Below are 276,435 nucleotides of genomic sequence, written 5' to 3'. Positions count from 1 at the left end.
AATTTCTCCCAAAGCCTCTTCTTCAAGGACCACCCTACTGTAAGGGACAGGAATAAGGGAGGGAAGAATGGCACTCAGGGATTAAATGTCATAGTGGAGTCCAACCTCTTGCAGGATGACAGAAAAGGAGATGCTGGAGTCCCCTAAGCCCTCCTTCCCAGCAGAGACTCGGAAAAGTGGGGTGAGTCTGGGCCTCTGACCACCATGTGTGGGGAGCTGGGAAGCCATTGTGGCCCTTGAAGAAAAGTGCTTGAATTGATCTCATTTGTGTCTCCTTTATTGTTAGAATGCCTGCCAGGATCCGCAGCTCCCAATACCTGCTAATCCTGGGGTGTGCCCCTTGCCCCAGGCTAGGAAAATGTCTAATTAGCTTCAGCTTTACCTACTCTAGGGAGCATGACATTTCTTTTAACTTTGGGTTTCCTTCATTCCCTCCCTCCCTCCCCATTCAGCTACAGCGGCTGAAGCAGTTATTCAGGAAGGAATCTACTGGGACAAAGCAGATGGAGCTTCCCCCAGAGCCCCAGGCCAATGGGGAGGCAGTGGGAGCTGGGGGTGGGCCCATCTACTACATCTATGAGGAAGAGGAAGAAGAGGAGGAAGAGGATGAGCCACCCCCAGAACCTCCTAAGCTTGTCAATGATAAACCCCACAAATTCAAAGATCATTTCTTCAAGAAACCCAAGTTCTGTGATGTCTGTGCCCGGATGATTGTGCGTGAGTCATGAAGGGAAGTAGAGAGCATGTGATGAAGGCAGGGGACTGGGAAAGGGTTTAGGAGAGGAGTATTTGTATAGCAGACAGGGGTGGCAAGATTTGGTTTAAAGAAATCGTGTTAGAGACTGAGAGTGTTGGGTCCCAGACAGGAAAAGGACCTACGAGCTAGAGTAGCAGCAGCAGTACAAAGGGAAAGGGAAACAGAACCCTCACTCAAATGTTCTCTCCCTCTCCCAAGTCAACAACAAATTTGGGCTTCGCTGTAAGAACTGCAAAACTAACATCCATGAACACTGTCAGTCGTACGTGGAGATGCAGAGATGCTTCGGCAAGATTGTGAGTAGCTCTGGGGAACAACCAAGTAGAAGAAAGGTGACATGTTGCCAGCCACCTCCTTGCCAGTCCCTCCTTATGTCATTCCCTACACTTCCCTCCTTTTTCTTTCTCAGCCCATCTCTTATTTCAAGAAGGGGTGAGCACTCATGGGAGAGATGGGGTTCTGGGCCCTACCTTGCTCTCTCTAATGCTTTTTCCCATCCCATCCTACCCTACAGCCCCCTGGTTTCCATCGGGCCTATAGCTCCCCACTCTACAGCAACCAGCAGTACGCTTGTGTCAAAGATCTCTGTAAGTGACCCATATGGAACCTGAGGGAATGGGCAAGCTTAAAGGTGGTTTCAGCACCACCTCCAGATTTAGAAACCAGCTTCTGAAACAGGAAGATTCTATATCATGGTTCTCTCTCAGGCTAAGAGTTTAGGTATTTTGGATGCAGAGTCAATATTTCCCTATCCGATAGCTAAAGAGAGAAAATTTAGCTAGGTCTCCACACAGCTAGCAAGAGACAGAGCCAAGGCTGAACCCTTCATCTGCCTAACTTCAAAATCTGCTCTTCATATGCAAAACCATTTCTAAGTGAACAAGGATTCTAGACTGTCCTCATCCCAGAATGCCAGGCTCGAGGCCAGACCAGGAGCTATGGACAACCTGGGCAGATTCATAATTTGGTGGCCCTTAAAATGTATTCTTTGACCATTTACCCATTTATTTTGAGGAGAGGCTGGATTCTGTGAGGAGCAGGGGTGTAGAAAGAAGTGCCCCGGCTTGCTCATGCCACTGAGAACAAAAAAGCCAGCAGTTAAAGGACCGCTCTCCTTAGAAGAATAGTGATCTGAGCACTCCCCAACTCCCAAGCAACTTAGCGAAGTTGTCTTTCCAATGTTATATAATGCTCTGCCTGGAAGGGGTGCTGGTAAATATTTTTCTCCATCACATTATATTTCTAATTATATTTTTAGAGCTCTTAATAGACTGATGACCTTGGTATGCCCAGCTGACAACTCCTCTAATCTTAGACACACATACACTTGCACGTACATGTACACATACACATACCCACACACCTACTTAATCCCACCTCTCCCTTACTTAGGAGGTCTCTCTTTCCTCCAAGCCATTCCCTGCCTCCCCAGTAATGTCTTCTTTCTTCTCCCATTCCCACTAGCTGCTGCAAATCGTAATGACCCCGTGTTTGAAACCCTGCGCACTGGGGTGATCATGGCAAACAAGGAACGGAAGAAAGGACAGGCAGATAAAAAAAATGTGAGCACCATACCTCCATGGGGTCTTCTTTCCAGAGACCCCATGGAGCAGATCCTGTCTCCTCTCTAGAAAGCTGAAAGAAGCTAGGGATCCTTTTCCCCTAAAATTGCATATAACCCAATAAATTGTTGCATGCAATTTTAGAAAGCCTCAGGTTAAGAACTCCTGAGTTTTCTCTGGGAACTCCCTTCTGAAATTGTCAGACTAACCACCTTTAAAACCAACTGAAGGCTAGGCCCCAAGCCCCTGGCATTGCTGGACAAGAGAGGCAAGAGCAATGCTTTTGGATTTGAGGAACAGAACTTGCCAAGTAATTCCAGAGTCATGCAAGAGTCTATGAAGATCATCTGGCCTGATCCATTTGTCATATAGATGAGGTAACTGAGACTCAAAGCTAGTGGCCAAAAGCAGCTTCACTTCCTTTTGTAATAGGGTTACTAGATTTATAATGCTATAGACTTGCATTCAGTTCAGCAAGGAATTTGTAAGCATACACTTATGTCTTTCTGGACAACCAGGATGGACTGATGTAGATAATTGTTACAGCTGGATTCCTAAAATTGCTTGAATGACAGTATTGAAGAGATCCTGGTCTGACTTTAGGGATTGTCCAGCTAGAAGGGGATTTCTGCCGCCTTGTAAGATCATTTGGTCCTTGGTCCTCACCTATGAACATTTTTCTCACTGATGCAGATGAAGATATCAAACACATCGAGTTTGTGTGAATCTTAGAAGGGAAAATTTATACACCGAATAATGTATTCAAAAATCTTATAAACTAGGAGAATGGCCCAGAACTAATAATTCAAAATTTTGTACGGAAAAATGTATATGTCTGTTCTTGGATTAAAACCAAAACCAAAATCAACTACACAAAAACAGAACTAGAGATCTTGTTTCAAAGTAGTTGATATGAAGGTCAGGTGCAAATTCAGGATTTCTGTGGAGTGAGCTATGACCGTAGGGTACTAACAATGTGATTTGGCTGCTTCCAGAAAGGCTGGCACATTCGGGTTCTATTTTCTTAACAGAATTATAAAACCTGTGCTACCCATTTTCCTCTTACACACTGAAGTGTTCTTTAGTGCAGGCATAGTAAAGGACATAGAATTGTGATGTTGGAGAATGATTAGAGAAGAAAAGACCGGAAGGACATGTCAGCTGTCCTCCCATCTTTAAAGGGACTATATTTATTCTATATTCCTCCAGAAGGCAAATCAGAACCAACAAGTAAAAGTTACAGGGAGACTGACATAGGCTTAAAACTGTATAGGGAATTGTCCTATAAAAAATAACATGGCTTATTTTGTAAGGTAGTGTGCTTCCTGTCATTAGCTACATTCAAGCACAATGTGGGTGGTCCATCTGCCAGAATGTTTTAGAGAAACTCTCTGCATTAAGCAGGTGGTTGAATAGGTATTTTCTCCAAGGCTTCTTCCAACCCTGAGATCCTGTTATTCTGTAGTTCTCTGGCCTGACTGGAGAACCAGGGCAAGCATGGGTTCCCAAGGCAGCATCTTCCTAACTCTGGTGCCCCCTCCAGCCTCTAGCAGCCATGATGGAAGAGGAGCCAGAGTCCGCCAGGCCAGAGGAAGGCAAAACCCAGGATGGTGAGTGACACCTATCTCCATCCATAGAGATGGAGGAGGGTCAGGGGCTCCACTGTGGTGCAAGGCAAGGATGGTAAAAGGGCACACCAGGTTTGGAGATTAAGGAGGCCATGCGACAGAAGGGAAAGAGAATGAGGGCAACCCTCCAGGAGCCAGAGACAATTTGTTGGTGTTTTCCACCTCAGGAAACCGTGAAGGGGATAAGAAGGCTGAAAAGAAGACAGCTGATGACAAAGTGAGACTCCTTTCTCCCTGCAGGGACCCCCAACCCTCTCCCCAGCCCAGCTCTTGATACTACTCAGGGCCTCAGCAAAAAGCTCATACTTATGCCATGGGTTCCCATTACCTTTCAACTGCCTTCTCCACTACTTTACACACACACAACCAATACGGTCCTCTTAGTCCAGGGACCCAGGAGAGAGCTGTAATGTAGTGTGTCTGGAGACTGCTCCTGCCTTGGACTCCTGCCCCTCAATGTGGGACAGAGGAGCCCAGAGACTCATCATCCCCTTTCGCCCTCAGCACAAGCAGCCTGGCTTTCAGCAATCTCATTACTTTGTGGCTCTCTATCGGTTCAAAGCCCTGGAGAAGGACGACCTGGATTTCCCGTGAGAGGCCTTAAGATTGGGGTGGGGGTGTACTGGGTGTGGAGAGGAGAGAGCCCAGCTCCCTGTGAGAAAGGAAAAGGGGGAATGGAGTCTGTTGGGGCTGGACCTGGGTACAGCCAAGGGACTCAGTATGGAAGGCCCCTAAATCTCAGAGGCCCCTCCCTTCCTCTGCCAGGCCTGGAGAGAAAATCACAGTCATTGATGACTCCAATGAGGAGTGGTGGCGGGTAAGAGAAATGACAGAGGCTAGGGAGGGACATGGGTTGAGTTTAGAACCTAAGTTGAAACACTGATTCCCTACCCTCTCCTCTAGGGAAAAATAGGGGACAAGGTCGGATTTTTCCCTCCAAATTTCATCATTCGGGTCCGGGCTGGAGAACGTGTTCACCGGGTAACAAGATCCTTTGTGGGGAATCGCGAGATAGGACAGATCACTCTCAAGAAGGACCAGGTTAATTTTTTTTTTTTTTTTTAAGAAAAAAAAAGACCAGGTAGCTCTGGTGCCCCAACCCAACCCCAGGCCGGAAGGCTCCTCTGCAAACCACACACCCTGCAGATCTTAACCCATTAATGGCACTAGGATGGGCCTCCATAACTCGGGGCTCTCCTGCTCTCCCATGATTTCCCTCCTCCCTAATCCTTTAATCCTTTAGATCGTGGTTCAGAAAGGAGATGAAGTTGGCGGCTACGTCAAGGTCTACACCGGCCGCAAGGTGGGGCTGTTCCCCACCGACTTTCTGGAGGAGATTTAGGCGTGCAAGTGCCTGCTGGCGGGAGATACCCATGACCCGTTCTGGGCAGGCCCAGTAGAGGCTGAAGAGGGAAGGGGCGAAAGCAACTCTTCTTTTGGGTAAGGGAGGAGTGGGAAGGCCCGCCAGAGCATGACGGGGCTCCTGGGAAGGAACTGGTTCCTGCCCTCCTCCCCCAGCCTGTGGCGTCGGATACCGGTGCCTAGAAGCAGCCTTTCCCGCAACTCCTCAGGTCCAGCCTTTGAAAGCTGGAGAAAGAAGAATGCGTCTCCACTAGGAGGCGCCCTGGGGTGCGGGGGTGGGTGGGAAGCGAACTGTTGAATGTCGAGAATTTATTAAAGTTTTGACAAAAGTAAAAAGTTTGTTCTTTAACTGGGGGCCAAGGAGACAGGGAGAAGAGGGCCTACGAAGTGGTGGAAAAGCTTCCCCAGCTGTCACATTTTACTACCATCGGGTATCCCGAAACCCACCTGGGTTGAGGCTGGTGGGAGGCGGGGAGACAGGTGCGCCCGCCAGGAGATGCCTCTGTAGTCAACAGAGAAAAGGGAGCGGAGCTGGGGTCACCACCCCCGCGCCGCTGCGGCAAGGAACAGGCTCCCCTAGCTCTTGGCGATTTAGCCACCGACGGCCCCTTATATATCGGAACCTGGCTCAGTGCCGAGCTGGGCCGCCAGGGGGCGATGCAAGATCTCGGTTAGAGAGCAAGGGACCAGGCGTGGGTGGGGGGAGAGAAGAGAACCGGAGACAAGGAGCCCGAGACCCTGGGCCTGGGAGGGGGTGGGGTGCGTGCCGTCTCCATGGCAACACTTCCTCAAGTCCTCCGGGAACTAAGCAAGCAAGGCCCGGGGGCTTAACCCCTCCCACGCGGCCCCCGCCCCAGCCCTGACAGGTACCAAGTGAGAGGAGGCTGGGCAGACAGCTAACCGGCTCACGCGGAGAGCCCCCTGCGGCGCCCCGTATGCAAATGTTTTTATTTGCATATATAGACATGCAAATATACCGGCCCCGGTCAGGGAAGCAGGTGGCAGGGAGTGGGAAGGTGTAGGGAAGAGAGCTGAAGGAGATGAGGAGTTTGGGGACCTGGGAGCGGACCAGTGAGAGGCTGGGGTGGTCGCTGGAGTGGAGTAGGCAGAGGGTCTTGAGCTTGATGGCGGCTGGGGGAGGGTCAGCCTGGCCAGCCAGGAGAATCTCTTCTCTCCTGCTCGTTGTCTGCCAGGCCTGAGGTTGGCACTGCCTAGCAAGGTTGGCATAGGGAGCCCAGGCACCATCTGCTGCTGGCGAGGGAGGGGGGATAGGACAGAGGCTCAGCTGGGCTGGGGAAGAGGAGGGCCCCAGGACGGGCGCACCCCCCTTCCTTCCAGAAGGCTGAGGTGTGGTGGGGGTAGGGAAGCACACAAGAGGACTCGCTGCAGTACCGGGTTCTGTTTCCTGTTCCCTTTGCTCTTGACTGTCCTGGACTCCTGGGGGGACGGCGGGGTCATAAAGGAAGGTTCAGACAGCACTCTTTTAATCATGCTTGGGCTGAAATAGGAGCAGACCACAGCCCCACATACACACACCCTCGACCACCAACCACAAATCAAGCCTTTTGCCCCATCCTCAGGATCTGCCTTCCACAAATGAAGGGGGTGGGGGTCAGCTAGGGCTTGGGTTGCATCTCTTCGTCAAGCGGCCTGAGAGACTCAAAACTAGAACCCCCGAGATCCTCGAGGAGGCCCCACAATGCTGAAGCAAAACCAATTTACTGGCTCATTGGGCGGCGACGCTGGTGTGGGGGTACCGAGAAGCAGAGAGAGCGGCTGTTCTACCCCCCATACACTCGGGGGGCACCCCCCTTCCCCGCCTCGCAGAGCCGGCAGCTGTCCCTAATTAGAACGGCGGTTTAATTGGATTTATCAGCAGTTAATAGGAAATTAAGCAAAGGGCCCGAGAGAGGGAGGGCAGGAGGAGCGGGAAGGCTGACTGTGCTGAGCTCGAAGGATGGGTGCTAGGATGCCAGGGGTGGAGATACAAGACCCAGTATCGCGATTGAGCCCCATGGTCACGCCCTCCCTCCACCCTCAGTACTTGCCCGCTGGTTGAGCCCTGGCCCGCTGGCGAAGAGCTGATCTCAGGAGAGGGAGTTGGGAAGACAGCGACCCTGTGTGAGCCCTCAACACCCCTACTCCACCTGGGTGATGGATGATGCTGCCTCATGCTGCAAAGGTCGTAAGTCTGGGCCAAGGAGCGGACTGAATCGAAAACAGGAGGAGGGGCCGGGTTCTAGGGCCCAAGGCACGATCCGCACCCTACGACTTCCCAGTACCCACTGAACTCTTGGTGAAGAAAATACCCCTTTATGATAGATGACTGGGGAGCACAGATGGTAAGGGGGATAAAGAGTGACCCTCTCGTCCACCCCCTGCCTCCTGGCCGTGTTGGGGAATCTGGGGAGTCTCCCTATACAGCTGCCACTGTCCCTCTATGGCTCCCGCTCTTCTCCCCAGCTGCTGGGGACGGGGTTGGCTGGACTGGATGAGGCCAGAGTGGCCCAACGTCTGCACCATCCGCCCTGGGGGCCAAAAAAGGAAGCTTGCAGGCATTCAAACAGGGTGCAGGGTCAACAGCCCCAGGCGCCTCCTGTCATCAGGGCCTCATTATATGGCTAGGCTAACAAGGTATGCTAGGGGAGACCCCAGCGACTTCTCTGCCACACTCCCACCGCAGGGCACAGGCAGCAGCTCCTGCATATGTGTGGGTGCCAACCTCTGAATGTGGCAGGGGTGCGTGGGTCTCTCTGTGCTCCTGGCAATTATGGGTAGTGTGTGTGTGTGCGCCCCAAGTGTGTGAGGTGTGTATATATTGTTGTGTATGCCCATGTTGTGTATTTGTATCCTATGTATCTGTAGGTCTTGTCACCACTCTGGCCCCCATCCCAACCTCTATAATTTTTGTCTGTCTAAGCCCCTGGGTGTCTAAGTGTGCATGTGTGCTTTGGCATGTCTGTGCATTCTTCACACCGAGGTATGCCTCGCGTGTAGACATTTCCGTGGGTCTCTGCGTGCAGGACTGTGTATGCGTGAGAATCAGGAAGAGCCTCTGGTGAATGTGTGTTGCTCTGGCATCTCCACCTGCAGGTGTGTGTATTTCTGTGACAGTGCGTGGGCGTGTGCCTGGGTGTGAACCGCACAGCGGCGTGTATTCGAATGACAGTGTGACGCACGCGCGCCAGTGTGTGTATGTGTGCGTGCGCGCGCGCCTGGCTGCGTCTCCCGCCCCCGCCACTTCCTCTCCCTATTTCTATTCTGCTCTCCTCTCCGGGCGGGCTTGGCTCCGCCGTCCGCATCATCTCCATCCATTATTGAAGAAACAGCCGCGTCCGCTCCAATCACATCAACACCCCCCCCCGCCCCCCTCCATTCCGCTTGCCCCTCAGCCCCTCTGGGTGCTGAGATGGGGTAAGCCGCGGTGCGGAGGGGGCACTGGGAAGGAGCGGGCTCATGACCCTGTGCCCTGAACCGGGCCAGGCATCGGGACGCCAGGGTTCCCGGTGGAGAGGGCTTTGCATAAACAGATGGCGCGGGCGTCTTTGTCCCGCTGGGTCGTGCGCTCTCCGCGTGGCTGCCGGCTCCTCGGCTGTTTGGCTGATGCAATCACGATCATCTCAGAGCCTTGGGACCTGGCGCCCTTAATAACGACAGAGAGGGTCAGGGGCCCCAGGGCTTCTGAGCAGATAGATGCTGGGCACTGTATCTTCTTCCCTCCTGGGCGCCTCCGCCCCACAGCTGCAGAGGAAAGATGGAGACCGTACGGAGGTGACAGGCATGTGGAGGTGACTGGAGGGGGACCCAGGCCAGTGCCCCGAGGTGTCCCCAGGCTGTCCCGTTGGACTGCTACAGCCCCCCAGGAGCAGCAAGCCAGAGAATAGGGCTAGAACTGGTGGATGGAAGGAGGAAGAGAGAAATAAAGGCAGTGACAGAGGTAGAGTGGAGAGTCAGCATAGACAGAGAAACAGATGCAGAAGGACAAAGCCAGGTAGAAAGCTGCAGAGGGAGAGACAGACACAGTCAGAATGATAAGGAACAGAGACACCGACATACACAGAGACACCGAGATAGACAGAGACACAGAGATAGACAGAGGCAGACAAATAGGGCCTGAAGAAGAAAAAGATAGCCAGAGACTTGGACAGGCAGGGGCAGACGGCAGTCCCTGGGCGAAGATGGAGCCCTGGGCATCTAGAGCCTCCCAGCCTCACGAGAGGGCTCAGTCTGAACCTGGAGTACCGGAGGCTGGCGAGGCGGGAGCTTCCGCGTCTTCTCTCCGGCCCACTGCGGGACCCAATGCCTTGGCCGCGGAAGTGGCAGGAACGGCGATCGGGGCCTGGACCCACACTCTAGTCCTTGACTTAACCTGCCGAAAAGTCGTCGGACTCAGAGCCGACGCGACCCGACAGGGGGCGACCAAGGCATCCTCCCCTGAGAGCTTAGGAGCAGCTCGGCCTCCAGGGGGCGTCCGCGCCCACGACCCCTGCAGTCAGCTCGCAGCGCCGAATCCAGTTTCCTTCGACGTGCAGCACCGCCTGCACGCGAAATAGTGTCCTGCGCTATGCTGCGCTGGGAGTCCGGTCCCCGTGGGACCCACGCCCAACCCACAGTTAATGACCTCTGCGGTCCCTCGTCGGCTGGGTCGGGCTGGCCTGCGTCCTTCTGGTGGGAAAGTGGGGGAGAGATGGGATCCGGAATCCAAGAAGTTGTGAAGTTGTGTCCCAGCTCGGCACTAGTGACCATGATCCAGAGATGGGAGAAGGCTTAGAAATAGGGTCTCAAAGAAGGGGCCAGAGACTGGCACCAGTAGCAGGTGAAAGGTCAAAGTGCCCGGGGGAGGCCAGAAGTAATAATGTGATAAGGAGCTCGGAGACTGGAGGCAGGTTAAAGACTGGAGGATCCGAGGCGGCGGCTCTAGGAAAGGAGTGCGCCGGAGGGTCGGGGGACGTGCTAGGCCAGAACTCACAAGAAAGGACGCAGGAAGGCTGGAGAGGGCCAGCGAAGCAAAGGGGCGCAGCACAGGGGCCAGGCGCCCCTGTCGGGGTCCTGGTGCACCAGTTGTGCCATTTAGAGCCACCTGTGCAGCCCAACTCTGTGGCCCTCGAGCTCGAATTCCAGGATTGATTTTTACTCCCAGAGACAGGAGCGCTGGGATGTAAAGGTAACAGGACACCCCACTCCACAGTCCGGTGTAGTGCGGGTGCTCAGGCGGGCCCGGCTCTGCGCTGCTCTGGGCTCTGACATCCCTTCAGTCCTCCTCCCCCGCGCCACACACGCCTTGTAGCAAGTCTCTGTCTCTTTGTTTTCGCCGTGTCTCTGACACTTTATCTCATTATCCGCCGGAGAGAGGCGGAGAACCTGGGACCCCGCAGTCTAATTACAGCCGCGATTGTCAGCGCCCGGGACGGGGCACGTATCAGCGCCAGGGAAAGGAATGAAACCCTCAGGTAGGGCCCCCTCCCTCCCTGTCCCCGAGGGTCCCCGGGGTGGGTGCACAGTTTGCCCTTGCCCAAGCCCCCACAGGGCCCTGAAGGGGAAAAGTGGAGAGCTCAGTAGGATCCAGCTGCCCAGGGGGCAGCAAGGAGAGAGAGTGGGGAGGTTAGCGTGGGAGAGGGAGAGGTGGTTAGGGTGGGCTTCTGAGTCCCTGGAAACCACGTTCCCCAAAGCGTGTCAGTGAGCCATCTCACCCTGACAGCATTGCATACACCTGATTTAGCTTCGGAAAGGGTGGCAATCAATCGTTTGCTCTGCACCTCTGTTTCTGCGTGTCTTGTTCTTTTTCTTCCTTCAACATCTTGTCTATCTTTCCTTAACTGTTTTCCTCGCTCCATTTCTCCTCCTCTCCGTCACAGCCAGGGGCATAATGGCCTTCTTGAGTGGCTCCACCTGCATCCTTACTCAAGGTAAGCAGGGCAAACAAGTTTCTCAAGCCCCCAAACTTAGACAACTGTCTTACTCTGTTTAAGAAACCCCTGGCTCCCTTGGCCTTCAAACACTATTTCAGGCCAAACACAACACAACCTGGAGAAACCACCCAGGACTAGAAGGGCAGGGGCATCTTTAGTTCTGTTGCACTGCCTGTCCCCCTCCTCCTTCCACTACACTGTGGTGGGGGCAGAACCAGAGCCTACAGAACCAGCTAGCTCCTGGATGCTCTAGAGCAGCTATTATTAACCTTTACATCTCATGGCACACATAACTAATTGCTAAAATTCTGCGGCTCACCAAAAAAATTTTTTTGCTGATCTGACAAAAAGTAGGTATAATTTTAATTCATCCACACCAGATGGCTATTGTTGTGTTAGTTGTTGTCATTTTATTAATTTGACAATCTAAGGGAAAAGACGTCAGTGCCCCTGACCAGTCAGGTAGTGCATGTTTTAAAAGTTCTTGCAGCAGAAATAGAAAAAGAAAAAGAAAAAAAATCAAAAGAAATTTAAAAAAAAGAAAAAATTCTTGCAGCACAACAATGTGCCACAACACACCGTTTGAAAATCGCTGCTCTAGGGATGTCAGGGAAGCACTGCAGATGCCCTTGCTCTTCCCTGGCCCTTCCTGGTGCCACCTCTGACCGTGCACATCTGCACTTTTCTGGAGGTCTGTCTGCCAGCCTGTCTCATGGCGAGTCCCTCCCCCCACTTCTGGATCCCCTGCCAATCAATCTGGGTCAAAGCCTGTGAGGCCTCTCCCGCAGACCAGCGCAAAGCCCCAGTTATGCTGGTGTCCCGTGGGGCACGATTCGGGCATCCGAAGGAAAGAGCGGAGGAGCAGAAATTCCTCAGGTCCCCAACAATACTTCCCGCCCCGAGCCTGGAACTGAGGGAGGAAGAGAAATGGGTGGGGGTGGGCGTGAGTCAGGCGCCTCGGGCTGGGCTGGGCTGGGCTGGGCTGGGCTGACCCCTCCCCAACCGGGGGCGGGACCCCAGGAGGAGCAAGGGAGCCAGTTGCTGGAGAGGACCAGACAGCCGAGGCGATATGGCAGGAACCAGTCTCGCGACCCGCTTCTACCGACAGATCAAGAGACATCCTGCTGTGAGTTTGGTCCCGAGCCACCTATTCTAACTCTTAACTTTTTTGCAGCCCTCAAATCTCTTAGTCCCCTCTTCTTGCCTAGTTTCCCCAGTGCTGCTAACCTTTTCCAGGGTGCCCTCAACTATCCCTGCAATATGCACCCATGTCCCTTGAATCCCCCCTCAGACAGACTCGTTGTGGGGTGAGGGAGACTGAGGCAGGAGCTGTGGTGCATGAGGTTCCAGGTCCCCTCTCCCAGAAGGGAGGGAGTGCCAGTCCCCAGGCGGGAGTGAGGGCGGCTGGGCAGTAAAGCTTGTAAAGGGCAACTAGGAACTATGGGGAGGGGGCTGATTCTGAAGTGTCCTCGGTCTTCCCCGCAGCTCATCCCGATGATTGGCTTCATTGGTCTGGGCATGGGCAGCGCTGCTCTCTACTTGCTGCGGCTCGCCCTGCGGAGCCCGGACGTCTGGTAAAGGCCGGGCTTGGGACGCTGGCATGGGCCTGGATGGGGCAAGAAGGGGCAGGAACGAGTGGGCGTCTCAGGACCGGTGGGAATGGGTGCTTCTAGTGGGGATTCCCCTGCAGCGCACCTGCCCCTGACTCGCACCGCCTCACCTGGCTGGAACACCCTCCTAACCTGCGGGAGCCCATCTCCCCCTCAGCCCACCCGACCTCACTCTTTTCTGTAGCTGCAGACTAGGCTCACTTCGGGCTGCCGACCAAGCCCAGCTCCCCTGCCCGGTTGCCAAGGCGACGCCACTCTGCCGTCGGCCTGTGGCCTTTTGGGTACCTCAATATCTACACTGGGGTGCTGGGGGTGTCAAGAGCTGAGCGCCTGGGGGCACCTTTGGGGCCAGGGTGACAATGAGACTCTACCGCCAAGCCAGAGGCAACAGTGTACGTGGGTGGAGGGGGGTCCTCCAGTCAGGAACATGCCCCTCGCTGTCAAAATTCGAGGCACATCACAGAAACCCCAGCCTTTCCGGATCTTTGCCTGATTCCCGCTGCTCTGCTCTGCCCGGCTGATCTAAGGTGCAAGCGGGAGTCACTGGGCCAGCTTCTCAGTCCCTCGTCTGTCCTCACTCTGAAAATGGTGGCAGCCTTGTTTTGCCAGCAACTGCTAATATGCACCCTTCCTGTCAGTCTCCAGGAAATGAGCCCCCCAGGGTAGGATGGGGCGGGGGTTGGGGTAGAGGCAGAGATCCTGGGTGTTACCTTAGGCTCTAGAATCCTATAGCTCCTGGAGAGGAAAACCGAACCCTTCCCCTCCCTCCTCACAGCTGGGACAGAAAGAACAACCCAGAGCCCTGGAACCGCCTCAGCCCCAATGACCAATACAAGGTAACTCTGACCAATACAAGGTACCTGTTGGTGGTGGCTCTAGGGTTGCACCTCCATCCTCTCAACTCTTGGTCCCCGGGATGACCCCTCAGCATCCAAAGAGAGGCCTGGGGCACTCAGTGCAACCCCCCCTCCCCCATAGTTCCTTGCAGTTTCCACCGACTATAAGAAGCTGAAGAAGGACCGGCCAGACTTCTGAGCCTGGTTGGGGCACATCGATGTATATTCGGCAACTTCAGCCAGCCTCCTCCTTTCTTCCACCCTCTGCCCCCAGCCCCCAGGGCGCCACTCTCGCCACCCTGTCCAGCTCCTGAGTACAAAGGCCTGGTTCCCACGCGGAGGGGAGGCAGCTCCACCCCCACCCTTTTCCCTTGCTCCCTGCAGCGGAAGTGCCTCTGACCCTCAGCTTGAGTCCCACGAAGGGGGAGGAGAAATTAAGAGGTGGGGCAGTAGCCGGGTAGATCCAAAAGGCTCAAGCTGGCCCCTCTGCTGCGCTACGGAGGCCTTGCAGGGTGTGGCACAGGCTACGTGCCGAGCGTGGCACTGGTGAGCCAAGAGCAAGCAGGGGCCTCAGAGTGCCAAGCTACGTGGCTGGCCCCACGTTAGTCCAGATTCTGGGCGCCTTCCCAGGGAGGCGCTGCTCTAGCTCGACTGGGCTGATTGCCTGATGCCTAGCCTGCTGTGGATGAGGCACCTCTATGCCCGGGGAGGGGCAGTGCGCTCCTCCCCCGTGCCTCCGGAACCAACCAGCACCCCCTCCAGCCTCACACCTGGGCCTCCCCCTGCCATCCCACCCCTCCTTGCTCCCCTCTGTCCCCTGAGATCAAACAGAAGCAGCCGTGGGCAAAATACAATTTCATTTAACAAATTGAATTTGCTGCGCCTGCTAATCACGTCTGGTGTCGGCTCTGATCAGAGACAGAGGAGGCTGCAGCCTCCGGGGTCCTTGTGGTGGTGGTGGGAGGGAAGGGAGGAACACATGGAGGGAGACAAATCACCACCTGGCCCAGGGGACCCCCTCCCACAGTAACAGAAGCTTGGGTCAGGTTAGCATTTTATTAGATTAAAAACAGAAACGAGGGTGCCTACCCAACCCTTCCTCTGGCTCGCAAGGGTAACTCCCTTGTTCCCAAGAAAGAGCAGCAAGTCTATAACACTGAGATAATGGGAAATGTTAGGGCAGAAAGCCCCCAGCTCCTTCTTCTAAGTCTTCTTACAAAAAGACATCACAGCTACAAATTCTCGGAAGGAAGTTATACCTGGCTCTTCCCCCAAGTGAGAGGCCTTCGCGCCTCCTACAGAAAGTTGGAAGATAGGTGACCCTCCATCAGTCCAGGTAGAGGGAAGGAGAATAACTTCGGTCTATGAGCTTAATTTCCTTGGTGCCTTCAGTGTTCATCAAAACCAGGCATGGGGAAGGCCCTGGCAAACTGTTCCACTCGTTGCCTGAGGTCAGCCAGCTGATGTCTTGTTTCTCGGTCATTGAGCAGGAAGGATTTGAAATCCTGCAGTTTGGCTAGAGAGGGGTGAGGAAAAATGGTCAGAGCTCAAGAGAAAGCAGTAACATCACTGGGGGAAGGGCAGATAGTGAATGCAATTGGCTGGCCCAGGGGGCATCTGGCCTACTCACTGGTCTTGCTCTTCACCTCCAAACCAATGCTGACCCCTTCGTCTATAAAGTCCACAACTCTTCGGAAGTCATCCTCACGAAACTGTCGTGAGGTCAAGGCTGGGGCTCCTGAGAGAGAACCAGAAGATGATTATCATGGCCCAAGTCCACCTGGCAACCACACTTCCCTCCTGGAACCTAAGGTCTCACCAAGCCGTAGACCCCCTGGTGTGATGGCACTTCGATCTCCAGGACAGGTGTTCTTGTTGGTCGTGATGGACACAAGCTCCAGCACCCGCTCAGCACGAGCTCCATCCAGGCCCTTGGGCCGTAGATCCACCAGCACTAGGTGGTTGTCAGTGCCACCTAAGGGGTGGGGGGTGGGGGCAGAAAGCAGGTGGTGAGTCCTGGGCCTCTGCCTGAGGCTACAGAGATTCTCACCCAACCCTTTCGCTCACCAGACACCAGTGAGTAGCCTCGATCTAGCAGGGCATCAGCCATGGCCCGAGCATTCTTCAGAACCTGCAGGGAGTACTCTCGGAACATGGGGGTGCTGGCCTGGAGATGAGATACCAGCGCCTAGTACCCAAGCCCTGCCCTTTCTACTCTTCCACCTCCAGCACAGTTTTGTCCCCAGCTTCGACCTCCCTCCTGATCCTTCCCTTTCAACAGTTCCAACCTCCGTTGGCAAGATACAGGATCTGAGCAACCAAATTTCCTCTCCCCAGTAGTAGGCTCCCCAACCTGCTTTAGGGCCACAGCCACTGCAGCAATGGCATGGTTGTGGGGGCCCCCCTGCAGGGACGGGAACACAGCAAAGTTGATTCGGTCCTCAAACATATAAGGGATCTCTCGTCCAGTCTTGGGGTCCACAGACCGCACCCCCTTCCGGTAGAAGATGAGTCCTGACCTGTATGAAGAGAAAGGGCAAGGATGGGAAGAACAGAGGAAGCTGGCTGGTCTGGGCCCCTGAGGGCTCTCAAGAGTCCACCTCAGTTTTGCTGGGTGTGCTTCATTTCAGTGGTCTAGGGGAGCAGACCCTCCCTCCCACTCCCAAGCACCCTGGTGGGAAATTGCCACCGTAAGTCAGAGAAGGAGAATACTCAGACCGGGCAGAACTCTTTAGGTAGAATGAGTTCCTCTCAGATCCAGCCCAACAGTGCCCTGGAAATAAGGCATGAAGTCAGGGAAAGGCAAGGCCTGATCTCAGGGGAGCCTGACCTGGCCCCTCGAAGGGTCTTGTGAGTGGTAGTGGTGACAACATCTGCATGCTTGAAAGGTGAGGGGATCACCTTGCCAGCCACCAGGCCACTGATGTGGGCCATGTCTGCCAGCAGGTATGCCTTGACCTCATCACACACCTGGGCAGGTACAGAAACAGGCCTTAGTCTGCGTAGGGCCCAGACAGGCCTGCCCAAGGCTGCCCCTCCTCCAAAATCTCTCCACCACCCCTTGGGGAGCAGCAGGCACTCCAGCCCTCCACTAACCTCCCTCATGCGGGCATAGTCAATGAGGCGAGCGTAGGCGCTGGTGCCAGCTATGATGAGCCTTGGTCGGAAAAGTCGAGCAGTGATGGCCAGCTGGTCATAGTCAATAAGGCCAGTTTTGGGCTGGACAGAGACACAAAACACTAAAGCCCTTAGGAAGCAGGGCAACTCTCCTCGACCCTGAGGGCTTCCCAGGGCGCCACCCCTCACTTTTCCCAGGAGAGGGTTCCCAGGCCCTGAGCAGCTCCCTCTCCACTCACCAGAGCACCCACTTACATTCAATTTATAGGGCATAGACTCAAAGAAGATGGATGAGGCTGAGATCCGCTTGACATCAGACATATAGCCATGGGTAAGACTGGGAGGGGAGGAGAGGAAGTAAGAAGGCAAGTGGAGTAACACCCAGAATTAACCACTCCTTTCCTGACCCGCTTCAAAGGCCTCTCTCTCTGGAAAACTGCTCCTAGCATGCACCACCCTCATTGCTTCTGTCCACTCTGTGCTAAGCACTGGTTACTGGGGTCTTATCTTCTTCCTGCACTGTAACTTGAAGGAGAGGGAGAGGCCTATTCCATTTACATTGCACATATTAGGTGTTCAATAAATAACTCCTGTCTCATATCCATACTGGCCACTGAGCCCGTCAGCCACCCCATCCATACTCACTGGCCCCCGTCGGGCAGGTCCAGCCCCATGATTCGATCATGAGGCTGCAGAAGGGCTGTGTAGGCAGCCAGATTAGCCGGAGACCCCGAATAAGGCTGGACATTGACTCCCCACTGCGCAGGATCCAGGTCAAAGGCCTCCAAGGCCCGGCGCTGACACAGGAGCTCGATTTCATCTACTACCTCTGCTCCCCCATAATATCTGCACAGGAGGGGGGGGCATATCAGGGCATAGAGAAAGGCTTCCACATGCCCCTTGACAAACAGCAAAGGACTGGGAAGGCTACTTCTCTAAACACACCAGAGTACAGGCAGGTGTCCCCCACTGGGAGCACGACCTCTGAGGCTGCCCTCCAGCCCTTTGGTGCTTAGCCCTCACCTCTTGCCAGGATAACCCTCCGAGTACTTGTTGTTCAGACAGGACCCCAGGGCCTCCAGCGCAGCTCGGCTGCAGAAGTTCTGGGGTGAAGGGTGGGGGCAATGTCAGAAGGTACTGAGCCCCTTTTCCTGGATGCCCACAGCCCACCATGCCACAGTCCTGGGCTGCAAGGAGCTGGGCTCTACAGAAAGCTCTGTGCATTCAGGGTTCCTTGCTAGGCTTGGGGCATGGTCAGAGGCAGCATCCTCAGAAACTCAGCTGCCATGACAGGTGTCCCAGCAAGGCCACCGGTTCACTCATACCTGTGCTTCCAGATCCCTCTTTTCTCTTGGGTGTAGGGGCCCTGGAAGGCTCTGGAAGCTCTCTAATACCCCCATCCCACAACCCAGACTGATTGCCTTTGCTTCAGAAGACAGTAAGAAGAGAGGGAGGTAAGGCCCAGCAAGAAGGCCCTGAGTCTGATAGGGAGATCTGTGGAAACAGTAACAAGATAACCTGTTTCTTCCTGTACCCATGGTGGCCCAAACCTCAGCCCCTCTCCCCATGCCCCACCTCTGAGGCAATGAGTTCCAAGCCACGACACTGCCTGTCCTTCTCCCTTTGGAGCAGCTCCCACATTTCAGGGTCACTGTTTGACAGACTCTCCTGGCCTGTCCAGCCGCTGGTTGCTTCTCCATTCTGGGCCTGGGCTGCCTCACTGTGCTGGCACCGTATGGCCATTCTGACCAGCTGACCACATCTCTGCAGAGGCTAGGGGAGGAAAAGCCAGGGTCAAATATAAGCGTCCAGACAGTCTCCCAACAACCATCAGCCATGTTTAGTGGGCCCTCTGGCTCCAAAGCCAGCAGCCAGTTGTCCAGCCTGCCTGTTCCGGTTTTCACACCCCCACCTCCAAAAGCCAGTTCTAGAGCCAAGGCTGAGATCAATGTCCAGGGGGTGGTTCTAATTTGGTCCGTTCACCTCACCTCAGAATCCTCCTCCACCTTGACCCATGAACCACTCTGCAGAGCTACAGGGCAAAGTTTAAAGTTTGTCTTCTAGAAATCAGAGGTTCCAGAACCTCCCCACCTCCAGGAACGAAAGGGTCTTCCCTATGTAAGGCCTCCATAAACACATCCCAGTGCGGAGCCAGTTGCAAGGGATTAATACAATAGACTTAGAGGGGGCTTTCAGAACAACGGAGGCAGCAGGGTAGATTTTTAGCAGTCCCAGGGGAAGAGGGGTGGGAGGGTCTGATGGAAGGGAAGCCAAAAACTACATCCAGTCCTCTGCCCTGCTCCCTTTACACCTCCTTCCAGCCCAGAGAGCCAGGGGACCCCTGATGCAAGCAGCGGGGCTTGGTTGCATCATCTGCAGGGCTCATAATTTGGAAGAAAGACTAAGCTTGCCTGTCCAGGCTGGGAACCCTGCTGTTCGCTAGTACAGGATTCACGGGGGGCATCCGTTACAATTCTCTCCTCCAGTGCCATGTGGAATGAACAGTCACAAGGCCCTGAGGCTTCTAATTACCGGAATGGAGAGTGGCCCCCCCAGTTATACCGGGCACACCCAGGGGTCTCGGGGATTCCCCTAGCTGGAGAGTCGGCTCTGGGAAGACCCAGACTACGTGCGTGGAAAAGCCAGGAGAACCCCATAGTTTGTAAATAAATACTACGGTAGGACGGCAGCTTTCTTTCTACTGGTCCCCCAGGCTCCGGAGCCCCATTCTTACCCGAGTTGCCCAGAGCAAAGAGAAGGGCAGCATCTCAAACCAAAGTCGCAGGAGGTGAAGCCACTAACTCTGGCTTGAGGAACCAAGGGGTCGGAAAGACTGATCGGAGAGCGCATGCGCTAGAAGAGGGAGCCGTAGAAACCACGGGATTAAGAGTAGAAATCTACGCATGCGTGAGGTGACCCCTCTATGGTCTTCTGGTAATTGTAGTTTTTTTCTACCTTTCTTCCGCTTCATTTCCAGTCTGTAGCTCGAGGGTCAGAGGCTCTTGCCTGAAAGGAAAGAGATTTACTACGGCCCCATCTTCTCACTGTACTGGAGATCCTCAGGGTGGTGTTGTTTTTTTTCCTCTGCCTTCCAGACAACAACCATTTATGGACTACTGAATACCTAGCATTATTAGGCTCCCTGGCATGCCATAAGTATAGGAATAGATTACTGACTGCTGGGACATCAAGAAATGAACAGGTAACAAATGCAACAGGTGCAATTACAGGCAGGAGCACCTCACTCTACTCCCACAGGAGGAGGAGGAAAGAATCGTCTTGGAGGAGGCAGCTTTGTGAATCAGGGGAAGAGGGGAGGACAATCCATCACAAAGCAAGTTCACATGCAAAATCTCATTTAATCTCACACTATTTTATTATTGCTTTACAAGTGAGGAAACTAAGGCCCAGATGGGTTAACTAGCTAATTCCAACCATTCCCACTTGACTCTCATACCAGGCCTCAGGAGTTTCCCATGAGCTCTAACCTCCTTCCCTCCCACTCTTCCCTCCAGTGTTCTCAGGCCTTTCCAGCAATAAGCCTGGTGTTAGGAGTCCACTGGGTTCTTCTCCTTCCTCCAATTTCTTACCCAGAACCACTTCCCACTTCTCTCCTTTCAGTGGATCCTGTTACTCATCCACCCATCCATCAGATATTTATTTTCCCCTTACCGACTTTTCATTCCCAGGCATGTCTGAGTCACACACACCTTTGACTTAGTTTCCCGCTGAAGCCAATGGGAGATCCCCTGAAGAACACTGCTCTCTCTTGACCCAGGACTAAAGACGAAGGAAGATTGGAGACAAGGCGTCGTTCCTTATGGCAGCTTGTGTGTACCTCCCTCCCTAGACCCGGTCGGGGGGGGGGGGCGGCAGAGCCTGAGAACCGCTAATGAAGCCGCAGCCAATTAACGCCCCGGCCAGGGTTGGGGGCGGATAAAATTAGCAGCCACGGTTGCAGGAGTGAGCTGGAGGAGCAGGTGGGGAGGGTGGGCAGCTGGCTGAAGGGGGCCTTGTTTTCAGGAGGCTTGCAGCGGCGACGAAGCCCCGCTTTCCAAACTCTCTCTTGTCCCTTCCCCCATCCCCTCGTCTCTGGCCTCACTCCCTCTCTCCCTCATCCCTCTGCAAACTCAGCGCCCACGAAATTAGGAAGAAAAAGGAAGATCGATGACTCCAGATGCCGCAAACACCGTTCCCCCTCCCCCACCCGCCGCCAGCCCCGCGGAGCTTAGCAGGTTGTCAGCGCTCTGCTTGTGATGTCCCTGCATCTCCTTGAATGGGAACTCGAGGCCTTTATACCTCCTCCCCCAAATCGTCCCAAATAGCCGGCTGATTGTCCCCTCTCAAATTTAATTTAATCCCCATCCTATCTACTGCAGTTTCACTCTGCCCACCTTTGGGAGGAAAATCCACACCTCTGGAAGGACTCCTGTCCCAAGGGTCGTCCTCATCTCTATCTGATCTGGTCTTGGAGGACCTCCAATGTGCTAGCTCCATCAATATTTGCCTCTGTTTCCCCACGAGCCACCGGATGAGGAGGACCTAGCCAGGTCTCTGCCAGACATAAAAATCCACCTATCCTCCCCCTTTCCTTACAAAGGTCTCACACAGGATTGTATTGGATTTCATTTTATTTTTTTGTTCCCTTTCCCGTCTGTTTTGGAGTAGAAAAAAAATACCACTGAGAGGAAGCAGCCAGAAAGGGGCAGGTGGAGCAGGACTGCAAGGACTGGAGGAAGGCAGGCAGAGGGCAGGGGCCAGAGTCATAGCCTACGCCCTGGAGACTACTTCCACTACCCTAAATGGGGGTTTCGGGAAAGAGGGACAGGCGTGTGGCAGGCAGTAGGAAATGGGGATAGGCCACAGCGTACACATCTTTACAGTCTTTACATGGGGACAGGGTGGAGCAGGAGAACAAGAGCCTGGGATTAAGAAAGTCAGGGCAGGATGAGGGTGTCAGGCCAGGCGTTATTAAAGCTGCGGGCAAAGGGAGTGTCCAGTCCAACGCCAGGGGCATAAAGGGGACCCAGTGTGGACGTAAGGGACGCTGGACCTCCTATTCTGGGGCTGCGCTCTTGTTCCTCCACTTTGGAGTGTGCCTGAGGGGGCCTCAGAGGCACTCCCCATAAGGAAAAGGGGACCCATGCCAGGTGATAGTCCCCGGAGGGCTGTTCCTCTCCACCCCCAGAATTGAAGGGTGCCACAGGACTTTCGGGGCACAGGGAGGAGAGTCTCATTTAGGGAGGCCGGGATTTGGCGGGAAGCTCAGGGCTGGGGCGAGTGCGCAGTGCACTATCCAAAGTAGGGGTGCTCACTCTGGAAGTTATAGTCTGGGCACACCTTCTGAACCAGTTTGTAGTCAAAACTGAGGAAGGAGACGAAGATGCAGATGACTTTGAAGGGCTTGGCACAGAGCCAGGCGGCCTGACTCTGCGTGTGCTCGGTGAAGCACACCTGCGACGGGTCGTACAGGCACGGGCGGTGCTTGCGTGCGCGGTTTGTCTTCTCATACTCCACGTGACAATTGAAAGCGCGTGACTCTTTGGCCCCTGGCACTCCCAGCGCGCCTCCAAGTGGGCCCGCCAGAGCGCCCCCAAGGGTGCCTCCTAACCCTGGCCCTGCAGCCGCTAGCCCCAGCGGGGGCCCCAGCCCAGGGAGGACCCCTTCCAAGGCCAGCGTAGACTGCAGAGGGTGGGGGGCGTGGCTCGGCAGCCATAGGCCCCCGAACTCGACACGTTTTGAGGGCGGCACGATACTAACACTGAGGTTTCCCAAGCTGGACGAATTGTGGCGGAAGTACACGCTGAAAGTCCCATTCACGTGATCCACGATCTTGCCGGTCACCAGCAGTGAGAACTTGAGGGTATGCACCCGGAAGTAGAAGTCCCCCCAGCCGAAGATCTTTTTGGCACGGGCCGCTTTAATAGACGGCTTTCTCTTCGTGCGCTGCACAGGTAGCGCCCCCGCGGCCCCCACCCGGGACAGTGCCCCGGTGTGGTTAGCCGGCCAGGCCCAGCTCCAGGCGCGCGCTGTGCCCAGGCCGTCGGAAGACTTCGTTGCCTGGAGCCGTTGGCCAGGGGCGCCCCCTTCGGCCGCAGCGGGGGACAGCTCCAAGTACTGTTGCCTTCCGGACTCCGGTATCTGGGCACTGACGGCCTGTGGGAGAAGAAAGAGGAAGAAAAACGGACCCTAGGGTTGTCCCTGGGCACCACACCAGGGCTTTACCCAAGCCAGTCCCTTTGCACAGCCACTAGGAGACCCAATGGAATCGGTCAGTCCTCAGCGAATGGTTCCGGGGGTGTGCATCAGAGTAGACCTGCAGCCCTTTCAAGCCAAGTCACTTCACCTATCTAGGCCTCACATTTTTTTACATTTTACAGATGCGCTGTAAAATGACACTGAGAATCCTTATGTTCTTCCAGATCTCCAATGCAGCTGAGAAAGCCCGTGCCAATGTGGGTTTGCACAGGGGGACTGGCACTCGGTCTCCTCCAGCCTGGAGCCTGGCTGGTTCAGAGAAGCAATTTTTCAATCTTTTTCACATCATGGCACTCATAAACTAATTACTAAAATTCTGTGGCACACCGAAAAAATACTTCTGTTCTTTTGCCAATCCGATTCAAAAAAAAATTGATATAGTTTTGATTCATTCACACCTGACGGCTATTGTGTTGGCTGCTGTCATTTCTTTATTTGACAACCTATGGGAAAAGAGCTCAATGCCCTTGACTAAATAGTAAGGTAGCGCATGTTGTAAAAATTCTTGGACACACCAGTGTGCTTCGGCCCATGGGTTGAAAATCACTGGTTCAGAGTAATGGGCCAAGGAGGAGTTTGACTCAGGCAAGTGAGGCCATGACCCCTGTCAACATCCAGCATCAAGAAAGAGGTGAAGACCTCCAGATGGCCCTGCGGAGACTACAGCCCCCACCAAGGCCTCATCCTCTACTCCCTTGTGGGGAAGAGTGTGGGAAATCGGTAGAGCTGAGGAGAGCAGTGGAGAGTCTGGGAGCTGTGGGTTAAGGCTTGGGGGACACAGGGTACTCCTCCTCGCCTCCAGTGGTCCTGCTTTGTGGAGGAGGCCGCCTGGTGGTTCTTCCCTGGGCTCAGAGGCGAGGCAGCAGGAGGAGCCGCCCTAGTTCCCCCCACCCGTCTCCTTGCGTCTCAGGTGGCTGCAATCTGGAAGACAGAGCGGGCGCGGGCGCGAGTACAAGATAGATAGAGAGGCGGGAGCAGCGGGGCCAGGCCCAGGCCATCAATTATCTGGGGGTGGGGGTGTAGGGGTGGCCGGGAGTGAGACAGTCGGTCAGAGCTAGAGGAAGAAATATGGAGATGCCGCTCCAGCAAGGGAACTGGGAGGGAGGGAAGCTGTGCTTGTCAGAGTGTGTCAGTCAGGCTGTGCTAGCTGTGGCAGTTAGGGTGGCCCTTACCGCCTGCGGGTTCATACTGGGGGGAGGGAGTACTGAATGTGTCAGTTTGGGGTGGTTGTGATTCTGTTAGCCCAGGATGGTTATATTGTGTGTGTCTGTCTACCTGGAGAGACTGTGTGTGTAGCTATGGTGATGGGTATATGTCTGCCTGGGGTGGCTGTGCATGGTGGTTATGTGTGTGGCCCTGGTGACTGCATGTACATGTGTGTCTGTATGCCCATGTCTATCAGTCTGTGGAGGATGTGTGTATATGTGTGTCTGCGTGCTTGTGGTGGCTCAATGTCTGTTGTGTCAGTCTGTGATAGCCATGTGTGTGTGCCTGGATTGTGTGTGTACCTGGATTGGCTGTGTGTGTTAATCTGAGTGAGGCTGTGTATCAGCTTGTGGTAGTTGCATCTGTGTGACTGGTATTAGTTGTATGCCAGGCTGGCTGTGTGTGATTCTCTGGGTGTGTCACTTTTCCTGTGTGAGTTTCTATCATGCTATGTCCATGTGTCAAGCTCCTTCTAAAGGGTATGTGTCAGTATACCCACAAGGATAGAACAAATGCTCTCTCAGTGTGTTTCCCCTAGCAGGGTGGTGCATGTGTGTGAGCTGTATATGAATGGTCCCTGGTGTTTGAGCTCGGGGTAGGTAAAGAGGCCTGACAGCACGGGTGTCCCCCTCCACATTGTACATACCCATGTGTATACACCATGTGTCCACGGGGACAGGAATGGCAGAATCAAGCTGCTGGGCTAGAATCTCCACCGCCTGGTCCCCATCCCTGCAGCGCTGCGATCCTGGGTTATTAATGCAGCCGCCACCGGATCGTCATACATATTTATCGCCCCCCTCATTCCTCCTCCCGTCCATACCTTCTCCCAGCTCAGGTGAGGGGTGTGGGGGCTGCAAGAGTGATTGACTCAGACAGACATGCTTGAGTCGGCAGCTAACACCCTGAGGGCAGGCCTGAGAGGGAGTGTGTGAAGCTACAAGGAAAAGTGGAGGGGTGGGGCTTGGGGGGCACTTGAACTCTGACACCTAACCTCCTCACCCTTTTGGGCCCAACCACTGCATTTTCCAGGGATTTCCATCAGTCCTTGAAGCATGCTGCTACAAACCCCGAATGCCTCTGAGCCAACCCCACCCCCAGCACTCCCCAGCAGCTCCCAAAATCTCGCACCCTGCCTAGGAACTGTGGAGGGCTGGTTCCATCTAGTAACTCCTCCCATGCAGGCGCTGGGACAGGGCAGCAGGTTTGACTGGGCAGTGGGGGTGCCAGGAGCCAGGGGGGTTCTGTCTGTGCTTCTCTGGTCCTGACAAATCTCTGGACTTTGGGCACCTGCACCCCCACCAGCCCATCAGAGACAGCTAAGATAAAAGGAAAGAGTTGGGGGGCAGCCAAAGCAACCTTGCAGCGGGGTGGGAGCTCGGACAGAGAGGGGCAAGAGTCTGCGAGGAAACGAGCCGAGAAATGGGAACATGGAATAAAATAAAATAAAATCCTCCCTCTGGCTTCCTTGCTCGCCCGCTCCCTCTCCCTCTCTTGCTCTCCCTCTTTCACTGTTTTTCCAACATCTCTCCCTGACTCTCCTCTCAGTCTCATTTTCTGTCTCTCAGTCTCTTCCTCACTCTGTCTCTAATTTTCCTTTTATGATTCTATTTTTCTCCCTGTTTCTGTCTCTAACTGTGGTTCTTTTCCTCTATGCTTTGGATTGTCTGTCTCTCTGTAGCTGTGGATGGGGGTGGAAGTAAGGGGAAAACAGGGTGACAAGGGAGCCCCTCTTTGCCCAGAATACGTGGTACTGTTCCCCACCCCCCACCTTCTAGGGCTAACATGCGAGCAGGGTGTTGTCCGAGGAGGGGTCCTTCTTGATCCAGAGCTGGTTTAATTAAGCTAATTGAGTGCGGTGACATTTGCAGAGGGGAGAGGCTAGCCAGGCTGTTGGCTGCGGGGGTGGGGGTGTTGGAGGTGCTCAGTGGCAGACAGGGATGAGGGGTGGGTGGGGGGTGTGCTTCACCAGGCGCCTCCAGGCCCATGCAGGGTGGGAGCAGAACCAGGAGTGCTTTACCCCCAGGGCAGTGAGCCCACGCACTGGAGGGGAGTTGAGGCTGCCTCTTGCTGCTGAACAAACTCTGCTGGGGGTGTGTGTGTGCTGTTTTGAGATGGGACCGCTGGGAATGGGTGGAGGATCAGACTTTCAGCCCCCCAGCCGCATTGCAGGGTGCACCTCCCCAGGGCCTCCAGACTGGTTGGTAGCTTCTCTCCTGCTGTGTGGGTCAGGCAGGGTTATTTAAGATTCCTACAGGGGAGGGGACAGCACCCTGTGGTCAGGGAAGGAACAGCGCTCTGGCCTGGGTTAGGGACAAGGAGGGAAGAGTGTCCTGAGCCCTTGCACCTAGAAATAGGTGGGGGCACTGCAGTCAGGGGAGGGTGGAGTAGCTGGGGTCTGGCTGGGAATGAGGGATGGAGATAGGAGTGAAGACAGAAGTGGGGTGGACGGGACAGGCTGGGGTAAGGAGTGGCACAGAACTGGAGGGGGATTGGGAGTGTTGACCTGGAAGCACAGGTATTGGGTACAGAGATGAGGATGGAACAAGGGTAGGGACAGGGATGAAGAAGAGATCAGAAATGGTGGACAGGCAATGGGCAGAGACAGGGATGCTGATGGGGTAAGGACCAGGGGAAGGAAGAGAGGGGACAGAGTGGGATGAGAACCACAATGAGGGTGGGGGGGGGGGGACAGGGTTGGTGGATGAGGGATTGGCATTGGGGACAGGCAGGAATGAGAAAGGGATAGAGGCTGGGTGATGGGGATGGGATGCCGGGTGGGAACAGAAATGGGAGGTTGGGAATGGTTATTGAGCAGCAACAGGGATATTGAGGGATACAGAAACCCAGGGGATGGGGATGAGGAAGGGGAATGTGAATGGGGACTGGAATGAGAAAACCAGGGTAAGTAAGGGAGTGGACAAAAGGGACCGACGACAGGAGCCGAGGACAGGTGTGGGAGACAAGTCAGAGGAAAAGGCAGAAGGGAACGATTAGGCTGAGGGGGACAGGCAGGTGGAGGTGCAGATACCTCCCTCCAGACTCTATTATAGTGTGAGGGGGGCAGGGACCACTGGTGGGGCCGACTCTGCCCTTGGGCCGGGTACCAACTCCCCTTCAGCCCCGTCTGCCAGCCTGCTCTCGGCCTGCAGCGCAAGGCTCACCTTTATCTGAATTTTGATTTTATTTTATTTTATTTTATTTCCCTGCTTCCTAGAGCCGGCGCGGTCCCTCCGGGAACAGCGCCCCCCGCCCCCGCCCTGCGCCTCACTTTATTATTGCAATAAATGTGCCTATAAAGGCGCGGGCTCCAGGGCGCGGTGGGGTGGGGGTGGGTGGGAGCCGCGGAGCGGGGATGTAATTTCCCGAAGCCGGAGCTGGAGGGGGAGTGGGCGGGGTGGAGATGGAGGAGGGGTGGGAGAGGGAGAGGGGGGGAGACTCGCCAATTTCCAGCGCTCAAGGCAGCGCTCCCTGCTCTCCACCCCCGCCCCGCAGCTCACTTCCATCCAACGACCCGAAACTCCCCGCTGCGCCCCGAATCGCTTGAGTTCTGGGACCCTCACCCCACTCACCCTGACCTTTCTTTGTTATCTGCCCCCCTCCTGGACCCCACCCATGTGAAGTTGCGGGGCTCTGTCCAAAGTTCCCCAGTCTCCTTGCCAATGACTTCTCTCTGACCCCTGCGATGCCCTCTTCACTTACCTGGTCTCTTTAAATGTTATCTCGCTCCTTCCCAATGATCCCGTAGCTCTCTCTGATTCTAGCGATCCTTTCTCCTTGCTTCTGTCCCTCAATTACCTCACATCTTCTCCAGTCACCCAGTCCTGGATCTCCAGCTTCTCCCTGGCTCCCACCCGCGGACACTCTAGATTTTCTCCAGTGGGTACCTCTCCATACTCACAGGCTTTGGCCCAAGGGACCTGGCACAGTGACTCCCTCTCCTGTGCCCCTAACCCATCTGCGGCCCTGATTACCCCCAAATCCCTACCAACATCTCTGGGCCCTAGCCCAGGCTGCACGTGCCTAAGTGGCCCAGCCAGAGATTAGCTGGGGGGCTAGAGAGGGCTGCAGAGGCAAGAGAAATAAGCTAGACGTGTGGCTGGGTCCAGCTGGCCCTGAGACTCGCTTGTGCCTAATCCTTCCCCAGGCAGGATAGAGCTGGGAGGTCCCACAGGGCCCCACCTCTGCCCTCCCCCACCTAATTAGTAATTAGTGATTAGTGATTAGTAACTATTGATTGCCTGCTGCTTCTCCCAGTAGGCAGATGCTTTGGCAAGGAGTCGGGAAGACAGAGAGGGAGAGAAAGAGTCAGACCCCAGACTGTATTAGAAAGATCCTGAAGAAGACCTGGCCAAGAGGGCAGAGCCCCAGGGTCAATGGAAGCCAGGAGTCCCAGGTCTTGAGAGGAGACAAGGATTCTGCAGCCTGGAGAGAGAAAGAGCTCCTGGCAGAGGGCCAATGAACAGGGTGAGAGAAAGCAGGGCTGTTCTCGTTGACAGTTAGGGTTACCTAAAGAGCTGCCCTGTAAACTGCTCCCCACCAGCCTCTTACCCAGTATCAACCCACTGCCAACACTGGCACTGAGACAGCCCTGACCCCCCACACACACACCACTCATACATGAACACATCCTGAGACTTACAGCCCAATATCCACACTCAAATGCACTAAAAACCACAAACACTCAGATACACAATCACAAACCTTGGAGACTCATACAGACAACACATGGGCCGCAGCACACAAGTACATCTTGGGGTTCACACATGTGCACAAGTCATACTTACGGGTACACACAAGCACACACAGATAGGTACTTGGACACACAAACACTGTTCTACACACACTCCCCATGCACAGTTTATAAATAGCCTCACACCCACAGTCTGTACACACAGGCAAACCCCTTCTCACACACACATAAGCTGGACTACATGGCAGATACACACTCCCCCACTGGGAGACCCACAGTTGCAGCTCTCACACACACTCAGCTAGATCCCCATTGCTCACATCCTCATGCTTACGCTCCCTCAAGTCTACCAGATGTTTCATTCCCCTTCAGGGGGCAAAGGAAATTAAACCAGATCTGTCCACAGGGGAGTTTATGTGATGGGGAGAGTGGAGAGGACAGTGGAAGGAAATAGAAAGGAGGGGGCAGGGAGGACCATTCCTCCTCCCTCTCCCCCAAGCCTTCACGAACAGTGCAAGTGGGCTCTGGGGCATTGCACTCCTCTAAGGGCAAAGCTGGGCAGCAAGTATAAAAGAAGTTCCAGCTGATGAAATCAGTTTTTGTAGAGGGGGCTCCTCAGCCCACCTTCCAGCCCCTCAAGGTCATGGGGCTGGTTTGGGAGAATCAGGGAGTTCAATCACCAGCTTCACTGGGCACTCCCTGTGCTGCTGGAGCAGCTAAGTGTGATTTGGCTGAGCAGGTGTGGGGGGGGTCCAAGTGTTGGGGGCAGAGATACACCCCTTCCAGCCTCTTCAGGGGCTGGGGGTTGGGTGCAGGAAGCAGAGGTTTAGGAAGCCACCTGCCTGCCCCCTGACTAGGTAGGTTACAGGCAGCGTGCAGGGGAGCTGGTTGAACAAGACAGAAGGCCAGGGCCTAGGTCCCCACTGTGGGACACACAGCAGGGCACAGATGGCTTCCCTGTGAAAAAGGCACTTGCACTCAGCCCTTCAAAGCCAGCACCACACACCATACTGGCGTGCACACGCACCCTGGTCCCCAGCACTAGAAACCCAAACCTGGCTGCCCCTGGACACATACGTGTACACAGGTGCACACGCTGCCCCACACACTCTACACCAGCACAAATGAGCATACTGTGTACTCGACTTGAAGTCTCCAAGTCAGGAGGGAGGCAGATCAAGCCTGGGCCCCCTTAGCCTCGGGGTCCTCGTCCAGGATCCTCAGGGAAAGAGTCAGCCTAAGGAGGTGGGGGCATGGAGGGGACGGGAAGAGAGACTCCCCTTCCAGACAGCCCCTACCCCCCCATCAGCCGGCGCCAGAGAGGGGTGTGTCAGTGAGGTTGTGCAGGGGAGACGGTGTCTCCGCGGTAAATGTGATGGGAGACTGTAGCTTAGTTCGGCCGCATCTGTGTGCGTCCGTGTGTGCACACGTGTGTTCGGGCGGTGTATGTTCGGAACACAGTGCCCACCTGGCATGGTAACAAGTACAGAGAAGAGACATGCGAAGGCGCGAGAGGAGCGGTGGAAGGACAGACAGCGAGGGTGTCAAGCGAGGTTGGCGCGGCAAGGCAGCAAGGCTGACACCCCGCTGGCTTGTCTGTCTGTCTCGCACTCCCGCACCGTCTGGCGCACTCGCAGGTCTTGTTTCGTCCCCTCCCCCGCCGCGCCCGGAGCCAGATCCGAGTCGGGCCTCCACCCCTGCCCCTGCCCCTTAGTCAACTTGCGCTGGGAGAGCGCCTGTCCTGGATCGGGGAGTCTGTTGTCTGCGTCCCCCACGCCGCACAAAGTTGGGATGCTTAGGGCTGGGGGCGGGGACGGCTCACGGAGCCCCTTGCACTCTGGAACCTTTGCGTCCCGGACCCCTGTGCTTGCGTTGCAGCCCTGCTGCCCTTACCTTCTTCAGGAGCCACGGGCCAAAGAGCAAGAGAAGCCATTCCGGGAGCAACCGCATCTTCCCAGGCGGCGAGCGGGGCGGGTAGAGTTGGTCCCGGGGACGGCCGTTGCCTGGCGGAGGGAAAGAGGCTCCCGGCCGGCGCGCCCGAGGCGGCTGCGGGAGCGGCGGAGTGGCGGCGAGGCCAGAGGACCGAGCGCTAAGAGCGAGCGCGGCGCTGGGGGCGGGGCGCGGGCGGGGGAGAAAGTTGGGTCGGACTCAGGCGGCGGGCGGGGGCGGGGCTCCGCGGTGCTCCAATCCCGGCCGCGCCCTGCGCGCCCCCTCCCGCCCGGCTTGGGGGGCACCGAAGGTGACTTTCACCCCGACACGCCCCGGACACGCCCCCGGCCCAGGTGCGACTCGGAGAGGGCCGCAGCGCCAGGGACGGAGAACCCGAGAGGCTGGGTCTGTGCACCGACGAGGAGGACAGGGCAGGGCGTGGGGTTCGAGCTTCGGGACTGTGTCCCCAAACGGCCCAGCACGACCAGGGTCCCTCGATGCTGCGGGCCAAAGTGGGTCCCGAGACAAGTGCAGGGTCGAGGCCGAGGTGAAGGCGGGCGGGGCCTCGGGCGGCTGCCGCCGTGCACCGCTGACGGGGATGGATGGGCGCCCCGCGGCTCATTCGGCCGGGAGATGAGAATCATTGATCACGGACGGAAACCCCATCACGTCTGTCAATAGGGCTGACAAACGGCGCCCGGAGCCCGTCCACCCGCCCCCAGGATACCTCCACAGTCTCAGGACGACTCTGCTAGACCGGCCGTTCACCTTTGCCCCTAGACCCCCACCGCTGATCCCCACCGCGCGTGTCCCAGAATGTCCCTGCGTGGGGGTTGGGCAGAAAGTCCCCCTCAGCGCCGCCTTGCCTGGACTATTGGTGCAATATCTATCCCTTGCTTCTCACTGTCCCATCTTTCACCATGAGCTCCTCTCCATCCCTGTCCCCTTCCTCCTCTGTCTCTGTCCTTGTCTCTGTCCCCAGCTCCGTCTCTGTCCCTATCCTCTTGGCTGCTTCTTCGCAGGCTCTCTCCTCCCCCTAGTCTCTCTCTCTCTCTCTCTCTCTCTCTCTCTCTCTCTCTCTCTCTGCCTGTCTCTCCCCCTCTCTCTCCCCCTGCCCAGGGAGTCTTCAGCTGTCAGCTGTTGCTATGCACTGAGGCTGTGGCTGAGGTTGTGGTATGACCGACACCTAGACAGGTAGAGATAGGGACAAGCAGAGATAGGAGCAAGCAGAGACGTAGAGACAAGCACAGAGCTAGAGAGACAGGTGCATACCCTGAGCCGCCAGTACACACACACCCAGGTGTGCACGCAGATGCATTCACAGAGGTGGACCACACCACAGAGGTGAGCACGAAGGCAGAGTGAAACACATTCCTGGAGGGACCAGCACACACTAGAGGCACTGACACACAGATGGACACACTTGGTTTACACACACACACAGGAATGTGCATAGAGGCTGAGAAATGCACAGCTGCACCAAGAGACAAGTATACCCAACCAGATACTCAGAGCCCACCCTGCTTCCTCGCCTTGGCAGAGAGGCAAACACCCAGACAGAGATGGACACACACACACAGGTGTATGCTGGCATTGGCAGTCCGAAAGGCAAACCCAGGCACGTACAGATAGAGGGGTGTGACAGACACACACACAAAGGATCAGGGATGCTGAGAAGATGAGGCAAAGACAGGCAGACAGTAGCCAAGAGGCAGGAACCTGGGTGCAAGGTGGGCGGAGAGGAGAAAGGCAGGAAGGGGCAGGAGTGGCCAGGTCCTAGGCTTCAAGACTCCACCCAGAATCCTGAGCCCGGGTCCCAAGCACATGGGCTGCTGCAGCAGTGGGCACACCCAGGCCTCAGGTGCCCAGGACAGATGCTCATCACTAGGGTCTTGATCTTCTGGAGTCCTGGCCCACACCATCTCTCCTCCTTTTGCTACAATCTCAGGTCACCCCCTTCTCTCTCCAGCTACACACACACACACACACACCACTCCCCCTCCTCCCCTCTGTGTCTTGCCTCTGTCCCTGTATCTCCATCTCTGTATCTCTTGTTTCTGTTTATATCGCCTCTGCCCCGGTTCTGCCCATCTCTTCTCCATCTGTTTTAGGCCCCCCTATCATTCTTGTCAAACAGGGAGTTTTCTAGGACTTCCTCTTGGTAGACCCTCTCCTGGCTGTTCCCGGAGGGCAGAGAGAGGATGCTGACTGAAGGGGTGTGCATTCCAAGCCGCAGCTGGGGGCCCCGGTTGCTTTGCCCAGGATCTTGAGGCGACAGGCAGAGAATCAGTGGCTCCCCGGGGGCGCCAGATGCACGGCTGGCAGAGGGAGAGAGTGAGGGGGTGGGGCTGGTGGTAGTATGGTGGGGGAGCAGACAGGCGCTGGGGGAGGGGGAGGAGCTGGCGGAGGGTGGAGGGGGTGTGGCGGAATAGCCCGAGGGAAGAAAGTGAGAGGCTGGGCTGGGGTCGGTTCGCAGGTGCATAATTAGTGCGTGTTGGGAAGCGGGTTGTGCTGGGCTTCCGGATGAAGAGCGCTGCAGGAGAGCGTGCGCCACCTGGTGGACAGATGGGCGCAGAAGCCTCCCTCTCAACAATTAACAAGGACGCCCCCTTTTATCAGCAGGGTCTCTCAGTCCCGGGGCCTTTGGGGAGAACCGAGGCAGTGGAGGATCTCAAAGCTGGCTTGGAGATGGGATCTCAGGAGTAAGAGGGAAGGGGAGGGCTCTTGTTTCTAGAGGTTCCTGAACTAGGGAGGGAGGGAGAATGTAAGGCAGTGTTCCCCCTTTGGGAACTGGGTAAGGGTTTTTTGCAGCTGCCCTCTCTAAGCTTGTATTTTCTTTTGAGGGGAGAGTGGGGCTGAAACTCTGTCAGTGTAAAGCTGCGTGACCTTCTTCAAGAAGTTCCCCTCTCTCTGGACAGGGGCTGAAGTATACCTGGGGTCCCTAAATTATAGCTGCCCTCTTCTTTCCACCCCTGGGATGTCGAAAATGATTGGTGAACTGGGTCTGTTGGTAGCCATAGAGCCTGGCAGACTGGTTTTCCCTGCTCTCCTTCACTCCAGGGCCCTCCCTTCTCCTGAATCCAGGGTTCTACTCTTGGCATCTGATTAATTAGTCTCCATGAAATGTGAGATGTTAGTGCTTTAAGAACAACATCAGACAGAGATAGCTGTATGGGACTACCCTGAAGGATTAGAAATCCCTTCACAAACCCAGTGTGTTCATTTCTCATGGTTGGATTCCTCACTGTGGGGGATGATTTGGGTAGGGGTGGTGGTGGTGCCCCACAAAAGCGACAACGCAGATTAACAGGTCTTGGGGAGCCAGAGGGAAACAAGATCCAGAGAGGTAAAGTCACCTGCTCAAGGTCACACACCCAGGAGAAGCAGGTCGTTCTTGTCAAGTCCAGTGCTACCCGCTTCTCCTGCCACCTCGAGACCGAGAGGGAGAGAGCTTGGGGGAGAAGGACACTCTAGATCAGACTCTCAAGCCTTCCCCCAGCACGGAGTAAGGCTTCCTCTGGTGGCCGAAGCAGGCAAGCACAGCCCAGCTCCCAGAGTCTCCCACTCAAAGGTAGACACAAGTGGCTATTTTCTTTTTCTTTCTTTCTTTTTTTTTTTTTTTACAATTTTATTTATAACAATATCTGTGTTATTTATTTGTAAAGGAATTCAGCAAAAATTATTAAAACGTTCGTGTCCCCAAAACGGGGCTGCCCGTTTGCCCTTCCTTGGGGTGCCCCATGTCCTCCCCAGGGCAGGGGAGGCTGGGGGACTGTTTACCAAAGAAAAGTCTCCAGCCCTGGAGCCATGTTGGGGGCACTGGAGAGGGGGTGCCTGTCTGGGAGGGGTACTGAGTGTGGCCATCTCAAATATGCCCCTAGAATGGGGGCTGGGGCATGGGATGGACGCCCCAAGAACTAAAAAACTCCATCCTTTCCTTCCTACCTCAGCCAGAGCCAAATCTTCCAGACAGGGGCCGCAAAGGACTCTCCTCCCTCCCCAGAATTAGCCCTCAGGGAGCTGGGAGGGGGGAAGGGGGAGCTACAGGGGAGAGCCCTGACAAAGTGTCTTGTACAGGGAAGGGGAGGCAGCACAACCAGCTCTCCCAGTGGGGTGCATTTTGGTGGGAAGGTGGGAGGCAGGGGGCCCCTCATACCTGTAAGCCAAAGGAGCCCCCAGAAGCTTCCATGTCCCCCCTCCCTGAAGGCAGCATGGGGGGCGCCGAGGAGCGGGCAGGAAGGAGAACGGAAAGAGATAATACTGTGCTCGCTTGCTCGCTTGCTCACTCACATATAAAAAGTAATTCCTTCATTTTTACATTTATACATCCCGGCAGCGCCGGGGAGGGCTGGTTGGGAAGGAGAGGGGCTCATTGAAGGACTTCTCTGGCAGGGGGCAGGAGGCTCTCTGGGGGAAGTCCAATGGGGCAGGGGCCTATGCCAAAGGGTCCCCTATCTCGTCCTCAGGGCCCCGGCCCAGGAGTTCTCGCTTCTCATCCGTGCTGGCCAGGGAGTGGCGGCTGCCGTGACCACCCATGTAGAGTGTGGCGTATACGGGGTTGGTGAAGTTGGTGGGCTGCAAGGTGATAGAGGGTGCAGGTGGGATCAGAGGCTGGGCTCTATGGCCCTGGTACCCTACCCCCACCTCTGTTCCCTCATCCAACTCAACACCCTTAGACACCCCATCCAGAGCCTCTTGTCCCTGCCCTGGAAGCCACCACCTCTGTCTTCCCAGCCCACCTTGTCAGGGTCCAGGGCAAAGTCAGCATCCAGTAGGCCCCCTACATCATCAGGCTCCCCGCCTTCATACATCTTATAGGTGGGATTCCCAATCTCCACGTTCATGGCTCCATTCGTCATCCGTTGGTGCTGGAAGCCCTTAGCCCTGGGGTGAGGCAGGGGTACAGGGGTCAAGGAGTCTGAAGGGGCAAGGCTAGGGTGGTAATGACTAGAATTTTCCAGACTCCCTCTCACTCACCCCCGGACTCGCCACTTGTACCAGAATACCACTCCGGCTACCAGAAGCAGCAGCAGCAGCAACAGCAGAGGGATTAGGATGGAGGCCATATCTAAGAGGGGAGGAGGTAGGAAACAGTCTGAAAGGCACAGGAGGCACAGACCACCCCCCCCATTTCCAGGCCCCACAACCCTTCCTCCCCACCCCCTGCCACCTACGTCCAGGCTGCTGTTGGCTGACCACCTGTTCTTCACACCGGGGTCCTGCCATGTGGGGTGGGCACCTGCAGACAGGAGGGCAGAGCTGAGCAGGCATGACTGCCAAAGCCATGGCTACCAGGGAAATAGAGAGGGGCCATAGGACTCTGATGGTCTCTGAGATGTGGGGAAGGAGGGTGGTTCAGGCCTTGGCAAGGCTCAGGCCCAACTCACTGGCACTCAGGCATCATTTTGCTGTTCATGGTGCAGGAACCGCCATTGCTGCAGTGGCCAATGCAGGTCAGACAGCTGGGGGCCACTCGGCCATCAGAGCAGCTGCAGGAAGAAGTAAGGTGTTGGGTGCTGGGGCAGGGCTGGCAGAGGGGTGCCTGAGGTGCTGAGGAAGGGGCAAGGCAGGGCGGGGAGGAGCAGATGGGGGGCATGAAGCTGGAACAAGGCAGGATCCAGCAAGGCACAGCTGTGGGGGCAGGGCCTCACTCACTTGCAGGTAACATCTCCACTCTGCTTGTTGACCATGCAGGCTCCATCCAGACAGCGGCTGCACTTATTCACATGGCACCTGGGCCCCTCGAAGTAGGGGGTACAGCGGCACTGCCGGGAGCCGTCGGCAGCCATTTGGCATGTGCCAAAATTCTCACAGTAGTCAGAGCACTGCCCTGTGGTTTAGGGGGGTGGAGAGGTGTATGAGGGTCCTCCACAGGTGGTGTGGTGGGGAGTTGGACACCTGAGGGGAGCCCTAGGTCTTTTAGGTAGCCCCCACCTCCTCCTGAGCCCCCAGCTGCCCCACCTCACAGGCTCCAGGGTACAAGGACATCCTCGAGCATCCTGACAGGGCACTGCTTTTACTTGAATAGTCCTGATGCCAGAGGGCTCACTTCCTCAGGGGAAGCGCCAACACTTCCACCAGGGACCACCAGCACGCTGGGCCTGGTTGAGCTATGAATGACCTCCCTCCCTAGAGCTCACCCTTGTGGCTACCACCCTAGGCTCTCAGATGCCCTAGCTCCCCTGACCCTTCTCTGGGGGCCCAGAGATGGCTGACTCACGGTACTGGCAGCGGTCGCCCAGGAAGCCAGGTAAGCATCGGCACTGGGGCTGGTTGCCCTGGTTGACAGTGCAGGTGCTGTTGTTGGCACAGTAGCCTGCACACACCTGCTGGGTGCATTTGGGGCCCGTGAAGCCCGTGGGGCAGCGGCAGGTGGGCATGCCTGGTGGGAGATAGGATGTGTGAGCAGGACTGTGGCCCACTGAACCACCCAGCCTTACTGCAGAGAGACAGGGCTTTGAGGTCCCAGGTGGGAGGGAGATAGAAGAGGAATGGGACACTGGGCTATGGACAGGAGGTGCGAGGGGAGGCAGAGGTGAAGCCAGGTAGGGCAGGGGCTGGGGTATGCCTGAGGCGGGGCCCGTGGGTCGGGGGCTGGGGCCCGTGGGTCGGGGTCTGGGGCCCAGGTGCCGGGAGTAGTCCTGTTGAGAGAACTGAAGGGCATACCAGACGGGGAGGCAGCGCAGGTGCCCCCGTTTTGACAGTGCTCCCAGCACTGGTCCAGCTCACACTTGTCACCTGTGTAGCGGGGCTGGCAGCGGCACTTGGGCTGCCGCCGTGCATTGAGGAAGCAGCTGCCGCCATTGAAGCACTGCAAGTTACAGGTTCCTGGCCGGGGAGCTGGAGGAGGGAAGGGCGGTGGTGGTCACAACAGGGAGAGGGGACTTCAGGGGCTGCGGGTGGAGGGCCCTGGGGCGTGGGGTGGGGGGCAGGCGAGGGGTGTGAACATACCATCCGGTGGGGGCGTTGGTGAGGGCACAGCCACACAGGTGCCATTGTCCAGGCGCTTCCCGTTGGGACAGGTGCAGACGGGCCCACTGGGGCTCAGCAGACAGAGCCACTCACACTTCTTTCGGTCACAAGGGTTGGTCACTGCAGGTGTGGGCCAGGGCAGGAGAAGGCTGAGCCCCGTGGACCCAGAACCCTTCCCTGCCCGCCTGGAACCCAGGCCACAGCCTGGAGACCCAATGCCCCCAAGCCCCCCTGCTCCAGTTGGGGCTCTCCCTCCCTGCCCACCTTCAGGCTGCTTGTGCTGGTGGTACAGGACCACGTCAGAAGCATGGTTCAGGCCCCCTGTCAGGTTAATTAAGGGGCTGTGTCCAAACTTATGGATCTTGAAGACACGGTTATTGATGTAGGTGACACCATAGATGTAATCCTCAAAGACATCAATGCTGAAGGGGTGGCTGAGGCCTGGGGAGGACATGGAGGGACTCAGGCCCTGGTTGCACTCTCCAGGATACTGGCCTCCGCGGCTCCCAGGCACCTCAAACCCAACATGTCCGAAACCAAACTCCCCCCAGGCTTTCCCTCCTGTGGCTACTACTGGCACAAGGTCTCACCACACCCTCTATTTCTGGGGTCAGGGTTGACTTCTGCTGCCTCTCCCCTCATTTGCTAAGTTCCTGTTGCTACCTCTGTTGCCTCCATGCAGCTAAAAATTCATGGATATAATGAATACATGGACACGTGGGCCAGAGGGTTTGAGCAGGCCTCAGGCCTGCAGGGCTGCGGCAGCGGGAGTCAAGCTGGGAGAGGGCTGGAAGGCACCGCAGGACGGCTGGGGGCCAGGTGGGGGAGGCTGGCCAGCACTGGGGAGGTATGGGTTCAGGGCGGGCCGAGGCTACTGCCAGACACTGACCTCGTTTGCTGTCAGCAGCCACAATGGGGTCAGTGCCGTTGAGCCGGATGCTGCCGATGACTGAGAGCTTGGCATCTGCCCAGTAGAGCCGTTCATTGTGATAATCCACGGCCAGGCCTGGGGGAGGCAGAGAGCGTGGTGAGGCCTGGCCTCTCTCACCTCACGCTGAGGGAGAAGGCAGAACTGTCTCCATGTTGGGGCAGCTCCACCCTGTTCCCATCTCTACGGCCAGTCACCTCTTTTGGAAAAGCTTCCACACCTCATCTGCCTCTTCCCAGTCAAGCTCTACCTCCTTCCTAGCTTTTGTGTGACTTCAGCAAACCCGTCCCTTCCACAGCCTCTGTCCCCTGCCACCACGGACCTGTGGGCCACTGGATGTTGTCTTGTACCAGTGTCTCCCGCAGGGTCCCATCCATTGCTGCCGTTTCAATCTTGGGGTGGTTCCCCCAATCTGACCAGTACATGGTGCTGGGGATGGAGAAGAGGTGAGTCTGGTTAGGACCTGAGGCCTCCAGAGGAGGCCAACCAAGGCAGCCACCAGGTTCCTGGTCTGGGCTCAGGGACTTCTGGGTCTTAGGACGAGGGCAATCTATCAGCCTTCTCCAGAGAAAATCAGGGGGAGCCAGCTTCCTGACCAAGTTAAGAATATTTTACCCTAAAACCACAATGTGCCAATCCAGAATCAGCTGTGTGGACAGTCTACCCCCTGGGGCGGAGGAGCAGCCAAGACCTTAGCTGCCCAGGAGAGCCAGCCAAGGAGAAGTCAGGCCCCTGTCTGAGCAGGAGCTGGGAGTCCTGGGCCAAGGCAGACTGCGGGGGTAGGGTGGGGGGACGGTTCCTGAGGCTGAGGAAGACTTAGCCTCCGGCTGGTCTGTGAGGGAAAGAGCACACTGAGGGTGCTAGGCCCCACCCCCGTCCCAGCCCAGGTGCCTCCCCCAGAGCCCTGCCCACCCCCTCAGCGGGTCCACCACGATGGCGTGGGGCTCATCAATCATGCCAGAGATGAGTGTCTTGCGGTTCTCGCCCTTCATTTGCGCCACCTCGATCACATCCCGGCCTGAGTCAGTCCAGTACACGTTCCCAGCCACCCAATCAATGGCGATGCCCCTTGGCATCTTGAGCCCTGAAATCTGAATGGGGGGGTCACACTGTCAGGAGCTGCCGCCTTTTGTCTTCCTGCCCGTTATCTACCCCCCAAATCTGCCAGCCTGTCTCTTCTAAAAACTCACTCCAGACTGAGAACTAATCCCCTGGCTTTGAAGAGATTCAACGGGCACTTATCTTTGGGGACACCCTTAAAGCTTTCACCTATTTTGCTGGATTAGATATTATTACCCTGCTTTATTGAGGAACAAAGTGAGACCCAAAGACGTCAAACAGGTTGGCCAAGATTGACAGTGAGCGGCAGCAACAATCAGGAACTGGCCGTGGCCCTGATGCGGGAGGCCTGTCCGCCCACGGTGCCTTGTGCTTGGGCTGCAGTGTGGCAGAGTCAATGACAGATTCCCACCGCTCTGCCCGCCTGTGGCCTGTGCCTCCACCGTAATCCTGACCGCCCGTGCCCTCCAGTCTCACCCTCTGCCCCTCCACTGTCTTTTTTAAACTCTGCTCAGAACCAGCTGCTCTCTGGGGTCCCTCCACACAGTCCATGCAGACCCCACCCCAGGCTGGATACTCACATTAAGGTGGGTGACACCCCGGTCGATCTCTCGCCGATGGCGATTGGAAGTGGTGGGAGGCGCAGCGGGGGGCAGGCTTCGGTAGGAGATGGTGCCCGTGTGCCAGTTGGTCCAATAGACGCGGCCAGCCTTGACATGGACATCCATGGCGTCGATGCGGACACTCTCATCACCCTGGAAAGCCTGCTCGTAAGCTGAGTGAGGGTGACTGGGGAACAGGCTTCGGATCTCATTGTCATCAGCAATGTACAGGACCTGATACTCAGAGCCTGGAGGGGCAAGAGGCCAGACATAAGGTGTAGGGGGAAAGGCAAGGGCAGTAGGCCAGGGCTGGGGGCTGTCAGGCCCGATGCCAGGAGGACTGCCTGGGATGCGCTCCCCCCACGGCCCAGCCCCTTCCATACTAACAATGCCTTCTCTCCTAATCAAACTGCCTGTCCTGTCAGAAGCCTCTGCTCCTCCCACCATCCCAGGCAGTCTCAGCCCTGGAAATGTCCTCTTCCTCTCCTCCCCTGAGCTGCTCTAGTGGGACCTGCTATTCCAGAAAGCTGTCTCTGCTCCTCCAGCCCAGAGACTGCTGCCTCCTCACGGCTTCTGGGTGGCATCACCAGGTTCTCTGCTGCACACTGCCTGGTGTGTGCTTGCGGGCACACATGCGAGTTTTTGTGCACAGACACAGAGGGGTGTAGGCATGCATGTGCACGAGAATGCACTTGGGTGTATGGGGTGGGGTCATGCGTGCCCTTGAGTGTGCACAGGGGTGTATGTACATGGTGTGTGGGTGTGTTTCTGCACAGGCACGAGGGAGCTGCAGGTGTGTGTCTAAGCATATGGGCAAGAACTTACATGTTCAAAAACAAAAACATACGCTACGTGAGGTGACGAATGCATTAATTAATTCAATGAGGGGAATCCTTTCAAAAGTTGTGTGTCTACCAAATCATCACCCTGTACCACATTAAATATCTGACAATTTTGTCAATTCTATCTCAATAAAGCTGAAAAAAGAAAAGCATAAAAGGAATATGCAGGCGGGGTACACATGACTGTAATTGTGGTGATGCATGGCTGTGTGTGTTCCTCTTGGGAGGGGTGGGTGACGAGGCGTGTGTGGGAGGCATGTGTGTGCTGCCCCCACCCCAGACTTCCTCTGATGAGCCTGCCCAGAACCTGTGCCCTCTGCACACAGGAAGCTGCACCTGTGGGTCTGGGATTCCACACTAGGGCAAGGGTATAAGGAGAAAAACATCCCATTTTATACCCTGGTATGGCCCAGCCCTGCCTGCTCTTCTCATCCTCTCCCTGACCAGGCTCCGGTACCTTCGGCCTTGCAGGTGTTGTGTGTCTTCATGAAGTTTCGAGCACAGCTGCAGAGGTGGCTGCCCTTGGTGTTGTTACAGAGTTGCGAGCAGGTACCGAAGCGCAGGCACTCGTTGATGTCTGGTGGTTATGTGGAAGGGTCATGGAGACACCCGTGTGGCTGGGGTTTCTGTTTGCTCCGCACCCCCAACCCTGTCCCTGCGTCTTACCCTGGCACCCAGGCTGTCCTGGCACTGTGTGGAAGCCAGGGCGGCAGGCACAGTAGGCGGCCTTCTCGGTGTGCACACAGCGTGCCTCATCCCCACAGAGGCTGGCGTTGGTGGCACAGCTCGTCAACTTGGGGTCTGTGGGGGACAGAGAGTGGATCCTCTTCCCTGAGCTGCCCTAGGCTGGGACTTTGGACCTCTGGCCCCCAGTGGCCGCACACGCCCCTCCTACCGATGCTGCAGTCCTCCTCATCAGAGCCGTCCCCGCAGTCATCGAACATATTGCAGCGCAGCGAGGACGAGAGGCAGCGCTGGTTCCGGCACAGGAACTCCTTCTTGTCTTTGCAGTGGGGGGTCTGAGCTGTGGGGGGCTCTGGGGAGGGTGGAGGCTTCAGGTCCTGGGTATTCACCACCGCGCCCCCTCCTCCCAGAGAGGGCCCCAGTCAGTTGTGGGTAAAGGAGGGACCCAAGCCTGGTCAGATGTCTGTCAAGCTTGCAGGGGAAGCTGGTTAGACATTCAGTCTCTACCTCAAGAGCTAGGGCATCAGGAAGGGCCCCTAGGCTCTCAGCCCTGGGACCTCCCCTTTCCGAATAAGTCCATTTCCCAGACACAGCACCCACTTGGCCCACCCTGACCTCCTGCACACACCTCAGCAGAGGCCTCCCCAGCTCCTTCCCACCAGCCAGTGCTCACCGCAGTCCTCCTCATCAGTCCCGTCTCCGCAATTGTCAGTGCCGTCGCACTGGCGCCCGATCCACAAGCAGACACGGTCATTCTTGCAGCGGAAGGGCCGGTTCGGAGGGCACACAAACCGGGCTGCAGGGGACCGAGCCAGCATCAGCCCTGCAGGCTAACTGCGCCCCCCCACCCCGCCACCAGGAGCCTGAGAGCCCCACCCTCTCGCCTGCAGAGCCTCACCACACTCCTCTGGGTTCTCGTCGGAGTTGTCCCCGCAGTCGTCCTCGCCATCGCACTTCCAGGCCAGGGGCTTGCACAGGGTGTTATTACATTGGAACTCGTCTAGGGGGCACGTCCGTACTAAAGTCAAGGGCAGCAAAGAGCGAACAGTGAGTGCTGAGTGCCAGGCTGCACGGGCAGGGCCTCGGCCAGACCCCTCCTCCGCAGGAGGAGGCCCAGAGGGGTCACCAGGCAAGCAGCGGTACCCAGGCTGCACCCAGGTGCGCTTTTCTACCAGCCGGACAGCTGGAGCAGATCTGCCTCCTCTGGTGTTTAGAGAGAAGAGGTCTTTTGGGGAAGAGTGTCCAGCAGAGTCTAGAGAACGCTCTTTCTCTGGTGGTTGTGGCAGGACACCGGGGCCTGCCATAGAGCTCAATGGCAGATACAGAGGAGGAGCACTGGGCCGGGACGAGGGAGACCTAGGTTTCAGTCCCTATTCTCAGCATCCCCAGGGCAGACCCAGGATGCCTGCCCTCACTGCTGGGGTCTCTGCTCCAAGCCCCACCCAACCTACCTTCAGCCGGGCTTCACACTGCCCACTCTGAGCCCAGGCCGGTGAGCCAGGGGCAGGTGTGGCCTCACTGCCCCGGGAAAGGAGAGTGAGTGGGGACCGTTTCTCAGGGCAACCAACTGCCTTCTAGGGACTTATGGGGTGAGGCCTAGTGGACAGAGCCCGCCGGTCTCTGCTGGCTCTGGGACTAACTGCTGCTGTGGGGCAGGGGACGGCAGGGGGGGCCTCACCGCCAGTGCCACAGGCTTCCTCATCGCTGCCATCCATGCAGTCAGCATCTGCATCACAGCGCCAGCGCAGGGGGATGCAGTGGCCACTCTTGCATTGGAACTGGTCCATGTCACAGCGGGGTGTGCAGTCTTTCTGTGGGCCAGGGAGCAGGCGTGCTGGTCAGACCTGGGTGCCCCTCGTCCCGGCTCTGCCTCCCCCTCCTCTGGTTTCCCTGCCCACCTCATCCGAGCCATCTGCACAGTCATGGTCCCCATCACATTTCCAGCGCCCAGCAATGCAGCGGCCGTTGGCACAGGAAAACTCACTCTCTGAGCAGGGCCGAGGGGCTGGGGAAGGAGGGTGGGCATAGGCACTCAGCCCTCGAGGGCAGCTCCAGCCCTGGGCAGAGTATTATCCGCCGCTGCTGTGCTTCTAAAGGCTACAGTTGACTCTGTGTAATGACCAAAATGCTCAACCAATCCTGCATGGCCACTGGTTGCCCTTGTGGGACCAGCCGGGCACAGAGGGCCCTCACTTACCCCTCGGGCAGACATGTAAGAGAGGGTACTGTGTGCAGGGAAGGGAGGGGAGGGGCAAGACCACTAAGACAAGCACCGGGGTTTAGGAAGCGGCCAGTAACGGGTGATGGGCTGAGGCACAGCACGGGGACGGGTGGGCTCCGGGCAGAGGCAGGGGTGTGGTGGGAACATATGGCACATCAGAGACACCTACCTCTGCAACCCCGAGAGGACAGTGTGAAAATGGAGAGAAACATGAGATGAGGTGAAATGGTACAAACTCAAATACACAACATGGAGTGGGGTGGGGTGAGGAGGGAGGGGCTCCTGACCCCCAGCCCTGGGAGGCGGCCACCTGCCCTCTGCAGCGGGGTGTTGGTGGAGGCAGGGGTGCTTAGAAGGGAGGTACCCAAGATCTCCGGGGGAAGGGCACCTGCTGGGTGGGGTGGGGTGGGGTGGGGTGGGGCACATACTGCAGCTCTCCTCGTCGGAGTTGTCCCCGCAGTCATTGTCATAGTCACACTGCCATCGGCCTGGCACACAGCGGTTGTTCTTGCAGCGGAACTGGTAGGGCTCACAGGTGCGCTCATCTAGGGGGCAAGGTTGGGGGGCAGTCAGGGACAGAGTCAGGGCAGATGTGAGGGTCTCACACAGGCATGGTCAGGGTGTCCTGGACGGGGAGAGTGGGCGTTCCAGCCCGACAATGGGGTGGCAGTGTTCCCAGATGCAGTGTCTATGAGGAGGTTATGGGGTGGGAGGGATGGCAGTAGGGGGAGCTGCCGTGGGAGGGGATTAACAGATCTCAGAGAACCCACCTAGGTAAGTGCTGATGAGGTACTGGTGAGCTTGGGGACAGGGCAATTAGACAGAAGGAGGCGGGTACAGGAAGCATGGTGAGCAAGCAGCGTGGCTCTGCCCCTGCAGTGGACGCTGCCTCACCCCTTGGAGTCAGGGCTTGGGGAGCTCACCACACTCTTCCTTGGGCTCGTCAGAACCGTCCCCACAGTCGTCCTCCCCATCACACTTCCATCGTGCTGGGATACAGCGGCCTGAGTCCTTGCAGCGAAACTCATCTACCCCGCAGGTCATCTGGGCTGCAGGAGGGTGGGACCAGTGGTGAACGGGAGGCGACTTTCAGGAGTGGCCACCAAGGGGGTCGCACGTGGGGCTGGTAGGAGCAGCAGACACCATGGAGCTCCAGGGGTTTGGGGGGGCAGCTCTTTGTAGGAGGTGGGCTCCGGGTTCCAGGGGCGCCAGGCAACTCACTGCAATTGGCAGGTTCATCGCTGCCATCCACACAGTCGTTGTCCCGGTCACAGACCCAGACGCGGGGGATGCAGCGCTTGGTGATGGAGCACTGGAACTGGTTGGGGGCACAGGTCACCTCGGCTGTAGGGTGGGGGACAGAATGAGGACCTGCCCTTTCTGCCTCCCCCCACAGTTCAAGATCACCATCTTCTTCCTCTTCCAGGCCCTGCCCCTCTCTACTTCCTGCCAGTGATTTCCTGGGAGGAAGGAACAGTTTATCTCCAATTTTGGTGCTTTTTGTTTGCTCGTGCCCCAAGCATAACTGTATGAGCAAACCAAGTAACACCCAATATAATGCATGTTCCCCTCTATTAACATTAGTTATGAGCAGCGGTGGGTAGATTTCAGCATGCACTGTGTTTTCCCACCACCCCGCGCCCGCCCAGAGCCTGGGCACTCACGGCAGTCCCTCTCGTCCTCCCCGTCTCCGCAGTTGTCCTGCCCGTTGCAGCGGAAGATGCCGGGGATACAGCGGTTGGTGTTGGTGCACTTGAACTGACTGGGCAAGCAGACGTGGATGTCTGCAGGGGGTGGAGAGCAGGGTAACTACTGGTGGGTGGGGGACGAAGGGGCAGGGAGCGGACACCCCCACCCCCTTCGTGGGAAGGTGCAGGCTCAGGGTCTAGAGAGGAGGTTGCCATTGGCTTAGCATCCTTGCCCCTGAAGCGCGGCACGAGACCCCCAAACCCAAGGACGGACACAGGAGGGAAGGCGAGCAGCCAGGGGCTGGGCAGCCCGTTACCGCAGTTGGCCTCATCGCTGTTGTCCTGGCAGTCGTTGTCCCCGTCACAGATGAAGGCAGGGTTCGTGCAGATGCCTGTCGAGCATTGGAACTGTCCAGGGCGGCACTTGAACTCATCTGCCAGGAGAGGAGCTCAGCGTCAGAGGGGCCGTGGGTGGGCGTGGCCAGGCAGGGCTTTGGAGTTGGGCTGCTCCTGCGTGGGGCCCTCGCCACCCACCCCCGGGAACTTACGACAGTCCGGGGGCTCGTCCGAATGGTCCCCACAATCGTCCTCCGTGTCACACTTCCACCAGAAGGGGATGCACTTGTCGTTCTTGCACACAAACTGGAGGGCAGGTGGGGGCAAGAGGAGTTGATGGGGGTATGGGGAACTCAGGGAGTTTTCGTTTGCGGGGCTGGGACATGTCAAAGGAGAAGCAGGGCCAGGGTATTCTGGGCGGAGGCTGCACCGGGTGCAAGGCTGGGAGGTGACGTGTGCAGGAGGGCCAGGAGAGGGGCTATCGATGTGCAGGTCAGGGTTGGGGGTATTGGTGAGGGAGGCTCAGGGTTAGGGTGTGGGGGTGTTTGTGAGAGGTGGTGAGTGTAAAAGTATTGCTGTGGGGAGACAAGAGGTAGGCAAGAAATGTGGGGGCGTTAGCGTGGGAAAACCAGATGCATGAGGACATTAGAGAGGGTGTTGGGGTCCAAGGAGGAGTGGGGGTACTGGTGTGAGAGGCCAGGGGAATGGGGCATTGGTGAATGGGGGTCCAGGGGAAGAGCCTCACCTGGCTTGCTGTGCAGTTGGACACACAGGTGCGCCCATCGCCGCCCAGGTAGAAGTTGGTGGGACAAGCACATTTGTGGCCACCTCCAGGGGACAGTAGGCACAGGTTGCTGCAACCGCCATTGTTGGCTTTGCAGGGGTGATTGGGCACTGCCAGAGAAAAAGTGGTTCAAGGTGGCTGGCTGGGCCATAAACAACCCTGAGTCCCTGGCCTCTGGCAGGGTGAGCGCAGCGCCCGTTGCTAACGCATTTTCTGCTCCTTCAGAGGCTGCCTAGCCTTCTCTATGCCAGGCAGAGGTGACACGGATTCAAATCCCGCTCTTTCAGGAGGGAGCTGAAGCCAGAGACAGAAGAGAACCCTCTCAAGGTCCCAGGATCAGGCCAGGCCCAGAGCCCACACTGCCTCAGCTGTGCCCTCCCTCAGCCATGGCCTGCCTGCCTTTCGTGGTCCCTGCTGCCAGACCCACCCTGCGTGACTGGCCTCAAGGCCTTGCTGCTACGAGACTCCAGGGCTGGTCCCAGGCTGGCTGAGCTCCCGAGAGCCAGACTAGAGCCTGTCTATAGCCTCGTGATTCCCCCAGTGTCTGGAAGGCACTGCTTGGTAGTGCTGGAGAAGGGGTGGGCAGGAGCCCCTGGGGAGACAGTGAGGGTCCCAACCCTGCTGGGGCCCCATTCCATCCCGCGGGCCCCTAATGCCAGCTCACCCTTCATCTGCTCCCACCCCTCAGTGAGTTACCATCTGGCTGGCGCAGGGCATGGAAGACATGCAGGTCCATGGGCCGGTGCAGTGTGCTGATGAGGAGTGTCTTATTGGCGCCCGTGGTCTTATGGGCTCGGTTGATGGACTTGGTCTCCCAGTCGGTCCAGTAGACGTAGTCCTCAAACAAGGTCAGTGCAAAGATGTGTGGGATGTCCTGGTTCAGCACTGCAGACAGGGGAGGGGACAGGTCAGCACTGAGAATATATGGGCGCCTTTCCCTGCTGGGCCTCCTTAATCCCACAACAGCCTCATGAGAAAAGGTACTAGCTCAGTCCTCTGTGATTAAGGGGCATCCCAAAGCCACACAGCTAATAAGTGGCAGAGTTGGAACTCAAATCCAGGCCTGTCTGACAGCAGGCTCCTGCACCGTAAGATTGCATGGCTTCCTGTCAGGAAGTGGGGAGTGCTGAAGTACGCCCACCCCAGGCCTCCCCCTCCCATCTGCCTCGGGGCCCTGTCATCTGGAACTGTGCATGGGAAGGGTCCTCACACCGAGGTCCACCCCAGGGGTGTACCCTGCAGTGCTCTGACCCCACACAGCCCTGGACCATGCCCTCCGGCTTTTATGCCCACTCTTACGCCAAAGGCCTGATCCCTTATAGCTCTAAGCCCATCCCCATTAGGTCTATGTGCGGAGGCAGCCTCCCTGGCATACTGACCAACGTGGCGATTGGAGCCGTCTAAGCTGGCAAACTCAATGTAGTCCTCCCGGGCATCAGCCCAGTAGATGCGCTCGGTGACATAGTCCAGGGTCAGACCATTGGGCCATGTGATCTTGGTGTCCACGATGACACTGCGGCCAGACCCATCCATGCCAATCCGGCCAATGAGTGAGTGGTCACCCCAGTCTGTCCAGTACAGATACCTGGTGGGAGTGTGGGCAGTGAGCCACAAGAAATGCAGGGACTGGTCCCTCCAGCCCTTAGCTGTGTGCGGGAGGCTGGGCCTGGGGGCCTGAGAGTGCCACCTGCTTCCACAGGTTCCCCCGCCCTCCTTGCTCGCTTACCCATTCTGCACGTCCACCACCAGAGCCCTAGGCTCACGGAGGCCCGAGCTGACCAGCACCGTCCGATAGGCCCCATTGAGCTTGGACACTTCGATGGTGTCCCGGCCTTTGTCACACCAGTACAGGTTGCCGCCCACCCAGTCCACGGCCAGCCCATCGGGGTTGCTGAGGCCGGTCCGGTGCAGCACCTTCAGACAGGGGAAGAGGAGGCTCAGCTTCCCCACATGTAAAGTAGGGAGCTCGCCTGTGAGGACAATGGAAAAGGCCCAGCCTCGGGTCCGGTGTCAGCTGAGGCTCTAGGAAAAGGATCTCTAGATGAGAGACCTCTCACCCAACTCCACAGTGCCTGGGAAGGTCAGGGGTAAAGAGGAACTTACTGATAATTAGGGAAAGAGCAAGAGGCATCTGCTAGACCTTTCTTTGGGCTTAGAGGAGAGGGAGGGGTGTAGTGACTCAGCAAGGAACAGGGAGAAGGAAATAACTGGCAGGGGAGTGGGGAGAAGGGGAGTTTGCCTTGACAAAGAGCGTCCTTGGGGAGGGATGCTGAGGGGCTGGATCTCTGCACCCCCATATTTATTGGCAGGGAAGTGGGCTTCCCCAGCCCCACCTGCACATTGCTCCCGTTAAGGTGCATCCTTCGGATCATGCTGCCCTGAGTTGTCACATCTGTCCAGTAAATCATCTGCTCTCGGTAGTCAAAGTCCAAGGCGACAGCGTTGTTCAGGCCCTGGATTGGGGGGTGGGGACAGGTGTGACTGTAAAGTCCAGAGAGGGGTGGCTGGAGAAGTCAGTACAGTGTGAAGACATGGGTCCAGGGGGAGGATGTGGGGCTGTCCTGGGTGAGGACAGGAGCTCTGGGCCTGGGGGGCAGGTGCGGGAAGGAGGCTGGGCCTGCTACCTGCTTGAGCAGTGTGTAGTTGGAACCGTCCAGATTGAGCTTGCGCAGGTAGTACCGGTTGGCAAAGATCAGAAATGGCTCCTCGTCTAAAGGCAAAGGATCCTGCCTCAGCCACTAGCTGGGGGCACATTCTAGCACCCCAGGTCCTCAGCCTGTGTGACCTCTGCTGTCTCAGCCCTCCCTCCACAGCTCCCAGCTGCCCAGACCATCATGAGATGCCCTCCATGCCCATCTCACCAGTCACAGCCTTGCAGCTGTGGGGGTCGCCGCTGCGGGGGGCGTAGCCCTCCACACACAGACACTTGTAGCTGCCATGGGTGTTGATGCAGAGCTGGCTGCAGGGGAAGGTGGTGCTGCACTCGTCCACGTCAGCACACGTGCGGCCATCATCCTTCAGCCGGAAGCCGGGGCGGCAGCGGCACTGTGGGCACAGGGGGCCTTGGCTGGGGGTCGGACAGGGGTCTGGGCCTCCCCAGGATCTGATGGCCATCCACCCCAGAGGCCTGGGGTCAGAAGCCCTCATGGGACTCTGGCTCCCTCCACCAGGAAAGCCCAGACTTGCCAGGGGAGGCAGGCAGCACACAGGTACTGTGTCGATGGTGCCAGCCATCTGGCCGTCAGCCCACCAAAACCACTGGAGTGAGTCCCCAGCAACCGCCATGTTTCCACCTCCACAGGGCAGTGCTCAGGCCTCATCTTATGTGACAAGTGGGCATCATTTGATGGAGCTGATTGTGCTCCTTCCTCTCCAGTGCTTTCTTCACTTGCTGTTCTTCAGCCCCAGGTGCCTCAGCCGGTTCCCATCACCTCCCACCCTTGGGGTGGCCGAGCACAGGCTTTAGGCCTTGGACTTCCCCTCCTTTCCAACTACATTCACTTCCTTGGGGATCTGATCCAAACTCATGGGCTTAAATGTCATCTCTATAGTGATAACTCCCAGATTTTGTTCTCCTGTCTGGCTTCTCCCTTGAATTGCAGACCCGCACATCGCCTGCTTGACACCTGCACGCCCTCTGTCCTCTCACAGCTGTCCCCTCATGCACCAGCAAAGCCTGCTGGCTCTGCCTTCCCAGTAGACACAGATCCCAACCAAGGGGAGTTGTGTTTTGTTCACTGCTGCATCCCCACTGCCTAGAATGCTGCCTGGTAGAGTAGGTGCTGCATAAGCCCTTGTTGAGTAAATGAATGAATGAATGCGGCGTGGAGAAAGGAGTCCACCATCAGACTGGGGGCGTGGAGGCACCCACCCCGGGGTGGGGCACACCTTGAAGCCAATCTTGAGGTCCTCGCACTCCTGGCTGCAGCTGCTGAGCTTGGGGCTGAGACACTCGTTGATGTGGCAGCCACGCTCGTCGGAGTTGTCGCCACAGTCGTCCTGGCCATTGCACAGCAGCGTCTCGGCCACACAGCGCCCGTTGTTGCACAGGAACTGCAAGGGGGCGTAGCACTTGTGCTCTGGGGGTGGGGGGCAGAGGCGGCAGGTCAGTGGGGTCCTGGGAACAGGTGTGGGGCGGGGCACGGTGCGAGGGGGAGCCGGGCGTCGGGCCTACCTGGGCTGGTGCAGTGCGGGTTCAAGGGCGCCTCGTCGCTCAGGTCATGGCAGTCGTTTTCACCATCACACTCCCACTGGCGGGAGCTCAGGCAGCGCCCGTTGGCACAGCGGAACTCATTGGGGCCACAGGTCGGGTACTCTGGGGGAGGAGGGGGTGGGTGAGGCTGGTGACCTGGGTGCAGCCCATCATGGCAAAGGACAGGGCCTGTGTCCCACCACAGTCCCGGGCTCACCACACTCAGGGGACTCGTCAGAGCCATCAGCACAGTCACGGTCATGGTCGCACATGAAATGCTTGGGGATGCACTGGCGGTTCTGGCACATGAACTCGCGGTCATCGCAGGTGCTGTTATACACTGTGGACAGAGGTGGACGTGGCCCCTCAGTGCCCCCCAGCCAGCTGCTGACTGTCCCCGCTAGACCTCCCTGTGGTCCAAGCGGTAGAACGGGCAGAGCGCTGGGGAGGGGCCAACACCGGAGCTGTAGACAAGGCTCTGCCGCTAACCACCTGAGTGACCCTTGCTGAAGCACTTCTTCTGGGCCTCAGTTTCCCCTTTTGTGCAAAGTCAGACTGTGGCTACTTGTTGTCCACCCCACACTCCTCACTCACAGCAGCCGGCCGCGACGCTCTCGTCGGCGCCGTCAGCACAGTCCTTGTCACCATCACAGAGCCAGCGCTCAGGGACGCACACGTGGGTGCCCGGGCAGGAGAAGGAGTTAGGGCCACACGTCTTGCCTTCTGTGGAGGGAACAGGGAGCTGCTGAGGGACTCGGGAGCAGGCAGAGCAGGGCCAGGCAGCTGGGCGACGCCCCATTGCTCTGCTGTTCCTCCTGCAAGAGACTGTGTGTGTGTGTGCAGGGATCCGTCCCTCCCAGGGCACCTCCCCATCCTGATCCCTGCCACCTCTCACCACAGTGAGCCGCCTCATCGGAGCCGTCCCCGCAGTCATCACTGCCGTCACACAGCCACTGCTTAGAGATGCAGCGATGGTTCTGGCACTCAAACTGGGCCTCTGAGCAGAACTTGTCTGGGGCAGTCAAAAGCCACAGTGAGACAGGGGAGGGGATGGTCGATCACTCAACTGGGCAGGCAGGTACCACAGGGTGCATAGGAGAGAGATCTCCAGTACCTCTCTACGGGGGCTCAACAGGAGCGAGAGAGATGACCCCTCACTTTTGAGGGTCTGGGTGGGGGCCTGGGGTGAAGGCCCTGGGTGCCCTCTTCCTAGGAGGGCGTTTTCTGGTGGAAACTGAGAGATAGGCCTGGATAGGGTCTTAGTGGCCGTGGTGAAGCCCTGGCCCCCTAGGTCCCTGGGTACCCAGCTCAGGGGTGGGGATGCTGTGGTCACTCACTGCAGTGGGTCTCATCCTCTCCATGTTCACAGTCATCCTCCTTGTCACACGTCCAGCTCATGGGGATGCAGCGCCCACTGGGGCAGGCAAAGTAATTCAGGGGGCATCTGGGGCGCTTCACACCTGGGGGTGGGAGAGGCATGAGGGCACCGTTGCCTTCACGCCTGCTGCCCACCGCACACCTGAGCCCTGTCCGGACCTGGACAGTCTCGCTCGTCACTGTAGTCCCCGCAGTCGTTAGCACCGTCGCACACCCAGCTGGGCGCGTAGCACAGGGAGGTCCGCTCACAGGGCTGGAAGCGCACGCCCTTCACCCCCAGGCGGAAGTAGCTGCTGCAGTCGGTGGCACCTGGGGAGGGCAGGGATGAGGGGTGACACCAGTTCCCTCCAAACACCATCCCAGGCGGCTGCTGGCCCCAGGGGACCTTTATGTGTTTGGAAAGTTGGACAGTGTCCTTCAGGTGGGGTGTTGTCCATACCTCCCACTCACGGCCCCTCCCTGAATCCCGGGGAGAGCTCAGGCCTAGAGGCAGGAAACAGGAGTGGGAACAGGCAGGCTGTGAGGGGACGGAGGCCGCTGCTCTGGGCCAGAAGGAAGGCAGAGAGGGTCCCAGGCAGGACGGGGATGGGGGAGCAGCATGGCAGGAGTAGGGAGGCCCGGGGCGGGGACGCCACTCACTGCAGTTCATCTCGTCCGAGGCGTCATCACAGTCCACGAACTGGTTGCAGCGGCTGGAGTTCCCAATGCACGTGCCGTCCCGGCAGCGGAACTCGCCCACACTACAGGCCGTCTCTAGAACAGTGCCCACCAGGTACCATCACACTGGGTCTTCCCTGGAGCGGGGGAGGGCAGGACGGCCCAGCCAGAGCGCCTGGCCCAAAGCCCGTCACAGAGTGCCCCGAACCAGACCCCTTGGGGCCTGGGGCCCAGAGCTCGGCCAGGTGGGGGTGGGGCAGAGGTTGAGGGTCCGAGGCCTGGGCACAGTGTCCCACTTACTGTTGCAGGGAATCTCATCAGAGCCGTCCCCGCAGTCATCTAGCCCATTGCACCACAGCACGTTGGACACACAGCGCCCGTTGTTGCACTGGCGAAAAGTCTTCTTGCAGCGGCGTGCATCTGTGGGTTGGGAGCAGGCCACGAGTCAGTGGCAGCTACCGTGGAGGGGCTGCGTCTGCGTCTAATGAGACGCCATGAATTCGTTCCCTCCACAAGCCGTGCAGCCCCCGCCATGGGCCTGGCACAGGGGTCACGGTGGTTCTGCCCTCCACGTGCTCCCAAAACTCTTTCTAGGCCATGAAGCTGGGTCATAAGGCTTTTGCTCCTCTCACTCCCACGCCCTGCCGGGGGTTGAGGCTGGTAGCTGGAGGCCGGGGGTCGGGCCGAGGTGGATCCTTACTGCAGTAGGACGGCTTCTCATCAGACTTGTCCTTGCAGTGGGAGACGCCATCACACGTCAGGCTGAAGTTGATGCACTCCCCATTGGCGCACTCAAATTCATCTTGTGCTCGGCAAGAGGAATTCACCGCTAGGGAGGGAGATGGAGGAGCTTCGTGAGCCAGGGCCCTGGGGCCCGAGCACTCCTGTCCCTCTCTCCCCGCTGGAACTGAGGTCATCCTCAGTTTCTCCTCCATGAAAGGTTCAGGGCACTGGGTTGCTGGAGAGTAGGGGAGGAGCTGGTCTGCTGTGTGTGCCCAGGGTCTCCCGCCAGCACCCTCCTCCCTCACTCCCTGTCTCACCCCGACAGGTAAAGTCCTCCTGGAGGATGCGGCCCCCCCGGCAGGAGCAGTTGACATGGCCTTGGTGGGTGAGCAGACACAGGTCCTGGCAGCCCTCACTGTTGATGCGGCAAGGGGACAGTTCACCTGGGCAGGGAGGGTGGACGGGGTTGAGAGTGCTGCCTGCTTTGCACAGAATGCCACCCCCACCCCCGCCGCTTCACTGAGCTTCCAGGCACTGGCCATGCATGACAGGCCCGTGGTGCAGAGCCAGGCGTGGAGTGTTTGGGGAGCCTGAAGTGGTGTGACATGGAGTTACAGGTGGGGCGAGTCAAGTCTATGGAGTCTTCAGATCAGGTGTGTGGTGGTGGGGGGGCCCAGGGCCTGTGTGAGAGGCTGGGGGAAGCTGCAGGTCTGTGTGGGGGAAGTCAGTCAGCCAGGCCCCGTGTGTGGGGGTGTCTGTGCATGTGATGCAGCGGGCGGTGCAGGCAAAGCCTGGTTGGGGTGTGTGATCAGGTTCCAGGGGGATATGTGGTTCTGGGGAGGAGTGACGAAGTATGTGCTGGGATGTTCACGGATTCAGATGAGACTGGAGGAGGGTGGTATGAGCACATGCGGGCGTGCACATGTGTGCGTGGGTGCACGCTGGTAGGATGGGCAGGACGGCGAGGCTGGAGGCAGTGGCCCCACTCACAGCTGTTGGTGTCATTGGCCACGGCGATGATGCCCATGGGCTGTTGGGGGATGTCCACGCGCAGCAGTTTCATGTCGCTGCCGACGTACTTGTTGGCCCTCTGCACAGCCCGTCGCACCCAGTCGGTCCAGAAGATGTGCTCCCCGTACACGGCCAGCCCGAAGGGGTGGACTGGCTCCGACTTCAGGATCACCTGTGGGAACGGTGCCATCACCACCAGCGTCACTGGGCCTCTCGCCCTGACTCTGCCCCCTTGCAGCTGGCTCCCTGGCCTAGCCCCCTAGACAGTCACAGAATGGGAAGGACCAGCAGAGGCATCTTGCCACGTCCCTCACTTAACTGATGAGGAAGCCAAGACTGGAAGGGGAGGACTGCACAGGACCACACAGCTAAGCAGCAACATCAGGGCCTGGACGGGACTGCTCCGGTCTTTCTGGTTCTTCTTACCACATGGCCTCCCTTTCAGTTACTCTGCCTACAGTCGGTCTCCTCCTTGGCTGGCTGACCACCCCAGACCCCGCCCCCGGTGCCACCATCGGGCCTGCCCTGGGGACTCACATAGCGGTGGGAGCCGTCGTACTCGCACCGCTCGATCTTGTCCAGGGTGGCATCGGAGAAGTAGAGCTTCTCAGCACGGTGGTCGATGGCCAGGCCATTGGGCGTGCGAATGTCCTTCTCGATGAGAGTCAGGGCGTTGGCTCCTGACAGGGCCGCTCGCATGATGCTAGGGTGCTGCTCATTCCAGTTGGTCCAGAACATCAGACTGGGGGAGGAAAGAGGCCCAGAGGACAGGAGTCAAAGCCACGGGGTCCCCGTGGAGGGGCCAGGCCAGGGCATGCAGATGACCAGCCCAGGGGTCGGCCAGGGTGTGAACCAGACCCCAGCTCCAAAGGCAAGCTTCGCGCTGCTGAGGCCCACACAGCCCCAGTGCCTAGGAAGGGCCCAGCTGCTACAGTGTGTGCTCACACGTGTTCCTCAGTGGCTGCGAGATGACCGTCTGCATTTACTGACAGTGTAGCCAAGGAGCCAAGTAAGTGAGGCTTTGGGGTTCCTGTCCTGGCTCCACCACTTACCACCTAGGGGTCTTAACAAGTTACTTAACCTCTCCGTGCCTCAGTTTCCTCCTCTATGATATGGGGATACTACTGCTTATTCCATAGGGTGGTTTGAAGATTGAGGATTGAATAAGTTAGTATTCATTTTAATGATAGCCGGTTAATGCTCTGTGAGTATTTTCTATTATTTTATTACTGCTTTCTGTTCCTTGCACCCAGGAGACCGGTGCTGAGTGTCTGTTCTGTCCTAGGTCCTAGGGTTGCATGGATCCTGCCCTCAAGAAGCTCTTAAGAATCACCTTTTCCATCATTTAGGGCCTTTGCATGTTTGGGGTCTGAGCCCAACTCTGCCCTTGAACAAGCCTCTTGGCCTGCTCTCAGTAAAGGAGGTGGGGGGGCCAACCAGCCATGCCGTGTTCCTCTCCAGGGAGGTAAGGCTCCAGAGATGGGTGTGGAAGACCTCGGGACTGGTAAAGTACTACAGAGGGTGTGACAGTGTGGTCCTCACACCAACTGCAGTGGATCGTGATTCCAGGTCCTCGGTCCCAGAGATTCCCTTGATCAGGCCTGGGGGTGGAGCCGGGGACCAGCGGTCCCTAGGCCATCCTCACCCTCACGTATCCTGCAGTTGGAGAACCACTGAGCTGCACAGAAGCCAGTTCCATTCTCCAGTTCTCGAGGATCTGCCATCCTCCTCCCCCAGTACCTCTATGCCCCTCCTACCTCCGCCCCTCTGACCTTCTGGCCACAGAGCGGTCCTCCGGCCAGTGGACTTGTATGGCTTGGGTTCTGGACTCCTTTGCAACCTCAGCCCAGCCTCCTAGGCGTTCCTCAGGCCTGCACCGCCCCCTACCCCCCAATGGGAACGTTTTCTTTCTAAGATTTTATTTATTCATTTTTAGAAAGAGGGGAAGGGAGGGAGAAAATCATCAATGTGAGAAACATTGACTGGTTGCCTTACATATGTGCCCCAACTAGGGACTGAATCCACAGCCCAGGCATGTGCCCTGACTGGGAATCAAACCAGCGACCTTTCGCTTTGAGGCACGAAGCCCAACCAGCCAAGCGACGTGGGTCAGGCTTCCATGGGAAGTTTCTGATCAGGTGTGGGAGTTCCCCTGCAGTCTCTCCCTGCCTGGAGCTCTCTCTCCTCTCACTCTTTCTCAAAGCACTCCCCTATCTCTTCTGCCTTCCCTGGCCTTTCCACATCCAGGCCCTGTGCCAGCCGCCGCCTCCATGATGCCTCTCAGCCATCACGACAGCCCTGAGTTGCTCATCAGTGCTCCCCACCAATACAAGTTCTCTCCCCAGTTAGGTGGCTTGAATAGGCCCCACTCAAGGTGTCCATACAACAGGTAGACAATCTTTGCCTAAAGCTTGGAGTCTGAGAAATACAGAGGACCTACTATGTGCCTTGAACAATGGCTCTGACGAATGAATCAAATAATCAGTAAGTTAGAAGATCCTCTGTAGCCCCTTTTCTGTTCCTCCCCTAGGTTCAGTGAAATATTATTATCTTCATATTAGAGAGGAAGAAACCAAATCTCAGAGAGGTCATATAGCTGGTCCAAGCTTACACAGCAAGGAAGTAGCTGAGCTCAGGTTAGAGCCAGCCTCTTCTGCATCTCCTGCCCAGGTGTGCTTAGGGCAGTTTCTGTCCATCTGTGGCCCACCCCTCCTCATGCCCTGGCAACTCACTTCTGGCACTCATCCAGCACAAAGGCCCTTGGGTGGTCATCTCCAGACATGGTGATGACGGTCTCACGCTCGAAGGCCCCTGTGCGGGTCTGGTCCACTGTGTGGCGGGTGATGGTGGATGTTGTGTAGCTTGTCCAGTAGAGAGTATCCCAGCCACGGTGATAGGCTAGGCCTTCCACGGAGCCCACATCTAGGGGGAAAAAGGAAGACCCATGAGCTGGGATAGGGCCCAAAAGCAGAGCTAAGGGGGACAGCCTGGGCACCCACTTCCCTGGCATATGTTGAAAGAGATGTGTGGGACCTGAGGAGCTGGTGGGGGCATAGCCCCCCATGCCCCCAAACCCTGTGGTATCACTCTACTTGTTTCCTGCCCAGATGATGCATGGTCCATCTGCCTGACCCTTCTTCCTGCATTGCCCACTGCTGGGTAGATGCGACTTTATGTTGTAGTCCTATTTCCCTGGAGCTAGAGTCCTGCCATGTTGGGTACAAACTGGATTTTAGTAAATCAAATCCTACCTGGATTGTAGTGAGGAGCTTTCTACTTAAAAAAGACCCTGAACTAGATTGTTTCGTACCCATCTTAAATTCAGGTTAAAGAATCTTTTTTAATTTTTTAAAAAATATTTTATTTATTTATTTTCAGAGAGAAGAGAAGGGAGGGAGAAAGAGAAGGAGAGAAACATTGATGTGCGTTTGGTTGTCTCTCACATGCACCCACCTGGGGACCTGGCCTGCAACCCAGCATGTGCCCTGACTGTGAATCAAACCAGTGCTCAGTCTGCTGAACTACACCAACCAGGGCCCAGGCTAAAGAACTAAGTGCACAATGAGAGAGACACAGAGCACTAGTCTTTAAGAGAAAAAGACTCAGGGGTTTTAGTGGCTTCAAGCTGTATGACCCTGTTGTTGCCAAAAGGCTGCCTTAATGAAAGCATTGTAGCCTGAACAACGGCCCGGAGGGAGGGGACTTTCTGCCAGTCTCTCCGGATCAAGCCCAGATTGCAGAGTATCGAGTTCAGTTTTGGACACTATGTTTTTAGACAGACATGTACACCGGACTATGTGAAGCAGGAAATTTCCAGAGGAGGCTGAAAGGACAGGTCTGTTCTTATCACCACTGTATACCCAATACCTACTTTACTGTCTGGCAGGTCTTTATGGATGGGATGAATGAATAAATGAGCGAATGGATAAATGAACAAATGAATGAGTCAAAGGATGGGGTGGGGGAGGGCATGCCACCTTGGAGAAGAGAAGACTGTAGCGGAACAAAATACAGTTTTCAAACAGCTGAAAGGCTGTCCTAGGACAACAGCTGTAGCACCCACTACCCTTCACAGAACAGGCACAACACGTCCTGTGCTGAGCTAAGCTTTTGAACCTGCTACCTCAGGTGTTCCTGTCTCTATACAGACAAGAAATCTGAGGCCTGGGGAGTGTAGGAAACTTGCCCAAGTGACTGAAATCCTGTGCCTGGGCTTGAACCTGGCCCAACTTTGCAGCCCGTGCTGTGAGCACTGGACCCACAGAGGAGAGCTGAGCTATTTCTGTGCAGCCTGGGGGTGAACCAGGACCAGAGGGGGAGTGGAAGGGGGCCAAGTCTGTGTCCAAAGGAGAAGAAACGCTTCAGTAACTACAATGGGCACAGTGTGATCCGCTGGCAGCCTGTCAGGAACACCAAGGCAGGTGCAATTCAGATGGGGCAGGGGTGGGTTGGCTGAGGTCTGCCAGCTCTTCTACCCTGCATCTGTGTTGCTGCTCCCCACACCCCACACCCCTTCCTAGGAAGATTCAGTATCTGGGCTTACTCTCCACAATGGTGGTCCTTCCTGAGCCATCGTCATTGATCTGCTGGATGTTCCCAAAGTGGATATCACTAAAGAAGATGCGGTTGGGGGTGCCCGGGGAGGTGCCTGCTCTGTAGTCGAAGGCCAGAGCAATGACGTTCTTCATGTGCTCGGGGTCCTCGAAGGGCTGCACAGGCGCGTTGAGGTTGCGTTCATCTGACAGGTGGATGCTCTTGAGGATGGTGCGCTCCGAGTAGAGCAGGTAGCCAGCATACTCACGGCACGATGCCCCATCTTCAGCCAGCATCCCGTGGGCACAGGCGCAGGCCCGCTGCCCGTTGCCCCGGTACAGGCACAGCTGCTGGCACCCACCGTTGGCCACTGCACACACATTGGTGCCTGGGGGCCGGGCACAGGGGAAGGAGGAGGTTATGGAGGGCAGGGCCTGCCTTGGGGGAACTTACCGGTGCCTCTGTCATCTCAGCTGGTTGGCACCCTGCTCTGCCTCAGTATCCCCAGTTTAGACAGCCCTCCAGGTCCTCACAGCAAGCACCAGATCAGTCCTAGAGCTCCTCAGCTCCTGCTCACCACCCTTGGGTCTCTGGGGTCACTGGAAAGTGTCCCTTTGGGTCTTACTTCTCTCCCAGCCCCCCTCACACTGGGTTCTCTGGGGAGCACACTCACAGGCCACGGCCCCTCTGGCCTCTCCCGCCAAGTCCAGAGCCTTGCCTCACCTTTCTGCCGGTCTCGGTTGAAGACCTTAATGTCTTTGAGCTGGACACCGATGCCCGTCCTCAGGGGCACAGAGTCAGTGGCATTGTCTTTGCTCCCACGCTTGATGGAGCCATTGGCGTGAGTCCTGGGGGAAGGGAAGGGCCATGAGAAAGACATCAGTTGGGGCCAGGAGGGAGGGAGCAGAGAGCAGAGGAGAAGACCAGGATAGAAGCCCTCACCTGTCACTCCAGTAGATAAAATCCTCAAACACAGACACGGAGAACATGTCCATGTTGTTGCTGGACAGAACCACCTCGCGGTTCTCACCTGTCTCCAGGTCAATCCGTTCGATCTTGTCTGTCCGGGCGTCGCACCAGTACAGTTTCCCATCCTACAGGCCGGAGGCACCCACCTCACTTCCAGGTCTCCACGGCCCCACTCACTCTTTCTCTTCCTTCCTCCATCCCCTTCTGATCCCTGACCTGCTGATCTCCAGGGCTCCCTCCAGTCCCCACTTCTGAGTGACCCTCCTCCACCATCTCCAGGGTGGTAGGAGTCCTACTCTGGATGGGGGCAGGGCCAGAGGGCCCCATGACTCCCTGTGTCCACATCTTCCTACCAAATGGGGAGCCATTGCAGGGACACTCACAGTCGGGCAGGGCGTGGGATAGGGGGAGCTTTCCCCCAGAGAACAAGGTCTGCCCCTAGGCTGCAGGGCCAAGTCTGCGTCCAAACCTGATAGTCCACTGAGATGCCGTTGGGCCAGCTGATGCTGACGTTAACCAGCACCACTCGCTCAGTGCCATCCAGCCGAGACCGTTCAATACGCGGATACTGGCCCCACTCAGTCCAGAATAAGTACCTGTGGGATGGAGAGGGACACGGAGCTCAGTCCCAGAACACGAAGAAGAAAGACCCTTGTCATTGTGGGCTGTGGCCAGAGTGACTGGGCTAGACTGGAGCCAGGAATGGGGCCTGGCGAGCATGTTCCCCTCCTCACCCCTTCTCCGGGTGAACAGTGATGGCCCGGGGCTTGTCCAGGCCCTGGGAGATGACCACGTAGCGGAAAGAGCCATTGAGCCGGGCGACCTCGATGACGTCAAAGCCCTGGTCCGTCCAATAGATGTTACCTGGGGAAGGAGTAGGTGGTTGCTCAGGGTTGGGGTGGGAACATGCATACCTGGTCCCCTCCCAGCCCCCAGATGCCCCTGCTGCTCCCTGATCTGTTCCTGCCCGCCCCTTCTCCTCAGATCCCTCCTTCTGACACCCACTTGCCTCCCCCCGCCCGCCTCACCTGGAGCCCCGCACTCTGTCATGGCTCACCTGCAATCCAGTCCACTGCAATGCCCTCCACGCGTCCAATGCCATTGGTCACCACATCCTCACGCCACGTCTGATCTCGTTTAGCCCGGCTGATGGTGCTTAGGCCCATGTCCACCCAGTAAATGGTGTCATTTTCTGGAGGTGGGAGAAGCAAACATGGGATGCCGAACAAGGCAGTGCCAAGGTGAGAGGTCAAGATAATATGGGGTCAGGATAGAGGTGAGTGAGTGCCGGGGGTGGGGATGCGGCTTGGAAGAGCAGATAGAGAGGGGTGAGGACAGCTGTGTGTAGTGCCTCCCCCTCCAGGTGAGGTCAGGCAGCCTGACACTGGACCCCCAAGAGCACACCACCCCCAAAGGTCACCCCACTACCTCTTGCCATCAAATGGCTCACCAGCATGGAAGTCGATGCCGACAGCCAGAGAAGTCCCCGACACCGGGACCAAGGCATCTGACTTGTCATTGGGATCCAGGGGGATTCCTCGGATTCCCTCATGCACAGAGTACAGGAGAAAAGAACCCACACCTGAAACAAGAATACTTCAGGCATGGGCCTCAGGGACACCTCTTTAAGCTTGGATTCTGTCACTCTCAAACCTGTTCTTCTCTGCATCCCTTTTGCTCTCTTTCCCCCAGCTATCGTTCCTCCCCCCTCAACACACATACACACACACCCTAGCCTCCTGGGCAGGGAGCCCAGCTCGCTGGGAGTCAGGAAAGGAACATACTCTGAGGAACTACTTGTAAGACCTCTAGCCTCCCACCAGAGGGCAGCAGAGGCCTGGATTCCTCTCCCTGTGCTCTGCCCTCCAGTCCTGATTCCCTCAGTCCAACCCTGCACCCACAAAAGCTGTTCCAGAGAATCTGGAAGGTTCAGACAAGATAATTGCACTGCATGACCCCAAATTTAGATTTCCGCCTGAGTTTCCGCTTTGTCCTCTCCTATCTCTATCACCTGAACCTCAACAGTCCCATCTTGCTCCTGAGCAGTCTCATTCTGGTTTCCCATTTCTCATGAGGTGTCCTATGCACGCATCCCAGAATCCTCTCTTGCCTTTATCACTTGATACAGTGTGCCCCCAAATGAATCCCCAAATAGGCCCTGGTTACTCAGGTTCCATGAAAAAAAAAGGTTCATGGTTGAGTGGGTTGGTGGAAACTCTTAACACTAGTCTTGAAAATTTTTCAGTGCAGATGAGCATAGTCAAGGCTCTCAGACATTCTGCAGCAAAAAGAAAACACTTACATTTTGTTCAACCCAGTGTTCATTTCTGTAACGTCTACCCCCATCAAAGAGAGAGAGGCCCAGGAGCACACTTTGGGAAATGCTGTCCGGGGGCAGGCTCATGAATCAGTCAGCAAGTTCTTCTGAAACGTCTCTCAGTTTCATCCCTTCTCTTCAGCCCCGGCCTAGGTCCCATCTTCTAGCACTGGGGTTACTCTAACAGCCTCCTAACTGGAAACTGCCTCAGTTTCTCCCTCCCCCAGTCAGCTGGCTCTATGCCGCCAAGTTAATCTGCCCCAAACACCCTTTTCCAGCCACTCCTGTCTGAGAACCCATGGCCCTGCCCTACCTCATAGCTACCACAGGACTCCACCACACCCGGCCCACCGCCCGGGCCTGGCACATCAGGGCCCAGGCACACACCCTCTGGTTGCTCTGGACCCCTTGCCTTATATATCGTCCCTTCTCCTTTGAGCCACACATACACATCCTACCTGCCTATAAAACCTAGCCCACAGCACACTCATTCCACGGAGCTGGCCCTGGCACTGCCTTCTTACGTCTGTTTCTCCAAAATCCTACTGAAGTCAGAGCCACTTCATGATGCAGTTTCACCTACATTTAGCCCCACTTCTAGTTAAGGCTGCAGAGCACAGTGACAGGGAACTTCTGTCCTCTGGCTTCCCCCTCAGCACCCAGCACAGAGGGGCTGACTAAGCATCCAACACAGAAGGCCCTTGATAATACATGATGAAAGCAGTCCTGTTGCCAAGGGGAGGAGAGGAAGGTGGGGCTATAGGACAGGGCCAATCGATGTTGGGGACTTGGGTCAACGTGGGGAGGAGAGGCAGGGGCACTGACCCTCACAGGCCTGCTGGCCACTCCGGAGGCTGTAGCCAGCTGTGCACATGCAGGAGCGGGTTGACTCTGACGTGGGCAGGCAGAGCTGGGAGCAGTCCCCGTTGTTGACACTGCAGGGGTTGGTGCTCTCGTGCCCTGGGGGAGGAGGTGGGAGGCAGAGAAAAAGGGTGAGTAGCCCTCCTTGGGACTTCAGTGTCAGGCTGATGCTATGCAGGAACAAGATAAGTCACTGTCTTCGCCCTGGACCTTGTGGGAGTCACCACCCAACTCAGCTGTCCTCCTGGCCCCTGGCCCAGTGACCAGGGTGGCTGTGAGAATTAGAAGGGGGAGCCCCTTTGGGTGGTGGGAGGAACTCATCCCATTTTCATTCCCACACACCAGCTTGCTCAGGGGTTCCTGCAGCCCTCCTGGCTACAGCCCTGACCGCTCTGGCTCCCACCCCACACCCCCTGCCCCTGGACCCGTCTCACCTAGCTGGATGCTCTCATCATAGACCTTCATGTGCATCACTAGGGTGGTGCTGTTCCGCAGAACCACGGACTCCAAGCCATCAGCCTTGTTGCACGTGCCCATCTTCTCTGACACCTGATCTGCCCACCACAGCTTGTCTCCTGGAGCAGCAGGAGGGGATGAGACCCTTGGGAAGGCCCTCCCCCTACCCTGCCCAGTTCTCCTGAAGGGCCTGGCAGGGCAAGCAGGCTGCCCCCAGGCCAGTTCCCCTCTTCTCAGCCAATCTAGCCTGCCCTGGTCTGCTCTCATCCCAGCGCCCAACCAGCGGCCCTCACCCATGATGGCCAGGGCAGTGGCCTTGCCCAGCTGGTTCCGCATGGCGTCGATGATCTCGAGCTCACTCCCATCCAGATTGCAGCGGTTGATGGTGTGGTTCCCGGAGCTGATCCAGTAGAGTTTGCTTTCAGGGAAGTCAATAGCCAGGCCTGGAAGAGGGTGGGTGGAGAGCATGACACCTGCCCCAGCCGGGCAGCTCACCTCTAGAAATGTATGAGGCATATGTGGTTTGGGGGGAAGAGGGTGAGAGTAAACACTAAGCTGGGAGTTTGGGGAGACAGAGGGGCAACTGGGGAACCCTGGGAGCGTGTCCTGGCCGAGGAATTAGGGAAGGCTGTGGGGCAGGCAGGGCAAGCTCATACCCACAGGGCCCTTCTGGCCACTGAAGAGCAGGGTGCGGTTGCTGCCATCCATATTGGCCATGCTGATGTTGTCACCGTCGGTCCAGTAGAGCTTCCTGGGGGAGCAAGGGGTGTAGGGAGGGGATGCTCAGAGTCTTCTTTCCCCACCTGCACCTCACACTCCCTAACCCTAGGCCCCGAACTGACCCACGAAGGGGGTGGACAACCAGACCGTGGGGCTGCTCCAGGCCCTGCACCACTGCATTCTTGAAGGAGCCATCCAGCCGGGCCACGTTAATCTGCTTCTTGTTGGTGTCATAGCTTGTCCAGAACAGGTTCCGGGACACCCAGTCCACAGCCAGCCCATGGGCATTCGGCAAGTCTGGGGGCACAGTGGGGAGGTAGTGGTTGGGGGTTTGTAGAGCAGAGGTTGGGAGGTGGGGGGGCAGCCTGATTTCTTTGGGAACAGGGACCAGAAAACCAGGCTGCAGTACTTTCAAGGGACTGAGGTGGACAGGAAGTGGGCACTAGGGCCAGGGTAGGGAGTGAGGGCTGGGTCAGGAGTGCCTGTGCCCACAGGGTTCGGCAGGGTCTAGACAGAACCTGCAGAGACAACTGTCTCCACGCCTGTGCCGTTGATGAAGGCCCTCTTGATGGCCTGCGTCCGCACGTCGGACCAGTAAACACGCTGCTCGCGGGCGTCATAGTCCAGCACCGTGACATTGTCGATGTCGGGCACCGTGAAGGAGATGATGTAGTTGTAATAGGGTGCATCCAGGTCCACTCCCCGGATCTCCATCTGACGTGCGTACAGCAGGAACTTCTTAAACTCTGTGGGTCACAGGGTAGGTTACTGAGGGCAGCCCCCTGCCTCCGTGCTTCCTACCACCCACCCACCCAATTAGGGTCCCTCCTTCTTCGTGTTCCTTCCATTTGCTGCTGACCTTTAGCCATCAAGAAGTGCCTCTACTGGGTATAACTTCCCTGCCAGAGCCCCAGCCTCATCTTACAGGGGTGGTCCCTGGCTCCTCCCCCACCAGTTTCTTCACACTGGACTGTCTACCTTTAGTTACAATGGGAAGCCTAGCTGCTGACACCTTCCTCTGCAGCCTTGGCTTACCCCCACTCTGGAGGGAGGGGCCTCCTACCATAGCAGGTGGTGTTGTCCTTGTGGAGCTTCATGAGGTGGGGACAGGCGCAGGAGACTGTCCGGTTGTAGTTGATAAGACACAGGTGAGAGCAGGGGCCACGGCCCCCATTGGCCTCACAGGGGTTGGGAGCTGGATGCGGGGAGCGAGGAGAAGCAAGAACATCCTGTGACTTGCTGGCCCCTCCCTGGCCTTTCTCACCTGAACAACCCCTCTTCGCCCCTTCTCATCATCCTTGTTTCAGCAGCACCTGCTGCCAGCCCTTCTCTGTCAGCAGGCTCCCATCTCCTCCCCTATTCCAGCACAGACACCCCCCCCACCTGTTCCCACTGCCCCCTCCTCTCTTAAGGGCCTCTAACAAGACTACTGGCTCCTTCTGGCCCTTACCCATGGGCTGCCGGGAGGGGTGGTACACCTGCAGATCAAAGGGCTGGGTATTGGTTCTCTGTACCACGGTGACATTGTGGCCGGTCCACTTGTTGGCTTTGGCCAGCGTGTTTGTTCGCCAGTCTGTCCAGTACACCTCCCCTCCATACAGTGTCACTGCAAACGGGTGCGACAGGAACTCGTGTCCCCGAAGCACCTCCATGTGGCCGGAGCCGTCATAACGTGCTGAGTAGATGGCATCAGACCTGAGAGCATGGTTGGGGCAAAGTGAGGGTGCCAGCTGGGCTGCAGCCCCCAGGCCCTGGCCCACAGCCCCCACCTCAGCACACTGGAGCGGCCCTCCTCACAACCCTCATGGCCAGAGAAGGCAAACAGAATGACCAAGCAGTGGGACCATGTGGTGCCAGCCCCCAGTCCTCAGCTCCCGTACTCCTGTCACTTCTTCCCAGGGTGGCCATTAGCACACAGGGCTTTGCTAAAGGTTCAAAAAAGGCACCCCCTCTACGGAGACCAATTAGCAAAAGATCCCCCTTACCCTGGGCAGACAGAGCCCCCCAGTAGAGTGCACAGATCGTGAGGACAGGAGGTTGTATTTCAGCCCTCGGCCAGGTATTCAGAGCAGAGTGACAGTTGGCCTCCACCTTATTCTATCCTCATCTGTCTCTTAGCCCAGCCTCTCTCTTCACTGTGGTCCTGTGGCTGGGCCCAGCCCTTGGCTATGCTGGTTCTGGATCTAACTTCTCCAGTCCTCCTTATCACCCTCCTCACTGCCAGGTCCTGCCTGGGGCCCTGGCCCACCTTGGCCCTGGAAGGGTGGGGAGATGGAGGCCTCCCTGGGGGCTGGGGTTGAGGGCACTGACCTGGCATCAATCCAGAGGATGCGCTTCTCCAGGTAGTCCACAGTGAGCCCGTTGGGCCAGCCGCCTGAGCCTGTCTCCCGGTGGATGGTGCGGCGTCCAGCCCCACTCATGGAGGCTGCTTCAATTCGGGGCAGGCTGGCATCCCAGTCTGTCCAAAACAGGATCCTGGGGAGCAGAGGGGGGGTCAGTAGGACCAAGGCCAGGGGCCTGGGGAAAGGGATGTGGTAGGATCCTAGGTAAAGGGCCAAAGGGGTTGAGTAGCATTAAGGAGATGGGTATCTCTGGCCAGGTCAAACGAGGCTTTGGGGGGCCAGAACAGGGCTAGGCAGGGTCCTCACCCATCCCGGGGATCCAGTGCGATCGCCCTTGGGTGCTCAATGTCACCAGCCAGCAGGGTGGTCCGAAGGGTACCATCCAGCTTGGCCACCTCAATCTGGTCCAGGTTACTTTCGACCCAGTAAATGTTGCCTGCGATCCAGTCTACAGCCAGGCCCTCGGGTGTGGCCAGGCCATACTGAATCACCACCTCGAAACTGGTCAGGGCTGGAGAAGAGAGGGTTGTGGGAGGTTAGAGTCCCATGAGGTAAGCTGGACTGAAGCCGAGACATCCTAGGAACCCTCCATGACCCACTCTCAACTCTCACACCTCTGTCAATACCTCTGATGAGCCCTAGATTCAACTGGGGTTCCCAGACACCCCACTCTCCTCAACCAGGTCCCCCAACCCACCAGGAGGTCAAATAGGAGAGAAGCCTGACTTCCAGGACCCTGAAGGAGGGGTCCTGGGTGCTTGCAGATCTCTGGAAGGCTAACACATGGGAGGAAGTCAGAGCAGAGGGTGGAGGCTTTGGGACAGACCTCGACCCAATATGAGGAGGACAGAACTTTCTAGAAGTCACTCCACAAACTATCTTGGAGGTTTTCTTATCAAAAAATGTATATATATATGGACCTCATTATTTTAGAAACTGTTGCATAGTGTGAACATGATCCTAGTCTACTGAGCCATCCCCTTGTTGGATATTTGACATTTGAGGTGGTTCCAGGTTTTCTCTACTACAAATGATACAAACTCCTATAGTAAGATGTGCTTTTTTCAAGTCTTTGCTCAGATGTCACCTTTGCAGGGGGTCTTCTTGGACCATCCAGTTTAAAATGTCAACCCCCATTCTCCCTACCCCTCCTTGCCCCCTTTCTTTTGATCCATGGCAATATCCTCTTCTGTCCCATCCCACAGTGTACTTCTCGGTTTTGTCTACAGCTGTTGTTCCCACTGGCATGTAAGCTCCATGAGGACACTGTGGTCCGTTTTGATCACTGCTGCCTCCCAGGGCCCAGTGTGCAGGGCCAAGTGCTCAAAATGAGTGTTGATTAAATGGAAGAAGTCTGTGATGGGTCAGGCCGCCATGGGACAGAGGCAGAGTTCAGGTACCCCCACCCATAAATGACTTTTTTACTTTCAAGCCTGTAATTCTAGGATTTGGGGAGCCGAGCTCCAGGCCTTTTCAAAGAAAGGCTAATCATTTTGTTAATTATCAGGCTGGCAGCTTTGCTGACGATAATTACGGGGCGTCAGGCACTGAGACCACAGCAAAATCTAACCTAATTAACGAGAGGGGGTGGGGGAGTGAAGGGCTTCTGCTTTGGGCTGAGCACCCAAGTGGCCCTCCCGGGAGCACTTCACCCCGCACTCGGCCCCAGGCCGTCACCTCCATTGTCCAGCAGCTTCCCGCGGTAGATCTTGTCCTCCACCACGTCAGTCCAGTAGAGGGCGCTCTGGCTGAGGTGGAAGTCCAGGGCGATGGTGTTGCGCAGGCCAGGCACCAGGACGCTGTAGTCCCCTTTGTGAAGGTCAATGCGCCGGATTTCATGGCGGTTGGAGAAGATGATGAAGGGCTTGAAGGGGTCTGGGGAGGGTTGAGATAGGAGTCAGCATGGGGCTTGCTGCCTCTGCGCCACCCGGTCCAGGGTGTGGACAAAAAAGGAGATCTATATGCTAAACCCGACCAGCGCCAGGGAGTCCAGCCTGGTGGGCCCCACGCACTTACAGACTGAAAGTAACCACACCGAATGGTCTGAACAAAAAATTTCCTGACTAAAAGCGAGTCATAGCAGGTAGTCACTCTTAGCCCTGTCGCTTCCCTACAAAGGTCAATCTTTACCTCGAGTGAGCCTGTGCCTTTCCTTTTTGCATCTAAGGTAAACACACCTCAGAAATGTCAGAGTAATCTCAGGGCTCACCTCGCACCAGAGCGGAGACCACAGAGCCCCTCATTGTCATATTGTTCCAAGAATGCCACCTCTATGTGCTATAAATTTTAGTTAACTATCCTGTACTCACCAATATAAAGACGTATGTGCTTCTCCACTTTACTTTTTATCCAATCCCAGAGATTTCCCTGCTTTGTTTTCTCCCGCCTCCTTCATCGACCACCAGTGGATTTCACGTAACTCTCCTTACGGCTATTCCTTTGATTCTAATGCATAAAATAAGCTGCAAAACTGCTATTCTCCAGAGCATTTTTTTCAGTCCGTTGAGATTTTACTTCCTGGCAATTGCTGTCAGTTTGACTCAAGTAAACTCCAAAAAATTCTCTACAGGTTTGGATGTTTTTATGATTATAAGAGGCAGGCAAGGTCTCTCTGCTCTGGGGCTGGACCTGGGTGGAAACCTTAGCCTTTGGCATTCAGCTGCCCAAGCCCAGCCAGCCAGCACTCAGGAGCCTGCCTCGGCCTGCCCAGTTGCCTGACCAGCCCACCACCCGGCCATCCTCCCCTGAGTTTTACCCAGGCTGCGGCAGCTCTCGCCATCTGGCTCCAGCACCCATCCCTCGTAGCAGGAGCACTTCACGCTGAACTTGTTCTGGTCGCACTTCTGGCTGCACTTGAGGTGCTTGGCACAGTAGCTCTGGATCTGACAGGTGTGGTTGTCAGGCCCCAGCTCCATGCCCAGAGGGCACGAACACACGATGCCTTCGCCAGGTGCCACCGAGCAGTTGTGGCTGCAGCCTCCGTTATTCAGGGAGCACTGGTCTGGGGGATGGATGGGGGGCAGAATTGGGGTCAGGATCACAGAGGAGGCAGGACCATGGCCCTGCTGGGCCCCAAGTCCTGGGCAGCCCAAAAAGAACCCTGGTACCCTGCCTGTGGCATCTTTATTTTCCATCCCTGGCCAGCCCTCTTCCTCCCTGCTTCCCAGACTTTCTCAGCACCGGGGTTGCAACCCCAGCACCCACCAGTGGGGCCACCCCTCCCATTCCTCTTCCCACATCATGCTGTATCTCTCTGGTCTCTACTTCCTTGCTGCTTCTTGAGCCCAAGGTGGGGGCCCCAGCTTTTTGCCTCTTTCTGGGAGGGTTGAAATTCCATTCCCTTTTCCTCAATCTCTCCTGATTTGGGGAGAGGTGCAGTATAGAATGTCCCTCCCTGGGTCTTGACACACCCTGGGATCTGCCAGCATTGACGATGACCCATCAGCAGTTCCCAAGGCCTGTCCCAACCCGCCTTATCTCTCACTCCTCTCCTTTCAGGAACCCGATGCTCTGTCTGCCTGGCTCACAGGAGATAAGGCTGCTCTGCTCTGCTCCTCATCCCCAAGTCACACCATGTGGCCCTTGTTGACCCCCATTTCTTTTGATCTTGAAAGCACACCCTCCTCCCCCAACATTCTCACTCACTCTGAAAGATCTGCCCATCTTTAGGAACCCAGTAAAATCCCCACCTCCTCTGGGAAGCCTGCCTTGACCACATCAACACTCAACCTGGTGCCTTTCTCTCGAAAGCCAGCTCTGGACTGCTCTCCACTGCTCTGCGGCATGCGTGTGGGTGAGGGGTCTGTGCCTGCAGCAAGGGGCTGCACTGCACTGTCTCCACAGTACTTTAGGAACTGGGTGCCCCTGGATCGGTTATTAACTTCTTTGGACTTCAGTTTTCTCATCTGTAAAATGGAGATGATAATAGTATCCACCTCACAGGGCTGGCTGCTCTACAGATTAAATGCTGTAACTGTGTGATGCGCTTAGCCCAGCCTCTCACTAAGAGGAATTGTAAATCAACATGGGCTGTTGGTAAGTGCTCTGGGTACTACTTGCCCAGCAGCCAGAGCTGCCCTTTCCTAGTCTCAGACCTCTCTGCCCATAGAGCCTGCCCTGTCCCACTTGCCCTGGCCTTGGCCCAGACTCCTTACCCAGCCACCCTCCCCCCTCCTCTCCCAGGGCCTCACCACAGAGGTCTCCCTCATCGGAGCCATCTCCACAGTCGTCATTGCCATCACACAGCTTGTCGGGGGGCAGGCAGACTGAGGTGTTATTGGCACAGGGGTGCGAGGGTGGCCTGCAGACGAGGGACTCACAGTTCTCCTCATCCGAGTTGTCTTCACAGTCACTGTCACCATCACATACCCAGGCTTTGCTGATGCACCGAGCTGAGGGATGGGTACAGTGTGAGGGGCCAGGCCTGGGTAGCAGGGCTCCCTGTGTCCTTTCCAGATTCAACAGAGTTCTCTAATAGGGTCATGACTGCAATGCCTTGGGATCCGCTAGGCACCCTGAGGCTTTTTCTGTGAAATTCACACACATAATAAAGAAGGCAAGAACCTACAGGAGGTACTGAAACTCCACTCTGATTAGGGTTTTGGTTCCCAGGGCCCTTAGGGCAGGCCCTGGCTCCTTCATATCTTCCCCATGAATCACACAAAGCTTTTTCTGTGCAGGCTTTTGCCCCAATGTCTGCACCTCCACCCCTCACGGTACAGTGCTATCGCCCTGGCCACTGCTCTGTTCTCAATGTGGTTCCCTCCTGTTCATATTGCCCCATTCCAAGCTCTGTGCAATACTTGGTTTTTACCAGAGTCCTTGCAGCCAAACTTGACGTTCGGGTCACAGACATGAGTCACTCCCTCACAACTCTTCTCGTCACTGGAGTCCATACAGTCAGTGTCCCCATCACAACGCCACCGCAGGGGGATGCACAGACCATCCAGCCGGCACTGGAATTCATCACTGTGGCAGCCACCAGGAGGTCTTGTGGCTGCAGGAGGACAGGTGGACAGCATCGGGTGGGGGTAGGAGCTCCAGTCAGCTCTTCCCATCTCTGCCCTCCCAAACCCCCTCCTACTATGCCCAGCCCGACACTATGAACAGAGACAGGGATGAAGAGCTCTCTCAGCACTGCTGACACTCCTGGAAAGCACTAACTGAGAGTTAGGGATGTTCCACCTTCCAGGACCCCAAAGATCTTCTCATCTAACTTCCCTATTTTACACACAAGAGCTTGACTGGATAAGCAGTGTGCTAGGCCAGAGCTCAAATGCTCCCCACCTTAACCTAGCCTGTTTCACTCGTTCACTCCACAGGTACTTATTGGTCGCCTACTTGTGCCAGGCACTGTTTCAGGTGCCAGCATGAGCAAGACGAAGTCCTTATCCTCATGGAGCTGAAATTCTATTGGTGAAGATAGATGATGAAAATGTGACAGAAACCCAGAATGAAATTGCTGGTAGTCGATCAAAGCTATGGACAGAAAGCCAGGTCAAGACTAGAGGGGGATGAGGCTGCTACTCTACATGGGATGATCAGGGAAGGCCTCTGAGCAGGGGATGTTTGAGCAGAGGCCTGAATGGCATGAATACCTGGAGGTGTATTCCAGGCAGAGGGAACAGCTTGTGCAAAGTCGGAGATAGGACTATGCAGGGCATATTGGAATAATGCCCAGGGCACATGTGAGGCTGCACAGCCAGAGCAGAGTGAAGGGGATGAATGACAGGAACGTAGGTCAGAGAGGTGAGGGGAGCCTTGCAGGCCATGGAGTGACATTGGGTATTGATTCTGAATATGCGGGGAGCCAGCGTAGGATTGAGGGCAGGGCTGGGGAGTAATCTGACTTAGGTTCTGTAGGATCATTCTGGCTGCTTGCTTGGGAAGTCGGGGAAGGAACAGGAACAGCACCTGGGAAGCACAGGTGACCCCACCAGCCTGACCTAACATTCACACTGCTGCTGCAGGCCCTCCTTTTCCCACCTGTCCTGCCACAAACATGGCCAATGCTCTCATCCTTTTTTTTTTTTTTTTTTAAATATATTTTATTTACTTAAGTGTTTTAGAGAGAGGAGAAGGGAGAGAGAAAGAGAGGGAGAGAAACATCAATGTGTGGTTGCCTCTCATATGCCCCCAACTGGGGACCTGGCCCGCAACCTAGGCATGTGCCCTGACTGGAAATCGAACCAGCAACCCTTCGGTTCACAGGCCGGTGCTCAATCCACTGAGCCACACCAGCCAGGGCAATGCTCTCATCTTGTATCTGGACTTTAGCAGCAGCTTCCAAGCTGAGTTTCCTTCCTCAGGGCCTCTGAACCAATTTCTAAACTAATCTTCTTCCAGGATTATCTTCCAAAAGACCTCCTATATCATATCACCTTGCAGCTTCGAAATCCTTTGAACATCCCAGTGCCTGACTTTCACCTGCTGTGATCCACGCCCTTTGACACAGCCTCATTCTTCGCTGTCCTCTTTGGTCTGAGGGGCCCCACCTGGCTCCACTAGCCCCTGAGAGAGTGCTCAGTTTCACCCTCTAAGTCTTACTGTTGGGTTCTCGAGGCCATCCCCCCCGACCCCCCCCCTGCAGACCCTCCTGCTTATCCATTTACACAGACTCGAATCAGGGCCCAGTTCAAATCCCAGCTCCTCCTGAACGGTCCCAGACCATTTCAGCTCACAACCATAGCTAACTATCACTACCAATCAGGACATCCCTGTGCCCATGTGCCAGGCCCCACATGATCTATTCTCAATTCCTAGAGGAGGAAGCTGAGGCTTAGAGGAAGCAACCTGCCCAAGTTCACCCAGCTCGTAAGTGAGGGACTGGAAGCTCTTTCCACCAGGCCACGTACCGGCCTCCACGGTCCCCTTCTCAGAATCCCAAGGCACTACTACCTGTTCTCCTCACCTAGCCTATGTCAGTGGTGGCCCTGGAGACTCAGTGACGGTGAGTCTCCCCATCCTCCCTCTCGGGGCGGGGCCCACAGGGATTGCTCTGTGCTCAGCACTATTCCACTATGGGCACCTTAACTCAACAGGGCAGAGGTTGTAAGCTGGTGGCCCAGGGGCCAGATGAGGTTTGTGGACAGATTTTGGCCTGTGGTGTTTTTAAAACTTTTAAAACTCATTGCCAGTTGTTATGGTTTGATTTGTGTTCCCTGAAAAAGATGGTAAAGTCCTAACTCACAGTACCTGTGAATGTGACCTTATTTGGAAATAGGTCTTTACAGGTGATCAATTTAAAATGAAGTCATTAGGGTGGGCCCTAATCCAATATGACTGTGTCCTTACATAAAGAGGCAATATGGACACAGACAGACGCACGCTCAGGGAGAACGCCACGTGAAGATGAAGGCAGATATCAGGGTGCAGCGTGTACAAGCTGAGGAATGCCAGAGATTGCCAGCAAACTCCAGAAGCTAGGAGACAGGCTGGAATAAATTCTCCCTCACAGCGCTCCCAAGGCACAAACACTGCTGACATTTAGGTCTTGAACTTCTAGCCTCCAAAACTCTGAGAACTTTTGTGACAGCTTTAGGACACTAATATAGGTATCTAAAAATGGGTAGATTTCACCAAAAAAAATCCGCATTTCTGATTTTTCTTGAGCCAGGGCAATGCTGGGTCTGCATTCTTCCATCGTAACAATTGGCCAGAGCTGAGAAACCAGTATCCCCTGAGAGTATCTGCCTTCGCCTGAACTCAGTTCCACTGCCCTCTAGCTGCGTCCTGGAGGCCTGGGCACTAGGGACCCTCACAGAGCCAACCCCTCTCTCCTTTGGTTCCCACTGTACTCATTCATCCCTACACCTCTGAGCATCCCCTTTCCAAGCTACTGGGTCCCAAACACAGCCACATGCCTGAGTGCTTTTTTTTGTGGATGATTTCACCGAAATCCCCCATGTCGATGCCGTGATGTTGGTGCTATTATTATCCCCGTTTGGCAGATGAAATGCACAGAGGCCATTGAGATTAGGTAACTTGCTCAAGGCCACCCGGAGAGTAAGTAGCAGAGCTGGAGCTCAAACCCAAGGCCACCCAGCTGCAGCGCCTGTGATCTTAACAGTGTGTGACAATGAGGTGTCTGCAATCTCCCTCTCCCACAGGACTGGAAACTCCTGCAGGATAAGAGCCGTGTCTGGGTTATCTCTGGCTCCCAGGTGGCAGTGACATGCAGTGGGGAGGATAGACAGATGGATGGATGGCTGAGTAACTGTCATGTGGATAATCGTGCCCCACCCCGCTGGCCCCAGGTGCCTACCCTGATTGGTGCAGTTGGCGTGCGTCTCATCACTATAGTCCCCACAGTCATTGTCCCCATCGCAGGTCCAGTGCTCTGGGATGCAGCGCCCGCTGTTGCACTTGAACTGGGTGCTAGAGCAAGAGTGGCTGCAGCCGGCTTCATCGCTATTGTCCCCACAGTCATTGTCTGGCAGGTGGGGGGAGGCAAGAAGGGGAGAAGCAAGGAGCAGGTCAGCAAGCAGCCTCCTCTGTGACCCCAGCTTGGGGCCCCCACTCCCACCTCCTCCTCATTTCAAACCCCTGCCCACCCCAACACCCCCATTGAGAAAAAAACAAACAGAAAAGACACAGAAACTGCATAGACTGCAGCATGCACCATGGCCCACGTGGTGGAGAGTAGGGGTGGTGGGGGTGGGCAGGGGCTCCAAGAGGGCTCTTCCCTGAGTCCCAGGAGGCTGGCTGGGAGGGACGCAGGACATGTTCCTTTAGTTTGGGTGTGGGAACAGGGGTCTGTTTGCTTTAGGGGAAAGGTAGGGATTTCTCTGGTTTTGAAGGGGAGAGATGGGTAGAGTGTAGGAGAGGCCTCTCTGCTGGGAAGGGAAGGGCTTAATCAGGACCTGCCCTGAACTTGGGTGTTGCTGAGCTTCATGTGCTGAGCACCCAGCTCACTAGGGACACTGCCTACAGCTGGGAAGGGTCGGGACCACCAGAAGGCATCTGGGGGAGACCAAATGATGTCCTACGATCCAGGTCTTGAGGGTCAGGGGTTGTGGACTTCCCTCCACACTTACTGGCCAATCGGGAAGCCCGGGGTTTGGCTCCTTCCCTTGGGTAATGTTCCTGCCTCTTTTCCACCTGGATTTGCTTCTCTGACTCTCCTTCCCCTCTGTCTTGGTCTCCTTGTCCCCTTCTCTCTCATTTCCTCTCCTCTGAGAGGTTCCCTCTGCCCACTCTGCTTCTTTCCTTTCCACTCTGCTTTCTCCTTCTGTTGCCTCCTCTCTCTTGCTCCTCTCCTGAGCTTTTCCTTCACACCCTAGGAGCTCTGGGTGGGGAGCTGCCTGGGAGTCCTGAGCGGCGGCCAGAGGCCAGCTGGGCTCTGGGGATGATGGTGCATGTGCTTCTATGCACTGACCGGCAGGCTCAGGACAGGTCTTTTCGTCAGAGCCGTCCCCACAATCCTTCTCTGAAACACAGAAACCGCCAAGGCAACCATTGGCACACGAGACATGGCAAAGATGAGGGGCAACATGGCGCTGACCCAGTCCATCCTCTCACATGTCAGCCAGGGCTGGAGCCGCTGGTACAACACATCACAACACACAGACACAACCAGAGCCCTGAGACAGCACACACAAGATGATCCACTGGCTCCTGGGGCTCAGGGCTGACATCACCTGGTCCGTGGCTGACCGCCAGGCGGGCTCCTGAGCCTGGAGAGTGCACCAAGGACTTCAGGGGTGGGGTTTGCAGGGGGAAGGGAGTTGGGCACTGAGATCTTGTTGCTCTGCACCCACCCTGGCCCCTTCCCCCTAGCCCTCCTTGCTTATCTCTCCCCAGCCTTGAACCTCTGCCAGAGCATAGACAGCTCAGGCCTCAGCATCAGGAACAGTGCAGATAGGCGAAGGGCAGGGTCCCCCTCAGTCCATCCTGGTTTCCCCACACATTTCTGGCTCATCCTCCTTTCTCCCAGCCAACCCAGTGGGGCTTCAGTGAAGCAGAGGGAGGCCCTGGCTTGATTCTAAAACCCCTTGGGCCTTACACCCCCAGGGCCTGGCTGCAGCTTCTAGCTTTCCTGGGAAATCAGGGCGAGGGGGGGGGGGCATGCTCTTACCATTGTCACAGCGCCAGTTGATGTTGATGCACCTGCCATTGTTGCAGGTAAACTGAGTCAGGGGGAAGCAGGTTGGATAGGCTGTCAGGAAGAAAGTGGAACTGAGTAGGGCCCTCAAATTACACAGCATCAGAGTACCAAGCAGGTAGGTGCAGGGGGCCTCTTGTAACCAGCAGCCCTTAGCGCAGCCAGACAAGGGAGAGGAGGCTAAGCAGCAAAGCCTCCGCCTGGAACTCTGCCCTTCTCTCCCTACCTCCTTGAGCGCTCTCTTTTTATGTATTTACTTTTATTTTGAGAATATGTTTATTAAAGGGTTTAGGATAGAAGAAGCAACAGGAGAGAGCCTAGGTGGGGCTACTTTGGCTCCCTGGAAACGTTATGAGAGAGAAAGGAGCCCAGGAGGGGCTGCTGTCAGCTCACTGGAGAGTCAGAGAGAAAGGGGGTTTGGAGAGAGGCTCAGGGGGTGAGCCTGAAACAAGCTGCTTGCCGCTGCTCATGGTCCCCTGGTTGCAAGTCTTGTGGTGACCCTTAAGAGTTTAGGAGATGCTCACGCCTGAGGGTGATGGGGGGGAGGGGAAAGGTGTGGGTGTGGTCCTGGGAGGGAGCGCTTGCTGAGCATCCTCTTTTAAAGCTAGCAGTTGCCAAGGGGGCCCTGTGCTGAGTGTTTTTCGTGCCTGAATGAACCGCCCCCCCATCAACGCTGTGATATAGGTGCTATTATTATCCCCACTTTGCAGATGAAAATGCACAGTGGCCACTGAGATTAAGTAACTTGCTCAAGACCACATAGTACTAACTTGCAGGGTCTTTCTAAACCTCCTGCCCCCCGGGGATGTTCACACGGGTCATCTCCTTTGTGCCAGCCTGGCCTTCCTGTTGTCCCTCTTACCACATGAGGCTGACTCATCAGAGCGGTCCCCGCAGTCATCATCCAGGTCACATGTCCAGGAGATGGGGATGCAGCGGCCACTGGCGCAGGAGAACTGGTTGGGTGGGCAGGTTCGAGCTGGGGACAGGAACGGGTGAGAGTGCTCAGCGTGCTGTCCGCCTTTCTTAGTTTTCCTTTCCTTTTCTACTATTCTCTGTGTAACAGGAAGTCTTCCCGCGGGTTTCATGGCCATTTCTCTCAGAGAACTTTAAAACCACCATATGGTCCCACAGTGGCAGTATCACCTCATCTCTAGGGGGGCCTGTGGTATCCTTCAAGGAGACAATCCACCCTGCCTTGCTCTTAGCTCCCATCCAGAGCCACGTTCTGTTCCCTGCAGGCTCAGTCCTCCAGCCAACCTTGTCCTTCAGCAGAAGGGGACAGCACCCCACTCCTCCTACCTGGGGCTCCACCCTCTCTGCTCCAATGCCCCGCACTCTTTTCTTTCCCTTCAGGCCCTGCTGCCTTCCCAAGCCTGGCTCCCGCTACACTGCCTCCCTGACTGAGGGATGCCCAGTGTGCTCCATCCTGTTCCACACCTGAACAGGTAGCATTGGACTCATCTTCACTATTCCCACAGTCGTTGTCCCCGTCACAGAGCCAGCGGTTGGGGATGCACCGGTTGTTCTCGCACTTGAAGCGGTCTGAGGGACAGGTGTGCTGATCTGGGGAGGGAACAGATCAGAGGTCATCGAGAGGGCAGGCCCTGCTCTCCCAACAGGCTGCCCTGTGGGCCCATCGCCCAACAGGGGGAACAGGTGACTCACGGCAGAGGGCTGGGGCCTCGTCACTGTTGTCCAGGCAGTCGTTGTCTCCGTCACACTTCCAGCGCTCCTGGATGCAGCGGCTGTTGGCGCAGGCAAACTCGCCAGGCTGGCACTGGGGTGGGGGCACGTAGGATGGGTTCGCTGTGGGCACCACAGGGGTGTGAGGGGGAAAGTCAGACCCAGATCGTGGGTCAGGTGCTAAGGCCCCTGTACTTTGCTTGCTTTGTTATTTAAAAATAATACACATGGTAAATTTTCCTAGTATGTAATTCTTCAGGAACAAATTATCTGGAAGGAAACCGCAAATCTCTCGAGCCACAGGCTGATGTTTGCTCTAACATGTCCTGTCCCTCAGATTGGCCTCAGAATATGCAGAGCCCCCCATACTCCGGTGCCCGCTGAGCAGAGCACTCCTCACGCCACCCTGCCATTTCCACAAACTGTTCCGTGGAAGGTGTCTCTGGGATCTTCAGGGCCCTGCCCTGGTCCCTGGACTTCTTTCTTCACAGATGCACCAACAGGAGTGAAAACAGGCCCCAGAACTCTGCAGGCTCCGGGCTTCTGTTACCTGGCACTCACATCTCACAACCCCATCTGCCTTAGGCTATTAGAAGTCAACTCTCCATCCTTTGTGTTTGTACCAGTAATCTCATGAAGCCCAGGACTCCCACGCCAGGCCCTGTCCCTGGACCTTAGAGCTCTGTGCAACCCCTTTCTGACCCATCTCTCGTCCCTACTTGACTCCTTGAACCTTCCCATGGGCCCCGGGTATGGCTATTTTCTCTCTCACGGCCCTTGGACCTGAGGTGTCCACCTTGCTGCTCGCTACTGCTCCCCTACGCTTCTCCCTCCCTCTGAAACATCCATGTTGACTGTCATTCTACCAGATCATCCCAACCCCTGTGTCTTTAGGACCCCAGCCACTCCCTATCATCCTTAAGGGTTTTAGATCCTGGCTCAGTGTCACTTTCGCCAAAATCACTCCTGCTTTAATTCTTGGTGATTTCAAAGCCCATGTAGAGAATCTTTCCATTACCCTTGCCACTCAATTTCTCTCTCCACCACTGCTCTTGCCTCCACCTTGCCTCAGACACTCACTCTTAGCTGTGCACTAAGGCCTCACTGACCCATGTGCACTTCCGGGATTCGACTGTAAGGAACCCACCCAGAATATGGGAAGGCATGAAGGCATGAGAAATAGCAGAGAGGGTGATTGAGAAATGGGATCTAGTCCTGACTGGCATGGCTCAGTTGGCTGAGTGTTGTCCTGCAAAGCAAAAGGTCGCCGTTTCAATTCCTGGTCAGAGCACATGCTTGGGTTGCAGGTTTGGTCCCTGGTAGGGGCGCATATGAGACCAATCAATGTTTCTCTCACACATCGATGTTTCTCTCCTTCTCTTTCTTCCTCCCTTCCCCTCTCTCTAAAAATAAATAAATAACATCTTAAGGAAAGAGAGAGAGAAATGGGATCTGGGTTCATATCCCTCCTCTAACTTTGGGCCTCAATTTCTTCACCTGTAAATTGGGAATAATAAAAATATCCTTCCTACAGGAATATTTTAAGGAATAAATAAGTTACTGTATGGGAATTGCTTATAACCATGCCTAGTACATGGTCTGCACAATATATCTTGGCTGTGATTACAACAAAAAACTGGAAACAACTAACCATTCAACAGTAGAGAAGTGGTTAAGTAAATTATGGAACTTTTATTAAATGAAATCTATTTCAGCCATTAAAAATTCTGCTTACAGCCCTGACTGTGTGGCTTAGTAGTTTGGGTGTTGTCCTGCAAACCAAAAGGTCTTGGTTTGATTCCCAGTCAGGGCACATGTCTGGGCTGTGGGCCAGGTCCCCAGTTGGGGGCGTGTGAGAGGCAACTGATTGATGCTTCTCTCCACATTGATGTTTCTCTCCCTCTCTTTCTCCCTCCCTTCCCCTCCCTCTAAAAAGAAATAAATAAAATATTTTTTAAAATTCTGCTTATGTATTCATGACATCCTGTCATGTGACAAAAGCAGGAAACAGAACAGTATGTGCAGCATCATTCTGTTTAAGAAAGGTAAATGAGTAGAGAAATGTTTGGGAAGATGGTCTCCAAATGGTAACAATGGTATCAATTGGTGGTGGTATCTGGGTGACTTGTACTTTCTCCTTCTATTTTCTGTAATGTTTATTTATTTCCTTTTGTAATGAGCGTGACCTACTTTTATTTTAAAAATGAGGCTATTTAAAATAATGCAAGAATAACACAGGAAATACTTATAACACATGAACTCATAAGGGCAGAAGATATTTTATATACAGTATGATTACAGCTTCGTAAAAACCAACCATATAACCCACCCAACAAAAAAAGGATGCTGTTCAATTTATCACAATGCTAACAATACAGTGGGGTTTGTGGGTCAGATTTGGGCTTTTTTCTTCTCTTCTTTAATTTCTAATACTTAGAACTATTGCTATATTACTTTAATAATGGAGAAATAAACGTAAAAGACTATTTTCTTCTTTCCATAGCTGTCCTGCTCATCAGTATCCCCTAATCTTCGAGCCCTCTCACATCCCTCTCATCCCTCCTTCCTGGTCCCCAGAGCCTTCTCTTGCCCCACCCCCCACATCCTATTGCCCCAACAGGGCCCTCTTTGCCTCCTTCACCTCTAAGTGGACCCATGGCCTCCTCCTGTTGGGATCGGCTTTCCTGACCTCCACCCCAGCTGGGCCCCTCATACCCAAGCAAGTGACACCATCTGCGTCCAACACTTGGTCCTCGGCACAGGCACACTGGCGACTCCCAGGGGTGGCCAGACATAGGCTGCTGCAGCCACCATTGTTCACCCGGCATTTGTTGGTACCCACTGTGAAGGAGGGCCACAGGGAGGGGTCAGGAGAGGAGGGGGAGGACAGGGGATGGAGGAAAATTGAGAAGAGAAGGGAGCAGATGCATTAAAGTGAGGAGACAGCCCTGGCTGGCATGGCTCAGTGGATTGAGCACCAGCCTGCAAACTGAAGCATTGCCGGTTCAATTCCGGGTCAGGGCATATGCCTGGGTTGCGGGCCAGGTCCCCAGTTGGGGGCGTGTGACAGGCAGCCATGTATATCTCTCACACATTGATGTTTCTCTCCCTCTCTTTCTCCCTCCCTCCCCCCTCTCTAAAAAAGTAAATAAATAAAATCTTGAAAAAATAAAGTGAGGAGACAGGAAGGGAAAAAACACTGAGAGGCCCATAGCATGTTGAAGAAAAGCAGATGTAGGTATGGGGCAGGGAGGGAGATAAGGAAGGAAGGTGCAGATGAGGTCAAACAAGCTGCTGGCAGACCCTCTAGGACACCAAGCCTTCTCACTCTAAGGGCAAGAGTTGGGGGTCTCTCTTTTGGGGAGCCTCAAAAGTCAGAGCCTAGCATCCCAGGGAGAGTGTCTTCATCCTCCTGGGAGCCTCACCCCCCATCTAGGTCCCACCCTGTCACCCATCCCAGCCCCAGGGGGTACCTTGCTGCTGCTGGGCATCATACATGCGGATCTCAAAGATGGGGGGCCGCTCACTACGCAGAAGGGTCACGGTGGGGGGTGCACCTCCTGCGCCCCTTTCCAAGCGGTAGACACTGCCACTCCGGTACTCAGTCCAGAAGAGGTAGTTGCCGTGGTGACACAGGCCAAAGGCGTGATTCAGCTCAGGACCCTCATACACGATCTAGCAATGGAGGGGAGGTTACTAAGGAGCTAGAGACAAACAGGGGGACTCAGGAAGATCCAGAGAGATCACTGCTTTATACCTTCTTTATCTATATCCTGGGTGTGGGTCTTGTTTCCTCCATTAGCCTGGGAGCCTCTAAGGCTGATAGCTTTGCATAGAATGAGGTGCCAGACCCTGAACCCAGCAGGAGGCTAATGGCGAGCTTGTCCACACAGTCTTCTCTTGGGCCCATTCATTTCCTTCACATCCCTCCAACACACACATATCACACACATACAAAGTACTGAGCAGACAGCCAGAACTCATCTATTCATTTCTTCATCCAACAGGCATTTGCCAGGATTTATTAAAGGCCAACCTGTGGTAGGCACTAAGGAATTAGGAAGACATGGTAATCTAGGGTAGAAGTGGGGACTGAAGACATCCTAGAGGAGGTGGTCCCTGCGCAGTGTGCCAGGTGAGGAGGAGCTGGGGTGGAGGCAGAAAGCACTGTTTAAGAGGCCACAGAGGGCAGCACCTTCCGACATGTGCCGGGGATTCCAAACCATGGTCAGCTCGCAGATAACATGCAGTCACGGATACACTCTAACAACACAACACATAGACACACAAGTGCACAGATGTACACATCCATGGGACAGAGGTACACACACAGAAAGCCCACAGGCTTAACCACACACAGATGCCCACACAGTCACACACACAGAACCTCATCCACACACAAAAGTGATTTATGATGCACTTACGAACACCCACACACAGGTGCAAACCTACCCACCTTCCGATCGGTGCCATTGAGCAGGATGGTCTCAATGCGGTCATAGAAGGCATCTACCCAGTAGAGGCGCCCGGCTGGAATATCCAGGCTCAGTCCATTGGGCCACAGCACTGTCTTGGAGGTGACAAAGATGTCTCGGTGTGAGCCGTCCATCCAGGCCCTCTCCAGCCGCCCTCGCCGACTGTCCTTAGGGTCCTCCTCCCAGTCTGTCCAGTACATCCACCTGTGGGCAGCAACTGGTCAGCACCATGTGAGCTGCTATCAAGAGCCTCCCTGTGATCCCACATGTGTTGTCCCAGAGCCCATCACAGGGCCCTCCTTGCCCTGCTCAACCCTGTCCCACACATTTCATTCATTCATTCTTCCAATTCAACAAGAATTTGATGAGTGCCTACTGCAAGCTGGGCACAATCTGGCACTTGGGAACCAGAAAAGATCAAGGCAGCCAAGGCTCCTGCTCTCCTGAGGCTCATGCCCTACCCAAGTCAACCAAGGGTCTCACACATTGGAGAATGATAAAAGCCAGGAAGAACCAGGAAGAACAGAAGCAGGTGATAGCATGGAGAATGACCAGACAGCAGGTGAGGAAGGCCTGAGGAGGTGGCGTTTGAGCTGAGATGTGAATGCTGAGAAGGAGCTAGATCTGCAAGTGAGCAGGAAATCCAGGCAGAGGAACTACAAGGGCAGAAGCTCTGAGGCAGAAAACTCCACAGTGTCTGTTTGAGGCACAGACAGGGGCAGTGAAAACAGAACTTCCAAGGTCAGGGAGTAAGGTGCAGATGAGGTCAAAATTGCTGCAGGCAGACCCTGTAGGACTCTAGGCCTGATAAGGAATGTGGATCTCACTCTAAGGGCAAGAAAGCCAGGGAAGGGCTCTGAGCTGGGAGTGACAGGATCAGATTTCTATGTATGTGTTTAAGGCATCATTCCCATTGTCCTGGAGACAGGGCCACATCCTCTTTCAGCTTCCCATTCTTGCCTCAGCATCCCACCTAGGCGGCCCTCCCGTTTACTCTCCATCTCTTCCGCCACTTCTGAGACCACAGGGCACCTGGCCCACCTAACCCAAGGCCCCGGGAGGACTCACCCATTGAGTGGATCCACCACAATGGCCCTGGGGTGTGTCATTTTGCCCTCAATTAAGGTCTTGCGTGTCTGAGCAGCTTTCTCCAGCCTGGCCACGCTGATGGTCTTTTTGGGCCCGTCATCCGTCCAGTACAAATTGTCCCCCATCCAGTCCACGGCCACACCCTCCACATTGTGGATGCCTGCAGGGAGAGAAGAGTGCAACGATGGAGAGACACAGAGGAAGCTCAAAACTGCCTGCCCCTGCCCCTTATGAGGCATGCACCTTTGAGCAGCTTGGCTAGTAGGGAGGGCAGGGAGCCTTTCTGTGCCCAAGACAGTGGGTAGGACAGGTGTGGGAGGCTGGAGGAAGAAGCTGGAAGATCATTGGTGTTGCCAATCTGTGCTGAGGCACGAAGCCTCTCAAAACTGCCCATGGGCAGCCAGCACACCTATGCGGCAGATGTGGGCTCTCGTGTGAGGGCATGTCTGGGCCTGAGCGAGGGTGGAGTGCTGAAGCAATGTGCTCTGGGCACAAGTGTGACGCCACTTTCCAAAGCTGAAAAGTCCTGAGCTAACAAAATGAATAAATTAGGAAGTGATTTTTTACTTAGCTAAAGGCTTCATCTCTAGTGTCCTTTAAATAGCAGTTCCCCTGATACAGGGAACCCTAATCTTTTCCTGATGAGGAGTTACTTTTGATTTCTCCAGTCTTATGATTGCTGACTGCTGAGATTCTCTGACTGTGGTGAGGGGTGGGGAGCAGGGCAAAGGGTGGTAACTGGTGTCATTGATGTTAATCAGGTAGGGACTCCTACCCTGGGGGCCTGAGTGTCAGTGTGGGAATTCCTGACACTGGCGGAGAAGGGGCAGAGCTCAGCTCAGAGCCTCCATGCAGATGGACATTCCAAAGACAACACAGATCCCTGGCTGGTGTGGCTCAGTGGATTGAATGCCAACTTGCGATCCAAAAGGTTGCTGGTTCAATTCCCGGTCAGGGCACATGCCTGGGTTGCAGGCCAGGTCCCCAACTGGGGGTGTGTGAGAGGCAACCGATCCATGTTTCTCTTGCACATCATTGATGTTTCTCTCCCTCTCTTTCTCACTCCCTTCCCCTCTCTCTAAAAATAAATCAATTCTCTTAAAAAATCACAATTTTCTCAGAATGTGTAAGAACGCAGCTTTCGGTAGCACAGACGCTGCGTGTGTACATGGGTGTCGCTGTGCCTGCTCTGATTCGAGGCCTCAGGCCTCTCCCAGGTTATGTGCTACACACGGCTCCAGGGCGCAGAGCCAACGGCTAAGAGACCCTGAGTTTTCCCAAGGGCTGGCAAGGACGGCCCACGCTGTCTAATCCATCCATCTTCCTGCCTCTTGTTGGCTCAGCCAAGAAGGGGTCACACAGGGGTCAATCTGTTATCCCCTCATCTCCATGCCAACCAGCGCAGCCAGCCTGTCAGCAGGACTCTTCATGCTGAGAGGGCACCAGGAAAGAAAGGCCTAGGCCCCAAATCACTTCCCATCCTAGGTGGGTGACGTCCCTTGGGAGTCCTATCCGCGACCTCCCACTTCTGGGGCCCTTACCATCCTTCAAGATGGTCTCCCGCTCAGTGCCATCAATCTTCTGGCGGCCAATGAGGTAGCTGGTGGTGTCGGCAAAGTAGATGAAGCCAGTCTCAGCGTGGAAGTCCAGGGCCCGGGGGTTCATGAGGTTCTCGATGGGGATCATGTGCTCATCTGGAACCTTGGCTCCCATATCCATTCCCCGGATGATGCCTGGCCGGCCCTTGCCGTACACAAGGAACAGCTCGTGTTCTGGCTCTAGGGCAGGCACAGACAGAGGCACAAAGTCAGACACATGCATGCAGGACCACACACGACCACCACCCCGCCTCAGGGGCAGTGGCCCGAGGGGCTGCAATGCCCAGCTACACTGGGTCAGGGGCTGTGGGGCAGCAGAGGCTCTGGGTGACATGGACAGACACACAAACACATAAGGCTTAGGGGACAACGTCCGGGGGTGGGGGGTTTTACCTGTCCTCTAGGGGTGGGAAATGGGGCAAGTGTAGCAAGTAGCATGTTTTCAGTTAAGTGCACTGCTCAGTAGTGAACTTAGTGGCCCAAAAGGAGCATCTTCAAAATATGTTGGAATCTGGTCACTTTTGACCACTTCCTCTGCTACCATCCTAATCTGAGTCATATTACTTATTGTCGACACCACAGAAATAGCCTCTTGCCACATCCCTGCTGCCCACCCTCCACCTAGTAGCCAGCGTAATGCTTTTACAAACGTGAATCAAATAATGTCACTTCTCTGCTCAAAAGCTGCCAAGCTCACACTGGCCTCAGAGCCTTGGCACTGTTGACCCCTTTTGCCAGAAATGCTCTTCCTTCAGGTATCTCCTCCTCCTCACTTCACAGATCGCTAGGCTCAAATTCCACCTCTGCAGAGATCTTCCCCACCTGCACTCTCTCAGCTGGAGCCCTCATGTCATCACTAACTCTATTCTCCATTTACTTTCTTCCTAACACCTACCACCACCTGAAGTTTTATATTTACTTGTTTGTCTGTCTCCTTGTCAGACTATATGCCCCTGGAGGACAGAGACGACAGCTACCTGTTCACTGCTGAATTCTTATTTTAGGACAGTGCCAGACACATAGTACATGCTCACTGCTTACTTGTGGAAGGAAGGAAGGAAAGAAGGAAAAGAGGGAGGGAGAAGGGGGTCAGTTTACAGTTTTTGATGGAGCTGGAGTAGGATAGTGGGAAAAAACCTTGTTTTCAGATGTGGGTTCAAGTTCTGTCACGGCCCTGCATTAGTGGAGAAACTTTGGGGAAGTTCCTTAACTTCTCTGCATCTCAAACAGAAGTAGTAGGGCTATGGGGAGGCAGATAAGGACACCCTCTCACCCCATCCCAGCAGGCACGTGCACCCTGCCCCGTCACTCACTCTTGCATGACTTCCCATCACTGCCCAGGCTGAAGCCAGAGCGGCAGCGGCAGGTCCGTGCCTTGTGGCTGTTGGCCAGCAAGCAGATGTCAGAGCAGCCACCTGGCTTCCCATACTGGTCGTTCTCACAGGCGTGGCTCCTCACTGGGGGCAGAGTGGAGAGTTGGTCAGGACCCCTCAGAGACCCTGTGCCTCAGCCTTGAGAAGGCTTCGGGAAGTCTGCCCACTTTCCCTCCTGCTGAGGTCTCTGTGCCCAGTGTCCCACTGGAGGGTTTAGAAGCCACGGGACTGGAACTCCTCTGCCGCACCACAACCTAGCCACTCAGGTGGGGGCTGCTGTGGCCAGGGAGAGTCACACGGTCGCCCTTGGCCAGGTGTTTCTCCGTTAGACCAGCCAGGGATTGGGAGGGGCACTCTGTGTCCTTAGTAGAAGGGGGAAAGGGCTCCCTGGGGGCTGAGGGCAGGAAGGGGCTGGCCGAGAAGCTGAGGGGCTGGGGGACACATAGTCTGGAGTGGATGGTTAGGAGAAGCACTCATAATATGAGAGAATCAGAGGTTCCCACCAGAGGGTCCCTGGAAGGGCTGTGGAGCCCCACTCACCTTGCGGCTGACGTCGCTGGTGGTAGATGTGGAGGGCGCCACCCTTGTCCACACGGGTGACGACCTGGTAGTCAGTGCTATTGAAGCGGTTCACGCGGATCACACTTGTCTTCTGCTGGGCGTTGGCATTGTCCGAGTTGGTGGCATAGAGATAATTCTCAAATACGGTCAAGCCATACAGATGTTCAATCTGAGATGGGCAGGAGGAATGGTCAGCACAAGAGAGAGAAATCCTGCCTGAGCCTCTGCAGAGCCCCTCAGCTTCCCATCCAAACTCCATGACTTGCACCCCCACATTCATTCCATAGCTGTCTTAACTCCATGCTTCACTTCTCCTCTGGCTGGACTATCCTGTTTTTGTGATCTTTGCTTGTTGTTATCCCTTTCATCCTCCACAGAGCATCTCTTTGAAGAGCTTCTGGAATCTTCTAACCAGAGATGGTCTCTCCTTCCACACTCCATCTCTCTGGCTGTTGTGCACTGACTGATGATTTGTGGACTTACTCCACCTACTCTGCTCAAATCCCTTGAGGGCAGGGACCACATCCCCCACAGAATCAGACACACAGCAGATGATGGCAGGATTCGGGACTAAACTGGAACGGGGGACTAAACACTGTCCACAGAGAACATACTTGGCCCAACTCCAGCCCCCAGCATTGGGAGGGTTGAGAGGACAGACTGGCCCTAAGCAAGCCCTGTAACAGCCCCCGCTGCACATATAACTGATCTACGGTACCCAACGTTCCACTTCGTCCAAGGCTAATGGGCTTGCTGGTTCGTGGGTCCTTCTGGGCTAACACCAGCACAGTCCCGGATAAATCGAAATGACTGGTCACCCTAACTATCCCAGAATGGAGGGCCACCTTTGAGCTGATGGGGCTTCTAGACTAGGTTCCAGGGCTTTTTCCCAGCTCTGTCACCTCAGGCAGGCCACTAAACCTCCTGAACCCTGCTACTTCATCTGTCTAAAGGGGACTGAGTCATCTATGTACTTTACTCATCTCCAAGGGGCTGGTGTAAGGAGCAAATGAGAAGAAAGTAAAGGCTGTCTCTAAAATGGCTGTTCCCGTGAGAGTGGAAGCCATATCCTGTCCTTTCCCCTAAGTGCTCATGACCACCCTTCCCCGGACCTCCAGAGGGCTCGGGGCTACCGAGCTACCATATTGCCCTCCCCCAATGCCACCTGTGAAGGAGTCCCCCTCACCAGGATGCCCTGGATGATGGTCTGCCGGCCCTTGCCCTCATAGTCCACCACCTCAATGTAGTCCAGGTAGGCGTCAGCCCAGTAGACGAGGCGGCTGACCAGGTCCAGTGTGATGCCATGAGGAAACACAATCTTGCTATCGACCAGCTTGGTGCGGTTCTGCCCATCCATGTCACAGCGCTCCACCTTTGGGATCTGCCCATAGTCAGTGAAAAACACTTTCCTATGGGCAGACGGCACATTAAAAGGGTTCTGGATATTGGACACCCACCCTTTCACTGTAGTCTCTGCCTTCCCCCTTCCAGGACAGAGCTCCTGTCTGCCCCTCTTACCCCATGGCAGGGTCCAGTGCAATGCCCTTGGGGTTGTAGAGCTCCAGGTCTAGCAAAGTGACACATGTGTCTCCGTTTCGGTTGCAGACGAAGATCCTATCATCGATGTCATCCACAAAGTAGAAGTTGCCCGTTAGCCAGTCAATGGCCATCTGCTCTACATCTGGAGAGTGTGAATAAAAAGAACTATGGGGGGAGGTCCTCCCACAGACATGCCCATCCTCTTCTAGTGCACGACCCGTTACTGGAAGCCTACTTGCTCTGGGGTGCCCTCCTTCACCACCCAGGCTTCAGCTGTCTCTCTTCCGTGAGCTCTTATGGGAGTTACAGCAGTGGCTCATTTTGCCTTGTGATCTTTGCCATCTTTCCACCTATCTGGTCTCTCCAAGAAGAAGTCTCTGAGTCTCTTCCCACACAGCCCTGCTCCCCATGCTGAGTCAGGGTAGGCACACAGCAGGCCCTGGGTAAGTGTTGGCTGGTTGGTTGACTGACAAGGTTCCCTAACTCCAGCTCCTCCTTGAAGCCCATCTTCTTGGAGTCCCCAAAAACAGTGAGGACAGATTCCCTAACTCATTTCAGTTGTTTTTCAAAAAACTGCTTTTACTTGAGATATGAGCACTCAGGCTAATTAAAACATCACACACATTTTTATTTTTGGCTGGACTTTCATATATGGTAAGTTGAATTATCGCATGCTAGCCAGAGCACTGGCTGGAAGCTGTTACATGTTGCATGACTTTTAAAAATGGAAAAGCAAGGCAATTATCAATAAACCCAAGCTGAGAAAAAAGAATGCCAAAATATGGGGTCCATATGGATGGAAAAGGGAAGGTCTATGGTGGCCAAAGGTTGGGACCAGTGACAGGGGCCAACTTCCTCTATTCATCCCCATTCCCATTTCTTCAATGTCCCTATTGCTCAATTTCCTCATGTAAGGGAGGGCTGGAGGAGAGGGGGCACACGAGAGGGGGCCATCAAAGGACTTGGAAGGCAAATGGAGGCATGGCTGAACGAGAAGGGGAGTTTCAGAAGGGTGCCTGTGTGGGAGGAGGATGGAGGTCAGTGCCACACTCAGTCCACACCACGGGTCTGGAGAAGACGCAAGAGGCCAAAAAGGGTGAAAGAGAGTAGGGGTAGGATGAGGGTAGTTGGAAGTCTAGAAGGCAGGGAGTCTTTGGACAGTGACCCCTGCTGACCTCCAGGCCTCTGCTCTCCAGAACCCTCTGGCTCTGGTCCACCACTGCCTCCTCCAACTACCACCCTCAGCAGCAGTGCCTCTTGCAAACAGAAATTTCCAGAACAGTGACTCCCTGGGATCCCCGCCCTGCATTCCACCTCTACCAATTCCCCCCAAAAGAAATCTCTGGATGGCCTGCCCTTGGTTGAAACTCACCCCCACTACTCACGCTCTTCACAGTGGGGATTATTCTGCCCCCACGGAGCTGAAGATGTGACAGCTGGACACGCAGCTCAAGTCCTCCCTAAACCTTCCCCTCCCCACAGGGACTCAGGGTCTGTTTCCTAACAGTGGGTGGGGTGGGGGGCAAAGGGAACAGGAACATGGCTCCCAAGGAACTTGGCTGGGCTTTGACACTGACTCACGGTCACAGGACTTAGGCTGGGCGCGGGGAGTGGGGGAGGTTCAGGGAAGAGCCAATTTAAGGCTCTCATCAAACTAGTTTCCTCTTCAGGTCCTCCCTGTTGAACCTCACTCCAAGGTGACTAGAGAAGGTCACAGGTACGAGTTACCTCTGTAAGTGCTGATGCACCGAACCCAGCCACTCTCTCCTCTGGGCCCGGAGCTGACATGGGTGGACAGAGGGGTAGAACAGCCCAGGCAAAGCGGGAAGAGGGCCCAGTGCAGGGGTAAGGTGATCAAAATGCCCCCCACACTGTCACCACAGAGAAAACAGATTAACATGAACGCTGCTGGGCCACCTCCAGAGGAAACCAGAGTTCCAAAGGGGAGGGACCTGCTCTCAGCCCCAGGCAGCTAGCAGGGTAGCTGAAAGGCAAACAGGACTCTGTGCCCTTTACTTGGTGGGCATGGTGGTGGTCTGGGGGCTGCTGGCACATAGACAAACTTCATCATTTGAAGCTGTTTTCCCTGTACCAGCTGGTGCAGCTGTGTCCTCCTCTCCAGCTCCCTGAGGCTTGCCTGAGTCACTACCCAGCTCCAGGGCTGGCAACACCCTGCCCTGCTCCCCACCCGCCCTTCCCTCAGCCTCGAGGGGAGGAGGAAGAAACTTGAAGAGATCTAATGCCCCCCCACACCCTCACCCCACATCCAGGTGCAAGTCCACAATCATCCACCCCCACCCCCCCACCCCACCCCCCACCCCGCCTCAGGAGGTGGCTGACCTCCGGGCCTCCCTCCTGGCCTGCCTTCCCTCCCAGTTCCAAGAAGAAAGGCAAAGGGACCATCCTGCTCTCAGATATTTATCCTTGGCTGATCTCTCCTTCCACCTCCCGAAGGCCAGGCAGGGCCCCACTCAGCAGGCCGGTAAGGAGTTGGCAAGAACTAGAGTCCCCAGCCCGGTCTGGCCTCCACTTTGGTATTTTTGCAGCTGGAGACTATTAGTTGCAAGCAAAAATCCTTTGTTATCCAACCCCCCTCCACCACATTATTTTCCTCTCCCCTCAAGTCCAGATTCCTCTGCCCGCCCCACCACACATACGCACACATTCGCATGCACACACATGTGTTCGGCCACTCACACCATTCCAAGGGCAGCATAGAGATGGGCTCAGATTGGGAGAGGGTGCCTTCTCTCCCGGCCCCCCCCAGGCAGTGATGGGCAACTTCCCTCTGTTGGTGGCACAGGGGTGGGGATGGGGGGGCAAGCAAAGTCCTGGAGTTGAGCCCAGAGGACCTGAGCATTCTGGCCCCACAAACCCAGAGGGTAGCTGCCCCTTCATGGTCCAGCCTTCTTCGGGCTGACTCACCCCAGCACACCCTCCAGAAGGGCTCTGGCCAAAGGCCCCGAGTCCTGAGGACAGGAGAGTCTCAGGGAAACCTGGGTGGAGAGAGGCTGTGTTGTGGGAGGAATTTGGGGGTGGTCTGGAGTCCTAGGAGTTAGGGATTCCAGTATAGAGAAGGCAACTCCTATAGGAAGCCGGGAGGGAGATGAGACATCAGAGGATAGACTGCAGACTGCCTGCAATGTCGCAAAGAACTTTCAGTTCCAGGCCCCAAAATAGACCTGGGGTGTGTAAGTGCTGAGCCCTCCTTACACCCCAACCCCAATGCTCTGCACTCTGCACTCCCCACAACTTCAGTTTTTCACAACTTCTCAATCATTCTCAATGTTCAAGAGGCATTTTCCTAAACAGTGACTGCCTTTCCCAAAACAACAGGCCCTACCCCATTCCCAAGAAGACCCTAGCTTCAGCCACAGGATTCCAGTCACTCTCCCTAAAATATATCTGGGGAAGGAAGGGAGTCTGTGCCCTGAGGACATATCCCCAACACATCCACACACCCAAAGATTATAGGATAGGGTGCAAGGGCCCTGGGTGAGGAAGAGGAATCCCACTAACCATAACCATAACCTCAGGGAACACACTGCATCTGGCTCTTATTTCAGGAACCTCCCCACGTCCTTCATCACTCTGCTCTGCCCTGGGCCCAGCCTGGGTTTGAATCATCATTGCATCACCTTCTGCGGGACTATGCGCAAGTTACTGAATATCTCCGAGTCTCAGTTTAGTCATCTGTAAAATGGGATGATGCATTAACAGCACATAGCACAGGGCCTGGCAGACAATAAACATGCCTTAAGTGGGAGCTGTGGTTTGTACCATGGTCCTCCTTTACCTCCACCCTACCTGTCCCTATGTTGTCCACCAAGTTACCGTCTGTGCCTCCAGCCACAGCCCTGTAGCCTCTTGATTGAAGGTGGACCCTCCAGGTGGGCAGTTCACAGGCTCCCATAGCCCCAGTTGTTCCTTTTATCACAGCCTGTTTACCGGACTACAAGTATCAAGAGGCCAAGGCACTGTCTTTCATCTTTGTCCCCAGCTCCTGACACACATGTACTGATTCATTCAACAAATATTTGTTGAGTACTGAGTCCTCACTCAGTTGTCTCAGAGTCGGGGCATCACTTTTTCCCTTCCCTTTTACTGCCAGAATCCTCCTTCTCTGGCCTCTGGATGCCCAAGATGGTGGGAGAAGACATCTGTCTGGTAATCCCCCTGCTTGGGAGGGTTGGGAAAGGGCTGGGGAGATGATCAAGAGTCTGGGGCCTGGCACAAACATTGCTAACTGGCATGGCCTCGCGCTCCTGTTTCTTGCCAGGTCCTGACTTCAACACTTCTTGTTCTACCAACAAGTTTGGGGCTCAGCCGCATAGTGTCACCTCTGTCCCCTGGGCCCCCCTTCCTGCTTGTAATTCCACCTGGGGGGGTGTGCCCTGCTTCCTTCCCTTGCCTGGCCCAGGTCCACAAAGTATGCAGTCCTGATCCGAGGGATGAGATGCCTGGATTCTGCAGCTCTAACTCAGCGTCTTTCCTGCTGTGGAGAAATCCTTGCTGGGCTCTAAAACACATTTCTGTTGCATAAGTTACTTCGTTTGGCTTGAAAACAGTAGGGAGGGGGGTGTTGCGAGCAGACTGGGTGGAGAGGCAACTTCAAGGAGACAGCAAGGGAGAAGAGGGCAGGGCTGGAGCTGTGCCAGAGACACAGTGCTGTCCCTGGCCTGGGAGAGGAAAGGAGGACTGTTAAAGGATTAGAAAATTCAGAATGAGAATGGGAAGCCGAAGAACCAAGATGCAGAGGGCCCAAGGCCAAAGAGAGTGGTGGCAAGAGCCCCTCAATATTCTGACACCCTGTGGGTAAGAAAGACCAAGGAAGGGTGTGGCTGGCTCTCATACATCAAGTCTGTAAGTGCTCCATGGGCATGGGGCGGGGGGCTGAGAGGGCTTGGGGTACAGTAGAAAGCCAGCTCCCCTTCCAGCTGCAGCAGCCAGTCTATCACAGATTCAGAGGAGGTGCCCTTTGCTCCCTCTCTGCCTTCTCTGTAGACAAATCACTACCCCATTTCCTGTTGTGATTTTAAATGTGAGCATACGCACGCACACACACACACACACACACACACACACACACACACACACACACACACACACACGAGGGAGGGAAAGGAAAAGCGAAGTTGGCCAGCTGGAATTGGGGACCCATTTCGCAACCCTGCTGCCTGCAGCCTAGGGGGCCTTGTCGGCGCCTCCCTGCCTACCTTTCCTCCCCATGCAGCAGAGTTCAGGGTAGGAAACCCTGGGAATGCAGAGCGCCCCCTCCAGAGCATCCCCTCATACACAGTCAGAAACTAAGTTACCTCAGCAAACCTTATTTCCTTCAAGGCCTCTATTTGCAAACTTCGAACCTCCCCTCACCACCCCCACCCCCAACCCCCACCACACCTTCTCAGGACCTCATTCCTGCAGTCTGGCCTCATTCTTTCTACAGTGGAAATATCCTCAAAACTGAAGGGAGGACAGGTCAGAGGAGCTCAGCTTAGGCAATGCAGGGCTGGGGTTAGAATGAGAGACTTGACCTCCAGCCCAGCCCAGTGGCATCCCTGCAGGGGACTAGGCAGGGCCTAAGGTTCCGCAGGAGGGTGGTCAGAGGTAGGTGGTAGGGTATGTATGCTAGGCCTGGCTGTGGTACTTCCAGGCCTGTTGACCCCAGGTTCTAGAACTTCACTCTTTTGTGTATAATTTTCAAAATGCTCACCATGGTTATATACAGTTGTATTATTATTTACCTACTATTTTTCTTTAAATCGACTCACTTATTTTGCTGCATCCTAAACAATCTAAAAAATCATAGATTTGAGCTCTGACTGGTGTGGCTCAGTTGGTTGGGCGTCATCCCAGAAACCAGAAGGTCGCCGGTTCAATTCCCAGTTAGGGCACATGCCTAGGTTGTGGGTTCAGTCCCTAGTTGGGGCACATGTGAGAGGAAACTGATCGATGTCTCTCTTCCTCCCTTTCTCCTTTCCTTTCTCTCTCTCTAAAGATAAATAAATAAAACCTTTTAAAATAATCACAGATTTGATATACTAGTTACAGGAGTTTCCTAATGAGTATTAAATAAAAACATAACTACAATAATTAAAAAATGCTCATCTATGTGCAACCTGAAACCAAGGCATTTTTGCTTTGGGAAAGGCAATATTAAAAACCGAGGAGCAGGCCTTGGTCCTCTCTAAGGGTCTTCTCAGGCACTCATCCTCATGAAACCAGATTCCTCGGGGACCTCCCATCCTGCAGGGACAGTAGCAGAGGGGAGGAGGGGCCTGGGGAAAACATCCCATGAGGGTGGGGGAGGGATCCCCCCAATCCAGGGCAGTGAAGGCACTGGGGCTGGGGGAGGAGGTCAGCAGCCCAGGCTCGGGTAAGGGAAAAAAGTGTACAGACACACCTTTCAGAATGCTGGGGGTATCGGTCAGTGGATGTCCCCCACTCTTGAGTACAGGCAAAGGGAAGGAGCTGGGGATCAGGACAGGAAGAAGCAGGAGCTTCAGTCCTGAGTCTACTCCACAAGCCTCTCCTAGAAGCTGCACTGACCACCAGCCACCCCAGAGCCTTGGATGGGGCCCTCTAGGACTCTCAGAACTCAGAGCAGGTCTGGCCCCAGGACCCATGTGAAACAGGCTCACTTCCTGGCCTCCTTCCTTCTTTCTATTCTATTTCTGTATCCAAAGTTTTCTTTGGGGCAGGCTCCCCCTTCTTCCCACACCAGCAGATGCGCTTCTCTTGATCTTTTGACTTCTGGGCTCCCAGTACCTCTTCATTGTCAGACTCCTCCCTCCTGCACGGGGCTTAGCCCAGGGGTCTGATGGAGGTCACAGTCACAGCCAAGAAAGGGATGATTGCAGGGATGGCTCCCCCAGAGGGCAGAGAGAAAGCAGGAGAAAGCAGCAACCTTTCTTCTTCATCCCTGTTGGGAAGCTAATTACAGGCCAGCAGCCCACTGCACAGGTGAATGCCTGGGACCAGCCACCCTGCACACCAGGGCAGGCCATTCAGCCTCTCACGCCTGGGAAGGTGGGATAAACTGGGGATGAGGGGAGGGCACTAGGGGAGAGACACTTCCTACATCCTCAGCTCAGGGCCCATAATTAGTTTGTGGGATAAGAGCAAAACAACCATCCTCAGGGTGACAGCCAGACATTCAGGCGGCATGGGGTGTGGGGTGGGGGCAGGGCAGGGAGGAAGGGACAGAGACTGGAGCAAGAGGAACCCACTTCTTCACCCCACTAGCATTTCTCCCCAGAACTTTGCTCTCTTCTGGCATCTTGGACTCTGCCCCAGACGGGCCCAATGGATGTAGCAGACTGGGAGGCAAGGCTATGTTTGCCAAGGGAGGGATACCCGCCTGAGGTTATTTCCTGCTTCTCCTGGGGAGGAAGGCAGGAAGGGGGCCCAGGCCAGAGCAAAAGCTGAGAAGGTTCCCATCGGGGCACCATGGTCTGGTCTCAAGGCCAGGGAGGGAACTGTCGGGGCTATTTGCCCAGACAGGCATGTTGGGTGGGGCCATTGATAAGGAGCAGGGAGAGGGAAGATGGCTCATGGGATCTTGCCCCAATCCTACCCTGCCTGCCATGGGGTTCCCTGAAGATGCCCAGCCCCAAGAGCGCAGCCAATCATGTGGGGCAGCCCCCAGCCAGGCACTTCAAGGAGGACATATGTCTGGTCACAGGGGGCCCTTGGTCACCAACAGCCCAAGGACACCATGGGGATGCTCTGCAGAAGCTGGAGCTGAGGTGTGGGCCGTATGATGAGGCCATAGAGGCTAAGAGCTCTCAGAAGAACCCCTGCTCCCCCCCCCAGAATGAAGCCCTGTGTCCTCCTGTGGTCTCTGCCTTCTGTGGGGATCATCACACTGGGACCCATGAAGGAACTTCAGGATCTAGACAGGCCCAAGGTTCATGATCCTAAACCTTTTGCATGCCGTCCTCCGGTTACCTCTGCTTTCACTTCGAGTTATCTGATCTGATGAGACAACCTCAAACCCATTTTGCAGATTAGAAACCAAAGCAGAGACAGGCAACTCTGGTTTACTGAGGGTCACAGATCAAGTTACCCTCCCCGGGGGTCAGATCAACCACGGGCCCCATCTGTCCCTCAGCCCTGTGGTGCATTTCCGGGGAATGTGATGATGCCAGATGTTTTATTTGTTTATAAAACAGCATCTGAGCTGGGCGGGACTGCTCCAAGCAGTGTATCTATGCCCTGGCTCCATCCCCAGCGACATCCCTCCCTTCTCTACTCTTAAGATAGCAAAGTACAGCCTAGGGAGGGAGCCCAAATGGGAACATCTGGGGTATCCTAAAACACTCAGGTGTCCCCAGCACTCACCGCTCCTCCTTCAGCCTCATCCATTGCTGCAAAGTCCCCCAGAAACTGCCCCAGGATCCCCACCCATGCTGCAGCAGAAGGTCTATTCTGGCGACATCCCGAAGGGAAAGGATGGGACATGAAGACAGACCCAGCCAGGCCCTGGCTGCTTTGCCCTCAGCCACAACCTAGCAAGGCTCCTCAGGCCTTAGGCCCCTCTTTCCCTTGCCCTGGCTCCCACCTCAGGAATGCCTCTTGTTGGTCTAATCAACACTTCTCTCTCTGAGAAGGGACAGTCCCTGGTCTCTAGAGACTGATCAGTCATTTCTTCTTTGAAAGCTTCCTCAAATCTGAGCCAGAAAAGTACAGCCTGACTCTGTCCCTGCCCCAAACAGGCCTCAGCACATGCAGCCCCCGCCCTGGCCTCCGTCAGGGGCTTCTTGTTTAGGCTCGTGCTCCAGACAGGGGTCATCCCGTCTAACTAACTGTCTCTGTCCTAACCAGACTCCACCTCCCCTGCCCATCCTCGCTCTGCGCCCTTCAAGCTGGGAGCAGGAAACTCACGGTGCAAGCTGAGGGAGATGTTGATGGTATGCTCATCCACGAAGCCCTTCAGGCCAGGCATGCGGGCACACTTAAGCTGTGTCTGGGCAGCGCTGTCCCCAACGTGTACCCAGCACACTGTCTCATTGGCGTAGCTGAAGTCCATCGCTGTGGTCTGCCGTGTGCTGGTGGGCGTGATGGTAGACACCTGGGCCCCATTCAGGTACGTGGCCAGGATGTTTTGTGAGTTGGCAATCAGCAGCACAGGGGGCCGGTCTACCGGCTCTGTAGATGGAGAAGAGGAGGGTCAATGCAGCAAGGGATCCTAGGACCCCACAAGCCATTCTCCATCATAGCAGCACTGAGGGCACCTAGCACTCTGGCCACACGTGACCCCACCCACCATTCTTGGCCTTGCAGGAGCGGTTGTCTGGCTGTAGCAGGTAACCTTCCACACAGCCGCAAGTGAAGGAGCCATCTGTGTTGGTGCAGAGCTGGCTGCAGGTGCCATACACCGAGCATTCATCAAAGTCTGTGGGGAAAAGGGCAAGGATATGGTCATTTCCAGGGAAGAGTGTGCCCTCAGACACTACTACTGGATGTGTCCATCCCTATAGCTACTTTGAAGGACAACGTGACAGAATCTTTTAACAAGAAATGTGCAGACTCACACAGCAAGTCTGGACTTGGAACCTGCCCTGGAGAAATATGCACATATGTGCACATCATTCATTCATTCAGAAAATATTTATTTCGTACCTACTAGGTGTCAGTAATGTCCTAGACACTGGGGAAACATCAGTGAATAAAATAAATTCAAACTGTTGTCCTCATAAAGCTTAAAATTCTGATAATAAATGAAATACTGCTTATTACAATAATAAATAGAACAAAAAGATAAATTCTATTTTTTGAGGTGCTAGTGCACTAGAAAGTGACTGGTACTATGGAAAACTATTAGGCAGAGAGAGGGGAAAGAGAACACAGGCAGTGGTGGTATGATTTTGAAGTGGCCAGGGAGGGCTCCCTCTAAGAAGGTGGCGTTTGTACAAAGATTTGAGAGAGGCAAATTTAAAGCAAAAAAGTTTGCATTGTTTGTAGCAGAGAAATTGGGAACATCTTACTCATCAATAGGGTGATGGCCAAGTAAACTCTGGTAATAGTCATACATCACAGTGGTTTTTAAAAGAACGAGGTAGATCTATCTCTACATATTAACATGGAAAAATCTCTAGAATGTACTAAGTGAAAAAATTGAAAACAGATATGTACAGGATAATTTTATGTAAAAAGAGAGCACACACACATAGACAGTGCACTCACTGCAATTTTCCATGAATACATGTATATGGATGTACAGAAAAGCCCTGGAAAGAGACAGCAAACTGATAACAGAGTTGACCTCCATAGAGATGAGAAAGGGACCAGAAATGAAGAGGATTTGTCAAAGTAGACTTCTGTTTTATCTGTTGTGTCTTAATTTTTTTAATTAGAAAACTCACATATGACCTACATAATTTTAAGATGAATTTTTAAACGTCTGGTGTAAGCAAATGGGCTCACAGTCATGCCTGGAAGCTATACAGGGCATGTAGCCATGCCTCTTCTCTGGGACCTTCTGCCTAATTTTCTCCTACCCCAGCCAGGCCCGCTGACCCCGCCTCCCTCTTCCCCCAACAGCATACAAGCGCTTCTCTCACTTACCTTTGCAGGTTTTGCCGTCTGCCTGCAGCTGGAAGCTGCTGTTGCAGTAGCAGGTGGGCCCATTGAGTGTGGGGACACAGTGGTGCTGGCATTCCAGCCGAGAACAGTTGCTTAGGAGCTCTGTGAAAGGGCAGGAGACATGCACTGAGGCCCTCAGACCTTTCAGCCACCCCCATTCCCATCAGCTCTTCAGAAACCACATTCAAGGACTGCAGTATTGGAGATGAAAGGGACTTACGAAGCATCTACTATATTTTGATATTTTGCAAGTGGGGGAACTGAGACCCAGAGAGGGTCTAAGACAGGCCCAAGGCCCCATAACCGATTGTGGCTTAGAACCATCTCCCTGCTCGGGCTTCTCTAGCCTCCCTCTGTCCCCATGGAGAGAGGTGTGGTAGTTTGTTGGGCTCAAAGGGAGTGTGGACAGTGAGTTGTATCCCCTTCATATGCCTCTTGTTTGCACTGCCCAGGGACTACGATGTCAGCTCCAGGGCTGAGGGCAAAGAGTGGACATGGAATTGAGTTTCCCCACAGGATCCCAGCTCTGGCTTGGAAGCACCCCTCAAACCTGTGAGAGAAGCCTAAATACAGCCCAGGTGGAGGACAGCAGGAGGAGCAGAACTGGTTCCCTCAGGATCTTTCTCTAATCTTTCTCCTGCCACTGACCCACTTCCACAGGAGAGACAGAAGGGAATGAGAAAGGAGGGGGGAGAGGTGGGAGCAGCTGCCCCCCCCCAAACCAGCGACCCAATTAATGGCCTTGCGTGGGGCCAGGAGGCCTGCCACAAAGACCCCTTTGTCCAGCTGCTTCACACCCCCACCTAGGAGCTGCCCCAGATGCTAAGACGTTCAAAAGCTCTGAGCCTGCCAGGCCAGAGCTGGGATGGGGGGTCAGACCCCAGTTATTCTGTTTCCACTCCACCTCTACCCGAGAGCCCAAATGTGCTGCCTGTCCAGCCTTCCACCACAAAGGGAGCTAGTATCATTTGTTCTAGAAAATCTAGAAAAGAGTTCCTCTTCTGGATATGGGGGCAGGGCGTATGAAGAGAATCAACTTCTATATTATCAGAGAAGGAAGTTCAATCCTTAGGTTTCTGAGGTTCTTTGTTGTTTTGGAAGCTGAAAGGGTATCCAGGGTATTCAAAAGGAAGTAAACTTGAACATGCACCACCCAATGAGATGGCGTGTGCATGGTAACTGAAGTCAACCCCTGGGTCCACACTCTGCACCCCACCCCAGGAGCTTCGTACAAACACATGCAAAATCAACCAAAGGAGAGGATAAAAGTCTTCCACAAATTCCCTTGCTCCACACTCATGCCCTGAGGCAACAGCGTGCAGATCTGTCTTCTCCCACAGGCCTGGGAAGCAGGTGAGCATGACTGCATACCCCAGCCCCAGCTTTCATCAGAGCATCTGCTCTTCTCTGTTCATATTCATGTTTCAGGTAAGAAACCATTTATTTACCAAAAAAAGTATGAAAACCTGATCTACTGTAAAGCTTTCATTTATAGGTGGGAACCTGGGATCAAGCACACAGAGAGAAGTGCCCAGGCCAGGGCCCCTGGACTTGGGCCACTCTCTGGTGGCAATTCTATGTAAGGGTGCAGGACAAGGCCTCATCTCCACCAGAGGTACAAGGACAGTCCTTGGACAGTGGGGCTCCAGAACCGTCAGGTGCCCTGCTGAGAATACACTGCATCTACCTGGGATAGGAGAGATAGAAGAGCCCTTACCTCGGCAGTGGGGCCCCTCGTCTGAACCGTCCATGCAGTCCTGGACCCCATTGCAGAGGCGGGACATGGGAACACACAGCTCAGTGCCCAGGCAGTTGTGTTCGTTCGGCTGACATCGCTGGGCCTTACTCTGTGGGCCTGGGGCAGATGGAAAGGTTAGCGTGACCAAGCTGGTTACAGTGGCTGTCTCACCTGCTGCTCACAGGGAGGGGAGGTGGGGAACCGAGACGTGTATTTCAGACATCTGCATTTTTTAGATCTCAGGTGGCCTCAGGGGTGGTCAGACTCTTCCACCTGGAGCTCTTCTACACCATTCCCAACAGTAGTCACACACCTGGGAGCAGCCAGGTGGAGGGGAGAACTAGGCTTTCAGCCAAGAGTCCACTCTCCGAATGCCCCATGACTACTATGGGACCACAACACCTCCACAGTCTATACTCAGGAGACAGACCGAGGTTAGAAGTGAAAGGTGTGGATGAGCTAAGGAAAACAGAGTCCAGGGTAGAGAAGCTCAAATGATAATAAAGAACATCTCCTTCCCATAGCTTTGGGTCACAGAGAATGGGCTGAGAGTAGGACCAGGCCTTCTAGAGCTGCGCTGTCTATTATGTAGCATCAGCCATAGGTAGCTAGCTACTGACTAGTTCAAGCTGTAAGTAATAAATACACACTCGCTTTTGAAGACTTACTACCCCCCACACACAAAAGAATGTGAAAGATTTCATTAATATTTCATATGAATACTATACTGAACTGATAAAAATTTGGATACATTGAGTAAAATAAAATTAAAGTTAATTTCACCTTGTCATTTTTTCCTTTTTATTTTTTTTTAGAGAGCTTATTTTTTTTGTTTGTTTGTTTGTTTTTTGTTTTAATCCTCACCCAAGGACATGTTCACTGATTTTTGAGAGGGGGAGGGAGGGAGAGAGAGAGGGAGAGAAACTTTGACATGTGAGAGAAACATCGATTGGTTGCCTCTTGCAACTGCCCTGACTGTGACCAAACCTGCAACCTAGGCATATGCCCTGACTGGAAATCAAACCTGTGACCTTTCGGTTTTATGGGACGACGCTCCCAGCAACTGAGCCACACAAGCCAGCTCTATTTTTTCCTTTTTAAATGTGGCTACTAGGAAATTTTGAATTACCTACATGGCTTGCATTATATTTCTATTGGATAGCACTATTCTAGACCCCCAAACCCAAAGCAGACTGCCTGATAGAAGGGTTTGGGAAGGGTCAAAAGTGATGGCCCCCTGGTGATGTCTCTGGTACCTCCTTTGTTGCCCAAGAAGATGGGGTTAGGATGGGGGGAGAGCGCCTCACGGAATCCTCAGGAGACCACGTAGGCTAGGATGCTGGCTGAGCCCATGAGCTGAAAGACAGACTACTGCCTACTGGCTCACAAACCTGGACAGGGCGCTTGAGTGAGAGACTGTCCATGTGAGTGACTTATCTCATGTGCCTGGGTAGACGTCTGCATGTGCAGCCGAGGGTAGTGTGTGGTGTGGAGTGAGGGTATTTCTGCGTGTGTCTCTATGTGCTGGTGCTTCTGGCCTCACATGTGCATTTCCACATTCTTTAGGAGTGAATATGGGTTTGTGTGAGTGTCTGTGGACTTTGGTCTGAGTACAAGTTGTGCTTCTGCATCCTCCACTTGAGCGTTGAATCTGTGTTGCTGTAAGAACATGTCTGTGCCAGCGTCTGCTTTTGTATATGTCGGGATAGGGGGTAGGTGGGCAAGTCGGTGTCCAGGAGGGGCTGTGCATGTGATGGGTCTGGGAGTGTGTAAGAGTGGGGATATGTATAATGTGGGGTTTGCATCAAAGGAAGAATGGATAAAAAGAGCCAGATCCAGCCCCTCTGCAAGGCTTTCTTAACCCTTAACACCAAGCATTAGGTCAGAAACGTGGGGCATAAAGGTGGCATCAGACATGAAGACGCTGCAGGCTGAACCACCCCACCATAGAAATGCTTGCAGAATATCCCTGGCCCCCACTCCTCCAGGGCAGGGTATAGGGGTGAGACTGAGAGAACTGGTGGCTCCCTTTCCGGCCCTAAAATTACCCTTGATAATTATGGGTGAGAGTGTGGGGAAAGCACAGGGGGTGCATCTGGAACAGGATAAACGCAGGAGATAAATCAGAGACAGACTCAAGAACACACGGGCACCTAGACCCTAGCCCAGATTAACTAAGCAGGGGAGAGGCTGAAGGTGGAGACCCCAGCACTCTGCCAGCTGCCCAGGACTCTGGGGTCCAGCCAGCAAATCCTCTACCCCCCCCCCCCCAACACACACACACTGTCAGAGTAAAGGCTGGGCAGGGACCTTTCTCCCAGTTTAAACAGCTGCCTCTGATTACACCACTTACTGGGGGCAGGGGAAGGCGGGGGTGGTGGGAAATGCACAGGGGTGGGACTTTTGGTACAGTGACTGAGCAAGAGTTGGTGGCCTTTGGCCTGGGAGTCTGAGGACAGAAAGGGGACCCGACCAGACCTGAGGGCACTCAGCAAGGGTCAGGAGGCTCTGAGGAGGGAAGTAGAGGGATGAGCAAAAGAAAAGGGAGGTTGGGCTTCTCCTCCCAGAAAAGACGTCTCTGACAGGCTTGGGGTGCAACAGCTGGGGGAGCAATCCAATGCACCATTTCTGAGCACACCAGGCACCATGCCTGGCACACTGAAGGGGGGAGAGGACAATTTTAGCTGTATCATGAACAAACAATCACAGAGCAAGGTCTACACCAGGCTAGAGATCAGCTGTCCTCATCCCAAACTGCCTGGGCCGAAAGGAAGAAAGATAAGCCAGAGGCTTGAGGGGAGGGACCCAGAAAAGTACTTACAGATCTCAGGGGCCTCATCAGATCCATCCGGGCAGTCCCTCTCACCATCACACCTCCAGCCTTTCGAGATACAGGTGATCTGGTCTCTGCAGGCAAACTGCTTGGGACTGCAAGTCTTGGGGACTAGGGGCGAGAAAACAAAACGGGGTATAAATGAAGGCTGGACGCCAACTCTATGGTCCTAACGCCCCCCATATGGCTCTGCCTCCTCCCTTAGCATCAGTCTCCATTTGGCTCAGACTCTCTGAGCCACAATCCATGTGCTAAGGGTTTGAGGGGAGGATGACGGGGGTGGGGTGGCGCAGGTGGCTGTGTGTCACTCCTGGAACACTGTGTACCTGTTGTGGGGGGACGGGAAGGGTACAGGAAGCGTATTTTACTGCTCCCCACCCACCCACCCCTAGGCTGCCTGTCCAGTGTGCCCCTCCTCCAGCTCTCAGGGTCAAAGCCTTTGCTGTCTCAGTTATTCTGGCCTCACACCAACACCTCCAGCTTTGCTGGCTGAGAGTGAAGGATGGGGCATTTAGGCAGCATTGACATGTTTTCTCTTTATCTTCTTCTCCCTCCCACTGGAAGCCCAGAGCTGGCCTTTTCTAACCTCTCTGCTCCTCCGCCCTCTGGGACACTACTGGCCCTTGGAACCCATCACCCCTCCCATTTCCAATTCCTAATTAATCACCAGGCCCAGAGATGGGAAGTGTGTGTGTGTGGGGGGGTGCCCTTGGTACAGTGGTAGCCTGGAGATGGTATCAGCAGAGGTGCTGGAGGGCAAGATTGTGCACGGGGCAGGGCAGAAAGCCGGCCTCCATCTCCATCCTCTAAAGACTTAGCCTCCCTTGAGGTTAGACCTCAGGGAGGGCTTTCAGCAGATGTTCTCCGAAGTAAGAGACCCCTAAAGATTGCTCAGGATGATGGAATCGGAAAGCTCAAGAGGATGGCTGGGTGACCGTGGGCGCTGATTTCAGCCCAGCCAACCAGTGGAGTTACTATATTCAGGATCTCTTTGCCCTGTCCCTTAACCTCCCCGCCCCCCAGCCTCCCTCTGCTCCATGCCATTCTCTTACCTCATGCTCTAAGGAGGAATTAAGAATGGTAACACTAACTATTATTGTGGGCTCAATATGTGCCGGGAACTGTGGTAAACCAGTTCTTTCCATATATTATCTTATTTAATCCTCTCCACAATATGACAAAGAAGGTACTACTAATACCACCACTTTATAGATGAGGAAACTAAGCCTCAGAGAGGGTGGGGTCACATAGTAGGCAAATGACAAAACCAGGGCTCAGTCTTTTTTTTAAAGACTACTTATTTATTTTTAGAGACGGGGGAAGGGAGGGAGAAAGAGAGGGAGAGAAACATCCATGTGTGGCTCCCTCTCCTGCGCCCTCAACTGGAGACCTGGCCCACATCCCAGGCATGTGCCCTGACTGGGAATCAAACCGGCGATCCTTTGGTTTGCAGGCCAGTGCTCAATCCACTGAACCACACTAGCCAGGGCCAGTACTCAGTCCTGAGCTGCCTTTAAGTTTTTAACCAGTGCAGTCTATGCTGGTCTCCTCATTTTCACTGAGAGCTCAGGAGCTCTTCCTCCCAACCCCATCACCACGCCCTCCATGGGAAGAAAAGTACCCCTCTCTCCATCACTCCCCACCCCACCCACCTCTGCCCAGGGCTGGGTTCTCAGTCTCCCAGCTCTTTATCGCCTTTTCCTCAGCTTATATCGATTCCATTTCTATTCACCTGGCATGCACTGGAGACCAGCTCTGTGCCAGGAACTGCACTGGGCACTGGGGTGCCAAGGAGGAGCAAGATGCCCCCTCAGGAGCCTCAATCTCCTGGGAAGATAGCTGCACACCACTACCTCGAATGCAGGGCAGAGTGAGCTCAGGGCTGGGATGGAGTCTAAGTAAAGTATGTCAGGGCTCTGAGCAGGGGGGGACAGAGTCTGAGGAGGGCCACATGGAGAAGATGTCCTCCCTCCCTAATCTCCATCTCTGGCAGAGAGGACTACACTCAGGCCCCTGGCCAGGATGAGAGTCGAGTTCAGGAAACACATCAAGGATGGCCAGGCCAGCCCCCGCCCCCAGTCCCCCTTCTTTACCCCCCACCCAGAGCAGGGAATAAAGGCCCCTTGAGGAGGTGGATAATGCTGAGTTCATTGCCCCACTGGGCCAGCTGTGAGGTCTTCCCGGAGAAACAGCCCGCCAGCCTAGTTAGCATGCCGGAGAATGGTCCTCTTCCCCTGGCCAGCCCAGACTGTCTGGGCGGGGGTGGGGGGGTGGGGGGGGTGGCATAGGGGGCTGGAACAGGACTCAGGGGCAGATGGGCTGTTTGGAGCCCAGAAATGGCCCCTGTGACATCCCCATGCCCCCCTACCTGGACTTAGTACACACCCCCATGCTTCCTGGGCCAGAACTCACAGCCCCTGCCTGAGGTCACTGGTTGGTCACTCCAACCTCCCCTCCATTCTGTGTCCCAGCCACAACCCCCCCTCCATTGGCCCTTACTTTGTCCCCCTTGCTGTCCCCCACCCCCATTTTTGGCCTGAACTCGACAGAGGAAACAGCAGCTGGCAAACTCGAAAGCTGGAATGAGAGAGATTCACAAACCAGATGTGCTCTTGCCGAGGGGGGAGTGGGGGATGGGAAAGTGAAAGAAGAGGAGCCTTCAGGGCCGCTATTCCTTAGCAGTATCTCTTCAGGCCCAGGAACTGGGAGACGTGGGGATGCACATCTCCCAAGAGCCAGGACAGCCCAAGGATCGTGGAGAGATAAGTGAAAGAACTTCCTGTCAGGGATGATGGAGAAAGCCCCAGAATCTGGAGTTTGAAGGCTGAGGCCTGTCTTTGATTTCCTTCATGGGGAGAGGGGAGGAGAGAAACAAATAACCTACTTTGGGGCAGTCTACACAGCCAAGGGAAGCCCCGCTCTGAGGTGGGGGGGGGGGGGCTGCAGTGGGGGTGGGGTAGGAAACCCATAATCTGCTTAGAGTCTCCAGCCAATCCCACTCCCCTCTGCTGAGCCTTCTGCATCTGATACCAGCACCCAGAAACGCACTTTTGTGGCCTGCGACTTAGAGGAGGGAACAATACTGCCCTAAATTCAGTCCTCAGTGTGGGGTTAACTACCGGCCTCCCTTGCCTCCTGCCCCTCAGGAGAACTGGGGCTTCTTAAAGATAAGAGCTCACACTCCACAGCAGAGTCACTATGAGTCAGCCACTGATGTACAACACTCATAACCCTGTGAGGTGGGTACTGTTGCAATCCCCATCATACAGATGAAGAAACTGAGGCACAGAGTGATTAAGCACTGAACAGATGGTTTCTTCATCGGCCATGATGATGGAGCCAGATGGAGAGAAGGACAAAGAAGCGAAACAGCAGAGGGAATATTTTGGTCCTCTGAGACTGGGAGTGAGGAGCGGGATCATAGGGGGTCGGCAGTGGCCTTCAAGGTTCATCGAAGTGGAGGGGATGGACAAGAACAGAACAGAAGAGGGAAGAGAGAGGAGGGAGATGAAGGAGGAGAGCACTAAAAAAGGAGGTGAGCGAGTGAGGTTGCAGAGAGAACACCAGGACACAGGGGCTGTCTGTTCTCAGCTTTGCCTGGAGATGAATGTGACCGCCATGCTAACTCTGGCCAACACCCCTGCCTCCCCTCAAATCCAGGCACCCGGCCCAGCCATGGCCCCCAGGGCCACCACGCTGGAGCCAGGACAGGAGGTGTTGGGTTGGCTGTGTGTCTGGACACAAGACGGACCACACTGCCCTGCTTGAGCCTTGGCTGTGGTCCTCTCTTCCATTCTGGGTCCTTGGGGGGGGGGGGGGGGACGGGGATAAAAGTGTCTGGCCAGAGAAGAGAGGGTGAGGAAAGTACAGACACTGACAGAGTCTTCTCTAGAGGAGGGGACCCATTCGTTGATCCCCTTGGGAGCAGGGAGGGAGAGGAAGAAGAGGTGAGACCTCAGATGGTGCTTCCTAAAGAACCAGGAGACCTGAAGCAGAAAACCCATGAAAGAGACCCTTGGGACCCTTTTCAAGAGCAGACACAGCAGAGAGAGATATATAGGCTGTTCGTGGAGGGATGTTTTCTAAAGGGAACTACATGATATATCTAAGGGAACAGAGGAGCCAGGGATTGGCCAAGGAGTTGGGGGCAGAGCCTGCAGGAATCTAAACTTTCAAACATATGGGGGTGGGGCAGCAAGGGCCTCCCAAACCCAAACCGAGGGCTTTTCACTGAATTTTATGTATTTTGGGTGTTACCCGGTGGCTCTTTCCCGCAGCTCAGTGAGGCTCAGATACATTTTTGTCATTCCTGAGTGTGGGCCTCTGCTTTGCGGCCTGGACAGACGGACAGACAGGATGGCCTGGACTGCTAGGGGAGGGGAAGGGTCTCCCCCTCCATCTTGAGTCAATATTGACTCAGCAGCACATTAGCCTGACAAGTGACCTCCCCACCATCTTTTTCTTTCCTCAGAAGTAAAATTCAGACCCTTCAAATGTCTCTGGAGGCTATCATATCTCTCATCAGGCCTTTATAAGCCCTACTCACCTATCCCCCCAACACACACACGGCTTATCCTCAACAGAAGTAAGAGCTGTAAGCTCCTGACCCATTCCTAGACCTTTCTCTAGTTCTCAGGTCATGAGGAAGTTCTGCCAGAAGTCTAACCTCCTCCTTCCTTCTGAAATATCTCCTTTCTCCCTCTTACTCAGACCACAAAAGGTATCAAGTTCCCTTTTTGCAGAAACATTCTCTCCAAAATCCATTTCCAAAATTAGTGGAGGAAAGGAACTTGAAGGAAAGTGGAGAAGAACTTTCACTGCAGAACTGGATATTCCTAGTCTGGTCTGGGAGAGGAAGAATAACTACAACATGTTGAGGTGGGAGCTAGGGAGCATGTTAGAAAGCCCAGGAGAGATGCCTGCTCCAGGGTAGCTTTTGGGATACCAAGAGGCCTGGACAGAGGCGGATGGAGACAGGCAGAGACAAAGCAAGCAACAAAGACAGAGACAGGACAGAGAATGCCACAAAGAGTGGGCAATACGAGAGGTGAATCAAGAGGATAAGAGACAGTTTCTGTAAGGCCAAGAGGGCACACACCAATGACAAATAGACAGAGGCACAAAAAAAAGAGAGGACCAGGTCCCAGTCCAGAGGTTGCCAAAACAATGACACAGTTATCTTGGGATGAACACAGAAAATAAATGCCCCCTGAGATTCAGGTTAGGGTTGGGGGCAGCATATATACTGATTTAGGGAGACAGAGTCCCTGTCCTAGCAATGTCTGACCCAAGAGAGACCCAGAATAAGGACTACTGCCTCCCATAGAATTGGCAGAGTGGGAGGAAGGAAAACAAGGTTCTTCGGCTGACCAGGGAAGCCAAGGCCTGGGGAGACTCATCTCCCCAGGGGGAGCAAGAGGGCCAAATGCCACTCCCCCCACCGCCCCTCACCTCTCTCGCAGGGAAGTCTTACATTGGTGCCTGGGCAACCGTACAGGAAGCACTCCAGAGCCAACTGCTTCCTTCTCCAAACAATGCAGTATCCTGCTAACTGGGCTGAAACCTGGGACTGAACACAGTGGGGTGGGACGAGGTTCTTCATATGCTCACAGCCCACAGTTTGCTCCACCAGGTCAGGGACCCTCTTGTGGTCCCATTCAACTGGCAATGAGCGCCCCTACCCAGAGCTGGAGGACTTGACAGCTGGCAAGTTCACAAACTGGTGGGGGGGGGGGGGCTAAAAAGAGACTACTGAGGGGGAATAAACTGGGTTTGGGGTTCTGATGTGCAAGGCTGAGACTGTGGCAGGAGGAAAGAAAGTTAGACTTAGGTAAAGAAGGAAGAAGTTTTGAAGAGTCGGAGCGTGTGAACAAGATCTGGCTCTGGCCAGGGCCCCGACTGACATCCTTACGAGGCCCAGTGATGGGGAAACTGTTGGGGACAAAAAAAAACTATGGAGAAAATGGAAGAAGGGGGAACAAGATCGGAAGAAAAGGAAGTCCTCTGAAGCAGCCTCAAACATCAAAATATCCCCCTCTATCCCAAAATCAGTGTCCTGCATGTCCCTGCTTTGTCCTATGTATCCCTGCTTTGAAAGGCGAGGTAAGGGAAGGTGTTGAAGGATCTGGGTCAGACCACGGGAAAAGGAGTTTGGGACCTTGTCTCAAAGAGCCAAGAGGAAACACCTCAGCTTCATAACTCACTTCAACCATCCAGCTTGTCTGATAACTCAAGGGGGTGTGTGGAGAGGGGCAGGAGAGAGGGAGGCAGCCAGCCTTCTTCCCTGAGCCGGATCTGCCTGGGGCTGCCCTCCCCATTACTTAATGTTCTTAATCTTAGCAAGATCCTCAATAACCGTTCTTCCCATTCCTCACCCCGTCTGTTTCCCCATCCTCCCCGTAGCAAGTACACTCAATTCTGTCTCCTAGCAGGGAGAGACACTGCTCCCCAAAGAGAAGGAGATCCGTGGTGGGTTCAGGCATAGCAGAGAAGGCAGCAGAGGTGGCAAAGACCCCAGGGCTGCTCCGCTGGAGGAGGAGCAGCAAGGCTGTGAGAGTAGCAAGAAGGAAGGTTAGACACTAAGTCAGGTAGGCTGGGACCAGGAGGTTTCCTTAACTGGGAAGGAGGAAGGTCTGTGTCTGTGGGCTTGAGAAATGAGGGCAAGAGTTAGGATAAGGGAATCCCTCAGGCTGCCTGGATAGTGCTATCCCTATAGGCCTGTGCAAATTCCCCGGTCTGACCCAGAGCAGGTGGGACCCATGAATCATAATCCCATTCCCAAGGTAAGAACAGTAGTGTGTGTTTGGCAAGGGAGGGTCGGGGCTTTCCCTGGGCCTTTGGATACAGTTCTGTTTGAGCTGGGGTTACAGCTGAGGACTGAGTGAAAATTTTAAGAAAGGGTAGGGAGACAGTTAAGGAGAACATGTCCAGTCTCTCTCTTCCACTCACCACTAACCAACTAGGCGTGGCAAATAGAACTGCTTTAGAACCCTGAGGATAACGCTACCTGGGCCATTCCTAACTGGGCTGGGGAACTTTTCTGCTCTTCTCAGGGACCCAACCTTACTTCTAACTTTGTCTACCCTCCAGCATGGGGCTCCTGATGGTCTCTCACTCTCTTAAATTTCTTTTTCTATGCCACCCAGAAGCTGCTACACACGAACTTCTCTGTCTTGGTTTCCCCTCCCACTTTGCAAAGCTGGGAACAGGAGGAAAGATGTGTAAGAGTGAAAGTCATGGGCTAGGTTTGGCTGTGAGGACTGGGCCGAAGGATATTCAGGGCAGATCCTCTTTACTCCTCTTGGGCAGATAATTGAGGTAGTTGTGGGGAGCGAGGGCAGAGGAGCAGACAGAGGGCCCCCGGGATGGCATAACTGAGGACTGTTTTTCTGGGCACACTACTCCCTAACCTCCCTCTCCCAACTGAAGCAATTTGGGGGTAGGGGAGGAGAGGGAGAGATAATCTGGTTTCGGAGAAAAACTTTCCCAATCCCAATCTGGCAGATATAGAAGACGGAGGAGGGGTGCATAATGGTGTTGGGCCCAGTTCTTTTCCAGATGACAGGACCAAAATGACGGGAAGCGGTGAGATCCCACCCCTTCTCAAATCAGGGGCTCAGCCCAGCCCAACCCATGACCCCAGCTGAAAACTTGGGTAAGATTTGATCCAGTGACTCACAAGTAAGAGAAAAACAAAAGAAAAGCTAACATAAAAAGGGAAAGGGGCACCGCATTCCCCCCAAAGGAGGTAGTTCTAGCCTAACCCTAACTGCAGTATACAAAGTGTCTGTCTATGGGGGAGGAGACGAAACGGTGGAGAGAAATAAACACATTTACCAAAGAAGCAGGTAATTGGGGAGTAGGGACATAGGCATAACCCCCATCCAACCTCCAACTCTCCTTCTGATCCAAACTGTGATCAGGCCAGAAGTCAGAGAGAAAACAGCCTGCTTCCACCCTCCTACCTCAGCATTCCAGGCCACTCTCCAGTCCCCTTCCCCAACCATGACATCTGACGTTTTTCATTTCAAAGCTCCCAGGAATTAAGAAGGAAAATTCAAAGTCACATAGCATCGCCTGCTTCTCCTCCACCCCCCCAATACAGCCCTATCCAGGCTACTGACAGAGGCCCTGAGAGGGGGAAGTGCTCACTTCGGAACCCAGGCTGGCAGCTGGCTGGATCCTGGACCCAGGCCTCCAAGCCTGGTCTCCCAGGCCCAGATTCCACACCCAAACAGGGGGGCCTTTTGGTGGCCCTCCCTCTCCACCCACAGCCATCTCGGGCCTGCCTGCCCTCTGCCCAGCGGGGCACTCCAGACCCAGCTCTGCCTTCTAGATTCAGAGGCCACTGCAAAAGCAACGCCGCCCCCCACCCTCCCCTTGCAGCCCTATATTGCAAATCCGGATTCCTTCACAATTCAGATGAAGGTTGAGGGGTGGAGGATGTAGGGGAGGTAGAGGCCCTCCCCAACCAGAGATAGGAAGAGAAGGCCTCTGGATCCTGAGATCAAAAAAAGGGGGAGCCCTCGTCTCCCTTCCCAGGCCTCTCGTCTTTGTTTGGGCTGGGGGCCCCCCTCCGGAAGCATCATTTGCCCAGGGCCACATCCTCCAAATTGGACCCCCATCCCCACCCCGAGTCGGGCCGCTGCTGTGTCAGCTGGACTGGGATAACAAAAGGCACCCCCTCCTGCATCTCCCTTCCCCATCCGAACGCAGAAGTGGGGGCTGGGGAGTGAGTGTCCCCAGGGATCCAAGGGGGCCGCGGAATCTCGCTTACCGTCGATAGCGGCGGCGACCAGAGCTGAGAGCAGGGGCAGCAACAGCAGCCGCGGCGGGGTCAGCATGGTGTGGGCTGATGCAAGCAGCAGCCCCCTACTCTCTGGTCCTGCTACTTCTCGCCGTCGCCCCCCCCAATTGGGGGGTCCCCCTTTTTCCTCCTTTCCTCCTCTATTCTTATCCTATCCTTCGTCAACGCACACCAGGGGCGTGGGTGAAGAGGCAGAGTTCGCAGCCCCTTGTAGAGGGTCTGCTGACGAGGGTACGCCCCCTGCACCCAAATCCAAACCCTTCACCCCTTGCTTTTCTCTTTGCTCCTCTTTTCCCCTCCCTAGCTCACAGCCCCATCTCCGAGCCGCCTCCGGCTGCAAAAATGCACAATTGGGAGGAGGCGGGGTGGGGAGTGGGGGCGTGGACCGGGTCGGGGAGCCCTTGGAAGGGGCCTGATGGAGCTCTGTGGGCTCCCCTCGTTTCAGCCTCCTTAGTGCACGGGCCTGGCGCTCGCACCACTGTTCCCCGGACTGAGGTGCCCGCGGGGCGGGCTGTGGGGGAGAGAGGGAGGGGAAGGGTGGAGGAGGGAGGGAGAGAAGGGGCGGGGAAAAGGGGAAAAAAGGTGGGGGGAATGAGCTACGCGGCAGGCCTGAGACTGCGCATGCGCCGATTTGGCGCGCTGCCCTGGGGTGGGGGGAATCAGGGCAGCTCGGAGCCTTGGAACTCGGGCCAGCGGTTCGAGAGCGGGGGTCCTGAGGCGTCGCTGGCTGGTTTGGGGCTGGGAGCGTCCTGTCCCCTGACTAGGCCTTTCTCCCCCTAGCTGCAAATTGCTGAGGAGACGAGGGTGATTGGGCGGGCGGTGGGTGAGGAGAGCGCAGCGGCTTTTCTCTGAAACTGGGTGTCAGTGCCCTAGGATTTCAGGACGGGTCTGGGATTTCGAGACCCGGAGGTCGGGGCAGAAGCCTGATTTCCTCGAGGTACCCTGACTGTGCCTCGCCTGTCTCGGGTGGGGGCAGGGCCAGTCCTCTGGGAAGATACGGGGACAGGCTGAGCCTGGATTCGGCAACTGTGTAAGACTGGGACCAGGACTGGGGCCTGTGGAGGTGGGGGGCGGAGTGGGGGAGGGACCGCGAGGGCCCGCCCCCACCTCGCTCCAGGGCTTGGAGTAAACAGGGACGCCCGCGGGGACACGCCGGTGCTTGTCCGCCGGCCTAGGGCTTGGGGATGGAGCCCACCTTAGTACCCGCCCCACCCTGCTCGCCTGGCACCGGGCGCGGGAGGGGCAGGCCCTGCTTTGGAGGGAGGTGAGTCACCAGCGGGTGGGGCTACCCCCTTCGCCCCAAGAGTTCGGGGCTCATTTATATTTTTGTTTGGTGGTTTTTTTTTTATACCTTCTGACTGGGCTTCCCACCAAGTCGGGGTTTCGGACTTAGAATAAGATGAGGGACCCTGGACTCGAATTTTAAGGAGGTATGTGCTGAGTGCCGGACCTTTGTCCCGGCCCTGAGCCGGTACGGGAATGCTGCTTTGAGTCCAGAAGGCGCCGAGCGGTTTCCAGAGCCCCGTGAATGTGCTTCTGGCCACTGCCCCCTTCTGGGCGGTGTTTTAAGGCTGTGCCCTGGGTGTCTGATTTTCTGCTGTCTGGAAGTCAGAGTTCAGGGAGACAGCGGGCGACTTTGACTGCCAGAAATTGACGTTAGAGATGAGAGAGGGTTGTACCACGCCTCTCCCTTTTAAAATTCTGGTCAAGGAAGAGTCCGAAGTCCTCCAGTCTGTTCCTGGCAGAAAGCAGAACAGCATGGAGGACTTGTCCGTTGCTGGCAGTGAGAGCAAAGAGGAATCCAGAGGGAACTTAGACCTTTCCCCCAAACCAGAGCTCCTTCTGGGCTCGGTTTGCTCCAGTCCAAGGCCACCTATCTTCAGTCTCCCAGGCTAGAAATCTCAGACTCTTCGGCCAGTTATGTCTAATCTTGCAAGTCTGTGCTCAAGTCCTGTCTTTTTTTTTTTTTTTTTTTCCTTTGGAAATAAAGCTCAGATTTCCTCCATTTCCAACTGTCAGTTTCTTCACGCTGAGGTGGAATCTTATTCATCGTTTTATGCAACCCTCATGGGTTAACAGAGTGACAGGCAAACGGCAGGGACTCACTAAATGTTTTTAATGACTGCCTTCTAGATTCCTTCCTGTGTCAGGATCCTCTCCCAATATTGTGGTCCAAGTGAAATCAGATTGAAACAGATTTCAGACATCTTTGGAAGGAAAAAGCTAGATGGAGTGACCATATGTAGCTTGGGAGGGGCAGTCTCATTCCTCTCCCTGCTAGCTACCTTATTACACAAGTGAATCTTTTAAATCTTCATTCCCTGTTTAGTCTCTTCCTGGCTGGAAAACCTCTTACTGGATGTCTATAGCCAACTAAATCCAATATGAACTCTTCTCCCAGTCATGGGCTTCCAAAATCTGACCTCAAGACAGCATGCCAGCACTTTTTATTTCCTGCCTCCCAACACCTATTAGCTCCTGAATGTGAATGTCTATTTACTTGTAACTTTATATTATAAAAATGGTAATAATTAGTAGTTTAAAAATCTCAGAGTATAGGGAGGTACAAGGTGAAAAGTTAAGCTTGGGGCTCTCCACACTCCCATTCTTCAGTCCCACCCTCAGAGTAACCACTACTGAGAGTTCTGTGGGTCTCCTTCCAACAGGTGTTTTTTTTTTTTTCAAAGATAAAAATATATACATAAACATCTTTTAAAACCACAAATGAACTCATATAATATATACTGTTCTATAACTTGCTTTTTTTCAATGAACTTATCTTGATCCCTTTCCATATTGTACACACATCTAGCCCTCTTTTTATATTGGCTATTTGGAATCTCCTTGCTTGGATTCTCCACAATCTGTTGGGGTTGTTGGATACTCGGGTTATTTCCAATATGTGAACTGCTGAGGGTGTCTCTATGAGATGAGAGAATGCATATTTCTATCTGAGCCTTTAATTATCTGTTCTCCCAGCTCCTCCCTACCCTCCTCAGAAAAGCTCTCCTGTTATTCTCTCTCTGCCCATCTCTCCTGTTCCAACCTTGCACTCAAGATAGCCTCAGTACCTAGATATTGACACTTCATTTTGTGGGTTCTATGTCTACCACCAGACCATAAACTCCTTAAGATCAAGGATGTGTTTTATTTCTTTGTATCCACCCACTGTTAGGAACTTCTGATTGATTGATGTGCTGATGGAGGGGACAATCATAATTAATTCCTTTCCAACGGGGTGTGACTGTAAGCATCCTCCCTGTATTTCTCCTATAGCACTCATTATGCAATCCTCTGCCTCAGCTTTTTCTCTTCACCCCACTTCTATTTTTAAGAAGTGTTTTCCATTTTCAAATCCTTGCGTTGAAATTATAACCAAAACAATGGGAAATCAAAGAGGGATTCTCTGCGATCCAAAATCAGGATACCTAGAACGGTGATAGTAGGCAAAGGAGTTAGTGTGGGAGAGGATCTCTCAGCAAATCATTGGTCATCTTTTCCTGTTTTAATGTAACAGGCACTGGGATTGGGGCATTAAGGGAGCTTCCAGAGACTAACACCACCTAGTGGTCAGCTAAAGAAGTGAAGATAGGAAGGGTGTTTCTGAAGGGTTTGGTAGACGTGGAAAAGAACCAAAATTTATTGAGCTACTGCTTACCATGTACCAAGTCATACAATGGATTTTACATGGATTAGCTCACTTGAGTCGCATAACCACCTTGTGACATAGGTCTTATTTCCAGTTTGTAGATAATAGAAATAGGCTCAAAGAGATTAAGGAAATTTGCCCCAAATCACAATACAGATTGGAGCCCAGTTTTCATACATTTAACAAACATGTACTAGGTATTTCATATGTGCTGAGCATGTTGGTAAGCACTAGGAACAAAAGATGGAAACACATAGTCTCAGTCTTCAGGAGCGTACAGATTAGTGGGTTTGTGCAACAAGATGATTGATAGTTGTAACACAGTACCTTAATGTCTATGATAAGGGAAAGCACAGAGGGTCATGGGAACCAGGGCAGGATATTTATTCCATATAAGGGGTCAAAGCACATAAGTTTAGATGATGCCAGGATAAATGCTGAAAGAGAAGAAGAAAATGACAGGCAATGGCAGGAGGAAAGTTTGTTTTAGGCTGGGGGGCAGGCAAAGACATGGAGGTGTGAGGAAATTTAAAACAATTGAGGAAGACTTCTGAGCTTCCATCTTTGGTGGACCTGCTGCCAAAATGCAGATTTTCATGAAAACCCTATGAGGAAGACCATCATTCTCAAGGTTGAATCCTTGGGTACAACAGAAAACGTAAAGGTCAAAATCCAGGATAAGGAAGGAATTCCTCCTGACTGGCAAAGACTGATCTTTTTGCTGGCAAGCAACTGGAAGATGGATGTGCTTGGTCTGACTACAACATTGGAAAGGAGTTCACTCTTTATCTTGTGTTGAGACTCATGGTGGTGCTAAGAAAAGGAAGAAGTCTTATATCTCTCCCAAGAAGAATAAGCATAAGAGAAAGAAGCTTAAGCTGGCTGTACTGAAATAGTATACAGGGAATGAGAAAGGTAAAATCAGTTGCCTTCATCAGGAGGCCCTTCAGGTGACTGTGGTGCTGGGAGGTTTTATGGCCAACCACTATGATAGGCATTGTTGTGGCAAATGTCTGACCTATTGCTTCAACAAACCAGAAGACAATTAATTGCATGTGAGTTAATAAAATATATTAACTAACAGTAAAAGAAAATATTGAGGAATGACTAATGTGATATGGCTGAAGCTCAAGGTACTTATTGGGGAGGGTTATGAATGCGGTATTAGGGAGCCTAATCACAAAGGATGATTTTAGCCACACTAAGGACTTAGACTTTTTTTTTCTAGAAGTATTGGGAATCCAGGTGAAAAGTTGATGAAGTCCTTAATGCATCAGCCATAAATTGAAAAGGAAGAGGATTCCAGACTAAAGAGTTAGGATCAAGTTCAATAGAGGATAGGAACAGAGAAAGCTGGGTCTGGAAACTTTGGTTCACATTAGAATATTCTCAAAGTTCTCAGATTTGGGCAGCACACTAGGATCATCTGGGGGAGCTTTTAAAATCCCAATGCTAAGAAAAACTGGAAGACTTATACTACTTAACTTTAAGACTTAAAGGCTACAGTAATCAAGATAATATGGTATTAGCATAAGGATCAACAAAGACATCCATAGAACAGAACAGAGGATCAGAAATAGATGAAAGTCACTTGATTTTTGGCAAAGGTGTCAAAGTAATACACTGGGACAAGGTATGTCTTTTAAACAAATGGTGCTGGAACAATTGAATATCCATATGAGAGAAATAAGTGAACCTTACCCCCTACCTCACACCATATACAAAAATTAACTCAAAATGAACCATAGCTCTAAGCTATAAAAGCTAAAATCATAAAGCTTTTAGGTGAAAACACAGAATATTTTTATGACTTGGAGGTAGGCAAAAATTTCTTAAGGCCTAGAGAACAATAATCACAAGAGAAAAAAATTGGTAAAATAAAAGAAACATTAAAACTTTTGCTCATTAAAAGACACCATTAAGAAAAGGACTGGTATCCAGATTATATATATATGTGTGTGTGTGTATATATATATATATACACACACACACATACATATACATATATATCCTATAACAATAATAAAAAGACAATCCAATTTTTAAAAACAAATGGGCAAGATATCTTAGCATATACTTCACAAAAGAACATACAAGAATGGCCAATAAACCTATAAAAAGTATTCAATATTTTTAGTCATCAAAAAATGCAAATTAAGCCCTGGCATACATAGCTGAGTTAGTTGGGCGTCATCCTGAAAAGCAAAAGGTCGCTGGGTTCAATTCCAGATTGGGACCCATGCCTGGGGAAGGGGTTCAGTCCCCATTGGGGTGCGTGTGAGAGGCAGCCAATTGATGTTTCTCTCTCACATCGATGTTACCCTCCCTTCTTTTCTACCTCCATTCCCCTCTATCTAAAAACATAAATAAATATTTAAAGAAAATGCAAGTTCAGACCACAATGAGATAGTTCTCCACACTTACTAGAATGGTTAAACTTTAACTCACAATTCCAAATGTTAGTAAAAATGTAGGACAACTGGAACTCTCATACAGTGTTGGGAATGTAAAATGTACTATCTATTTGGAAAAATATGTAGAAGTTCTTTATAAAGCTGAGCATATACCTACCCTATGACCCAGCGATTATACTCCTAGTTTTTCAAGAGAAATGAAAACATATTCACACAAAGATTAAAAGAAGAATGTTTATAGCAGTTTTCTTCATAATAGCCCCAAAGTGACTACAGCCTAGGTGTCTATCATTCAGAGAAAAAAAGGATAAACAAATTGTGATATATCTCTACAATGGAATACTACTTAGTAATAAAAATGGACAAACTATGGACACATACAACGTGGATAAATCTCAAAAAGAGGTGAGTAAAAGAGGCCAGACATAAAAGCACATCCTGTTTTATTCCATTTATATGAATTCTTAGACAAAACTAATTTATGGTGATTAAAAATCAGGACAGTGGCTCTCTTGGGTGGGGGTTGCTGGCAAAGATAATGATTTTCATCTTGATAGGGGTTTGGATGTCATACAGCAACCAAGTGGTAGGGCAGGGATTTGAACCTGGTGGCCTGACCTCAGAGGCCATGGTTTTTTTTTTTTTTTTTTTTGAAGAACGCTGGCTGATACCTTTATTGCGTTGGGGGGAGGGGGTGCTCAGGAGCTCTTGGTGGGACGGGCCCGCTTCCTCTTCACCATCACGGGCTTCTGGCTGCGCAGGATGGCGCTGGCCCTGCGGATGGCGGCCATGCGCAGATCTGGGCGGTACTTGTTCTTGCGGATCATGTGCCGGATGCTGCTCAGGGTGGCCCGGGCGTTCTTGTTGATGGTGGTCCGCACGTAGGAGGTGGCTGGCTTTCGCTGGCCGGATCTCCGCTTCATGACGACCACCACGCCTTTGCCATCGGCCGCGGGCTCCACGCCCACCGTCTTGCGGTGAATCAGCCCGTTGTAGCGAAAGGAGTTGCGGGCCTTCAGGTTATTGGGTTCGGTGCTGTACGTCTGCTTGTTCCTCTTGATCAGGAAGCTGGAGCAGTTCCGGATGACCATCCATTGCAGGTGGGCAGACATGGCGGCGGCTCCTCTCGCTGCGGCAGCCGGAGACGGAAAGAGGCCGAGGCCATGGTTTTAACCACCGTACTACATTGCTTTGCCTCTGGGATGCTGCAGCCTTAGGTCTAGATGAGATTACACAGGAAGAGTCATCTGTGAAGACAGGAGACTGAGAAGGAGCAGCACCCAGAGAGGCAGGAGGAAGGCCAGGAAAAAGGGATCATGAAAACCAACGAGGGTAGAGCTTACTTAAGAGAGGCTAACAGTGTAGAATTCTGCTGAGAGTCCAGTGAGAAAAGGGCAGGGGCAGGCCATTGTTCTTGACCCTAAAAGGGCATGTGTGACATAGACCAGAACAGTTTCATTGGACTGGTAGAGACAATGGCCAGCTGGCAATGTACTGAGGAGGTGAGGGAGGGAAGACAGTGTGAATAACTTTTCCAAAAAGCTTGGCTGTACAGGAGAAGAGAAGGTGGGGCAGGGGGAGAGAAAACAGTAATTACAGTGCCAGTTAGAGGGCAGAATTTCCTTGCAGAGGCTCAATCCTGACCACAGCTAGCTCCATCCAGAGATGTTTGACTTTGCCCATCCACCAGGGCTGCTACTTGTCCTTCTGTGAGGTGAAGGTCTGTTGGCCAAAGTAAGCCTCTGACCACCCCAGGGCTTCATTTGGAACCTTGGGATCAGCTGACAGTGCTATTGCTCATATTGCTCACATCCTGTCATCCTTGGCAGGCCTCAGAGGGCGTCTACCCTTCTCCACTCAGCCTAGGGCTTCCTCTTCCTGACCACCCTTGTATTGCTCCCTAGCCCTATCCTTACATAAAGCCCTGGGCCTTGGCTCAGATTGTCCTTACTCTTCTTTGCTTGTCTGAGGACGCTCTTCCTTTAAAGAAATATCACTTACTCTTCCAAGTGCACAGAACAAGTGGTGGTGGGAGCATGAGCAGTCAGCCCACTCTGAGCTCCCCATATCCTATAGTTAGTATGGTTCCACCAAGAGCTCAGTTAGGGATCCATCTAGCACCAAGAAACAGAAGACCTGATTAAAGCGGATTGAACAATGAGGAGGTCTAGAGCAGGTTGAGGGCTGGTTGATTCATGGAGAGTTCTGTTTGTTCGTTTGTTTGTTTGTTTGTTTTCTTACCTCTTTGCACTGGTACTCTATCCTCAATATTAATAGTATCTCTCTTCACAGTTGCAACATGGTTGCAGCTGTTCCAGTTTCACATGTGGACTTGGTATTAAAGAAGAACAAAATATTTCCCAGGAGCCCCTAATGGTCCTGTTGACCAGGGGAATGGAAATACTGTGATTGGTTAGACCAATGAGATTCACCCCTGAATGCATGGGAGGGGAACACCTGTACAAAATCCAGACTTTGCCTGCAAGGGAGAAAGGCTTGCTGCTGAGTAGGCACCATCAGTGTTTGCCCTGACAGTCATAGACATTCCTCTTCCTTTATAAGGGCCAACTATTTCACCTTCCACTGAGAAGATGTGTAGATGAAGCTTAAGGGCAACAGTGATTATACCAGGCTAACTGGATTCAAATCCCAGTTTACTTGCCAGCTCTTTGGCATTTGCGTGGGTTACTTAACCTTTCCATATTGCAGTCTACTCATGTGTAAAACGAGGGCTATCAGCACTATCCAATAGAACTTTCTGTGATGATGGAAATATCCTATATCTGTGCTAATATAGTAGCCATTAGCCATATGTGACTATTGATCATTTGAAATGTGGCTAGTGCATCTGAGAAATTGAATTTTTAAATTAAGATTAAATAGCCGTATATGGTTAGTGGCTACTGTGTCGGCACATAGTTCTATCTCATAGTATTGTAGGATGAAATGTACAGAGCTTAGCTGGTTTTTTGCAGTAGGAATTGAAGTAATACATAGAGCCTCACTAAATCTTCCTTATTATTTTTGCTGTCATCCAATGATGTCCTGGTCACTTCCCCACACCTGTTTAGGACTTTGGCATTGGACTCACTGTTTTCCTGTCTATCTTCAGATAGCTTCAATGTTTATGCAGGTAGTCCAGCAGCACCCTGGCCTCTTGGTTTCTGGCCTCCCTCAACTCTAATGACTCACCTCTATGTTGCCATAGCCACTCACTCCAACTGCCACAACCTGCACCACACCCTCCCAGGAGAGCTGGACTGAAATCTCAGCCCCTTGTCTCTGACCACAACATTCCAGCCCTCCAGCTCTTTCTATCTCTTGGTCCTAGGCAGGCTGGTCTTTAGGTCTATTGAGACTTCCAGTCCCTTGACTATTATTTCCTTACCCACTGTCCCCTCATGTCTTTACTTCTCTTCATAAATCAGCCTCAGTTCCACACTGCTTCACCTCTACTCCTCCACTAAATGATCTCCTTCTCCATCTGAACTGTCCTCCTGGCTTCAGACTTACACCTCAAATCCCTCCTCTACACTACAGCTAGGGTAGTCTCTCTACTAAATCTCATGATATTACTCATCTTTCCTAAATCTTCTAATTCCCCTACTGCCAACTACTACACATTTCCAGAAGGTATCATAATCCCCTAGTAGCCATACCTTTGCATATGCTATATCCTCTTCCTAGTTTAGCTCTCTTGTTCTTTGCTAAATAATTCCTCTTTTTCCTTCAAGATTTAGCTTCCTCCTCCAGGTATACCTCCCTGGTCTCCCCTATCTTCTATCTAGTCTACATGCCTCTCCTACGTACTCCCATGACACCCAGTACTTTCCTGGAGTCATAGCCCCGATTATCCTGTAGTATTGTTTGTTAACTAATTGGACTCCCCCTCTCAGCTGTGAGAACCTGAAAACAGACACCCAACAATTTTTTGTGGAATTAACTGGACATAGATTCTGGGCAGATTGGTTTTGTTTGTTTGCTATTAGTCTGACTTCACTTTTTTAAAGGTGGGAGAAATGTGAACATGTTTAAATGCTGAGGTTTAAGAGCTGCAATAATTAGAAATGAGAGGTTGCAGATTTGGAGGATCAAGGGCATAATAAGTGGAACAGTGCCTGGGGAAGCAGAAGGGAGGGGCCCTGAGCACAGGTGGAAGAACATACCTTGGGTAGGGGCAGAGACACAGACATGCTCTCCTCTAAGCCTGAGGGAGGGCACAGGTGCTGATGAATATGTCTGGTGGTAGGGAGCAGGAAACTGGGGGAGTTTCCAACGGAGGGCCTCTGTTTCCTCTAATGTAGGTGGTGGGCGGGTTGGTATAAAGGTGGATGGAAATTTTGGGACAATGGCAACCTGCTGCCTAATGCTCCTGAGCGTGATACCCATTCATCTTGTCTGTGAAATGTACTGAGCTGCTGCCATCCAACTATCTCTAAGTTTAGTGTATGTAAAACATTTAGCCCAGCCCAGCCTGGTGTGGCTCAGTGGACTGAGCGCTAGCCTGTGAACCCGAAAGTTGTCCATTTGATTCCCCATCAGGGCATGTGATTGGATTGCAGGCCAGGTCCCCGGTTACCCAGTTGGGGGCATGTGAGAGGCAATCAATGGATGTTTCTCTCACAAATTGATGTTTCTCGCCCTCTCTTTCTCCCTCCTTTCCCTTCTCTCTAAAAATCAATAAATAAAATATTTTTTAAAAACACATTTAGCCCACCATCAGATACATAGTAAATACTCAGTAAATGGTAGTCCTTGTATTTACCAGCAAGAAAAAAATGTTGTCTTCTAGCTACACAGCAGTATTTACAGGATGATATGATTCCCTGTCCTCCAGGAGCTTATATTCTTGTCAGAAAAGAAGGATGCACCCATAAAACAATTCTAAAGAAATGCAAAGTGATTTCTGATGTTAACCAACATCCAAATGATGCTTTAAAAAAATCACAACCTGCACTAAAATGTCTCTTACATCAAGACCTAGGACGCAGACACTACTTATCCTTACTTCTTTGTGTGATGCCTTCTGGTATTTTCTATTCTATTCTATTCTATTCTATTCTACTTTGTTTTTAAAAGTGATGATTGCCCTGGCCAGTGTGGCTCAGTTGATTGGAGCGTAGTCCTGTACACCAAGAAGTTGGGGGTTTGATTCCCGGTCAGGGCACATACCTAAATTGTGGGTTCAATCCCCAGTCAGGACATGTATGAGAGGCAACCAATCGATGATTCTCTCTCACATCAATGTTCCTCTCTCTCAAATCAATATATAAAAAAATAAAAAAGTGATGATCAATGTTTGCTGTTATGGATTGAACTCTGTCTCTTGAACATTCCTATATTAACATGTTGAATTCTTACGTCCCTCAAAAATTCATATTCATATGAGGTACCCCCGGTACATCAGAATATGACCTTATTTAAAGATAGGGTCTTTACAGAGGTAATCAAGTTAAAATGAGGTCATTAGGTTGGGCCCTAATTCAATCTGACTGGTGTCCTAGGAAAAAAAGGGGAACTTTGGAGATAGACTCACATATAGGGAGAGCACCATGTGAACATAAAGATAGCCATCTACAAGCCAAGGAGAGAGGCCTGGAATAGATTCTCTCTCACAGCACTCTGCAGAGACCAGCCCCTCCAACATCTTGATCTTGGACTTCTAGCATATAGTACTGTGAGACAATACTTTGTTTAAGCCACCCAGCTTATAGTGCTCCATTATGGCAGCTCCAGCAAACTAATACACTCACCAAACTGATTTGTGACTCAGTTGAGTTACAACCTGCAGTGTGGTTCCCTTCTCCTATGCTTTCTTTTGTGCAATCTTAACAGTCACTTGCTGGGATGGTAGGACCTGAAGGAGGGTGAGGCAATTATGGCACTAACGTAAGGGTCATGCAAGTGGGGTGCCATTACTCAAAGTCTAACCAACCCTACAATTTCACAACCTGCAGATGAGTACCATCTTAAGTTTTACACCCTAAACACATCCCTAGCCTAGGCCGTGTAAAGTATATGTAACTATTGTCTCCATTTAAAGGGATGGACACAAAGTAGAATCAGATCCAAGCCAGATTTGCCTGTAAATTCTGGGTTCCTTCCATGACATCATAACATCCCCATTGGTGCAGTCACTCGGAGAGGATGACAATAAATACTGTTTTCCTATCAGTATTTGTTCCTTATCTACCTACCCTGCGAAAGGAGGCAAAATTAGAGACTACATTCACTTGTCCCCTTCTCTTACAAAAGTTTGGGGGAACTTGAGCCTTCTGAGACCCTTAGACGATGAAGCCTGAATTCAGCCACTATTTGTGAATGTCTGCAGGCAGAGTGGGCACCTGGGAGCACATACAAACTATACACCACAACCTTAGGACCGATTCCCTGGGGCCATCTCCACCCCTGCTGCCCATCCTCTTCTATTCACTGCCTTCCAAACATAGTAAAGGCATAAACACACATACCTCCAATAGGTTTTGTCTTAGTGGAGCTAATACTACTCCCCAAACCAGGGACCCCTATGTAGAATGGATGCCTTTCTGCCTTCCTTATGTCTGATTTATTCTGGGCCATAAATATAGTGCCTACTGTTTACTATGTGACAGGCATTGTTCTAAGCCTTCATATGTATTTTAACTCTCATAACCTTATCAGTTAAGACTATTATTTGTTCAATTTTACAGATGTCAGAACTGAAATACAGAGTAAATTGCCCAGAGTTGTGCAGTTAGCAGTGTTGGCAGGATTTGAACCCAAGCAGCCTGTCTCCAGAGTCCCAGTTCTTCACTACTACCCTTTCTGTTGCCTGGCTGGGCCCACACACCCGTGCATTCTTGCACACACATGTCCATCCACGTGGATTGGAAAGGGGAGGAGCTGGGTTCTGAGAATCAGTTCAGGCACCAGGGGGCAGCACACGCCTAGCTTTGGCACCTTAGCCCTGCCCTGTTTGGGAACAGAGAAGGGGAGTAGAAACCTCCTCCCACCTACCTCCCTGTTTCCCCAGGAACCACCCTTTCCACACACCATGTCTCTCAGGTTTGTGGGTGTGAAGACCTCTCTGGGTCTCCTGACCTCCTCCAGAAAGAGCTGCAAAAACTATCCATTATTTACGATGATGACTCACAAGCCAAGCAAGCCTTATGTATGTATGTGTCTCCTTGTGGCTGCATGTGGCTCTGAGTGCTGACATGTCTGTGAGCCTGCCTGCACATGTGTGTGTGTGTGTGTGTGTGTGTGTGTGTGTGTGGTCTTGTGGCCGGGGGAAGTTGTGCATGTGTGTTTGTTTCTGGGTGTGTCTCAGTGTTTACCCCAGAAACAGGAACTTCACCAAGGTCGCATAGCAGATTCGTATTCCAACTTGTCCCTTGGGAATCTGCAGGCAGAAATATTAGCTAGTGTCCTACTCCCACCAGCTTCTGACTAGTAGCACCCTGTGAGGAGTGGGCAGTCCGAAGGACTCCTGCAGTCTTCCAGAATCCTGAGCTTGAGGTTCCCCTCCTTCTGACTCCCTCCCATCAGTGGTCAGGGTCACGGGACCTCTAAGGCGTTCCCTACCAAGAAGGGAGGGGGACCTAGGCATTCCAGACTGCATGCACCAAGCTCCCCAGCTGCTTTTCAGGGTCTTCCACTGGAGGGAGTGCAGAGCCCCAAGGAATTTGTTTTTCCAGAAGCACCAGGGAGCCCAGTCCCTCATAAGCCCAAACGCCAGGACCTCAGTGAAAGTTTGAGTATGGGAGAGGCAGTTTGGGGAAGCATGTCTCTGCTTGATATTAGGTAACTGTGGAGAAAAGTTTCTCACTCTGGGGAGAAAAGAGTAAGCGGGGATCAATCTCCCCTCCAGCTAGGCCCCTGGGCCCTGAGCCCCAGTCTTGTCTCCCCACCACTTGGCACAGGAGACACACACGCTCACCCCTTTCTTCCTCTTCCTCCTCCAGCCTGCTTTCTCTTCTCTGTGTCGTCAGAGCTCCAGGGAGGGACCTGGGTAGACAGAGAAGCCGGAAACAGCGGGCTGGGGCAGCCACTGCTTACACTGAGGAGGAAGGACAGGGAGAGTGGAGTGTGTGTGTGTGTGTGTGTGTGTGTGTGTGTGTGTGTGTGTTTTCTTTTTGGTGGTGTTGGTGTTGGAGGGCGGGTGCTGGCAAGGCCAGTCCTGAACTCGCTGGACAGAGCTACAAACCCATGGCCTTGCAGTGCCTGCTGAAAGAGGGAGAAGACAGCAGAGGGGTTGCCAAGGTGAGGGGATGCCTCCGAGCATGGGAGGGTGGGGGCCCTCTGACTATCAGTGTGTGTGTGTCACGGGTGGGGGAGGATTAACCCGGGGCCTCTCAGGATCCTCCCCGTGGCGGGGTAGACGGCCCCCAAGGAACTGCTTCAGCTGGTATTGATAGCTGGTCATACCGGGTTTTGGCAGTTTCGAAGCTCAGAGGAATCCGGGATGGGTACAGGCCCAGCACTAACCACCTCCCCTCCTTGGGTTACTTTTTCCACACCCCAGTGCCCTCCAGGGACTGTAAAGACTGGAGAAGGACGGCTAGGTGGTGTCCTTCTGCCCGCTGGCTGATGTGTCCGGCGAAGCGGCTGCCCCTCCCTAGAAGGTTGATGCCAGAGGGCAGTGGGCCGACAACCCCTATCCTTTTCTCCCATGAAGGTTCCTGGTGAGGAACTGAGGGATGAGCGAGCCCCAGATGTAGACCTCATGGTGCCCCAGGAGAGGGGGAATTTCCCCCTCAAAGCTGCTCCACGCTCAGCGGCTGTAGACGCCGAGATTTCCCGGCGGCCCGGGGTTAACCCGCCGCGCGCCGAGCTGGCTCCGCCTCCCCGCACCCCACCCCGCCACCGCCGCCACATACACACATTGGGCAACTCCCAGAAGCTCTTTTGACTTTTGATCCTGTGGTCCCGCGGTCAGAGGACTCGGGAATGTGGGGGCTGTGGAGATCAGGTTTAGGCCACGAAGCAGGTGATGGGCGTCGGGTTTTTCTTCCCGAGTGGGACGGAAATACGGGCCCCACCCCCTGACGCCGTGGCTCCTGCGAACATGCCAGTCTTCAGAGTGCTTTCAGCGGATAGTGCTCCTGTACTGACAAGCCGATCGACCGAGAGCTTGTCATTGGGTGGGGGTGCGGGAAAGTGTGGCCTCCTGATGTCTGGGGACTGAGTAGGGGAGGAGGTTCGAAACCAGGGCCAGGCCAGGAGGCTGGGCACTCACCGCGGGGATATAGACGAAGGGGGACTGCCTATGACTTAGGGACAGCCTCACTTCTCAGTAGGATAGGGGTAGTGGGCCAAAGTTCTTAGCTTCCTGACAAACCTGAGAGGATGAGAGAAGGAATAGAGTCCTCCCTTGAATTTAAAAAAACAGACCCAAATGTGCCCCATCCCAAAGCAGGGTTAGAAAAAGGCCTATTGGAGGACCCTGAGCAGGAGTGGGGAGGATTCTGCTTTGGGGAGAAAAGATCTGAGGGGTAGGGTGGGGTTAGGGACAAGAGGGCAAGAGGTTTCTATTGGGGGAGGGACATAAGGGGGGGGGAGGACTGGAACTGGGGGGAAGGTCTTGAAGCAGAGGTTTCCAGAGAAAGAGCTTCTCTGTTCTTCATCCTTTTGGGATTCCTGGGAGAAAGGAGAGGCTAAAAGCCCAACAGGAGGATTTGGGGTCACCGAGTTGGGGGAGACCCAGGGAGTTTCCATCCCTTCCTCTCCCTCACCTCTGGGAGAAGTACATTACCAGAAACATGAACTGAGAGACCCCTGGGAAGCCACAGGTTAACTTACCTCACCCTGAAGCCCACTCAGATATGGGGTCATAACCCTCTCCCCCTTTCCTGTCTCCTATTTTCTTCTGTGTCCATGGTCTCCTAGCCAAGCCTCTATCTTTCTCTCCTCCTCTTCCAGGCTCTTTACCCCAGGCTTACTAACCCCACATTCTTCTCCATTCTCTCACCTTCTTCCTGGTGTGGTGGTTAATCCCCACTTGGATTCAAATCCTGGTTTCTGAAGTTGCTTGCTGAATGTCCTTGGCAAGTTAGAGAACCCCCTTGAGACTCGGTTTCTTCATCTATGGAAGGAGATAACTATATATTTAAAAATTGTTGTGAAGTTCTAATGAGATAATGTGCTTAGTATAACACCTCAAACATAGTAAGTGCTCAATAAATGGTAGCTATTATCGTTCTACCAGCCTCTTCATCATCTGGCTGGTTAGTTTTCAAATTATCTCATGGAACCCTGGAATTCTGAGAGGTTTCTCAGGGACACCTGTGGGGTCAGGAGGTGGGGAGAGGCAAGTAGAAACAGTAGAGTTCCAGGCCTATCACACCTGCTTTCATTTGGAGAAACTCCAATTTTAGACCTGTTATATAATTGGGATTCTACAGATTAAAACTGTTGCTTTAAAAAGTTTGGACAGTTGCCCTGACTGGTGTGACTCAGTTGGTTCAGTGTCGTTCGGCAAAATGAAAGGTCACCGGTTCAATTCCCAGACAGGGTACATGCCTGGGTTGCAGGTTCGGTCTCTGGTCAGGGTACGTACAAGAGGCAACCTATCAATGTTTCTCTCACACTGATGTTTCTCTCCTTCTCTTTCTCCCTCCCTCCTCCTCTCTTTAAATATAAGTAAATAAACTTTTTAAAATAAAAGTTTGGAAAGTTATGCCCCTATCCAAGCATCATATTTGATAGATGAGAAGATTAAGGCCCACAGAGGGAAGGTTCCTTGCCCACAGAACCAGAGCCAGGTCTAGAGCTGCAACCCAAGTTCTCTGCCTTTTTTCAGAGAGCTTTCCCTAGTGCCAATCTCCCCTGGCTCCCTACTCCTCTGGCTGCAGCTCAGCTCTTCCCACTCCATCAGCCCCGTGTCTACCACTGAATGGTCCACTTTGTCTCAGACACTGACCCAAAATGTCCCTGGTTTGAGATGGTCTGGCTGGGAGTTGTGGTGGGGATGGTCTTTGGGAGAACTGTCGACAGGAAGTCCCTGGCTGCCCTCCTTTCTTGAGCACCTCTCAGAATAGCCTGTTCCTTTCCTCCAGATGCCCTCCAAACCCCAGATCATGTCTCTGTGGGGGCTGGTCTCCCAGGTGCCCCCAGAAAAACTGCAGCGGCTCTATGTTGACTTTCCCCATCACCTGCGGCATCTCCTGGGTGATTGGCTGGAGAACCAGCCCTGGTGAGTTCCCGCTGCCCCGTGCTAATCCCACAGGTCCTTCTCTACCCACTTTCCCTTTAATTAGATTTTCTCTGCACCATTGCAGGACTTGGGACCCATTATTTGACACATGGTAGCCTAGATTTAGCAGAGAGTCTGTGCCACATTAACCAGATGATGCATGTTGATACATGGAATCCCCTACCCTCTTAGAAGGCTGAACCAAAGAGGAGGGAGGTCAGGGCTGGGGCAAGGGCACAGCTGAAAGATTGGTGAACAAGGGGCAAGATGAGAGCTGCAGAGGGCCTGGATGGGGAGCAGTAGAGGAAGGAAACACTGAGCTGTGGGTTGGAAGGTTAGTAGAGCTGATGAAGCCCCAACCCAAAGCTGCCTCATCCTGATTTTCCCACAGGGAGTTCCTGGTTGGCTCAGATGCCTTCTGCTGCAACATGGCCAGCACCCTACTTTCTGCCACTGTCCAGCACCTTCAGGCCTCAGCCAGGAAGCCAGGAGAGGGGAGCGCCATCTTGCAGCATATCAACACCCTGGAGGTGGGGGCAGCAGGGGAGGGGACAAGGCTGGAATGGGGCTAGAGTGGAGCTGGGGTGAGCACTAGATGCTGTAAGAAAATTGATTGGACATTGGAAACAAATTGGTGTTTCTGTGGTTAACTGTTAGCTAGAATGCAAATTAGATTTTTAAAGTGTGCAAATGCATGAAAACTTCTGGAGTCTACAGTTGTGTTGCTTCTCAGTGTGTGTGTGTGTGTGTGTGAATTGAGGCGGGGGGCGGGAGGGGGCGGGGGTTTGGAGTTGGAGACTGATGTGCGTAAGAGCCAGGCTAACTGTCTATCGCTCTTCATTTCTATAGAGCATATATCAGAGGGACCCCCTGAAGCTGGTAGCCACTTTCAGACAAATACTTCAAGGGGAGAAAAAAGCTGTTATGGAGCAGGTATTGTGATACCCCCCCCTCCCCCAACTCAATTCTCTGGAACTTTAGCCTGAGCCATGAGAAACTAGAAGGAATGTGAACTTCAGGCAAGGCCCAGGATGACTGAAGGAGTTCCTATAGTCAGAGTGAACCTCAAGACAAGCTCAGGGAAACTTCAAATGAAGGAATGGGGGTAGTGAGGCCTGGGGAGGAGAGCAAGGAGTAAGGAGCTGATTCTGCTTATCTTCGGGAGATTCCGAAAGGTCAGGAAGAACTGTCAAAGGGGATACAGGGGAAGTGGTCTGTCTCCTTTTCAGCAGAGCATGGCAGCAGGCTCCTTTTAGGGAGTGGAGGCCGAGTAGAGAGGAATGGGCAGTGTTCCATTTCTTGATGTCTGTCTGTCCTGTGCAGTTCCGCCACCTGCCAATGTCCTTCCACTGGAAGCAGGAAGAACTCAAGTTTAACACAGCCCTACAGAGGCTGCGACACCGAGTGGGGGAAACCCGCCTTCTCCGAGAAGCCTTGCAGCAGAAGGCTGAGGCTGGCCAAGGTGGGAGCCTGGGCCTGGAGCCCTAAGAGGTTTCTGGGTAGTGTGTGGGAGTGATTCTCTCTTGGTTCTCAACCTTGACTGAACCTCAAATCCTTCTTCACCCCTGATTTCTGCTCCAACCCTCAGTGTCTCTGCACAGCTTGATAGAAACTCCTGCCAATGGGACTGGGCCAAGTGAAGTGAGTAATGGACTGAGAGGTGGAGGTTGAGCTGAAAGTGCAATCTTTGAGGGGTCTCAAATCTATGAAGTGATGGAGATTAGACCTCAGAGAGGCAGACTGAGGTGGGGTAAGGGAATGCCAGAGAGGTGAGAGACAGCCCTGTCCCCAGGAGCTGGGTGAGGAGGCAGTATATGGCCCTGGCTCAGGCTTTCCCTGCCCGCAGGCTCTGGCCACATTGCTGCAGGAGACTGTTGGAGACCTGGAGGCTGCCCAGGCCCTGGTGTTGAAGAGGATCCAGATTTGGAAACGGCAGCAGCAGCTGGCAGGGAATGGCGCACCGTTTGATGAGAACCTGACCCAGCTACAGGAGAGGTTGGGGCAGGGCTGACAGGGAAGGGAATGGGCTGGGGGTCAGCACCCACTGTTTCTGCTGATGGACCCACAGGTGTGAGAGAGAGAAAAGGCCAGGCGAGAGGGCCTTGGAATGGGCCAAGATTCAGAAGCCAGTCCCAGAAGAGCTATACATACTTTTATTCAGGTCTCATCCTGTACAAGTATGCCTGGCCAAGGGGGCATAAGTGGGAGTTCATCCAATCCATGCTTCTCTCTTCAAGCCCCATGCCCAGAGGAATGGCAGTTTTTTTTCTCTATTTGGTCTGTTGGGCAGAGCACCATTTAATTTGTGCAAAAGCACTATGCATGCTGGCAGCTGACTTGCGTATCAGAGCTCTGGGCAAGAGGCAGCTAGGTTTCCATAGGAACTCCAGGCACTGAGAAGGAACCTCCCTTCCAGAGCCAAGGCAATCCCAGACCCCTTTTAGTCCAGGTGCCTTGCAGCCACACCTGCTGCCCATCCCACACTTCCACACACACTATCCTGCTTTCTTTCTGGGTTTAGGGGCAGGGCATCAGGGCTAGAGCAGGTAGCCTGAATCCTATGCCCCCTGACCACTATCCTGCCCCCAGGTGTGAAAGCCTGGTGGACATTTATTTCCAGCTGCAGCAGGAGGTGGGGGCAGCTGGTGGGGAGCTTGAGCCCAAGACCCGGGCAGCACTGATTAGCCGGCTGGATGAAGTCCTGCAAACCCTTGTTACCAGGTATGCCCTGTGAGCCCGCAGCCTGAGGGTTAGAGTTGTGTGAAGGGTACCAGGAGGGACCCAACCGCTAAGTCCTCTGTGTTTTCCTCACTCCCAGCTCTTTCCTGGTGGAGAAGCAGCCCCCCCAGGTTCTGAAAACTCAGACCAAGTTTCAGGCTGGAGTTCGATTCCTTCTGGGCCCACGGTTCCTGGGGGCCCCAGCCAAGTTTCCGCTGGTCAGGGCTGATATGGTGACTGAGAAGCAGGCGAGGGAGCTGAGCAACGCCCAGGGGCCCGGGGCTGGAGTGTAAGCTGGGGTTGGAGAAGGCCTCTTGGAGAGGTGGAAGCCAGAGAAGCCTGGGTGATTGACACTTTCAGGAGGGAGGAAGGGCCATGGGATGAATGATCGAGGCAGAGGAAGGGGAAGGTCCCATCAGTGCTGGGATGGGCAGGGCATCATGATTTGGCCAAGATGGGATGCCTCTCTTAGGAACCCAGGAAGGAAAATGGAGATGGAAATGTGGAGCCAGAAGTCCACGCCATTGACCCGTGGACTCAAGCTCCTCTCCATACCTGGTCCAGTGCACTCATGTTTGACCTCCCCTGGCAGAGAAAGCACTGGGGAAATCACCAACAACACTGTGCCCTTTGAAAACATTGGTTCTGGGAACTGCTGCTCCGCCCTGTTCAAGAACCTGGTGAGGTCTTCAGGGAGCACTGGGGGAGGGAGGGGTCCTTAAACTATGGGACTCTCCTTGGAGAAGGTGTTGGGAGCACAGGGCTTCCTGTACTCACTCCCGCTCTCCCTCACCCCACCCTGCAGCTTCTGAAGAAAATCAAGCGGTGTGAGCGGAAGGGCACCGAATCGGTCACTGAGGAGAAGTGTGCTGTGCTCTTCTCTACCACCTTCATGCTCGGCCCCAACAAACTTCCCATCCAGCTCCAGGTGAACCAAGGCCCCAGCTCTGCCCAGTCTGGGACCCTAGGGCCTCTCCATGCCACAGACTGGGGCCCTGGATCCTCACTCCTTCTTCATGATAACCCCATACCCTTGGTGTCTGGCACTCATGCCAGTATGAGCAGGGAAGAGCAAGAACACAGAGTGTACAAGGCAGGGAATAACAGTGTAGTAGCAACTAGCACCTTTTTATAGACCAAGGCAGTTTTATTTATTTCTTTTAATTTTTTATTTATTTATATTAGAGAGAAAGAGAGAGAATCATCAATTTGTTGTTCCAGTTATTTGTACATTCCTCAGTTGAGTCTTACATGTACCCTGATCAGGGATCGATCCCACAACCTTGGCTTATTGGAACATTGCTCTAACCAACTGAGATACCTGGCTAGGGCCAGGGCACTGTTTTAAGTGACACACGTACACATGCGCACACACACAGTTTTCACAATAACATATGAGGAGGGTATTACTAGCTTCATTTTACAGATGAGGATATTGAGTAATTTTCCCAGGTCGCACAGCTACTAAGTGATGGAGCTGGCATTTGAAATCTGGAGGTCTGCTCCGTAGCACTGACTCATAAACACTTTTCTATCGTAAGGCCTCAGTAGAGCTTTAGAAAGCATTTAATAACATACCATGAGCTTTTAACTCTGTTGTGTGAGTCCAATAGTTTCTTCCTCAGAGCCAGCGCCCTAAGAAAACCCTTTGCCCCAGTAAGAAGAACCGTGGCTCCTCACCCCATTTAGGCTCTATCTCTGCCCCTCGTGGTCATTGTCCATGGCAACCAAGACAACAATGCCAAAGCCACCATCTTGTGGGACAATGCCTTCTCTGAGATGGTGAGAAAAGACTTGGAATGTGTGGGGGGGTGCGGGGGGGCTCTAACATGGTGGGTGGGGTACAGGCTCATGGGTTGACAGGCATGTTCAAATGGGAGTATCCTTACCTTCTTCTCATGGACCTGCTTTCGTACTTATGACATTTTTTCATACCAGTCTTAACTATCATGTTGTAGCACCCTAAACTATTGGAAAAGCACCATCTTTGTGAGTGAGCTCAGTGGGACCATGTCTGGGAGGGGCAGCCTCTTGGAGAGGTGGAATGAATAAAGGCCTCTCTGAGGAAGAATGGGGGTGATAGCCTGAGGCACCTTCTCCTTTCCCCTCCACACCAGGACCGTGTGCCTTTTGTGGTGGCTGAGCGGGTGCCTTGGGAGAAGATGTGTGAAACACTGAACCTCAAGTTCATGGCTGAGGTGGGCACCAACCAGGGGCTACTCCCAGAGCACTTCCTCTTCCTGGCCCAGAAGATCTTCAACGACAACAGCCTCAGCATGGAGGCCTTCCAGCACCGTTCTGTGTCCTGGTCACAGTTCAATAAGGTCATTCCCCTGTCCTTCGGGCTTCCCACCCCTCAGCTCTTCATCCCTGGGACATTCAGGGCCTTCTCAACCTTTGCTCAGGGTCTGACTGTTGGCATCTTCACCGTGTCCCAGCATGTCTATCTGGAAGGCCTTGTCATAGCCCAGGCAGGAAAACCTCTCAGCTCAGGAGTCAGCCCAGGGGATGTGTTCTCTGGCATCTCTCAGGTTTTGGTTTGGGAGCCCTCTGTCTTCCCTCTTTACCAGTGACTGGCATGACTCACCCAGATTATATGTAAACACAGCTCAGAATAATTTTGACCCCTTGGAAAATAGTTCCTATTGCAAAAACTAGGATGAGTCCTGGCCAGTGTGGCTCAGTTGTTTGGAGTGTCATCCCATAGATCAAAAGGTCACGGGTTCGATTCCCAGTCAGGGCACTGCCTAGGCTGCAGTTTTGGCCCTTGGTTTGGGTGATGTTTCTCTCCCTCTCTCTTTCCCTCCCTTCTCCTCTCTAAAGTCATGTGCATGTCCTCAGGTGAGCAGAAAAAATAAAAACAGGGATGAAATCCCACAAGGATATGCAATAATATCAGCAACCACATATTGACAGCTTATATGTCCTCGCTGTGCTTAGCACTTTACATATTTATCTCATTTAATCCTCCCAATGTCCCTTTGAGGTACGCATTAGTATGATCCTAATTTTATAGACCAGGAACCTGATGCTCAGAGGGGTTAAGTAGTTTGTCTATGACCTCCCAGCAAGTGAGTGTCATGGCTGGGATGGAACCCCATATTTCTGACTCTTGCTCTTAGCTACCGTTTTTTACTCCCTCCGAAATAAGATGGCTCAGAACTGAGTCTGTTACAAGAACAGGGGAAAAAGATATGGGTGTTGACCACCAGCTGGGTAAATGCAGTCATGCACTGTTCGCTTAGGAAAAAAAGGAAGAAAGAAAAGCCCACATGACCAGAGGAGGTGTTAGCAACGGGAGCAGGACACTCACACCTGCAGCCGCCCTCTCCACCTCCGCCTCATTAGGGACACACAGAGCATAGTGGTTATGAGGAGCTCCGGCCCAGACTTCCTGAGCTAAATCCCAGCTTTGCCTCTCACCAGCTGTGTGGATCTGGGCAACTTATTTCACCTTTTTGGGCTTCCATTCTTTATCTGTGAGTTGGGATAGTTTTAAGACTTATCGCTGTAGCCTTGTAAAGATCAGATAATTTAATTTATGGAAAAGGCTTGGAATAATGCCTGGCACATGGTAAACATGAGTGTTGTTGGCCATTGTTATTAATGGGATCTTAGGTCCAGTTTGGTCTCTCTGCCCTGTGACTCTGTCCTGTGGGTACTCACAGCCCAATGCTTGCCCTAAGCAAGCTCCAGATCTGGCCCTTTCATGCTCACACCAGCCCCTTCTCCCCCACAGGAGATCCTGCTGGGTCGTGGCTTCACCTTTTGGCAGTGGTTCGATGGTGTCCTGGACCTCACCAAACGCTGTCTCAAGAGCTACTGGTCAGATCGGTGAGTCTCTGCCCCAGGTGGCCTGAGCAGCTGTACCTCCAGCTCCCTCTTCACGTCTGATGCCTCCACCCCCATCCTCTTTTTCATCCTGGCCAGGCTGATCATTGGCTTCATCAGCAAACAGTACGTCACCAACCTGCTTCTCAATGAGCCTGATGGAACGTTCCTTCTTCGCTTCAGTGACTCAGAGATTGGAGGCATCACCATTGCCCATGTCATCCGGGGCCAGGATGGTGAGGTCACCCCAGTCAGTCCTCTGTTCCTGTGCCTGTGCCCTTTGGGGTTTCTTCTGGCAAGGAAATACTTTGGCTTCCTTGATGCCAACTCTGATCTTCAGAAAGTTCTTTCTTAGGTCCAAGTTCTCCCTTCTGTGGTCTAAACTTCCACTTTCTCACTGTGAGCTCTGTGGGAATGGAGACTATGGGTCCCCCTCCCCAGAACCCTCACCTGAGGTCCTCTCCTCCTTGCCTTGATAGATTAAGAATGAGTTCTGTGTCAGGGTTGGGGAAGGGGGAGAAAATCTAGAGAGGAGGCTCAGGGTCTCATTTCTATCGTAGGCACGCCACAGATAGAGAACATCCAGCCATTCTCTGCCAAAGACCTGTCCATTCGCTCTCTGGGGGACCGAATCCGGGACCTCGCTCAGCTCAAAAACCTCTATCCCAAGAAACCCAAGGATGAGGCTTTCCGGAGCCACTACAAGCGTGAGCTGGAGCTGGCAATTTTCACTCATTGCTGTTGCCCACCTCCTCCCTGGTCCCAGTTGCTCCCTCCATGCCCACTGTGTGCCATCCCTGTCTTCTCTCCCCATTTTTGTAGCCCCCCTTCTCCTACTTGCCGTGCTCCCTCTTCCCACCTCCCCTCCTCCCTCACCCTGGAGCACTCCAGAGCTCTCCTTTTTTCCCTACAACAGATGAACAGATAGGTAAGGATGGCAGGGGTTATGTCCCAGCTACCATCAAGATGACTGTGGAAAGGTGAGTGGTGGCGAGGAGGATGGGTGAGGCCCGGTACTTACTTGCAGGAAGGGGTGGTGGCATCAATGATCAGTCAGTCACACATACTTCCTTCCCTCCTCCAGGGACCAGCCGCTTTCCACCCCAGAGCCCCAAATGCCTACCATGGTGCCCTCTTATGATCCTAGAATGGCCCCTGACTCCATGAACATGCAGCTCAGCCCAGATATGGTGTAAGGAGCATGAGAGAAGGGAATAGGAGTGGTCTGTGCAGGCAGGCTTTCAGCATGGGTAACTGGGAGAGCTGGCGCTGGGGCCTGGAAGAGGGAATTTTCCTTTCCACAAAAGGGATTCCTCATTCTGAGGCAGGGGTTGGGGGTGTCCAGGAGAAGGGCTGGCGTCAGAGGGTTCTGCTTTCTTTCCCCAGGCCCCAGGTGTACCCACCACATTCTCACTCCATCCCCTCGTATCAAGCTCACCCCCGAGAAGAATCAGTCAATGTGTTGCCAGCCTTCCAGGAGTAAGTGAAGAATCTCTTGGGTATGGGATGGGGATACCCACCTGCAAGGGCGATGGGCATTCAGGTTTGTTAGGGAAGCCTCTGCTGTGAGAAATGGGCAGCAAAAAGCTCTCTTTGTCTCTTCTGTTCACTTCATTGAGGCTCAGTGGTTAAGGGATAGACTTCCCTGGATTCGGATTCCAGCTCTGCTACTTAACTTTGTTTGGGCAGGTTTCTTAACTCTGGTGCCTCACCTGTAAGATGGAGAATAATAATAATACCTTCCTCATAGAATTATTGTGAAGGCTAAATTAGTTAATAATATGTGTAAAGCTGAGCAAAGTACCTGACTTAAAGCAAGGGCTATGTATGTAAGGGTTAGTATTCTCTCTTCTGCCCCTGGAATCCACTGTCACTTATCTGCTCTCTTGATTTTCATTTATTCATCTGTTTCCGCCTTGAAGTGATCTAGATAATTTTGTTCCCCAGGTAACACTCAGGCACTTACTCTTAGTCTGGGAGTGACATCTCTCTCCCAGGCGTTGAGGTGGGGGACTTAGAATCACCAAAGTTCAGAGTCCAAATAAACATCAGAAATTAGCTAATCCATTCCCATACCTTCCCAGTCCCCAACACACACTTTATGGATGGAAGACTCAGCTCACATCATAGAGATAGCTTGCCCTAGGCTATGCAGTCAAGATAAGGAGCTGAAAATTTTGTTTCCTTATTTAGTGCTCTTGATTTTGCAACACTTAGCCCCTGCCCAGACTTCCTTTCTCTGATTGCCTTCCTTCCTGCTTCCAGACCTCACCTGCCAATGTCCCCCAGCCTGAACCAGATGAGCCTGCCCTTTGACCAACCTCACCCCCAGTGAGTGACATTCCCCATCTTGATCCCCTGGGCCCCTTTCACTCCCAGCTTTACCCCCACCCACCAACACCTTATTTACTTTCCTGGTCCCAGCAGGGGCCTGCTGCTGTGCCAGCCTCAGAAGCATGCCATATCCAGCCCTGAGCCCCTGATTTGCCCTGATGTGACCATGGAAGAGAGCTGCTTGAGCCAGCAAGTGGGAGGGTTCCCTCAAGGCACCTGGTGAGTGGCGGCCTGGGGGTGGTGGCTGAGTGTGGGCTAGAGGAGTGGGTGCCATGCCTATCCTACTGCTTCTCTCCTTCCTCCTGGCAGGATTGGTGAAGACATGTTTCCGCCTTTGCTGCCTCCCACTGAACAGGACCTCACTAAACTTCTCCTGGAGGGGCAAGGGGAATCAGGGGGAGGGTCCTTGGGAGCCCAGCCCCTCCTGCAGCACTCCCCCTATGGGCAGTCTGCAATCTCAATGTCCCATCTGGACCTAAGGCCCAACCCCAGTTGGTAATCCCAGCTGGAGGGGGAGCTCAGCAGAGACAGCTTTTCTACCCCAATGGACCTGCTCTGGACACCTGCCCATGCTGCTGCCAAGCAACAGATGCAGAGGGTGTCCTCCTATCCCCACCTACTCCCTGGTGAAGAGGAAGACTTTGCCAGGAGAAGGCACAGTGCGGGGAGCCTATCCACTTCTTTCCTCCTGCCACACACCCCTGCCCTCTCCCTTCCAATACTGGGAGAGAAATTCGGGTTCCAAAGTGAGACATGCCCCAGCATGCCTGAACACACAGAACACACAGAACACACACAGAGCTCTCCCTGAGAGATGGGCTGAGCAGAAAGGGGGCTGGGCAAGAGCACAGGTTAGGGCATGGAGGGCCTCTCCTCCCACTCCCAGCCAGGAACCAGGATGCCCATGTAGAAAAATGCAGTCATGTGCACACACTTGCCCTGGAGGCTGGGGATGAGGGAGGGGATGGGCTGGGTCCAGCCCTGGGGGAATGAGGAAGCAGCAGTTCAGGAGACCCTGGATGGGAGGAGGAGAGGGGCCGGTACATTTGGTTACTGATGTGGGTTTTGTCCATATTAAAAAACAAATCCCAAACAGCTCCAGATTCCTGACAGTCAGATGGAGGCTTTCAATTGTATATGATGTTGCAGAAGAACATGGGCTGAGTATATTGGTGTATAGCTGTTAAAAGTGTATCTGAAATACGTTAACATAGATGTCACGTTAGTCATATAGCCACATTATCTGATTTTGCCTATGACATCACAAGTTTTGAAGAGATGCTACACAAGACACTGGCGAGTGTGCTGGCCTCTGACATATGCTAACCCAGATGTACTCAGCTTTGAGTATGACTGTGCTCAGGTGGGTCTATGTGGCTGTGACATCTGAAAATGGCTTAGCTTCCATGACTCAACACTACCAACCCTGCTTGAGGCAGGGGTGAGAGTCTGGAGCCAGGCCCAGGTGTGTGGTCTTCTCCACATATTAGGGACCCTCCCCGCTGCTTCTTTTCTATGTCCCCAGCCACCAACAGTTTCCCTCCAACCCCACACCCTCCTTTCTCCCTCTCGGGGGGGTCATAGATCATAAGCCATAAAATAAATTTTATTCCAAAATAACAAAATAAATAATCTACTGTACACGATCTGAAAAGAAAAACGCTCTAACTGCTCAGACAGGTGCTGTGGTCCAGCCCCCCAGCTTAAGGAGACACTGAGTCCAACCCAGGCCTCCCACGAGGGCTGATGAAGGGGACTCCACATCCACCACCACCCCTGCCAGAGAGGGCAGGGGAGGAGGAAAGGAATTGCTGAGGACTTTGGGGCAAGATGGGGGTGAGTGGGTACACTGCAGCACTTGTTAAATTAAACAAACTAGAAGCACAAAAAATGGGGGAGCGGAGGGGTGGAGGAGCAGGTCCAGTGATCCCAGGCCCCCATTTCTGGGCCCAATGTTTCCATTTTAGTTGCTGGACCTTCCCAGGGAAGTCCCCTCTTCCCCCATGTCCAAACTGAATCCAACTGCTCACACCACTGGTTCAAACTAGAGAATGGGAGTGTGTTGTGTAAGGGAGGGGAGAATCCCAGATGCCCTGGAAGCAGAGTCCTGGCCCCCCGTGCTGTGGGCAGGGGGAGGGGCAGCACGCGCGCCCTCCTTGCGTCCTCTCTCGCCAGGCCCTTCCTCATTATTGCTTTAAGCCCCATAGTTCTATGCCCATGGAGCAGATGGGGAGGCAGGAGAAGGGCAGCGGAAGGATCCAGGGTGGTGACCAGATGCCAGGGATGGCGAGTGTAGGGATGTGTGGAAGCCAGAAGTCCAGGGGCCTGGGTGTGAGGATACCAGTCCATCCCTCACTGCCGGCTGGCCTCAGCCTCCACTTTCACACTGCTCCTTCGACCTTCCACCAGAGCCGGATGGGACCCTGGGGCAGGGCATCGGTCCAGCAGCCCTTCCTCGAACTCTGTAGGAAGAAGGGCCAGGTTAGAAGGCTGTGGGGTGGATGCTGCAAAGAGAAGTAGTTGAGAATGGAGGGAGGGCTAGAGAAAACTGCAAAGATGAACTTGATTTACGTATTGAGTCACTGCCTCCTGCCCATATCCAAGTGTGTGCACCCCCTCCCCTTTCCGGCTGTGTGTAGCTCCCTGTCTCTATATGTGTGTCTCTCTTTCTCTGTCTCTCCCGCCTCTGCTCTGCTGGAATTTCTGGTTCTGTCAGGAGCTGTGGGGGTGGTTTGGCTCTGACCTCTCCCCTTCCCCCCTTCCCAGACTCTGCCGCCCCTACTCACCTCTGGCCCTCTCCCAGGCTCCACCCACCCAACCATGCCCCCCAAGTTTCTTAGAAGTCAAGTCAGCGGGAAGACAGGAAGCCAGCCTCCCAGCTCCTTCCCCAAGAAGAGCCCCACTTCCAGTCCCTTCCCCCACTTCCCACCCACACACAGTTTAAAAATACCAAGCTAGGGTTGGCGGCTTTGTCTGCTGCGTCACTCTCAGCCCAGCCGCTGCCCAGCCCTTTGCTGGCCTAATCCCCCTTCCCCCATCCACACACAAAGCATCTCCCTTTGGGTTCTTCCACTTCTGGCTGGGCAGCTCCGTCCCAAACGCTAGCCTGCTCCACCCTTCTGCATCGGTGTTAAGTTCTCTACAAGCTTCCCTTCCTGGTGACCCTCCTGCTTCCCTTCTTCCCTGGTTCTCTGTCTCCCTGCTCACCCCAGCTCCCCCTTCACAGCTCTCCATTAGGGTCAGATTCTTCCCAGTGGGAAAATCCTGCAGGGTCCTCCTCTTCTCAACCCAAGGCCTGGTTGGCTGGAGCCCCCACCATCCTACTTACTGCCCTCTCTGGCGACTACATCCCTCTTCCTCCCACCTGGCCCCAGGACACCAGGATTGCTTACATGGGGCCTGGGTGGTGGGGTGCTTGGGGACAGCACTGCTGGCTGCCTCACCTGAGAGAGGCGGCTTTGCAGGCACACAGGGGCTGAGGCGGCCCACACGGTCGTGGGAGACGAGGCGGGCTAGCCGCAGCCCCTCATCCATCAGTGTCTGCTGCAGGATGTGGCGGCTCCACAGCCCATGGGCTGGCAATGCCAGAGGCAGGTCAGCAGGGGGCGGCGTCAGCCTTGGGCATGACCCCACAGCTGTGGGCATGGGCGCTGGTCAGGTAAGAGACTATAGTCAACAGAACCCCCACCCTCAACCACAAAACAAGACCCATACGGTCTTCTGTCCCCCGTCCAGCCAGGCCTCCTGGCTCCCTTCTCCCACACCTTCCACCCCCCCAAGAGGAGAGACGTGTTCGGAGGCACACTCACCCTGCAAGTGCCCATCGAGACTCTCCCCGGACAGGCTGGCACTGTCTTCCTCCAGGCTGGGCCGGTATGCAGGTACATAGGACTCAGGACCTGAGGCAGGCTGCTGGATTTCAGAGTGACTTTGCTCTCCAACCTACGGATGCCCCAAATGGGGAAATAAGAACCTGGCAAGGGAGGGTGTTGGGGAAGGCTGCCCTAAACCCCTATAGGCACCCTGGAAAATCTACCTCCTGTTTCAGCTTCTTCAGTGGGGGGCCTCCCAGATCTTCAGGGTGGAGCCTGCAAAGATGGAGAGGAATAAGGAAGTGAGGCTGGGAAGGGACACATGATGGGCAGGACACAGAATCTGGTGAGGGGCATGTGTCAGGTCAAGATTCTTGAGAGGAGCTGGCTGAGCAGGAATCCCCAGCTGACACATTACCCTTGTTGGGGGTTAGAGGGAACCTGAGACAGATGGAGAGGGACCAGACCTCAGACAAGTGGACTTTGTCAAAGGCAGGGCATGCAGGTTGTGGCCAGCAAGCCTGGAGGCACCTCAAGTGGAAGTCAGGACGTGACCCAGCTCTTTGGCAGGATTCTAATCTAGGAAGGACCTGGAGACGGAATCTCACCTGGAGCCTTTCAAGGAGGACAGGTAGGTGCTCTCTCGGGCCACTTGCCGTGATAAGGAGAAGAGTTCTACCCTCCGTAGTAGGAGCGTGTTGTCCCTCATGCAGAACTGGGCAGCAGCCTCATTGATGGTCAGCTGTGGAGACAACAGCAAGAACAGTCAGAATCCTAACTCCCCACTGCATTGCCCAGACCTCTTCACAAGCCTTCACCATCAAACAAACGAGGCCCACCCATCAGATGCTTGCATGGGTTATGACACTACCCAGGAGTTTTCTGAGGGAAGACATAGGTCAGCACCCATAGCGTCCTAGGAATGCCCCGGGCCTCCTCCATTCCTGTGAGGTCTTGAGCAGAATGAAGCTGGACAGCTGGGCTCTCACCTGTGTCTCTACTTCCCCCTCAGCTGAGGAGGGAAACACTGCAGCAGCTGGAATTGGGGTGGGGGAGAGGGAATCAGGGCCTGGAGTCCTGGTTAAGGGGCAATCAAACAGACTTGAGGAGTATGAGGGTTCTCAGAGCTGAGTAGGTTGTGGCCTGGGAGCCAAGCGCAATCTTGGGAGATTGGGGTCCTCACCTCATGCAGGCTAAGCTGCTTGCCCTCCCGCCGCTTAGAGTCAAAGCGGCCGTAGATGATGCTGTATTTGCGGATCTCCTCCTCCTTCTGGCTGTCATTGTCATCCATCTCAAAGATGTGCCCCACACTCCGTGCCAGCTTCTTGTTCAGCTTCAGCAGGGAAGTCACCTCCCCAGCATCCCCCCTTGGGAAGCTTCGGAAGATCCTCTCCACACTCTCTACCACCATGCGCACCATCTCTGGCTCCAGTCTATCAGGAGCACCCCCAGCCCCGGCTGCTGTCAAACCTCCAGCCCCAGTTCCCTCAGGGACTCCTCCCCCCGCAGGTGGGGAAAAGGGGGGTGAACCAGCCTCCTCTTCTCCTCCCGCCCCAACATCAGACTCTGGAGTGCTCCGGCCTGGCCAAATTCGGGCGTCCCCTGCCCCAGGTCCCCCAGGCACTGGTGACAGCTTCTCTCCAAGTTCAAGAGGGCTCTTAGGGCTAAAACTTCGAGCACTGCCAGCCTTTTCCCCTGGACTGCCATGACCGTTGCTCATGCTCCCTTTCCGGGTGCCCGCAGTCTCAGAGATCTTGAAAAGTGGAATGCTGGATACAGGCACAGCAGGCACTGGCTGGCTGAAGAGCCCTGGATTGGTGGCCCACTCTCTCAGTGCCTTCTGTAGGCGTCGGACATGGAGGGGCTTGGTGGCCATGCCCACAAGTGCCATGATCTCCAGGAACTCCTCCTCACCCGCCTCGCACAGTTGCTGCACGTCGTCCCCTCCCTGCTGGATGAAGGTCTCATAGTAGGAAAGGAGATTGGCGCGCTGCAGGACCCGGTACAGCTGCAGCTCCCCCAGTGTCCGAGGCAGTGCCATGACCCGGGCACTAGGCCTGAGAAGGCACACACGAGAAAGAGGGGAGCCGTCAGTGCAAGTCCCCCCCACTGGGTACTAACCCACACTCACAACTGTCCTCTCTTTCCTGCCTGCTTCTCTTCTCCTCTCCTGAATGCTCTCACTGCCCAGTACGCAGGCCTGGGCACACACCATGGGTACTGCTCAGAGTCATGGATACGCCAGGGCCATCCCAGACCAGCTGGAAGTACCAAAAGCCAGCCCAGTCGCTGCAGAAGTCTAACGTTCTTAGCTCCCATCCTCAACTTTTACCTTTCTGGTCTGGAACATGGGGACCTTGAGTGCTGAGGCTACCCAGCAACCCCTGGGATGACTAGATGTCCCTTTCCTCCAGAACATGGTCTTCACCCTCCACCCTAAGCACTAGCAGTCTCACCATTACTCAAGGTGACATCCCACACTGAGGTGAATCTAGGATCCCCTGCCCTCCCAATAGTAAATACCTGGGACCACTGCTGGTGGTATCCTGCCCTCACAGCTGAGACTGAGGTATGGCCCCTTCCACACCCTTTTCCCACTCTGTGAGCCAGGTGGACCCCTGCTCTATTACCCAAAGCTTTCCCCAACAGATTAAGCATTTTTAGCATACTCTTGCTGTCTTCCCCCCAGGCCCACCCCTCCCTCCAGACAGTCCAGTATGCTCAGTTGACCCTTCTCCCAGCAGTGACCTTCGACACTTGCTTGGTAAGTAGGCCTGACCCTTCAACTCAGGCACAGCAAAGCAAAGGAGCGCCTCAGTTGTTTTGCTCTGGGTCTGTTCTGCCCACACACACTCCCACAGTGGTAGCGTCTGTGGGCGAAAACCGCCTAGAGGCTCCCGCCTACCCTCTCATTTTCCACCCACATCTCAAGTGGAGTGGGGGAGCGACTCAAGACCTCTTGAGGGAGGGGCTGCACTCCGAAACTCCTCTCCTCTATGCTGTAAATAAAGCTACAGGAATGGGAAGGGACCCCTAATGCATCCCCTGCTTCGCAGCGCCTCTGATTCTCTCTTGGCTCAAAGGCGCCGGCTTCTACCGGACCTAGGACTGCCTGACCCGTGCCAACGACAGACTGAGCCAGCTGAGCGCCCCGCGCCACCTCCACCGCGCACTGTTGCCAGCTAGAGCTCCAGGGCTTCCCCAGGAGCTTGGGGGCCCCCACATGCTTTGCAGGGGGCTCACATGCCAGGTCATGCCCACAAAGTAAATGAGTGATGGAGAATTGGGTACTATTCTTTCATATTTAGATTCATCCGATCCTCCGACTGATTCCAGGCCCCCAATTTTATCAGTCTCCACCCCCAACCCCGTTCCTCTTCCCCTGCACTTCTCAGCGACCTTCGCCCTCCGGACCCCCTTCCAGCTCCACCCATCCCCACTCCCCGCCAATTTCCTTTTCCCACTAACTTGAGTCTGGGCTGCGGGGTCCGGCGGGCGCTGTCCCCTCCGCCCGGCGGCTGCTCGGTAGTGGGGGAGGGCGCTCTGTGCATGGACGGCCGGAGACCACCCGGGGCAGCCCCTCTTGATGCCGGCGCTCGGCGCCTAGTGCGCGGTGCGCTCTTCCCAGCGCGCGAGGCCGTGTCCGCTGCTGTCCGGGCTTCGTCCCTCCCTCTACGTCTCCTCTCCTCTCCGAGCCTCCGCGACTCTGTCTGTGCCTCTGCCCCCCACCACCCTCCCCGGCTGCGCTTGCCGCCTCTCCGCGCCTCCGCCCCCGCAGGACGCACCGGAGCGAGGTCCCGCGAAGCGCTGGCTGCCGGGCGGGCGGAGGGCGTGGGCAGGACCGGGGGCGGAGGCCGGGGGCGGGGGGCGGGCGCCCGGGCCTCTCGGCCCGCGGTGGAGACGCCCCAGCGGAGAGACTAAGAGAGGCGGAGACTGAGATACTGGGAGCCAGGTTGCCGAAGTTGGGGTTGGGGGGCGACTAGAGTGACCCAGGCCAGGCTGGGGAAGGCGGGCTTCGGGACCCAGCGGGCGGGGCGAGGTCGCTCCGTGCCGCCCACGCCGGATGCACAGCCAGCCTTCTCCGCGCCCACGTACCCACGTGAGCGCCCAGACGGCAACATTCCTTCCCCCCATCTCTACCCCTCCCGTGTGGAGAGCGGAGTTTCACAACCACGCACAGGTACACAAAGCCGCTGGGAAGCGCACAGACATACATGCACGAGCGCCTAAGCAACTACGTGGACGCCCATTGCCCACACTCAGGCTTCCCGGTGGTGGACTGTGAATGTTAGGAGTGAGCCGAGAAAAGTTGGCGGCTTCTCGGCTCCTCTGTGTGTGCATTTATGGCAGGTTTGTGAGCGTGGGTCTCTGCAGGAATCCCAGCGCTCTCCTTCCAACCCCAAAAGGAGTAATTTGAAAAAACCATTGGGAAGCTCAGGCCTCCTCCATCCCTACCGGCAGTGCATGCTGAAGTTTGGGAAACAGGGATGGGCGGGTTAGGGTAGAAGCTACCACTTAGACGCGTTTATTAGACGAGTTGGGTTTTGTTAGTGCAGAGGTCAGACAGGAATGGGAGAGGTACCCCGCCTTCCTCCACTCGTAACATCCGATTTGTTGAGGATGGAGACCTGTTCCTGGGGAAATCTCTGTGACAAAGCTGGAATATGGAGGAAATCCCTCTGGAGACGTATATTTAGGGGGTCTTCGTCGAGAGACTAGTGAAAGAGGGGCTGGGAGGATAACAACACGGATCTCTACGGAGGAGTTGGAGGAAGGAGCTCCTTCAATGAGCCTAACCCCCTTCCACATCCCACCACCTCTCCCCGACTTTATTTCTTAGCCCCATCTGGTCCCCATTACACTCCCGCCTACGGCTGGGAGGGCTTGTTGCGGGGCGGGTGGACAAGGGGGGGCTCTGAGCTCCTGGCCCTGCGGCTACGGGCCCCGAGAAAATGAAGGCGGGGGCGGGGGATGAGGCGCAAAACGAATGGACTGGCCCGAGGCAAAGTTCCCCCTAGTCCGAAACCTCAGCCCCGCCCAGCCAATTTGACGCTTTTGAGTGGCCCGGCCGAGCGTGGGTGGCGTGGGCGGGGGCTGATTCTACATTCGGGCAGGGCCAGGGAACCTTTCTGTCTCCGCTGGGGGCGGGAGAGGACGGGGTGCCTCGTTGGGGGAAGGGGCATTTCAGTAGCTGAGATTCTTCTCCCCGTCCCCGATCCCATAACTGGAGGGCGCGGCTAGAGGGCTCCCCGGGAGGGTACTAGCCGAGCCCCTCTCCCCGGCGCCCCTCTAGTTATTTTGGAGCCTGGGCTGCTAGCCACTGGCCGCGGGTTTCCACGTGCCTCCTCCCTCCCTCTGCCCACGCTCCCCGTGACGCACATCCTCCGCCCACGCAGCCTCTGCTGGCGGCGCCCTCCTCCCCCCACAGCATCCTTGGGGCGGTGCTGAGCCCCCGGATCCGGAGGGAGACACTGGACCCGGGAAGAGGGCGGAGTAGGGCGTTGAAGCAAAGGGGCAGTTACCAACTGGGCGCTGGACGCCTGAGTTCCCGCCCAGGAAAGAGGACGAGGGAGGAGCCGATCTCACTCCTTGGTCCTGAGGTGGATAAGCTCGGCCACAGAGTTGGTGGTGGTGGGGAATCACATAGACCAGGACTGCCCAGTCCCCTAAGGGAACTCTTTAAGGGGTCTGTCTGGGTGTGAACCTGTGTGTGTGTGAGTGAAACTCCCGAGTGTTTGTATCTTTTTTTTTTTTTTCTTTCAGGGCTGTGGTAAGGTTTTAATGAGAGGACGTATATACAAATTCTTTGTAAATGGTAAAATGCTCAGCAAATTTAAGGTGCTATTGCCAGTTTGTGCCCCGGTATCCCGAGATTGTGTATTTATGTGTTTCTTTACATCTGCTTGTGTATATGTCTCTGCCTCGGTGCAAGGATTTAAAAATATGTACATTAAGAAAAAAAAAACATTGTCTTGTCAACCCTGGCAGAGGCCAAGAGAGTCCCGGCAGCCAGGCAGCCAGAGCTGCTGAGATGTCTGTTCTTTGCTTTCCTCCCACTCCTACCACCCGCAGATCCCCTCCTACTCCCTTCCGTTGAGAACAAGGAATTTCCAGTCTTTAGCAAAAGGAAAGACAAAGAGACAGGCTAAGACTATGAGAAACTGCAGAAAAACAAAGATAAGGGCCAGGGGGCGGGGGAGATGACAGAAGGTGTGGGGCAAATACAAACATCTCCATTTCTTCTCTGTTTCTCCTTGGGCCCCATTTTCCCCAAGGTGGCTCAAGACCTGATGCCCCTGCTCCCTCACCCCACCTCAGAGTTCTCAAGAGGCACAAAGATCAGAACTACGGATCAATTTAATTAATTCATTTGTCTATAAATTATTAATAAATAATTGGCTAGTTAGTTATTAATCATTCCTAGGCACAGGTAGATTTTCATCTAGCAGATTGCACTGCTCACTCCCTCCCCCCAATTTTTCACTGGGCCAAATCATGCTCACTCAGCACGGTCTGGCTCAAATGTCACCTTCCTGGACCCTCTCCTTGCACCCACTCTAGGCAGAATTAATTCCTCCCATCCCACAGTGGCCTCATGGCTCTCTATACACATTTCAATTATAGTTCCTTGTTTCATCCTCAGCCTAGGATGTCCCGTGGGTAGGCCTGGTATCTGGTAGACCCTCTGAAATGAATGAGTTGGTGATGCTATTTCCAGGTCTGAGGAACTCTGAAAAAGGCAATTGACACAGAATTTTACCACAAAAGGAGCTGAACCTGGGCAAAACTGTTTAAGGGAGATATTTATTTTCTATGTCTCCTTCCTTCTTTAAATTCCCAGTGAGTCTCACAAGTCTGGCTCCTTGGTTTTCTAAAATGTTCACTATTCTGGTGAATTAATTCATGCCCAGGTGCTAAAGGCTGGAGATTGGAATCCTTGCTGGTAATAGAAAAATATAAAATAATGATGCTCCTTTTTTCCTCTTTCAGTAACATGTTAGAATTAGAGTCTAAGGAATGTTGTCCTTCAACTTAGTTATCTTACAAGAGATGCTTCATCCCTCAAAGAGACAGAGGAACTACCTTTAAGGAGTTCATAGACTACAAGGGGAGATACACATAAAGAAATAATTACAATGTAGTGCTATAATAGAGGTACAAACAAGGACAGAAGGATAGGGTGCAAGTGATCTATTCTGCCTGGGGTTGTGAGGCACAAGTTTAGTCAGGCATCCAAAGGAGGTGATGATGATGCAGCCTAGGATTTTGAATTCTGAATAGGAAGTTTCCAGGAGGAAGAGATGGTCAAGTCAGAGAGAGCAGAATGTAAACTTATGTGGAAGTATGAAACAGAATGATATATTTGAGAAACTAGAAATTGTTCACTATTTCTGGATGGCAGGTGGTGGTGGTAAACAAGGAGGCCAGGGAGGCATACAAGCTCATTTCATTAAGATTATAGACTAGGGCTTCCCTAACTATAGTAAAGGACCAATTTTTTAAAATTCCAATCTATTCGCTAATTCTATAAAATAAACAAGAAGTGAGTTATTAGAAAAATGAAATCTCCATTTTATTAGATTCAATAAATTCACAATTTATGAACAATTGCTATAAAAGTTTCTAAATGCTTACATTTAATTTTTGAAGTTGTTTCATTATAGATTGGTAACAAACTGAATAGAACTGCTATAGTTGTATCTTTACATCTACCTTTTGGATCATACTAAAGACCCTGGATTTCATCACAGAAGATACTGTGGAACCATAAAGACTTTGTAATGTGGGAATTACAAGTTCAGATCTGCATTTAGGAATAGTGTGGAGGAAGGGTTTTATTGCTGAAAAAACAGCAGGAAGGCCAGCTTGTAAGAAACTAAAGCGGCGTAAGTGAGAGATCACAAGGTGCTGGACTTAAATCACTGTCATGAGAGAGAGGAAAGGACAGAGTTGAAAAGATTCAAATCAATAACACCCAGTAATTGAGTGGCTAAGGAGTTGGAGAAAGAGAAAAAGGGTTAGAGTGACTCTTGGGCTTTTGGGTTGGATGATGGAGTAAATAAAATGGAATGCTCCTTCTCAAAACGTTGGGAATTGTTTTCATCAAATATTATTTGCAATCCTTTTCCTAACTTAAAAAAAACTATGAAAACCAAGTTTTTCATAACTCATTTGATGGCAAAACCTAACCTGACCTGAACTTATTTTGTGGCAGACCTGACCTAAACTTACATGAGGTTATTTATAGTTTTTGTTTATCACACTTACATTTATTCCAATGTGAATGTTCATATACCTCATTGCAGAAATAATAATTTGTTCAATTATAGGGTACTGTCCCAGACAACACTGGAATTATGGTTTTATATGCATATGCACCATATTACCGTTGTAAAATTCAAAAAAGTTGGAAACACATTTGCTACCCAGATTTCCTACTCCATTTACTCATCAGTCTTGGCTTGAGTTCTTTTGGTTATTTGCATAAGTCAGATCCACCTGCAGATAATGAATATTCATCGTAATGTATGCTACAGACTCTGAAAATGATTCTCAAAGTGTTTTGAGCAGTGTCTTGATTATTGAAACAATACTAAAAACACTTAAGTAATTACTGTGAAGTGACAGAATTAATTTGGATGGTAAGGGGTGATGTGTTTATGGAAAACTAGTCACATCACTGTACACCTCATTTTTACATTTTAGCAGTCAGTGGTCAGTGATCTTCTGGAATTAGTTCCCTGGTTCTCTGGCCTTTAGTAAAAACCAAAGCATGAACTGTGAATGGTGAGAATTTGGGACCTGGTAGAAAATGAAATATGTGTGTGTTTGTGTGTGTGTATACACAAATTATTTTTGAAACAGTTTTAGATTTACAAAAAATTTGAGAAGATAGTACAGCATTCCCATATACCCCACACCCAATTTTCACTATTATTAGTATGGTATGTTTGCCACCATTAATGAATCAGTATTGATATATTGACATTAACTAAAAATCTATAGTTTATTCAGATTTCCTTAGTTTTTACCTACTTTTTTTTTTCTACTGCTTCAGGATCTCATACATGATACCATATTACATTTTGTTCTTAGGTCTCCTTAGGCTCCTCTTGGCTGCTGTAGTTTCTCAGATTTTCCTTGTTTTTGATGACTGACAATTTTGAGGAGTACTTGACAGGTATTTTTTTTTTTTAAGGTTTTATTTATTTATTTTTTAGAGAAAGGGGAAGGGAGGGAGAAAGAGAAAGAGAAAGATCAAGCGGTTGCCTCTCGGAAGCCCCCAATCAGAGAGCGGGCTGCAACCCAGGCATGTGCTCAGACTAGAACTCAAACTGGTGACCTTTCAGTTTACAGGAGGACACAACCGACTGAGCCATACCAGTCAGGGCTTGTTAGGTATTTTGTAGGATGCCCTTCTATCGGAATTTTTTAATGTTTTTCTCATGGTTAGTTTTATGAGTTTGAGGGAGGAAAACCACAGAGATAAAAATCCCACTTTCATCATGTGCTATCAAGGCTATATACTATCAATGTGATTTATTGCTGTTGATAATGACCTCTCTAGATCAGCCAAGGGACTGTGTGTGGAGACAGAGGATGACCATTGTCTCAACGGTGGCCTAAACTGTCTGAGGATAAAATTTCTTCTCTTGTCCATGGCTCAGCCCCATTTTGACTTTCAAAAAATTCCTTATTTCTGCCCTAAGCAGTGTGGCTCAAGTGGTTGGGCATCATCCCGCAAACTGAAAAGTCACCAGTTGGATTCCCAGTCAGGGCACATGCCTGGGCTGCCGGTTCTGTCACATAGGAGAGGCAAACAACACGATCGATGTTTCTCTGGCATCGCTGTTGCTCTCCCTCTCTTTCTCCCTCCCTTCCCCAGTTTTTATTTATTTACTTTTGGAGAGAGGGGAAGGGAGGGAGAGAAACATCCATCCGGTTGCCTCTTGCACACCCCTAACTGGGGACCTGGCCTGAAACCCAGGCATGTGCCCTGACTGGGAGTAGAACCGATGACCTTTGGTTTGCAGGCTGGCACTCAATCCTCTGAGTCACACCAGCCAGGGCTAAAAAATAATTTTAAAATATTCCTTGTTTCTGAAAGATTGAACCTGCCCCAGCAGTTAGCTTTGTCCCAGAATTTCTCTTCAACTCATTAGGGTTCATCATGTCTAGTGTTCCTACCCTCCACTAGCAGATCCTTTTAAAAAATAAGATGCTTCAGTCCTGGCTGGTGTGGCTCAGTGGATTGAGTGCCAGCCTGCAAACCAAAGGTCATCGGTTCTACTCCCAGTCAGGGCACATGCCTGGGTTGCGAGCCAGGCGCCCAGTTGGGGGCGCAAGAGAGGTAACCACACGTTGATATTTCTTTCCCTCTCTCCCTCACTTCCCCTGTCTCTAAAAATAAAATATTTTTTAAAAATAAGATGCTTCAATTTCTATTAACATTTACTGAACATTTGTTATGTACTAGGCGCTGCTAGGTCCACACTGTGTGAAATCATTTAATGGGAAGCAGCTTGATGCATGCAAAGAACTCAGACTTTGTAGTGGTTAAGACTTAGATTGGAACCACAGCCCAACCCAACTAACTATGAAGACTTGATCACTTTCCTTTGCCTCTCTTAGCCTTAGCTTCTTAAGCGGAGATAACATTTGTTTCACAAGATGTTGTGAGGAATAAAAAACTTTCTCTTAATCTTCACATTCATTTCGCTTCCAAAAAAATTCCTATGACTACATTTTAAAACTTTTAGGACTTAGGACTTACTTTTTAAATTGTCCCGCCAGGACCCTACTTATAAAGAACTCTCAATTATAAGTTTCCCATAACAAAAAGATGTGATAAAAAGGAAAGAAGAAAAACAGAAGCTTAAAAGAGTTTCCATGGAAATACCAGGTGTGGTCAAGGAGGCCTCGCCTATTCTGATTTTCTACTGGCTGAACTCACCATCAATCGCACCAGTTGTAAATAAACTGGAGACGGAAGCTTGTTGTTAAGGGGTGGAATCTTCCTGTCGCCATCTCTAAGACGAAAACCGTTTTGTAATAGGCTGAAGCTGCTGCTCCCGCCCTCTCGCATCAGTTGCTAAGAGGCGGGATAATAGGGTCCGTAGGAGGACTACGTTTGAAGCTCCGCCCATCCAATTGGTTGTTATGGGGCGGGACTTGTAGCGGATAGGCTGCTGGCTCTGCCTGTTCGGGATTAGTTGTTGGGGAAGAGACACGTGAGGAGGCGGTGGCGTGAGGCGACTATGGCGGGAGGAATAAAAGTGGCGGTCTCTCCTGCAGTTGGTTCCGGGCCCTGGACCTGGGGCTCCGGGTCCGGTGGGGTACTGGCGCTTCTCCTAGTTCTCTCTGGCTGCTTGGTCTGTGGCTCAGGTACTGCCCGGGCAGCATCTACCAAAGGGGCGGGTGCCGAGGGGGTTACATTTTTAAAAGTGGGGAGCATTCCCGCGCGCGGCCACTCAGTGGAGTGGCGCGGGTATGCGGGGATGAAGAAGCTTAGTAGTTTGCGAATGGGCGTCGGCATTGAGGGATCAGGGCCTGGGACTGCGGAGTGGAGCTGCCCAGAGTGGGGAGGGGCCTGGAGCCTTTGGCGGAGACAGGAAGGGAGGCCTGGACTCGGTACAGGGGGCTGCGCCGCGCCTCACCGTCCTCGAAGGAGACCCCAGGATCCTTCTGGGCAAATTAGCAACGGCCTATGAGTGTCTGCATTTCAGGGCTCGGGGCACATGGGTAGCTGAAATGCAGTAATCTCTAATTAATGTCTTCTGCCCTTGTAAGATTCTGGCCCCTACCGGCGCTTTAGAACAGACCTGGAGCCCTTAAATTCCTATATCAACAACAACAACAAAAGATGCAAGCGCCATTCATCATCGAGTAGGTTTCTTTTGGAAATTAAATTTGATACTACTGGATTATTGGCTTTGGACTGGTTTTAAACTTTTCCTTTTCTACTCTAATCCAGAAAACCTAGAGTGTTTGTAAGAATTTCGATCTACTCCCCTTGTTAAATGCACAACAGAAAAATAAGTGAGGTTTCCAAACTTCCACTGAAGGGAGTTGAAACTCATGGGGTTAAGAATAATTGTATCTTGTAAACACATACTGTGCTTTAAGATTTTCTCAGGATCCATAGATCTAGTTCCAAAGTGCAGCATCTTTCTGAAACTTTTTATTTTTTATTTTTATTTAAAGGGAGAGGGAGGTAGATATCCAGGAAGGTACTTTTCTAGAGGCAAGGCGCAGAGTAACATTTATTTGAAGGGCTATTTGTGACCTGAATGAATTTGGGTCAGATGGTTAATCTCGAAAATGTGGTTGTGGATTGTGGAGATGAAAGAGAAAACATAAAAAATGTTAGATAGAGCTCAATCAGCAGTCTCAAGTTTCGTTAGTGAGGAGAGGAACAGGGATATCTGCTTAGAGGAGGATAAACTTGAGGGAAGATACTTGTTCTGTGTGGCCTGATAGATCACCGTGGGTGGAATCTACAAAGTGACAATCATATGAAGAGGCCCTTTCTAAAAGTCAGAAAGTACCTAAAGACAGAATGGAGTACTTCAAAAGTCAGAGAGTTCTTTCTCACTGGAAGTTTTAGAAAAATTTCAGTACAAAAATAATATGAATTTATTTTATACTACTTAGCAAGTACAATTAAGTTTAAAAAAAAACAAAATATCTTCACTGTTCCATTCAGAGGCAGTCTGTTTTAGCACAATTTCTTGTATTTTTCCACGTGTTTTTAATTTTAAAAAATTTACATTGATAATACATTCATATTCTGGTCAGCAGTTAAATTCTCTTCCATAGAGACCACCAGTTATTACCAGAGGTCGTTTTCTCATTTGATTTTGTAGCACAAGCATTTTCCTATGTCATTTAAAATTCTTCATAAATGTTATTTTTAATTTTTATTTCCATGGACAGATCATTTGTTTAACATTTCTGAATTAAACATTTGGTTGCATATTTGTCGTGCTTCTACTGTTGGTTGGATATTTGTGGTGTTTCTAGTTTCTAATTGTATATAGCACTTTGTGTATAACTTATGTTGCATTTGGATTTTTCTTAAGGATAGATTTCTCAGAAATGGATTAACTAGATCAATAGCTAAAATATATTTAAGACCTTTGAAACATCTTGCTAAAATACTTTCCTGAAAAGGTGTGCGGGTGATATTTGCATATAACCATTGACAGCATTGGATATTCTAGACTGCAACACCTTTGTTAATTTGATGGATCGAAAGTGGTGTCTTAATGTACTTTGCATTTCTTGAACTATTTGTGAGGGAGCCTTACTTGACTGTTTATTAGCTATTTAATTTTCTGTTTTGATTTTTGAAATTTTTGGAGTGTGGTTCTGTCCTGTATTTTTGGCCTATTTACTGTGATTTCTATTTATTGGGATTTTTGTGGACTTCTAAAATTAATTTGTATAAATTACTTTATATATTAAGGATATATATATTTACAGTCTATTTGTTTATTGCAGAATTTTAATTTACTTGCCCCCATTTTTAAGTAGAACATATATATTTTTATGTGGTCACTTGATTTTATTATTTAGATTTAGTTCCATTTAATGCTTAACGAGCCCTTCAGAATTGAATTGGTACTACTTTTTGTGTGTGTGTGATACAACTTAATTTTTTTTTCATTTTACTTTTTAATTTATTATTAACGTTAGCATTTGGTGTGAAGTGAGGATCTAGGTAGTTTTTAATTTCCAAATAACCAGTCAGTTGTCCCAGCATCCCATTGAATAATCTTTTGCTAAAGCCCATTGACTTAAGATGCTAGTTTTTAAGGAGGCTTTTTAGTATGAATTGGATAACCTCCTTACAGAAATTAATAGAGGATAAGAATTAGAAATTGTTTTTCATAACATTTTAGGGTTCGTTCTGGTCCTCACATACTATGAATCATTTTCATTACCTTCTACCTATAGATGTCAGTTAATCAGCATTGTCGATTGAAGATTAAGTTTGTAATGATCAAAGTAAATATGAAGTTATTAAACTTTGAACAGCTGCTTTATGGGTAAATAAAATAAGTTATGATTCACTAAATTCCAAGAAGGCTTTTTTTTTTTCCTGAGAAGTGGATCTTTGGACTCAGAAAGGGTTTTCCTGAATATTTAATTCATTCTACTTTTTAACATGCTGACTAACCCATTTTTGGAAGGAAAAGAAAGGTGGTGTATGTCCTTTGCTATGAGAAGCACAAGGTTCTAACATGAACATTTCGACAACTTGTATATGTTTAAGATCATTTGGTTTAGTTCTGTATTTCTAACAATTTAAGCTATAGCTGGAGTGGTGATTGTTTCCACAGATTATCCTTTCAAGCTGAATGGGTATATTTTACCTCTCAACGAATTTCTAAAGATGTAGCTGGCTAAGGTGCTGATTTGTATAGGAGGGGTGCTCTTAGGTTTGTTTATTTGTTTGGTTTATTTACAGTTCTTTCCCTTAAATGGTGTGGAACTTGGCAAAAGGAAGAACTAGATTTTAAAACATGTTGATTTTATAAAATAGTTTTATTTCTTTAGGAAGTGACATTGGAAAATTTTAGAGTTAGTTTAAAAACACCTTTGCCTCTTTTTGGTATTAAGTATTTCAAATAGCCTGTGTTATTGACACAGTATTTGTATCTTATTACCCTCTTGAAAATAATACTGGGCTTAAACAGGTGTGGTATTATATTACTGGTACTGTGGGAAAGATGGGGCCAATAAGTGTGAATCTTGTGGCTTTTTTCCCCCCAAAAAGTTGTAACTACAGTAATTTTAAGCTTCATATATAACCATGCACTCTTACAGTCTCCAGAAGAAAATAAACTCTTGATCCATATTTGTGAGTGAATATTTTTTTAGTAAATTTGTTAAGACAAATGTCAGCAGGACTTTGAAAAGGTTTTATAAAGGATAGGCCTGGAGGAAATCCAAGTTAGTATTGGATTAAGAAATTGATAGATAGGGGTGCAGGACATGCTATCCTAAAATATAGTACCTTGACATATTGAGTATTTTAAACTGATGGAATTTGAGAAAACAACAGAAGCAGGAAGGTCATTCAGACTTCTCCTACTTTGCCCTTTTTTCCTGAAACAGGCCATAAAATTCATGCGAGAGATGCCCTCCCTATACCTGAAGGAAAGAAGCATCGTTATCTTCGAAGACAAATGGGCACTAAGAAGAATACTAACAAACAGGCCTTGCTTAGTCTCTCCTAGTTGACCACATTTACTTTATACTCCATAACCTGTCATGTTCCTCTAGGGTTGTCCCCTCTTCATCAAACCCAGCATAAAAGTACATTGATTTCACGATTTCTTTAGGTCCTCATGTCCTTTTGAAGGCTATTGTGTCATGTAAACATTAAATAAATTTGTATATTTTTCTGTCTTTGTTAGTTTAATTTTCAGACCCAGCCAAAGACCCTAAGAGAGTCTAGGAAAACTTTTTCCTCCCCTACAATATCAAGACTGATTAAAAAAAAAAAAAGGTGAGCTATAATTTGCATGCCATAAAATCCACCCTTTCAGTGGTTTTTAGTATGGTATATTCACAAAGTTGTGCAACCATCACCACTGACTAATTCTAGAATATTTTCACCCATCTCAAATGAGACCCCATACACCTTAAGCAATCCCTTTTCATTCCCCTTTCTTCCCAGACCCTGGCAACTACTAATCTACTTCCTGTCTCTGTGGATTTGCCTATTCTAGACATTTTGTATAAATGGAATCATTCAATATAATTGATTGTTGGTCTGGATTCTTTCATTATGTTTTCAAGGTTCATTTATAACGTAGTATATATCAGTACTTTTTTTTTTAATCCTCACCTAAGGATATGTTTATTGATTTTAGAGAGAGAGGAAGGGAGGGAGAGAGAAAAGGAGACAGAGAGAGAGGCATAGATGTGACATGGATCAGTTTTCTCCCATTCATGCCCTGACTGGGGATCGAACCCTCAACCTTTTGGTGCATGGGATGGTGCTTGAACCAACAGAGCCACCTGGCCAGTGCTTTTTATGGCCAAATAATATTCCATCGTGTGCATATACCACATTTTGTTTATTTATTCATTAGTTGAATGGACATTTGGGTGGTTTCTACGTTTTTGTTATGGATATTACTGCTATGAACATTTTTGTGTAAAATATAAGTTTTTGTGTGAACATTGTATGTTTTCAGTTCTCTTGGGTATATACATAGAAGTGGAATTGCTGGGTCATATATTAACTCTGTGTTTAACTTTTTGAGGAACTGCCAAACTGTTTTTCAAAGAAACTGCAGCATTTTACATCCTTGCTAGCAATGTCTGAGGGTTCCAGTTTCTCCACATCTCACTAACACTTGTTATGTCCTCATTTTGATTATAGTCATCATAGTGACTGTGAAGTAATAGTTTTGATTTGTATTTTCCTAATGACTAATGATGTTGATCTTCTTTTCATGTGCTTATTGGCTATTTATATATCTTCTTTTTTTTTTCTCCTTTCAATTTTATTTTGTGTTGGTTTCCACTGTTCAGCTTAGTGGTTAGACAATCATGTTTAGATAATGTTCTCTATATTTCCAGTACTTCAACTGGCCCCATACATAGTTATCGCAATATTATTGACTGTATTTCTTATGCTTTAGATTCCACATATAAGTGAAATCATTTGGCATTTGTCTTTGTCTTACTGACTTGTTTCACTGAACATAATACTCTCTGGGTCTACTCATGCTGTCACAAATGATAAGATTTCATTCTTTTTTATTGCCAAGTAATATTCCATTGTATGTGTTATATGTACTGCAGCTTTTTTATCCACTTGTCTATTGATGGACACTTGGGATGCTTCCATAACTTAGTTATTGTAAATAATGCTGCAGTGAACATAGGGATGCATATATTGTTTCCAATTAATGTTTTGGGTTTCTTAGGATAAATCCCCAGAAGTGGAATTGCTGGGTCATAAGGCAGATCCATATAAAAATTTTTAAGGAAACTCTATACCGTTTTCCATCAGTCTGCATTATCACCAGCAGTGCAAAAGTGTTCTCTTTTCTCCACATTCTCACCATTGTACATCTTCTTTGGAGAAATGTCTATGTAAGTCCTTTTCCCATTAAAAAAAATTGGCTATTTCTCTTTTTATTGTTGAGTTGTAGTAGTTTGTTATGTATTCTAGGTACTACACCCTTATCAAATATATGAGGTCTGTCCAGAAAAAGTCTAGCCATTGTTAATATAAGAGAACTGTTTGCCCAACATCAGTGTGACCTGGCAGCCAAGGAGAATGGACTGGAATGCGCATGCATGAACAATGACGACTTCACTATATTAATCATTGGGGGCAGTAGATGTCGCTGAGCATGTGCACTGTGGCCATCGCATTCAAAATGACTGAGCGAATACAGCAACAAATCTGCATCAAATTTTGTATTAAGCTTGAACATTCTTCCAAGGAAACTATTTAGGTGATTCAGAAGGCTGCAGCTATGGGCAACTGGTGATTGGCAGCTTCATCATGACCACACGTCCACTCATGCATGCATCTTGTGCAGGATGTTTTAGCAAAACATCAAAGCACCCAGGTCGCTCAGCTCCCTAACAGCCCAGATTTCGCACTCCGTGACTTCTGGCTTTTCCCAAACTAAAATCCCCTTTGAAAGGGAAGGGATTTCAGACCGGTGATAAGATTCCCGAAAATACAACAGAGCATTTGATGGAGATTGGGAGAACTGTGTGACGTCCCAAGGGGACTTTGAAAGTGTCATCCTATGTACAGTGTATCTTGTATCTTCTTCAATAAATGTCTCTATATTTTTCATATTATGTGGCTGGATAGCTTCTGGACAGATGTGTAAATATTTTGTCCCATTTTGTGGATTATCTTTTCGCCATCTTGATAGTGTCCTTTGAAACACAAAACTTTTACGTTTTTATGAAGTCTGATTTATTTATTTACATACTGTTTGGTTACTGTGCTATGTTGTCATATCTAAGAAACCACTGCTTAATCCAAGGTCACAAAGATTTAAACCTGTGTTATTTTCTAAGCAGTTTTATAGTTTTTGCTCTTATATTTAGGTTTAAGATTGCGTTTAACTTCAAAATTAGTCTTAGCTTTACCTTAAAACAGTTTTGGATTGGTAGTCATCGTTGCCTTTTTTTGTGTGTGTAACTGTCTTTCGAAGGTTTTGTTGAGGTTTTTGTGTTTTTGTGGGTTTTGGTGTGTTTGTTTTTAGTTTATTTGAATTACCCTGTTTCATTCTAAGACCCAGGGACATAACTAAATTTCCACTTAAAGTAGCACTTAATAAATTGCTAAATACGATATAGAACTCAAGGAAGAAGTTATTTAAATGTTTTGTGGTAAAGAAGGTAGCTTGCACAATTTGAGTAGGAAGATGAAAAGGGAGTGGTCGCTTAAACGTTAAATTAGTTGAGATTGAATACAAAACTGAGGGGAAGAATGTTCTGTTTTGGTAAAATCGAATGGCTGTTCTTAAAACTTGAAATGAAACAAAACAGGAAAAAAGCAACTTTGCAATATTTTAGTATCTGCTTTAAGTACCATACATACACATAAACCGATGCCAGTTCTGTTCATCCTAATCAGGAAAGGGATAGAGAAAAATCACCAGGTGGGGTTACTTTAGCTGTGCCTTTTTAAGGGAAACAGGACCTGGCTGTGAATCTACTAAATAGTTAAGCTATTTAATAGTGTGACTTTGGGCAAATTCATCCTTCATAAATGTTTTCTCATTTGTGAAATAGGGATTATGAGAGTGCCTACCTCGTAACATTGTTGGGAGGGTTAAATGAGACAGCATACTGTCTGAATAAACCCTTAATAGTAGCTTTTATTACTGCTTTTTCTGTGTTAATGACTATTTGTAATATTTAAATAATTTGACAGAAATAAGACTGCCTTATTTCTTCTCCCATCTCAGTTATCTTCTTGTTTCTCAGTCACTGACATCTTAACCCCAACTTTAAGAAAGAGATCAGTTTAAATCTTTTTTATAAAATGAGTTCTATTTATTAGCCTGTTCTGTTTATATTTAATTCTTATTTCCTTTCTTTGCTAAAATTGATGTAGAAGTGGCCATGCTTCAGGAATCCCGAATTTATAATAAGACTACTGGGCAACAATTCTGTTATGAAAATGTGCTTGTCCCAAGGTGGCATGATATATGGACACGGATACAGGTAATAATTTGGACCCATGGCAGGGGCAGCTTCTGTGAATGTCTTTCTGTATTAGCAGTACTTTGACACTCTTTTTCTCACACAAATTTTTTAAAAAGTATTATTAACCTTGGTAGAGCTGAGATTATCCTGAATTGTGTTTTCATCAATAAGCATTTATGCATACTTTGTGTTCCTCCCTGCTCATTTAAGTAGCTTACAATACTTGACCCTGAGGTAAATTAACTTCCTCCTTTTCCAGAAGAAACTCTTTCTTTCTCTTGCCCTCTCTCCTTTTATATACACACCCCTCTCTTTTTAAAGTCCTTATGCCTTCTTTGGCCTGGAAACTTGTGTGCCTGTCAGGATGTAAGCTCTTTTGTCTTGCTGCTCCTGTTTTGATTCTACACAAGATGTTTCATAAACCTTCTGAACTGAAGTTTCCTCTTGATAAAATGACTTTGGTCTCATTTATTTCATAACACCATTAAACTGGCTGATAAAGCAAGAGTGTCTGGCTGTAATAAAGATTGAACAAAATGAGTCCTTTGGAAAATGTTGCTACTGCTATAAGCATAGTTACTGATGAGGGCATTTGTTGTTCATATCAAAAACATAAGGGCAGGCTTGTGGGGTGTTTTTTTGTTTTTAATTCTCTTTTTTTTTTTTTTGTCTGATATAAAGATCATATTCTATCTGGGGCAAATTATAACCATTTGCTATAATCAGTGATTTGTGACAAAGGATTAAACTTCTCAGCCTATCATTATGGGAACCATTTTGGGGGCTGTTTTTGTCTGGCAGTTTTCTTAATATTCTAGACCCTTCCTTTGTATGATCTCTCATAAGTAGCTGTATTATGGAAGTCTTTTTTTTTTTTTTTTTCTCCCTATGTTCTGGCCTAATGGTAGATTCAGATCATATTAACAACAAGACATTCTAACAGCTGCCTCTCTGTACCATGTGGTGTTTTGGCTGCTGCATCTCTTATTTTTCTCATAAGCCTGTAGATAACTAGTGCCATTTCTGATTTAGGTATTTACTCTATAAAGTTTGTTTGTTTGTTTTTCATTGTGTTTGTGAGAAACTCACCTTGATATTATTTATCTTACAGATCCGGATAAATAGTTCCAAACTGGTACGAGTCACCCAGGTGGAGAATGAGGAGAAACTGAAGGAGCTAGAGCAGTTTAGTATCTGGAACTTTTTTTCCTCCTTTTTAAAAGAAAAATTGAATGACACCTATGTTAACGTGGGTCTGTACAGCACAAAAACCTGCCTCAGAGTTGAGATTATAGAGCAAGACACCGAGTACAGTGTCACTGTGACCCGCAGTAAGTCTTACCTGTGTTTTTCTGATGGATTCTATGGTGAGAAGGGACTGAACTTTGGAGGGTATAATTAGTGAGACAAAGAAATTGGCCCGAGGTAGTTCCCTTTTGGTTCTGATTATAACCTGAGTTCACCACTGCTCCAAACAGTTTAGAGAGACTCTACCCCACATAAAACCCTTTAGGCCTAGAATCAAGACCTCACCTTAGATCATTCTTACTGCCTCTTTACCTAGAATTGTGAAGACATGCATTCCTAATACATCCAGTGTCTCTGACCTAATATTCCTAGTATTCTTCAGTGTAAGAAGGATGTATTCCCACCCTCTGGGCACTCCTAGACCAAGATAGCCGTCCTGAAATGTACAGGTCTACATAGGAAGACATGAATGGTTCAACAATAAAAGCTGAAGAAAGGCAGAACTGAATATTAATACTTCACAAGTAAAAAGTACTTGTGGAATGATAAATGTGAACTGCAGTTTAAGGTTTATTCAGTGGAATTGGGAGAAGTTTAGTTTTCCCTTCTTTGAATGTCTGAGAAAGTTTCACAGAGGGGGCAGATCATTATCTTCTTGAATACTCCATGACTTGGTATCTCCTTGGTTACCACCCAGGGTCCTGGATTGTGAGTAGTAGAAACGTCCCTGGGTTTTGCGACAAAATAGTTTGTGCCCTCCTAAGTGTCCTAGAGTTCCACAGTTCTTTGGTCTATAGGATTAGCCTGTCTTTATATTCCTTTTACCTCTACTGATCCTTCTTGGTCCTGTTCCATGTGTGGACCTCCCCTAGACTCAGAGCTCTTGCATGTGAAAGCTGTGGGAGTGTCTGTTAGGCCATGAAGGGGCCTCTGCTTGGGCTGAGATGTGTTTGAGTGCAGATTTTTACAACACAGTGGTTGTGTAGCAAAGGGAAGTAAATGGTGGTGTTGGGCAAGAAAAACAGCCAGTTAGAGAACAACAGAGGGCTCTGACCCAAAGGTCTAGGCAAATCTGTTAAATCCCTTTCTGAATGACTTAAAGCTTGAAAGCCAGAGGGGTAGAGACCCCTTGTGGGCGATTGCATGAAGTACTGATGGCACTATGCCTGCTTCTGTCCAAAGCAAAGCTTGGTTTCTTTTAGCCTTGGTAGCCAATTTAAAAATAAGATCTCCAGGAAAGTTCAGGTTAGACAGAGACCTAATTACACCTTTTCTTTGGAAGGGTGCCCAGGCTTTGTGTCGAATTTATAATGCTGTTTTGGTGGACTGTTTGCATTTATTTTATTAGTTGACCAGTAATGGCAACATTGCCATTTATTCTATACAGTAATTCCCCCTTATCCATGGTTTCACTTTCTGTGGTTTCAGTTACTTGTGGTCAACCTCAGTTGAAAATATTAAATGGGAAACTTCAGAAATAAAACATTCAATAAACAATTAATAAGTTTTAAGTTGTGCGCTGTTGTGGGTAGCATGATAAAATCTCGCACCATCCCACCTGACACAAGTCATCCCTTTGTCCAGTGTACCCACGCTATATTCTCTCCCCTTCTGTTGGTTACTTAGTAGCTGTCTGGGTTATCAGATTGATTGTCACAGCTGACTGTCCCTGTGTTGCAGTGCTTGCCTTCAAGTAACCCTTAGTTTACTTAATGGCCCCAAAGCACAAGAATAGTGATGTTGACAATTTGGATTCGCCAAAGAGAAGCTGTAAAGTGTTTCCTTTAAGTGAAAAGGTGAAAGTTGTTGACTTAATAAGGAAAAAAATTGTATGCTGAGGTTGCTGAGATAAATAGTGAGAACGAATCTTCTATCCATGAAATTGTTAAGAAGGAAAAAGAATTCCCCTCTAGTTTTGCTGTCACACCTCAAACTGCAGAAGTTACAGCCACAGAGCATGAAAAGTACTTAGTTAAGATGAAAAAAGCATGAAACTTGTGGGTGGAAGACCTGAACAGAAAACGTTTCTATTGAGGGCAGTGTGGTGCCAGAGAATATTGAACCTATATAAAGACTTTAGCCAGGGATACCTGAAATGAATGACCATGTTCACATAACTTTTATTACAGTCTGTTGTTATAATTATGCTATTGGATTATTAGTTATTGTTATTAATCCCTTACTATGCCTATTTTATAAATTAAACTTTATCATAGGTGTGTATGTATAAGAAAATACAGTATATGTAGGGTTCAGTACCATCCACGGTTTCAAGCATCCACTGGGGGTCTTGGAACATAAACCCTACAGATGAGGGGAACTACTATAATGCCTTACACTGTTTGGTTCCCCTATTAATCAGAAGTCTCTCTTTATTTCAGGATTTGACCCCAAACTCTTTCTCGTTTTCCTCCTTGGACTTACGTTATTTTTTTGTGGAGACTTGCTGAGCAGGTAAGTTCAAAGACTAGAGTGCAGAATGATGAGGCTCAGACCCATCCTACCTGCTTTTTATCATAAAAACTTCAAGTGCTGCCGTTCCTTTTCCAGGACCTTTATGGCAAGGCCATTGCCTGCTTGGATAATTTTTTAAAATAATATGTATTATGATTTTTATTGTATTGAATGAGATTGGCAATAATGAAATCCCCCTATTAGATTGACCCATCTTATGATGAGATTTAGCCAATACATCAACCACTCTTTCCACCATTAGAAATAATGTGTTAAGCCTTTCTTATTATTTCTTAATTTTTATTTACTGATTTTAGAGAAAGGAAGATAGGGAGCGAGAAGAAAAAATGAGTTTGTTGTCTCACTCACGCATTCATTGGTTGCTTCTTGTATGTGCCTTGACTGGGGATCAAACTTGCAACCTTGATTTATTGAGATGATGCTCTAACCAACTGTGCTACCTGCCAGGGCTGAGCCCTTATTTTTACTGAGCTATGTGTTGATAAGTTTCATGCCCATTTAGAGTTGAAGAAACAAACGTTAACCACTTACTCATTTCCTGCCTTTAGGAACCTTCTAGCTAAACCAGATGAAACTGACATGTACAAATATAAAGAAAACATTTAGATAACTAAAACAAATATTGAACAAGGGTAGAATCAACAAGTAAAAAAAATACTTGTGGAATAGTGAATGAAAGATTAATAGTTGCAGTTTGAAGTTGGGCTGGAGTGAGATTGGTGGAATTGTTCCTTCTTTTGGGAATCCTGACAGAAACTCACCAAAGGAGGAATGACTGATAAAAAGAGCCTGGAATAGGAGTAAGGAGCTCTCTGTTCTAGGCCCTGTGTTTGGTTTATCCTTCAGGGTAATCAGCTCAGTTCCAGTTTCTAGCCTCCATAAGGGTAATATATTTGTCCCTTTCTTCTCCCCAGAGAAGCTGTACAGTTCCTTAGAAGAAAGATACTTATTAAAATTTGGATTGGGAGAGATGCTGGGATGGGAGTGGGAGACTAAGCAGAGGTTTATTATTGGGATATACTTGAGGGGACCTCATTGATACGAATCCTCATAATCTGGCAGCAACTACATTGGTCCAGTCTCTTAAGTTTTCTGACCTCAAGTTTTGGGCAAATACCTGCTTTAATCTTGTACCTTTTTTCTATCTTTTGGCTGGGCTAGTTGGAACAATGCCATGTATGAATAATACACACTTAGTCATGTAATATATTTTCTCTGCAGAAGCCAAATCTTCTACTATTCCACTGGGATGAGTGTGGGAATTGTGGCCTCTCTGCTCATCATCATATTCATACTGTCCAAGTTTATGCCCAAGGTAAGTAGCAGAATTCTCATGTGGTTAAGATGAACTTGGATAGTTGAAGGATGGGTTTTCTTAGATAATCTTAGAGCACTGAAAATTTGCATTGGTGGCTAGGTCAGTGTCCTACTCTTTCCTTGATTCAGAAAGGTACTTTCCATGATGAAACTTGGAACCTGATTACAAACAGACTCTCCTTTTTTATTTAAAACACTTTGCTCAGTGGGGATTAACATCTCTTTCCTGTTTGCTAATTACATAGTTAGGTTTTTAAGTTATTTAGCATCTCATTTTCCCAGTGTTCTTTGCATACTGTACCATTTTAAATATAAAGGAAATCTTTGTAAGAAATGTGTTTTTAGCCAGTTTTTTTGTTTTTTGTTTTAGCCTTAACTCCATTTTGCTTTTATGTATGTAAAGCCTTTTGTAACTTTCTGCTTTCACTTCTACTCTGTCTTAGAAAAGTCCCATTTACATCATCCTGGTGGGAGGCTGGTCCTTTTCGCTGTACCTCATTCAACTAGTTTTTAAAAATTTACAAGAGATCTGGAGGTGTTACTGGCAGTATCTCTTAAGTAAGTGTTGTCAGTTTTGCATTCCTTTTTATATATTTCTAGGCTACTTTAGTTATTTTGATAATGAAATTAAATTTTAAGAGTTTAATAGTCCATGCCATTTTATTAACTTTTATGAATCATAGTTCTGCACTTATTTCTAACCCCTCTACAGTTGTTAAGTTCTCTTAAATTAAAATGATTCTGCTCAGTAGAACACTGTGAGTACACCTTTCTTCACACAATGGACATCTTTCTGAAAAACTACAAACGGACTTATAAGTATTTTAAATACAATTACATTAAGAAATAACTGTGGTGAATCTGATCTATAAAACAAGAATCCTTTGTACAGATAATAACCCTTAATCTATCCTTTAGTAACAGAGCGGCCATTCCCAAATTCCCCACAGCCCATGGTTTTAGGGATGGGGGAAGGAAATAATAACAGCTTTTAAGATACTTTGCATATCTATGGCAGGCTGGTAGCTAGGGCTGGGCCGATGGTACTGTTTCAGGTACTTTGCATATCAATGACAAGGAGATAGCCTAGCCTTTCCTGAAGAAGGGAGCCATAAGGAAAGTGGTCAGCCATCAGGAAGAGGGTCATGCTGATTGAAAGGATGAAGAAGGGCCCCACTGTCTGCCATGAGAAGCAGCACGATAGAAGGAGCATGTTAGAGGAACATAATGGAGTAGCAGGTTGCAGCAGCCTTGTGAGAAGACGCAGCTCTGCAGTTTGGAGTCAGGATCCGGCCATGTGGTCTGGGCTAGTGAGAAAGCAGGCACGCTGCTGCTTTGACCATGCCCGCTCCAGCTGACTCTGAAGCTGCCAGGAACTCTGTCTTGCAGATCCGGACTCTATCTAGACCCTTGGAACTCGGGACATGCAGAAAGGACACTCTCTTAGGACTTGTGCCTTTCCTGGACTTCACCATGATCCGGTGTAACATGGCACATGTTTTCCTGGACTCTTATATGGAGGCTGATGACATGTACCCCAGATCCTGAAGGAGAGAGCTGACAGATAAGGGATGAGGAACTTCTGGGCATGGTTTTGGTTTATAGCCTTTTGGGGAGCAAGGGAAGTGCTAGATCTCGTGGGAGAACAGGGCTCCAAGCAGAAGTGCTTCCAGCCCCTCCAAGGTTGGAATATTGTAAATAAAGACCTGTTTTTCTCAACACTGATTGTCGGGTCATACACCAAGGTGTCATGTGAACGAGCCCCTGCTTTCTCGGTAACATTTTGAGAGAGAATTAACCTGGATTTCCGTATATTGGGTTTTTTAAACAGACTCTTCTAGGATTGTTCAATCTGTAGCAGTGCTCCATTTGAACCAAGTAAATTTGGAACAAAAGAAAGGATAAAAGCTTAAAGAGAAATATATCTGAGTAATGAAAAATGTATGAACAATTGAGTAAAGATCTTGTCCATTTTCCTGGTTCAGTTGGTGCTATATAGTGAATTTACTGCTGCTCCCTACACAAATTATTTTACTAATTATAGATGAAAAAGAATGTCTTCTAATAATTATTCTCATAGGCTATGTCCTCACAGTTGGATTCATGAGTTTTGCAGTCTGTTACAAGTATGGGCCCTTGGAGAATGAACGAAGTATCAACCTGCTGACCTGGACCTTGCAGTTGATGGGCCTGTGTTTCATGTACTCTGGTATCCAGATCCCACATATTGCCCTTGCCATTGTCATCATTGCACTGTGTACCAAGAACCTGGAGTATCCTCTTCGGTGGCTGTACATCACCTACAGGTGACTGAAAGGCAATGTAACTATTGAAATGTGCAATGTGTGATGCAGTTGCAGCAAAAAGATACAGAGGTGTTGACCTCAGAGCCTGTTCTCTAATGAAAATTTACTGTATTATTGTTTCTGCTTTTATCTTCCCTCAGTCTCTTTCTTTAGACTCTTTATAGGCATTTTTATAATTTTATTCTAGTCATTTTATATAAAATAAAAGCATCCTGTAAGGTGTGATGTGTTCCTATTACCACTAGGTGGTGCAAAGGGTATTTTGTATCAAATGCCTCAGGTCACCTGGTTTCAGATTATTTCACATTGGCTCTCACATTGCTCTGGGAGTCCTAGTCTTAACATAAATGTAATCCATAGCATGTTATTACCTTGCATAGTGAATGATCTGAGGCTGTCAATGGTTGTTTTAGTACAGATAGTCAAGGTGATACCTCCAGTTTGGGGAACCAAGTTCATAAGCCACAATCTTATACCATCATGTTTTGGTTATTTTCCCAGTTTTTGGAAAATAAATACTTTATCATTTATTGGAAAATATGTGAATTTATTTATATTCATGAATAATATTGATTCTGTCTCATCACTCATAGTCTGACATGTCAAAAGTACATTATAACTGAAGATATCTGTGGAAGAAAGGTGGGAGCGATGACTCTTAAAAGTTCAGACTTTCTGCTGTATGCTTGGTCCACTAAAGGGAGCTAGAGCTGAGGGTGCATGTAGATTACTGGTTAATGATTCATGGTGTTATTTTGGTGAGCACAGAAAGATGTATAAGGCAACAGAAAAGATTGCCCCACCTCGTCTCCTGACAGAAGAAGAGTATCGGATACAAGGAGAAGTGGAGACCCGAAAGGCTTTAGAGGAGCTTCGAAACTATTGTAACAGTCCAGGCTGCCCTGCTTGGAAGACTGTTTCTCGAATCCAGTCTCCAAAGAGGTAAACTCTTGGCCAGATACACCAAGCATCTGTCAGGATAATTGTGACCTTGAGTTTTAACAAAGATCATACTTTTAGGTAACCATTTTGTATTTGCGGCTTTATTTTCCTGTTCGTGTACAAGTAGTCAAGAGAAAGGTATGAATATCATCATATGTTAAATAGTAGCCGATTTTTTGGTTCCTCAAGGAACCATCTACCCTAGCTTGATTTTAGCATTGAGATGAGAAGACTAGTACCATATAAAGATTTCCCTCTGATAGTATTGCGTTGCTCTTTGAATGGTGTTTTTTTGTTTGTTTGCATGGGAGGGGAGTGGGATTTTTTTTTTTCCTTTTTATTTGGCAGCAACTCTACCAGTGAGTATGTAAAGCTTTAATTTGGAATCCTGATGTCATAAAGTTTATAGGACCATAAACATGAATGAATGTATAATGACCCTTAATCTTTTCTTATCAGGATTACAGATAACTAAAGGAACCTTGGCACTTCCATAACTAAAAAGAATAGAATGGTGCTTATTAAGCAGGATGGAGTTCCAAGGGATGTTGGCTTATGACCCCAGCTTTCCTTTTCTCCTTGTTTCTTGCTTTAGTCTACTTAACTGCCAGAGCAAGAAGAGGGAGGCTGTCTATGGACTCAATATGATTTGAGCATATCAAGTGTTTCAATTTATTCTTATTTTGAAATAAAACCAGAAAGGACAGAAAGTTTCTAATGAATATTATCTTCTCTTTTCCAGATTTGCTGACTTTGTGGAAGGCTCTTTTCACCTTACGCCAAATGAGGTTTCTGTTCATGAGCAGGAGTATGGATTAGGGAGCATTATTGCCCAGGATGAAATCTATGAAGAAACATCCTCTGAGGAGGAGGACTCAGATTCTCGTTACCCCACTATCACACAGAACAACTTTTTGAGTTAGGTGGTAGTCAGTTATTTTTATGTGGACTGGCTTGCTACCTCGATGGTCCATGTTGCATGTGTTGTGCAATTGCTTCTCAACTCTGTGAAACAGAGTGAGATAGTGCAGGAATTCTCTCACTGAAATTAGAGACCTGAGTAGGTCTCCCTTTGAAAATGTCCTTGGTGGTCTCTATGGGATCCCAGTGGAATGAGAATGAATAAAGCAGTGAATATTTCCTATTGGTTAAGCTATCAGCTCACCCTTTGTACTTCCAAAGAAACTGGATGAGCACTGCTAGGACAGCATTCTAGCCCCTGTTTGAAAGTTGATTCAGTTGTGGCATTTCTGCCACTGTGGCTGGCACTCAGAAATGAGAACTGTTATTTGGGCTGTATCTTCCAGAGAGAAATCCACAAATCTGATCCTCCTTCACTTCTGGTTTTATTTCAATGACTTTAGAATAATCCTTGTTTTGAGAGAAAAATAGACTTTTATTTGTCATATTTTTTAAATGAATATATATAACTTTAATTTCTTAAAATATAGGAAACTCATGTCCTAGAACCAGCAAATGCTCCAGTGACAAGCCCCATAGGCCTACGTATTTATTAATATGGATTATCCATCAAAACCCCAGAAGCTGTTGTGTTGTGCTTTGAATTAGTTCTCACACATACGATAGTCTAAGTCCTGCTTGCTTTTAAGAACATGCCTATGGGCTCTTCTGTAGAAGAGGTCCATTGGGCTTTTTATTATATTCAACTTTCAATTCCATCTTAAAAAACAAATTTGTATTCTCTTCCCTTCCCATTCCTCCCAGCTCCCTTTGCATTTTCAAGAAGGATCTATTCCCATACCTGTGAATTATGTACAATTCAAAGTTTGTTTCATTTCTTACATTCTCCTCCCCTTGGTTTTTAGCGTTATTCCTGCTATTTAGAAGTGATCTTATTTAGGGAATTTAGATGGTCTTTACAGGTTCTCCATTTTTCTTGTCAGTGAGCCACATGTCTTTGAGTTGCTGTGGAATCAGGAAACTATAGCCTTTTCCTTTTCTTCCTTTGTCTACCCATTCTTTCTGTTCCTTTCTGTCTTTCCCTACCACCTGTACCCTTCCCCCAAGAAACCTGGCTAATTTTGTAAGCTCTGAAACTATGAAGTTTCATGATACAACACACAAGTTGTAGCTATGTAGCTGCCACAGTTTGCATTGCAGGAAATAGACCTCCAGGTAATCTTCATGCCTCTGGATGCTCATTTGGCCATCTGGGTTAGACACATTTTTCCATGAACTTATTATACTTATTTGCAATTCCATTTCTTCCTTTTTTTTTTTTTTAAGATTTTATTTATCTATTTTTAGAGAAGGGGGGAGGGAGGAAGAGAGGGAGAGAAACACTGATTAGTTGCCTCTCACACATCCCCAACTGGGGACCTGGCTCACAACCCAGGCATGTGTCCTGGCTGGGAGTCAAACAGGCAGCTTTTGGCTTGCAGATGGTGCTCAATCCACTGAACCACATCAGCCAGGGCTGTGATACCAGTCTGACTAGAGATTCATGCTGCTTTTTATTACAATGGCATTAGTTTCAGATTCTTTTGCCATTGGAAACTGTCCTTATAAACCAGCAATGCTATTTATGAGGGAGCCAATTTCCAAGTCTCTGACATTAGCTGGTTCTTTCTTTGTGATATTCATCCTCACACCTTTGAAACTCTCGCTAGGAAGATAGACACTGATGGTAAGAGCACAGCATTAGGCTTACTGGATTACCATGATCACAGACAATTTTTTAAAAGTCTTAATGACTCCTTCAGACCAGCCATTTAGCAGATAATTTTGAAAGACCCTGGGCTCCATTACTGACTTCCAAAATGCGTCCAGTGGATTATTTCCAATAGTGTTTCCCGTAGCTTTAAACTGTCCTAAAGTGAAAACTACCTCAATTGGCAGCAAATAGACATATAGTGGAAAGTGAAAAATAAGCAGTTTTGGTGCAGATGCTGGCTATGGGTTAAAGTTGCAGAGTAAAGGAGCTTTATACTGGGAACCCTTTATAAAGCCTCTGTGAGCTATGTACGTGGTAAGATTTTATCCCTCTACAAAGAACTGTTGAGACCTCTGGAATATATTTTTGTCCTCATAGAAATTGAGACCTAGGATATTTGAGCGTAAGTTGATTTGAAAAAGTGATGCAGCTGTACAAGTAGTCTCATTCCCTGGAGACTTTGGTGCTACTTAGGGTGGTAGCTTGCCTCCAGGATGATTTTTCCTGACTCATGTCTTTCATTTCAATGAGAGAGCATTATGAGTTAGGGAAAGATTTGTTTTCTTTTTATGTTTAGTAAATTCCTCGTGAAATAAAAGTTTCCATCTCAAGACCAATTTTTTTCACTGTGTTTGAGTTTGGGGTGAGTAGCATCAAACTCAGTTTATTACTTCCTGTCTGGTAGTTGAGACTGAGCTGTAGACAGTGGAGATGACAATGGGTCCCGAAGCCTGAGAGCTGCTCTCAGACAGTGAAGGACAGGGCCTCTCGTGTGCTGTGCGTCCTTGCCCTCCCTACCTGCCTGTGTGGCTCTGCTCCAGATGCTTCAGAGCCTCCGTGTGCCCAGAGATTGCTTAACTTAGTAAACCTTTAGAAACTGCTCATGTCTCCCTCTTGGCCACTTAGTCTGCTGGCTCAGTCACTACTTGAAGCCCCCATTTAATTTTCTCTGGCAGTTACAGCTTTTGCAATTTCAGCAGTCTCATCTCTCAGGCTGATCTCATCAAGAATTATTGAAGGGATAACTATGGAGTGAGCTGGACATTGGAGCCACGTCTGCTGCCATGTCAGCATCTTGCTCTGCAAATATCAAGCTGTCAGTTGGCCTTAGGGCCTAGGGACTCATCGGCATTGGAAATCTATTGCCTCTAATCAGCCTGACCAAGTTGTGTAGAGCATGTCTGTCGTTAATGGGAATATAAGAGCCGACTGGCCTAAACATTTCCCTTTCACTTTCCCACTTAGATCGTTTTCATGAGACCAATGACCAAAAATAAGGAAAGTTAGCAACTTTGATACCTTCTAGCAAGAAATTTCTGTCAGCCACTTTATCTCACCAAAACTAGTTTATTTCTCCCCCCAAATTCATGACTTTTATGTCTAGTACAAAGGGGATTTTGCTGCTAATAGTTCCATTATAGTTCCAATGTTCCATTTTGTGCTAATACAGCCCACTCTAGGGCCCAGCTCTCTTCATTAACTCTTTTCTTCATTTAATCTTCACTGGGCGTATATGATAGAGATTTGATGAATGAAAGGAACCAAATAGGCCAGATAGTCCCTCCAGGCCCTGGTACAAGGCTTGGGACTGGATTATGCAATTGCCCTCTCTCTTTGTTGTTCCAGAAAAAAAAGGGGGGGTGGGCGCAAATGGATTCCTGCATAAAAATGTTTCCTAGCTGTGTACTCATAACTTTTCTCTGAATTGAGTAGTGAAGGTTGAAGTAGGAGGAAAGGAAATGAAATGTCCTTCTTGTATTCCTTTGGTCTGACATATGAGATAATAACCTATATTGAAATGCCAAGAATTTGATTTGAATCAGGGAGAGTGCAATTTGACAAATCTATTATGTCTTCATGTTACATAGGCACTGGAACCAAGTAGTGAACATAAAAATAGCCATCGTGCAAGGCAAATGCACGTAAAACCTATTGCTTCTGTTTTGATGTAGCAGAAACTATTTTTTAGGGAAACCTATGTAGTTGTGATCCAGCATTGTCTCTTGCTAAATTAGCTTATGGATTCAGTTACTGTGGAGTTGGATTCTAAGGGTGTTCGGTGCCTTATGTGATGGGAGCCAGAACCTGCTGGGGATAAACAACAAAGATTCACATGAATGTCAACGCACAGCTTTAGTGAGGATGGGAGTGGCACACAGCTTCCCCAAATGGGGGCTTTGGGTTCCCGTGCCCCAACCTATGTGTGTCATCTTCCTCTTCACACTTTTTAAAAAATGATCTGTACACTTTCTTTAAAAACCAAGAGGCTTAAAAAGTGAATTTTATAATGGCTTTAAACTTCATAAAATGCTTCTCTGTCAGCTGAAGTATTCAATAACAATTCTCTTCCTGCTGTATGATGCAAATGTTCCCTTTTTTGTTGTGTGCAGTTTCCCAGATATCCTTCACACTCTTGACAATAACTTGACAATGGTGAAATCACCATCCGTGAACTTTACTAGGATATGGTTAACATTTTTATCATGTTAACATAATAGATAACTCATAATGTATTAGAACTGTCACAGCCTGCAGTTGCCGTAATTTCCCGTGATGGCGAAATAGCAGAGGGGTAAGGAAGTACTGGGTATGGTGTAGCCTATGGGTAATGCCTTAGTGTTATTTTAAATTTTTTTTTTTTAAAGATTTTTCATTTATATTTAAAATAAATGTTCTTGAATGTTTGAAAGGAACAAAATAATCAGGGATGGCTCTTTGCCATGGCTCTCATTTTTACTCTTTTCTGTAAGAAAAAATATCGATGTCATATATTTTTTCATTTTTATTGTACAAGTTTGTAAGTAATCCCAATTTTAATAAAGTTTATAGACTATATAGTGGTTTCTATTAATAAACATGCACTTTTCTTGTTTGGATTTCTTATTTGCAGGTAATCAGTAATTAGCTCCTCAGTTTTATTTTTTTAATGAGATGGTTTGCATGCCATCAGTTTTCCTTTTGTTCCTTAATCACTGCTGCCCCCAGTGTCTGTCTTGTACTACTTCCAACCCTGGACTGGATGATTTCCCAAGGTGCCAGATCTCTAAGGGGTATTTATTTTTATTTTTTTATTTTTTTAAGATTTTATTTATTTTTAGAGAGAGGGGAAGGGAGGGGAAAAGAGGAGAGAAACATCAATGTGTGGTTGCCTATTACATGCCTCCAGTTGGGGACCTGGCTGGCAATCCAGGCATGTGCCCCGACTGGGAGTAGAACTGCTGACCTTTGGTTTGCAGGCCGGCACTCATCCATTGAGCCACACCAGCCAGGACAGGGGGTATTTTTTTTTAAATTTACGTGTGTGTGTGTGTGTGTGTGTGTGTGTGTGTGTGTGAGAGAGAGAGAGAGAGACTAATTTGTTCTTTTACTTATTTATGCATTCATTGGTTGCTTCTTGTATGTGTCCTGACTGGGAATTGAACACGCAGCCTTGATGTATCAACCAGCTGAGCTACCCAGCAAGGGCCTCTAAGGGGTATTTTTACAGAGGTAGCAGGTTATACCATTGTGCTGTCTCATAGAAAAACAATGTATAGGTTACTCCTGGTTCAGGGAGCTACTGTGTACTTTAGTTCTTTGAAAAATTTTTAATGATATGAAGTATTTGTTTTATTTCTCCATTGGGGGATTGGAGGGTGGGGAGACCGTCCCATGGATCCATCTATGAAGTGCCTGCGAAAAACTGTAGAGCAGAAGAGGGAGCAGTGCTGTAGTGAGCATTAGGGGACATGAAATAAAACCTTCAGTTACATCTGGGCCCAGCTTCTGCAGTAGGAGTCTGGTATCTTCTATTTTTTTATGTTTTGGCTTTTTTCTTTTGCTCTGGGAATCCATTACAGCATTTGCATTAATTCTGTACCTGCCTCCTCTTTTCTTAGTTATTTAGATTATATGGAGATTCATTGTCCAGTTTTCAAAGATGATGAAAGAGGAAGAAAACAGGGTGCAGACCAAATGTAAATTTATGTAGATAGCATCTTTTCCTCTGCATCTATAACTATACTAGGTAAATAAGAGACAGGTGATCATTAATGGCCGAATTAATAAAAACTTAAAACATAACTGCCAGGTGTGCTACATAATAGGGTTTTAGGGAGGATAAAAAGATAAATTGTTTAAACCAGTTCTCACACTTTAACATGTGTTGGAAACATCTAGGGAGCTTGTTAAAATGCAGACTTCTGATTTGGTAAGTCTGTGTCGGGGCCCAAGATTCTGTATTTCTAATAAGCTTCCACGTGATTCAGATGCTGCTGGTTTGTGGACCTCACTTTGAATAGCAAGAATGTAAAACACTCATGGTGGCGTTTGACCCATCATAAGTAATTGATCAATGTTACTAATTGACACCAGATAATTTGTGAGTTGAGAAGACCCTCTACTACCAAATATCTTCACCATATCTGAAAACTGTGTTTGTGTGTGTTTTTTAAAAGATTTTATTTATTGGCCTGGCTGTTGTGGCTCAGTGGATTGAGTGCTAGCCTGCGAGCCAAAGGATTGTTGGTTTGATTCCCAGTCAGGGTACATGTTTCTCTCCCTCTCTTTCTTCCTCCCTTCCCCTCTAAAAATAAAATCTCATATATATATACACACACACACACATACACATATTTTTTAAATTTATTTTTAGAGGGGAAGGGAGGGGGAAAGGGACAGAAACATCAATGTGTGGTTGCCTCTCACACATCTCCAATTGGGGACCTACCCCACAACCCAGGCGTGTGCCCTGACTGGGAATCAAACTGGCAACTGTTTGGTTCACAGGCCAGCACTCAATCCACTGAGCCACACCAGCCAGGACTGAAAACAGTTTTTATTGTTTAACACCTTTTAAAAAGTGAGTATCTCTGGGAGGACTAATAAATGTCAATTGGTTTAATCAGATTGCTGGCCTCTGAACTCAGCACCGAAAGAATTAAAAGTTTATTTTTTTTGCCAGCGTTATTGAAGTATAATTTATATACAATAAAATTCATCCATTTTAAGTTTTGCTGAGTTTTGGTTAATGGGAACAGTTGTGTAACCATCTTTTACTATCATGATACAGAGCATTTCCATCACTTCCAATAATTCCCTCATGCCCCTACACAGACTAGAAATTTTCATGGGGGGAAAGAAGGTGATTTTGGAGTCAAGTGTGGGGGAAGACCAATAAGTTCCCATTGCTTCAGTTTTGTCTGGGAAACGAGAGCACAGCCCCCGTGTGTCCTTACCTCAGGAATGCTTTGACAGATCTTAAAATCCTAGCTGACTTGGAGGTACATTTTATACCTTGTTAATTTAGAGGACTCATTAATCCCAGTTTGCCTAGAACTTTCCCAGTTTTTGCACTCAAATTTCCACATCCAGAGGACTTATCTTATGTCCCAGACAAACCAGGGTGGCTGGGCACTCTGGCTTGTTTATGAGCCCAAGGTTCCCATCTCATTTTAAAGGCACTTCCCGCCCTGGCCAATGTGGCTCGGTTGGAGTGTTGTGCCTTAACCAAAAGTTTGGGGGTTTGATTTCCAGTCAGGGCACATACCTAGGTTGATCCCCAGTCCAGGCGTGTACAGGGAGGAACTGATTGATGTTTCTCTCTCTCCCTTCTCTCTTTCCTTTCCTCTAAAAAGCAATGAAAAAAATGTCCTCGGGTGAGGATTAAAAAAAAGTCACGTGTGAGCACATAGTAGGCACTCAATCCATTAGTGAATGGGTGGACACAGATAAATCCAAGTTGTAGGTGGCTGCAAATTCCTGGCTTGGAAAACAGGAGACCTGGGTTCTGGTCCCATTTCTGCCAGGTTTGCAGTGATCCTGGGCAAGTGGCTTCTCTGCAGGTCTGCTCATCTGTTTCCTCCACTGTAACGTAGGGGAACTTTATAGTCATTTTTATCTCTGACACTGTGATACTGCTCTACGTTTTCACCTCTCCATATATATATATATATATATATATATATATATATATATATATATATATATATAATATATTCAATAAATTATGAAAGGGAAGGTTGATAATGGAACTGCTGATGGGCCAGGCTTCTGCAGAGTGCTTCTGCGAAGCAATTGTGTTTGGACCTTGAACCAAGCATCTGTGACTGCAAGTTGGATAATCAAGTCTGTCTTCAGCTAAGTGTCTGTAATTACCTAATTTTCTCTTTGTGCATGTGTGAGAAGGAGAATGGTGGGCAGAGGGAGCCTGCTGTTCAGGAATTTTCCTGGGTGGGTGATGGGGTACCCTGGAAAGTTGGATTTTGTAAGCTTCTTACCTATTGGAGGCAGATATTTCCAGCTGGGCTAGTGCCCAGGAAAGTATCTCAGGGTCTTAGTATCCTAGCACAGAAGGATTAAAATTAGAAATACCAGGACTTGGGCTAGAACCTGTGGCTGATTTAGGCTTAGGAAGCTGCATTCTGTTCCTGGTTCTGCCATATACTGTCTGTGGAACTATGGGCACATATGTAATCACTCTGGGGCTCGGTGTTTCCCTTTAATTTTCTTTTTTAATGGAGTATCTGTACTGCCTCCTTCACAGGGTGGTGTAATTCAATGTGGTGATACAGGGGGGCGTTCAATGAAACATATCTATACAAATGTCAGGTGTTAGTACTAACTAGTTTTAGATGTGTATAATGGGGTTTGAGTCATGGTGGGGGAAGTGGAAAGAAATTAGGAGATTTTGTCTGCTTAGTTTCTCAAGTAACATCATTGACACCCTCTGACTTTCAATAAGATAGGAAGGGTAGGTTTGAGGGAAGTACTGATTCTTTGTTAGGAAGACACCCAAGCCTACCCTCCTCCTTGACAAATTCTTGACTTTTTGGAAAAGCTTGTCCTTGGTTATAAATCCCTCCCATTTCCAAATTCTGGGGACAATGGCATAAGAACTCTACTTGCTGCTCCGCTAAGGCCAGTCAGATGCCCTTTCCTACCTAGAAGCACTTGTGACCATCTCCCTTCTGGGCTTCAGGCCTGTGAAGGGTTAAGTGAGCCACACCCTCCAGAGGAACAGCCTCGGACTTTGTGCTGAGCAGCCAGCTCTGGCTTCTGGCTGGACTGACACAGAGAGCCCTTGCTGGAGGAGGCAGCGCAGAGGAAGGTCAGAAGAGTGGACACTGGCAGAAGGAGGGCAGCCTCTTTCCTGGTCTCCTGACACCATGGACAGCTCCTGTTAACAACGGAGCCTCTCCACCGTTGGGGCCGGGCATCCCATGCCCCCTTCCTGTCAAATTGGGGTTTCATACACCGTTCTCCAAGGGACAGTGAAGTTACATCCTATTTCCAGTGTTGGGTGAGTCTAGCCTTGACCTGTCATTACTCCTGTGTACATCCTGGGGTACCCATCTAGGGGCTGCTTCCTTTACCCCTTTCCTACCTCCAACCAGTCATATTTCCGCTACCCTCAAATCCAAACTCAAAGAAGATGCCTCCTCCCAGCCCTGCTTCTGCTTTTCACCCTTCCCTGCCAAGTTACTTAACAACTTAACTTATAAACCTGGAAAATCTGGGATAAAAATAGTACTGACTTTATGGGGATGTTTTAAGTATTGAATGAATATATGTAAAGTGTTCAGAGCCCTACTGGGCCTATGGTAATCACTACATGATTGCTAGAGACTGCTATTATCAGTGTTTTTATCGCTCCCTTCATTGTGTCCTTCCAGGAAGTGACAAGTGCTTTATTTCCCTGGAGCTTGGGGAAAGCAGAATGAAGGGGGAAGGCGGCTTGTGTTCCTTGCTCCACCTTCCATTCCTGCTTCCTCCCCCTCCCCCGTGTAGGTTCAGTGACACAGGAGAGGAGGTGGATGTGGCTCTTTAATCCCTGTAGGGAGTGGCATTGACCATTGTACTAATAATTCTGTCCTGTACCAGGCCACCCCGCCTACTCGCCTACTTGGTCCCACAGGAAAAACTAAGGAGGGCTGGGCTTCCTCCCTAGGGAACACCTGCTATGTGCCCACTGTGTGGGGCCGAGGAAGTAGGCCGAGGCTCCTTGGTTCTCCAGCTCTGCTCCTCCTTGCTTATTCCCATCAGCTACGAAAAAGCTGAGTGTGTCCCTTTGGGGCAAAGTCTAGGCCAGGTTATAGGAATTCATGTAAAGGCTGGAAATAGAAAAATAAGAGACAGGTGTAGGCATGGCCAGAGGTCCTGACAGCTGCTTGTTCATTGGGGAAATAAAGCTTACTTATTGAGTTTCTTTAGGGCATTCCAATCTTATGGAGGAACTCCCGCCTCTGTCCTCAAACTCATTAACTCGTCTGGTCCTCATTTAAAAAATGACTCTCACTGTAGCAAGGAGAGGGGAGGAGAGACTTTTGGAAGAACTTTTGAAGTGGACATGAGTGGGTTGGGTGACTGAAATAGGGACTGTGGGAGGTAAGAATTGAGAAGGACTGGGGACAATGGCCAGAGGATCTAGACCTTGGCAGGGTGTCACTGCAGGAGGGAGAGCTTTTCTTTTTTTTTTTTTTTTGTTTATTTATTTATTTTTAGAGAGAGAGGAAAGGAGAAAGAGAGGGAGAGAAACATCACTGTGTGGTTGCCTCTCACTCGCGCCCCCAACTGGGGACCTGACATGCAACCTAGTCATGTGCCCTGACTGGGAATCGAACTAGTGGACACTTGGTTCACAGGCCAACACTCAATCCACTGAGCCATACCAGCCAGGGAGAGAGCTCTTGATGACTGGTTGTGGCACAAAGCTTCGCTTGTCCTGTCCTCCCCAACTCTCTCTCTTGCAAGCAGAACTGGGCTTCCTATGTTGCCTCCCTTACGCTGATGTTCAGGGCAGGTGGTCCTGTCCCATACCTGCCCTGTTCCCACCAACCTTGACCCAGGGGACAGAGGCTTCTCCCACCTCCTGCCAAGTTTTCTGCAGCCCCCCACAGTTACCCTGGGCTAGTCCAGAGGCCTCTGCTATGTCAGGGGCTCTCTCTGAGGCCGGACCTGGTGGGGGCTGGGGGTGGAGAAAAGACTCTCTTAGGCCCTTCTGCCTTCCTCCTTTGTTACTTGTCTCTGAAGCTGAGCAGACATCAGCAAACTGCCCCCACTTACTCCCAGGATCCATAGGCCCTCTGGACATGGCTCTCCTGGAAAGTTCGGTAGGGGTGGAGGACCTTGTACTCCTAGAACCCCTGGACGAAGAGTCTCTACTCAAGAACCTCCAGCTGCGCTATGAAAACAAAGAGATTTATGTGAGTTTATATGGGTGACCCTGACTGTGGGTTCGTGGCTAAAGACTTCACATACTCCCACTCCCCCAACACCCTCATTTCCTTCACCTTCTTCCCTGGCTCCAGACCTACATTGGGAACGTGTTGGTTTCAGTGAATCCCTACCAACAGCTGCCCATCTATGGCCCAGAGTTTGTTGACAAATACCGGGACTATACCTTCTATGAGCTGAAGCCCCATATGTGAGTAGAGAAGGGGACTAGGGGAAGGTGATGGATGTTCCTGATGATGAGACTTCCTAATTTCTTCCTTTCCTTTCTCCTGAAGGAGGTTCTCCAGCTGCCCCTTCCTCCCCTGGCCCTCTGGGGGCCCCTTCCTAGGCCTGTCACTTGCCTCAGAATTGGAGGGTGGATGACTTTGGATGCTGGGGATTGAGAGAAAGACTGGTCCCACATTAGTTATTACCCACTTGCTCCCCACCAGCTATGCACTGGCAAATGTGGCATATCAGTCACTGAGGTTCCGGGACCAAGACCAGTGTATCCTCATCACGGGCGAGAGTGGATCTGGGAAGACAGGTGAGGCCCCTGGCTGGGAACCACGCACCACTGGAACTACCCCCTCAGGAACTACCCCCCTGTCTCTTTCCAAGCCATGCCTAGTCCTGCCCCTCTCCCACCTCTTGGTTTTTCTGACTCTGAAGGGCCTGAGGTGCTGGAATGAGGGAAGTTAAGGAGGGTAACGTGGGGATCCATGTGAGGGTTTCTCTTGCACAGAGGCTAGTAAGCTGGTGATGTCTTACGTGGCAGCCGTCTGTGGGAAAGGGGAGCAGGTGAACTCTGTGAAGGAGCAACTGCTTCAGTCAAACCCAGTACTGGAGGGTGAGAATTCCAGGCTCTGGCCTGAACCCCCACCCTGTCACCCCCAGAGTCACTCGGCCCTAGACCTTCTTCCCCATTGTTCCAAACTACTGTTCCCATTCAGCCTGAAAAATCTGAGTTGGTACAATGACCAAAAGACCATCCTCCTTTTCCTTCTCGGGGTCCCTCTTCTCCCCTCAGACACCTCACTGCCCCTCTCCTCATCTCCGCAGCTTTTGGCAACGCCAAGACCATTCGCAACAACAACTCCTCTCGATTTGTGAGTAACCACCTCTCTCCCTAGTTGGGGAGGGGAGGGTGTGGGGACTCGAGAGGGAGGAATGTGCCACTGACCCTTCCTGGGCAGGGTGATGACAAGAGGAGGAAGCAAAGTCTCTCTCTCTCTCTCTCTCTCTCTCTCTCTCTCTGGTCTCTGAAGGGAAAATACATGGATATTGAGTTTGACTTCAAGGGATCCCCCCTTGGTGGCGTCATCACAAACTGTACGTGTCTCCCCATTCCGCTTACCGCCTCTCTCTTCCGCCGGCCCCACAGTGTCCCTTTCTGCTAATCTGCTACTGTAGGTGGGAGGAATATTAGACTGCCAGGCTTCCCAACCACTAGGAACACCAGGGACGAGGGCAGAATTAGAGGGAAGCGAAGGTATCTCCCAGACCATCAGGATGTTATTTTCTATTTCTCTGCCAGACCTTCTTGAGAAATCCCGAGTGGTGAAGCAGCTCAAAGGAGAAAGGAACTTCCACATCTTCTATCAGCTACTGGCTGGAGCAGATGCACAGCTCCTGAGTATGTGCCTGCCCCAGACATCCCTGGCCGCCCCTCAGTCCCCTCTGGGCCTCGAAGCCTCGTTCACAGAGCCCCTCCTGTTTCTTTTTCCTGCATTCCTCACCTCAACCTCCTCCGCCATTGTTGGGAACAAATCCCGGGACCTCTGTGTTCTCTTCCTTTGCTGTGGTTTTATTACTAGGAATAAGCTTTCTTGCCTCTTCACTGCTCATATTCCTCTGTCCTGCCTGGGTTCCTCTTTCCCTGAGCAGGCTTCAAAAATGGAACACTCATTTCCATCTACCATCCTTTTCTACCTTCAACTAAAGGGATTTTATTGATAGTTCAGCAGGAAATTAAGCAGGATGTTGCAAGTGTTCTAGGACTTATGATGAGCTTTAGTTGAAGTTGTCCTGGGTCTGCATCTGCCTTGCCCAGGAGCCTGTCTTTGAGTTCCTCTTCTTGGATCTATGCAGGTTCCATTCATTCATTCATCAAATGTCTCGTGAGCATTTGCTCTGATTGAACACTAAGGATACAGAGTTGAGTAGGGCATCCTGTCCCTGAAAAACTTACAGTCTCCTAGGGACGGCAGATGTATGAACAGATCCACTGCAATCAATGTGACCAGTGTCAACAGGCCTGTGCAGATGGCTCTAGGAGCATGGGGCACGCTGCCTTGTCCTGGAGAAGAACCCATCCCAGCTTGAATGCTGTACTGGCCTGAGGCAGCTCTGGGTGGGCATCACTACAGGGTGTGGTGAGACTGACGGCCCTGTCAGAGTTTGCCTCCCAGCCCCCCGTCCAGCTGTCAGCACTGTGGGTAACTGGCCCCTGAGGACCTGTCCCTTTAGTTTCTGGTTATTCTGTACAGGATTTGTGTCTTCTTTCCCTCTGGCAGATCTCTATGGTTCAGGAGCCCTCACAAGTCTCATCCTCTCTCCTGGCTTAATAGTCTTGGTTGTGTTCAGTTTGTGTGAATCATAGGCACTCGTGTCTTGTTCTGGCTGATTCTGTCACTCACTGGTTTAAGTTGAGTCCAGGCAGAGCCTCCATGGTGTCCTCATCTCAGGGCCTTTCTGACTCATTTTCTGTTTCAACGTCCCTCTTCAGCAAGCTTCGGTTCCAAAGTTGTGTCTTGGGAGAAGCTGCCATTAAATTCTAGTTTGAGAGATACATACTGAATCTCAGATCATTTGAATAGCAGATCGTTGGTATCCCCAAAGCTCCATGATTAACCTGCTCCTTCCCATCTCAGGTAAACAACTTTGGTCATTCCCTTGATTCACTTACTTAAAAGAAAAAACTACCTGCATGTCAGCCAGGTATACAGAACATGAAAATGAAAAACACAGTCCCAACACACAAGTTGTTCATCTGTGTGAGGGGGAGAAAAAAGCAAAACCTAGCCCATGTGATAGGAGCTGGGAGAGATTCACTGTGGGGCAACACCAGAGAAAACCTTCCAGAAGAGGGACCAGGGTTAGGGGGCATAGTACCTGCTACTTTGTCAGTGCTTAGTGAACAAACAGTGAACATACCAACAAGGGTGAGGGGTTAAGCCGGGGGAGGGTGCGAGATACCTTCCTCCTTACCTTCCTCCTTCAGTGTCACTGAGACCAGAGTGGTATGGAGGGTTTGTTTATTTGTTTGTTTGTTTTCATTATTAAGAACCCCGAGGGTGGGGACAAGAGTAAAAGGAAGCTTTTCTTTCATAAAAGTTGGGAGATATCCCCAATAATTATGAACACCTAAACCCTAAATACCACTTAAAATTTTAGTCTATTATAGGAATTAATGATTCCAAAACACAGGAAGCATGGGAAGAAACTAAAACAAAAGTGGCTTTTTTGAATAAGTGATTGAACCAACCTAGGGCAAGGGCTGTGAGGGTCCAGGCTGGTGGGCCCTAGAGAGCCCGTACACTAACCCTCTCCCCACTGGCCCTCCCAGAGGCTCTGAAGCTTGAGCGGAATACAAGTGGCTATGCCTATCTGAATGGGGAAGTATCCATAGTGGACGGCATGGACGATGCCTCCAACTTCAAGGCTGTGCAGGTGGGTGCCCAGGGTGCTATACGCTTGGGCCCTTAGGCCATTCCCTGAGCCCAGGCTCTGGCTTGGAGAAGGGAGGCATTGGACTGGCACCACAGTTCAGCTTCTGATGTCTGCTTTTTCCCTAAGAGTGCAATGGCGGTGATTGGGTTCTCAGAGGAGGAGATTCGATGGGTGCTAGAGGTGACGGCCGTGGTGCTGAAGCTGGGGAACGTGGAGCTGTCAGACGAGTTCCGGGCCAATGGGATGTCAGCAAGTGGCATCTGTGATGGGAGAGGTCTGCAGCCTCCTGCTGAAGTCCCTGCCTGGCTCCCTGAATCTCCTGCTGTCCTTCCATCGTCTGTAGCATCATTAACTTCACTCTGATTTAGTTCTACTCAGCCTGCTCCTGAGTTCTTCCTCAAACATACTCACTGAGAACTCCCAGTAAGGCATATTGGAATGAGGTTTTGAAGTTTGATAGATGTAGATTCTGAGACCTTTCTGAGTCTCAGTTGATTTTTGCAAAATGGAGACAATTACACCTGTTTCAGTAGAGTCTCAAAGTAGATAATGCATACAAATTTCCCACATCTCCCTTTCCTCCTCCTCCTCCTCCTCCTCCCCAGACCATCTTCAGGGCCATGTTCTGAATGGGCTGCAAGGGCTTCTCCAGCAAGACTCAGGGATACCAGGCCCCCAGCAACTTCGCTTATCACCCCTTCCTCCCTCCCCTGGGAGAAAGCCCTCTCTCAGACCCTGTTGTATTTCCTCATCACCTCAGGTATTCAGGAGATTGGGAAAATTGTGGGTTTGAATTCAGAGGAACTAGAGAGAGCTTTGTGCTCAAGAACCATGAAAACTGCTAAAGAAAATGTGGTCACCGCACTGAGTGTCATTCAGGTAAGTGGCCCTATGGAAGGGGCTGATTCTGAGTCTGTTCTGTGGCTGCCACACTAACCAGCTTGGCCCTGCCCTGTAGGCTCAGTATGCTCGGGACGCTCTGGCTAAGAACGTCTATAGCCGCCTCTTCAACTGGATTGTGAATCGGATCAATGAGAGTATCAAGGTGAGAGATCGCCCTCCTTCATCAGTGCTGTCTGGCCTGCCTCCCTTCCCTTCCCTGGTCACCAGCCGCATGTCTTGGGTTCTGAGATGAATAGAGTTAGGACAGTGAGTAGTGTACAGTTTTTTCCAAGTGTGTTGTGGAAAAATTACTGGTTTTTGAGTTTGACTACCTGGATAGGCTACCTACCAGCCATGTAGCCATTCAATTTCACAAAGATTTTGAGCCTCAGTTTCCTGACTTGGAAGATGGGACATTAATGCCTACCTGCTTTACAGGTTTAGTGAGGATCAGATAAAGTTATGCACATGGTTACCCTATAAGCAACAATTGTACTCCTAGGTATATATCCAAGCAAATTGAAAACAGATATATATAAATGTTCAAAGAGACATTATTCTTAATAGCCAAAATGTGGGAATAACCCCAAGGCCCATCAACTGATGAATGGATAAATGTGGTATATTCATATACAATGGGGTATTATTTGGCCATAAAAAGGAGTAAAATACTGATTACATACTCAACGTAGATGAATCTTGAAAACATCTTGAGTACAAGAAGCCAGACACAAAAGGCCACATTTTGTGTGACTTTCTTTATATGAAATTTCCAGACTAGGCAAATCCTTAGACATAGGAAGTAGATCAGTGGTTACAAGGGGCTGGGGAAGGGGAATGGGAGTAACTGCTAATGGATATGGGTACAAGATTTCTTTTGGGAAGATGATGCAAATGCTTATCATTAGGTAGTGGTGATGGTTTTACACCTTCTGAATACACTTTAAAAGCCCACTGAATGGTATACCTTTAAAGGGTAAATTTTCTGATATGAATTAGATCAAAATAGAGCTCTTACAAAAAAAGTAAGTACATGAAAATGCTGTCAATTTATGAGCTATTACTGGAAAGCATGGAGTAAAATGGGATTTGAGATTGGAATCGCAAGTTGACAGGTCCGGTCTGCAGCCGGGGGTGCTCCCCAGGTGCTTCTTGCCTCCTCTTAAATATGGGTGTCTGTGCTCACCGCCGTCCTGCAGCCATCGCTGCTGCTGCCACCACCAGCACAGCATGACCTCTCCACCCCAGATTTTCTCCTCCTACCTGTCTGGATAAGCACCGCTTCTTTATATCTTTATACGTTGGACTTCCATGTAGCTTTATTTTCTGGAACTTCTGGTTATTTCTGGTTTTGCGGTAGTTGTGTTCCTTCTTAGTTATGGAGGGAGACGGAGCGTGTCAGTCTAGGCCTCCATCTTGGTCAGAAGTCCTGGAATTGCCTTTTGATCCAGCAAGTCCATTGCTGGGATTATGCCCGAAGAATCCTGAAACACGAATTCAAAAGAACCTATGCACCCCTATGTTCATAGCAGCGCTGTTTACAATAGCCAAGTGCTGCAAACAGCCTAAGTGCCCATCTATAGATGAATGGGTTAAAAAACTGTGGTACATCCACACAATGGAATACTACGCAGCAGAAAGAAAGAACTCCTGCCATTTGCAACAACATGAATAGAACTTGAGAGCTTTATGCTTAGCGAAGTAAGACAGGCAGCAAAAGACAAATACCATGTGATATCAACTAATACAGAAACCTAATGAACAAAATAAACAAATGAACAAAATATAACCAGAGGCATGTAAACAAGGAGCAGACTGACAGTGACCAGTGGGGAGTGGAGATGGGAGAAGGGGGGAAAGAAGGGAAAGGGTCTAGTCAAGGAACTACTATAAATGACCCATGGACATGGACAACAGGGTGGGGATTGACTGTGGGAGAAGGCGTGGGTGGAATGGGGGGAAGCAATGAGGGAAAAGTGGGACAACTGTAAAAAAAAATAAAAAAGGGATTTGAATCTAGGTTTGGTAAATGCTTAGCCCTTTTGAAACTTGATTTTTTCTTCTGTAAAGTGGGAATAATCACACCTTATAGGGTTATGATATGATTAGTGAAATAAGAACCTAGAATTTTTGGTAAAATGCTCAGCAAATATGAGAGATGGTTATTTTCCTGAGAGGATTTTAATGTCATTTTACCTCACACCATGGGAGCACCATTCTGGAATCTATTTCCCTCTTCATTTTCCTCCTTTTTTCCCTCTTTGCTTGTCCTCCAGCGTATAGAAGAGGAAGGAGAATAGAATCACAATTCCTTTACAGTTTGGTCAGGCTCACCCGAGTTCTGTCTGCCCCTTGCTCCCATCACAGCCCCCACAGAGGGCTTGTCCTCAGGTTTATCTTTTCCTCCTCTTCAGGTGGGCACTGGGGAGAAGAAGAAGGTAATGGGGGTCCTGGATATCTATGGCTTTGAAATATTAGAGGTAAGAGAACTTCGCCCAAACACAGTACTCTGCTTCCCTAGGGTTAGGGGAAATTGGATTCAAAGTGAGGTAAAAGAGATGGGAGGTAGGGCTGAGAGGAAGGACGCATCGTGGGTGGAGCTGGTTTCTCTCTTTAACCTGTGTACCTTCCCTTAGGACAACAGCTTTGAGCAATTTGTGATCAACTATTGCAATGAGAAGCTACAGCAGGTGTTCATAGAGATAACACTGAAAGAGGAGCAAGAGGAATATAAGAGAGAGGTAAACTAAGCCTTCTCCCTACTTTTCTCTTAAATGACTTCTAGGCACATGCCAGATCTTTTTCTCCTTGATCACAATTTCCTCCCAGACAGTAAGTTTCCTCTGCACAGCTGAACATTCCAGCATTACGAAGAAGCCCCAGTATTCTGCTCTCCATCCCCCCAGTTCGCTATCCTCCCACTCCAGGCCAGGCAAGGAAGGGGGCAGATTGATAGGAGGATGTGGGGGTGGACTGGGGGGGGGGAGTTATGACAAGAGTGAAGTGACAGCTGTGCTTGGCCTATGGCATACTGTGTGCCACATTTAGAAGGGACGTTTCTTCTGGGCTTGGCACCCTACCACGTCCCTTTCTGTGCTCTTCTCTAACCCTCAGAATCCTTGTCTCCTCCAGGCCCTGGCTGATGTCTCCTTCCCCTCTTGTAGCACCCTGATTCCAGATTTCCTCACCAGAAGTGCCCCATGGCTCAGAATCTCCACACTTCTTCCCCTGTTCTGAGCAAAGCCCTGTGCTCTGTGGCTAGGTGTTGGGACAGCTCTCTGATTGAGCCAACCCACTCCAAAGTGTGAATGGCTGAGTCTCACTCATCAAAGCCCTCCCAGGCGTGCTCCCTGTGAGCGCTCAGCTATCTGTTATGGCAGAATTTTAGGCAACATGGTAACAATGTGTGAAGAAGTTTTAAAAGTATTTTGCATGTTTTTATTTAAAAATTTTAAATGATCAAATAGATAATATATTCCCATGCTTCAAAATTCAGAAAGCTTAAAAAGGTGTGTAAAAAAAGGTCTCTCTCTCACCCCTTCCCCAGTTTCCTCCATCTCCTCCTCCCCCATCCAGAGGCACCTAAAGCGGGCCTCCTTCCAGAGGTCTTTGATGTGTAATCAAACAAGTCTGTAAATATATTTTCCCACAAAATTTATTCAAGTAGCAGTGAATATACTCTCTTCTATACCTTGCTTTCATAAGTTAACAAGAGATCTTTCTATATCAGTATATAAAGATACTTTTTTACAGTTACATAGGATTATAAGAATATCAATTCATTTAATTAGCCAGGGAAGGCATTTTTGGAATGAAGTGGGAGGGTGAGTTAATTCCACTCTGCATTCCCTTAAGACCTGTTGGGAAGGAGGGAGAAAAAGGCTTGTGTTCCCCAGTCACACCTGGAAATGGCCTGAACTGCACAGTCTTGCCCTTGGGTAGGGATCAGAAGCTCTCCTGACTGCAGGGCTGCTGCCCAGCAAATCCCTAAAGCAGAGCAAGATTGTCTTTGGATTTTCTGCTTCTGTACTATTTTTTTTTTTTAAGTATACAGTCCTGAAGTAACATATAGATCAGTGGCTCAACTGTGGTCCTGAATCAGCAGCCCCCTGCGAACATGTTCAAATGCAAATCCCCAGGCCCCATCCCAGACCTGTTGTATCAGAAACTTGGGGGGCAGGGGCAGCAATCTGTGGCTTTAACAAGCCATCCAGGTACTTGTGATGCACATTGGATACTGAGAATCACTGAAGCAGGTCTTTGAAGATGTATCTAATTAGATGTGTTGTTTGATGCTAAACTCACGTGCTTTTGTTCTGTAGTTTGTTGCCAGAGCTGTGTGGCCATTTGATCTTCCACATACTTGAGGATCCTTCCCCACCCCCAGAGGGGGGTAATCCCTACCCCAATCTTCACCCAGTATCTTACACTTCCCTCTATCCTGAGGCACCTACAGGTCTCTACATTGACTCCCCCTCACTGCTGCTCTGGCTCTTCCCATGTGTATCTACCTGCACGACAAATTCTCCATCAATCTTGGAGGAATGGGGATGTAAATAGAAACCACACCAAGGACCCCTCTGAGCCATAGGGCTTTCTGATGGTCTTTTGTGGGATGGATGAAAGGGGGCCTGGATCTGGTGGTCTTTGAAAACTTGTCTTGGACCTGCTCCCTGTAATTTTTCATGTCTCCCCTTGCCAGGGCATACCATGGGAAAAAGTGGACTACTTTGATAATGGCATTATCTGTAACCTTATTGAGCATGTGAGTTATCCTTCTCTTATCTTTGAGACCTCCAACATCCTTCCCCTGCCTTTCTCATCCCCTTCCTCTCACTCTACTTGGTAAGGATGCTAAAGAGGGCAAAGGATGAGGGGGCAGAAGATTGGGACATCTTGGAGCACCAGGTCTAGGCTGAGCTGATCTTGTTTCCCTGGCCAGAATCAGCGAGGCATCCTGGCCATGCTGGATGAGGAGTGCCTGCGGCCTGGGGTGGTCAGCGATTCCACCTTCCTAGCGAAGCTGAACCACCTCTATTCCAAGCATGGTTACTATGAGAGCAAAGTCACCCAGAACGCCCAGCGCCAGTATGACCACACCATGGGCCCCTGCTGCTTTCGCATCTGCCACTATGCGGGCAAGGTGATATGGCAGGGCGGGAGGGTCAAGATTAGGGCCTGAGCACAGGCTGAAGGCAATGGGGGAGGAATTGGGGAGGAGATGACAACTAAGAATACTTCACAAAGAGACTGGGAGGGCCAAGTTCTGGGACAAGGTCATGTGCTCTCCAGACCAATAGCTGTTGCTCTACAGGTGACATATAACGTGAACAGCTTCATTGACAAGAATAATGACCTACTCTTCCGGGACTTGTCCCAGGCCATGTGGAAGGCCCAGCACCCCCTCCTTCGGTCCTTGTTCCCTGAGGGTGATCCTAAGCAGGCATCTCTCAAACGCCCCCCAACTGCTGGGGCCCAGTTTAAGAGTTCTGTGGCCATACTCATGAAGAACCTATATTCCAAGAGCCCCAACTACATCAGGTGACGTACTGGCTACACACAAGAATGTGCTACATATGTGATAGTATGTGCATAGTCCATGTAATGTGGAATATGTTCGTAATGGAGGGGTTTGTCTCTGGAATAAGGATATCTGAGGCCCTTTCCTCATGGCAAATATAGCCAGGTGAGTCACTGAGGATCTTGTAGCAGGGAGAGCATCCGATTTGGGTGTGGGCCATACCATAGTGATTGAAACTGGAAAGGCAAGTGTGTCTGCTTCCTTTGAAACTTTGCACCTAAGGGGAATGTGTGCAAAACTGGGGTATAGAGACCAGGATGGGTTATGCTGGCAAAGGTGAAGTTCCTGAAGCCTGTACCTTGCCCTGCCTCCCACCAGGTGTATAAAGCCCAATGAACATCAGCTGCGAGGTCAGTTCTCCCGGGAACTGGTGGCAACTCAGGCTCGGTACCTGGGACTGCTAGAGAATGTGCGGGTGCGTCGGGCAGGTTATGCCTTCCGCCAGGGGTACAAGCCCTTCCTGGAGAGGTACCGGTTGCTGAGCCGGAGCACTTGGCCTCGCTGGAATGGGGGAGACCGGTAAGACTCAGTGGGAGCAGAGAAGGCCAATGCAGGGAACATCTGGGGCGGAACAGACTCTGACGCCTTCTTGTTCAAGCCTCGAACTCTTCTCTCAGGGAGAAAGGGATTAGGGGAGAGGTGGAGAGGACCCTCTCCTGGGCTTCCCCTCAGCAGCAGTCCCTGTTTGCTCTTGTAGGGAGGGGGTTGAGAAGATCCTGGGGGAGCTGAGCGTGTCCTCAGAGGAGGTGACCTTTGGGAAGACAAAGATCTTCATCAAAAGTCCCAAGACTGTGAGTTGGAAAGTACACTTGTATTTGGTGAGGGTGGCAGGTGGAGAATGGGAGAGCTCATCTGAGGAAGAGGCTGGGTGGGAAAGGCAGTTATCTATAGAAGGGAATGGATAGAGGATGAGGAGGTGTCTCTGCAGAGACTGAATCCTTGGGTTTCCACCCTACCCCGAGAGCCCTGGGAGTCAAGGGTGCTTACATGGCCCCCTCTGAGAGTCTCCACTTGAAGGAGAACTCCTTGAGGGTCTGGGTGATGAACCACTCGTGTCTGAGTTTCCAAATTCCAGCACAGTGCCCGCTACAGAGTTAGAGTTCAGTAGCTGCTTGTTAAATGAATTAATAAATGACTGAACTAAGAAGCTAAAGGAGCGATCAAATGAAACACTGGCTGGGAAGCCTCTGGTGCTGTGGAGTACAGGAAGAGAGAGCGCTGTTTCCCTAGGCCAGCTTCTCTGTTCTACCCTTTCACCTCTCCACAGCTGTTCCACCTGGAAGAGCAGAGGCGCCTTAGAATCCAGCAGCTGGCCACACTCATACAGAAGATATACCGAGGCTGGCGCTGCCGCACCCACTACCAGCAGATGCGCAAGAGTCAGATCCTCATTTCGTCTTGGTTTCGGGGCAACATGGTACCAATTACCCCCATAGTCCCGTTCCATCATTCTAATAGGAGAGTGGGAAGTGGGAGAGGTGGTTCAGGAGGTGGAGTTTTTCTAACAGGCCCATTATTTTCTACAGCAAAAGAAACGCTATGGAAAGATAAAGGCATCAGTATTACTGCTCCAGGCCTTTGTGAGAGGGTGGAAGGTAATGGGAAAGGGGAGGTGGGGTTCTCCTTCCCACAAGTGGTTCCTTCTGCCGTATGGCTCCTTCTGGATTGTCCCAGCTGCTGGGGGGAAGGAGTAGCAGAAAGCAAGTCCTGACCGAACCCAGGACATACCTCTGTAATGGCACGTCTGTGTCTGGGTGTTTGTGAGTCTGTGTGTGTGTCTGTACGCTGGGAAGATCTGTGTATCTTCGTGGCTCTGCCTTCTGCCTTGAGTGTCCTGCTCATTCCCACTTTGTCTGACTTCATTCTCTGCAGCTATAGTCTTAGCTGTTTATCTTACTCTGTACTTTGTGTGGCTAAAAAAGTTAAGAATCTCTTCTAGATCTGTCTTCTGTCTTCTAGGTCTAACTGTCTTTTACTTTGGCTCGTTTCTTGTATGTCCCTGCCAGGCCCGCAAGGATTATCGAAAATACTTCCGGTCAGGCGCCGCTCTCACCTTGGCAGATTTCATCTACAGAAGCATAGTAAGTAGTGGGTGTTGAGGGTGGAAGCTGGGGGGTGAGGATGGAGGGACAGGTTTGATAGAGAAAGATGTGGGGTTTGAGAAGAGGTGACTCAAAGCTTTCTCCCCAAGAGCTTCCTTGACCTGCTTGCCTCAGGGCCCAGGGACAACATCAGAATACATCTGGGGTTGAGTGGACACTGTAGGCAACCTCGTGGTAGGAAGGGGTCCCAGCACACCCAAGAAGAGACAGGAGCTGGATGGTTCACAACAGTGAAAAAGCTGAGCTTCACTGAAAACCAGAGTGAGGACACATAGTGTTAACCCTTTGAGTGCCATGCAAAATTCAAAATTTGGATCAACATGAGAAAAAATTATATTAATATATAACCTGAGGTACAAAAAAACGAGAACAAAACATAAAATACGAATTATTCCATTGTTATTTACACTTCTAGCCATAGCAAAAGAGTTGCTGGGAGCAACGCTGGCGCTTTTGGGAAAATTTGTCAGCATCACTCACAGTGACACTGGCACTCAAAGGATTAACTAACACAAAATTCCCAGGTCCATTTTAGAGTTGGGGTGAAGGTGGAGGAATTATATTTTCCTCCTATCTCTTCTGAAACTGTAGCAGGCGTCGGGGCAGCCTTGCTCTGAGAAATCACCCAGAGACCACTGTGGGATTAGGCAAAGGGTTTATTGAGGGAAAAGGGGACAAAGCGGGGGAAGGGAAAAGGCAGCTCCCAAACCAACTCAAGGGCCCGTAGGAGCAAGGGCAATGGGAATTGGGGAATGGGGATTCCAGACTCCCAGTCCTTCTCGTGGGCCCGTAGGAGCCCCACCTGCACTTCTTTTTTTTTTTTTGCAAGATACGAAAATACTTTATTTTATTTTATTTTTTTAATAAATGACCACCTGCACTTCTGCAGGCACCTTTTTTATACCTGTCAACCACACATTTTGGTGAGGGTGAGTTTGCTTATCAACATATTCAGTAGATCGTTTATATCTGATTGCTCCCCCCTCCCCCCAGGTTAGTTAACATATGGGCTAGGTTCATTACCATTTCCCCAGGGAATGGTTTCAGTCCATCAGCATATCTTTTGGGAACTGCTAAATCCATCAGCATATCTTTGGGAATGGCTAAGTCCAGAGCCAGGTTGATTAGCATATACCAAAAGTCCAGGTGTGCATTCTAGCTGCCTCCATGTTCTGACAGCAGAAGTCTTTTATTAAGCCTCAGGAAGGATCTTACTTCTGGAGGACTGAGATCAGAGTGGGCAGGAAGAAGCCAGGACCAGGCCTAGGCATTCAAACTATGGGCAGTTTCCAGTGGGAGGAAAATGGGGACAGAGAAGGGTGATAGAGAAAGGGAAACCGGACAGGGAGGGAGCAGCACTTTCCAGTGAGACCTTGGGAAAGGCCAGAGGGTAGGAGGAAGATCGGGGGTGGGGATGGAGAGTGGGGGGTGTCTTAGACAGAGGGCTGGGGTAAATCGGAACTGCCCTCCACTGGTTTGAATTTTGATGATTGTTAGGACTCATACTAACTGTGCTCGTTCATACGTGAGACACCTTTGCTGGAGCTCTCTGTTGTGGGAGACGCTGGATCCCTGGGCCCAGCAGAGGAATGGGGGCTCAGCCTCTCCATTGCCTTCCTGAGCCTTCATGGGGCCCCCTCCCCCTTGCCACTGAAGCTCCATTTTACTGGCCTCTTCAGTTGTCTGGTCTCTCCTCAGGCCCCAGGGTTTCTGTCTTCTCAGAGTTCCTGCTCTCTTGCTGCAGAACTGCATTCCTGAGACCTGTCATCTGGTTTTGCTCTTATCTCATGACTTGCCCCTCTTCTACCTTGTTTTCCTTTTTGTTCTTTTATTTACTTACTTATTTATTTATCTTCTTCCACCTTTTCTTTCATCTGTGTATTATCAGGCACCTCCTGAATATCAGCTCAGGAGCTGTTGGGTTTAGATCAGTATTTCTCTAAGTCTTACCCCCTACAGAAGAGAGCATGCAGGGATTCACTAGGCATCCACTAGCCCATTCTTTCTGATTAGTCTATTTTGCACTTGCCTTGCCTATAACTAATACTAATCGTCGGCAGCCGTCCGTCTCGAGAGACGATGGTGTAGCTTCTTAAGAGTCTATCTGCACCGCCGAGAATGGCTGTGCAGTCCGACTCGGGAGTGACACGGTATCTGTCTCCTCCCGTGTTGAATCGACATCTTGCGAAGAGGCTGGAGTGTCCTCTCCAGTGAAGCTGAAGCTACAGAGCCTGGGCAGGGTGATATGGAGGGTCTGCTGTTGCCCATGCAGCAGACCCCCCCTCTCTTCGCAGCTGAAGGATCCAAGGGAAAGACGGAGTCAATACAGCTTGGCTTCAGGTGCGCCGCAGGAGTTGCCGGTGTTGACTACAACGTCAAACCGCCTTAGGGACTCCGGCTCCGGATTTTCTGTCGGGGTTTACTCCCTTAGCCTTTCCCCTGAAGAGGTATGCCGCAAGGCAGTGGAGGTTTTTTTGGAATCAGAGTTTTCCTTCTCTGATGTGCCCTCACTGGAAGATCGAACCAGCGACACTTAGCTCGCAGGCCGACGCTCAATCCACTGAGCCAAACCAGCCAGGGTGAACTAATACTAATACTAATACTAATACTATTATGTACCTACTATTTCTTGAACATTTACCTGTGCACTAAGCCCTTTACAGGCATTGACTGTAATCTAATGCAATCAACAACCCTCAGAGGTAGGCCATTTTACAGATAAGAAACTAAGTCCCAGAGAGGTTAAAGAGCTTGCTAGGAGCCCCACAGTAGGTAAATGGTAGGGCTGGGATACAAACTATTTGACTCCAGAGTTTTAACCACTGTGTAAAGCTGCCCGCCCCCCTCCCCCCAGTAGAGGCCTGGGCAACCCAGGCATACACAGCCTTGGGTAGACTTGGGGACAGGCGGGCTGCATAGGGAAATGCAGAACTTCCTAGATCTATAAAAAAACAATAAAAGAAAGAAAACCCTCAGAGGCTCCACATCAACTAGAACATGGGGGATTATGGGAGATGCTTAGGAATGTTTATTGAGTTAAATCAAACCAAACCAAGGACTAGAGACTTCAGGGTGATGAGACCATGCCCACTAGGTCTTTGTAGTGGAAACAAAGAGCTTGGATAGTTCCTGGAGCAATATATTGTGTGCTGTGCTTTTTTTCTATTTTAATTTTTTAAACCTAATGTCTTAGTAAGAAGTTCTTATAAAAACTCCCCAAATTTGGAAGTGCTCAAGATCAAGTCATTTTCTATACCTTCAATAGCTCTATCCCATAAACAAAAAGGATGCTGGGAACTCCCTGACATGTAAAGACTTATGTGTGCTGGTTCTAGATTGGGGAAGACTAAACAGATGCCACAGGTGAAGCTTGATTGGATTCTGGAACAGGAAAAATAAAAACAAGGCTAAAAAGGACATTTTTAGAAGTTTATAAAGGACTTCGGGAGAAATTTGAGTATGTTTTGCTGTTAGATGAGTGAATCTAATTAATTTTTAATTTTCTTAGGTGTAGTGATGGAATTATGATTGTGTAAGTGAATGTCCCAGTTTTTGGGAGATGTGTGCTTAAGTTTTAGGGGAAAATGTTAGAATGCCTGTAACATACTGTAGGGTGGTATGGCAGTGAAGATTTGTATATATGTGTGTATTTGTATGCACTTGTAAATATATGTGCATATGTTAAGAGAGAATGTGCAGATAGGGCAAGATGTTAACATTATCAATTAGTGAATTTAGGTGAGGGGTGTATGGTATACAGGTGTTCATTGTGATGTTTTCTTCAACTTTTAAGCAAGTTTAAATACTTTCAAAATAAGAAAGTAAATTGTATTAAGTTTTTTAAAATCAGATTATGTCACTCCTCCCCTTAAAACTCTCTGGTGGTGTGCTGTTGCACTCCTAATAAACATGGGTGTCCTTGCCACGGCCTACAGGGCCCTTCGAGATCCGTCCATGACCAGCCATCTCTCTGAGCTTCTCTCCTCTTACTCAATTTAGTTCACTCACACTGGCTTTCTTTCTGTTTCTGGAATATACCACCACTCATTCCTGTCTCAGGGCCTGCTTTTTTGCATCATAGTATATATAATTAAGCCCTGGCTGGTTTGGCTCAGTGGATTGAGCGTCGGTCTGCGAGCTAAGTGTCGCTGGTTCGATCTTCCAGTCAGGGCACATCAGAGAAGGAAAACTCTGACTCCAAAAAACCTCCGCTGCCTTGCGGCATACCTCTTCAGGGGAAAGGCTAAGGGAGTAAACCCCGACAGAAAATCCGGAGCCGGAGTCCCTAAGGCGGTTTGATGTTGTAGTCAACACCGGCAACTCCTGCGGCGCACCTGAAGCCAAGCTGTATTGACTCCGTCTTTCCCTTGGACCCTTCAGCTGCGAAGAGAGGGGGGGTCTGCTGCATGGGCAACAGCAGACCCTCCATATCACCCTGCCCAGGCTCTGTAGCTTCAGCTTCACTGGAGAGAACACTCCAGCGTCATCGTAAGATGTCGATTCAACACGGGAGGAGACAGATACCGTGTCACTCCCGAGTTGGACTGCACAGCCATTCTCGGCGGTGCAGATAGACTCATAAGAAGCTACACCATCGTCTCTCGAGACGGACGGCTGCCGACGATATATAATTAACTGGCATCTATTATATGTATTTATTTGCTGTGGGTAGTCTCCTTCCCCACCCCCAGTCGCATGTGACCTGGATGAGAATAAAGACTTTGCTGTGTTTATTGCTGTGTCTCCTTACCTAGAGCGGTGCCAGGCACAGAGCAGACACTCAGTAGATGCTGAATGGCAGGAAAACCTCAAGACCTGGGAGACTAACTCCCAAGGACTCACTGTCTAGAAAGGGATTTTTCCACAAATAACTGCAGTGCAAAAACAGAAGTATAGACAAAGTGCTAGGGGGGCTCCAAAGAAAGGAGAGGCCCCCTTTGAACTGCATCTGAAAGGATGGGCATAATCTGGGTTGGCAGGGTTGAGCTGAGAGCGGCACGAGCTACGGCTCAGAGTGGTAATACATGGGCTGGGCAAAGGGCAGGGCAAGGAGTCCTGCCTGGTTGGTGTGCCAGGCGCAGGCAGGGGACCCTGTGATGAGGTGGGGCTCTAAGGAAAAGACTCTGCATGTCAGGTGACGTGTTGGGCTTGACTGATTGGAAAGGAGGGAAGACTTTGTACCCGTCCGCTAGCTGGCACAGACAGTAGCAGCGAGCTGTAGGTAACAGTAAGCTGAGAGAATAGGAAGCTACAGGAGCAAAATATTGAGGCCGGTTTTCATATTGGTTCTCCCACCTCACTTCCCTGGGTAGCAGGTCTTGGCTTGGAACTAATCCTCTCTCCCTGCAAACTCCCATTCATGCTCTTCCTGCCCAGCCTCAAGCCTCCACTTCGTCCTGAAGGAGATCCGGGAGATGACAGCCTTCCATCTCCTCAGCTCCACTCGTTGCTTCTCACTCTGGGTGGCCTTCCTCCATTTAAGTGGCAGGATCTGGGTGTGAGTATGCCTGTTGCAGGGTCTGCCTTCTCATCATTGCACTCTCAATTCCCCCACTTCTAATCCAGGCACAGAAATTCCTACTGGGGCTGAAGAACAATTTGCCATCTGCCAAAGTCTTGGACAAAAAGTGGCCAGCTGCCCCTTACAGGTGCTTCAGCACAGCTAATCAGGAGCTGCAGCGGCTCTTCTACCAGTGGAAGGTGAGGGGGCCCACGCACCTCTCCTCTCACTTGTCTTTTTTTCCTCCTCCCTCTGGTTTTTCTGTTCCCCTCTCTTCAACTCTTTTTCTCTGTTTAAGACAAATTGTGGTAAAACATACATAACAGAATTTACCATTTTAACCATTTTGAAGTATACAGTTTGGTGGCATTGAGCACATTTACACTGTTGTGCAGTCATCACCATCATCCATCTCTGTACTTTTTTTGGTAATCCTCACCCAAGAATATGTGTACAGAGGAAGAGGAGAGAGAGAGAGAGAAAGAGAAAGAGAGATGGATGGATGTGAGAGAGAAACATCGATTGGTTGCCTTCTGTACCTGCCCCAACTAGGGACTGAACCAGAAAACTTTTGATGTGTGGGATGATGCTCCAACCAACTGAGACACCTGGCCACAGACATCACCATACTTTTTTCATCATCCCAAATGGAAACTCTGTACCCATTAAGTAATAATTCCCTGTTATTCCCACCCACAGCCTACTTTCTGTCTCTAAGAATTTGACCAGAATCATCAGCTTGCCGAAGGGGATACATATGTGAAATGCATCATTAGGTGAATTTTGTTGTGCGAACATCATACTATGCATTCACACAAACCTCGGTGGTATATCCTCCTACACACCTGGTTCTATGGTGCAGCCTATTGCTCCTAGGCTACAAGCTGGTACAGCATGTTGCCGTCCAAAACAACATGAGATTAAATCAAGCACAAGAGAAAATGATGCAATCAAGAGACTCAGTGGCCTGGCCAGGTGGCTCATCCAGTTGAGCATCTTCCCATGCAGCAAAAGGTGGTCAGTCTGATTCTTTGTCAGGGCACATACCTGGGTTGTGGGTTCGATCTCCAGTCAGGGCACGGTCAATGTTTCTCTCTCACATTGATGTTTCTCTCTCTCTCTCCCTCCCTTGCTCTCTCTCTAAAATCAATGAACATATCCTCAGGTAAGGATTAAAAGAGAGAGAAAGATGTAGTAAACAAACACAAGATGTATAAGGCTGCTGCTGGCATAATATGGGATGCTGTTTATAGCAAAGTTTTTTCTATAAGTAGAGTGCACTCTAAAACAATGATAAAAAATATAGTATAGTAAATATATAAACCAGTAACATAGTCATTTATTATCATTATCAGTATTATGTACATAATTGTATGTGCTGTGCTTTCATACTACTGTCACTGCAGTAGGTTTGATCATACCAGCATCACCACAAACACGTGAGCAATGTGTGTGCTACGATGTTACCACAGCTATGATGTCATTAGGTGATAGGAAGTTTTCAGCTCCATTATAACCTTATGGGACCACCATTGTACATGCAGTTTGTCATTGACTGAAATATTATGTGGCTCATAACTATATTTTAGTTACCTCATATAAGTGGAACCATACTATATTTGTCCTTTTGTGTCTGGCTTGTTTCACTTAGCACAATGTTCTTCTATTCAGGAAATACTTATTGAACACCTGTCTGTGACTGGGCCTTGTGCTGTGTGCTGGGCATACAGACCTCATGGAGCTCATATTTGATTGTTTCCACCCCCACCCCAGCACCCCTCAGTCCTCATCCTCCTCCCCAATGCTTCTCCAACCTCTGCCCTCTCTGAACTGTCTAGTGTCTGTCCTTTCCCTCTGTCTCTATTCTCTACTCCCTGTTCCTCTCCTTCCACTTCTCAGTGTTCTCCCCACCTCCCTTCCTGGCCCTGCCCTTTTCCTCCATGATCATAGCTTCTGCCCCAACCCACCCACAGTGCAAGAAATTCCGGGATCAACTGTCCCCAAAGCAGGTAGAGATCCTGCGGGAGAAGCTCTGTGCCAGCGAACTGTTCAAAGGCAAGAAGGCTGCATACCCCCAGAGGTGAGAGCCTCTCAGGCCCTGCCCAGTCAATTTCATCAAGAGCAAAGAGAATATTCTCCAGTTGGGATAGAGCAGTCGGTCCAAACTTCAGTGCATCCGAATCACCTAGCAAGCTCAGTAATGCCCAGATGGTTCCACTGCCCCCCCTCAGTTTCTGATTCAGCAGGTCTGGAGTGAGGCCCAAGAATTTGCCTTTCTGACAGGTTCCCAGGGGATAATGATGTTGGTCCTGGACCATGTTCTGAGAACCACTGAGACAGAGGATATGGTGGGGGATGCGGGAAGGGGCTTGCAGGACTAAGATGGGAACTCAGTCAGGGGAGGTGCAGGGCCCTGGAGGTCAGTGGTAAGGACTTTGTCTCCACTGCATACTTCTTGTGTGTCCTCAGTGTTCCCATTCCATTCCGTGGTGACTACATTGGGCTGCAAGGGAACCCCAAGCTGCAGAAGCTGAAGAGCAGGGAGGAAGGGCCTGTTCTGGTGGCAGATATTGTGAAGAAGGTCAATCGTGACAATGGCAAGGTGAAGGCCAGCATGCCTAGCTCCTCCCCACAGCCTGATCCCGGGCCCAGGCTGGCAGCTGGGTGGGGGGTTGATCCCACCTTTCCTCAATGTTTCCTGTTCTGTCCCTAGATTTCCTCTCGAATTCTCCTCCTGACCAAGGGGCATGTGATTCTCACAGACACCAAGAAGTCCCAGGCCAAAACTGTCATTGGGCTGGAAAGTGTGGCTGGGGTGTCAGTCTCCCCATTCAAGGATGGGCTTTTTGGCTTGCATCTGAGTGAGGTATCAGAGCTGGTTGGGGGCAGGGCCTCAGGCTGGAGAAGGTAGGGGGCATCCTGGGGCTGGGGAGGGCTGGAAGTGTGGGTACCAAACCTCTTCCTCTGGGTCTTTGATGTCTCTCAGGCTGCTCCTGAGGAGAAAAAAATGAATCCCTTCCCTGCTATTTTTTCCCCCTTTCCTAAGATATCATCAGTGGGTTCCAAGGGGGACTTCCTGTTGGTCAGCGAGCATGTGGTTGAACTGCTGACCAAAATGTACCGAGCTGTGCTGGATACCACGCAGAAGCAGCTTCCAGTCTCCGTGACTGATCGGTAAGGCCATGAGCAGGGCTGAGGGATGGACTGGGACAGATGACAAAGCTGTTGGTCATTGTGATGGGGAAAATTCATGCAGTCAGAAAGCGAAGCATATTGTGTTAGAGTAGGGCTTGGAGGAGCTTTGTAGTCTCCCCACCCAATTTCTCTGGAGTCTTGAGTCTTTTGCGGGGGGGTGGGGGGTTGTACTTGCCTCAGGAAGAGGAGGGGAAGCTGTCATGAAAATATGGGCATAGGGGATGAGGACACTAGCTTTGCCTTTCTGTCTGTTCTCCCTGCAGTTTCTCCGTGAGTTTCAAGGAGAGCAATGTGACTGTCAAGGTCATCCGGGGGCCTGGGGGTGATGAGAATGGCAAGCTAAGCTGCAAAAAAAAGGGGAGTCACAGCCTGGAAGTGACTGTCTCTTGAGGCGGTGGGGCCTAATGTAGAGATGGCAGTTTCTTCTTCCTGGACCAGCACCAGCCCTACCCACTCACCTTTGTGGGAGGATCCCGTGTCTCACCCCTCTGATCATGGCTGGTGCTTGGAGACCGAAGAGGACCTTTCTTCTCCCAAACCATCCCAGTCCTTTCTCTAAACTTAGCTTCCTCCTACCCTCAGCCTCTTTGCCCACTAATAAAACAAGTGACTTCCTGAAGGTTTGGTCATTGTGGGTGAGTCGCTGTTCCCCATCTTCTCACTGGCTTGTACTTAGACGCCTCCCCCTCATCCCTCCCTCTTTCCTCTCTTGAGCTCCTTGGAGCCAGCAAATGCAGATAATAAGAATGGAAAAGAAGGGAAATTGTCTCTGGGTTCTTGACCGGCTGAGCTCTGGGTGGCAGGTTGGAGAGCCTGCGGTGGGGGCAGGGCAGTTGGGGATGGGACTGAGGTCGCAGGTGGCCAGTGGGCTGATTCATTAAGTATGTCCCTGGAGGGATGTGAGGATCCCTGTCTTGACGAAAACTGGGATCCTTTGGAGATTCAGCCTCCTTTCGCACTGGGCTTCATCACACCTGCCCCACCCTGGCACCCCCTTCCTTTCCATACACCAGAAATGCCAGGCTGCTGCCAACAGTTGTCTTGCTAATCACTGTCCACAGCTGGGGCCTGCAGCTGGTGGCATTTGACAGGAGAGGCTCCCGACCCAGATTCTCGCATCTTTATGACTGACCCCTTCCCTCTCGTCTTCATTTATTTCCCTTGTGTTATCCTCATTATGTTTTTCTCGGTTTCCAGCCGTCTCACACTGTCTCATTGTCCCCGTTTCCGTGGGCTCTGACTAATACTAACACATAATCTTTTGTATAATGCCTTTTTTAAAAAAACTCATTTGTGTTTTGTTTTGTTTTTAATTTATTGATTTTAGAGAAAGAGAGGAAGGGGAGATAGAGAAACATGCATTTGTTGTTCCTCTTATTTGTACATTTGCTGGTTGATTCTTGCATGTGCCCTGACCAGGATCAAACCCACAACCTTAGAGTGTCAGAATGATGCTCTAACCAACTGAGCTACCTGGCCAGGGCTATATAATGCTTTAAGGACCCACCCCCCTTCATATGTGTTTCCTCATAGACTGTTTTGTCTCAGCCTCTCCCACCCCAGTGTCTGCCTTTAGGGCACCAGCCGCTCCTGTATTTGCAGTAAAATTTAGATCTGTGCTCTGTGAGGTTTGTACGGATGGCTGCCTTTGTTTCTGTCTCTGGATGTCTCTCCTTCCTTTCACAGTCTCTACCTTTCCTGCATCTTCCCTGTCTCCACCCATGAGCTCACTTCCCCTTGAAGCTGGGGTCTCCTTCCACCCTGCTTCCTTCCACCCATCTGCAGGCAGCTCATGGCTCCAGGTAATTGTGCTGTGGGAGACCTGATTGACATCTCTTCTTGCCTGCAAATTTATCTTGCTCTCTAAGCACAAGCCCTGTATTCTGGCACAACCAGCACTGGGAGTCAGCTCTTCCCAGGTGGGTAAGTGGCTAAAGTTGTTTTGGGGGGCTGTGTCCTAAATTGGAAGTACGGGCTCTGGCCACTCTTCTGCCACCCAAGACAACTCCCCCATCCTTGACTTCTCAGAATCAGACCGAGGAGGTTCTGTCTGACTGAGAGAGGGGGTGGTGACCGGAGCCTGACCTCCCCCGCTCTCTGCCTCATCTCCTGCTCCCAGGACCCAAATTGTCGTCACTTTTCCAGTGAAGTGTCTGGTCATTTTCAGAAGCGATTTCAAGAGAATATGCAGCTGCTATTCCCAGCCCTGCTTTTCCTTCCCCAGGGCTGAAGGCACTGTCAGCTTTCTGGCCTGGGGATGGTGGGAGTGGGGACGGGCCAGGGTCCCTGCTTTCCCTCCTGTCCGCCCCCCAGTCATGTGGGTGGATGCTAGTTTGAGGAAGGGTAGGGGTTTCTCTCCTTTACTCTCCAGCTCTCTCTTCCTCTTTTCTGTCTCTGCCTCTCTTCTTTTTTTTGGAACACAGGAGTGTGTGTTTTCCTCCTGTGAAGCTAATGGGGCTCAGTGTCCCCACTGTGTCCTAGGGCTTGAATTGGGAGAAGCTGGGGATCTGCTACCCTGAACTCACCCCACTCAGCCCGTCCAGCCTTCTCAGTCTAGGTTGTTTCAGCTTCTGAGGGGCACTGACTATCCTGGAGCCCCCTAACCCCCACAAGAAGCCATCCCAGCGTCTCACAGCTCACCCAGCTCTAGCTCAGCCCTTGTGGCTCCACCATTTCTTCCCAGGCTGTGAGGGACTCTGAGTTTCTTGCTCTGTGGATCGTCTCCCAGCTGTCTCCTGGCTGCAGGACTCAGTGGAATGCAGAAGAAGCCCTGCTTCCATTCTTCACGGGTATCTTCAGCCAGTGTCACATATGGCCCTGGCCCCTCCTCCCCATCCCAAAGCACCCCTTCAGGATGTTGCACCCAAATTGTGCATATGGTGGACACATGCAGGTCATTTGTGTGCACAAGCACACGCTAAGTTGGCCTCCACCCCCACCCCCTGGAAACAGTTGACTAACCTGTCTCAGTTCAGCTCAGCTCTGCATACTTTTTGCTGGCCTCACCTGCAACCTGCCCCAGCAGCAAAGGGGGAACTCCATAGGGAGGATCTGCTAGGGACCCTGCCCTCTACGTCAGTGACAGCATCTGAGATGTGGCTCAAATAAATAGTAGGTGTTCAAAGGAAAAAACCACCAATGTGCTATGTAGCTACACCACCCACTTTACAAGCTATTTGCATATGATTTGTGGGCAAAATGAAGCCTGGCCTGCCCTAGCCATCTGAGGAAAGAGCGAAGAAACAAAATGGAGTCACCATAGCCAAGCTAACAAAATTACTTAAATCAGAATGGGCTGGCCCCGCCGGTGTAGCTTGGTTGGGCATCATTCTGCAAAGTGAGAGGTTGCAGATTCAATTCCCAGTCAGGGCACATGTCTGGGTTCAGTCCCAGGTCATGGTGCTTACAGAAAGCAACCAGTCAATATTTCTCTCCTTCTCTTTCTCCCTCCCTCTCCTCTCTCTAAAAAAAATAAAAAATAAAAAAAATTAAATTTAACTAAAAAAAAAAAAAAAAAAAGAATGAGCTGTAACATGAGGAAGAGATTTTATTTTCTTTTAACTAGCCTGAAAACTTAAATTTTCCAGTTGTGCATCAATGCCTGGGAATATACAAGATCCCTATAGATAATCATCTGAAGAGTTTAGAAAAGAATGTTAACATGTCCAGACCACCTGATATCCATTATCTAGACCACTGACATCTGGAAGATTACCATCTCAGACCAATCCAGAGGCTAAGAATGCAGAACTGATTTTTCTCAGGAATGTACTTTTACTATAAGAACTCTCAACTGTTTTTTCATTACACTCTTAGCCTGACAGTTTTTTGGTTTTTTTGTTTCCAATTTTCAAATCTTAAGACCCTTGAATAAAACTTTGTGATTTAATTCTAGCGATTCCATTCTCCTGATTTATTTTTGCTTGGTGGACAAAAGCCTCCCTCCTTCATCACCTCTTACTTAGTTTAGCATCGGCTCTTTCAAGTCTTTGCTAATCCCAGAGATCAAGGGGTGATCACTTCTCTCTGCCATTCCCTTGCTCCCCCCACCCTTGGCTCCTGCCATACTTTGTGAGATGCCACATCATCAAAGGACATTATTCATGGTGAACCTTTGCTGAAGCCCAGCTTCCCTGGTGCCAGGGCTTGGGAACAGGATGGGTGGGCTGGTGGGGGGAGGGAGGCTGATGCAGACATGGGACCCAGGAGGCTTTAGTCTTTAGCCTTCAGCCTAAAACAGTCCTCCTGCATCCCAACTCCCTCCAGTCTGCGGAGCTTGGACCTCCTCCAGATTGGTGGGAGGGTGGGGGTGGGAGATGGCTAGGTCTAATTAGAGCAGCCCCCGAGCTTCTCAAAGATGTGAGCGAGTCATGCCATTTATGTGTGAACAGCCTCCCACTTCTATTCCTCATTCCACCAAAGGCTCCCAACCTTGGGTCCTGGCCCTGTAATTAGGTGGATAATGGAAAGCTTTTGATGAGGGGCCTTGAGACCCAGCTGCTGCCCTCACTCAGGGTGAGCTTGGGTGCAGCCCTGTGCAGCCAGAGTGACTTCTTTCAGTACGACCCAAGCCCCAGGGCGGTGGGGTGCTGGGAGTGTGGAGTGGGGAGGCACCTGCTTCAGGACCCTAACCACATGGAGGAGCTCTGTGGAGGATCCACATTGTGGGTTGCAATGGAAGAAGCTGGGCTCAGGTTTCCTTTTTTTGTTTTATAAATACATTTTTATTGAGCAGATATTATATGCCAAACACTATAGAGATAGGAATCCAACAGCAAACAAAATGGACAAAAGTCCTTGCCGTTGGGATGCTGAGTTCTGGTGCAGGTGGGGTAGACAGACTGCAAGTAAAATATTTAGCATGTTGGATGTAGCACATGCATGAAGAAGAGAAACAAGGGATATGGAGCATGAAATGGTAGTGTTTAAGTAGGGTGTTTGGGGAAGGTGCTGGCGAGCAGAAGGCACTGTAGGAAATGCACAGCAGAGCTGTGATTCTCTCCCCAATCTCAGGATGTAGAAGAGTACAAGGTTCCAAGTCTCCATGTCTCATGGAGAGGTAGGTCACCACTTCCTCTGAGAGAGCTGGTTATTCCCTTGCTGGTCAAAGCTCATACCAGTGCAATAGAATGGAGGGAAAGTTTAGAGTGAAAAAAACTGAATTTGAGGCTGTTTTGCAGTAGCTGTATGTCCTGGAGCATGTGACTGAACTTTCTGGGTCTCCATTTCCTCATCTGAAAAATGGGAATATTTCCTACTCACAGGATGGCGGTGATGAAAATCAAGTGAATTGCTCTGTGCCATCCTTGCAAATGCTCAAACCCTGCACCCATTATATAAATGCTGGCAGTGATGAATCAATCACTCTGAAGCGACTTTCACTTTGCCTTTCCCCTTAATTTTCTCTCTGGGCCTTCTTTCCCATCCTGACTATGACTCTGCCTCTCCCCTGGGGCTCTACCTTGTGTGTGAGATGGACGACTTAAGTCCTGTCAACAGTGTGGGCCATGAACAAGAGGAGAAGGTGCCTGAGCTGCAGGGGGACAAGCAAGAGAAGGGAAAAGTGTAACTGTAAGGAAAGAAAGAAGCAATTAAGAAACCAATGCTGGGGGTGGGGGCAAGGGTAGGGGAACAGCTTAGCTGCAGTATTTTGCTCTTCCTTTCTGAGATTATAGTAGGAGGACTAGAAGTTAGATTTCTAGAAAGATACAATTAAGAGACCGATTCAGTGGTCAAGAAAGAGTGAAGTGGGGATGCCAAGGGGAGAGGCATTGGCACTGAGGAGGTGGTGGATGGAGCCAGACACTGATGAAATCTCTGCTTTCAATAGTAGGGAGAAGTACTGACTCTCAGTTGATCTGAGGACCAAGGTGATAGGCCCACTCCAGCTGAGAGAACAGAGGGTGCCATGAGCACTAGAAGGGATGCCAGGATCACCTCCTCATTCTCAAGGGCCTCAACTTGGCTGTCCTGGTTGTCTTGGTGATGGCAGGGCCAGAGAAGCACCAGCCTGGAATTCTTCTGGCCTGGCAATTTAAAGGGCAAGGAGAGGAGCTGGTGGGTGAACAAGGAGGAGAAAGAGGCCCAGGGACCACACCTATTGAGCTAGATCCAGCAGGCAGATTTTGTGACAAATGACACACAAATCATTCTTTAGCATGCCCAGCTCAAGGACCGTTAGAAAGTGGATTGCTGGATAACCCCAGCTCACTGCTGGGTTTGTGGTGCGTGCGTGCGTGCGTGTGCGCGTGTGTGTGTGTGTGTGTGTGCAGCCTGTACCCTCCTTCCCCCCAGCCTTCCCCCCTCCCCTCCAGCCATCCTGGGATTGGTGATTCTCAGCCCCTCCCCTGGCTCCCCCAGACCCTCCCAGAGCCTTTATGAGGGAGCTGGGCTGGAGATTCTGCCACATTCCCAGATTCTCTCCACTCCCTGATTCCCTCTTCACAGCAGCACCAGCAGCACCAGCTTTTGTGGGGAGCAGGGCAGAAATCCCTGTCAGCTCTGATTCTACTAGACAATCCAGCTGTAGGCTCAGAGCTGCTCCAAAGGTAGGCGCAGATGGGAGAACATTGGAAGGACTGAAGCTGGCACTGAAGAACAGGGGCCAGAGTCAGGAGAAATCAAGGAAGTGGCAGCCTTTGATTGGGGAGCAGGGTACTGGGAAGTGAGCAGAAAGCAGAAAGGAAGGGGTTGAGAGCTAGTAATGTTTGGAGCCTGTGGATGCAGACTGTGTTCTACACTGGAAAGTTTTTGCCTAGGCGTTAAGCTTGTCTAGTGCTGGAAAATAGCACCCAAGATCCCTCCTCAAGCCAATGAAGGAAAAAGACCCATGCATGTCCTATAAATCTATCATCTGCCTTTGGTGCCTCCAGTCCCCGGCACAGTTGCACCATGGCCCGTTGCCACCAGGTGCCCATCCTGGGGGTGGGAGATGCGTCTGATGGAGGAGCAGGGAAACCAAGCCCAATGGATGGTCCTCCTGCTCAGAGATACTCTCCCCAGACCAGGGGTTGGATGGGAGAATTGGGGGCTGGTGAAGCAGGGTCAAGCCAGGCTGCTGGTCATGAATATTTCCTGTATTGTGTCCTCCCCCTGCCTTCCCTTCCTGCCTCTTTGCTGTCCTAGGCACCATGCGGCGCGCCCTGCTGTTGGCAGCCATCCTGGCCCTCAGCCTGGCCCCAAGGGCTGTCTGTGAGGAGTCACAGGAGCAGGTGGTGCCCAGTGGGGGCCGCAGGGAGGTAAGGCACCCCTCCGGCAGGGCCCGCCTTGGCAGAGTCCTGGACAACATCATGGGAGAACAGCTTTGCTGGTTCCAAAAGCTGCAGGGGGGAAGGTGTGGCCTGTGGGTTGGGAGTTACCTGAGTTATCCATTAGAGGGCTGGATTCCCTGGCCTCTTTGCTCAGCTCATGTTCTCGCTGCCTTTGGTTATGTCTGTAAGTATCTCTGTCCCTCTGCATGAGTCTGACACCTTATGTGTAAGAGGCACCCTCCCAATATGACTGACTGGTGACTTGGTGATTGAATGGCACTTAGAGAGGGAGGCGGGGGTGGGTCAGGCTGGTCTTAGGTTCTCTGTGGTCCAGCTTTGGTTCTGTCCTTTTTCAGGGCGGTGGGGGGAGGGAGATTCTATCTACTCTCTGGATGGTATGCAACGCAGTCAGAATTTCTCCCCCAAATTATCATTTGTATGCTCTTTTACCTATCAGTTATGTGTATTATTTTGTTTTCAGAATTCCCCTGTTCACCTACCCCTCCACCCCTGGTAACCTCAGGTGCTCCTAAGAGCCCAACCTTTCCTTTCTCCTATCCTTTGCACCCCTCTAGCCTCTGCTTAGCTACGATAGGAAAATAATAGTAAAAACAAACACAGACCAAGTTAGGCCCTGATTTCCATAGGTCCTCTAAGAAAAGCAAATAGGTCTTGTCAGGGTAGGGCTACAGGGGGAGAACAAGGAGGAAGTCTTTTTAAGGTTTTGAATGATAGCAGTTACATTGTTACAAATGTTTTTAAGATAATTATAGGTGAAACTTGTTACAAATTCAGTGTGCGAAGTCTAACTGCCTTTCTAGCTCAAGTCTGTTTAGCATCTCATTACAGGAGGTGGGCAGAGCACTTGAACAATTTGGGGAAAGTGGCTGCCTGGGAAGCTGTGTGCTGGGCGGAGAGAGCTCACCAGCCTTCACGCAGCTGGTGAGGTGGAGCAGGGCATGGTAGGCTGACAGCCTTGCAGGTGGCGGTAGTTGTACCAGATTCAAAAGACAAGACCAGTTCAAAAAACACACAAAGCCTGCCAAGTATAGGCCAAGATTTGAGCTCAAGGTAGTCAGAATATCTGGGTATTTTCCTCTGAGACACATTTGCTTCGAGGGCTTTCCCCTCTTGGTCAATGGAAGAGAGAGACTGCTGTCCTGCCCCTTCTCCCTGCAGGTCTGAGAATGAGGGAATTGGGGAGGGAGGAGCAAGGATAGATGAGGGTTGGTGTGCGCGGGGCTGCATCCTGTGCCAATGTGCTTCTGTGTGTGCTCAGCAGCCCAGGGACATGTGGACTCTGGAGAGAGAGGCACCTCTGAGATTCAAGGTGAGACTCTCCAAACATGATCATATTCATTGTCTCTGTGCAGCTACAATAAACTGGGTGTGTGGTGTGTATCCACCCACCCTTCTGCTGTGCCCAAGTTGCTAGGAAAAAAAAAATCACCAAGACAAGAGCCCCTGAGAACTCAAAGGAGGCATCATAACCTACTGTCTCAGTTTTGCTCAGACTACCTCAAGGTGAGCACTGAAAGGCCCACATCCCAGGAAGACCCTCCATCTTGGGCAAACAGAGACAGTTGGTCCATCTACAGGGATGCCCAACGTGTTCCTGTTACCAGGGCTTCTCAAACCATGCTATGCATGTAAATCACTTGGGGGCCTGGTTACAAAGCAGGTTCTGTCTCAGTAGGTCTGGGGCAGGACTGAGATTATGCATTTCTAAGGGGTGGTGTTGCTGACCCACAGACCACACTCTAAGAGCCTACTTCTCTTCCACTGTAGATCAGAGGAAATCCTGACAAGATATCAGGTTTAGCTGTGATAAACCCAAGAAAAGGCTGTTCCTTGTGGGAAAATTGTAAGTGGATTAGGTGTGAGCCTCCTGACTCAGCTGTCTTTGTTTCTCTTCCCTAGAAGTTCCCAGATATCAACCAGTTGCTCAAGACACTCTCTGGCAGCGGCTCAGTCTCTGTGGATGAATTGCTCAAAACTCTGGGCAAGGCTAGCAAGGGTAGGAAGTAGCCCCAGGGAGAGGGATGTGCAGGGGCAGGATTCTGAAGATTAAATAGGCCTGGGAGCCCCCTTCAGGTGGGAAGGAGACTGAAGAGGGCTTAGTGAATAATCGTCACTTTCCAGATTCAGTGCCCCAGTTATACACTTGTTTTTGTTTTCACAGATCCTAAGAAATTGTCACTTTTCCAGAAACGTGAGTAGCCTCTTCTCCCTTCCTATCTCTGCTGACCACTTGCCCAGAGCCCCACGGGCATGGGGCCCAGTGACTGATGGTTATGTTGGCCCTTTTCCTGCAGGTGACATGCATGACTTCTTCGTGGGACTTATGGGCAAGAGGAACATCCAGCCAGGTAAGAGTGTGTGGTGGTACAGTGACAGGATTTAGGGAACTGGCCAATACATGCAGATATCAAAAGCCTCATATTTACCTTCAGGGGGAACGACGAGACTTCTCTTAGCTACAGGGAGGGTTCCTCAGCCCTTTCTACCCAGTCAGCTTGGATCGGCAGTTCAGTGTTTGCTCCCTGGGAGACCTTTATAAGACAGTCCTGCTACAGCTTGGCGGGGGGGATGGGGCAGTGTTTGGGGTTAGTCAGGAAGACTTTGCTTCCTCCCAGTCTCCCAAACCAAGCATGCCTCTTCTTCCCAACTCTACCTTCCAATGTTGCCCTTCATAGCCAGCCCTTTGTTACTGGGCCAGGGTGAAGATCACAATCAGAAAAATCACTCCTAACTGCACTGTTGACTTTACCCCAGACACTCCTATTGATGTGAACCAAGAGAACGCCCCCAGCTTCGGCAGCCTCAAGTATCCCCCCAATGAGGAATGAGGTAAGGCTTAAATTGTTCAGGGGGAGGAGAGGGACTGTGTGTGTGTGTGTGTGTGTGTGTGTGTGTGTAGGTTGCCAGAGAAGCATTTGCTCTGATGCTGCAGGCATTGATACTCATAAATTTGCCCTAAAATACTCTGTCAGTGCCCAGCACACTGTCAAACACCAACACTTAAAGGTACATGCTTGTCTGCGACCACATGTACGCGTGCGCATGCACACACACACACACACACACACACCTCTTTTTCACCTCATCTCTGTCCCCTGCTGCTTCTGTGATGGACAACATCTGTTATCTGGATTCTGTTCTCTTGATTTGTGCAAAAGATGGAGGAGTCAGCATCTGATAATTACAGGTACCACATCCAGTTCCCAAGTGAAGTGTTTTGCCTGCCTCACAGACAGGCAGAACTATTCGGATGATTTAGAATCTCCATTTACTGAGTCCAGTCTGTAGTTATATGCAAGAGTGATTTAGGAAGAAATGCAAGGAACTCTTTAAATCTAATGGGAGTGGGCAGTGGCTGAAAACTGTACCTTAGTTGCTCTGTGGGTTGAGCGTCGGCCTGCGAGCTAAGTGTCGCTGGTTCGATTTTCCAGTCAGGGCACATCAGAGAAGGAAAACTCTGACTCCAAAAAACCTCCGCTGCCTTGCGGCATACCTCTTCAGGGGAAAGGCTAAGGGAGTAAACCCCGACAGAAAATCTGGAGCCGGAGTCCCTAAGGCGGTTTGACATTGTAGTCAACACCGGCAACTCCTGCGGCGCACCTGAAGCCAAGCTGTATTGACTCCGTCTTTCCCTTGGACCCTTCAGCTGCGAAGAGAGGGGGGGTCTGCTGCATGGGCAACAGCAGACCCTCCATATCACCCTGCCCAGGCTCTGTAGCTTCAGCTTCACTGGAGAGGACACTCCAGCGTCATCGCAAGATGTCGATTCAACACAGGAGGAGACAGATACCGTGTCACTCCCGAGTCGGACTGCACAACCATTCTCGGCAGTGCAGATAGACTCTTAAGAAGCTACACCATCGTCTCTCGAGACGGAAGGCTGCCGACGACGACGAGTTGCTCTGTTTAGCATAATGGATAAGAGCATGGCCTGAGTTTGAATCCTGGATCTGCTCCTCCCTAGCTGTGTTCCCTTGGCCAAGTTACATACCCCGCCGTGCCTCAGTTTCCCCATCTTAAAAATGGGGGTGATAATAGAACCTGTGGATCTGAGGACTGGGTATAAAGTGTTCGGAACAGTACTGGGTGCACAGTGCTCTGTGTGGGCTTTGTTACAACTGTTGCAATCGGTGAGGTGTGGGGAGTGTCCTAACGTTTCCCCTGGCTGGCTCTGGTCTGTCTACCTAGAGTGGTCTGGGCTGACCCCCGGCCTGAGTTAGCTAATGGAGCTCTCACTTGGTATGCAAGTGTGAGTCTCCCAGGAAAGTGTCTAGTCAAAACACAGGGACTTCCACCTGGACACCGTCTTCCCACACATGGCAGTAGCGGATCAACTGACTTCCAAAGAAAGGCAGTGGGAGGAGAGAACGAGAGGTATTCAGAAGCCTCAGTTATCATGGAGAGACGTTAGCCCTCACCCTGTGTCCCTATTACCCACACTTATTGGTCTCAAGGGGGTCTCAGGGGAGTCCCAAGGAACAGGACTTGGCTCTCAATGAAACTGCCTGTGCATGACTCCCTAGGCCCAGAGACGAGGTCTGGCCACCCCCGTCCCCCTATTCACTGTTAGGTGAGAGGGTGCAAAGAGCCGTAATAATCGTAACTCGCTGATTACATGGTACTTACCATATTATTTTGCTCTCATTAGATGGTTATTTCAGTCCTGCCGACCGCCAGATAATTATACGGGCAACTATATCTGGATAACATACTGTCCCCCAGCGTTATGCATCAGCCATAAAGATAATTACAGTGTAATTTTGCCATAGTATTTTATACAAATAGCAGAAACAAGTGCATTGTGGAAATCTACTTTTACTGCTTGCTGGTGAATCTAGCCTCTTTCAGAGGGACCGGGAGTATAATTGCAGCCTTCACAATCTCACCACTGTTCGAGCATTCTCAACCTGTTAGGTGTCAGGATGAACAGGACATAAGGTCCCTGGTGGCTGGCATATAAAGGAGATTAGATTCATCTAACAAAGATCATGTTATCATCTTATTTTAGTCATATGAAACTGCTGAAAAAGGAAGTGATCCCTGGGCCTCTTCTTGCTGGGGAGGGGTAAGGGGTTGGAGTGGGTGTTCTGGAAGGAGGAGAAGGGACTGGGTGAGGCTGGGGGAGCATTAGCACCAGAGCACATTGGATGTGGCTGTATGTATTGTATGCCTGGCTTAAGGGGATGCTAAGATAATATCAACTTTGTTTTTGTTTTTGTTGCTACTTTTCTTTTTCTTTTTGCGTGGGCCCTGTAGACCGTGAATACAGGTGTTTATAAGTAGCATTAGCACCTGCAGCTAGGAGAGTTCAGTCCTCTAGTTCAAAGGCTGAGGGAAAACTTTGCTTAAGACTCTGTTCTCTCTCATTCTCCCTTACAGATGCCCCTCCCCTTCTCTTTCTGCTTCCCCAGCGGGTGGTTGGTGGGAGTTTTACCGCACAGAAGATGTGGCTCCATTTTTTGGTCTTCAGCACTCCATTTCTGGATTCCTGGGCTGCTTCATGAATACACCCTGTCACTCTCTCCAAATCCCCAGGTGCATGCACTCCTATTTCCCTTTCTCTTCCCAGTTTTGTAACACTCTTGTCCTTAAACTCCTTCCCCATCCCTCTACCCAAGGCTGATGTAGAAGCTGCATAGTGAGCATCACCTGTCCCAGCTGGTATTGACTGTAGATTCCTCTGGCTTCTTCAACAATAAAGGATTTTTACATATGACCTAGAGTGATGTATTTTTTTGGTTGGTGGATGAGTAGTTATTTCTCTTCCTTAACTCTTCTAACTACATCATATATACATACATACATGCTTATCTGATGTGCACACATACAAAAATATATGCTGTGTAAATAGAAGTGTTTTGTATGCATCATTTTTTTCCAACAGTGCCTTATTCAGGACTCCATACAATTAGTATCGGAAGATTAGTTAGTGATTAAAAGAATAGATCTATGAATTTGGAAGATGGTTTCTAGCACTCAAAGAATTTCATAGACTAGATTCAGAAAAAGAAAAAAATAGATATTCTGAAGGACTTATCTATATTTCTAGGATGGGCCTGGGAGACATTAATCTCTGAATTTGGCTCTGATTAGAGGTGGGGATTGAGGCTGGGCAAAGATCCAGCCACAGAGGAGGATGCATCTCTAGCACTGTATCATTATTCCGTCTCCAAATGTCAAGCATGGGTCCTAAAACAGGCTGTGGAGATGAGATGGTGACCCATACACACAGTTTATAGTCTAGCAGGGCCCTGGACATGCAAACGACTCTTGATCCTGCTACGATGGGGCATGGACAGGGAAATTACTGAAGCAGCTGAGAAAGAAGCGAGCAGATATTTTCAGTGTTAACTGACCACCTTAGTTATTATAAAGAGAAACATTTATTTCAGAGTCTTCATTAATCTACTGTTACCAGTCTGTAGCTAGTCCGCAATATACAAGGCACTTAAATTAGGTGTGTGTGGTTGTCTTTCATTAATCTGATGTGCTAACTATCACAGCCCACTGGTCCCAAGGGGGCTTCTGTACCCTGATGGCACAGTCTAGGAAATCCTCAGGCTTCCTATTTTAGCCTGGAGCGGGGGCCTTGGCCAAGCCCATGAACTACCCTGATACAAGTCAACATTCAGCTCTCCCAAGGCAGCATAAAGAGAGGGCCATGGAACCGGAAATCATTTCGGCAGTTCCTTTAGCCTAGTGCAAGTTCTCTCTTCCCAGAACCTGACTGGGGCAACTTTAGACTCATAGCTGTACCATGGGGCTGGGGAGGAGGAAGAGCTCAACTCAGCATCTCTGGTGTCAGGTCTATTGCTAGAGGTGAAAGAATGTCCTCACCCCAGATCCTCAAGCCTTTCTTCAGTGAGTCATCTTGTGTCTTTTCAAAATTATCTATCAAAAGGGTTGAATTTTTGCAGTCTGGGGAACTTATGTGGATCATAAAATCTTAAAAGAGTTGGTTCTACTCACACTTGGGAGTCTGGCGAGTGTGCTGAGGCTACACGAGTGCGTTGCCAACTAGGAGCATAAATGCAGATAGGCTGCTCTCTGGTGGGACTGTCGAAAATTGCAGTACTGGGGATCCCGGGGAAAATGGAGACATGTTTTAAATCAGATTCCTGTTTTGTACTTGGAGAATGCGTGAAGGAATCCTGGCCCTACTCTTCCTGTTGTAAAGAGGTTGATGCCTAAGGATACCTAGTCAACAAAACCTCAAATGAATTCATGGCCCTTCTCCATTTAGTTTAGTGTATGTGTGTGATTGTGATTGCATGGTGATTTACTTTATTATTTTTTATTTTTTTGGCATGCTATTTTTCATTAGTTTTGTACAAAAGAAAAATAATTCCCACAGACAAAATTCCTAAATCCTTTTGCTGCTTAAAAGAATTTTTTCTTTTAACTTACTGATTTTTAGAGGGAGAGAGAGAGAAACATCAATTTGTTGTTCTACTTATTGATGCATTCATTGGTTGAATTTTGTATGTGCCCCAACTGGAGATCAAACCCACAGCCTTGGTGTAGTGGGACGATGCTTTAACCAACAGACTTACCTGGCCAGGGCTTGCATGGTGATTTACTTTAAAAAAGACGTCAGTACTAAAGGTTCTGGACCCAATTCCAATGTGTGTATAGGGGGAGGTTTTCTTATACCAACAAGCCACTCTCTAGCTACCCAGAGATGATAGCAGATTCCATGGGTTGAGGGCTTATTTATTTATTTATTTCTAGAGAGGGGAAGAAAGAGAGGGAGAGAAACACTGATTGGATGTGTGATCAGCTGCTTCTTAGACATACCTCCAAATGGGGACCTGGCCACACAGGCATGTGGTCTGACTAGGAATCAAACCAGTGACCTTTCAGTTTGCAGGCCAGTGCTCAATCCACTGAGCCACACCAGCCAGGGCAAGGGCTTATTCTGACAAGACTACACCTCAACTTCAGATGCCAGTCCAGGACTGGGTTGTTACCTATGCTTCTAACTGACCAACTACAGATTGGAGGTTCCCATGACCTGTGCCCTGGGCTCAATAAACTACTCACAGTTTATTATAGAAGGCTGGAACTCTGAAATAGCCAGTTGGAAGAGATGCATAGGTGAAGGCATGGGGAAAGGATGCAGAGCTTCTATGCTCTCTCTGAGGGCACAACTCTTCTCTCCCCGAATCTCCAAGTGTTCACCAACCCAGAAGCTCTCTGAACTTTCATTTTTTTATGGAGGCTTCATTACGTAGTATCGATGTAAGAAACATCCAAACCTGTAAGAATTATTATGGGTTTATTTGAACCAAACTGATGACAATTGCTGGGAAACAAAATCTCCACAGATTGAGAAAACGCTCCAGAGAATGGCAGTTTTGCACCTTATTTTATGCATAAGGATCAAAGGAAGAGGCGAAAGGAGGGTTACATGAAATTCACTGATGATAGGTTAGGGAGGTGAGAGAAAGCAAGGCAAGGAAATCTCTGGGATTGGATAAAAAGGAAAATGAAGAGACAAATTGGTGGGTGCAGGATAGTTAACAATTAACATTTACAGCACATGGAGATGGTATGCTGGGGAACAAGGTAACAACCATTCTGTGGTCTTGAGTTCTGGTGGGAGATCGAGCCCTGAGGGGTCTGGAAAAGAGGGATTACTCTGACATTCCAAAGGAATGTTATTGCAGATGCAAAAAAGACAATAGACGGCTTCAGTTAAGGCAAAGACTGATCTTTGTCAGAAAGATACCAGCCTAAGAACGACTACTTGCTATGACTCAGTTTTAGCTAGAAAGTTTTAATTTCAGACCATCCTATGTGGTTACTTTAGATTTCTGAGTTTGTAAGGCCCAGTATGCAGGCCTCCTGGAACTGGTCAGGTTTTTGTCCACGATAGGGACTGAGGAATACGTAGTAAAGAAATAAAATAAAATTGCTATAGTCAAAGCTGTTAAATTACTAAATTCAAGCAGTTCAAGGCATGAGAAAATGATTCTATTCTTAACTAGCCTGGGAACTTAAACTTTTGAACTTTTTAGTCCTTTGTCAACGCCTGGATATACACCAAACCTTGGAAGAACTCTGATTATCAACCGGAAAGACTAAGAATAGAATGTTCACGTACCCAGACCACCTGACATCTGTTATCCAGACCACTGGTCAACTAGAGGATCACCATCTTGGACCTGGAAGCTAAGAAAACCAGACTGACGCTTCTCAAGAATATACTTTAAAAATTTTTTTTTATAAGATTTTAAAATTTATTTATTTTTAGAAAGAGAGGAAGGGAGGGAGAAAGAGAGGGAGAGAAACACCAGTGTGTGAGAGAAACATTGATTGGTTGCCTCTCTCTTGTTGGCCCACAATCCAGGCATGTGCCCTGACTAGTAATGAAACTGGCGACCTTCTGGTTTGCAGGCCTGTGCTCATAAGAACTCTTAGCTTTTCTTTCTTCTTCAGAACACTCTGAGTCTGTTGGAAACATGGCACTCATAGATTTGCTTGATACAGGGCTGCCACTGTTAAAAACCAAAATTTAACCAAGTAAATTTAAAGCTCAAATTGGATTTATTCAAAAATCCATAAATCAGGCAGCCAATCCCATGTAGCAAATAGAAATAAGTGCAAAAGAGCTGTAGAAACGGAAAGGCTTTAAAGGCAAAATGGGGGTGGGCCAAGAAAGTTATTTAGCAAAGAGTGGATTATTGTAAGCCAGGTCACCTTCCTCTGGGGGGACCGGCAGGGACCTATCAGGCAGATCACCTCACTAGTGCTCACCAGGAAATTCCAGACCGACCAGTTAAGATTATATTCCTGGGAGAGGCTACAGCTGCAGTTAGGTTAGGTATTAAGTCTTCGTTTGTTAATGTGGACTTAGTACAAGCTTGTTGTCTCTCTCTCTTTTTCTTTTTTTTTTTTTTAACAGATGGTTAAAGCAGTTGGTTAGAAAGATTGAACAGGCCCAAGACTCTTGCAAGTATTGCAGCCTAATGTCTCAGAGCCGCGCTGGAGGTTTGGAGTTTGTTGAGTGTATGATATTCCACTTCAGGCCGCTTGATGGCCTCATCCAGCTGTAGGCAGTGGGCCTGCCATTGTAACCTAATACCAATCTCCAACTGACCCTTTCACAAGAGAGCTAATTGGTACTACCTGCTCCCAAACTACAAGAACAGGTTGTATGGCAGTTTTTGCGTCTTCTTGCTAATAAATATTACATGTTTGGCAGCATTTAAAATGTTTGCTTTCAGCATAATCTACCACCAGTTAGTGAGATTGTGAAAAGGGGGATACACAATCTTCCAAATTCATAAAATAACTGATGATTGTTGACCAGCCGAACTGGCTTAGATCGGCTGTCGTCATCCTATGTGTCCCCCTCTTTCCATTAATCCACCCAGGAATTACTGAGCCCTACCATGTCCCTGCGTGGGGGGTTGTACCTGGCCGCCTTTCACCCGGCAGTGGTAGGATGAGACAGGAGAGAGGCTGAAATAGAAGGGTCCTGGAGCCTGAGGGGTTCCTATGTATTGAGGAGAAAGTGCCAGCCATAGAACAGGGGAGGCGATAAGAGCGTCGAGTTGGGATAGGATTTTTCCACTTCTCCGGGTACCAGCAGGAGAAAGGAGAGGTCCTCCACCTGGTGGATCAGCGCTTTAGAAGAGCCAAAGCTGGGGGGCTGGGGGTTGGAAACGCCCCCACAACTGCCCGCGTGGGACAGGCAGGCAGGCTGCCCAGGGCCGCGAGATGAGTGGAGGCGACTCCGGGGCGGGGGTCCCGGATCGCGCGAGGGGCGGGGCAGCTGCTGGCTGGGTGGCCCCGTGGCTTTGCGCCCCGCCTACCTCGCTCCGGGTCCTGCCGTGGGGGGAGGGGGCCGCTCTGTGGCTAAGCGGCGGGGGGCGCTGCCTCCTCCGGGACGGCGGGGGGCGCTGCGGGCCGGACAGCAGGGGTGGCCCGGGCCGGCGCGGCGAGCGGCTCGGCGGATGGAGAGTCTGGCCGCGGCCAGCGGCGCCGCCTCCTCGTAGGGCCGGGCACGGCGGGCCGGGGCCTTTGTGTGAGGCGGCGGCGGCGATGGTGCTCGGGCCCCGCGGAGCCGGGTAAGTGCGGCCCGGCCGAGGGCTGTCCTTGGCCGAGGCCCGACCCCTGTCCCGGCCTTTCTCGCTCTTGCTGGGCTCCCTCCTGCCCGCTCACCTCGGCCGGACCTAACCTCCCCGGCAGCGCGCCGACCTGGCCGACCCTGCTGCACATCCCTGGCCTCCTGGCCGGCCCTGCGCCTCTCGTGTCCCCGCTCCTCCGGGAGTTCGGCTGTGGAATCGCGGCTCTTTGGGGAAGACAGAGGTGCTCGATTCCACACAGATGGAGTGCCCAAGCTCGCAGATTCGACCTCCAGAGGGGAGACTGCGGCGCCTCGGGATTGTTTGGGTGCCTTCTCGGAAGTTCCGAAGCTGCCCCCTCCTGCCCCTACTCAGGCTTCCCAGCGCCCCGACCTGCTGACCTTTGATGTGTAGCCACCAGGGCCCGGGAGCTACTTGGCTGGGACCCAAACAATGCTCAGAAGCTTTCTGGGCCCCAGCAAAAGTTGGGAGTTAGTAGAATGTGGTGAGGTGAAGGGGACTGTGTTGCGCAGGACGAGAAATGAAATAGAACAATGTTACTGGCCTCTTCCTTGGGCATTGGAGATTCAAAGGAGAAAAAGTGGTATTGAACACGCCTTTTAGAAGCCTTACCTATACAATTAGATGTCTTCTTATGGCAACAAGTATACCTCCTAGTCCTGGTCATCATAAGTATAAATCCTGGATAGGGTGGTAAATAGAAATAAAGCATATTTTAAGCAATATTAACTATCACAGTTGTGTACTACTTGGTTTTACTCCTTTGAGTTCTGACGTATTTTTATTTCATCCAGAGCTTGCAGAGAATGTGATAGAGTAGTATCTGAGTGGCTCTGGGTTGTGGAGACAAGAGACTAGGCAGGTAGTACAGGTAGGGAGAGGTGGGTACTCAAGAATGAGCAAGAGATTTATTTAGGGACTGAAAGGACACAGCAATCCTAGAAAACTGAAAGATGGAGAAAGCATCCTTATCTTTTCCTCAACAGCAAAAGAGCTTTGATATTGCATTCAGATAAGTATATGACATATGGTGTCGTAAGGGAACGCCATTAATTAATTAATTATTATGAGAAAGATCTGAGCCAGTTGCTCTGGAAATGAAGTATAAGATTGTGTCTGAGAGGATACTTCTGGCTTGGCTCTAAGGTACTAGCTTCTGTCCAACCGGGCCTACAACCTCTTTTACTCTTAAAGACCAAGCTGTCAGATTTTTTTCAGTGGTTTTGGCTTTTAGCATAACAACTCTTTTTGGCTATACGCAGGGAGAGAGGTGGTTGTTCTGTCATTTTGCTGTCCTTGCTCTCAGCAGAATGGAGCAGCTCTCCATGTCTGTTCACTTCACTCCCCACCTTGGGCTTTGAAACACTCAGACTGGTGGTGTTTTCTCCTTCAGAGTGCCTCGCTTGCAGGGATGTTTGGCTAGCCATCTTTTCCTTTTGCTGCCCACAGATTAACCGTGCTGATAAGGAGGCAACTTCATAGGAGCTGCTAAGATGGGCATGAGGATCAAACTGCAAAGCACCAACCACCCCAACAACCTGCTGAAGGAACTCAACAAGTGCCGGCTCTCAGAGACCATGTGTGATGTCACCATAGTGGTGGGGAGTCGCTCCTTCCCAGCCCACAAAGCTGTGCTGGCCTGCGCAGCTGGCTACTTCCAGAACCTCTTCTTGAATACTGGACTAGATGCTGCCAGGACCTATGTGGTGGACTTTATCACCCCTGCCAACTTTGAGAAAATTCTGAGCTTTGTCTACACATCAGAGCTCTTCACGGACCTGATCAATGTTGGGGTTATCTACGAGGTAGCTGAGCGTCTGGGGATGGAGGACCTCCTCCAGGCCTGTCACTCCACCTTTCCTGACCTGGAGAGCTCGGCCATAGCCAAGCCCCTGGACAACACCAGTGAGAGCCACTCTGGCACACTGAGTTGTAGCTCAGCAGAACCTGCCCATCCCCTTGGAGAACTCCGGGGTGGTGGGGAACACTTTGGTCCTGACAGAAACTATGTCTTACCTAATGATGCTGGAGTAAACTATAAAGACGAAGAGAGAAATGTCACCAGTGACACTAACCATAGCTTGCCTCTGCCACAGCAGCCACTGCCGCCAAAGACAGAAGACCATGATAATCCCGCTCCTTTCACGTCTGTACCTAATGTGGTGACCCAGCCAGGCCTAGGCACTGTCAGCATGGGCATCCAAACCAGCACAAGCTCCTGCCAGCCATACAAACTTCAGAGCAATGGAGACTTCAGTAAAAACAGCTTCTTCCCCCCTGACAATGCAATAGACATTACCACTGGGACCAACTCTTGTCTGAGCAATAGTGACCACTCCAAAGATCCAGGCTTTGAGCAAATGGATGAGCTCCAGCTGGAGGACCTGGGGGATGATGACTTGCAATTTGAAGACCCCACTGAGGAGATAGGGACAGCTGAGGAGGTAATTGAGTTGAGTGACGACAGTGAGGATGAGCTGACTTTTGGAGAGAATGACAACCGAGAGAATAAGGCCATGCCCTGCCAGGTGTGCAAGAAAGTTCTAGAGCCCAACATTCAACTGATTCGACAGCATGCTCGGGACCACGTGGACCTGCTGACAGGCAACTGCAAAGTATGTGAGACCCACTTCCAGGACCGAAACTCCCGGGTGACCCACGTTCTGTCTCACATTGGTATTTTCCTCTTCTCCTGCGACATGTGTGAAACTAAGTTCTTTACCCAGTGGCAGCTGACCCTCCACCGACGGGATGGAATATTTGAGAACAACATCATTGTCCACCCCAATGATCCCCTGCCGGGGAAGCTGGGTTTGTTTTCAGGGGCAGCCTCCACAGATTTGAAGTGTGCTGCCTGTGGGAAGGCATTGGCCAAAGATTTCCACGTGGTCCGGGGCCACATACTTGACCATCTAAACTTGAAAGGCCAGGCCTGCAGCGTCTGTGACCAGCGCCACCTCAACCTCTGCAGCCTCATGTGGCACATGCTCTCCCATCTTGGCATTTCAGTCTTCTCCTGCTCTGTCTGTGCAAACAGCTTTGTGGACTGGCATCTCCTAGAGAAGCACATGGCTGTGCACCAAAGCCTGGAAGACACCCTCTTCCGCTGTCACTTGTGTAGCCAGAGCTTCAAGTCGGAGGCTGCCTATCGCTACCACGTCAGCCAGCACAAATGCAACAGTGGCCTTGACCCGCCGCCTGGCTTTGGGCTACAACACCCAGCTCTTCAAAAGCGGAAGCTGCCAGCAGAGGAGTTCCTGAGTGAGGAGCTGGCTCTCCAGGGCCAACCTGGGAATAGCAAGTATAGCTGCAAGGTCTGTGGCAAAAGATTTGCCCACACAAGTGAATTTAATTACCACCGGCGGATCCACACCGGCGAGAAGCCGTACCAATGTAAGGTGTGCCACAAGTTCTTCCGAGGCCGCTCAACCATCAAGTGCCACCTGAAGACACATTCAGGAGCCCTCATGTACCGCTGCACAGTCTGTGGCCACTACAGCTCCACCCTTAACCTCATGAGCAAGCACGTGGGCGTGCACAAAGGCAGCCTCCCGCCTGACTTCACCATTGAGCAGACCTTTATGTACATTATCCATTCCAAAGAGGCGGAAAAGAACCCGGACAGCTGACTGGGTCCCAGCAGAGCCAAGGAGAGCTCCCAGGTGGCAGCCAGGACATTAATTTTCTAATGGCTGTTGGTCCCACCCCAGCTGAAGTTACAGCTTTGCCTTGCTAGGAATTCTGTTCTGTCTTGTGTTTAGAGAAAGAAAAAGAAATAGCACATGTTTCTGAGAAGCAATGGTCCTATCATGTTTACCTCCTTACCTGTTCTTGCCCATGAAGGGCTGTGTTTTTGGTTTTTTTGAGGTTGGTCTTGGGATCTCGTCAGGCAATTGGTGTCAACTAGATCCCCTACCTTAGCCTCTCAAGTTTTATGCTGCTAAGATTCCAACCAACAGCCTCATTGAATAGAGGGGGTGGAGAGGGGTTTTCACTGTAGGTGTAACTGCTGGACCTCCAACTGATACAACCAACTGTGAGAGAGATTTTGGCAATGTGGTCATTTAGAAAAGTCTAGTCAGCAGGGCAGCTTACCCAGGTTCCAGTCCCAGCCTTCAGCAGGGACAAGGCATCAGGGATAAGAGGTGCCTGCTTGTTCCACGGCTCTAATCTGCTTGTTGGATAGTAAAATCTTTTGGAATCTAGATCCAAACTGGGGACTAAGCTTTCTGTTTAGACCAGAAAGCTTTGGGATGAATCCTTGCCAGCCAGAAGAGGTCCTGCAGTGCCACCAGAAGTGGCAGCCTGGATGGACAGGAAGGGAGGTTTCTCAATTCCAAAGAAACATGATTTTATGGAATGATGGCCCAGGATGTCAGGCCTTTCCTGTGGGGCAAAGAGGACAGGGAGCCATTTGATATAGTCAGGCATCTATTATCTGGCCACCTCTATCAGCTTTGAATTTTCTGGTGGAGAGGTGGGGATATCTCTGACAGCAGCAGCCTTGCCTTAATTTGCATCCTTGCCTCCCACCTACAAGTGTGTTTGACCTGTAGTGTAGATGGGAAGACTCCATGTGGTGGAGTGGTGGACTGGGAGCCCTTCAGGACTAAAGGGACCGAGTAAGTGGTGGTGGGTAGTGGCATTCCTCTGTCCCAGTTGGGTAACCTGTTGTTTACTTTGTGCAGCTGGGCAGGAGTTTTGGCAGCTGACTTGACCTGCTGGGTTTTATCCTGATCTGTCTTTGAAGTGCCACCAGGGGGCGCTATTTGTTGGCAGCTAGTTCAGGCCCTCCCTAGGTGTCTGGGAAACATTTCTGCCCAGCCCCCAAGCTGTTTTGTTCTTAGTTGACTTTTGAGGGGGTCTTGCCCAAAGAAGGCTTGAGTGAGAGGGCTCTTGATCTCGCATACTCATTGGCTCACCTCAGTAACTCATACTACCTCACAGCTCAGGTGGACTCTGGGAGTCCCTGGGCTGGGCCCTGGCACTGCCCCTGGTGGGACTCGGCAGCACCCGTGGCTGTTTCACAGCAAGTGGTTTTAATTAACTCACAAAGCCTTGGTTGACATTAATATTTATTTATTTTTATTTTTGTACACATGTTACCCAGCATCTCTTTTGGATAAGAGACTTCAGGAAGGTGAGTTTCTCTCCAGCAAGGAGCCATATTCCAGGGGACAGTCCTGGCCAGACATTTGGGGAATAGGCTAGAACTGGGAGAGAATGTATCAAGCCTTTAAATAAGCAAATTCTTTTCTTTCTCTCCAGGTAGACCCTTCCAGAATAAACCCAGAGAAACTTTTAGGCAATGGATGTAAGTTCTAGGAAGTTGGGGCTTGTTAAATTCCTAGGCCTTTCATCCTCCTTCCATCCTGTGGTGGAGTAGATTGGGGACTGGGCTGAGGGGATCAAGGATCAAGTCACATGAAGGACCTTTTTGCACATTTTCTCATCCCACCTAAACTCAGAAAGCTGTATTACGACATATAGGAAAACCAAAGCTCTGTCTTTGGTGAACCTGCTGCCTCTCTACCAAGCCCTAAACGTAGAAAGCCTCTGAATTGGAGTGTATGGCTCTCCGGTGGGGTGACCATTATGTGAAGGGACTTGTACAAGTGTCACCTTTAACCATCTAAATCCAACTTGTTAAATCTTCTTGGGCACACTTGTCAGAAAAGCAATGCTGAGGCTTTTCATCCCTGACTGGCTTCTCTCTTTCCCACACTGACCATTAAAAATTTAAGAAGGAAAATATGTGAAAGATGACCGTCAACTGTCTGCTAAGCTTTTCAAGCCTGAGTGATCCCTCCCAGACTGTTGGTGTGGACTGGTTGTTTCTAATGACCAGATTTGAGAGAAGTGGTCCTGGAACCCAGCCAGGTACCTGAGAATGGGTTAATATGCTGGAGAAACCCTTTTCCTTAACAGAGGGCCTCATGGATGCTGGGTAGTCTGTATATTTAACCTGAAACTGTGAAGTATTCTATTTTTGCCAGTAAACCAAAAAGCAAATTCTTGAAACTTTGCTCTGAAACATTAAACAAAAAATACTGCACCCTCTGATCCTCCTGAGGCCAAGTGGTTGATCAGGGTGGCCCAGTTGGTTGCGGTCAGACATGTAGCAGGGTCAGTAGCTCCTGAGGCTCATTGACCAAACCCTGTTCCTCCACGTGTCCCATGTTCACACCTGAACTCTCCCTCTGTTTGGAGTCATGTTGTCTGCCTCTAGCTCACCCTTTTCTGAACTATTTTACTTGAAACACTACGCTGTGGCAAAGGGCACTCCAGGATACCTAGTGGAAGGTATTTTATTTTGAGTTCTTTATTTTTTCAACGTCTGTTCATTTGATTTTGTTACGCCCTCTGCCCTGGAACTCAGTTTAGCACTGTCTCCTGCTGTATTGTTCTGAGATTCTGTTTGACCCGTGAATGTCTTCTTCTCCCTTTTCCTCTTTTTTCTTATTCTGTACTCTGGACTGGCTACATAATTGGCAGAGTCCTTTGTTTAAAAATTATTAAGAATTTCAAGATGACAATTGTAGAACATTAAACCAAGCATGAGGCTATTCTCAACCTGTTTCCTGAGGGAAGAGGGTGATACTTGTGTGGCACACTGGGATAAAAAGCAGAGGCTGCTTGTGCCCGGAGGAGGGGATCACTATCCCAGCTCTTCTGTGACCACTAATGGCTCACCGATGCCACAGCACCTGCTGGGAAGCCCTGCTGCACCCTCGTATTTGGTCCTAAATTTTAAGGCTCCGTGGAGTCTGTAGTTCAAGGTTAGTTGGGAAGAAAGGAGGTAGGGGTGGGGCTCTGGCCCAGGTGACCCCTAAGAACCAGAAAATGGGTGAAGTTCTTTTTGACTTCTCTGCTGATTTGTCATCAGCCTTTGTCACCAGGACAAGCCTTTGGGCTTAAATACCTCCTCCCCAGTCGGGTTTTGCTACTGATGATTTTTCTTCTGGCCTGCTGTGCCCTATTTTCCCAGGCTACGCAACTGTAGTGGATTTAAATCCCCTTATAGATGGACACTGATTTTATTGGCATGGGAGTAGGCTATGTGGAGAAGTCTGTGGCCATCTGGGATTCGTTTTGCGTCCTTTTCCCTAAATCCTGCACTGAATGAGTCAAGAAGTAGGGCACACAGCATTCATTTCAATGTGATTGCTCCTCATAAACTTAACATCAGGATGAAAATGAAGCTGTTTGGATTTCAGTGTTTCTTTAACAACCTTTCCTTGTCCAGTCCGCCCTCCCCTCCAACCTCTACTAGCTAAAGTCTCTTATGAAATGGAGAAGAGTTGTTGATGTCTAACTCCTTCCATTAAATTAATAAGTACTGACCTCCTAATATTTAAGTGTTTACTATCTATTGCTGTAAAGTTTTGTATATTTTGTAAACTTCTCTTCCCAAATAGTAGATGTCTAAAATCGTTGTACATCTGATTCTTTTATATTCCATTGTTCAACACAAAGTGTGGTTTTTATTTAGAATAAAAAAAGGAAATTGGAAATGGGAGTTCTTTTTCTTTTTACCGTGATCATGTTCATCCTGTGAGTTCAGAGTGTCTGGGCCATCACCCGCTCAGTAGCAGCATTCTGCTGAGCAGATTTCTAGATAGCACATTTTCCTTTCCTGTAGCTGGAATTCCCCAGGGTTAACTTTTATTTATTTACTTATAGAGAGATGGGAAGCAAGGGAGAAAGAGGGAGAGAAACATCAATGTGTGAGAGATATATAGACCGGTTACTTCTCACATGCTCCAAGCTGGGGATCCAGCCCTAACTGGGACTCGAACTGGCAACCTTTGGGATTGTAGGCCAGTGCTCAGTCCACTGAGCCACACCAGCCAGAGCTCCCCAGGGTTATCTTGATGCCCTGCTTTTAGTGGGAAATTAAGTCAATGATCCTATCTTTTGTGGGGAACATGTCTGAAGAGATCTTCTGTTGGTCCAGAGAGTGAAGTGGAACTCTGCTACTGTGTAGTAGGGCTTGAGATTTGGCTACAAATTGTCTTGCCAATGCCATTTAATTCACTGTGACATGGTATGTTGGAGTGGAGAGCAGCAGATCAAACAGAGGCAGAAGTTTGGCCTAATTTCCTGAGGTCGATAAGAAATGTACCCCCACAGGGAAGGACACAAACCTCTTGGCGTTAAGGTATGATGTGGTCCATTTGGTCTCAGAGGCCATTGCCTGGGCCTGGACCCCATCGCTGCCCAGTAAAGATGGAGCTGAGCAGCCTTGCTGCCGTCAGCACAGCCAGTGCCCTCCCCTCCCAAGGCTCTAAGGAAGCATGCGAACAGGGTCATAATTGGTTGCCAGAATGAAATCCGTGAGAAGAGCACCATCTTGGGGAAGTGAACTCTGAGGTAACCTGGGATGTGACAGAGATGTAACATTGAGTTTCCTTTAGGAAACGAGCCCGGGTCAGGGGAGGCAATGATAAGGGCATCAGATATTGGCTTGGTTTTTACATGGGATAGGGGAGGAAAGTTTTTAATGCATTTTCTGCATTGTTAAGACCTTACTGCAATCCCAGGTTGGACTCCCCTGGTTAAAAAGCCTTCAGCTCTGTGCCACTGAGCAGCTGTTTGTAGCTTAAGACCCTTTGAAGTTGGGCCCAATGAACCGGGTGGTTGTAGGTAAAGATTTTCCCCCGTGCTTCTGGCAAACGGCTACGTACATCATTGGAGCACACGTTTAATTCATCTGGTGAATACAGTTTCGGATTTCTAAAAGCAGAGGGGACAGCGCCCCAGGTCAATGAGTTATTCCAAGTTAAACATTCCAGGCACACTAAGCAGCACAGAGGCTCTCAGTGGTTACGTCCACAACAAGCCCTTCAATCTCCACAGGCGGGATTAAGAGGCCAAGGACTTGGAACTGGTGGACTTGAACCTGTTCTTGGGCTTTCACTTCAGTCAGAATTCTTTGCGGTCATGGTCCTGGTTTTCCAAACTAATAAATGAACCTTTCCAGAAGACCTACTTGTTAACAATAGGACTCCCTTTCCTATCTATAGGACAAGTGTTAATAGAAATAAGTCACTGGAAAGATAAGTTGTGAGAAGACTAGGCCGGGGAGAAAGAAGTATAAGCATGAGAACTGCCAGAAGAATACCAGAACTCTGGTCTGTCACAAAATTGGGAAAGTTCCACTTTCCCATCCTGTGCAGGGAACAAAGGCTGAGGAACAGCATATGTCAGTGCTTGCTGCTGGCTGTCCCAAGGTCTGTTCCCAGAATGGGTGTCTCTTGATATTGTTCTATGATGATTTGGAGAAAAAGGGAGGGACAGGGGTGGATTTCTGAGAGCATCTCATCTAGATCCAAAATGTCCTAGATCCAAAGCTGGGAGGAGATGGGCTATGAGAAACAGTGACTCTGGGGTGTCTCTGCTCTGGGGGAAGGGGAACTGGACAAGTGCAAGGGGAGAGTATCAGTGAGGAAATGGAGAGTTTCCTGGATGGTGGAAAGGGGTGGAGAACCATCCTGCCAACCCAGCTGCCGGGTGCCTGCTCAGACCTTGGCCTCACCCCGCCCCTGCTTCCCCACTCCCTCCATTTATCACAGCACTGAGGATGCGCTGCTGGGAAACGTCCTGCTGAGACCTCCTGGTTCTCTGGCCTCTGGCCTCTTGTCCCCACAGCCTGCATGGTGTGCTGGCAGATCAACAAGCACACAAACACAAAAGGAAAGTTTTGTGAGGTTCCTGCGGAGCTCACTCTTTCCGGCCAGGGTGATTTCTGCAATGAGTGTAGTTTCTGCTGAGCATCTCTTTAGCCTCAGCTTTTTCCCCAATCACAGCTGCAAGGGCAGATTTTTTAGAGATCAGAGTCATGGCTATCTGTTATTTTATTTCATCTTTTTTCCCTGTGTGTCTGCTTTAGACACAGGGACTGAAACGATAGTACAAAACCAAGGACCCGTTCTTTATCTCCCCTTGCCCCTTTCCCTCTCTCCACCTCAAGATATAAGATAAATTCAAAACTGACCATGAGTGCTTTGACCCTTTCCTCTGCTCCACCAAAATCTCTCACCTACAATTCCAGCTTTCTGCTTCACAGAGGGAAGAGACTGAACTCTACCTCAGCTGTCTGGAAGAGATTGAGGAGTTGAGATGTGTAATGTATTTGGTGCCTGGAAGTTCAGGCTGGGATGGTGGTGGGGGCCTGCTGCAGTGGGATGGGTGCCCTCCTTGGTGATGATGATGGAATGCTGTGTGGAGGAGGAGGAAGAGGAAGCTTGTCTGCCTGTCCCATCCTGGACCTTGGGAAGGTAGTGGACCACAGCGCTCATCAGCCAGCTCCGGAAGTTCGGGCTGAGAAAGTTGTAGAGGATGGGGTTGATGACGCAGTGGAGCATGGAGAAGCAGTCGATGACATCGTAAAAGAAGTAGAGCAGGTGAGCCAGGTAGCAGTGGAGAGAGATGTGGGCCCCGTGCAGTGTGAGCAGCAGCAGGGTCGCATGGTAGGGAAGCCAACAGACGGCAAAGACTGTGATGTAGGCACACACCAGCAGACAGTGGCGCCGGCTCTCAGGCCATCCTGCCCGTCTGAGCCAGCAGGCTGTCAGCACATTGAAGACTGCGATGAGAGTGAAGGGCAGCAGGAAGCCCAGGATGGTGGTGGACAGGGTCACCACCAGGGCCCATGTGCTGTAGGTCTCCAAAGGTGCCAGGAAGAGGCACATGGGCTCAGGGCCCTCCACAAGCTGGATATGGACCACCTCAGGCAGCGGAATGATGGCTGAGAGCACCCAGATGCCTGCACACACCGCCCGCTGCACTCGGCGCTGGTGGCGCGGCCAGGAGGGAGAGGCATTGGTAAGGGTGATGTAGCGGTCAATGCTGAGGCACACCAGGAAGAAGATGCTGCTGTACATGTTGGCAAAGTAGAAGTAGTGGGTGAAGCGGCAGGAGAAGCTGCCCCAGAGCCAGGTATAGTCCAGCATGACCTCCAGCATCCACACGGGCAGAGACAGGACAATTCCCAGGTCCGCTATGGCCATGTTGAGGATGTAGAGTCTCAGCAGCCCCGCCTGGCCTGAGTAGCGCCAGTTGACGCAGATCACCAGGAGGTTCTCCACCAGCCCAACCACGAACATGGCCAGGTAGAGGACAAACAGGGCCACTCTCTTGGTGCTCTCACTGAGCTCAATGTGGCACTCAGAAAAAGTGTGGTTGAAGAAGTAGAGCAGTTCAGTCCAGTTGTGGATCTCTCCAATGTCACTGGCAGGCCCTGCGGTGACCCCGTTGGAGGGGCTGGACTCCATACTGGCCGTGACTGACATTAGGACCAGCAAATGCCTGGTGGTGAGAAGAGACTTGAGTAACAGTCTTGTGTCCCCTAGGTAGAAGGTTACTGGGACCAGGGGGCTTTGGGGAAAGATTCTAGGTATGAAGAGGCAAGAAAGAGAAGATGAGCATTCAAACTGTGAGCAAATAGTACATGACTCACTTGTCAGCTTTGACCAAAGAGCAGAGATATTTTGTTAAGGGGCCTCAGCGGTGGGAGAGGCCAGAATGGTTCGTGCCCAACCAGATTTCTTCCCAGCCTGGCCAGTCCCACCCTTCTCCAGCCTCAGGTGGGCTGACTCCAACCTCCACTTCTCTCCCGGCACTTCACACCTTGGCCCTTTCACATTGGCCTTTCTCAGGCTCTTGCTCTGTCTTGCCATTTGGGACACACACACACGTACATGCTCACACCCCTCTAATTCATCCCTGGGAACATCTGAGGATCATGTAGGAAAAGCAGTTGCTTCCAAGCCCCATTCCCTTCTTCCCTGAGACAGGGTGACACTCACCTGAGTTTCCCTAGGGAGCACCACCGGTCCTGGAGGGCCAGGGGGTCTAGACTGTCAGGGAGCTGTGAGGAGGCTGGAGGGACTGTAGCCTTGGGGCTGGCTTTGCTTTGGGCTTCAGGGCCGCTCCTCTCATCTGGTAAGAGGTATCACTGGCTGAGGCTCTGTGGCAGAGGATTGGGATTTTTCCTGCCTTCCCCCAATCCAGTTAGAGGGGAAGTCCGGCAAAACACCAGTGTACCAGTGGCAGGGAGGAGTCAGGCACAAGCATTAAAATCCAGACTCCTCCCTCACTAGATGTAGGAATTTACCTCTCGTAGCCTGGGTTCTCTCTTCTGCAAAGTAGGACAGTAGTATCTACTGTTAGGGGTGCTGTGTGAGAATTAAATGAGCCAGCAAAGTCTGTGTTTAATGCTTTACATATGTATGTGTTTTCCAGTCTCTAAACCAGCTTGGAATCCCACTCTTCCATGTCTGTCTTTATTTCTACTAAAGCAGAACTGGATAGGGATGGGAGGGCTAAAAAACCTGAAAATCAGACTCTTAATCGCTTTGGCCCTTCCCCCTGCCATTCCCCCAGCTTTCATTTGGAGATCTGAGTTCAGAATCTGGAGAGAGAGGGAAAGACTGGATGTGGGGTGGGGAAGGGATAGTGTTGAGCTCCAGGGAGACTCCTAGATGGAGAGAAAGAGAACAGCATTCTTTCCCCCATGGTCCATACTTATTGTGAAGTGTGTTCCTGGGGCGGGGGGTGGTTTGATTGCAAGTCACTCAACTTCTCCCTCCCTCCAGCCCATAGGGTAACTCAGCATGGATTGTGTTGTTGGAGAACATCTTGTATCAGCAGAACTTCCTGCTTCTCCGAGCACTTTCGCCTCAGTTCATCATTTGATCCCAGAAGTACCCCTGTGGAGAGGAATGATGGGCTTCCTTATCCTCTGTGAGGCCCAGAGAGGTTGCCTGTCGCACACAAGCCACACTGTGCAGACGGCAGAGCCAACTGGAGCTGTGCCCGTGTTTTGTACGATGTAGAGCAAGGATGTGTTGACTGGAGGGGATTAGGTACATATATATTTAACTGAGGTGAAATTTTCATAAGAGTATTAACCATTTTAAAGTGTACAATTCAGTGGCATTTAATACATTCAAATTGTGCAACCACCACCTTTATCTAGTTCCAAACATTTTTGTCACCCCAAAAGAAAACCCCATACCCATGAACACTCACTCCTTATTCCCGTGGTTCCTGGCGGTGCGCATTCTGTTTTCTGTCTCTGTGGATTTACCTATCATGGGTATTTAATATAAATGGAATCATACAATGTATGACCTTTGTGTCGGGTTTTTTTCACTTAGTATAACATTGTAGCATGTATCAGTATTGCATTCCTTTTTATCACGCAGTGATAGTCCATTGCATGGATATAGCACATTTTATTTATCCATTGAGGGAGGGGATTTTTTTTTAAGTTTGTTAATTAATTTTATTAAACATCAAAATTGCCATTTTAACTTTTAAATATATAGTTCAGTAGCATTACGTGCATTCACATTGTTGTGCAATGATCACCACCAACCATCTCTGTGGGAAGGGATATTTTTTATTTTGCAGTTTTCTTAAAGCCTCCTTTAGAAAAACTGTTTCTTGCTCACACAACACTTTTGACATTAAATGTATAGCCTCCCCCCCCTCAACCAATATTCCAACTCTCTGGACACCAACTAGGTATCTTATAATTTAATTCAATTCTGATACCAACCACCTGAAGCTAGTGTCAGACTCCACAGGTTTAAGGGCTTAGGCCCACAAGATCATCCTTACTTTAGGTGCCAGTCACAAACAATTGATCCTCAGGGTACCACACTTCTGTCCAATATGCCTTCAAAGTCAGGGGTTCTCGAAAATCCCCCTCAGTTTCAATAATTTGGTGGAATAACTCACAAAGCTCAGGGAAACATTTACTAACATTTACTGGTTTATTATAAAGGAAACAGATGAACAACGAGATAAAGAGGTAGGTACCCAGGGTGAGGTCGGGAAGGGTCATGAGCTTCTGTCCCCATGCAGTTGGGGTGCATGACATTCCCAGCATATGGATGTGTTCACCAGTCCCAGAAGATCTCTGAACCTCATAGTTTAGGTACTTTTATGGAGGCGTCATCACATGGCATGATTGATTATTAATTTAATCTCCAGCCCACTCTCTCCCTATAGGATGGGGAGTGAGGCTGGAAGTTCCAAGCTCCTGATCAAGGTTTCCTCTTTTTGGTGACCAGCCTCCATCCTGAAACTATCCAGGAGCCCACCAAAGGCCACCCCATTAGAAGAACAGATGCTCCTATTACCCCGGAACTGGGGGAATAGATCAAGAAATCTGCCGTGATGATCTATGAGGATATAAAATGTGGTTTACTTTGATTTTTCAGACAGTTCTATTCTCTCTGCTTCTCTTTAGGGTCCCAGTTTCTAGCCTATGAATAACTTTTTTTCAGTAAGGAGAGTCATGATATCTTTTGAGGGGTTCATTCTCCATGCCTTTGACCCATACAGATGGAGACTCGACTAGACCAAGCCCTCCTAGAGTTCTGGTCTCAGTTCTCTCCACACAGTCCACATTCCGACCCATGGCCATTTCCATCCCCTCTCAAGACTGCATTTTAGTGGCTCGTGTCTCCTGTGTCTCTCTGAATCTTCCGCCCCAGGACCTCTTCTCTCCCATATGGGAATGTCACTCCCATATGGCAGTCTCATCTCCACCTGCTCCCCAGCCCCCCACCCCTCACATACCCAAAGTGTGCGTACAGCCAGAGGAAGTGATGGCAGAGGCTCAGTGGGAAATTTGCTCCCTCAGGAAGAAATAAGTGATAGCTCTGCAGTTTTGATGTGGGTGTTTATCTTTGGAGGGAGGAGGTGGGCAGCTCAGGCAAAAATAATGGGGGCAAACAGCTTTGCAAAGAACAGGAGCAGCAGCAGTGAAACAATTACTGGAAATTTACTCTTTCTTCTTCCTCCTCCCGCCCTCTCCCTTTTGTTTTTCAACAAATGTAGACAAGATATTGTAATCAACAATCAGAAAGGAAGGAAGATACCAGAAGGGAGTTATTGGAAGTCACAGATAAAGGCAGGCAGCTTCCTAGGGTCGGTTGGGGGCCAAGGGCTTGTGTCTGGACCCTGGAGGAAGGGGCAAGGCAGGCAGTCCCAGGAATCCCCCCCCCCCCACACACATCTTGTGGCCTTTGTGGCCCAGGACCCTACTTTGTGTGGAAAGAGCAGGTGGCTTGTGAACAGGTCAAGGCTGAAGAATTTGGCGACAATTGTACTCCCATTCCCATCCTGAGCTTCCAGAAGGTCACTGAGTGCAGAAGCCCAGCCCAGCCACAGAAGTTGCTTTGCCCTCTGACCATGGCTTCCCCCTGCCAGGGAAGCAGCCTTGTCTGCGCAGCAGCACCAGATAAGGGGCTCCCCAGGCCCTCCAAAGAAGGATGTGACCCAATGACCCTGTCCTTGGCTTGGCTCAGCAATTTCCTGCTCACTCATGCTTCACCCAGACACAGTGGAGGTAACACTAGTTTGGGAAGTAGACTTGGCTTTGACACCTTGTTCCACCACTTAGTAGCTGTGTGGCTGTGTGACTTCAGGCAAGTTACTTTACCTTTCTGAGTTTCAGTATCTTTATATATATTTATATGTATTATTATGTATGGCATACATCAGATAAAATATCAATATGTAAAGTGCTTGGCATAAGTATGGCCCTTCTCTGCTTCTTGGGGATGAAGAAGAAGAGGTCCTTCTTGTGGAATTGATCTTCAGATACCTCTTCAGAGTCCCACCACCATCAGCCTTTTTCTCTAAAATGAATCAACATCAGCTTCCTCTTTAATTTAGTTGTCTGGTTTTGTGTTTCTTACATAGAAGATTAAAAACATCCCCAAATGCCGCTATGAATTATCACAGAAGAGATGTCATAACTGCTAACATTTACTGAATGCTCACCATTTGCCAGAAACAATTGCTTTTCATGTATCACCTCATTTAATCCTCATAATGATTTAACGAGGTGGCTACTGTGGTAGGCAAGGAAACTGAGGCACAGAGAAGTTAGACAACTTGCCTGAGTCACACTGCTAGTAGTTCAGCAAACCCTTATTACAGTGATTCTTGACCTGGATTTCTGGCACATAATGGCTTTAGGTGGTCTGTGAACTCTCTGAGAAGTATACAAGGGTCTGTCCAGAAGGTATCCAGCCATTTAATATGAAAAATAGAGACATTTATTAAAGAATATATAAGATACAAGAAACATTGTATATAGGACAATGACACCTCAGTCCCCTTCAAAGCAGGCACCTTGGAACCTCACACAGTTCTCCCAATCGCCATCAGCTGTCCCAGTGTATTTTCCTGAATCTCATCACAGTCTGAAATCTCTTCCCTTTCAAAGGTGATTTTAGTTTTGGGAAAAGCCAGAAGTCATGTGGCATGAAATCTGGGCTATAGGGTGTCTAAGTCACCTGGGTGACTTGATGTTTTGCCAAAAAACGCTATACAAGATGCATGCATGAGTGAGCATGTAGTTGTGATGAAGCTGCCAGTCACCAGTTGCCCGTAGCTGCAGCCTTCTGGATCAGCAAGTTTCTGTGGAGGATTGTTCAAGCTTAACACAAAATGTGATGCCGCTTTGTTGCTCTACTCACTCCATCATTTTGAATACGACGGCTACACAGTACACGTGCGCTCATTCAGTGGCGTCGACCACCCCCACTGACTAGTACAGTAAAGTCGTCATTGTTCACACATGCACATTCCAGTCCACTCTCCTTGGCTGCAGGGCATTGATGTCATGCAAACCATTCTCATTATATTAATAATGTTTGGACTTTTTCTGGACAGACATATACAAAATCCTGTCTAAGTCATTCTTATGGGGCTTAGAATTTTCCTTAGATTTTCAAAGGCTCCAGGGTGTCCAAAAAGTTAAAAATGACCTCCCTAGAAGAGCCTCTTGTAGACAGGGGCTAGGATAAAAAATAATATGGGGCAAGACATACACTTCTGGGGAGGTGACTCAGCCCTGGGAATTCTGGGAAATTTCTTGAGTGAGGGGGAAAGTCCTCTTCATAAAGGTTTAGAGAAGCATGGGATGATGTGGGAAGGGGTTTGAGAAAATGATGATAAATCATCTTCGCTTGCTAGCCCTCATCCTTCCACAAGACGAAGAACAGCTCTTTCCTCTCTGTGATTTCCCCAAGAGAGTGTGTGTGTGTGTGTGCGTGTGTTTGTGTGTGTGTACAGGGGATGCACAATGTTAGTCTAAGGACAAGGAGACTTGGAGAGACTCATAGTATGCCTCAGCTCTTCCCCCTTCCTTCAGTTGCCTATCCCGACTACTCCTCCTTGGATTCCCCCAGCTTCTGATCCCCAGCATCCACCCTGTGGTCTCTGCAGATGTGCTGACAGTCCCTTGCTGATTCCAGATTTATTCAGTTTTGGCTAACTTTTGTTGAGCATCTAATGTGTGCTGGGCAGAAATTCCCCTTGAATTCTTTGGTGCTTACTAAGGCCCTGACTTCCTAAAGCTTTATCATTTTGATGACACCATATGGTTTCTTAGACTCCCTGAGGGTTGGAGTTGAGAGCATTCACTGAAGTCATCTTGATTCTCCTCCCTCATTATAAAGATGAGGGAAATGGAGGCTTTCAGGAATCTCATGTTTTCAGACAAGATAAGAAATGCAAGTGAAAATGCAGAATTAAGCAGGATATTGCAGTACCACCTACCTCAACATTCTAGATATCTCTGTTGATGCTAGGCACTGCCAGGTGCTGGAAATATAAACATGATGAAACAGTCCCTTCCCCACAGAGGCTTTGAGTCAGGGTTCTAGTGTTCAGCGCACTCAGGCACAGCCCATGCTGCTTCATTGAAATGAAACCATTGCTTCAGGCTTAACCTGGAGCACCTGGATTCCTATATTTTCTCTTCCCCCAAAATAATGATCATTGAGCCATTTTGTAACCTTTGGGGAAAGATGTTCAAGAGGTTGGGCCCACCTCCAGGAGTCCTCTCCAGAAGATCAGGTGGCTGTGGACAGTTAGGTCTCCGATCTGAGATGGTACATTCAGAAGGACTCAGACCACGGGTGCTTTATCGCCTGGCTCCACCAGAGCTTCAGCTGAACGGAGAACTGCACTGACAAAGAGGTCCAGTGTAACCCAGCCTCAAAGTCCCTCTGAGCCTCCACCAGCCTCACTGGCCTCCCAGGCCTCCTGTCCTGAGAAGGGGGTCTGGTCATTCCCAAGGATGTGAGCAGGGCACAGGCTCAATTGGATCAATGCCACAGGGGATACCATGAGGAAGCTGCCCCACTACCAGCTCTGTTCCACTCACCAATACACCCCCTTTTAGGAAATGGTTTCCCCCAACTTACTCTGAAGCCCCTTAAGGACAGCTGTTCTCAGTTTCACTGAGTGAGCCCACCCCCTTCCCTTCACCCTTCTTTACCATTTTCTCCTGAACGGCTTTCTGCCCCTGAGAGTTACTATATCAGGTGGGGACCTTTATACTCTTTTCCTTGTCCTTCTAATTCTACAACCACCCAGTGGGTGAAGGAGCGCGTGGGGGACAGAGGTACCACATAGATTTCTCAAGTCTGTTTCTTCTCTCTCAGTGAAGGGAAGACCCCTTGTCTGCTACCTGGGGAAGATGGGACTTGAAATCATACTAGCTTTCTTTCCCTCACCCAGCTTACCAGCCAAGTCATTTCTCTTTCCATTGCTCGCCCCCTACTTCCTGACTTCGGAGCTCTGCAATTTAGGGGAGAGTTTGAGCCGATGAGAATTTGTCCTGGCAAAATTCTTGTCTGTGGTGTCTCCTCCTGTCTCAGCAGAGGTTCTGGATGGCCAGATGCTGAGTGCCTTGGGGAAATCAAGGTCCACTTTCTGGAGGTGGGGTGGAGAAGAGGGCACTACCCTGAGGCTACAATGGGTGGCTAGGGGACAGACCTTGAGCTGGGCTCCTGTTCTCAGCACGTTAGTATCTTCATGTTGGTGACTCAAAAGCATCTGACCAGGGAGTTGATATCACCCATTTTCAGATGATGACACTGAACTTTCAGGACTGGTCTAAGGAAGGTCAGGAAATTAGTGTGGGGTCACTTCCTTTCTCTCTCTTTCCTAAACTACAGTTGTGCCTGTCTTATTATGGAGAAGAAAAGAACATCATTTCTGTTTATCTAAGGATGAATTTTAAAAACAATCAATGTTGAAAATGCAGAAAAGTACAGGTATTAAAAATACCCCAAATCTCACTACTTAGACTAAGTGCTGTTAACATTCTGATATACATGGCATTTAATCTCGCACATAGTTTTTGTCATACCCTTTGCATTAAAAGAAGATGAACAATTTTACAGCATAATGAAAATTTATTTAAAAACTTATTGAGAAATTTCTATCCTTCTAAATAACATTATTTACTAAAACACCATCTTATGTATAATATGAAATTATTTCCTACATTTTACTTATCCTATTCAACATAAAAAATATCTTGGTAAACTTATTTTTACTCAGATCTTTACCTATAACCATGTACATTAATAGGGTTCTTGGAAGGAAAATATATGATTCCCATAAGGTCAGGGTCTGCCTGAGGAGGCCAGGGATTCTGCTCTGAGTCAATACTTCCAGAGTCCCCACTGCCAGCTCTTGTTCTGTGTCCTGCTAATCCCTGCCCCTGCTGCCCTGAGGTCTGTGGCTGATGAATCTTTACATCCCTGGGACTGTGTCTTTGAATCTTGCAGAGAGATTCGCACTACCCTGGATGGACTGTGGGCCAGGGGACTGAGTGGCAGGGAGAGGGCCTCCTGTGCAAGTGGGGAGATGGCTTTAACTGGAGCTCGGGGTGAAGTCTGTGCCTGCAGGTGGGAAGGGCAGCCATGGGTCTCCCTGAAAGCCTGCCCTTGGGATTCTCAGAGCTTCCTGTAGGAACATAGCTCAATATTGATGCAGGATGTGCCAAGGCCAACGGCCTGAGGTCAGTCAGAGCCCTGTTCTCCACAGTTCCCCACACCTGAGGTTTCTGGTCTGTTTTACCCAATCGAAGTGTCCTTAGACATTCGCCATCATTTATCTTTCTGTCAGTTATACAATGTAGTTTTATTCCTCTCTTCCCCTCCATTCTTCATTCTCTCTCTGTCTCTCTCTTCCCCTCATCAGTAGTTGTTGAACGCTCATGAGGAAACTGTCTAGAAATCTGAAAATGTGAGTCAATATTTATAATGTCTACAAGGACAGCGTTGATGTCAGAAAACCCAAACCTGACTCTCTGCGATCCACACTGTGACTCACTCGATTCTGTCAACATCAGCCCTGCCTCATCGAGTCTCTACGAGGCAGGGGCCGGACATGAGGACTAGCTCAGGAGGAAGGCGGACTCTGTCACCAACAGCTGTCAGGGCCAGCACTGCCCCCAACCCTGCTGGCAGCACACAGTTATCTGTTCTGCCCACTCCCCATGCCAGCTCCTCACCCTGTCCTCCCTGGGCTGGAAGGTGAATTGGAACCACAGCTGTGTCCTCACTGCGTGGTCTCAGCTCAGTGTTGCTCTCTTCTCTCTGTGTGCCCAGGACTCTGGGGCCTGGTGAATAACGCGGGCATCTCCACGCCCACGGCACCCAATGAGTGGCTCACCAAACAGGACTTCGTAAAGATTCTCAATGTGAACCTGTTGGGGGTGATTGAGGTGACCCTGAGTCTGCTGCCCCTGGTGAGGAAGGCGAGAGGCCGCGTGGTCAACGTCGCCAGCATCTTAGGTCGTGTGTCCTTGTACGGCGGGGGCTACTGCGTCTCCATGTACGGCGTCGAGGCCTTCTCGGACTCCCTCAGGTATCGCACTGGGACAGAGGCCCTCCCTCGGTCTGCCTGCTTCTGTGCATCGGGGGAGCCTTTTCAGGGGTTGGATTGCACACAGCCCCAGAGTCTCTTCCTTCCGGATCTTTCTCTCTTGCTTTGTGCCAGACATTCATTGGGAAGCACCTTTTTATCTTCTGGGGGTCGGGACGGCCCCCAGGGCAATAGAGTTTGATTCAAGCTGTCCCTGCCCACAGTCAGAAAGTGTCTGGGGCAGAACTGGAACTGATATTATTCATCTGTGCAGCGCATTCACGTACATAACTGCTCTGATACTTGGGTTCCGGGCGCCCTGTTGGCAGTGAAGCCTCAGGGAACCACTGTATTCAGGGAGCTTCTTCATCACATCAGTAGGAGAGATTCCACTGGCTGCAGGCTGAGGATGGCTGTGATGTGGGGGAGCTGAGACCACAGGCTGACAGATGCTCCTTAGAGGACATGTGGCCTGGAGGTTGACCTGGGAGGGAGGGAAGGAGCGGATTTAGGAGCATGGGAATGATAAAATGGACACAGCCTCGTGATCCACTGTGTATGACAGGACTATGAGGAGATCATTAGTAAGTGGTGCCTTTCAGCACAATTGGTAGGAATTAGAGCTATAAATACTTGTATTTCAAATATTTGGAAAAGTACTCAAACTATATAGAAAGACAATACCATCATCATAGTTTTTCTCCCCCTGGCTTTTGCACTTCACAGCTCCCCAGACTTCTGAGGTTAACCCACCGAAATCCTATACTGGTATTTTTATTGTGTGTGTGTTCTGTTATGCAAGACCTCTGAAGTCCTTGCCCCTCTACCTGTGTGCCTTGCAGGAGGGAGCTCTCCTACTTTGGAGTAAAGGTGGCTATCATTGAGCTTGGCTATTTCAAGACTGCTGCATCCAGTTATGAATTTTTTTCTAAGAGCTTCCAGGAAGGATGGGATCAGACCAGTCAGAGGTCAATGAGATCTATGGGGAGAATTTTTGGCATACAGTGAGTGAGCTTTGGACCATGAGGAGAGAAACAAACCATTTTCTGAAAGCATAGGTTCATCATTAGAGACTCTAACAGTCTCAGGTCCAATCTCATGTAACATACATGTCACACAGTGGTGATAGACAGGGGTGAGCAAAAGTAGGTTTATAGTTGTTTGTATGGAAAATAATACAATAATTAATAAATAATAAGACAGAATAAACTCAGTGTTTCACACACTCACAACTGTAACCCTACTTTTGCCAACCTCTGTATAGCTCCACCTTCATGGTCATGTATGGTTAACTGGTAAAATAAATAAATAATCCAGGCTTGTTAAAGCTGGGACCACTGTCACAACTGTTTTTGTTTATGTTGAGGAGGAAACTGAAGTCAGAGAAAGAAGAAGACACCCTTAAAGTCATGGCAAACTGGGGTAATTCAGCTGGTTTTTACATCCTAGATTTCTAGTGTTTGTAGAGAATTCCTGTTTATATGGTGCACATTTTTCCAGGAAAAGAGACAGAGAATGTTTAGTGTAAAGAAAGTTCCTGGGTTAAGAGTTGGGACAAAACCCGGTGAAATTCATGGATTCCATTTGGAGCATGATTTAGGTGGCCCAGGAATTTTAAAAAATAGTTCTCTTAAGTTGACCCCAAAGTAGGAAGATTAGAAATTGAGACTATATTTTCATGGTGTCTCTTTCTGACCAGCGATGAAATCAGCTGAAAAGTTCAAGCCAAACTGGGCTGAGAATCTGTCCTTGGTGATGAAATGCATGGAACATTCCCTGACCGCCTGCCATTCCCACACCCAGTACTCACCTGGCTGGGACACCAAGTTCATCTGCCTCCCCATGAGCTACATGCCCACCTTCCTGGTGGATGCCATGATCTACTGGAGCTTCCCAAGGCCCTGTGACCCAAGACTAAAATGCTTGGTAGGGCAGAGTTAGGGACGGTGTAAGGGAGAAGATGCATTAGGAGCAGGAAAATAAGAGAGTGGAAGGTGGGCTCTCATGTCATCAGGGATGTGATGACATGAGAGCCCACCTTGGGGAAGGAGCCAGGTCCAGTCTGGTGGCCCTGTCAGGGGCTGGAACCCATGCTATGAGATTCCATGGGGTGCCACAAGGACGCTGACCTCACTCTTTCCTTTTGCTGTCCTGGACCTTTATAAGGAGCATTGAATCAGTGACTTTCCATTGCAACTCTGATACCCTCCAGTGCCAGACGTTCACACATAAAAGCAGGGGTGCACCTCCACATTTTTGCATCCACACTCCAGGTAGTGGGGCTGCATACCTATAGAATTGGAAACAAGCTTGCACAACTAACCCTCACTCCCTGCCCTTTCCATAACTCCTTTTCGTTTACTATGCAACCCCCTCTTTAGAGACCCAAACAAGGAGTAGAGGGGGAATGTGTGGGTCACCTTTGACTTCGGACCGAAGTCTCCGCTGACACTCTGTGGTGCCACCAGGGGGCGCGCGTCCCTGTTCCAGTGCCCTGGAGCCCCGCCAAGCTGCCCCGCCCTTGGACTTTGCCTGGAGGTTCTCTGTGCAGATTCACGGTGGTGAGACGCTGTCTCTAGGGCCCTCTGAAGGATTGATTTTTCGTTCTAGTCCCTGTAGCTCCCAGGTGAGTGAGTGTCATCTGGGCTCCTATTCTCCCTTGCTGCTTTCTCCCAAACTTCCTGTGATTGTTCCCAATTGGAATGGACTCTGAAGCCCCCGGCAATCCACAAGCAGTTGCATTACTTTCAGGACTCACAAGAGTGAAACAACAGTTATGTGGGCTGGGGGATTTCTCTGCTTGGTAGCCTAAGACTTTTGTGGTTGAAGAAATGTGGTCGCTAAGGAAGAAAATCTCCAGTTGTTTCCAAGAAATCACGAGTTAACCCTTAGCAGGGTTTGGTGTCAGGTTCGGGGTTTGCGTGTTGCCTTGGCCCCTTGAGAGTTTCCAGGGCTCCTTCTTTCCTCTCTGCCCCCAGTTTGGGAAGGACTTATAGGTGGGTGCTGGCAGTCAACCTAGGAAGCAGGGACAGGATGGTTTCTGCAGGATCAGCTGGAGCCATACTGCTACCACCTCCCACCTTGAGGGACAAACACTCTCAGGACTGTACAGTAAGCGCCCTGCAGAAAACGTATAGGACTAAAGGCTGACTCTGTGCCCTTCCCTGTCTTTTCTACCTGCTAGGATAGGATCGGGGGCTTTGGAGACCCTCATTTCTGCAAGGAACTCTTTCCTTCTCTCTTCCAGTGCCTCTGCTTTTTTCTACTTAACAGTCAGAGCTGAGAGAAATGTGGACAGTTGACGGAGATCCTCAGAGCTTGAAACTGGCTTCTACTGTCCTGTCTCACTGAGCAGCTCCATTCCACTTGCCAGACCATCCCCTTTTAGGAAATGGTTCCCTCCACCTCACCCTGAAGCCCCCCAGAGACAGCTGTTCTGGGCCCCAGTCTCTAGTCCTTTCTTTAGTCTCCTGAGGGGGCAGCTCCCCCCACCTCCCCATCATCACCCTGATACAACCTGAACTGAGACCCTTGCAGTTTGGGGGTTTACAGTCCTCCCCGACAGTGAAGTTAAGGTCCCATCCTGAGTCCCTGTTCTAGTCAATCCTTTTGACCTTTGGAGTCTGTGTCTGGGTCTGGATTCTGCCTGTATGACTGGCAGGGGAGAGCCTCAGCACAGGAGGGGCAGAGGGCCACGTAACCAGGCACCAGGGCTGGGGACGGGACATCTTCACGAGTGAGAGAGTAACAACTATTAGAGCCACTTTTCTTTAAGTCCATCCTTTCAACGCTCCCAGGCCCAGGAGAAGCTTCACAGAAGGAGCCTGCCCCATTTTCTTCTTCTCTTCTTTTCCTGTGAGGTCAGTCAGACACCCTTCGCTGTCTCCAGAACACCTTTCTGCCACTGAGAGTTTCTACCTCAACAGGGGACCTTACCTTATACTCTTTCTCTTTCAAATTTAGAATTTAGCTTTTTAAACACAGCTTAGTTTTATCGGGAATGAATTCTGTGCTGAGCCTTATGAGGAGATTCTAGGCTCAGAGGCTATGGCAGTGGCCGAAGTCACACAGGAGTTGAAGCAGAGCTGGGTTTTGAACCCATGGGCATCTTGGTTCAAAGTGTATTCTCTCTGTGAGAATCTACAGTAGGTCAGGGAGACAAGGGTCCCAGACTTGAGCACGCAAAAGGTAAGAAGATAGTTCTGTACCATGAGACCTTGAACACAGGGGGCGTGTGTGTGTGTGTGTGTGTGTGTGTGTGTGTGTGTGTGTTAGGTTTAGTGGAGTGAGGGCAACAGAAAGGAGTGGGAAAACCAGGTGAAGGTGTTTGAGAAACATATACATAGATCAAGGAGTTCTCTGAGTCACAAAATGTCCCCTACTGGAAATGGTGTAAGTGTACCAAAGATTGTATGAGTTGGGGCCAGAATCAGTAACACCGAACGTGCTGAACAGGAAAAACTTGAGGACTCCATGCCAGAAGCCTGGAGTTTAGTGTGCTAACACACACCCTGTGTGCCCTTAGGTCCTCCTGCCTGAACACTGGCCACATTCTTATTTCACTCTTGCCTGCCTGTCCCCTGCAAAGCCATGTGGTTGTACCTGGCAGCTCTTGTGGGCCTGTACTACCTTCTGCGCTGGTACCGGGAGAGACAGGTGGTGAGCAACCTCCGAGACAAGTATGTCTTCATCACGGGCTGTGACTCTGGCTTCGGGAACCTGCTGGCCAGGCAGCTAGACCTGCGAGGCCTGAGAGTGCTGGCTGCATGTCTGACAGAGAAGGGGGCCGAGCAGCTGAGGGGCCAGACATCAGACAGGCTGGAGACAGTCATCCTGGACGTCACCAAGACAGAAAGCATCGCTGCAGCCACCCAGTGGGTGAAGGAGCGTGTGGGGGACAGAGGTACCACATAGATTTCTCAAGTCTCTTTCTTCTCTCTCAATGAAGGGAAGACCCCTTGTCTGCTACCTGGGGAAGATTCCCAATGTGTTTTTGGGACTTGAAGTCATACTAGCTTTCTTCCCCTCACCCAGCTTACCAGCCAAGTCTTTCCACTGACACCCTGTAGTGTTAAGCAGGAAGAAAAAATCATCAATTTCATTAATCTAAATAGAAATGTAGAACATGGCCATTGTGAAAAGTACAGAAAGTACAGAGATAGAGAAAGCTCACCATAATCTCACAACCTAGAGATAAGTGCTTTTAACATTTTGACACATATGCTATTATGTTTTGCACATAGTTTGTATCCTATTCTTTGCATTAATAGAAGATGAGCAGTTATACATGATGAAATGTCTTTAAAATGTTAAATAATTCTTTTATTTTTCAATTATAAATGACGTTTAATATTATATGAGTTTTAATTGTACAGCAAAGTGGTTAGACATTTATATGACTTATAAAGTCATCCCCCAATAAGTCCAGTACCCACCTGGCACTACACATAGTTTTTACAATATTACTGACTACATTCTCTGTGCTGTACTTTACTTCTCTGTGACTATTTCGTAATTGCTGTTTGTCTTAATTGCTTCACCCTTTCACCCAGTTTCTCATACCCCTCCCACCTTGCAACTATCAGTTTATTTTCTGTATTTAGGGGTGCTTAAATTTATTTTGTATTGGTGTTTTGGGATTGTTAGGATATATTCCCAGAAGTTGAATCGCTGGATCAAAAGAGAGTTCCATTTTTTTATTTTTTGTGGATATTCCATATTGTTTTCTTCCTTTCCAGTTTGGATGCCTTTTTTTTCTTTTCTTGAATGATTGTTGTCAAAAGCTGTAGTGAATAGAAGTGGTGAAAGTAGACAACTTTGTCTTGTTCTTGATCTTAAGAAAAAAAAGTCTTAACTTTTAATGATAGAGAGTATTCTATCTTTCTGAGTAATATTACTTACTAAAGCAGTATCTTATGGTATATGAAAGTTTTTCCTACATTTTATTCCTTATATTCATCATAAATATTATGCTGGGACATTTTTTTTAACCCAAATCTCTGCATAATAACCATATGCTTTGATTCAATTCTTAGAAAGAAAATATATGTTGGGAGAATATGATTCCCATAAGGGCAGGGCCTATCTGAGCATGCCAAGGACTCCGCTCTAATCAATACTTCCAGAGTCCCCACTGCCAGCTCTTGTTCTGTGTCCTGCTAATCCCTGCCCCTGCTGCCCTGAGGTCTGTGGCTGATGAATCTTTACATCCCTGGGACTGTGTCTTTGAATCTTGCAGAGAGATTCGCACTACCCTGGATGGACTGTGGGCCAGGGGACTGAGTGGCAGGGAGAGGGCCTCCTGTGCAAGTGGGGAGATGGCTTTAACTGGAGCTCGGGGTGAAGTCTGTGCCTGCAGGTGGGAAGGGCAGCCATGGGTCTCCCTGAAAGCCTGCCCTTGGGATTCTCAGAGCTTCCTGTAGGAACATAGCTCAATATTGATGCAGGATGTGCCAAGGCCAACGGCCTGAGGTCAGTCAGAGCCCTGTTCTCCACAGTTCCCCACACCTGAGGTTTCTGGTCTGTTTTACCCAATCGAAGTGTCCTTAGACATTCGCCATCATTTATCTTTCTGTCAGTTATACAATGTAGTTTTATTCCTCTCTTCCCCTCCATTCTTCATTCTCTCTCTGTCTCTCTCTTCCCCTCATCAGTAGTTGTTGAACGCTCATGAGGAAACTGTCTAGAAATCTGAAAATGTGAGTCAATATTTATAATGTCTACAAGGACAGCGTTGATGTCAGAAAACCCAAACCTGACTCTCTGCGATCCACACTGTGACTCACTCGATTCTGTCAACATCAGCCCTGCCTCATCGAGTCTCTACGAGGCAGGGGCCGGACATGAGGACTAGCTCAGGAGGAAGGCGGACTCTGTCACCAACAGCTGTCAGGGCCAGCACTGCCCCCAACCCTGCTGGCAGCACACAGTTATCTGTTCTGCCCACTCCCCATGCCAGCTCCTCACCCTGTCCTCCCTGGGCTGGAAGGTGAATTGGAACCACAGCTGTGTCCTCACTGCGTGGTCTCAGCTCAGTGTTGCTCTCTTCTCTCTGTGTGCCCAGGACTCTGGGGCCTGGTGAATAACGCGGGCATCTCCACGCCCACGGCACCCAATGAGTGGCTCACCAAACAGGACTTCGTAAAGATTCTCAATGTGAACCTGTTGGGGGTGATCGAGGTGACCCTGAGTCTGCTGCCCCTGGTGAGAAAGGCGAGAGGCCGCGTGGTCAACGTCGCCAGCGTCTTAGGTCGTGTGTCCTTGTACGGCGGGGGCTACTGCGTCTCCAAGTACGGCGTCGAGGCCTTCTCGGACTCCCTCAGGTATCGCACTGGGACAGAGGCCCTCCCTTGGTCTGCCTGCTTCTGTGCATCGGGGGAGCCTTTTCAGGGGATGGATTGCACACAGCCCCAGAGTCTCTTCCTTCCGGATCTTTCTCTCTTGCTTTGTGCCAGACATTCATTGGGAAGCACCTTTTTATCTTCTGGGGGTCGGGACGGCCCCCAGGGCAATAGAGTTTGATTCAAGCTGTCCCTGCCCACAGTCAGAAAGTGTCTGGGGCAGAACTGGAACCGATATTATTCATCTGTGCAGCGCATTCACGTACATAACTGCTCTGATACTTGGGTTCCGGGCGCCCTGTTGGCAGTGAAGCCTCAGGGAACCACTGTATTCAGGGAGCTTCTTCATCACATCAGCAGGAGAGATTCCACTGGCTGCAGGCTGAGGATGGCTGTGATGTGGGGTAGCTGAGACCACAGGCTGACAGATGCTCCTTAGAGGACATGTGGCCTGGAGGTTGACCTGGGAGGGGGAGAAGAGGGAGGAGTTTCACAAGGATGGGAACAACAAAATGGTCACAACCCAGTTTTGATTGCATGTGACAGAAATACAAAGAGATAGAATTTAAGTGCTGCCTTTCAGCAGAATTGGTAAGATTTAGAGTCAGAAGCAAATGTATGTAAATACTTGGAAATATGCTCAAACTCTGTAGAGTGGCAACAATATTATCATCATATGTTTCCTCCTCCTGTGCTGCACTTCACAACTCCCCAGACTTTTGAGCTTAATCTACTGCAATCCTCTATTGATGGGTTTTTTTTTAAAGAAGTCATTGTATGTTTATTATTCACAGTTAATCACTACCTACCAAATTCTATCTTCAGAGTTAAAGGTTTAAGTATATAAATCTTTTTATTGAAACACTGATTTTTAAAAAATATGTATACACCAAACTTAGTTCAGTACGGTTTCATGATAGACACCAATTTCAAAATAAAACAATCAAATGGTCCAGGTGTAGATGCCAGATTCCTCTCATCAGCAGCAAGGAAAGGAGAAGCTGTCAGGAAGGGAATATGGAGAGGCTGAGCTCTCTGTCCAGGTGAGCAGCCGTCTCCTGGGTCTCCGAGTGCCCTGGGCCCAGTCTGGCCCCATAACCATAGTCCAGGGAGACTCCAATGACCGCTTCAGAACCACAGGCCATCACCACCACTCGCTCCCAGTTTTGTTGGGGGAAAGGGGGTGGTTGGAGAGAGAAAGTTCACAGGCACATCACTCCAAGGGACAAGAAGGTGACAGGAGACGGATAGTGGACATGGCCTTCTTCCACTTCCAATCTTCCCTTCCTGTATTCCTTCTTCATGGAGACATTTCCTTTTGGGGAGCTGCAATGGAGGATCTATAAACACAGCCCGCTGTGAGTGGAGACATGAAAACCACCCAGCTGCTTCTTGAACGCTGCCCTGAGGCTCACCTGGGCAGGTTAGGTGGGGATACAAAAGGTAAACGATAGGAACAGATACCCCTGGTTTTCAGAGCAAGAAAAATAAATGAAGACTCATGTTCTACCCCAGTGTAGGAATATGGTAAATCCTGATATAGTTAGAGAGTGACAGTTTGAATTCCTTGGACTTTCCTGCGTTTGAAACTTGCTGGCTCCAAGGATTTGCATTAGGGGGTCTCTGAGGATGAAGATGAGGGGCAGATGCCACCTGAGACAGCAAGGTCGAGGACACTGGCCTCCCCCTTTCAACCAGATACAGTTATAGACTATCACAGATCTATATCCGTCTCCAGAAACCAGCAGATATTTCTCTATATCGATGTTTTATTGGTTGTGTTTTTTCTGGGTGGGGTGTGTGTGTGTGTGTGTGTGTGTGTGTGTGTGTGTGTATCTATAAGACCTCTGAAGTCCTTGACCCTCTGCCTGTGTGCCTTGCAGGAGGGATCTCTTCCACTTTGGGGTGAAAGTGGCAATTGTTGAGCCTGGTTACTTCAAGACCTTTGTGACCAGTACTGAGATGATTTCTAAGAGCTTCCAGGAGGCATGGGACCGAGCCAGCCCAGAGGTCAAGGAGGCCTATGGGGAGAAGTTCCTGACATCCAGTGAGTGAGCTGTGTGGGTTGTGGGGACAGAAGCAAACCACTTTCTGGAAGCCTGGTTTATAATCAGTACCACCTAGAGGCTCAGGTCCAACCTTCATGCTCTGACTCACCCACAAACAGGGGACCTTTAGTTCCATCTCCATAGTCCCATGCGGTCAACTGGTAACCTCAGGAAGGGATCCAGGCTTGTTAGAGACAGCACCACTGTCTTATGTGAATTTTTCATTGTGTTGAGGAGGAAACTAAAGCCAGAGAAAAAAGATACACATGAACTCCTTAGCTAGTGCTAGAGCAGCTGGCTTTCAGGTACTTAGATTTTTAGTGTTTATGAGGACCTTCAGTTTATGTGTTTCAGATATTCCCAGGAATAAAGCCAAAGGTGGCTTAGTGTGAAATAGTTGTGCCTGGGTTAGGAGTGAGGCACTCGAAGGAATTTGGGTGGATTCAGTGTAGAGGGCCAGGTATTCTAGAAAGTCATTCTATAAGTTGATCTTAATGTGGGAGTGGTTGGAAGTGGAATACATCTGGATTCTTTCTCATTCTGGACAGGCATGGATATAATTGGATTATTGGAGAAAAGGTGCACAAACGATCTGTGCTTGGTGACGGACTGCATGGAACATGCCCTGACCGCCTGCCATCCTCGCACCTGATACTCAGCTGGTTGGGATGCCAAATTCATCTACCTCCCCATGAGCTACATGCCCACCTTCCTGGTGGATGCCATAATCTACTGGAACCTCCCAAGGCCTGCTAAGGCCGTGTGACCCAAGACTGTGATGCATAGTAGGGCAGAATTGGGTACTGTGTGAGGGAAGAGAGGCATCCGTGAAGAGAAGTATGGTGCATTTTGTTCACATTCTCAGGAATGTTATTTAAGTAAAATTAAATAATTAAATCAAAGAATATGCATTTCTTTAAGGCCAGGGGAGTTTACTGAGCAAAGCAGGGACTACTATAGCAGGACCTTGTTCTCTTTCCAATATCCCCAAGGTCAAACTCTGCCTGCCCCCGCTCCCATACTAACCCCAACTCACCTATCACCCAGCACCTGCTGACTCCTGTTGTGACCTTTTCCTCTGTCTCTTCCAGAGAGGTTTCCTGAGAGCTGAGTGGGCTGGGGACCTAGCAGGGTGTGGTAAGAATGGCCTTGGGAGAGTGAAAGGAGACATGGACGCTTCTCGGAGCCAAGGGTGCAGTCTACACTAGGGTGTGGCATGAGATCTCCATGCCTTTTCCCAAAGCCTGCTCTGGGCATTCACTCTATGGTGAAATTTGGGATTTCCCAGTATAGAAGGTGAACTTGGCTTCCTGAGCAGATATTGCCTTGGAATTAATGCACGTTGTTTCAAAGCTAGTCTTTTGATGTTCAATACAGGCTTGTCTCTATTTACGCTAATCCTGGGATATCAAGTGTGTCTTTCCTAACCTGAGTGTGGAAAGTAATTATTCATGGGTTTCTTTTCCTCAATTTTTTTCCTGTTTCTTTTCTCTTCTCTAGTTTTCCCTTGATTTCCGTCTCTTACTCATTTCTCTCTACCTATCTATGTCTCTCTCCTCTAAGCTGTTGTTGAATACTACTCCATTGTCTCAAACTCTGTCCATGCACTTAACAAAAATGGGTTTATTGCCTATTGCATGCCAGGCACTGAGAAGCAGAAAAATCAGAAGGACCAACCCTGCCATCCAGTTTGCAAGCCCTGACATCCTGTAACTACCACATTCCTATTTCTTCTGCACTCTTTCCCCTATACCATGTACCATACTGTTGTTGACTCAATAAAATAAACGTAATTGTAATGAAAATTGAACCAGACATGTGTCCTCACTACAAGGTCACAGCATAATGTTGCTCTTATCCCCACTGTACCGAGGACTCCGGGGCCTGGTGAATAACGCGGGCATCTCCGTGTCCATGGCACCCTGTGATTGTCTCACCAAACAGGACTTCATTAAAATGCTCAGTGTGAACATGGTGGGGGTGACGGAGGTGACCCTGAGTCTGCTGCCCCTGGTGAGGAAGGCAAGGGCCAAGTGATCAACATCTCCAGTGTCTTGGTTTGTGTGTCCATGTGTGGTGGGGGCCACTGCATCTCCAAGTATGGCTCTGAGGTCTTCTTGGACTCCATCAGGTACTGAACTGGGACAGAGGCCCTCCGTAAGTCCTCCTGCTTCTGTGCTTCTGGTGGGGACTTTTCTAGGAGTTCATTTCACACAGTGTCAGAGGCTTTTCCTTCCAGAGTCCTCTCTCTTGCTTTGTGCCAGGTTCGTTAGGAAACACCTTTTTATCTTCTGGGTGTTGAAATGGGCCTCAGGTCTATAAAATTTGATTCAACCCCTCCATGCCCTTGAGGAGGGCCCACAGTTGTAAAGCAACTGAGGCAGAATTGGACTCCAGATAACACGGCTGCAGAACCCATGTCCTTGACCCCTATGTCATTTAGCTTCTGGGAGCCCTCGAGCTGAGAGTAGGGTATTTGACTCAATTCAACAGATATTTTTGGATCCTTTTGTGAGTGCATGATGAATGTCTGAGGATAAGAGATTTGTTCCCTTAGCTATAACCTCTGACTGCTGATAAAGGGACAAGAGGTACAGACATGGTATGGCCATCACTTCTGATGATTGTGACCATGTTAGCCACGGTGGCTGTGGTAGCCAGTGGAATGAGGGGAGTGTTTGGAGAGGGGTATGAGCTGAGGATCAAAGAACGGAACTTGGCAGCCTGGCAAAGTAGGGTGGGGAAGCTTCCTAGGTGTGGGAAGTGAGGGTAAGTAATGATTGATTGTCTGTGCTGCGGGGTCCTCCAGGAATGAACAGGTAGGCCTGGCCTGGCAGAAAGGGTGCTGATAAGGTGGACATGGGGGCCTCATGAAGGGGGGTGGGCCCTGGACAAGCTACAGATTTTTGTGCTGTTGGAGGCCACGCAACGTCATGGAAAAGATTAAATCAAGGGAGCTACTTTGTCAGATCAGCCTCTAGAGAACCCACCTGCTGGAGGGTAGCGGATGGCTCTGAATGTGGGAAAGCTGAGACCACAGGCAGAGAGATGCTCCTCAGAGGACAGGTTGCCAGGGAGTTGGCTAGAACAAGAGAGGGGAGGGAGGTGACTGAGGAGTATGGAGGAGGTAAAAAGGGAAAACTGGAGATTGATAGAATATAAGGGGAAATAGAATGAGATAGCATTTAATTGATGCTTTGCAAGAGAATAGGTAGGATTTAGAGCTAATGGGTCGGTGTATGTAAAATATGTAGATACTCTTTTAGCTCTATACAGAGACTACTTCATCTTCAGAATTTTTCTCCCCCCGGCCACTGGACTTCACAATTCCCCAAGCTTTCAAACTTATCTTAACCAAGTCTGCTTTGGGATTGTGTTGTTTTTGTTTCTCTCCCAAGACCTCTGGAGTCCTTGCCCCTCTGCCTGTGTGCCTTACAGCAGGGAGTGCTCCCACTTTGGGGTGAAGGCAGCTATCATCTAGCCCCATTGCATCGATACCAACATGAGCAATTCTAAGATGTTTTCATAGGGCTTCAAGGGGACATGGGATTGAGCCAGCCCAGAGGTCAAGGAGATCCATGGGGAGAAGTTTCCAGTATTCATGAGTGAGCTGGACTGTGGGGAGAGAAGCAAACCATCTTCTGGAGGCACAGATTCATCATTAGGGCCTCCTACTGTCTCAGGTTCATCCTTCTGGCCGACTCACCCACACAGTGGGGACTGCTATATTATGTAAAGCTCTTATTATGTGGAAGAGGAAACTGAAGCCAAAGAGGGAGTTCTTTCAAAATTTCTTTCCAAATTAGAGCCATGACATGGAAAGGAGGGATGAGGAAGTATGTAAGTGTCCTTTCTCATTTTGAACTGACATCAATCAAAATAAGTAAAAATCTTTTGAAAAAATGCAAGTTGAATTTATCCTTGGTGAGGAACTGCATAGAGTGCACCTGATACTCGCCTGGCTGAGAGGCCAAGCTCACCTTTCTCCTCATGAAGTACGTGCCAACCTTCCTGGTGGGTGCTGTGGTCAACTGGAGCTCCCCAAGACCTGCCAAGACCCTGTGAAACCAAGACTGGGATGCATGCAGGGTCTAGTTGGGGCAATGTGAGGGTTAATTTTTTCGGGGGAGCTAAGTAAGATGGAGGGACGGAGCTCTCCAGTCTCTAGGGTCATGTAATTTACCATCCTCCTTACCTCGGCCCCAGGCTTCTCCTAGGACTGAGGCTGTTATGAGGAAAGAACCAAGTTTTGAGGCTGAGGAACAGGGACCAAATAGCACACAATATGTGCCCTGTTGCCTGAGCAGCTTCTCAAGTCTCTGAGCCTCATGGGCCCAAATCCACACTTTTGGGAAAGAGTGAACACTGGGAGGGGGCTCAGCCCCATGTCCTCTGCCTCTGTTTATCTCCTCAGAGTATGCTTTGGCCCTGACCAGTCTCCCCCTCCCACAGGTTGGAAATGGCCTAGAGGAGGTCAAGGCCCTGCTCCACTGAAGATACCTGTGGATAGAGACAGAGGTGTGGAGGGTAATCACCAGGCAGACCCATCAGCCTCAGGTGCCAGCTCAGCAGAGAGGCCTGTCATCTGGGAATGGGTGGCATTTCCAGTCCTAGGGAAAGAGCCTTCTCTGTGGTCCTGCAGCACTCCAAGCCTCCAGTCCTCCAAGCCTCCAGTCCATGGTCTGAATTTTGTGATGTTAAGAGTTTGAGCCCAGGGGAGCACTGCCTTAGCCGGTAGTCAACAGAGAGGCCCATAAGATGATGAGCCAGGCCCAGGCCTATGTTGGGGCAGTCCCAAGCCATCCTTTTCAAGATCCAGAGGCAGCCCCTGGGTCTCACTTATCTTTTCAAGAACTGGGTTACTCCTGAGCCTGCTCAGCCCTTAAGTGAAATTATCTGACATCTCCCAGCCAAGACTTCCCTGTTCACTCACCCAGGAGGCAGAATTGGGAAATGCCTCCTAGATCCAGTATAAGAGGTGTTGTGCCTTGGAGTAGTTATGAAGTAGGTGAGGTTTGCTTCTATCACTTTGCATATAGGAGTTGAGTTTGTTCCCTAAAAGTGGGTCCATGACCCGATCTCCCACCACCCTTGGAATAGAGTAGTTGAGCTCTCTGTCCTTTTCCAAGGAGACACCTGCTTTAACTGATTCTGGAGCTGACCAACCTTGGTAGACAGTGGAGCACAGAGATACATCTTTGTCCCTTTATTGAGGGAACTTTGTGTCAGACCCTCTAGACACAGAAAGTATGGGCAGTTGGCCCTGTGACCCCGAGGATGAGCTGGTGACTAGGCTTATCCTGAGGAATGGTGACCCTGTAAGAGAATGGACAGAAGCCTTAGAAGTTGGGGGATGGGACTCAATGAAACACAGCCATTCTCCTGAGAGATGCCTTTACATATCTATGGCAGGTAGCTAGTTTCTTAGTTATGCAAATGGTATGGATACTCCATGGGGCCAAGGAGATGGGAGGGGCTTTGATCATAGAGTGGTGACAAAAGAGCTTACAGGGCCTGAATGAGATTCTGCCAGTGACCAGGACTAGTCACCACACTGACTGTGTCACAGGACATGGTCAGGGTTTAAAAATACGGCAGTAGCCATTTGTGGCACAGGGACACACAGTTGGAAAGACTGCAGACAGACCACACCACTCCGCCATGAGGTCCAGTGTGTAGAAAGAGAGCCATGATGTAGCAACTAGGCAGCTTTGTAGTGAAGCTGGTCCGTGATGAGGAAGAAGCAGCAAGCAGCTATGCAGTTCATAGGGATGATCTGGCCATGCAGCCTGGGCTAGTAAGAAAGCAGGGATGCTGCTGCTTTGATTGTGCCAGCTCCAGCTGGTTCCAAAGCCACCAAGGACTCCACCTTGCTGACCCAGACGCTATCTAGACTCTTAGAACTCAGGACATACGGAGAGGACACTCTAAGGACTTGTGTCTATCCTGGACTTCACCATGCTTTTCTGGACTATTATATATAGGCTGATGACATCATAACCCAGATCCTGAAGGAGAGAGCCAACAGATAAGGAATGGGAAACTACTGGGTTTGGAGTTGGCTTATAGCCTTTTGGGCAGCAAGGGAAGTGCTGGGTCTCGTGGGAGAACAGGACTCCGAGCAGGAGTGCTCCGATATGAACATTGTAAATAAAGACCCCTGTTTTTCTCAACACTAGTTGTCAAGTCTTAAACCAAGGTGCCATGTGATCAAGCTCCCCTTTGCTTGATAGCGACCCTAGTAGGTGATCCAAAGAACCACTGTAGACTAGCATCATTCTGTCCCTGCATCTTATGCAATCCTGGGTGTGTTCCTTCATGACTCACACCTGCCTCATGTCCTTACTTCCTTATCTTGCCCAGCTTCACTCCTACCTTTCTGTGAGTTCTTTGCCCTATTGCCTGAAATCCCTCCCTCCCTTCCAAGTCCTGACCCTGAGAACTTTCCAAGCATCTGGCCTCAGTCTTCTGTTCATCCCATATGTCATTTTATCTCACAGCCAAGGACTCAGCCCTAGGCCCTTTCTGCAACTGCCCAGGGAACTCTGACCCATCCACATGACTTCATCTCATTGATATTCATATCAGAACTCTCTCTTCTCCTGCCTTCCCTCCCTATGCCCAAAGTGTCCCCCCTCCTATTATTCTTGCCACCTGTGGTTCTACCTGTTATAAGCCCCATACCTTAGAATCATTTTGACTCCCGGCCTCTCTTCCCTCTGCACATTCAACTAGCTATTGTGCCAGTTGATTTCATAATCCCTTCTTCCTACCATCACCCCACCCCATCCCCCAGGACCCTCAGACCACCAATCACCTTGTGTGTGTCTGATCCTGGGGGTAGAAAAAAAAATGCCCAGTGGGGGTCCTTCCCCCAGGGTTGCTGATGACGTCCTCCATCTGCCTGGTCACTGGGTGAGGGTGGGAGTTGGGCCTGCCTGGAGTGCAATGAGGGCTCCTCATTGGTGATCTAACACCTCCCAGGGACCCAGGCCCTGAGGCCCTTGGTCCTTCTGCTTCCCGGGAGTTGGGGCGTCCCATCACCAGCCTCCTTTATAGGCAGGCCCTGCTGCCTCTGGTCTCAGGACAATGAAGACATAGCTACCCTGAGAAAAACCCTTTTTCATCATCTTTCATAATGGACACTCACCTAAGGGCAGAGAATTCCAGAGAGCTAATAACCTGGAACTCATTACTCTTGGGATTTAGAAGGCACAAAGGCTTTTGTTTGTTTGTTTGTTTGTTTTACATTAATGAATTTATCTTAATTTTTTTCCTCTAAAAATAAAAATTAAGCATTTACATGCCCTGGCTGGTTTAGCTCAGTGGATTGAGCGTCGGCCTGCGAGCTAAGTGTCGCTGGTTCGATCTTCCAGTCAGGGTACATCAGAGAAGGAAAACTCTGACTCCAAAAAACCCCCGCTGCCTTGCGGCATACCTCTTCAGGGGAAAGGCTAAGGGAGTAAACCCCGACAGAAAATCCGGAGCCGGAGTCCCTAAGGCGGTTTGACGTTGTAGTCAACACCGGCAACTCCTGCAGCGCACCTGAACCCAAGCTGTATCGACTCCGTCTTTCCCTTGGACCCTTCAGCTGCGAAGAGAGGGGGTGTGTGCTGCATGGGCAACAGCAGACCCTCCATATCACCCTGCCCAGGCTCTGTAGCTTCAGCGTCATCACAAGATGTCGATTCAACACGGGAGGAGACAGATACCATGTCACTCCCGAGTAGGACTGCACAGCCATTCTCGGCGGTGCAGATAGACTCTTAAGAAGCTACACCATCGTCTCTCGAGACGGACGGCTGCCGACGACTCATGACAAATGATTTTGCTCCCTGGACCAGAGGTGGGAGATTCCCAGGGGGGCTTTCTGGGCTCAGATCCTTCTCATTTACTCTGCTCAGACCACCCAGGTAAGCCACCTCTAAGTGCCAACGTCACCACTGAGGTCTTTCCCATCCCTGGCATCTTCACTCATCAGGGCTGGGGAGAGAGAAGAACAGCCATCAGGGCTGTCTGAGGTGACAAGGCTTCAGGTTAGACTTGAATTTCTTGCATCTGGGTTAATTGGTGTGGTGATGCATCCATCCACCTATAAAAATTACAGAGTGGCTCACTTGGGGGCCCTGTGTATGTTGCCAGCAGTGGAAGGGAGGAGAGCTTTTCTTTTCAGCAGCTCCAGCACACTGCCAGCTGGTGGGGCAGAGGACCAGAGTCTCCCGCTGTCTCCTGAGCCTGATCCTTCTTGGCCATCACCTCCTCCCAGCCCTATGGCGGCTCTCACAGACCTCTCTTTTATGTACCGCTGGTTCAAGAACTGCAATCTTGTCCGCAACATCTCAGACAAGTATGTCTTCATCACAGGTTGTGATTCGGGCTTCGGGAACCTACTGGCCAAGCAGCTGGTTGATCGTGGCATGCGGGTGCTGGCTGCTTGTTTCACTGAGGAGGGGGCCCAGAAGCTTCAGCAAGATACCTCCTATCGGTTGCAGACCACCCTACTGGATATCACCAAGAGTGAGAGCATCCAGATGGCAGCCCAGTGGGTGAGGGACCAAGTGGGCGAGCAAGGTGGGGTAAATTGCATTCTTTAGCTTTCTCAGCTCTTATCCTTCTTTTTCTCTTTCTCCTACAGGCATCTGACAGTTATCAGGGACCCTGTGGTTCGGATGGGGTGGAAGAAGTGGTGTAGAGAAAGGGACTGAGATTCTGGCCCAGTGGGACTGGAAGCCATTGCATGGTTTGGTGTGTCCACAGGAAGGAACTTTTCTCTCCCAGATACCCAGAGGGACGGAGGGAGGTTGCCATGGGAAGTAGGGGAGAGAAGCAGTGATCTGTATGTCCAAACCTCTAAAGATGGAGTTGCTACTTTGGGACTTTGGCAGTCCTGACCATCAGCTCTTGTCAGAACCAGGCTGGGGGAAGGCAAGACGGGAGCGTGAGGTTGGACTCCCTGAGTGGAGGCATCTGCTCTCCTTGACGGCAACAAGCTAGAAGGCTGAGAACAGAGAGATATGTCCTTTCCTCACATCATGGTGGATATTAGGTTGAACTCAGAGGAAGTGCTGACATCAGAATGATGCTCCTATTGGGAAAGGAGGCTGTGGGCTGGGGCTGGACCAGGACTGCACAGGGACCTGCCTGGGGAGCTTCCTGCATGAAGGGCGTGGACACAGGAACAGGAGGAACAACGTGGGCCTGTTGTAGAAGAGGCAGCCTAGGGGAAATCCTAACTCCTAAAGGAACTAGTCTGGGGTCCATGCACACAGGTGGGGGCAGGAGAGCTCTAGAGGGACCAGGCAATAACTTCCTGCGTTATTTTTCTGCTTAGCACTTCCCACTATCTGCTATTTGATTTTATTTATTGTCTATTTTCCCCTGCTAAAATAAAGCTTGGGGGGGGGGGCAGGTCCTTTTGTCTCTTTTATTTATTATAATACATATCCTTGGTACTGAGAACAGTGTCTGGCACCGAGTAAGGTGCCAAATATTTGCTGGCTGAACTAAGTAATGAATAATTCAGCAAGACTGAGTCTCTTTTTTTCAACAGGCTGCCTCACCCAACGCCCTAGATTCAGCCGTGAGCCACTTGTGTTAATGATTCACTGGATATATTAGTTTCTTGTTACTGCTGTAATAAAGTAACACAAACTTAGTGGCTTAAAACAACACAAATTTGTTATCTTGTAGTTCTGGAGGTCAGAAGTCCAAAATGGGTCTCAACTGGGCTAAAATCAAGGTGTAAACAGAGCAGTGTTCTTTTCTGGAGGCTCTAGGGGAGAATCCATTTCAGTGCCTCTCCCAGCTTCTAGAGGCTGCCTGCATTCCTTGGCTCATGACCCTGTTCTTCTGTCTTCCAGGCCAGCGAGGTCAGGCCAAGTCCTTTTCATGCTGCCATTTCTCTTCCTCCCTCTTCTACTTAAAAGGACCCTTGTGATTATATTGGGCTCACCTGGCTAATCCAGGCTAATATCCCCATTTTAAGGACAGTCAATTAGCAATTTGAATTTCGTCGGCTACCTTAATTCCCCTTTCCTATGTAATCCACCATATTCACAGGTTCCAGGGATTAGTATGGCACATCTTCGGGGGGCTGTTTTCTGCCTACTCTGTTACACAACATTCTTGGTCTAAGAAGCACTGGGAAATGGGATGAGGGGGTTCCGGCATACTTTCTTGTTGTGCCGGAGAGTCTTTGAACATGTCAGGTTGACCCTAAAGCTGTTTGCAGTGTTCTGACAGTTCTCTAGTTGCTCTTGGCAGAAAAAAAAAATTTTTTTTTAAAGCTTGTGCTGATTCTCCAGCAGGCAAAGCTGTTTACCTGTGGTGGTCAGAGGTAGTGGCGAGTGTGTGTTTTTTCTCCACAGGCAGAGACCTCTTGGGTTTCTTAGTCTTTGGGTTTCAGAGGCCTCCTTCCCTCCTCTGTAAGACAAGAGAGTCCCCTCTACCTGAGAAGTTTCTGAGTCCTGCCAGACAGTTGGTCTCCTGGGGCCTCTCCACTTGGAGGAAACAGGAAGATAGGGTGAGGGCTTGGCTTTTGTGTGGACCACACGCCCAGGGGAAGGGGTGGCCCATGTGTGGTGTTTACAGCCAGACCTGCCCTCAGGGAAGAGTGGAAAGTGTGCCCAGAGGAGTTCTTGAGGCTTCAGAGGCCAAGGGGAGGGAGGTGGGGGTGTGGGAGAGAGGAAGGTAAGGAGCCAGGGCAGTAGGGCTCATGGAATCCCTGAATGAAGGCACTGGAAGGCTTCCTCTGGGATCATTTAGAGGCTTTTCCAGCATGCTTTTATTATCAAACACCTTCTTCCAAGTAGAATTTTACTTGAAAGTTTAATGTGTAAAACAAATGAAAGTTAACATCTCCTGCATCTCCCTCCCTGGGCAGGTTCTGAGGTTCAGCCTGGGAAGCTCTCAGGATTGCAAACCATAGGCTGGAAACAACTGTTCTAGTCCAGTCAACGCAGAATCTGAGGCCCAGAGAAAGTGAGTTGTCCAAGGCTGGAGGTAGACCCAGGACTAGAACTTGAGCTCTTCAAGCCCAGTCCCCTGCAGAACGGAATGGCAATACTTAGCATTCTTTCTCTCCATTTATACCAACTCAATTTAATGATCTCCAACAGCCTCGTCTCACAATTTCCATAATTATTTAAATGCTTCATATATTTATTTATAAATGTTATTTATTTCTTCTCTGGTTTGTTAGCTCCCTGAGTGAAAGACCTTGTCTTGTTCACTTTATATCTCTAGCACCTTCCTCTGTAACTGACAGAATAGGTTCATGAATGAATAAATGAATGTGTGAATGAAGTAATTTTGGTAATGTGTGTACTAAAATTGGTCTCTTATACTTAGGGGAATCCAGAGGGGAAAGCGTAATTGGGGAAGGAGTTAAAACATTTATTCATTTGTATGAAAATGACAGCTCTTTTCGCAGCGCTAATAGCTTAGATGTCATTACTTAAAGCCTGGATTGTTAGCTGGTACAGGGCCCAGGTCACTGGTCAATTGTGTGAAGCAGAAAAGTGACCGTTTAGGGAAAACTAATTAGTAAAAGTCACATCTCCCTTCCGGCTGTCATAGTTCCCTGCGCAGGCTCCAGCTGGCTGTCTTATGTTTTGTGTACCTGCTCAACCATCCTCAACAGCCCTGAGCAGTGGGTAGGAGACCTTGGTGATCCTGTGTAGCTCACTCTCCCTCTCTCCATCTTCCCCCTAGGCCTCTGGGCCCTGGTGAACAACGCTGGTGTGGGCGTGCCCAGTGGTCCCAATGAATGGCTGACTATAGAGGACTTTGTGAAGGTGATCAATGTGAACCTAGTGGGACTGATCAACGTGACCCTCCACATGCTACCCATGGTCAAGAAAGCCCGGGGCAGGGTCGTCAACATGTCCAGCTCTGGTGGTCTTGTGGCTGTCATTGGTGGTGGCTACTGTGTCTCCAAGTTTGGCGTCGAGGCCTTCTCTGACAGCATCAGGTGACTGAGCCTTGGTGCCAAACCACTCTGGGTGGGAGTCCTGGGGTTTCACCTCAGGAAGAGAGGGTTGGGGGCGGGGAGAACAACAGCATGGGTGCAGGGGAGTTCTTAAGGGAAGAAAATAAAACAGTAGTAGGAGACAGGCTAGCCCCCAGGGGGCCTTCCCCAAGGACCAGGAGAAGAAAGGATGGGAGAAGAGGTGGGGTGGTAATTGGAGGCTATCTTCCTGCTTTCCTCTGAGCTATCCCAGAATAAATGAAACCCTATTTGGACTTGTGGGAGTAGGGAGACTGTCTCCCAAACAGACAGAGAGGCCTGGGGAGAGATGTGTTTGTGGGACACCCTCCGAGGAGGACACAAGCCTTGTACTGACCTCTCATTCCTTTTGCTCTGTGAGCGAGTGGGAGAGACCTGGTGGGAGGTAAGGCTTTAGTCTAGATTTTTTGTTAACTTCCTCCCGCTGCGTTTGCCTAATGTGAACTGCCCAGAGACCAGGCTTGGGAAAGGTCTGAGGCCATACAACAGGCTTTACTTGCATGAGAGCCAAGGTTGGTGCAGGTGGAGGGAGAGCACCTCTGGTTTCTTGAGGAGATCAGCACCTATACAGGTGTCAGAAGCGACTCTCCCTGATGGCCCTTTGTCATCTTGGAGTCCCAGACTGAATCCGGCTCTTCTTTCCTAGGCGTGAGCTCCATTACTTTGGGGTGAAAGTTAGCATCATTGAGCCGGGGAACTATCGGACATCCATTCTGGGCAAGGACAGCATGGAGATGCGCCTGCAGAAGCTGTGGGGACAGCTGCCTCAGGAGACCCGGGATAGCTATGGAGAGGAGTACTTCCGCATCTGTGAGTTTCCCTCACAGGGGGAGGGGTGTCTGAGAGGTTCAAGGAGATCTTGGGGGTCACTGACATACTTCCATTTTATAGATGGTGGGATGGAGGCTCAGAGAGGTTAAAGGGCCCAAGGCCACACAGCTAGTGACTGACAGGCCTGAGATTTGACAACAGAGACCAAGTGGAAAACTGCTGGGAGTGACAGAACTAGAGCTGCCAGGGAGATGGGGGCAGTAGGAGGGATGCTGTCCAGAGATGCTGCCCACTCCAGACACCTGGCACCCCCCCACCCCCCTTCCACCCCCGCCCCGTCCCCCTGCCACTGACGTCATTATGCTGGTGAATCAGGTGAAATGCACTGACATAAATACAGAGAGGTTATTAAAATCACAGCTGCTTGAGCCAGGCTGCCTGGATTTGAATCCTGGCTCTACCACTTACCAGCTAGGAGACTTTGGGCATGTTACCTAGTTGTGCTAGGCCTCAGTTTTCTCATCTATAAAATGGAGCTAATGTTAAGTGTGTACCTCACAGGGCTGCTATGAGAGTTAATATCTGTGATATATCTTGCACACATTAAGTGCCTGTTAAATTAAAAAGGAAGAAAAGGAGCACAGGAGTATTTTAAAGGAAGGCGCTCTGGACATCTCTCTTCCTCTCTGGGCTAAGGGTCTCCTGTGAACCTCAGATATTTTGAGAGAGTAGAGGACGGTCATTATAGCTGTTATTATACTGCCCCAAAACTTTGTGCAGTTCTTCCAGTTTGAGGGATGAATGGAACCCCGGCCATTGAGGCTCAAGGGGTGCTATAGGTGCAGTGGAGGAGGAATTGGCTGAAAGACCTGTTAGAGCACCTCGTGGTAGGAGAGAGAAAGCCACTCTGAGGACCAGCAGTCCCAACGTTCACTCAGATGATCTAATCTCAAAGCTGAGGTTTGATTTCAAAAAGGGATGATCCAGAAGACTTCCTAGTTCTCTCCATTTTCTGGATCCTGGCACCTCAGAGCCATCTCTGTAGCTGCCTTTGGCGGGGCAGGGGCAGGGGGGTGGGGGCCGGCTCTGATCTGTCAATAGAAGTTGGTTCTGGCACAATCAGCTGGCACCTCCTTGGCAGGCATCTCTCTTCTCCAGTTGCTTCTCTGTGACCTGGCTGTTGGTCAAGAAGGTAGGGCTGGCACTTTGCTGGTTCAGGATGTTCTCTTGGGCCAGAGTGAAGCAACCAGGCAGGCTCTCAGCCCCATTTCTGGTGCCTTTGGACCCCAACGGTCTAGGTACACATTTCCCTAACCCAACTCCAATTATTTAAGCAGAAATGGAATTTCCTGACACTTATGACTAAAATATTGAAGGAGATGGCTTTCAGGCATAGCTTGATCAAGTCCACAAATTATGTTTTTAGGTATAGTCAGTGTAGTCAGGTTTTACCCTATTTCTTGGCTCCACTTCTTTTGTCTTGGCTCCAGTCTCACAGGCTGTCCCTGGTGGGGGTCACATGGCTACAGCATCTCCTCATCTTCTCCCAGGGATAGTTCATTTGGTAGCTCGCAAAAGGCCTAAGATTCACTCTGACTTAGTGGACCTAAGATGGCAGGATCAAAGGGATGACAGGATTTACCCAACCCTGAGCTTGTCACTATGTCCAGGGGAATGTAAAGATTTGATTGGCTCAGGCTGGGCCATGTGCTCTGCCCAGACCAAAGGTCTCAGAGAGGGAGAGGCAAGGATCCCCAGAAAAAAATCTGCAACTGTTGCTCTTAGCAAAGGAAATATATGGGTGGATGGATTGGGGGGAATAATATATATCCTCTGTGAGGTCATCCTAAAACTGTCCCTTAGCAAAGAGTGGCCCAAATTATTTATGGGGCTGCTATGGGGCTAGGGTGAAACACAGATTCAGCCTGTGTCTGAAAAACCTAACAAGGCTGTTTTCTAAGTACGTAAAGTGGCTCAATGCAGGCAGAAGTTGTAGTCATCTGTGGGCCTTAAAAGACCATGGAGATAGACAAACTTCCTCTGAAAACTACTTGTCAGAAAACTGCTATCATTCTTCTGAAGCATAGTAAAGATTACAAAATACCATGCACTGAGTGATCTGTTGTCCTCACCATGACTGCAGAAAAAAAATTTCAGGCAGCATTTGACTACTTTTAGGTAAAAAAAAATTTTCCAGATGACTATATTCCGATTTTCACTTCAGTTTAACCAGTGTTTATGCGGATACAGAGATGATAGAAAGGATCCAGGAATAAGTCTAGCAAAGGAGAACTAGAGGTAGATACAATATCACAGGAGAATCATACAACAATGAACACCTGTACAAAAACAGAGCAACAGTGCAGTCTTAGTTCTACTGTTGCAGAAACCTTCACAGAGGAGGCAATGGATGCTTTAGTGAGTTTTGAATAGTAAACCAAAAGAGGAAAAGATGGCAGCTATTCCCCACAGAAGGAGGAGCATGAGCAGTGTTTGGAGACTGGACGACACTGCGTGCTTTTGGAGACAGTGGTGATTCAGGGTTTGGATTACAGCTGTCTCTCCAACTATGTTTCACAACTGTCTAAACTTCAGTTTCTTCATTGTAAAGTGTAGTAACTCCTCTCTCATGGATTGCTGGAGAATTAAACCTTAGCCATCATTGTTAGTACCAGTCTGGCCAGAGAGAAGTGTGAAGGAGTTATGGTGGGGGATGAGGCTGGGAGAGATTAAGAGTCAGATCATAAGAGGCTTTGATGACTCCACTAGCATAAGGCACAATGAAAAAAATGTGCCTTATGCTACTTCCATGTCTCAGGTAGCCTTTTCCATCCCACGGGCTCTGTGGATCCTTCCAGTCTTTCAGAGCCTAGCTCCAAAACCACCTTATCACATCAGTCCTCCCAGCCTCCCTGGCTCTGAGTTAGCACACTCTGCCCTTGCATCTTGAATGAGTCCTCTGACACTCACCTCCCTGTGTCAGGCCCAAGGATGGAGGACAGAGTACTGGCATCCTAAGACATTATCACTTTACAGACAGTCTTTGGGGACCCCAAAATGTAGTTTGCCCTTTTTCACTGCAGTAGTTTTCTCTCCAGGAAACAGAAATGGAAGTTCCTCAAAGTCAAGGTTAAGAGTACTCAAATGATATTGTCCTTCCTTCATCAACTGCATAGCAGTGTCTGGCGGAGTGGGGCTGAGTTCCTAGCCTTCCTGGACCATCTCCAAGTCAGGCCCACTTTAGCTCTCTCTTTGTTTTCAAGTTGTTGTTTTTTAAAAAGATTTTTTATTATTTATTTTCAAATTGAGAGAGGGGAAGAGAGGGAGAAAGAGAGGGAGAGAAACACTAATGTGTGAGAGATACATTGATCAGCTGTCTCTCACACGCCCCCAGTCAGGGAACTGGCCCACAATCCAGGCATGTGCCCTGACCAGGGATCAAACCAGCGACACCTTGGTTTACAGGCCGCACTCAATGCACTGAGCCACACTCGCCAGGGCTGCTTTCAAGTTTTAATCCTTCATCTCGAGGTCTGACTCTCAGGCACCACTTCCTCCAGAGTGCTTGGGGCTGTCATTGAAGTACAAGCCCTAGGGCACCAGTACACATCAGAGCCCACAGGTGTACCTCATGCCTCATCCCGTTTGTGTAGTGAGCTTTGGCAGGCTTGCACCACTTGAGTGCCTTGCACCCATCTCCACGCTCACGTGCACAATGTTAGCACAACACCCTCACGTTTGTTAGAGTCTTATAACACGCCTGTCTGCGCCTGAGATCATTTGAGCCCCACAATGGTCTTCTGACCAAGGCGAGTGTTACAGAACCCCTGGGCTTCTCCAACTGAAAACAAACCCACGGGCTCTTTAGTTAGGGGCCGACTGCCCGCCGCCAAAATTATAACTCAATACCAGAGTTTAGTGAAAAGAAAAAGAATTGTTTATTTAACAGTTATATAGATTTAGTTATTTGTGGATTTCTGTTGTTAAGTCTTATATTCTTTAAAACACCTATAAACACATATCCTTGCCTCCCCACTACCAAACCAGGCTAGTTTTAAGAAAGTTAGAGAAACCATTTCCCTACTTTCCAAACACAGTTCAGCTTTACCAGCAGCTGCCAATCATTCAATCCTGATTGGGGAGGTCCTTTCTGTGCTGTGGTGCTCTCCAGCTCTCAATGCAGGACCGCCTGTATTCTCAGCCTCCTTGTAAACTGCCTTCTTCCTGCAAACCGCATGGATCTCCTCTCCTCAAAACTGCGTGGTGAGAGCCTCTTAAAGCAGCCTGGAGACCCCTTCTCCAAGCCACATGGAGAGAGCGAGAGAGAGCGAGAGCGAGAGCGAGCGAGAGAGAGAGAGAGAGAGAGAGAGAGAGCGAGAGAGAGCGAGAGAGAGCGAGAGCGAGAGAGAGAGAGCGAGAGCGAGAGAGAGCGAGAGCGAGAGAGAGCGAGAGAGAGAGCGAGAGCGAGAGAGAGCGAGAGAGAGCGAGAGAGCGCGCGAGAGAGAGAGAGAGAGAGAGAGAGAGAGAGAGAGAGAGAGAGCTAAAATGTCCGCAGCTGCTTATATATCCCTGACTGCGTCCTCTGACACAGTGGGCGTTGCAAACAGTTCTGACCATTCACAGAACCTTACGTAGGCTCTGTGTGCTTTCTCCATACTGTCCCCTGGTTCAAGACTCCTCCCATCTACCTGAGGCTTTGGATGCATTAAAGCCATTTTGCATAAGAAAGACACTAGCCACCAGCCTCAGGCATGTGGAGGCATTCTGAAAAGATGCTTCCTTTTCCCCATCCCCCAGCTGCAAAGTCTGTGGTTTTTGGAACACCTCTGTTTCTGTAACACGAGGACAGTGTTACTATTTCCTAATAACATTTTTTTTTCCTTCATGCTTTTGTAGAAAATTTGGGAGCTCTAGGGAAAAAAACCCTCCAGTAACTATAAATCCCATGAGCCAGAGAATATTTTTACCGCCTTCCTTCCAACTTTTCTATGCACTTACTTACATTTGTCTTCTATTCCGTCCTCCTCCACTTTCTAACCTGCTGTTATTTATATTTATTATTCTCTAGGACAGGTATTATTATCTCTATTTTACAGATGATGACAGTTTAAGCTCAAGGTCACACAGTAAGCAGCAGAACTGGGCACAGTTTTTCTTGTTCCTGTTCTAACGCAATAGTAGAAATTCAACACACGGTTCTTTTTTTTTTTTAATTACAGTTTACGTTCAATATTATTTTGTATTAGTTTCAGGTGTGTAGAGCACAGTGTTTAGACAATCATATACTTTGCAAAGTGATCTCCCCAATATTTTAAGTACCCACCTGGCACCATACATAGTTATTACAATATTATAAACTATATTCCCTATGCTGTACTTATGTCCCTGTGACTATTTTGTGACTACCAGTTTGTACTTCTTAATTTCTTCACCCTTTTCACTCAACCCCTCAACTCTCTCCCCTCTGGTAACCGTCATTCTGATCTCTCTATCTATGAGTCTATTTCTACTTTCTTTGTTCATTTATTTTTCTCTTTAGATTCCACATATAAGTGAAATCATATGGTATTTGTCTTTCTCTGACTTATTTTACTTAGCATAATACCCTATATGTCCATCCATTTAGTTATAAATGGTAAGCTTTCATTTGTTATGGCCAAGTAATATTCTATTGCATATATGTACCACCACTTTTTTATCCACCTATTGATGGGCACTATTGATAAGTTGCTGCTACAATGAACATATGGATGGATATAGTCTTTTGAATTAGTGCAATACACAATACTTAAATTCAGGAAGAGAAATAAGATTATTTATAGGGTGCTTGTATAAAGGACAACCTGGAGGGTGTGGTAGATCTGCCTGAAATGTTAGATCAGTTATCTGATGGAAAGGGAGCTTGGATGGAATTCAGCAGCAACCATCATTAGAGAAAAATAATAGAGCCTTTTATTTTCTCCCTCCTCAAACAGATACTGAAAAGTTAACAAACATGATGCGGTTGGCAGAGCCAAGGATCAGAGATGTCACCAACAGCATGGAACACGCCATTGTCTCCCGGAGCCCACGCATCCGCTACAACCCTGGCCTGGATGCCAAACTCCTCTACCTCCCCTTGGCTAAGTTGCCCACTCCTGTGACAGATTTCATCCTGAGTCGGTACCTTCCCAGGCCAGCAGACAGTATCTGAGCCAGGGAAGCCCAAGGGGTGGTCAGTGGAGTTTCCAGAAGGGGGGCTGGGAGAAGGGACAATGAGGTCATCAGATGTTCTGGGGACACTCTGCTTGGCTGGCACACATTGCTGGTGAATTTATGCATACCTTCTAACAGAAGATGAGGGCCTCTTCCCACTCACTAGGGTCACACAGAAACCTGAGGTGGCCTTTGCAGGTTCAGGCCTGCAGCACGGCTTGAGAACATCTGTCACCCAGTCAGTATATGGCTTTTTCTGGACCTGGAAAAGTCAAGGAGAGGATAACTAGCTCCTGCTGAATCATGAGCCTCCCTCAGTTGTCGCTGCCACTGGGAGATATTGTAGCATAATCCAGCCCACAGGAGAATCTCAACCACTTTCTTATTGGGTCTCTAAATATGCTTTAACTTCCTTCACATAACCCATTATTTGAAGTATGTGGTAGGGTAGACACAGAGTACAAGATTAATCAGTTAAAAGTGTATAATATTTTCTCTCTCTTTAGATTTCTCTGTCCATAGGTGATTGGGGTCCACATAAAATAATGTTCATTTACTTAATTACCATTAATAATTCTTCAAATATTTATTGAGTGCCTATTACATACCAGGCACTATGTAGCTGCTAGGTTATAAAATGATTAGATCATGGTCTTGGTGTATTTCGTGGTTTTGTTTTTGAGCACAGTACTTAGAAGTAAAGATTGGACAAACAGTGATAAAAGAAACAGAAAATCGCATTTTTAGAGCCGTGAAGAATCTTGGAGGTCATCTAATTCACTGGGTCACAAACTTGGCTGTTTGTCATAATCATCTAGTTAATTAAAATACAGACTCCTGGGCCTCGATGTTAGAAAATATGATTTAGTAGACTTGGGAAGGGGCCCAGAAATCTGTATAATAAGAACCTAGATGATTCTGATGCACTTAAGAACTGCTGACAGTTCCACAGAAGTACTTAATGCTCAGGGCAGGACATAACTTACTCAAAGCTGCGCAGCACAGTGACCAAGACAGAACCCCCATGTTCAGATTCCCAGAGTAGGGTTTTAGTTATAGAAGAATAAATTTCTAAAATTGGTAACATTGTTAAATAATTCACTGAACTGAATTTTTTAAAAAATACCTTAAATTTCTGAGCCATATGAAGTACTATTGAAAAAAGACATTTTTGATCTTGAGGAATGTCATGTAATAAAGGCAAATGTGAACATTTTTTATTAAAATGTCTTTGTGTTTCTTCAACATCCGGCTGAACTTGAAAACAATAAAGTTTAACTTAATAGCATCTACAAAAGACCTCTTCTCCAAATAAGATAACATTCACAGGTTCCAGGGATGAGGATGTGGACAAATCTTTCGGGGGCCACCATACAACCTACTGGGTCTGTTATTTGCATCACTTCCATTCCTGGCACCAAATTCTGTCCCAGGAAGGATGCAAACAATAAAGAATTAGGGCAAGACCTCATAGCTGAATGATGGCATCAAGATACAGGTTCTTTCTGCTTCTTTGTTCTGCCGTCCAGTTTTGGCTGTAACCTAAACCCAATGATTTTCCTTGTGGGTATCCTTATTGTTGCTATGACTGCTGGTGGCAATTGGAACTCTGCTTCCTCATTCATGACTTTTAGGAGAATAGAAGAAAGAGCCTGTCTTTCCATGACATTAAAGACTGAGGACGTTTCTTTCCCAGAGCCCTTACCAAGACTCTCCATGAACCTCATTAACCCAAATTAGCTTAAGTTTGTTTAGCCTTGAACCAATCACTGGCAAGGAGGTAAATCGCCCTGAATTGTTTAGATTAATCACGGAACAGAATGGGAATATTAGGGAGTCGGTCACAGTGCCTACTGCCCGGAAAAATTAAAAACTCAAATCCTATGCTATTGAAAGAGTTGAATCTAGGTCAGAAATAAATTTTCCTTGTTGAAGACACAAAAATTTGTTACTAGGAGACTATAGCTAGTTAATACTTTGCGATGTTTACACATTTTCGTTGCTTCTTGATCTCTCATTTCTCCTCCCATACCTAAGTACGAAGCCAATTTTGTACTTCTTTATTTAGGGTGAGATATTTCACAATGAAACAAGTATATTTCCTGCACTTTCTCTAGCTTTAGTTTCCTCAACCTTAATATCTTTACAGAAATTACAGAATTTGAGGAAAAAAGCAAAAGAGAATGTGACTTGTGGGTGCACATAGTGTCTCAAAGAAACAGAGAATTTCCCCTAAGACAAGGAGATTCACTTGGTTGGTGAGAGAAGAGGGTGAGGTTTAGAGCTTCCAGAGCAGGAGGGACCAGGGGTCACTTTCTGGAAGTATGTTGGGAAGGTGGCTAGATTGGAGAGTCATAGCGGCATTGTGTATTCAGGCAGATGAGGCCCTGGGTGACTCCACAGAAGACTCATCTGCCCCACCAGGGCAGGAACGCAGAAGAGATATAAAAGGCATGCAGACTGGGACAGCAGACATTTAAGAGATAACCTATGCAGATAGAAGAAAATATTTTGCTCTGAGGCTATTCGCCACCCCATCATTAATAGTTGAGGTATTTTTATATTTTTGAGATTCATATCTGCTCCATTATTACATTTTAGTATATTTAATATTAAGATCTTAACTTTTCTTATATATGTTTTGTATTTTTTAAGGATTTTTAATTGCCTTTCCTTTTCTTATTCACTTATTCAGCTTCTTAATCAAATTTTCTCCACATTTTTAAAAAATCAAGAGTAATGTGATCTGATTTCAACTTTTAACAGATTACTCTGTGGAGACTGAAAGGAAGGAGCACTGATGAAAGCAAAGTGACCCACAAGGACATCACTGCATAATCCAGGCAAGAAATGATGGTACCTTAAGTGGTAGTAGTAGGGATGATGAGACTGAATGAAATCAGTATCCAATTTGGAGGTAGAACCATTGAAGAACTTTAATTAGTTAGTTGGTCAAGAGGAATTTATTGTGCTCCTACTATGCGCCAGACATAGTTCTAGATACTGGAGTTAGAGTAGTGGACAAAACGTTCATATTCTGACGGGTGAAGGAGTTTGGAAATAGACATAAATAAATGAATGAAATAATTTTATATACTGATAAATGCCATGGAGAAGAAAAAATGTAGTAATGAAACAGATGACCAGGGAGGTTGCTTACCTTTTAAAAAAGTTATTGAAGTAAAATATATAAAAAGCAAAATGCATCTTTTTAACTGTAAAGTTTGATAAGTTTTGACATATGGATACACCTATGTAACCACCACGATTTAAGATATAGATCATTTCTCTCATCCCAGAAAGTTCCCTTGTACCCTTTGCAGTTCATTCTTCTGCCTCTTTACCCTGGCTCCAGATATTCACTGATGTGTTTGCTGTCACTATAGATTTGTTTTGAGGCTACTTACTTTTATTTTTTAAGAATATTTTATTGATTATGTTGTTACAGTTGTCCCAATTTCTTTTTCCTTTGCTCCTCTCTTCCCAGTACCCCACTTCCCTCCAGCAATCCCACCTCCCTTAGTTCATGTCCATGGGTCGTGCATATAAGTTCTTTGACTTCACCCTTTCCTATAGTATTAACTTTCCCCTGTCTATTTTGTACCAACAAATTATGATTCTTAATCCCTGCACCATTTCCCCATTTCTCCCCCTCCCCCTCCCAGCTGATAACCCTCCAAATGATCCTCATACCTATGATTCTGTCCCTGTTTTGGTTGTTTGCTTAGTTTGGTTTTTGTTTTTATTTTTTAGATTCAGTTGTTGATAGTTGTGAGTTTGTTGTCATTTTAATGTTCATAGTGTGGATCTTCTTTTACTTAAATAAGTCCCTTTGACATTTCATATACTAATGGCTTGGTGATGCTGAACTCCTTTAGCTTTACCTTGTCTGGGAGGCACTTAATCTGCCCTTCCATTCTAAATGATAGCTTTGCTGGATAGAGTAGTCTTGGTTGTAGGTCCTTGCTTTTCATCACATTGAATACTTCTTACCAGTCCCTTCTTGCCTGCAGTTTCTTTTGAGAAATCAGCTGATAGTCTTATAGGCACCCCTTTGTAGGTAACTCTCTGCTTTTCTCTTGCTGCTTTTATTATTTTCTCTTTATCTTAACCTTTGGCATTTTAATTATGTGGTATGGTCCTCTTTGGGTCTGGCTTCTTTGGGACTCTCTGTGCTTCCTGGACTTGTATGTCTATTTCCTTTACCACATTTGGAAAGTTTTCCTTCATTATTTTTTCACATAAGCTTTCGATTTCTTGCTCTTCTCCTTCTCCTTCTGGACCTGTATGATTCGGATGTTGGCACGTTTAAAATTTTCCCAGACATTCCTAAGACTATCCTCATTTTTTTCAATTCTTGTTTCCTCATTTTATACTGGATGACTGTTTTTTTCTTCCTTATATTCCAAACATTGATTTGAACCCTGGTTTCCTTCTCCTCACCATTGGTTTTGTGTGGATTTTCCTTCGCTTCATTTAGCATAGCCTTCACTTCTTCCCTTATGCGCTTGCCATACTTAAGCGTATCTGTCAAGTCTGTGAGCATCTTCATCACCTAATGGTTGGCTAGCTCCTCATCACTTAGTTCTCCCACTGGAACCTTGATCTGTTCCCTATTTTGGACCATATTTCTCTGTCTCCTCATCTTGACAGGCTTCTGTGTTTGTTTGCTTCTGTGTCTTAGGTAGAGCTGTTGCACCTGTTATGTTGTAAGGGGCAGAGCCTTAGGTATTCATAAGTACAGGGGAACTCGTTTCACACATTGTGGCGCTGTTTGTGGGGGAGGGGTCTGAGAGGGAATAATGCCACTTGCTCAGCACTCACCCTTTTTCCAGGCACTTCTGCCACTTCCATATGGGCCTGGCACCTCTCTAGCTGTTGCCCTGGCTATCGTTCCCAGAGCGGGTGGGTCTGCAGACATTCTTGGACCATAGGAGCCCTTTAAACAAGTAGACTCTGCTGAGAGACCGGCAATTTCTTCCTCCATCCCAACTCCCACTAGTTTGCACAGTCAGAAGCAATGAAGCTTTATTGTCCCTGGCCCTGGAACTGTGAGCTGTTCTGTTTGATCTGGTTCTGGGAGTGCTCCCCAGGTGTCCCTCTTGACCTTTTTAAATGTTTGCGCTTTCTGCCAGCCTGCCACTGCCGCCACTGCTGCTGCCACCACACCATGTCCTTTCTGCCCTGGCTCTGCCCCTCCCAAAGATGTGTATTTCTTCTTTATATCTTTGTTTTTTGTACTTCCATGCAGCTCAATTTTCTGGT

The 276,435-nt window shown here is 50.3% G+C and overlaps 15 protein-coding genes and 3 pseudogenes across 28 annotated transcripts in view; 12 read left to right on the top strand and 6 right to left on the bottom strand.

The window, feature by feature from the left end:
- The window catches only part of STAC3 (SH3 and cysteine rich domain 3), a 6,388-nt gene extending 791 nt beyond the window's left edge, over positions 1-5,597 (top strand). Inside the window, exons 2-12 of one of the 4 annotated variants that reach the window (XM_090273451.1) lie at positions 115-181; positions 459-717; positions 956-1,053; positions 1,272-1,344; positions 2,222-2,319; positions 3,863-3,929; positions 4,115-4,164; positions 4,452-4,537; positions 4,713-4,764; positions 4,851-4,988; positions 5,191-5,597. In XM_090273451.1, coding sequence (XP_090129577.1) covers positions 116-181; positions 459-717; positions 956-1,053; positions 1,272-1,344; positions 2,222-2,319; positions 3,863-3,929; positions 4,115-4,164; positions 4,452-4,537; positions 4,713-4,764; positions 4,851-4,988; positions 5,191-5,289 — 1,086 coding nt within the window. In that variant the 5' untranslated portion in view covers position 115 and the 3' untranslated portion in view covers positions 5,290-5,597. Of the gene's footprint in view, positions 1-114; positions 182-452; positions 718-955; positions 1,054-1,271; positions 1,345-2,221; positions 2,320-3,862; positions 3,930-4,114; positions 4,165-4,451; positions 4,538-4,712; positions 4,765-4,850; positions 4,989-5,190 lie in introns of all 4 variants that reach the window. The other 3 variants (XM_090273450.1, XM_090273453.1, XM_090273452.1) reach the window with 3 other exon arrangements.
- A 6,146-nt stretch (positions 5,598-11,743) lies between these two features.
- On the top strand, positions 11,744-14,537 carry COXFA4L2 (cytochrome c oxidase hypoxia associated subunit FA4L2). Its single transcript, XM_090273449.1, has 5 exons — positions 11,744-12,094; positions 12,239-12,344; positions 12,704-12,792; positions 13,604-13,664; positions 13,807-14,537. The coding sequence occupies exons 1-5, from the start codon at positions 11,931-11,933 to the stop codon at positions 13,861-13,863; spliced, it is 477 nt and encodes a 158-aa protein (XP_090129575.1). The 5' UTR covers positions 11,744-11,930; the 3' UTR covers positions 13,864-14,537.
- Positions 14,538-14,706: 169 nt separating this feature from the next.
- On the bottom strand, positions 14,707-19,633 carry SHMT2 (serine hydroxymethyltransferase 2). The gene is made up of 12 exons (XM_090273448.1): positions 19,516-19,633; positions 18,357-18,554; positions 17,805-17,884; positions 17,427-17,627; positions 17,037-17,118; positions 16,761-16,883; positions 16,495-16,634; positions 16,018-16,183; positions 15,732-15,831; positions 15,484-15,639; positions 15,295-15,402; positions 14,707-15,180 (listed from the first exon to the last, which is right to left on the bottom strand). The coding sequence occupies exons 1-12, from the start codon at positions 19,546-19,548 to the stop codon at positions 15,053-15,055; spliced, it is 1,515 nt and encodes a 504-aa protein (XP_090129574.1). The 5' UTR covers positions 19,549-19,633; the 3' UTR covers positions 14,707-15,052.
- A 1,761-nt stretch (positions 19,634-21,394) lies between these two features.
- On the bottom strand, positions 21,395-31,030 carry NXPH4 (neurexophilin 4). The gene is made up of 2 exons (XM_090275625.1): positions 30,832-31,030; positions 21,395-22,937 (listed from the first exon to the last, which is right to left on the bottom strand). The coding sequence occupies exons 1-2, from the start codon at positions 30,886-30,888 to the stop codon at positions 22,074-22,076; spliced, it is 921 nt and encodes a 306-aa protein (XP_090131751.1). The 5' UTR covers positions 30,889-31,030; the 3' UTR covers positions 21,395-22,073.
- A 4,119-nt stretch (positions 31,031-35,149) lies between these two features.
- On the bottom strand, positions 35,150-113,997 carry LRP1 (LDL receptor related protein 1). The gene is made up of 89 exons (XM_090273447.1): positions 113,499-113,997; positions 104,711-104,833; positions 101,869-102,006; positions 100,134-100,253; positions 98,833-98,961; positions 98,451-98,714; positions 89,544-89,706; positions 89,212-89,434; positions 88,005-88,194; positions 87,405-87,548; positions 86,035-86,271; positions 84,473-84,653; positions 83,386-83,608; positions 82,403-82,604; positions 81,645-81,770; positions 78,912-79,052; positions 78,684-78,809; positions 78,106-78,222; positions 77,217-77,297; positions 75,405-75,572; positions 71,955-72,137; positions 71,332-71,532; positions 69,897-70,142; positions 68,819-69,016; positions 67,448-67,652; positions 67,110-67,274; positions 66,250-66,494; positions 65,863-65,994; positions 65,318-65,545; positions 64,922-65,096; positions 64,736-64,830; positions 64,373-64,522; positions 64,058-64,198; positions 63,588-63,722; positions 61,896-62,027; positions 61,503-61,637; positions 61,180-61,309; positions 60,915-61,041; positions 60,419-60,570; positions 60,200-60,324; positions 59,487-59,864; positions 57,676-57,865; positions 55,481-55,685; positions 54,923-55,115; positions 54,250-54,375; positions 53,910-54,038; positions 53,510-53,629; positions 53,192-53,305; positions 52,712-52,861; positions 52,513-52,635; positions 52,071-52,187; positions 51,770-51,898; positions 51,393-51,515; positions 51,158-51,298; positions 50,872-51,062; positions 49,845-50,028; positions 49,608-49,693; positions 49,317-49,436; positions 48,710-48,897; positions 48,363-48,568; positions 47,680-47,868; positions 46,945-47,093; positions 46,412-46,505; positions 46,181-46,297; positions 45,840-45,959; positions 45,397-45,519; positions 45,099-45,224; positions 44,604-44,720; positions 43,853-43,959; positions 43,633-43,765; positions 42,853-42,972; positions 42,628-42,750; positions 42,166-42,306; positions 41,937-42,071; positions 41,728-41,847; positions 40,408-40,676; positions 39,680-39,858; positions 39,090-39,196; positions 38,729-38,845; positions 38,104-38,280; positions 37,819-37,959; positions 37,534-37,707; positions 37,088-37,249; positions 36,523-36,697; positions 36,255-36,356; positions 36,042-36,106; positions 35,845-35,935; positions 35,607-35,751; positions 35,150-35,442 (listed from the first exon to the last, which is right to left on the bottom strand). Exons 1-89 carry the CDS (start codon positions 113,563-113,565, stop codon positions 35,302-35,304), a joined length of 13,635 nt encoding a protein of 4,544 aa, XP_090129573.1. The 5' UTR covers positions 113,566-113,997; the 3' UTR covers positions 35,150-35,301.
- A 3,764-nt stretch (positions 113,998-117,761) lies between these two features.
- Positions 117,762-118,226, top strand: LOC150011998 (ubiquitin-ribosomal protein eS31 fusion protein pseudogene; annotated as a pseudogene).
- A 2,021-nt stretch (positions 118,227-120,247) lies between these two features.
- LOC150011997 (large ribosomal subunit protein eL28) lies at positions 120,248-120,741 on the bottom strand. Its single transcript, XM_090275624.1, has one exon. It carries the CDS (start codon positions 120,701-120,703, stop codon positions 120,290-120,292), a length of 414 nt encoding a protein of 137 aa, XP_090131750.1. The 5' UTR covers positions 120,704-120,741; the 3' UTR covers positions 120,248-120,289.
- Positions 120,742-127,592: 6,851 nt separating this feature from the next.
- Positions 127,593-141,293, top strand: STAT6 (signal transducer and activator of transcription 6). Of its 2 annotated transcripts, none has more exons than XM_090273442.1 (22): positions 127,593-127,832; positions 130,628-130,764; positions 131,156-131,294; positions 131,614-131,697; positions 132,088-132,226; positions 132,353-132,405; positions 132,611-132,759; positions 133,354-133,485; positions 133,583-133,771; positions 134,075-134,162; positions 134,288-134,410; positions 135,172-135,264; positions 135,600-135,806; positions 137,222-137,316; positions 137,413-137,549; positions 137,874-138,020; positions 138,230-138,293; positions 138,398-138,505; positions 138,700-138,792; positions 139,579-139,644; positions 139,741-139,866; positions 139,957-141,293. In XM_090273442.1, exons 1-22 carry the CDS (start codon positions 127,779-127,781, stop codon positions 140,144-140,146), a joined length of 2,613 nt encoding a protein of 870 aa, XP_090129568.1. In that variant the 5' UTR covers positions 127,593-127,778; the 3' UTR covers positions 140,147-141,293. The 2 variants fall into 2 exon arrangements, with proteins under 2 accessions (XP_090129568.1, XP_090129567.1); XM_090273441.1 differs by having other exon boundaries at positions 139,738-139,866.
- Positions 141,233-147,276, bottom strand: NAB2 (NGFI-A binding protein 2). 3 transcript variants are annotated; one of them, XM_090273443.1, is made up of 7 exons: positions 146,928-147,275; positions 144,643-145,516; positions 144,068-144,201; positions 143,684-143,735; positions 143,457-143,589; positions 143,091-143,297; positions 141,233-142,109 (listed from the first exon to the last, which is right to left on the bottom strand). In XM_090273443.1, exons 1-7 carry the CDS (start codon positions 147,008-147,010, stop codon positions 142,000-142,002), a joined length of 1,593 nt encoding a protein of 530 aa, XP_090129569.1. In that variant the 5' UTR covers positions 147,011-147,275; the 3' UTR covers positions 141,233-141,999. The 3 variants fall into 3 exon arrangements, with proteins under 3 accessions (XP_090129569.1, XP_090129570.1, XP_090129571.1); XM_090273444.1 differs by having other exon boundaries at positions 143,091-143,282; positions 146,928-147,274; XM_090273445.1 differs by lacking the exon at positions 143,091-143,297 and having other exon boundaries at positions 146,928-147,276.
- Positions 147,277-154,703: 7,427 nt separating this feature from the next.
- NEMP1 (nuclear envelope integral membrane protein 1) lies at positions 154,704-176,462 on the top strand. 2 transcript variants are annotated; one of them, XM_090273440.1, is made up of 9 exons: positions 154,704-154,842; positions 162,557-162,683; positions 163,777-163,996; positions 166,295-166,367; positions 167,610-167,703; positions 168,149-168,263; positions 169,786-170,011; positions 170,780-170,953; positions 171,696-176,462. In XM_090273440.1, exons 1-9 carry the CDS (start codon positions 154,718-154,720, stop codon positions 171,874-171,876), a joined length of 1,335 nt encoding a protein of 444 aa, XP_090129566.1. In that variant the 5' UTR covers positions 154,704-154,717; the 3' UTR covers positions 171,877-176,462. The 2 variants fall into 2 exon arrangements, with proteins under 2 accessions (XP_090129566.1, XP_090129565.1); XM_090273439.1 differs by lacking the exon at positions 154,704-154,842 and having other exon boundaries at positions 162,564-162,683.
- Positions 176,463-180,840: 4,378 nt separating this feature from the next.
- Positions 180,841-204,370, top strand: MYO1A (myosin IA). Its single transcript, XM_090273438.1, has 28 exons — positions 180,841-180,906; positions 182,676-182,809; positions 182,915-183,030; positions 183,272-183,366; positions 183,565-183,669; positions 183,882-183,928; positions 184,088-184,151; positions 184,357-184,455; positions 186,388-186,491; positions 186,618-186,765; positions 187,252-187,370; positions 187,450-187,536; positions 189,788-189,853; positions 190,010-190,114; positions 192,076-192,138; positions 192,316-192,516; positions 192,688-192,914; positions 193,273-193,473; positions 193,652-193,745; positions 194,222-194,371; positions 194,481-194,549; positions 194,961-195,035; positions 200,622-200,756; positions 202,530-202,636; positions 203,026-203,158; positions 203,270-203,422; positions 203,603-203,730; positions 204,015-204,370. Exons 2-28 carry the CDS (start codon positions 182,696-182,698, stop codon positions 204,139-204,141), a joined length of 3,132 nt encoding a protein of 1,043 aa, XP_090129564.1. The 5' UTR covers positions 180,841-180,906; positions 182,676-182,695; the 3' UTR covers positions 204,142-204,370.
- A 5,735-nt stretch (positions 204,371-210,105) lies between these two features.
- Positions 210,106-221,155, top strand: TAC3 (tachykinin precursor 3). Of its 6 annotated transcripts, none has more exons than XM_090275620.1 (8): positions 210,106-210,299; positions 210,877-210,989; positions 212,375-212,525; positions 212,922-213,018; positions 213,184-213,213; positions 213,317-213,370; positions 213,777-213,851; positions 220,930-221,155. In XM_090275620.1, the coding sequence occupies exons 1-7, from the start codon at positions 210,129-210,131 to the stop codon at positions 213,848-213,850; spliced, it is 690 nt and encodes a 229-aa protein (XP_090131746.1). In that variant the 5' UTR covers positions 210,106-210,128; the 3' UTR covers position 213,851; positions 220,930-221,155. The 6 variants fall into 6 exon arrangements, with proteins under 6 accessions (XP_090131746.1, XP_090131745.1, XP_090131744.1 ...); XM_090275619.1 differs by lacking the exon at positions 220,930-221,155 and adding an exon at positions 216,434-216,738; XM_090275618.1 differs by lacking the exon at positions 220,930-221,155 and adding an exon at positions 216,402-216,738.
- An 837-nt stretch (positions 221,156-221,992) lies between these two features.
- Positions 221,993-229,629, top strand: ZBTB39 (zinc finger and BTB domain containing 39). The gene is made up of 2 exons (XM_090273437.1): positions 221,993-222,097; positions 223,565-229,629. The coding sequence occupies exon 2, from the start codon at positions 223,609-223,611 to the stop codon at positions 225,742-225,744; it is 2,136 nt and encodes a 711-aa protein (XP_090129563.1). The 5' UTR covers positions 221,993-222,097; positions 223,565-223,608; the 3' UTR covers positions 225,745-229,629.
- Positions 229,630-231,954: 2,325 nt separating this feature from the next.
- On the bottom strand, positions 231,955-234,125 carry ACKR5 (atypical chemokine receptor 5). 2 transcript variants are annotated; one of them, XM_090275616.1, is made up of 2 exons: positions 233,926-234,125; positions 231,955-233,509 (listed from the first exon to the last, which is right to left on the bottom strand). In XM_090275616.1, the coding sequence occupies exon 2, from the start codon at positions 233,407-233,409 to the stop codon at positions 232,207-232,209; it is 1,203 nt and encodes a 400-aa protein (XP_090131742.1). In that variant the 5' UTR covers positions 233,410-233,509; positions 233,926-234,125; the 3' UTR covers positions 231,955-232,206. The 2 variants fall into 2 exon arrangements, with proteins under 2 accessions (XP_090131742.1, XP_090131743.1); XM_090275617.1 differs by having other exon boundaries at positions 231,955-233,425.
- A 5,096-nt stretch (positions 234,126-239,221) lies between these two features.
- Positions 239,222-245,805, top strand: LOC150011989 (retinol dehydrogenase 16-like; annotated as a pseudogene).
- Positions 245,328-253,286, top strand: LOC150011988 (retinol dehydrogenase 16-like). Its single transcript, XM_090273436.1, has 5 exons — positions 245,328-245,435; positions 247,335-247,712; positions 249,873-250,131; positions 252,033-252,196; positions 252,746-253,286. The coding sequence occupies exons 2-5, from the start codon at positions 247,400-247,402 to the stop codon at positions 252,847-252,849; spliced, it is 840 nt and encodes a 279-aa protein (XP_090129562.1). The 5' UTR covers positions 245,328-245,435; positions 247,335-247,399; the 3' UTR covers positions 252,850-253,286.
- A 756-nt stretch (positions 253,287-254,042) lies between these two features.
- Positions 254,043-256,262, top strand: LOC150011987 (retinol dehydrogenase 16-like; annotated as a pseudogene).
- A 4,071-nt stretch (positions 256,263-260,333) lies between these two features.
- On the top strand, positions 260,334-272,396 carry SDR9C7 (short chain dehydrogenase/reductase family 9C member 7). The gene is made up of 4 exons (XM_090275615.1): positions 260,334-260,768; positions 263,910-264,168; positions 264,851-265,014; positions 270,951-272,396. Exons 1-4 carry the CDS (start codon positions 260,468-260,470, stop codon positions 271,166-271,168), a joined length of 942 nt encoding a protein of 313 aa, XP_090131741.1. The 5' UTR covers positions 260,334-260,467; the 3' UTR covers positions 271,169-272,396.
- The last annotated feature ends 4,039 nt before the right edge of the window (positions 272,397-276,435 follow it).

This window comes from Furipterus horrens, unplaced genomic scaffold (assembly GCF_987537825.1).
Source record: "Furipterus horrens unplaced genomic scaffold, mFurHor1.1.pri manual_scaffold_4, whole genome shotgun sequence".
Taxonomy (NCBI): Eukaryota; Metazoa; Chordata; class Mammalia; order Chiroptera; family Furipteridae; genus Furipterus; species Furipterus horrens.
This window is presented reverse-complemented; position numbering and strand designations above follow the sequence as displayed.

Excerpts from the sequence above, each read along its gene's own strand:
- COXFA4L2 (XM_090273449.1), top strand. The coding sequence starts at position 11,931 with ATGGCGAGTCCCTCCCCCCACTTCTGGATCCCCTGCCAATCAATCTGG. Across the intron at positions 12,345-12,703 it reads AGATCAAGAGACATCCTGCT|CTCATCCCGATGATTGGCTT; the intron begins GTGAGTTTGGTC and ends TCTTCCCCGCAG. Across the intron at positions 12,793-13,603 it reads CTGCGGAGCCCGGACGTCTG|CTGGGACAGAAAGAACAACC; the intron begins GTAAAGGCCGGG and ends CCCTCCTCACAG.
- SHMT2 (XM_090273448.1), bottom strand. The coding sequence starts at position 19,548 with ATGCTGCCCTTCTCTTTGCTCTGGGCAACTCGG. Across the intron at positions 17,885-18,356 it reads TGGAACTCATTGCCTCAGAG|AACTTCTGCAGCCGAGCTGC; the intron begins GTGGGGCATGGG and ends CCTTCACCCCAG. Across the intron at positions 17,119-17,426 it reads GACCTGCCCGACGGGGGCCA|TCTTACCCATGGCTATATGT; the intron begins GTGAGTATGGAT and ends CTCCCCTCCCAG.
- NXPH4 (XM_090275625.1), bottom strand. The coding sequence starts at position 30,888 with ATGCGGTTGCTCCCGGAATGGCTTCTCTTGCTCTTTGGCCCGTGGCTC. Across the intron at positions 22,938-30,831 it reads GCCCGTGGCTCCTGAAGAAG|GCCGTCAGTGCCCAGATACC; the intron begins GTAAGGGCAGCA and ends CTTCTCCCACAG.
- LRP1 (XM_090273447.1), bottom strand. The coding sequence starts at position 113,565 with ATGCTGACCCCGCCGCGGCTGCTGTTGCTGCCCCTGCTCTCAGCTCTG. Across the intron at positions 59,865-60,199 it reads CAACCGAGACCGGCAGAAAG|GCACCAATGTGTGTGCAGTG; the intron begins GTGAGGCAAGGC and ends CCCGGCCCCCAG. Across the intron at positions 43,766-43,852 it reads GTGCAGATGGCTCGGATGAG|AAAGACTGCACACCCCGCTG; the intron begins GTGGGCAGGGAA and ends CCTGGCCCACAG.
- LOC150011997 (XM_090275624.1), bottom strand. The coding sequence starts at position 120,703 with ATGTCTGCCCACCTGCAATGGATGGTCATCCGGAACTGCTCCAGCTTC.
- STAT6 (XM_090273441.1), top strand. The coding sequence starts at position 127,779 with ATGGCCTTGCAGTGCCTGCTGAAAGAGGGAGAAGACAGCAGAGGGGTT. Across the intron at positions 130,765-131,155 it reads TGGCTGGAGAACCAGCCCTG|GGAGTTCCTGGTTGGCTCAG; the intron begins GTGAGTTCCCGC and ends ATTTTCCCACAG. Across the intron at positions 137,317-137,412 it reads AAGAGCTACTGGTCAGATCG|GCTGATCATTGGCTTCATCA; the intron begins GTGAGTCTCTGC and ends CATCCTGGCCAG.
- NAB2 (XM_090273443.1), bottom strand. The coding sequence starts at position 147,010 with ATGCACAGAGCGCCCTCCCCCACTACCGAGCAGCCGCCGGGCGGAGGG. Across the intron at positions 143,590-143,683 it reads TGAAGAAGCTGAAACAGGAG|GTTGGAGAGCAAAGTCACTC; the intron begins GTAGATTTTCCA and ends GGGCATCCGTAG. Across the intron at positions 143,298-143,456 it reads TCTCGATGGGCACTTGCAGG|CGCCCATGCCCACAGCTGTG; the intron begins GTGAGTGTGCCT and ends TTACCTGACCAG.
- NEMP1 (XM_090273440.1), top strand. The coding sequence starts at position 154,718 with ATGGCGGGAGGAATAAAAGTGGCGGTCTCTCCTGCAGTTGGTTCCGGG. Across the intron at positions 166,368-167,609 it reads TGTGGAGACTTGCTGAGCAG|AAGCCAAATCTTCTACTATT; the intron begins GTAAGTTCAAAG and ends TTTTCTCTGCAG. Across the intron at positions 168,264-169,785 it reads TTACTGGCAGTATCTCTTAA|GCTATGTCCTCACAGTTGGA; the intron begins GTAAGTGTTGTC and ends TTATTCTCATAG.
- MYO1A (XM_090273438.1), top strand. The coding sequence starts at position 182,696 with ATGGCTCTCCTGGAAAGTTCGGTAGGGGTGGAGGACCTTGTACTCCTA. Across the intron at positions 184,456-186,387 it reads AGCAGATGCACAGCTCCTGA|AGGCTCTGAAGCTTGAGCGG; the intron begins GTATGTGCCTGC and ends TGGCCCTCCCAG. Across the intron at positions 194,372-194,480 it reads CTTGGTTTCGGGGCAACATG|CAAAAGAAACGCTATGGAAA; the intron begins GTACCAATTACC and ends TATTTTCTACAG.
- TAC3 (XM_090275620.1), top strand. The coding sequence starts at position 210,129 with ATGAGGGAGCTGGGCTGGAGATTCTGCCACATTCCCAGATTCTCTCCA. Across the intron at positions 212,526-212,921 it reads TTTGCTCAGACTACCTCAAG|AAGTTCCCAGATATCAACCA; the intron begins GTGAGCACTGAA and ends TCTCTTCCCTAG. Across the intron at positions 213,371-213,776 it reads CAAGAGGAACATCCAGCCAG|ACACTCCTATTGATGTGAAC; the intron begins GTAAGAGTGTGT and ends ACTTTACCCCAG.
- ZBTB39 (XM_090273437.1), top strand. The coding sequence starts at position 223,609 with ATGGGCATGAGGATCAAACTGCAAAGCACCAACCACCCCAACAACCTG.
- ACKR5 (XM_090275616.1), bottom strand. The coding sequence starts at position 233,409 with ATGTCAGTCACGGCCAGTATGGAGTCCAGCCCCTCCAACGGGGTCACC.
- LOC150011988 (XM_090273436.1), top strand. The coding sequence starts at position 247,400 with ATGTGGTTGTACCTGGCAGCTCTTGTGGGCCTGTACTACCTTCTGCGC. Across the intron at positions 250,132-252,032 it reads GCCTTCTCGGACTCCCTCAG|GAGGGATCTCTTCCACTTTG; the intron begins GTATCGCACTGG and ends TGTGCCTTGCAG. Across the intron at positions 252,197-252,745 it reads GGAGAAGTTCCTGACATCCA|GCATGGATATAATTGGATTA; the intron begins GTGAGTGAGCTG and ends CATTCTGGACAG.
- SDR9C7 (XM_090275615.1), top strand. The coding sequence starts at position 260,468 with ATGGCGGCTCTCACAGACCTCTCTTTTATGTACCGCTGGTTCAAGAAC. Across the intron at positions 264,169-264,850 it reads GCCTTCTCTGACAGCATCAG|GCGTGAGCTCCATTACTTTG; the intron begins GTGACTGAGCCT and ends CTTCTTTCCTAG. Across the intron at positions 265,015-270,950 it reads AGAGGAGTACTTCCGCATCT|ATACTGAAAAGTTAACAAAC; the intron begins GTGAGTTTCCCT and ends CTCCTCAAACAG.